Genomic DNA, 288,358 nt, shown 5'->3' with positions numbered 1-288,358 from the left:
TGTCTCAAAAACTGTTTCTGATTAGTTCATTCACTTATTCTTTTCTTTAGATTCCACATATAAGTGAGATCATATGGTATTTGTCTTTGTCTGACTTATTTCACTTAACATAATGTTCTCTAGGTCCATCCATGTTGTTGCAAATGGTAAGATTTCCTTCTTCTTTATAGCCGAGTAATACTCCATTGTATAAACGTACCACAGTTTCTTAATCCAGTCATCTACTGATGGGCATTTCGGTTGTTTCCATGTCTTGGCTATTGTGTATAGTGCTGCAATAAACATAGGAGAGCACAAAGATTTTTGAATTGGAGTTTTGGATTTCTCCGGATAGATACCTACGAGTGGGATTGCTGGATCATACAGTAGTTCCATTTTCAGATTTTTGAGATACCTCCATACTGTTTTCCATAGTGGCTGCACCAATCTGCATTCCCACCAACAGTGCACCAGCGTTCCCTTTTCTCCACATCCACGCCAGCACTTGTTGTTTGTTGATTTATTGATGATAGCCATCTTGACTGGGGTGAGGTGGTATCTCATTGTGGTTTTTATTTGCATTTCTCTGATGGTTAGTGAGGTTGAGCATTTCTTCATATGTCTGTTTGCCATCTGTATGTCCTTTTTAGAAAAATGTCTCTTCATGTCTTCTGCCCATTTTGTAATTGGGTTGTTTGCTTTTTTGGAGTTGAGTGGAGTGAGTTTTTTATAAATTTGTGATATTAACCCCTTATCAGATATATCATTGGCAAATATCTTTTCCCATTCAGTAGGATCCCTTTTTGTTTTATTGATGGTTTCCTTTGCTGTGAAACAACTTTTTAGTTTGATGTGATCCCACATGTTTATTTTTTCTCTTACTTCCCTTGCGCGAGGGGATATATCAGTAAAAACCTTACTCCGGGTAATGTCTGTGAAGTTTCTTCCTATATTTTCTTCTAGGAATTTTATGGTTTCAGATCTTACATTTAAGTCTTTAAGACATTTTGAATTTTTATTTATTTATTTATTTATTTTTTAAAAGATTTTATTGGGGAAGGAGAACAGGATTTTATTGGGGAACAGTGTGTACTTCCAGGCCTTTTTTCCAAGTCAAGTTGTTGTCCTTTCAGTCTTAGTTGTGGAGGGTGCCGTTCAGCTTCAAGTTGTTGTCCTTTCAGTCTTAGTTGTGGAGGGCGCAGCTCAGCTCCAGGTCCAGTTACCATTTCTAGTTGCAGGGGGCACAGCCCACCATCCCTTGTGGGAGTTGAACTGGCAACCTTGTGGTTGAGAGGACACACTCCAACCAACTGAGCCATCCGGGAGCTCAGCGGCAGCTCAGCTCAAGGTGCCATGTTCAATCTTCGTTGCAGGGGGCGCTGCCCACCATCACTTGCGGGACTTGAGGAATCGAACTGGCAACCTTGTGGTTGAGAGCCCACTGGCCCATGTGGGAATTGAACTGGCAGGCTTTGGAGTTAGGAGCATGGAGCTCTAACCGCCTGAGCCACTGGGCTGGCTCCCTTGAATTTATTTTTGTATATGGTGTAAGGAGGTGGTCCAGCTTCATTTTTTTGCATGTGTCTGTCCAGGTTTCCCAGCACCATTTATTGACTAGACTGTCTTTACCCCACCGTACATTCTTGCTTCCATTGTCGTAGATTAAATGGCCATATAGGCATGGATTTATTTCTGGACTCTCTATTCTGTTTCATTGATGTATGTGTCTGTTTTTATGCCAGTACCATGCTGTTTTGATTACTGTAGCCTTGTCGTATAATTTGATGTCAGATATTGTTATACCTCCCACTTTGTTCTTATTTCTCAAGATTGCTGAGGCTATCCAGGGTTTTTTATGGTCCCATATAAATTTTAGGATTATATGTTCTATTTCAGTGAAAAACGTCGTTGGTAGTTTGATAGGAATTGCGTTGAATATGTATATCGCCTTGGGCAGTATGGACATTTTAACTATATTAATTCTTCCTATCCACGAACATGGTATGTGTTTCCATCTATTTGTATCTTCTTTCATTTCTTTCTTCAGTGTCTTATAATTTTCTGAGTACAGATCTTTTACTTTGGTTAAATTTATTCCCAGGTATTTTATAGTCTTTGGAGAAATTGTGAATGGGATTGTTTTTTTTTAATTTCTCCTTCTGATGTTTTATTATTGATATATACAGATGCAACTGATTTCTGAATATTAATTTGGTATCCTGCTACTTTACCAAATTCATCTATCAGCTCTAATAGTTTCTTGGTGGAGTCTTTAGGGTTCTCTCTATATAGTATCATGTCATCTGCATATAATGACAATTTTACTTCCTCCTTACCGATTTGGATGCCTTTTATTTCTTTTTCTTGTCTGATTGCTGTGGCTAGAACTTCCAGCACTATGTTGAATAGAAGTGGAGAAAGTGGGCAACCTTGCCTTGTTCCTGATCTTAAGGGGAATGGTTTTAGCGTTTCCCCATTGAGTATGATGTTAGCTGTGGGTTTATCATATATGACCTTTATTATGTTGAGATATGATCCCTCTATTCCCACTTTCTTAAGGGTTTTTATCATAAATGGCTGCTGGATTTTATCAAATGCTTTTTCTGCATCTATTGATATGATCATGTGATTTTTATTTTTCATTTTGTTAATATGGTGTATCACATTAATTGATTTGCGGATGTTGAACCACCCTTGCATACCAGGAATGAATCCCACTTGATCATGGTGTATGATCTTTTTAATGTATTGCTGAATTCTGTTCGCTAATATTTTGTTGAGGATTTTTGCATCTATGTTCATTAGAGATGTCGGCCTGTAGTTTTCTTTTTTTGTGGTGTCTTTGTCTGATTTTGGGATCAGGGTGATAGAGGCTTCATAAAAAGTGTTTGGGAGTCTTCCCTCCCTCTGGGTTTTTTGGAAGAGCTTGAGGAGAATAGGTGATAATTCTTTTTTGAACGTTTTGTAAAATTCACCTGTAAAGCCATCTGGTCCAGGGCTTTTGTTTGTTGGGAGATTGTTGATTACTGATTCAATTTCCCTGGTGGTAATCAGTCTATTCAGGTTTTCTGTTTCTTCTCGAGTTAGTCTTGGAAGGTTGTACGCCTCTAGAAAATTGTCCATTTCTTCCAGATTGTCAAATTTGTTGGCATATAGTTGCTCATAGCAATTTCTTAAAATTTTTTGTACTTCTGCGGTGTCTGTTGTCACTTCTCCTCTTTCATTACTGATTTTATTAATTTGGGTCCTCTCTCTCTTTTTTTTAATAAGTCTGGCTAAAGGTTCGTCAATTTTGTTTATCTTCTCTAAGAACCAACTCTTGGATTCATTGATCTTTTGTATTTTTTTTTTTTTCTGGTTTCTATTTCATTTATTTCCACTCTGATCTTTATTATCTCCTTCCTTGTACTCCCTTTGGGCTTATTTTGCTGTTCTTTTTCCAGATCCCTTAAGTGTGAAGATAAACTGTTGATTAGTAATGTTTCTTGTTTCTTTAGGTAGGCCTGCAATGCTATGAACTTCCCTCTTAGGACTGCTTTTGTGGCATCCTATAGATTTTGGGTCATCATGTTTTCATTTTTGCTTGTCTCAAGATATCTTTTGATTTCTTCCTTGATCTCTTGGTTGACCCATTCATCATTTAGTAACAAGTTATTCAGCCTCATGAATTGGTGTGTCTTCCAGTTTTTTTTCTGTAGTTCATTTCTAATTTCATAGCACTGTGGTCAGAGAAGACAATTGGTATGATTTCAATTTTCTTAAATTTATCAAGACTTGTTTTGTGGCCTAACATGTGGTCTATCTTGGAAAATGTTCCATGTGTGCTTGAGAAGAATGTGTATTCTGCAGCTTTGGGGTGAAATGCTCTGAAAATATCGATTAAATCCAAGTGGTCCAATCTGTCATTTAAGGCTGTTGTTTCCATAGTATTTTCTGTCTGGAAGACCTGTCCCTTGTTGTCAGAGGTATGTGGAAGTCCCCTACTATGATAGTGTTACTGTTGATCTCTGTCTTTATGTCAGTCAATATCTGTTTTATATATTTAGGTGCTCCTATGTTGGGTGCGTAGATATTTACAAGGGTTATGGCCTCTTGTCGGATCGATCCCTTTATTATTATACAGTGCCCGTCTTTGTCTTTTAATATGTTCTTCATTTTAAAGTCTATTTTGTCAGATATAAGTATTGCAACTCCAGCTTTTTTCTCATTTCCATTTGCATGAAATATCTTACTCCAACCCTTCACTTTCAGCCTGTGTGTGTCTTTTGATCTGAGGTGAGTCTCTTGTATACAGCATATACAAGGGTCTTGCTTTCTTATCCACTCAGCCACCCTATTCCTCTTGATTGGAGCATTTAATCCATTTACATTTAAAGTGATTATTGATAGGTACATAGTTATTGCCATTTTTTAATTTGTAGTTAGATTGTTTTCATCTTTCTTCTATTTACAGAAGTCCTTTTAGTATTTCTTGCAATGCTGGTTTGGTGGTAATAAATTCCTTTAGCTTACTCTTTTCTGGGGAGCTCTTTATCTCTCCATCAACTTTAAATGATAACCTTGCTGGGTAAAGCAATCTAGGTTGTAGGCCTTTGTTTTCCATCACTTTGAGTATCTCCTGCCACTCACTCCTGGCCTTCAATGTTTCTGTAGAAGTCATTTGATAGTCTTATGGGAGCTCCCTTGTATGTAACCTTCTGTCTTTTCTCTTGCTGTTTTTAGGATTCTGTCTTTGTCTTTAAGCTTTGCCATTTTAACTATAATATGTCTTGGTGTGGGCCTGTTTGGGTTTATCCTGGTTGGAACTCTCTGCACTTCCTGGGGTTGTATGTTGGTTTCCTTCATCAGGTTAGGGAAGTTTTCGGACATTATTACTTCAAATATGTTCTCAATCCTTTGCTTCCTCTCTTCACCTTCTGGTTTTCCTATGATGCGCATGTTGTTGCACTGATGTTATCCCAGAAGTCTCTTAAACCATCTTCATTGTTTTTTATTCTTTTTTCTTTCTGTTGTTCTGTTTGGGTGATCTCTGCTAACTTGTCTTCTAAGTTGCTGATTCGATCCTCTGCTTCATCTAACCTGCTGTTAATTCCTTCAAGTGAGTTCTTTATTTCAGTAATTGTGTTCTTTAGTTCTAACTGGTTGTTCACTATGATTTCTACATCCTTCTTTATGTCGTTTCTAAGCTCCTTAAACATTCTTATCATCAGTGTTCTGAACTCTGTCTCTGATAGGTTGTTTACCTCTGTTTCATTTGGTTCCATTTCTGGAGGTTTCTTCTGTTCTTTTATTTGGGACAAGTTTCTTTGTTTCTCCATTCTGGCTGACTCTCTGTGTTTGCTTCGATGTATTAGGTAGATCCCCTAGAGTTCTTAGTTCTTGCTGGGTTATCTTATGTAGTATATGTCCTTTATATTTGACTTGCACTACTTTGTTCTTCTCCTCTCCGTGTGCTCCAAAGGTGACTCTTGTGTTGTGTGTATTGTCCTGTTAAAGAAGATCTTTAATTGCTTTTCGTTTGTGAGTAGGTGGGGTTAACTCCTAGGCTGACTAGTTGTGAGACTTGGCTCTGCCCACCGCAGGGGGTTCTGCTGTGTGAGGGTTGACCACTTAAATGTGGTTTGGTCTCTATGGGTTCTTGTGCCTGTAGAGAATTCCCTCTGGGTGTGTCACTTGTAGGTCAAACCCGGTAGTACTCTGGTTTGGTCTGGAGTTGGCCTCTGGGTGTGTTGAATCTTGTGTCTCTTAAGCTGGGACCTGGTGTAGGGCAATTTCAGAACAAAGCAAATCACCAAGCACAACAACAACAACAACAACAAAGAAAAAAATCAAATAAATTCACATGTAAAAACAACCGACAACCCCCACTCAACACAGGCAAAGATATCAAAGATATAAAGACAAAACAAAACAAAACAAACAAAACAAAAAGCAGCGCCAGTCTTGGCTTAAGCCCACCAAGTAATTTCCAGGTTGTCCTCTGCTGTACCAAAGAGTCCTCTGTGTATTGTTCAGGCAGAGCCGGTCACCTGGTGCCCAGAGTGACGTTGGGACTGCAGATTTAGATGCGTGGGGCTGAGGGGTCTGGATGGTAGTTTCTACAAAGTCAGTGCAGTTTCTGCTCTTGCCTGCACATATAAGCACTGAGAGTAACACCACCAGCCCTGTGTCCAGTTCTCCTGAATCTTAGGGCACTTCTTCCGTGTGTGTGTGTGTGTGTGTGTGTGTGTGTGTGTGTGTGGCGGCCGGGAGATTTCTGAGCTGCTGAAAGCCCAGAGCTGTGTCTGCCGCTTACTGCTGATCCCTGGGAGTGCCTCCACAGTTGTAATTGCCCTTCCCTAGGCAGGCCAGAAAGGGTGGGGGCTGGGGATGGAAGGGTCTTCTCTCTCCCAGCCCAGCCATGTCACACTACTCCCGAAGGCCAGAAAGGGTGGGGGCTGGGGATGGAGGGGTCTCTTCTCTCCTAGCCCTGCAAAAATCACACTCTTCCCCGCCTCTTCCCTGGGTCAGAGCTGCACACCAGTCTTCCCAGAGCCTGAGCACTAAGGCTCCTCTGTAATCTGACACTGCTCCTCAGATCAGGGGCCAGTTTAAGTCTCTGGAAGGGCGGGGATAGGATTGGAAGAGGGGGAGAGGGGCCCAGGTATGGAGTTTGTGTCCTTTGTCTGGCCTAGGGTCCAACTGGAGCACTCAACTGAGGTTATTGCCTCAAATGCTGGATATACTGCCCCCTCCGCAGGAGAGATCAGCTGTGGGACACAGGGAAAGAGCCCACCTCCTGGTTTTTGTGTTCTCTGTTCTGTCCTGGGATCCCCTGCATTTCTGCAGCTGCAGATGCAGGCCATGTTTCCACAGCAGCAGATGCGGCCACGTCCCCACAGCCGTAGGTGCAGGCCCCGTCTCCACTCCGCTCCCTTCTCTCTTCCCCTGCTCACCCAATTTGCCCACCTTCAAGTAATCCTTGCCCGAGTCTCTTAGCTGTTCTGCGTGATGAGCAGAGAGTCCTTTGATGGGTTATAGATGTCCCGTTTGTGATAAGATCTGGAGGAGAACTCAAAAAGTGCGCCCCACTGCCGCCATTCCTATGACATCACCCTCTTTAATTATTAATGTATTTCTATATACTTACCAAAATACCTATAGTTTCTACTTGGTGCAATTGTTGCTGTGTTATTTGGTATATAGCTATTTCTACCTGTTATATATTCGTTGATGAATCTGTCATTTGCATTTTAAAGAGTGTCTGTCCAGTTTAATAATTTTTGGCCCAGATATTATCTTGTCTTATATCTAGATTGTAACCTATGCTTTCTGTCTGCTATACACTTTTACCCATCCTTTTTAGAGCTATGGTTTCTTTGTTTTAGGCATACATTTGTTCCTCCTTTAGTACCTTATGTATCTTAAATAGATATTCTCTACTGTACCATTTGAAGTCCTTTAGTTCTTTTTGTACTAAATTTTTGGGTTATAATCTTAGTGATTATCTCAGACTTACCGTATACATACATAACTTTTCAGAATCTACATTAGATTTATACTAATTAATTATAATAATTTATAATAACCACACTTCTATATACTCCATTTACTCCCCTTTTATGGGTTATTATTATGCAAATATGTATGTAGTACAATATTATAACAAAATATTGTTGGGTTTGTGTGACTCGCTGAAGGCTGAGATGATGGTCACCATATTTTAGCAATAAAGTATTATTAAGGTATGTACATTGTTATAAGATATAATGCTATTGCACATGTAAGAGACTACAGTCTAGTGTAAACATAACTTCCATATGCACCGGGAAGCCAAAAAAGCTTTGTCTTACTTTATTGTGATATTCGCTCTATTGCAGTCTCTAGAACTGAACACACAGTATCTCCAACGAAAGCTTGTATAAAAAATAATCTCCTTACTCACTATTTTTAGTTTACTTTTTTTCTTATGGATTCAAGTTACCTTCTGCTGTCATTTTAACTACTACAATATATCTTCACTTCTACCCTTATCTTTTGTGTTCTCAAATATATAAAGTTTTTATGTAAAATCAAACAATATAATTTATAGACAATGTTTTATACAATTCTTTTTAAATCAGTTAAGAGAAAAAGAAATACATAATTATAGTGTATTTTATTACTACCTACTTAATTATCTTTACCTGCCTTTACAAGTGGATTCGTTGTTTTGTGGTCTTTTCAAATTGTTTTCACTTTCTCTCAGTCTGAAAAGTTCTTTTTGTATCTATACTAAGGCAGATCTGTTAGCAATGCATTATCTCAGTTTTTGTTTATATGGAAATGTTTCATTTTACCTTCATTTTTGAAAGATAGCTTCTTTTTTCTTTCAGCACTTTGAGTATTTCATCCCATTGCTTTATGCCATCCATGGTTTCTGATGAGAAGTCAACTGTTAACCTTAGGGTGGTGCCCTTGTACATGTCACTTCATCTGTCCCCTACCACTTTTTCTAGGCAAGGGCTGGTGTATTTTAAGACACACCCTATTTCATTCCACCTGTAAATATTTTAGTAGATATCTTTATGGGATAATGGCTTTTCTTTGTTTATTTAACATAAGCAAAACCAACAAAATTAACAGTAATTCCTTATCATCATCTAATATCTAATCATATTGTAATCAGTGTACAAGCTTCCCTGATTATCTCACACACACACACACAAAAGGCTTTAAGCAACTGGCTTGTTTGAATCAGGGTGCAGGCAAGGCCCACACTGCATATCGTCTGAGGTCTCCTGGGTTGCTTTTCCTCTAGGAAACCCTCCCCCTCCCCCAATTTTCTGTTCCCTGCATTTGTTAAATAAATGGCATCAGCTGTCCTGAGATTTTTTTTTTTTTTTTTTTTTTTTTTTTTACTCTTGCATTTAACTTACTGCTTCCTCCTGGTTTTGGTAAATACACTCCTCTTCTCTCTGCATATTCTGAAACTGATGGTTAGATATATAAACTAAAGTTCAGCTTTTTGGTCAAAAATACTTTGTAAAGGATGTGAATGGTTCCTGTGGTTCCACATCAGAGGCGGGTCGTGCCAGATTGTCCTTGTTTACTAATATTAAGTAACGACAAGTAGTGCGAGCTCATTTCATCCATTATAAAGTTCCCCTCGACCTTTCACCTAACGGTTTTATCAGCCATTGATGCCCCGTTCCATTATTTCAGTAGAGGTTGCAAATGCGATTAAAAATAATAATAATCTTTCCTCCTACTTTTATTAGCTGTCATTCTTCTATAAAGAATAACTTTTTCTCATCAAATATAGTCTGCTCAGGAAAGACTTTATTTTCTCCCAGTATTTATAAATTTTCAGGAATAATAAGCCAGTGCCCTAGCAACCTCAACGATGAGCAAAGAATTTATTTTAAAAGTATCATTACTGACTCATGGATTTTATGTATTGGATATATATTTGATATACTTGATTTATGACGGTCATTTATCTTTTTAGTATTTGGAGAAGATTCCCTTTTTTGTTTTGACTTGTTTTTCTTAAAAAAAATATTATGAAAATTTCCTAACAAAAACTAGAGGGAATGCTATAATGAATCTCATTTACTTATCATCTGGCTTTAACAATTACCAACTCATGGCCAACTTTGGTCATCTATCTACTCCTATCCCCACCACATATTATTTTGATGCAAGTCCTAAGCATCACAAAATTTTATCTGTAAATAGTCATGTCTAACAGTGATGAACAGTAATTCCTTATTATCTTTAAATATCTACTCAGAGTTCATGTCACTGATCACCTCATAATTTTTTTTATACTTTCTCTAAATGACTGAAATAAGATGTGTATCTTGTTATTGTGTGGGGTGTGTTTTAAGTCTCTTTTAATCAATGCGGCCTCCTTCCTCTATTTCTCTTTGCAACTTGCTCCTTGAAGATGAACTCATGTGTCTTGCAGGGTTTCCTACAGACTGAATTTGGCTGACTCAGCTAATGACAGGCGTCTCTCTGTTCCCCAAGTTTTATGGAAACAAGTAGTTAGATCGAGAGGCTTGATCAGGTTCATATTTGACTTTCTCTTCTTCTTTATCATGAAAACTTCATAAATCGTGGGGTAAAAATAATTAACTGGGCCAGCCCGATGGCTCAGGCAGTTAGAGCTCCATGCTTCTAACTCCGAAGGCTGCCAGTTCGATTCCCACATGGGCCAGTGGGCTCTCAACCACAAGGTTGCTGGTTCAACTCTTTGAGTCCCGCAAGGGATGGTGAGCTCCGCCCCCTGCAACTAAGAGTGAACACGGCACCTTGAGCTGAGCTGCCTCCTGGATGGCTCAGTTGGTTGCAGCACGGGCTCTTAAACACAAGGTTGCCAGTTCAATTCCTCGACTCCCGCAAGGGATGGTGGGCAGCACCCCCTGCAACTAGCAACTGGTAACTGGACCTGGAGCTGAGCTGCGCCCTCCACAACTAAGATTGAAAGGACAACAACTTGACTTGAAAAAAAGGCCTGGAAGTACACACTGTTCCCCAATAAAGTCCTGTTCCTCTTCTCCAATAAAATAAATGAATAAATAAATAAAAATAATTAACTGTTTCCATAGCGTAGTGGTGTTCAGTATTGCTGGAGTGTCAGCATAGACTCATGGGTTTATACAGAGTAAATGTGTTTCAATTCATTGCCAGTATTACCTTTATTGATGCTCAAACTGTCTTAATTTTGGCCATTGAGAGACACTGTAAGTTGTTTACTAATAGTATTTGATGTTCCAGACTCATTTTGTACAATTGCTGTCCCAGGCTGGAATTTACCATTTCTCCCAAGAGGGCTGTTCCTACTGAGCGGGTCTGTTTTTAGACTTTTTAGTGGACAGAGCTAGGAAATACATATACGTTTTTGTATTACAGTCATTCATGATATATTTTACCTTAGCATTCAAAATCAGGTTATATGTTCTTTACTGTACACAACTTTATCGTCCTTCTCTTATGCTAAAACACAGTGTTCTCAATAACTACAATAGAATTACCCATTTGCTTTACCCACAATATGCAGCCATCAGTCTTAGAATAACTATACAAGCACCATCATCAGCAACATTATTATTGAAACATTTAAAGTTGTTTTTTTGCTTTCTTCTTCTTTTTTTTTTTTTTTGTCCTTGGGAATATTCCCCTCATGAATAAATAGCCAAATAACTACATTTTGAAGTTTCTGTATATTTATGTCACCAGTGGGACACAGGTTCATTTATTTCCTTTTGCCTTCAGTGTGTCGGCATTGCTTTTTAAATTTAACTTTGATTTATGTTTACATAAGATATTTTTATGATTACATAGTCCAATCTATATAATAAAACAGAGTATAAGAAGTCTAGTTTCCATCACCACCCTCTCCCCGCTATGCCCTGCCTTCTCTAACATGTAACTACTTAAAATATTTTTTTTCTTTTTCCATTTTTTTCTACATACATTCTTATTTCCCTTTCTTAGATAAATGGTAACTATGGTCAACTAATTTTCAGTAAGGGTGCCAAGAACATTCAAAAGGAAAAAAATGGTCTTTCAACAAATGGTGCTGGAAAAATTGGGTAATAACATTCAAGAATGAAGGTGGACCCTTACTGCACACATATTCAAAATTAACTCAACATGGGTAATGACCAAAATATAAGCTCTAAATATAAAGCTCTTAAAAGAAAACAGGGGTGAATCTTTATGACCTTAGACCTGGCAAAGGATTCTTAAATATACAACAAAAGAACAAGGAACAAAACAAAAACAAAAACAAAAAACAGGACGTCATTAAAATTAAAAATTTTGTGCATCAGAGAACACAATAAACAAAGAGAGAACCCACAGAATGGGCAATACAAACCATATATCATATAAGGTACTTGTATTTAGAATATATAAAGAATTCTTGCAAGTCAACAAGAAAAAGAAAAACAACACAATTAAAAATGGGCAAAGGATCTAAGTAGATATTTCTCCAAGAAAGATATATAAAAGGCCAATAAGCATGTGAAAAGATGTTCAACATCATTAGTCACCAAGGAAATGCACATCAAGACCACAATGAGATACCACTTCACAACCACTGGGATGGCCAGAATTAACAAGTCAGATAATGACAAGTGCTGGTGAAATGTGGAAAAATTGGAACCCACCGATACTGCTGGTGGCAGTGTAAAATGGTGTAGCCACTTTGGAAAACAATCGGGTAGGCTATCAGATCACTCAGCAGTTCGACTCCCACATAACCAAGAGAAATGAAAACATGTTCCCATAAAAACTTCTACATAAATGTTCATATCTGCATTATTCTCAAGGGCCAAAACGTTGAAACAATCCCAATGTCCATCAGCGGATGGATGGATGAACAAAAGTGGTGAGTCATACAGTGGTGTGTTATTCGGCCATAACAGGAATGATGTACTGATACAGGGTACAACATGGGAGCACAGACCATGAAAACAGTATGCCAGTCACAAGAGACCAGTCACAAGAAGCCAGTCACAAGAAGCCAGTCACAAGAGACCACACACTGCAGGACTCCATTCACCTCACTAGGGAAGTCTACAGAGGCAGAGAGTACATTAGTGGCTGCTTAGAGCTGAGGCTGGGGGGAGGGGTTGGGGGAGGGCTGAGAGGTGACAGGTACGGGCCATGCGGTTGTTTTCTGAGGTCAGGAAGATGTTCTGAAGCTGACAGTGGGGATGGTTGCACATATCTGTCACTGTACTAAAAGCCATTACGTTGTACCCTTTAAATAGGTGAATTGTATGGTATGTGAATTATAATAAAGCTGTTAAAATATTTGGATGGCAAATATGCCCATGAAAAGATGTCTAACGTCATTCCTGGTCGTTAAGGACACGCGCGTTCCAACCCCAGTGAGACACAACTCCACAGCACTGAACACGGAAAGCCCACCACACTGACTGTGGACAGAATGGAACGCTCAGGTGCCGCTCACTCATGAAATAAACGAGCAACGTACTGCTTAAGGGCTGAGTGTCTTGGCCTCTTCGATTACTTTGAAACATTTTTTACTTCCCGAATTTAATTTTTTTGGGAAACGTTTGGTGGTGCCTTAAAATGTTAAGCATGCACTTAGCATACATCCTGGCCCTTCCACTCCAAGTATGTACTCAAGAGAAACTGGGGAAGATGGCGAGGCAAAGATTTGAACACTTTATTGTCAAGCCCCCAAAGGGAAAGCACCCACATATCCACGGCCAGGTGAGTGAGTGGATAAACCAGCTGTGACCTGTCCAGGCACTGGAATACTACTCATCTGTGAAAAGGAGTGAGCTCGGTGTGGGTTACAAGGATGACTCTCCGAAGAGCTACACCGAGTGAACGAAGCCAGACAAAAACGATCACAAAGGTCATGATTCCATTTCCATAAAATACTAGAAAATGCCAACTCGTCTCTAGTGAGAGAAAGCAGCCGATGCCTTGCCATTGGGGGCCTGAGAGGGTCAGATGGAGAGTTTCCTAAGGAGCAGAGAGACTCTGGGCCTGACAAATACTGAGTATGTTCACAATCTTGACTCAGGTGATGGTTTTGCAGATGGTTTTGGGTATACATCTGCGAAAACTTACGAAATTCTATGCTTTAAATACGTGGAATTTATTGTATGTCATTTACGCCTCAATAAAATTGTTAATTTTTTAAAAAACTGCTGAGCTCACTTTCCCTTTGGATGTTCTCCTTCTGCAGGAGATTCGGCTGAAAGCAGGCCTGCAAGGTCTTTTTTTTTTTTTTTTTCTCAGCTTGTTAGAAGATATTGCACCTAACTCAAAGGATAAGTTTGTCTTTTTAAAAAAGTCTTGTCTGAATCAAGTGATTTCTTCTGTTCACTTAGATATTGTTTGAACAGATATACAAAGGAGAAACTGGTTGAACAGCGGGATGCAGATAAAGAGCATGTTTCTGTGAGCTGATACATAGCCCCATGGGAAAATCAGAGAAACAGTGACAAGGCGAGATTTCTGGTTTGCACCAGCATCTGTGACAGCTTGGCAACACAAAACCCACCTGCCTCTGTTTCTTCCTTTGTAAAACAGAGTACGTGCTTCTCGCTCTGCTCCTCATTTTTGACCAGTTGGAATGACATTTCAACATGATGGACTTTTGTTTTTCCCGTATTATTTAATAGACAGCTCTTTAGGGGCTATGTATTAACCTTCAAGAAATAAGTCCAAGTGCTAAGTTTTTAAACATAAGTTGGAGCATTTATTTTAGAACTAGAATGATTTCCATTATTCAGTTAATATTTAAGGAATACAGGGTGTGCCCTACTCTGCATTAATTTCTCCTTCTTACTAATCACTTTGCTTTGTTTCTCCTCTCCGTGAGCCTTTCTCTAACTGTGCAATGTTCCTTTATGCAGCTCGAACCATCATCAGCCAAAGAGCTTAAAATAGAACCCAGCCTCAGCACTTTCATCATTTCCCCTGAAGTGTCATGCAAAGAATTCACTGAAGAATTGTTTCAGCACTTGGCACCCTGTCACCAGTAGTTATGAATATGCAACGAAATCTTTGCAAAGCTGCAATTAAATAAAAACCCTCAGCATCTTACAGAGCACATTCAGTACCTTTTTACTTAATAAATGGAACAATAAAATATAAAAAATATAATATAATTATTGCAATGTAATATAACATGTTATGGTTTGTAGAGAAGCGTGTAGCTCAAAACGTACAGAATTAGATTTCAGTGCAATATACATGTCAATGACATATTTTTACATGACACATCTGCTTTTTAAAAGTTATTAAAATCTGGAAGGCATTCATTTATAATTAGGGAAATTAAGTAAATTGTCTCTGTTCCCTGGATAATCACAATGGAAGGGAAGAAAATGTACCAAAAAGGAAGACAAGAGTTTTAAATCAAGGAAGAACAAACACAAAGATTGAATTTAAGACTCAGAGCTCCTCCAGCAACAAGGCTGTTGAATGCTGGTGTGTTCAGGGAGGTCGTATCTGTTTTACAATGACATGTCCTGCAAAGCTTTGCAAATGTGCTTGCCCAACGTGTCCCTGTCTTTGATGACACTTTCCACAGACATATGAACAAGGAAAGACAATTGTCTAAACCTCATTTCTGGTTTCACCACAAATGTTGTGTCAAACTGTGGACCTGGTGGTATCAAAACAGGTTTCAAAGGAACCCAGTGCAAACCCTAATCCTGTGCGATGGGCCAGCTGCACAAATCAAGCCAGACAATCTTCCCATGCGTCACTAGACAACATTTTCGGGGGAAATCACCCATCAGGGTTTTCTATTTTTCAGCTTTCCCTTGACACCACACACGTCAATCACCGTCTCTTCTTGGGAAACCTCTTGCAGGTACTGCAAACAGCAGGGCCCACGAGTAAGGAAAAGAGTGTCGGTTAATAATGCTGTCCTCCAAAGGTGTCCACGTCCGAATCCCTGTAACCTGTGACTATGTTACCATCCACGGCAAAAGGTGACCATGTTACCTTCCACAGCAAAAGGACAGTGCAGGTGTGATTAAGTGAAATGTTAATGTGGGGAGACTACCCTGGGAGACCCAATCTAATCACAGGAGTTCTTAAGAGCAGAGAACTTTTCTGGGCTCATCAGAGAGGTATGACAACGGAAACAGAGTCATAAAGCAATTGTGTTGCTGACTTTGCAGATGAAGGAAGGGGGCCATGAGCCAAGGAGTGAGGGGGGCTTTGGGAAGCTAGAAAAGAAGGTCATCCACTCCCCTTTCCTGACTTTGAGATCTTGATTTTTAGCCCAGTGAGACCATGCTCAACTTTGGCCTACAGATGGCAAGGCAGATCTACAGTGTTTGGGAACTAATAGAAAAAACATGGGCCAGCCCAGTGGCTCAAGTGGTTGGAGTTCCGTGCTCCTAATGCCAAAGGCTGCCAGTTTAATTCCCACATGGGCCAGTGGGCTCTCAACCACAAGGTTGCCGGTTCGACTCCCCGAGTCCCGCAAGGGATGGTGGGCTGTGCCCCCTGCAACTAACAATGGCAACTGGATCTGGAGCTGAGGTGCGCCCTCCACAACTAAGACTGAAAGAACAACTTGACTTGGAAAAAGGCCTGGAAGTACACACTGTTCCTCAATAAAGTACTATTCCCCTTCCCCAATTAAAAAAAAAAAAGAACTTTAAAAAAGAAAAGAACAAGGAAAATACAGAGGGCTTTCCCAAATTCCAAAGTCACTTTCTGCACATGCCTCTGTGTGTGTGTGTGTTGTGTGTGTGTGTGTGTGTGTGTGTGTGTTTCTCAATATTATACTGGCAGCAAATGAAATGGCTTATTTATTACATTTTTTTTAAAATTACTTTCACTTGGACAAAACAGGAAGCTGGCAGTTAAATGCTAACCTTGCATTTCTGTGGAAGTCCTATTAGTCTACACATTTTAAGTCTGTAACCCTTGGTACCCTCTTGTAGTCTATAAGACCCAATGTAACTTTTTTAATTTATAAAAATATGTCCAATCACTTTGCAAACATGTGTAAGACCTCACTGAGCTCCACACCCAGTGCTGGCAGCTAGGGAGGGATTCGGGGTGACAAACGTGGTGCTGTGCTCCAAGAGACACAGTAGGTAGGCATGTCATCACTCACTTGTTGGAAAAAACACGTAGTAATGCTGCTGATGAGATGTGGGCAATGGCTGGGTTGGGTGACGAGAGCCCTGGAGACCCGGCCAGGAGGCCCGAGCCTGCGGCATGGCCAGCCCTGAGCACCTTCCCCCCTTCCTCAGTGCTCCCACTGAAAAACGAAGAGGCAACCAAACAGAACAAATGGATAGTGGGAGGATAAAATTAAGTAACTGGGAACATAGAAAGTAGAACATCTGGTGAGCAAGAGACGTAACAGCAGCGTTCCAGCTTTCCTTTACTGAAAAGATGGAAAAGAACACTTTTGTGTGTGTGTCAACCATCGTCTCACCCTACACTGCATCAAATCATCTAAGGTCTAAGTCCCTCGATGGCCCTTTTCAGAATGCCTTCAAAAGCCATTTGAACTGTACCGTACAAATCCACAAAACTAGCACTATTTTCTAGCGAGGTATAATTACTAACTCGCTATTTATATGAATGACTAAATTGGACACACACCTCTTCATCTAGATTTTTTTCACCCTGGCAGGGATGACAATAAGATGTAGGTGACACCTGGGCCCTGTGGCTCTGGGTATAAAATGAATAGTGAACCAAGGTGACTAAATATTATACACTGGTTTGCATTTCAATATCAGTAAAAACCACAGTATTCTCTTTAAGATTTTAGTTTGTAATGTTTTTTCCCCTCTGGGAGGGTAAGGAAAAAAACAAAACACTTAGTCATTTAATCTGGATACAAATTTGCTGCATCTGAGGAAAAATCAGCAAATGTAAAGTCTCCAGTGGTCCCAGAATTCGTCAGAAGGGCTGCCAGAGACATCACCTGGTGAGGCAGAGTCTGTCCCCATCGGCCATCTGGAGAGTTTCTAGAGACCAGTAAGTAAGAGAGAAGCCTGAACAGCTGAGGAAAGCTGCATCTATTTCCAAAGGTGACAGATGACAGCAACTGTGGAGGCCGTTTTGACATTAAACCACAGTTAATGCCGGCATCCCTCCATGGGTGCTGCTACCGCTTCTCTCAAAAAGAAGATTTCTGGAAAATGGCCTCTTATATGTCCTAAATCAGAAGAAACTCTGCAGTCGTGTGAAGTCAGAATAGCCCAGCCTTTAGGGTTCTTTGCTCAGTTCGTTACAGTCGTAGAAGGGAACTTGTCTCCTTGACTCACGGCACTTCTGACCCAACTGTGTGTGGGGTTTCCCATACCAACCGACCCTCCAACTGTCCGCACGCCCGCTGGGGTCCTACAGCCCACTTCTGACACCCTCCATGTGGAGGGTCAGCCCCATGGTCATGGGCTCAGTCCCTCAACACTGCCAGCTACAACTCCCCGGAAGTCACCTGTGTTTCGGACCCACTGGCTGGAGCTTGAAGGCGTCCACCACCACCACTCCCCCAGGTTTGATTTGCCTAATGGCTCACAAGACTTATGTTTACTGGCTTGTTCTACACGATGCTATGAAAGACAGGGATGAACAAGCAGATGAAGAGGTACACAGAGTGAGGTCCCTGGAGTCGGGGGGCCACCCCCTGGCACACGGGCCTCTGCAGTTTGGGTTTTTTATGGAGCCTCCATCACATAGGAGTAATCTGTTATTACTCAACACCCTCCCTTCTCCCCTCTCCAAAAAATGGGGGCGGACGGAAAAGTCCAAGCTTCTAATCATGGCAGGTGTTTCTGGTGACCAGCCCCCATCCTGAGGCCACTCAGGAGCCCACCATGAGTCCCCACATTAGAGCAAAGACACTCTTGTCACACATAAAATTCCAAGGGACTTAGGAGCTCTGCGTAACACACTGCTGTCACCCCTTTGATGCAGGAAGTTGAGGGTCAGGAGCTCTGCGTCTTAACCAGGAAAGAGGCCTGACACAGATTCCTCATGATGTCACAAGCTGTGTTTAGTCACTCGCTTCCAAACTGGTTTGCTTTTACGATGGCATACTGTGACACTAAAGCAAGGATCCTACTTTTCCAATTCTTATGGAGTAAGAAATGTTCTTTTCTCTGTGAGCCACCTGGGGCGTGCCCTGAGAGGCTATCAGGGGACAAAAGGGGCACAAGAGCAAACGAGAGAAGCCTGCTCCCCACTCAGCTGCGAAGTCTTGACCTTCGTTTTATCCCTAACTCTCACTGTGACGCCTGCCGTGACTCACTCTTGAACTTGCTTCCTCTGCCTTGGCACCCAGTTTCCACAGAAGAGATTTCAACACAGAAAACCCAGAACAATGGACGGGTGACCTGACAGGTGCCTCAACCATTTCAGTCTAACAGAAACTTCACGGGACCTGCCTATGAGATCTCTTTTCGGGGTGCTCCTGTAAGAAGTCACCTCTGACTCCGTCCTGCCCAGGACACCTTCCCCTCCCTGGGGCTGCAAGCTTTCCTGCTGAACTGGGTGAGGCTGCGCTGTCACATCCCTTCCCCGTGCGATGTGACACACCAGACACATAACTCATCCTGAATGAGAGTTCTGATGTCCTCGGGTCAAAATTCCTGCTCGCTCGTTACTATTGCTTTCAAAACTTGAGCCTGCCAATTCAATGCTGAGCTTCCAGGAGGTTTCAATAAGTGGTAACCATCCCTTTTTAAAAGCCAAGCAATCATTTAACAGTACGGTAAAGCAAATATTTTTGTATTACCCTGAGAAAGAGCTGTGTCAGGAAAATGAAACCTTTCTTTGTGTAAAATCAGCACAATTTATTTTTCAGTTTTGAAAATGTCCCCAATACTGTATTTGCTTAGTTACATCTCAAAAAATGCCAAAAAGTTCCAGCATATGTATACCACGTGTTTCATTTTACCACTTGAAGAAAGAAAAATTTCCACCTCCCTATAAACACACACACACATTTCACTTTTCTGGGTGGTTTTATTGAGTACATCTCTGTTCAAAGAACCTTGTTTTTGAGCACCTTCTGGATGAAATAACCATGTCTGTGGTTTAAAGGACGCTGTCTCTGCTCTCAGGTTGCATGTAATTTACAGGAGGTGATGGTCACGGACACACCTGAGTCTCACCCAGGAGAAACTGTGGTGTGTTGAGGTCACAGATACCCTCGAACCTGGTAGCTTAAAACAACAAAGGTCTGTGCCCATCCAGCACTGGTTGGCAGGAACTCACTAGCCACCACCATCTTGAAGGTTGCTCAGGGCTGTGCACAGGTGCTAGCGTGTCCCACATGGGAAACGGACTCTTCCACTGAGCCTCCCAGTCTCCAAAGGCTAAGGAAAAGCAAAACTAATCATGGACCCAGTGAGTAGAAAGCTGGAAATGTTTGATGACTGCCATCAGCGGCCCTGCACATGGGAGGCAGAGTGAAATGGGCATGTGGGGTGACAGGTGTGGGGCTCTGGGGTCAAGGCAGGGCGGTCCACGTGGGGACACGAGTACCACAGAGAAGGTGCATCTCAGGTGAGTCCCCGGATGAGAAGGCTGATGAGGGCGCTGGTGGTACCCCAGGTAAGAGAATAGCCAGATGGGGTGACACGATTTGTAGGATCAAGAAAGCAGAAATGGAAAGGTTTGGGGAGAATCAGTCTAAATAACAAGGTCAGTGGTAGGTTCCCGGCCTCTTACGGACACCGGGGGATGGACAGCTGGGCTGTCTTCCTCCCCCCACCCCCTTACCCACCGACAGACAAAAGCGAGTGTCCAAGGGCTCTGGATAGTTCTCAGCAACTCCAGAAACATTCTTACTTATTCAAACGTGTCCTTAACGTGGCCCATTCTACACGTTCGGTTGACTCCACAACATTTCACATTTCGCTTTCTCTGAGCAGGCTGCCTGCAATCTGGGCTACATAAAAACAGCCGAACAGGAAACAAATAATGAGATGAAAGTCAGAATCGCTGGCCGGTGAGGCGGACCTCATCACGGAGGTAAATATCACAAAGGGAAACTTTCTGAACTTCAAAACGGGAAATGTTAGAAAAGCACTTATGCATTTATTCATAGACTCTGAGATAATGGGTTAAAATATCCGCCCCCAACTTCTTGCTGCTTGAAGAAACACTCAGGGTGCAGTAGGGCCACGGTTCACCGTAATACGGTTTCCTGGACCCTATTTGTCAATTGACTGACACAACATAGGGGGTTAACGGCTTTACTGCCATTAATCCCACTTTAAAAAGAGCAAAAGGGAAAAAACGACCTCTATGAACTCCCTAAAAGGATCCTTTTAACGATGCTATGTAACTTTATCATGCTTATTCTTAATACTTGGTGAGCAGAACAAACGTGTACTTCGGTTTCCAGGAGGAAGTGCCGTTTACAACACACGCAGCCTGTGTTCTGTGTTTACAGGAACAATGGGCGTCGGCCTTGCAAAAGCAGGACCTGGGAGGAAGTGTCATGGCTACCACAGTCACACGATGGTCAGAATGCACCCAGGCCGTGGAGACAAGTCTGGGATGACCTCCTGAGTGCCAGCCCTGTGTGGAATGTGATGGGCAAGATGTGTTAAAGATGACGCAGACATGGGTAGCTGCCCTCAGGAAGCGTAAGCTGAAGGCAGGGCTGCTCCAGCCTGGGGAGACACCCGAGGTGGAACTAACTGGGCGATGCACTAAGCACAGTGGGCAACAGCCTTTCAGGGGGGCCAGACAAGGGCTTTGTCAGTGAAGGAGCAGAGGTGGGAGAGGGTGCAGGAGAAAACCCTTGAGACCAGGAGACTGGCATAAGCAAAGGCCCCTTCTGGAAAGCACAAAGCAGAGACAGTGTAACCTGAGGAAGGGGTTACACGGAGTTGGGGGACAGAGAAAGCCAACAGGTCATGCTGAGGTGACAAAGCCTGTAGCTACAGGAGCCAGGAGGCAGGCGGGGGTGGGGAAGATGGGGACAGGCTGGAGCGATGCAAGCTCAGAGCCCACGAGCTGAGCCCACACTTCCAAGGACAGTGCGCTGGCGGTTCTGGTGCCAGGGCCTCCGACTGGACACCGTGAGGCTGTGTCTGGAAGCACAGTGGCTCCAGGCTGGTCCAGAGGCTGTGGCTGGAGCAAGGGGCCTCCCGCAGGCAATGCCAGCAGGACCAGGAAGCGGGCAAGAAGCAGACCCCAGGCACGCTCCCTCCACCCCGCACCCTGGGCATGAGCCTCCAGAGCGGCTGCTAGGGGAAGGCAGAGGTGCGACCCGGGGCTCCTGTGTGGAGGGTGGGCACGGGGCACAGGGACAGGCACCTACTGACTGGCACACAGCACAAAGGAAAGGACTGAAGGTGGTTCCCTGTGGCCAGGAGGCAGGTGAGACATGCAGTTTGGGAGGGGCGACACAGTGGGCCCCGGGCCTCATCCAGCAGCTGGAGTTAATACAGGACCAGAGGACATGCCGAGTGACATCTGGAGTGATATCAGTGATGTCACTGCAGGAGCCCTGCGCCAGGCTCTGTCCTGCGAGCTCTGCATTTAATTCTCATCACAATCATTAGGGCAGGAATGCTTCTCCTATTTTGACAGGACAGAAGTGAGACACAGAGAGGTCGAGTAAGTTGCTCGAGGTGACACAGCAGAAGACATATTGGAGAGGTCTGCACACGAGTATCTTGTGGCCACACTATTTCCTGAGCAAACAAATCATTCTGCGCTGCTGAGTGGAAAATGCAGAGGGAGACAGGCAGGCCAAGAATTACTGCTGAAATAAACACCACTGGTGACACTAGGCCGCGTCATAGAGTCATCATGATGCAGAAGTCATGAGCAAGGGGAAGTGAAGACCCAGCTTGCAAGAAACAGACTATCCTCTCTTATGTTCAGTCTTCAAAGCTGGCCGGAAATTCCAGGTCCGTAACTTGGGAAGGGGGACTGTGACCCTGCAGGCTGGTCTAGAATCATGCCAGCAACAGACTCAGACTCAGCCGACAGTCCCGGCATTGGGCGTGCATTTTCTTTCCCACCGAGGGACATCTGGGATCACTTCTTACACCTGAAGAACCTCAGCCCGAGTTACAGATGCAACCCAGAGGAACATGCCATAAAAGCGGAGACTTTTCTGGGGGACACTTGTCCCTCCTTTCACTAGAAGAGCAGGCACAATGTCAGATGGCTCATGCATCCTGTAGAGAACTGCCCTAATGCCAGAGGCCTAGAGACGCTCCTGTGACATCTGTCCAACTGGGGCGAGGCACCTGGGTCAAAGGAAAAACAACTCCAGGTGTGGACTGCGAAGGACAATTAGGAGTCACATCAGAACCATCTCATTTATCTAGGAATTGACCATAAAGGTGTGTGTGCATGTGTCTCTGCACGCATGTGCATGTGTGTGCTTGTGTATGTGCTTGTGTGTGTTCTTGTGTGTGTGCATGTGTCTGTGTGTGCTTGTGTGTGTGCTTGTGTGTCTGTGCGCATTTGTGTGTGTGCTTGTGTGTGTGTGTGTCCCTCATGTATGCACATGTGCGCCTGCGTGCATTGTGTGTCTATGTGTATGTGTGTGCATGTCTGTGTGTGCATGTGTGCTTGTGTGTGTACTTGTGTGTCCCTCATGAATGCACATGTGTGCCTGTGTGTGCATGTGTGAGTGTCTGCACGTATGTGCATGTGTCTCTGTGTGTGTCTGCACGTATGTGTATGTGTCTGTGTGTGTGTCTGCACGTATATGCATGTGTCTGTGTGTGTCTCTGCACGTATGTGCATGTGTCTATGTGTGCATGTGTATCTCTGCACGTATGTGCCTGTGCCTGTGTGTCTCTGCACGTATGTGCATGTGTCTGTGTGTACATGTGTATCTCTGCACATATGTGCATGTGTCTCTGCACGTATGTGCATGTGTCTCTGTGTGCTTGTGTATATAAGTGTGTGCATGTGTATCTGTGTGTGTGTGCGGGTGTATGTGTGTGCGGGTGTGTACACGCGTGTGTTACATCTACCAAAGACTGGTCTTAACCATTCAGAATGAGCCAAGGAGACTAGGGCTGAGAAGTGGATGTACAAAACTTTATAAAATAGATTATTACTGAATAATTTACTATTTCTGGAATGCTCTGTGGAGGGAATAAAACAAAAATGGTATTTGCAACCTTGCAAGAAAGACGTTTTCTCAGGAGAATTTCAATCTAATTCTGGAATAAGACCCAGTGCATTGGGAAATTTTGATTAAATCTGAGATGCATGCAAGCTGGACTTATGACTCCTTTGCAGCGTGCTTCCTCCTAATTAAACACATAATTCTTAAACAGTCACAGTTACATGCTTTGCTGTTAACTCAACACATACCACAGGACGAGGGGAAAGAGACTACTTAAACGTCTGCATTTATTAAATCACTTGAGGATGGTACATTTAGAATTTGCTAAGTAGTGATAAATATGTTTGGAAAATGTAACTGAATGCTATTTTGATCACTGACCAGCAATATTTCTGATCACACTAAATAGGCTATATTTTCAGCAATTAAGTGAAGATATTATTTAATATTTGGCATAAGATGAATGGGAGAAATGAAAATGCCCTTTACCAAATAAATATTTTGTCTCCTGGATCAGATAATATTAAGAAACGTTAGGCTTCCTATGCTACCTTCAGCACTACTTGAATTGCTGGTCTGATATTTAAGAGGACATAGGATTTCCCAGTTTCAATCTGGAGAACCAGAACTAGTATCATTGCTCCCAGACGTGTAACAAGAAAAAGCTTGAAAAACTTGAAATTAATGACTTCTTCTGACTCCATGAGAAAGATGAGGTCACTAACTAGAAGTAACTCAAACAAAATCTGAAGGTCGACAGGAGTGAGGAGTGAGCAGGGAGAAGCAGGCCCTGCGTGTCTGACGCCCGGAGACAGACACACTGGACCCAGGCAGCAAGCTAAGCATTTTGAACCACCTGCTGCTGGCGAGTGTGGGCTGGTGAGGCTGTGCAAGGCCCTAGCTGCAGATGGGGGTGGGAGGTGGGGCTTACACCCTCGGGGAGGTGTTTCCTGCAGGAATCCCCCAGGTGCCCCTGGGGCCTCAGGGTGTGTCCTGAGAAAGCTCAGAGGTGATAGTGGCAAGGGTGCCACGTCTGGGCTGCTGTGGCATCTGAGGAAGGTAAGAGAGGGACGGACTAACCACCACTCGGGCCCTGGCGGACGCCCACTGAACCTGCGGCAGGGACAGAGGTAAGCGAAGCTGACCCCAGGGCAGGGGTGTGAAGACGGCGTTCCATGCAGAGACAGGACAGGCACACGGGAGTGCACACGTCCACAGTGACCTTCCCGAGGTGCCCAGGGCTGAGGACTGACCAGCACGCAGAGGGAACCCTTCTATCACTGCCACCAGGCGAACCAGCCGTGAAAAACACATCACATCGGCGGTAGAGAGGCATCTATCTGCAGAGAAGTGTGAAGGAAAGGCCAGCGCTGAGCTGGGGGACAGTGACAGGAACACCGGAGGGGCCTCCGTGCACTAGTGGCGACCTTAGCACAGCAAACCTCCTCAAGGGCCTGGCGCAAAGCCCCAGTAAAGACCCAGCAGAAGGAGAGGCAGGCTCATTTCCAGGCATAACGCATACACGCCCCGGTGTCTACGGGACAGCACACCAGCCTCAACCAAATGACCAAACGTGCGCACTGTTGGGGGACTGCGAAATGGCGCAGCCGCTATGGAGAACAGGATGGAAGTTTGCCAACAATTAGAAACCAAACTGCCATGGGACCCGGCCATCCGCCTTCTGCGTATTCATCCTGAAGAACTGAAATCGGGATCCAAGAGACAGAGCCCTTCTGTGTTCACTGCAGCTTTACTCACAGCAGCCGAGGTGTGGGAGCAGCCCCAGGGCCCGACGGGACGAGTGGATGGGAAATGGGACCAGCACGCAATGGGATATTACAGCCGTCAGAAGTCAGAAGTGGTGACTGTGCGTGTGCAGCAATATGGACGTGCCCTGAGGACATATGCTGGGGGGCACAGTGGGGGGGGCACAGGGGGGCACAGAAAGACAAATACTGCGCAACTCCATTTACATCTGGTCTAAAAAGGTGAAATGCATACATGGTGATAGCAGGAGACTGACTGGGGGGAGGTGACCACACAATGCTATAGATAGAGCATGGATTACAGAATTGTGCACTTGAAACCTATATAATTTCACCACACAACGTCACCCCAATTCATTTACCAAAAGTTTAAAATTTTTAAAAATTCTAAAATTCTTAGAATCAAATTGTGGAAAGGTGGTGGCTAGGGGCGGAACAAGGAACAGGGAGTTACTGAGCAACAGACAAAGTTTCTGTCAAGCAAGAGCTAGCGACCTGCTTGCTGTGCCCCTCCCTGGTGTCAGCTCTAAAGCACCGTGCTCTGCAAGACACTAGATGCCATGATCAGGATTCTATTTGAAATATAATAAAGTAATAAAATAAATTTAAGGATAGAGTAATCTAGACCAAATGCTAAGATAGAAAAAGAGAAAGAAAGAAGAAAAATGTATTTTATCACAGGTTTTGTTTTTGTTTCTTACAATCCTTAAATTCTGGATTCATTTATATGTGACAGTGGATGTCTTAAGGATATCTTGAATGCAATAAACATTTTAGTAAAACAAATATTCTTTATTCTTCACTTTGCTTTAACATATATAATCATTCTATTTAATGCAAATATATGAAATGCAAATATATTCCCTGAATTTCTAATTCTCCTTCCTGAAACTTGATTAAAGTATGTGGCATTACTACAGCAAAAAGGCGCTTTCTACACATAGTGCTGTGTCCCAAACTAAATTTTAAAAAATTAGTTTAAGCTAGTTCTAATTTAGAAATTCTTCCTTGATTTTGTACACTTATTAAGTTTACCAAGATGACATTGGTTAATAAAATTATGTAGGTTTCAAGTGTACAATTTGTTTATACTCACACTAAAGCAACAGATTCAGGGAAAGTGTTTAGGTGATAACAGCTCTAATAAAAGAATGGGCCGTCATTTAATGGTGAAACAGTTATTGCCATATGTTGCACGGTACAGACACACAACTGTCAGTGTGAATTACTCAGCGGCTCTGTCGCTTTATTAGGTCATACAGACAGCACGAAGGGTGAGAGAAGAGTGAAGGGTGAACACGTTACTCGTTCATCATTCCAAGATGCGTGCACAGAACATCTAGTGCCACGGGATTTACAGGCCAGGGGGCACTCGGTGTTGCACTGGGTAGGGGTGGGGGGACAGTTTGTTAAAAATGCCTCGTGAACTCTCCTTACTGCATGTCCACGAGTGTTCAGTGGTATCTGTCCTGGGAAGCAAACACCTCACACCTGTCCCTCTTTAGATTTTGTGCGAATTGTTGCCTCTGTGACCTCATCCATGATGGAGGGACTTTGGACTGCTCTGTTCACTGGTGTGTCCTTCGCACCCAGAATTGTCCTGGGCACCTAGAACCCAGTAGAAATTCAACAGACACTTGTTAAACAAATGAATGATTTAGTGAATACACTGGCACCAGTGGTAGAGCTTCATATAGTCAGTTCTACAGAAGTACTTGTAAAGATCTCTACCACGAGTGACAAAATGTAACTTGCGTGACTGGGGTACAATTACTGTCATCTCACCCTCCTCCTCCACCCCTTCCATCTTCACCGACTCCCCACACAAGCACCAACTCTCCTGGCAGGAAGGTCCGTGTCTCCCTCTGGACGTTCTCCATTTCATCTGCCCCCACTTACCAGAAGCTAAAGGCCTCCTTCAAAACGAACGGTTTAGCCCGTGCGCAAAGCGGAAGAGAGAGAAGCAGCAGCACCCGGGGTTCCCCACGGCGCGCTCTAGCCCTCCCCCCCCCCCCACCTGACACTGTCATTACTGATCACTACTTTAGGCTCTTGGACAGACGGCAATTGTGCACTGCCTCTGAATTGGGCTTTCCTCTCCCAGTCCTGAGGGGAGCCGCACATGTGTCCCCATTATGACCCCAAAATCAAAAATGCCGACAGCGCCCCTGAAAACTAACCACTGTGAGCACCTGGGATCCAGCCTGAGCCCCACTCACACGCAGCAGGGTCGGCCCTCGGCCGCAGCCCCTGGTCCGGGTTTAGCCCCCCGCGCTCCTCCAAGGTAACGGAATTGCAAAGGATTCACTTCTCTTTCTGCCACTGAGCTTTGAAGTGGGGAGCCCTCGTCTACCTAGAGCGTCTCCCCAGACCCAAAGTTTTGTAGAAATAGTGTAGAGTCACATACACCCCTTTTGCTCAGAAGACTCTGGCCTCATTGGGCCTCCCCATCCTTGTCATTCTCCATCTGTACATGACGATGGAGGCTCAGCTGAATCCGAGCCGCAACAGCAAACGCTCTGTGGTGGCGCTGGGAGCCCTGCTCCATCACTCGTGGGACTGTCTTCAGAACCTCGCTTCCTCAGCAGTCGGAGAGCGAAACACTTGTCAGCATTACAGTAACATCACGTCGTCACCATTTTTGGAAATACTTCAGAAAACCAGAAACACTGTTAAGTAAGATCTTGAATTCTATTCTAAACGCACTGAGAAGGATACAACAGCCTGAAACACAGTAAGGACATAATCTGATTTATGTTTTACTGAAATAACACTGTCTTGGAGACAATGTATTTTGGAAGAGCTGGGGTAAAAGGAGGCAGGTGGCACAGATGAGAAATGATGGGAGTCTGGGCTAGGTTGATAGTAGTGGATGCAGAGAGAAGCAAAAAGAGAGAAAATATCTTTCAGAGACTGACAGGCATTGTTGATGGTTAGGTGTGATGGGGAGAGGTATGAAAGATGAAGTATAACTTCCTGGTTTCCTGCACGAGTGATAGTGCCATCTACCCATGAATGCATGCGTCTATGTATGTATCTATGTATGTATGCATGCATGCATCATCTATCTATCATCTATGTATCATCTACCTATCTATCATCTATCTATCATTTTCAGATATGGGGAAGGTCATATTTCATTGAAAAAGGCAATCATGGATTTAGTTTTGAACCTACTTATGCTAAGAATTCTGTGAGACATTCAAGAGGAAATATCATGTGAGCAGCTGGATATGTAGGTCTGGAACTCAGGAAAAAGATTTGACCTCCCCAAATTGTAAGTTATTGGTACAGAGAAGGTGTCTTCATCTAAGGGAAACGTGTTAAGCAACAGAAGGAAAGCGTTCAGAAACGTGGGCCCAAGAAACTCTAATTATGTGAGTAAGAGTATTCACAGAAGGTGTGACCAAGAAAAGCAATCCTCACTCCATCAGGGTGAGTTTGGGAATGAATTTCAGGGTTGCAAAGGAGTTACAAGGAAGTCTCAGATCTAAGGAAAGTGTCAAAAAGAACACTTCCATCCCTTGCTTTTCAAAGTATCGTCCATGGACCAGCACTGAAATTACCTCAGAGTTTGTTTGAAAGGCAGACTCTCAGCCCCCAGAACTTCCGAATCAAAACCTGGATTTTCACATGAACCACTTGCAATTTGTGAGAATGTCAGTGCAGATGCTTTGCTGCAAATCCCGTTTTCTCAAACTCCACTGCACATTATAGTCACCGGGGGACATTTTGAAACTTCAAAAGTCCAAGTCACAACCTGGAAAAATTAATCAGACCCTCTGATGGGGGGAAGTGAGACCCAGATGTCAGTAGATTTTTTTTTTTTAAGTTTCCAATGAATCTAATATGCAGACAAGTTTGAGAACTACTGGTCTAAATATAAGCAAAATTAATGGGGGAGAAATAAGAGTAACTACAGAGGGAATAAACTTACCCTACAACTTTCAAGTGAAAGAAACGATACACTACATTGTTGCCTTTTAATTCTGAGAACACTGACTCATCTCCAACCCAACTGGAGTTGGTAGGAAATTCCATCCCAGTCCTGCATCATACAGCTTCTCTACCTCCATCTCCGTCTCCGTCTCCGTCTCCAGCTCCAACTCCGTCTCCGTCTCTACCTCCAACTCCAGCTCCAGCTCCAGCTCTAGTTCTATCATCTATACTATCTCAAGATCATGTACTATATACTCCAATTTTATTGAGTTTTATAACAGGCTAATCTGTGATGACAAAAATCAGAAAGGAGTTATCTCTGGTGTGTGTGTCCTGGGGACAGTTGGCAAACAAGGGCACAAGGACACTTTGAGATAACGAAAATAGTTTATGTCTTCATAGAATGAAACATTTAGTCTGTGTATTTTACTGTACATAAGCTGTACCTCAATAAAAATTATAACTATTGGGGGGAAAAAGTGTTGGGACAATCAGAAAGCCAAATGGAGGCTACCATAAACCAGGATACATTTCAAGTGAATCTAAGAATTCAAGGAAAACAAAACCATAAAATAGCTAATAGAAACCATAGCAAAATCCATGGCAACGTTAGAGCAGGGATGGCCTTTCTATCATTCAAATTCACCAACCAAAAGCAAAAGAAAAAAAGTCTTAACTTTCTTAAGCTTTTTTCTCTGCTTTGAATGTCAAGTCATGGTTTATCATTCCTGAGTGTTTAGCTTGCTTTAAAGTCCGGCAGATTGTGAATGATAAACATGTCATTACACTTAGAGGCTACCTCAGATGGTGAGATGATGGCTTTGGACAAATGTGGGGGGGGGGTGATAAAGGAAAGAGGGCTGAAAAAAAGCCTGTGAATAATTATCATAAATTGAAAACCCAGTACCTAAAGTGAGGGACCATGAAGTTTAAGATCATCAAAGGAAATCCCTCCGAATTCTTAGACCAAAGCTCAGGAGACCCTGGGTGAGGACGGGAGTGTAAAAGTAGGGTGCACAGCATGTGTCCTAACTGAGGCCTGCGTTCTAACCAGAGGAGTACTGAGGTCAGAGAAACTTCATTTTTCTCAACCTTCAGAATAATCTAAAGCATTTTAAATTGAAGAACATGATTTTTTAAAGTATCAAATTGGGGAACAAACAGACAGCTCGTTGTCCGTCCCCCCGCCCCCAGCAGCCCTAGATGGCGGTTAGTCCCTGGCACATCAGGGCACTGCCAGGACCTGGGTCACCACCAAAGCCCAGTGACGTGGAGGCCAGAGGCCTGATGCCTGGCTCTTGTGAAAATCGCCCTTCCTTTATTATCCCTTGGTAGAGCAGGTCTTCATATTTGGTTAAGGAAATGGAAGGAAACTGGCAAAAAGGTACACATTTAATTCAACCAACTATTACAGGTCACCTACTGGGTGCAGCGTGTTAGTAGGTAGTTTGGGAAGCTTGACGTGAATGAAGCCTGGTCCTTGAACTCAAGGTGCTTACGGTCTCTACAAACTGTGGTAGGTAAAGCTAACAGAGTTGAGTTTCACAACTGTACCGACTTTCTCAGACTGTTCTGATCACGATCTTCCTACTTAGGCTGACCTACTTAGCTTGATGGACCTATTTCACCTGTGCATCCACTGCATGAGCCAATGTCTCACCTGCAATGAAGAGTAAATGGACTGATGATGGCTCTTTCTCATCTTCCAGGAGCACACGCAGAGGGGACGCGGAGTTCTGTCGTGCTTGCCCTGCCAGGCTCTCAGGCACAACGCGCTGTTGTGTAACATTCAGTTTCAGTCTATCAATTCCCTGTAAACAGTGGGAGTCAAGGTCTGTGAGAGCTCGGCAAGCGGTATCCATGACAACGGGACCTACAGCAGTGTACTTAGCGTGTGGGAAACAAGAAAGCATCCCACTCTTTTTTTTTCAAGGGCTCTTATGATGAATAACTGAATATTAAGCAAATTGAAACACTGTTTTTATGCTAAACAATACTACTTGCATGCTACTTTTTAACCATATTTAATTCATACTATTTTTCAAATATAAGACAAAACAAAAAAAGGAAGGAAGGAAGAAAGGAAGAAGGGAGGGTAGAGAGGGAGGGAGGAAGACATTTTTCTAAGCTTTGACTTAAAACATATCCAATGACTTTTTCTGAAAGAAAAAGACAGTAAAGATGGTCTTTGGTGAATTTCTGATAACTCAAACCCATAAAAAAAGTCAGTGGAGAATGTTAAATGTAGTCAATAAATATCAAGGTATAATAATAGCCTCATGGAGACACATAACTGAATTGTTTCCTAAGGTTTCTTACACATTACTGCTGTTTACACATACTTCTTACATATTCCTGCTACGTATATGAACATCCCACTATGGCAAACACTGCATTCCATGCATAAGAAAGAAGGCAGGAAGGATGAGACAGAAAAGTGACAGGTGGTGTCAAACTGCGTTTTGCAATTATTTTCAACCTTCTAAACCACAGTTGCTTTTGCACCAGCCTCATACTACCATATTACGCCCAGTCACTTAATCATCGAGTTGTAGAGTTGGAGGAGAGAGGCATGCTGTCATCACAACCCTGTGTGCCTAAAGGAATAACGACAGGCTCTGGGATGGCCCGACGTCTCCCCCAGCCTTCACTTCCTTCTCCCGCTCCTGAAGAACTAAGTCTTTGTAAAGGTGCGGTCCCAGCCTCCTGAGATGGCGTCCCGACTTTTTTAAGGGCAAAACTTCCATTTCCCTTGTGTCCTCTACAACATTAGCCCATCTTCCTGTCAGAGTTGGACAAAGCTCAGAAATTTAATAAAGTTTACAAAAAAGGCAATGCCTGCAGAGATTCAAAGGGGATTTCAGAGTATCCATGGGTATTTATATCCAGCTGCATTGCAAACATTTTATTGTTGCATTTACTTGATGTTCATTATGAAAATTATTCCCACTTTGGCAAGTAATTTTTGCAGCCAAAGAAAACTTCTGTGCGGTATGCGTTAAGCGTATCTCCTATCATCAAATTATGAACGTCTGCCATGTAATAAGATGTGCGACTATAGCTGGAGACATTAATTAGAAAAATACACGAAAACATTTTGTTTCATGAATAGGTATGGTTCTAAAATTTTAAATTAGTCTCCACTGTATTTACACATGTGCAGTCTTGCCTTATATTTGGAATTCTGTATCACAAGTGGACTCTAGTATAATATTATAGTCTGTGTTTCTTGCTAACATACAGAAATTTTTTCATCATGCATGCCTTTGCTGAAGAGTACTCACTCACAAGAGCAAAGGTAAAACCATTGAAATGTAATCTTTATTTTGCTATTTTTCTCCTTAATACAGAAAGATTAGTGTTGGTCATAAAATCTTCAAACATTGAAAACGACAGTCATGGCTTACATATGTAGATTTTGTACAGCATTTCAGAAAGTTGACATATCAGAAGACAGACTCTAATGTGTATACTTGTGTTAAAATTAGGGGTATATGAGAACAATAAAATATACTGGCTTACACAAATGTTTTCCCTATTGGGGTTATTTTCTTGATAGCACGGATGTGTTATCTCAGAAGCTGTAAAGATAGGGAAAATAATTATGCCAAAAATCCTTTGAACCGGCAACCGTATTGAAACTCAAGTAAAATATGTTTTCCACTAGTCTCAGTTCATTTTGTTCTTCAGCCAGAAACTAGAAAACTAGCTTTTTGAAACTATGAAAATGAGAGGTTAAGCCTGAGGAAGAGTGTTTCCGGCAGATGTACTTGGCATTGATTGAGATGTTATGGGTTAGAGAATGTAGTGGTCTGAAGGCAGACAAATATGGTGTGGCTTTATACGGTCGTCATGATTATGACGACAGGTGGGGCGTAAGAAAAAGAGGAAGGTGATTAACGTCCTCAGGACATGAAAACACCTGGCTAAATCACTACACACATGCGGAGGTATTACTAACTGTACACGTTTCCACTCATTATTTTTCTTGTCCTTTTCATAGGATTTGACGTTGTTGACTGCTCTTCTCTTGAAAAAACTTTTAAAATATATATTCCTTTGACTTCCATATCACCACTTTCCAGATAGTTCTCGACTCCTGGCCACACCTGTTCGATCTCCTTTGTGTGTTTCTCTTCCTCTGCTTTTCCCATCGTTTGGTGTCCCCACCAGGTTCTATTCCGAGTCCCCTTTGCTTCTGACTTGACACACATTTGTTTACTCCAGAGGGTACAGTGCCATCTCTGGACAACCCAGGAATCTTCACCTTCACCCCGAAATGTTCTCATGACCTCTAGACTCCATGCGGCGTTTCATCATGCGTGTTCCTGATACTCCGACCTCAAACTCAACATCTCCCCTTACCGTTCACCTACCTGGGCTTTACACCTAAGCTGATGATATTACTGCCAGCTCATGTGCCCAAGCCAGAAACCTGGGCATTATCCCCCTGTCTCATACCCAAATGTCACCTCGCCTTGCCAGTGGTACCTCCTCAACGTTCTTGGTTACACCAGCTCTCTCTCCACCAGCAGGACCCTGGACTAGGCCCTCGTTTCCTTCAACTGCATGAGAACAAGTTCTGTTCCTTTCCAGTTTACATCCCACATCTATCTAGAGATCTCTTAAGACAGCGTGAAGTCACGTGATTTTCTTCCTAAAACCTTTGTGTTTCTTTTCCTTATTTTTAGGACACAGCTGAACTCCTTGACACAGACCCTGTCTGGCTGTCTCTCAGCCCTTGTGGCCACCCTTCCCCAAGGTTGAATCCCTCCTCCAATGGTCCCTACTTCAGGACACAGCCTTTCCCCAGTTGCAACCTGGACCTGGAGCACTTCACCGCTTTCATATACTTCCAGACTTTCCCCCAGTAAATTAAATTAACACATTAACTCAGTTATTCTTCCCTTTCCAGGAAGCCCACCCTGACCACCGTCCCGAACTTCAAGTTAGATGCCCTTCCTTAGTGCTGTCACATACTCTTTACTTCCCACTTTCATAGAATTCATCAATGAACTGGGATTGTGTATTTAATTTAACCATCAGATGGGGGGGTCATGTCAGTATTATTTGCTGCTGTAGTGCTACCCAGCTGTTAGTGAAATGCTTGCTTTATAGTAGGCATGCAATACATGTATATACTTTTTTGAATGAAAAATACATCTTTTCATAGTTACAGATATAAATACTTGTTTAAACAATTTGATGAATAACAAACACTGTTTTCCTTTAATGTGTTCTATTGTTTTTATTCCATTTTAAAGCAACCTCTCTTATGTCACCTAAAATAGGGGTAATTCATTTCCTGCAGTACTAGTCAGGAGTTCAAAGCACATTCAGTGACACAGAAGTCAGATGAAAGGACCTGGTTAAAAGGGAGAAGACAGACTGGACAATGATACTTTGTAACTGTGACAGACTCATGTCAGAGCCTATTATGAGGAATGGAGTAATTTATCTGATAGGTACATTCATGGGTGCCTGGTCTCTATTGTCCTATACAGCTTACTTTAAAGGGAAAATCACATAAAAGGAAGTAGTGAGGTCAAGAAGTCACTTTTACACTTAGCTAAGTGTCAGTATTATTTGCTGCTGTAGTGCTACCCAGCTGTTAGTGACATGCTTGCGTTATAGCAGGCATGCAATAAATGTATATACTTTTTTGAATGAAAAATATATATTTTCTAACCAAGTCATTCTCAGTGAACTATCGTATCAAATTGTAATTCTTGCTTCAAAGAATGGCATTTATCTAACCCCCACTTATTCCTTCCAACTTACGATGCTAGCACTGGCACTGAATTCCCAAACTAGACAGCTGACTAGACAGCGATCGCATGATGAACACAGAAGCAGAATACAACTCGCAAAGGATAAAAGCTGGCAAAGGAGCACGGTGAGAAATCATTACCAGGCTGAAAATGGCCCCGGGACCAGCACTGGTGGAGGGAGCATCTATTAATGGAACCTGCACTGACTGTTTTCAGTTTGCTTGTCGGTACTTTGGATTACCTTTAAAAGATGGCAAAGTTTAGTCTGTTCTGCACAGTTTGGCAACTGAAATAACAGAACACTGGAAATTTCCCTTACTAGTACTTTCTTTTATTGCATTATAAATTGTTTTCCCTATAGTAACTCACTAGGGAAAGACTAATAACCATACCAAAAATGTTAGAGTAAATAATTAAAACCAACTACAATTTTAATATGTTTTGCTCTGTACATTATTTAATGCTAACTTGCAGTGAAATTGCTGAGGAAGTGTTGAGTTTGTGGACCCAGCAGGCCCAGGAATTCTTTCGGAAGCTGGATATGTAGTGAAAATAAAATCAATGGTCGCAATGTTATCGTAAGTGACTTAGACTGAGCCCTGAGAGGTTCCATCCATTTGTCTCTTGAAGCACGCATATTTTATTACCTCTGTAATCTATCATGACTAATAAATACTGTCACAAATTATACTTCCTGAGCTTAATAAGTTCTCAATATTATGCTGTTTCAATTATTTTTATTTTCTAAAAGACTTCTCTAAAAAATATACTCTGGAATTTTTTAAATCTTGAAGTTAGCACTAGTTTTTATAGATGTATCCTTTTATCCAAGTCTTAGTCTTTGGCCCTCCGTCAAACGTGAGACAGCCTGGGGTCAAATGTCAAGGTCAGCCCATGGCCCACTGCACTTGGGAAGTTTGTCAAGTTTCTGAAATTACCATTCAGTCCTTTCATTTGTCATTGTCGTGGCATTATCTGTAAAATTTAACAATCCATTCCAAAAACACGTACCTTATTCCTGGTTTGTGTAAAACATATTAGTAACATTAAAATGAAAAATGCATGGCTGATCCCAGCCTTCAAAGAGCTGTCAGTCTGGGGTAATTGTAATATAACACGTTAAATGCAGTAGTGGATTTTTACCAGCAAAGAGAGAGGAAGATTTCTAACTGGCCTTGGGAAAGGGGGGAGGGATCAAAGAAGGCTTTCAGAAAGTGGGGATTCTAGAGTTACTACCTGAAAGGCAAGTCCGCCAGGTGTGAGGGGAAGCATGAGGGACAAGAAGGAGGGATGTGTTCTCCCTTTATTTGTCCTTTAACCCTTACTCTTTTCCAATAAATATCAATTAAAGCTTTTGTGAGGTGTATACAAAGTGAATGAGATAAGGTCCGAGGATAAGATAATGAATGAGATAATCAAGAAACAAAGGGTGAGATAATGAACAATTAAAAGTGTATGAGATTACTGACAAAGAATTGAAGAGAGAGAAGAAAAGTGGTCCCCAAACAGTGATGGGAGATGTTATTTTAGGGATGAAGGATAAGAAACTATCGGCTAAGCAGAAAAAAAAGGGAAATCAGAGATGGATGAGGAAAATTATGAATGCCATAAAACACTTAGGGGATAGGAAGTGTAAAGAATGGGGTCGGTTGACTCTACTGAATGGAACCTAGAAGCCCCCAAACATGGGACCTAAAATGTGTGTGCTGGACAGTCACAGCGGGACAGTCACTGCTGACCCCTAGCAAGGGCGATGTCAGCTGGGTGGGATCAGCAAAAGCCGGAAGACAGACGGGAAATAAAGTCACTGAGACTTAGGTTCACACTGCTGTTTGAGACGTTTGGATGAGCTGAGGAGGAGGCCGTGGGATTGCGGAAAGTCTCTTCAGGATGTGAGACAGAAATGCATCCACAATCCCCAGGACACAGCTCATTAGGAAGCGTGAGTTTCCAGTACCGGATCCAGTTCATGGCACTCGCTCGGTTAAGATGCCAGGCCCTTATGCAGCTAATTTTAGGAGCAATGATGAAGCCAGGGCCCGGAGGAGGAGCAGGAGCAGGAGGGGTCGAAAGTGGAGGGCTGGGGCTTGAGCAGCAGTACACTCTCAGGGAAACTGGGGACAAGCTGATGAATGTGGGTGGGGGGGGATATTCACAGCTGGTGGGAAAGAAGGGGGGAGGGAGGAGCCTGGGTGAAGTTGCTGACGCCTTAGCTTCTTATCATAGGGTGTTAGGAGGAGGGGTCCACGCTCTGGATGCTCAAACGTCACTCCTCCCTGCTCCACCTCCCACCTTGTCTTCCCCCTTTGGGGCTTGTCATCCTGGCCTCAGGGCTGAGCCACAGAAGCTCTCCTTGTTGGAATTCCTCTCCCTCAGGTGGTCATTAGTTTAGACCAAAGCGACATTAAGTGTGTCTCCCGATTTTCTTTAAAGAATTGCAGTAATCCCCTTTGTTCAGCACTTAGCTCATTTATTCCCTCATTTGTCTTCTTATGAGACACTGAACGAGGACCACCTTTGTGCAGGCAATTCTGACTACAGTTTGGGAAACAAAAATAATAAGGCCTAAAGCTCACTGTGTGCTGATTCTGTACTAGGTCCATTCTAAATACTTTACATGTATTGTCTCAGCTCTGATATCTGAAACTCCTACGAGTTTCTCTTTAGTATTCTTACCGTTATCCCATCTTACAGATGAGAAATTTTGGGATACAGAGAGACAAGTAATTTGCTCCAACTCCACATGCTACAGCACTGGACTTGAACTATGGCTGTCTGGCCCCAGAGCTGTGTCTCGGCCCCTGTCTTTGAGTGGCTCATTCAACACTTACTGCCTGGAATTTTAGTTAACATTTTAAACATCTCTATGTGTCCACAGACATTTGTAACCAGGCCCAGGGTGCAGGCCTTTCGGGCCAGCAGACGAACAAAGGCAGTACTGAGAATTCCCACGTGAGTGGGCTGAGGTGAGGCCACAGCGCCCAGAGGGTCCGAAAGGTCCAGTGCACCCGCATATATACCTAAGCCACAGGCTGGTCCTAACGGGACTGGAATACAGGGCAGGCCGGTTTCCGGGCACAGCCAGGAGGAAGAACGCTGGACTAGACCTGGAAGACGCGGTTCTAATTCTGGCTCTTACAGCCTTTGGGAACCGAAAACCACGCACTTGCTCTTTCTGCACCTTGGACTGGACAGACGTGCAGCGATGACCCTGACACCCACTACCCACCTCGGACTGTTTCAGTATAAAATTAGACAGTATATGGAAGAGCTACACAAACTTCAAAGCCCCAGGAACAAACGTAATCCATCACAACATTATGTGAGAAAGGGAAGCAGCTGAACTGGAACCTTAACCGTACGGTGAGATTTTGCTTCCTCTCCACGAGAAAGATTTCCACTCAGCTTCCAGCAGGCCACCCTGCCTGAGGCCACCCCCTTCACTGCCGGCACCTCCTCACGCCATCCTGTGGATTCCTCTTCCTCATCTGGACCATTGAAAACTGAGCCAAGCCTGGCCCGTGGTCCTCCCCTCCCCTCCCCTCCCCTCCCCTCCCCTCCCCTCCCCTCCCCTCCCCGCCCCGCCCCTCCCCGCCCCGCCCCGCCCCGCCCCGCCCCGCCCCTCCCCGCCCCTCCCCGCCCCTCCCCGCCCCTCCCCGCCCCTCCCCTGTTCCAGGCCCTCTGATCGCACCACAGCTCCGGGGCTGAATGCCACAGATATGCCACCTGCTCTCAGAGCTCCATCTTCAGCTCTAGATCCAGTAGCCAGGGGCGCGGTTAAAAAGAAAGTTAGATCACGTGACTGACTGACTCAGAACCCTCCAAAGCTTCTGGATTGCACGCAGAGTAAAAGCCAACGAGCTCACGGTGGCAACAGGGCCCTCTTAGCTCTCCAAAGGCTCCCTTGGCTCAGGCCACACGGGCTCCTTGCTGCTCCTTCAACAGGCCGGCACCCCTGTGCCCGGAGCCTGCGGCTGCTCTCCCCTCTACGAGTCCCCAGCGCACAGACGTCCACAAGGCCAGCCCCGGACTTCCCCGCGCCTTTGTCAGAGCCTCTCCCATGAGGCCCCCCTGGAGCCGCCTCTGGGGTGCTACCTGTCCCCGTGCCCTAAGCACAGCTCTCGCATGGCTCCTGTCACCTTCTGACATACTCTGGCGTCTGCTTTGTTTGCCTCTCCTGTGCTAGAATGTGAGTTCACTGAGGGCAGAAGTCGAGTTTTCTGTTTTACTCAGTGATGTTCCTCCTGGCACACAGTGGATACTCTACATCCAGGGAATGAAGGAATGAATCCCGAGTCCTAACACAAACAACAGCATTAAATTACATCACAAAACACCGCATGTAGAAATTCCGGAATGAAAGGTAGGAATGGATCCACAAAGCTGCTGACCTGCTCGAACAGGCCGGACCCCTGGCTCCCACACTTCTTTTCTCTGTAGCTTGTGGCTACACACCCAGAGCGAGTCTCTGCCTCACCTCAGGGGGAAAGCGAAGGGACTTTTTTTGGAGAAGGAACCAAAAAAAAAAAAAAAAAAAAAAAACCACCTAGAATTTTCTATTATCTTTAAAACATTTATTTTTAGTCCTACTTGGACAAGAAGGTCAACATTTTCTTGTTCTCCAGGATATTTCTTCTCCTTACAAATACCTGAAACTCCTTGAATCAATGATGACAAAAATCCATCATTCCACAGTGAGAAATTTAAATTTAAATGCTTTTTTGAGAAAAAATTTGTATTTAATCTAATTGAATCTAATCTAATTTAACCTAAATTCTAATGAAGTGATGATCCAGCAATAAATATCAACAACTGGTATCAGATGCTCCCTGTTTCCATAAAAGGAAGAGCTAAGTGACTTAAGAGGCCCAAGTTACTGACTATTTGGGGACACCCCAAAAGGGGAAGGGGTATAATTGGAGGCTGAAAATGACAGTGCTACGTGTTTTAATTCAGACAGAATTCCACAGTCATTATTGGTTTGATTCAACAAGTAGATGTTTTATAGGCTTTGCTTAGGAACAGAGTGGTGATAGCACTGAATCAGACACACCCTGTGCCTGTCCTTCAAGGCCCCCCAGAGAGCCCCTGGGGGGTGGGGGGACCTGGCACTAGGCCAGAGCACGGGCAGTACAGGGTAGGTCCTGGCAAAGACTAAGCCTTTGTGTCCACTAGAAATTCATGTTAATTCCTAACCCCCAGTGACAGTATTTGGAGGCAAGGCTTTGGGGTAATTAGGTCATGAAGGCAGAGCCCTCGTGAATGCGATCTGTGTCCTTAAAATGAGGCCCCAGGAAGCTCCCCTGTCCCTTCTGCCATGTGAGGATCCAGCCAGAAGACAGCTATCGCTAGATGAACACAGGTCCTCACCAGACACGGAATCTGCCAACGCCTTGATCTTGGACTTGCAGCCTCCAGAATGTGAGAGATAAATGTCTGCTGTTTGTAAGACACCCAGCCTATGGCACTTTGTTCTAACATCCCAAGGGACGAGAACAGACCCTGGTCTTGCGGCCACGGCCTCTGCTCCTCCCTTTTGCCACCTACCTCTGTTTTCCACTGTGTCCTTTTATTTTTCTTAACGTGGCCATGTTTTGTTTTTTTTCTTTTTTGAATATTAAGAGGACTAGTTAGCCAAGTGTTATTGTTCTTAAAACACAAATTAATTAATTCTGTGGTCAAATTGATACGGTAGGTAGAAAGGTAGAAAAGAGCAGGGGGGAACTCGCCCCAGTTAGGGGGTCCCTTGCAGCTGATCCTAGTTATCAAAAAATACGTCATTAGAAGAAGGGGGGAAATGCCCGAGAGGGAGGGAAGACATCCCGCTTATCAAAATGTATGTCCTGCTTCTCAGGATCATACAATTCTAGTTTGCCCCTTTTTAATGAGCTTCTCAAATAAACCATGGGCAATTGACGGGTTCACACTTGTGCCCTAGGAAACAACCTCGGGAACTGGAAAGAAGGGCAGGAAACACCAGCAGAAAGAGAGAGAGAGACACTAGAGAGGGAGGGGCAGACAATTCTACCCGCAGCGATAAAAACCCTCACCCGATATAAAGAGAGGCTGCTTCCCTCTTGGGTCAGTCCGCTCCGTGTCTCGGAGTATACTTGCTTTAATAAACTTCTTGCTGTCCTATGCTGCACAAACTGTCTTTTGACTGAATTCTTTCTTTCAAGAAGACAACAAACCAAGGAAAAATGTCACTCCCAGTAACAAAATGATAAGAGTTTGGCAAAATCCTTCAGCCCAGCCAGACTACAGCTCAAGAAGGAACAACCTGCATAAACACTGTTATCTCTACTGAGTGGAGTGAATTTCTTATTTATTGTTCCACTCTTTCAATTGGCTGTTTTTCTAGAAATAATTACCATTTAATACCTGTTTTCAAGGCTTGTGATGCTATCTCTCTAGTTGGAAAAATACTCTCTGCTTGTACTTCTTCACATCGTCTTTGACCAAGTACAGATATGGGCCCATGAAACAGCCTGAATCTAAGGGTCTGGGGAGACATATGCTTACACAGATCAGCTTTCCATAATCTCTCCTTCAGTTCAAAAATATAGCTATTCAGGTGCCAACAAAAATAGCAAAGCTCATGATGGAGTCTACGACGGCAATTTGATGGATTAATCAACACATTGGCCATTTATTTTATGAATATACCATAAAATTTTTCTTCCCTCAGTTCAGAGACTAAATTAGGCACCAACTTGAATGGAAAGAGTCACACAGAAGAGATATGAAGAAATATACAGTACTCTTGCCAACATTTTCTCATGGTCTGTTGACTGTCTTTCTTCTTTACACTGCGTTATTCCCATGTCTTATGGTAATTTCAAACCCATAAGTAACTTTGTTTGTTAAATCTTAACATGTTAGATAATTGCATATTTTCCTCTGATTGTCAGTTCACCGGACTATTAAACCCACTTTAGTCTGTATTTGGTAAAGTGGTCCAAAGAAACTGTGAAATTATCTCATGTTGTTAACAGAAGGGGCAGCTTAAATCTATAAACAACTTGTTAGCACAGGTTTTAAACCTTTAAATATTCATTTGGTATGAATCATGTTTCAAGGCCTCTCTCGCATATTATTTCGACATGTATAAAAACAGAACGACTGGTACTGGAGCCAGTGCCATAAACTCAGCCCTCAGGGATTTCCTCCCTGGGTTTCTCAACTTCTTCAGGCTGGGGAACAAGAACACCCCCACCCCCCGTTCTTGTCCAAAAGTAAATGGAGGACCATGCACGTGATCCAACACATTTGGAACCCGCAGTCTAACATACGGACCGTCTCTCCTATTGGAGAGAACACCAAGGAACCACAGATGGTTCAGGAATGTGCAACTGGGCCAAGCGTTAACATTTCAGTGTTGCCACATTGGGTTTTGTTTGCCAGTTAAAACTGCAGCCAAGTATCTTGAAACTCTTGCCCGTGGCAAGAGGCTGCTTCTCGGTGGTTCTTAGGAGAGCTAGTCTTCTGAGGATCCCATGTTTTCCTTCATCAGATGGAGGTTACGTGGAAGGCAAGTGCCTCATAATATTTGGCCCAAAGAGGTCATGCCTCCATTTTAATTTGGGCTAGTCAGAGCTCCTGGAGATACACAACTGAAAAGCATTTGGTATTTTATCCATTTCTCAGAACAACACGTCTATGAAGTGGGGCAGTGATGCTGAGGGCTCCCTGCAAACACAACGATGGTGACAAAATGTTTCGTTTCCACATAGTGAACAGCAACACAAGGTGGTAAGTGAGAAACGCGGGTCCCTCGTAACTTTTCTTTTAAAACCGATCACTACCATTTCCTGAGATCTAATAAGTCACATAATGTGAATGTGGTCTGTGTATCTGTCTGTGACATGTGGAGTGGAAGAGGGGCAGCTGAGAGGACATGAGAGAAGTCGCAGCTCTGCCTGCAGCCATCTGCAGGGGACTCAGAGGGGGCCTGCATCAGGCTGGGACTTGAGCCCCCAATTTCTCACCATAGGAGCTTTGTTTACATAATGGAATGCCAAGGACGACCTGTGCAAAGTCCCAGGCCCTTCCTGGAAGATGAGCAGCAGTGGCCCTGACTCTCAGCCGGCGTGTTTACCTGCTTCTGGCTGTGCCACGTTCTCAAGCTTCCTCGGAGCCTTTCCTTCCAAACTGAAAACAGTCCCTAAAGATGAAAAGTCAGGTCATGAGAAAAAGCCATTTCTGAAGGACCAGCTTTGTCTCACAGCCTGGTTCTCTGTCCCTAGCATTTCTCCGCTGGCCTATCCCTGGCCCACTGTCAGTTGTGTGACACTGTCCATCAGAGTGGATACGTGCACCTCCTTTCCAGCCGAGCTGTCTGAGTGCGCAGCTGTGTGTTTGGTTTCTGCCTCTTCACTCTCTTTTTGAAAAGAACCTCCCCACTGTTACTGGCACCTCTGGGAAGACTGAGTTACAATGCAGAGACGCGGGGGTTGGGTGCTTGCCTAAGCTGCACCTGCACTGGCTCGCCATTCCTGGTCCTTTTCTGTAACCTGGTCCACACTGTCATAAATACTTGTTTCATGAACACTTTCCTCAGCATGTCACCTGTTCCTGTCAGGAGACTGACTGAAACCATCAGAATTTCAGAAGATACCTTCAGGAAAGGCAAGTGACCATGTGAAAACCATATAAACCGCTTTTGGACAGCCTGCTCTCCTTCGTTGGGGCTGTCCACTGAGGTTGGCTGAAGCGGCCTCAGCTCAGGCCGTGGGACTGAGTACCTCAGTGAAGTGGGGTGGTCACCCCAAGGCCGAGACCTCAGAGCCACTGGGCTCCACGAGCACAGTCTCCCCACCTCCGCAGCACGGCTCTTCCCGAATCCCACCTGGCTCCTGCAATCGATGATGTGTGTGTGATGTGCTCACTATGGGAGTCCGGGTTTGGCAGTAAAGTGTGCGGGGTTCTCAGAAGGCAGGTCACACAATGCTGAGGCACCCTGTGCTTCCCAAGTCAGAACGAAGAGGATACCTACCTGGAAAAACACACAGGTCGTCTCTTACACCTCCATCATAAAAGGCTGGTCAAGAATGAGTAACAAAAAGAACAGAAACTCAGAAATTAAGAGTAGCGTTGAGACCCAACATCTGTGCAAAGGAGGGAGGATGGATCAGGCTGCTTGGTAGGTAACGCTGTAACAGCACACAGCCCTGGCTAAAGTGGGGTGGAGGGAGCCGGATTAACCAAAGCTGTGACTCGCACGCTTTGTTAAACCATGAACTGGACCCAATGCAATGACAAAGCTTTGTTTTCCAACCTTTGATTTTCAGTATTTAAAACAGTGTGATATGTAGTAAATTCTCAATGAATATTTGCCAAGAGGAAGAATAATATTTCTATTTAAAATTGTAGGAGCAAGCTTAACAATTTCTGTTGTTCAGCCTAGATATGTCACATTGGAAAAAATGTCAGTGAGCGTGTAAAGTAGCTGACTTCCATTTATTACGGCAGGAAGACCAGGGTGCCAGGAAGAACTAAACCCTCTCACAGGACACTGAGGGGCTGTTCATGAACCCAGGCACATGGCTGAGGGACGAAGGGCAATGGGGAAAGGTCTTCCTCCCTTGGGAACTCAAAGCTGACGGCAAAGGAAGCTTTGAGCTTTCTCTAGCTCTTCAGAAGACTGAGCTCAACTCCACTTCTTGTCCCATTCCGCTTTGGTATCTGCTCTTCTCATCAGCCTGGTCAGCACGGTTGCTAAGCAATCAGAGAGCTCAGAAAATGTCACTGCAGTGTGCCAAGGTATGCTCTTCACCCCGCGAGCCTAAAGGTGATGGACATGCCTCCGTTTACCATTCTGTCCATCCATGTTCTATTGCCTTCATCATGGTCGTACACGCACGGTCCCTTAGCCCTGCGTGAGCCACTTCTGAACCACAGGTATAGCACAGCTACTGCTCCCCACTTCCGGGGAGAGCCAGGGTTTGCACACTGTGGGGTGTGAGACGTTGAGCAGAGCCGACGTCCTCCCAGTGTGGTCACTGAGTGTCTGCCAGGCTCTGCTACCTGCTCAGGGGTTAGACTCATGTGAAGACGCCTGAGGACAGGAGAAAGCAGGTAAGCCAAACACAGAACTTGGAGGCAATCCAATGTGATTGGCAGACATGCATTTAACTTACAGATTCTCTGAAATGATCTCTCAATCCTAGGTATGTCTTAGCAGCTAGGGAGCTGCTCTCCTCTGGGATCTCAGGATACTGCATGTCTACATCTGTTCTCAGATAAACAGCAAAAATACTATCCCTGATCTCATGTGAAGCTTTCTGAGGGAAAGTCACCTATAACTAATAAAACAAAGAACTCACTCTCTTATTTGGAGGGTTTGATAGCCATGGCAGTACGTCTTGATTTTTGTAGGCTACTGTTTTTAAGATAATTCCTTAAGGCTATTTAGATGTAGCACATTTTACAGCCTGCGATTTTATACAATAGCATTTTTGCTTACAATAAGCACTCTACTTATTTTAAAATCCTTAATAAATGCTCAGATTCCAGAGCTATCTAGGGCCAAAATCTAGGAATTAGGAAGGCGCCCCTAAAACCTCTTCCACTCGCAGAGTTCTCACTCCTGACACTACAGCACAAACTCCCGGGAGCGTTTTTTTAAACTCCCGATGCCCAGGCCCTGACTGAGTCAGAATGTCTCAGGTGGGGAGGGCAAGCCATGTTGACTTTCTTAAAAATGCCCGGTGATTCTAATGTGCACCCATGGGATAGTGAACTTGGTTTCTAGTCCATGAGATGAATCAAGAGATTCAATTTTAATGCCCAAAAGCCCTTGAAAGTTTTTCACGAGAATCCCTGCGGCCGTGATCTCTTTCATGAGTATATGGACGGAGGTCAAGAACCAAGCATTCCCTGACGAAGAACACCTTCCACGGAGACGATAAGGTTGTCAGCAGTGGGAAGGTGATGAGTGAGGGTGAGCAGCACCAGGCCCCAGCGCGCAAGGCTGTGTATCTGGGTTCATCTCAGTTCCTCTGCTGTAAGCAGAAGATCGTTCTGAAAATAGCACAATCAAATGAGATACCTTGAGAGAAAAAAAGACTGAACTGCTTCCTCAGCACGTCTCTTTTCCCGGTACATTTATTGGTTTCTGTTATCAACTATAAATCGAGTTTCATTTAGACTATGTCTTGCTTATATAAGGACTTTTATTACTCTATCGGAATTCCTTAATATGATTTTATATATAAAAAAGGTAAGATTTCAGAAAGTGCATTTCTGGGAATCTACAGCAACTATTCTAGCTCTATATGTGCATATAAAACATTTTTTTTTTTCAATCCAAAAATCCTTTGAACTGTCTTTAACTGTAACCATGGAAATATCCATGAATGCAGTCACTGTATGAGTGGATGAGACTCTCACCTAAAACCTGGGCTTTCCAACGTGCAAGGTGTCAAATAATAGGACCAGCAGCTTTCACAACAGGAGCTTCCACAGACGTCACCCGGCTTGTGTGCTTTGAGCTGCAACCTTGTCAGAAGATACTCTGACAAGACTGATTGGTCCGAGTCACCTACAAAAGGAAGAGAACTGCCAACGAGCACTAAATATAGAGAAAAGTAGAAGATAGCCCAACCAGTATCGTCTGTACTTTATTCCATAACATTAATCCAAGGAGGCTTTGCCCAGAAACTATCAAGCAGCTTTCTTAAGATAGACAAGAGTCAAGCTCAGAAGACAGATTGGCCTTTTGAGAAGAATTGCTTGGACTTGAATTAAAGATTACCACTATACCTAAAACCCAGGATGAATGTTCTTACCAGGTTTTTAAAACACAGCTTACTCTGTTTCTTACTGTGCTTCCAAGAAAATAAGACCTAGCCAGACAATCAGCTCTAATGAGTCTTTTGGAGCAAAAATTAATATAAGACCGGGTATTATACTATATTATATTATATTATATTATATTATATTATATTATATTATATTATATTATATTATATTATATTATATTATATTATAAGACCCAGTCTTATGTGATAGTAAAATAAGACTGGTCTTGTATTAATTTTTGCTCCAAAAGACGCATTAGAGCTGATGGTCCGGCTAGGTCTTATTTCCGGGGAAACACGGTCATCAATTTGTTCAAAAGAGGACCAGGACCATCTCTTTACAAAGATATCAGTCTTGACTCCCTCACCTGGCCTAAGACCATGCTCTGTATGCAGCGGAGGCCTGGGGGTGGCGGGGGCAATACCAGCATCAGTGGCAATGTCTAGAATCAATATCCACCAAAATGTATACGTACTCTTCATAGAAAGTGTGGCCACTGTCAGATTTTCTCAATTATTGCTATAAAAAGAAAGAGTTGTGACAATACCATAGAGGATAGGAAATGGGTGGCAGTAGGTGACCCAAGTAAGAATAAAAGAAGTCATTTTAAGGCATTATGCATTAGTGGAGGACGTATAACTGAGTAATAAGAGCACGTTATAAAAATGAACCATTGATGTTTTACGTGACGATATGCTTGCCGCATGATGTTTGGCAGCAGTCAGCTCTTAGTGCAAACCCCAAGGCAGCATGCCACACAGGGTGGTCTGGGCTCCCAACCTGTTAGGATGGTTGTGTCGTCAAGTTAATAAAGACGATGGTGGTGATGAGGACGGTGACGATGATAAAGAGTTAAGACTTCCTAGGTGCACAGGATGTGTCAGTGCTGCTCTCCAGACCTTGCACTTGCAATCCCCACTGAGCCTCATAATAACCTTACAAGGTGGGTATTGTGATCGTCTCCATTTTACAAGTAACGGAGGCTCAGGAGAGTTACATACCTTGTCCGAGGTCATACAGCCAGTAATGAGAGGACGGGAATGAAACCCAAAGGGAACACTGAATGTATGCTTTCCAAGTCTACAGCAAAATGCCACAAACAAGTATATGGCAAGCATGAGTCGGACAATTAAGTTCGCAAACTCATCCTAGAAAAAGTGCTCCATACCTCATGGCTGAATTATCACTACGATCACCTTCAAAGTCCTCCCCTTGGGAAGCTATGCACCAACGCCAGCGCCTAGCCCACCCTTCAAAGCAATTCTGGAACTCTTTTTCTGGAATGGCCATCAGAGCTGTCGTCATATTACTCTTGATGTCCTGAATATCATCAAAATATCTTCCTTTCAATATTTCCTTTATTTTCAGGTAAAGAAAGGAATTATTGGGGGCCAGATCAGGTGAGTAGGGAGGGTGTTCCAATACAGTGATTTGTTCACTGGCTAAAAACTCCCTCACACACAGTGCCGTGTGAGCTGGTGCATTGTCGTGATGCAAGAGCCATGAACTGTTGGCAAAAAGTTCAGGTCACCTAACTTTTCCATGCAGCCTTTTTAGCACTTCCAAATAGTCAACTTGCTTAACTGTCCAGTTGGTATAAATTCATAATGAAGAATCTCTCTGATATCAAAAAAGGTTGGCAACATCATTGCAACAAGTTCATGAACTTAATTGTCAGATCTTGTATGTTGTAAAATACCTACGGGCTGCCCGGCTTCCCCAAAATATAGCAAATTTCCACACACATGCTTTCCTTGGATAACCTCAAACTAGTCATGTGGGCATTACCTGAGCCAAAGGTATTTTCTCTGATGTACAGAACACCTCAGACCTCTCGCATCAGCCTGATCTTATGCGCACTCTGCCTGCCCTCCTACCATTGCGCTTTCTACATAATTATTATTATGCAAAGACAACCAGTACCTGGAAACCAAGCTTTTATTCCTGACAAATATCCTTCTTGCAGTATCTGGACAATGACTACTATTGGTAATAGAATCTGGCATTCTGCCTAATGTTAACATGACCTCAGGATCCACTGAGCATGTAGAGACCGAAGTATTTCTCCTTAGTCTAGATTTCAGGTGACATTTTCCATTATGTTTCACTTAAAGGAACAAAGCTAGTACTCTGTGGAAATAGCCTGTTATTATCCAGATGAAAAGAAAGGCTGTGAAATCTATCACCATCAACCCTGTGGGTTCACAGAGGTGGCGCAGAGCTGTGAAGTGACACGACTGTGGTTACAGGGTCAGGAAAGGCACTCGGTCTGATCATTTATCCGTCAGTGCTCCCCTAGCTCTGCAGCTCTGCAGCAATAGGGCTGTGAGCACATCCGAGGCAGCCGGCCATGGGCCCAAGGGGGCAAGTGGCAGCCCGAGACGCGGGCACAGCGGCTTTCCTGGGACTTGCAGCTGCAAAGCAAGAGGGCGTTCACTGTTATTTTCCATTCATTATTTCTCCTTCATTCTACAAACGTTCATTAAACATGTACTATGGGGCCCAGCAGACAGGCCCTGCCCTCATGCGCTCAGAGCTGACTGAGCGTGAATGAGAAAGTCACCTGTGTGGGGCTATAGGCACAGAAGAGGGACTCGTAATGCGATGCTATTGGAGCCTCTCCCAGAGGGGTCCTGACAGTCACTCCCCTCCCCCCTGCCCAGCTGGAGGGAAAGCAGGTGAACAGCTGGAGGGCACAACCTGCTCGGGAAGCTTGATGAGACCCGGGCATAAGGAGCATGTGAAGCTGGTTTGGGGAGAACAGGACAGCTAGACAATGAGAGCCCAAAGGGGGACGTCATCTTGGAGGCCACCAGAGGCCTGAAGATTGTCACTAGGAGAAGAGCACATTCTCACTTCCAGAGCTGTGAGAGAACCTCACAGCCCATTGTGACGAGTGAGAAGAGCATTCCGGAACACTCGGCCTTGCTAATCATGAATCACATTAAGGGTTTCAACTGGAGAAGCAGCAGTGGTGACGGATAGGGACTTGGTGACTGACTTGCTATGTGAGCTCAGATATGAAGGTGGACTTATGTAAGGCTTTGACTGCTAAGTAAAAGATTTTCAGTGTTGACAAACCAAGAAGTACAGGAAAAAGAGTGTGGGGGGCCAAGGAGGGAAGGGGTGACAGTAGGACTTCAGTTTGGGACATGGTGAACCTGAACTGAGTATAAGATCCTGGGATGAGTCTGAAGCAGTGCGTTAGCGTTGAGGAAGGCGGACAGAGTTGGAAAGAGAAGTTGGGAAGTTTTCTGCAATAGATTACGGATGCCGTCACGGAGGTGAATATGTTGGGCTAAATAGATCTTATCCAGGTGAGCACGAGAGCAGAATCCTGAGGAACAGCAGCACTTCCATGGCACCAAAAGAGATAAGGCAGAGAACAAACAAACAAAAATGTGTTTGTAAAACAATGGCCTGCACAGTTGGAAGGAAGCCAGTGGAGTAGAGCGTCAGAGAAAGCAAGGAAAGTGGCCAATTTCAGTTCAGACGGGTAAAGCACCTAGAAGGCTTCCCCACAAAAAGGAAAAATTGGCTGCAGGTCCCAGATGGCTCCCTACAGGACCCCGTTGGAGAGGGGGAGAGGAGCCATCTATCAAACAATTCTGAAACCTTAGCCCTGTCTGGGGAAGGGGCCTCTGCTTCACCCCAGGCTGCTCCAGCATTCTTTTCTCACCAGAAGGAAAACAGAGCACAGTCAATAGGGGAGAGGGCTTCAAACCATAGGCCAGGAATGCTGGAACCAGGAAAGGGGACGGGCTGGGGGGAGCCAGGTGGATGACACCTCCACGTATAGTCACTCCAGCTTTGCTTCAAATCAATCTCTTTTTCTTCTCTTTTGGGGCATCCAGTTACATGAATGTTAGATATTGGATATTGGTTTTGATATAAGGATCTGTGCATTTGTTTTTTCTCTCATTATTTTCTATCTCTTCTTCAGATGAGCCACTTATTTCAAGAGTGTCCATCTAACTTCAAGGAGTATGGCTTTCTCCGTCCTGGTCAGAGCTGGAACTCTCCCATCCTGTTACTTTAAACCTTACTGTGTCTTCACATTTAAAGACCATTTATTATAAGTAGTATACGATACATATGTCATTTTAAAATCAATTCTGACAGTTGTATGATTTTATTTTGTGTATTTAATACATTTTCATGTAATGTAATCATTAATACACTTGAATTTATGTCTTTCGGCTTACCGTTTATTTCTATTTGTCCCCCATGTTTTAAGTTCCTTTTTACTCTTTATCACTTTTATTCAAATTAATAAAGTATTTTTCTTATTTTCTCAATCAACATGTTTGCTTTACATTTACTATTCTTATTCACTCTTCTTATAGTCCATACACAGAAAAGTGTCCAAAATAAAGATAGCCATTTATCTTTATCACAAAGTGAACACCATGTAAATAGTCTCCCGGTGAAAGAATATTACCACCAGCCTAGAAACTACTATTGTGTCTCCTTCCAATTACCTGCCCCCAAACCCATTTCTTCTTGAAGTTAACTGCTATCCTGATTTTATGGTAATGGCTTCCTTGTTTTTCTTTACAGTTTTACCTCCTAAGCATGCATCCCTAAACACTATAATCGTGCCTGTGTTTTTACCTTTATGTACTCCTTTATTATTGGCATTTTTGTTCAACATTAAGTTTATAAAATTTATACCCATGGATATTATACTATATATTTTCAGTGGGAGCACATATATATGCAAATGTTCAGAGAAAGATGTGAAAGGATACATATCATACTACAATAGTGATACCTCTGGCAAAGGATCTAGAAGTGGTAGAAGTTTGGGGTAAACAGTTTTCTTTATTGAATGAACTGATTTATAATTCCAGAAAAATAGTATGAATACATTTTAATCTCTGTGAGAATAGGTGTTGAGACTCTGCCTTCAGCACTCCAGGTCATCGATGATTTATGGCCACGAGAGAACTAGGGTTATGACCTGCTCTATATAGAACAGGACAATTCTGCATTTTAATGAGGATCGCCAAAGCTTTTCTCAAGTGCACACAGGTGACAGATAGTAGTTCACACAGGGGAAGTGGTCCAAAGAATTGGAAACATATGGCGTTGGCATTTAGACTCATGTTGGAGGTACCACACTGAGTAGTGGGGACCACAGGTAGAGGAGAGCCCATGTCCACTTAAAGGAGACACCTATTCAGCTCCAGCCCACGCTGCCTGTAGAAATATGGAGACATTAATTGCCCAACCCTGACTCTTCTATGCCTCCATGTTTTAGCTGCCATTTCACATAACCAAGGAGCCTTTGATACTGGCTTGTCGGGGCAATTTGGTTAGAGCATGTCCCGTTGTTGGTGGCCTTTTGGAAGCAGCTCCAAAGTTGGGTAGGTTTGCCTGAATCAGTTTTCTACTCTCCCCCTTCACATATTCCTCCAATAGTGAGTTTTCAGCATCACCCAGGACTAAGCATAGTCAAATCCCAAACACTTAGGGTTTACACGTTACTTTCTTTTCTCTTACAAGTTCTGCTGAACAGTAAAAGCAGTGTATACCACCCTGTAGCCGGCCCTGATCTCAAGGCTGGAGAAACAAGCACAGATAAGAAGCATCCTCAAAGCATCTCATACCGTGTTTCCTTGAAAAAAAGACCTAACCGGAAAACAAGTACTAGCATGATTTTTCAGGATGACATCTCCTGAGCGTAAGCCCTAATGTGTCTTTCGGAGCAAAAATTAATATAAGACCCGGTCTTATTTTGGGGAAACATGGTAGCTACCGGTTTCTCCAGTCATCCTTTGGTTGGATCAAACTCACATTCTTCAAGAGAAGCTCATGAGTACAGTATTCTCTTAGTTGTTACCTCCTTAAACCTATTTGTCAGTAACCTTGATGTTTAAGTTAGTTTGACTGGATAAAAATCCCTTGTTCAACCTTTATTTTCTTGAGTGTCTTGAAAATGCTTCAACTGTGTGACCTTGAGCTTTATGTTGTTTTAGAAGGGTTGATGCCATCTGTTTCTCTTGCCTTTGTATGTTATTTGATCTTTTGTCCCCTGGAGGACTCAGAAAAGCTATTATACTCCTGATTACAATTTATTACAGAAAAATGATAGTTTAAAATTAACAAAGAAAAATATGCACGAGGAAAATTCCAGGAGAAACCAAATGCAAGCTTCCTGGTGTTCTTTCCAGGGGAGTTGTCCTAATGCAGTTATTCCCCCAGTAATGACGGGTGACAATAGGTGCAAAGGCTGTGCCCACCATGAAGCTCACCTGAGCTGTGATGTCCAGAGTTTTTATTAGGAGTCAGTCACAGAGGCATTCAGCAACTGCACTGCATGCCTCTGCTACCCAGACGCCAGCCTCCTTTGAGCAAAATCAAGCATTCACCATAAGTGGCATTTGTTAGCATAAACTATGGGATCAAACTAGTGCAGCAGGCATGGCCCCAGGCCTCAGGCATACAAAAGCACTCTTATCAGGCAGACTATGACTGGGGCTCAGAGCTCATCCCCCTGATACTGGCCAAGGGCCTTTACTGGGAATGTGCAGGATGCGGGCAACTCAGGTCGGCTGAGTGAACCGTCTGCCTAGGAAGCAATGGGCTGTGAGTCCTCTGAATTTTTGCTGTCCTATTCTTCCAGAATCTTAAATTTCCTCTTCTTACTTCTTTTTCTCTTAACCAACCAGTACCCAAAGAACTCATCTCCTTTTTCAGTATCATTACCCACTTTCCACCCCCAGAGGCAAAGCATTTTGGACACTGTCACCTCAAGCACCGTGTACTTTTAAATCTCTTCCCTGAAACCAGTTCTCTGACACACTAGGGCTCCCCTTCAGTGGTGAATTTTGTTCAGTTGTATGCTCTCTGGTTTCTTCTTCTCTCTTCCATAGAATTTATTCAGATCCCTCTTGCTGGCCCCACATTCTCACAGTAGAAGCTGTAGCAACAGCTTTGTGGCATTTGGTGACTTGTTTCCTTGTTTGTTTAAAAGTATTTTGAAACGTTCAGTGTTCCCAACCTTCTACTTTTGCCAAATATATAGTATTTTGAGTGGTTTTATTTATTTATCTTGTTAGTTTTATTAGTCTGTGTAGTTTTGTGTTGTAGGGTGTTTGTTTCGGGTTGTTCCAAAAGACTGTGGAGAGATTTCACTCAGGCAGCTGTCATGATATCTTACCATTCCTTCTGCGGCTACCATCCTCCATTTGTTTTTCATACACAGACAACATATTTTAATTGGATTAGAAAAAAATTAAAAGAAAAGCCAAAAAAAAAGTTAGGACCAAATATGAGTACCATATACATGTACTTGTGTTCATGCTTCACGTTTCCTTCCCTTCTCTGTATATTTATTTATTTACACGTGAGCATATTGTGCTAAAGTAGTTATTTTTAAAAAATGGACTCTACAGGTCGTATTTTATAACCTTATCATTATCAGTTAATGTTGTAAAATACTTTCCCGTCAAAAAAAATTATATACATCCAAATCATCCTATTAAGTGGGTATCTTGTATAAGTATATTTATCATATTCTTTTTAGTTAAACATTTCAGCTTGGTCCCTTTTTCTCAATATTTGTAAAAGAAAAATATACCTCCTCTAAGAGTCCCGGTGTTCTGATCATATTTTGTCTTTCATTTATCCATACAAATTATAATATATTCCAAATTCCATCCTGAAGTTGTTCACATGGCTATTAATACCACTGCCATCATGTGAGCTGTGCAACAGAATAGCACAGGTCATTAATTATCACTGACATTGGCCGGTTTGAACAGCTCCAGCTCAGCTTACCCTGCAGTCTTTCCCCCTTGACTCTAGCACCAATACAGCAGAGAATTCTTCTTTGAGTTCTGAAATTCAAAGTTCAGTGCTTTTAACAGAGTTTTTGTGAATTTGAATTTTCACTTGTGAGAAGAACCGTATTTCAGAAATTCATTTTTTAAAAATCCTTTGAGAGATACTTTAATAAACACAAATCTGATCCCAGGTAAGAATTTTGCCATTGCATTCAAAATAATGAAAACCCTTGTTTATGATGTAGTCTCAGTGGCAGGTACCATTTTTATGTAATTGGATCCTTTGAAAGAAATATACACCAAGAAGTACATTTTAGCATTAAATGGAATAACTTTGATTCATTGCCTATTTTATTTTTCATAAGCGCTTGGTCAGTTTTGAACTAGTAATTGAAAACTACACGCTCTATAACTTTTTTGGTATTACCTTTAAGTTATTAACACACATACTTGAACAAATTAAACAAATAGTCAATACCTGTAACCTCCTAAACAAGATAAAAGTCTTAGCATGATATAACGTTTCTATTCCCACTCTTCCTCTCCTGTTATTATCTGGCATTTTATTATCAGATTTATATTGCAAAACTGAATTAATTTAGATAAAAGTATCTTTCATCAATACCTTTGTTCATTATTTTTTGTATCCTATTTCTTCCTTTTGTTTTTTCCTTCTTCTTTACTATAATTTCTGCCCATGTTTGCAGAGAGTCTGTCAGTGGTAAAATTGAGTTTTTGATGATCTATGTCATCATTTTGCTCTTACTTTTCTTTGAATGAAGTTTAACTGAATATAGGATTCTAGTTTAAAAGAACCCCTTTTACAGCACCTTAAAAATATCACTTTATTATCTTCTTAGGCTCACTCTTGTTAATATGAAATTATGTGAATGTGAATCTTAATATTTTTTAGCTTATCTATGTTTTCTCTCTGGCAACTTTCAGATTTTTTTCCTTTTTTAAAAATATTTGATTCTAGAAAATTGCCAGGTATATAAAATATTTTATTGGCATGTGACACATGTACAGAAAAGTTTACAAAATATAAATATACAGTCGGTAGTTTAGCACAAAATGTAATGCTTGTATAGTACTTGACCCAGGAGAAATAAAAAAACACACAAAACTACCAACACTCCAGAAGCATCACTAGGTCAAGTACCAGCAAAGTAAGAATGAAAAGGACTTACCTCAACTTGATAGAGAACGTCTACAAAAAAAACCCTACAGCGAACCTCAAACCTAATGGTGAAAGTCTCAATACTTTCCCCTTCAAAGGGAACTATGCAAGGATGCCCCCTTTCACCACTCCTATTCAGCATAGTGCTGTGAGTTCTAGTGAGTGAAATAAAGCAAGAAAAAATAAATAAATAAAAGGCATACAGATTGGAAAGGAAGAAATAAAACTGCCCCTATTTCAGATGACATAACTGTCTACATAGAGAATCTCTAGGAATCTACCACAAAAAAAGAAAACAAAAATCACAAAAAGAAGATTAACACCCAAAACTCAATTGCATATCTGACGAACATGTGTAAACTAAAATTAAAAACACAATACCATTTACAATCACTCCAAAATAAATCATATACTTAGGTATACACTAAACAAAGTATGTATGAGATCTACATGATGAAAATGATAAAATGCTGATGAGGGAAATCAAAGAAGGCTAAATAAATATGTAGACACAGCATATCCGTGGACTGAAAGAATCACCGTAGTTAAGTTACCAATTCTCACCAAATTGATTTACAGATTTCACACAATATCTATCAAAAAAGATAAAAATAATCTTTTTTGCAAGCTAAAATGTATATGGAAAGGAGCAGACCCTAGAATAGCTAACACAATCTTGATAAAGGACAACAAAGCGAGAGGACTTACTCTACCTGAGGTGTAAGACTACTGTAGAGTTACGGTGATCATGGTCATGTGGACGAGATGAAGGGAGAGGCACAGAGAGCAATGGAACAGGATAGAGAACCCAGAAAATGACCCACACAAGTAGGCTGAAATGATTTTTGACCAAGATGCAAAAGCAATTCAATGAAGGAAGGATAGCCTTTCAACCAATATAACATTGAATCTACTGGACATCCATACACCACAAAAAAAAAAGAAAGAAAAAAAGTAATCTGGACTTTAACCTAACACTATGCAAAAATTAACTCAAAATGGAACACAAACTTAATTTTAAAATGTAAAACTTTTAGAAAAAAATAGGATCAAATCTTTGGGATATAGGATTAGGCATAGTTCTCAAACGTAACCTAAAAGTATTATCCATAAAATGAAAAATAAATTAATTGGACCTCATTAACACTGACAACTTTGCTCTGTGAAAGTCCATGAGAAGATGATAAAAAGACAAGCTACTGAGATAATCTATTTGCTAACTGCACATCTGACACAAGGCTAGTATCTAGAACACATAGAGGTCTCTTAAAATACAAAAGTAAAACAAACAACCTAATTAAAAAGTGGCCAAAAGACACAAAGAGATGTTTCACCAAAGGCGACATACCAATGAAATAAGAAGATGGGAAAATGCTCGACATTGCTAGCCATCAGTGAAATACAAAACCACAGTGAGGTATCACTGCACACGCATCAGAATGGATGAAAGAGAACACACTGACCAAGTGCGGGTGAAGATGGAGGGAACCTGGGCCACTCACACATTGGTGATGGGAATGCGGAAACACTGTGTCAGCATCTTATAAAAAAAAACATGCCACGCCATATGCACCCACAATTGCACTCCTGGACATTTATCTCAGTGAAATTAAAAAATAAAATAAAATAAAATGATGTTCCTACAAGAACCTGTATATGAATGTCAGCAGCTTTATTTGTAATTGCCAAACTGGAATCAGCCCGCACAGCCTTCAGCCAGTGAATGGACAGACACCTGTTGTACATGCCTGCTAGAGAAGGCTACTCAGGAAAGCAGGACCAAGCTATTGATACAGGCAATGATGGAGATGAATCTCCAGGGAACTAAGCTTAGTGAAAAAAATAAACAAACTAGTCCTAAAAGGTTACATACTGTATTTTTCCATTTACAGAACAGTTTAAGTGGGGAAAAAAAAAAAAAAAAGAAATGGAGGACAGATCAGCAGTTGTCGGCACAGTGATAAAAGGGCAACTCGGCCCCTGGTGGCATTAGAACCATTCGGTATCTTTATTCTTGCAGTAGATACACCAACCTCCACAGGTGATAAAACTGTGTACAACCTAATAAACACACATATATGAGTATAATTAAAACTGGGGAGATCTGAAGAAGACTGGGAGATTACACCAATGGTAGTGCCCTGGTTGTGGTTATACTATAGCATATTTTACAAAATTTTCACCATTCAGAAAACTGGGCAAAGTATACAAAGGGTTTCTCAGTATTATTTCTACAGCTTCATAAGCAGTTATCACAAGAAAAAATTCAACTAAAAAAAAAAAACAACAGTAAAATTGGAGCAGACCAATGAGCCCCTCCTAGTAACAGTGACTTGTTCCTAAGCAAAAGAGCTTTACCTTGTGACAGTGCTAAAAAGGGACATTGAGTTAGTCAGCTCTCAGGATGGGAACCATTTGTTATTTTTCAGTCGTGATGCACAATACCCTATAGACTAAATGTCACACACTGAGCCACATTTCACTTTTGGGAAATGTCACTTAGCTCATATGAGTTAAATGCTGAGGATATATATATAATTGTATATATATATATATATATATATATATATATATATATATATATATATATATATATATATGTATGTAATTATTTTCTCTCCAAGAGACAGTCTGAAGTTAATACAGTTGATATAGAAAGGAATAAATAAGGCAGGCGCATGGGAAGGTGCGTGTGCACTTGATTCTTTTAAGATTCAAACCTTTTGTCCTGTGATGGTCATAGTGGAATGGGATGACATTTCTCAATAGTCCAATTAGATTTTATTGATACAAATGAAACTAAAATGATGGGGGGTACTGGGCGGTAATAGATATTTTTTCAAATATATCAAATTCTCTCATTTTTGTGCCATCCATACACGTGGTTTGCCTTTGGAGTGAAGTAAAAGATGTGCTGAAGCCTGCTTCCTGTTTCCCAGAGCCCTTCAGTGATTTCTTACACTTGGATGGCTCTGACCTTGAGCTTTAGACTCCACAGCCTTAGTCTCAATTTGGACCAGAGCTGCCAGCCAAGCAAGGGCTCTGTGGGAGATCAACTCTTGAGGTGGGGTGCAATGCTGATTGGGACTGGCCGACCTTCTCAGACACCTCAGTGCAAGCCCTAAAAATAAGTATGAAACACACAGAAAATTCTAGAAGAATCCATGAAGCAGGAGGAGCCTCAGAAACAAAATTGCAGAGAGGAAGGCAGAGCAAGCGTGGTGGGCACTGGCAGGAGCAGAGCCAGTAAGGACAGAGCAGTAGGACCTGAGGGGAGGGCTGAGCTGGGAGCCCCAGGGTCACGGGGGGGCCACAAGGTCAGATGCTGCTGAGCGGCCATCAGTGTGGCCTGGCTTCTCTCTTGGGTCCCCAAACTGCTGTCAAGACTGAGGCTGCCCATGTCTTGGGTGAGATCTTTATAATCTCTTCTTTTGGCCACTTTCCAGCCACCTGCTCACACTCCTGGCCTCCAGCCATCTTATGCTCCTTGAATCTACATGAAGTTTCGAAACTCATCATGTTATGTTCAGCCTGACCACATTATGGTTCTCCTGTGTATGGAACTGCCCTCAACATAAAGTCTGAGGGCTTAAAGGGACACCCCATGCTCCCCCTTCAGCTTGCCTCCCATTCTGATGGGTACAGAATCTCCCACAGCACATGACGGAAATGTCCCTCCCAGTGCCGCTTTCATGGGGACTCTGATTCTGCTGGTGACATGAAGCCCAGAATCCACAAGGGTTTTGTCTTTATATTTTTATGAAGTGACCATTCACATGGGTTAAAAATAGAAAATATGAATGAATTTTGAAAACTGTCTCCCACCTCTGGAGTCAGCCATCTACTTCTCTCCCTCTCCCACTAGTTTCTTGTTTATCCTTCCAGAGACATTTTCTGCAAAAATTTGATAATGGGAATATATATTATTTTATTTAATGAAAATATTTACATACAATACAAGCTCACTGTAGGTTCATGTGCTTTCTATTTATCTTTGCAACATTCCTTTCTCCAAATAGTTAGACATATTGAGTGAGGGAACCCCTGTGGCAAAACATCGACTTTCTGGAAAGATATTAAAATAAAACAAATACAAATTACAACAGATGACAAAATAAAATAAATAACTTTGAGAGAAGGAAAACTAAAGACAGCTCTCATTTTAAATAAAAAGCACAGTGTTTCTAAAATCTAAGATACATTTGAGTTTGTAATTTATGTTTTTATTCGGAAAAAGAAACCTAAGCCAATATATAGTTTAGTATTGAAATATATGCCCCAAAAGGATGCAAGGATATGAATGCTTACATTTTTTAATGTAGAACAAATACCTGGCACATAATAGGAGTTCAATAAAAGTTTTGATGAAATCATAAACATATGAATGGTGGGGCCCAAGGGAGTTGAGTTAGGAAGAGATCCCAAAACACAGAAATCATGAAAATCACTTGTACCCAAAGATATTTCTAAACCTGCTTTATAATTCTGATCTAATAGTTTTCCCATCTGTGTTAAAAATCACATAAAAAATAAAAATGAGATTTAAGTTGTGGTTCAGTGGAATCAAATCACTGTTAAAATTCATGTAAGAATATATATGTGATTTGAGAATGGTCACTACTGTGTTAGCCTCTCTAGCTGCTTCAGTTAATCTAATTGTGCAACAATTAGAGGAAAAAATGTAGGCCCAGTATCTCTGGTCTCGCCAACCTGAGATAAGCCAAGAATCAAATGAAGGTTCTGTTTTCCCTTAAATGGGACAGCCCATCCATGGTCCCCCAAACACAACAGAGAACAAACTTCTTTTCACAAAACATGAGTGAAGAGTCGGGAATAATGAAAAAGCAACTGTACTCCACAGAACGGTTCATACCACCGCACAGGTCCAGCCCTTCTTGGGGTCCTGAGCTGAGCCAGCTCCCTGCCTCCCACCTTCCTGGCCGGCCATGTGCAGCTCAGCTCTCAACCCCAGCTGGCTCTAGGAGAAATGTCTCCAGTCCATTTCCTCCCCCAGAATTGTCCTAATCCCTCATGAGACGTGATAATAACCATTTCTTTCTTGGGAGAAGCTACCTCTACTACCCCCACGGGTGTGGTCTGGCTCCATGGAGGAACCGGTAAGGAGGGGAGGGGGTTCTATTCTTTGGTGGCTCCCTCACACAGATCCTCTGTATGGAGCAGGAACTGGGTGTGGTGAGGAGTGACATCCAGGGTTTGGAACTAGTGCTGCAACCCAACTTCTGCCACCCCACCCAGCAAGGTCTTCTACAGCCCGATCAGAGAAGATGGTGTGAGCCAACGGTCACTGGCCGCTGAACCCCCTGGAGTAGATCTCCTCCTGCCTTAGGAAGCTGGGGACATGGGAGCGGCCACTCAACTGCCAAGCCCACTGAGCAGCTGTCCTGTAACATACAGCTTAGGCGGAAAGGGACTCTGCTCTTCACTGGACGCTTTTCCAAGGTCCTCCCTAAACAGCAAGAGTGGTGGGGGGTGCCACTGGCACCACCCAGGTACTGGTACTCACTTGACACAGGCCTTTCTTAGCATGGAGCTGTGAAAAATGGTATTGGCCAGCATCCAACCATTGCTCAAACCACCTCAGTAGCTTTCCTGGGGGGGCGGGGAACTGCCCCTCAGTGGCTGAGCTCACTGGAGTCCCTGTCCCACAGGCAAAGCTGAGGAAAACAAGTAAACAGTCCCCAGCTCACACGGCACAGCCTCTCCTTGTTGCTACTGAGTTTCCATAGATTTTATTGAATAAATGGTCCTCAATTTGTTGCAAGACATTATTTGCTCAGTCCCCAAAGATTTCACGATTGTTTTTCTAATTTTACCAACTTAATATACGTCTCTCTGGGGCAGAGGTCTACCTGAGTCGCTCATACCGCTATGGTGGAAGATATTTTATCTTTATCATGATTTTCTTAAGGCACCCTTTTATTAGAGTAAGATTTATAAAAGCCAGCTTTTTCAAAAATATTTTCAATGTTAACGTATAAATCCTTTCACTCATCCATCAGGGACACTATTTCTGGCATTAATTTGCATAAATTAAGGTTCACCCAACCCAACACTCTTTCTCGTTCTCTCTCTCTGTTCGCGTATTCATAAGTTTTGTGCCATTTTCCCTGTGTAACTTGAGTCATCTCCAGCTCCAGCTGTGGTCTCTCTCCACTTAGGGTATAATTATTAGCAGTGCCCATCTGCCCTGCCAGCACTCCTTTTATACAGGCTGGATATTATGTGAGTAAAACTATCTTTATTTTATTTTTCACAGTGCAGCACGGAGACCCTAGAATTTTTCTGCTAGCTACTCTTACACCCTTTTTTTCACATCTACTCTTAAGCTAACAAGCCTATATTTTTTTCATCATTACGCTATTATTTTTTATCGGCTTCAGCACAGTCCCCCCAAAATATCATTTTTCACTGGCCAAAAAAAAATTCTAAATTGTTTAAACGTGAATGAATTTCTAAAAAAAAAGAAAAAATGATTTCTTCAGTTGTGACATTTCTCAGTGAATTAGTCTGCTAGGACTGCTGTAACAAAGCCTCACAAACCGGTTTAAAAAAAAAAAAGTATTGTCCTACAGTGCTGCAATCCAGAAGTCCCAGATAAGGTGTCAGCAGAATGGTTCTTGCTAAGGGCTGTGAGAGACTGTCCCACGCCTCTCTCCTGGCTTCCGGCAGTTCCTGGCATTCTTGGGTGTACTTGGCTTGTACATGCATCATGGGATCTCTGCCTTTGTCTTCACATGGTGCCTCCCGTGTGCTGTGTCCAAATCTCCCCATTTTATAAGGTCCGCAGTCACACTGCTTTAGGGGCCCATCCTAGTCCACTGTGATTTCATTTTTTTTTTTTTTAATTGAGGCTGCTGCCTCATACTGTTTTACAGCAAACTCTTACAGAAAGAGAAAGACTACACTCTAAAATAATGATAAGATTAGCATATAGTAAATACATCAACCTGTAACATGGTTGTTTATTATCGTTATCAAGTATTATGTACTTTACATAACTCTATATGCTATGCTTTTAGATGACTGGCAACACAGTACATTTGTTTACATTGTGTCAACACAAGCACATGAGTAAAGCATTGCACTATGACATTATGGCGGGTACAGCATCACTAGACAATAGGAATTTTTCAACTCCTTTATAATCTTCTGGAACCCCCAGCACATATGTGGTCTGTCATTGACTGAAATATCATTATGTGACACTTAACTATACAGACGAATGCAACCGAATTGAGAACACAGAAATAAACCCATCCTGCCACAGTCATTTGATGTTTGAAAAGGGCAGACAACATTACATTTGGTAAAGAAGGGTCTTTTCAACAAGTGATGTGAAGCAACTGATTATCTACCTGTAGTTGAAATTAGACCCTTACCGCACACCACATAAAAATTAGGCTCAAAATATATAAAAAACTTAAATGTAGGAGGTTAAATTAAAACTCTCAAAGAAAATATGGGGATGAATCTTCATGATCTTGGATTTAGCAATGGTTTCTTCAATCTGACACCAAAGCATAAGGAATGAAAGAAAAAAATAGATAAATGAGATTTCCTCAAGATTAAAAATATTTGTGCATCAAAAGAAGCTATCCAGAAAGTGAAAAGACAGGCCAGAGAATGGAAGAAAGTTGTTGCACGTTGTATATCTGATAAAAGTCTGTGATCCAGAATATGCAAAGAACTTTCACAACTCATCAACAAAGACAACTAAAACTAAAAAAATAGATTTGAATAGACCCTTCTCTAGAAAATACATACAAATGGTCAACAGGCACATGAAAAGACGTTAAACATCATTAGTCATGTAAATGCAAATTAAAACCACAATGTGATACCCTTTTCACACACACTAAAATGGCTATCATCGAGAAAACTAAAAATAACAAATGTTGACAATGATGTAGACAAATTGGAACCCTTAAACATGGCGTGTGCAAATGTAAAAATGGTGCAGCCTGTGTGTACAATAGTATGGTTTGTTCTCAAAAACAATTACCATATGATTCAACAACTCCACTCCTACCATGTTTCCCCGAAAATAGAGCTAACTGGAAAATAAGCCCTAGCATGATTTTTCAGGATGACATGCCCTGAACATAAGCCCTAATGCGTCTTTTGGAGCAAAAATTAATATAAGACCCAGTCTTATTTTTGGGGAAGCACATTAGGTATATACCCACCAAAATTGAAAATAGGTGTTCAAAAAAAACTTATCCATGAGTATTCATAGCAGCAGTGTTCACAATAGCCAAAAGGTAAAAATAATTCAAATGTCCATTAATGGATGAATAAACAAAATGTGGTCAATCCATAAACTGAATTACTAGTCTGCCATATAAAGAAATAGAGTAAAATGGTGCAGCCACTGTGGAAAACAGTATGGCGGTTCCTTAAAACCTTAAAGCGAGAATTAATGTATGATCCAGCGATTCTACTTCAAAACACATCCCCAAAAGATGTGAAAGCAGGGATTCAAATAGATTATCTGTACACCTGTATTCACAGCAGCGTGATTCATACTAGCCAAAAGGCGGAAGCAACCCATTGACGAATGGACAAAACAATGTGGTATATACACAGGGAAATATTATATAGCCTTAATAATTAAGGAAATTCTGACATAGGATACCACGTGGGTGAACCTTGAAGTCATGCTAAGTGAAATAAGACAGTCACAGAAGAACAAATATAATTTGATTCCAGCTATATGGACTATCTACCAAAATCAAATTCCGAGACAGAAAGAAAGAATGTGGTTGCCAGGGGAAGGGGGTAAATGAGAAGGGGGAGTTAGTGTTTTATGGATACAGTTTCAATTGAGGAAAATAAAGTTGTGAAGATGGATGTTGATGGTATTTGTACAACAACGTAGACGCAGTTAATGACATAGAACTGTATATTTCAAATGGTTTAATAAACAGTAAATGTTGTGCTGCGTGTAATTGATCACAATAAAAAATAAATGAAGTACTGATACATGTCACAACATGGATGAACATTGAAAACATCCTGAGTGAATGAAGCCGGGCAGAAAAGGCCACCAAGACAGGAGTCATCTTTGTGCTTTAAATCCATCAAAGTTATAAAAATGAAAGAAAGTCTCAGTAACAGTTCCAGAAAAATAAAATCAGATCGGAGTGGAAAGAGACATTGTCACACAATTGGGACAGGTGGTGAAAGTTGAAGTGGGACCGTGTATTGGGCTGTAATGTGGAAACCATTATGATTTTCTCCCTTGTGGGTTGTGTGGTGATTCCAGGGGAAAGCACACCTGTTTTGGATGAAATTCACTGGAGTAACACATAGGAAGTGGCTAACGTGGGAAAGTGATGATAGCTGCGGAATCTTGAGTGCATAGTAAGAGTATCTGTATTGCTACTGAAAGTTTCCTGGACTTTTGCAATTACAGGAAAGTAAATTACAATTTGAAACTGTTAAGTCCTGGAATCGTCCACCCCTCAGACAGACAGAGGACACACACACAATAATGCAAGTCACACAGCGAGGTTTATTTCCAGCTAGCTGGGGTCCCTGTCTCTGCCCGACGCAGCAGGTTTTAACAAGGACCCCAAACCCTTAAAGCTAAGGGTTTTTATAGCGTTCTTAAGGCACTCAGTAATTTTCCATAGTCTTAGGGAGTACAAGATTAACTACAGGACGTACATAGCTTAAGGAGTATAAGATAAGCTACAGGACGTCTGGTCTCTGTGCTGCAACTGCCCACATCCTGGAATTTACAACTAGGTTGCTTTAAGCTAAGGGCTGTTAACCCTGACCTTAAAGTAGCAGTTCTCATGCTAACGGTCTCTTACATTTCCCCCATTTGTTGTTCATAATGAGAAATCTTGCTCATTTGCGGGCCAGCCGTAAAGATCCTCAGGGGAGGGCACTCTCTCATACTGTTGTCTTAGGACCATGAGCTGGACAGTATTAACACGATCTTTTACAAAATTAATAAGCTTGTTTAATATGCAAGGGCCAAAGGTTAAAATAAGCACAAGTAAGAGAACTGGGCCCACTAAGGTAGATACTAAGGTGGTGAACCAGGGGGATCTATTAAACCAAGTCTCAAACCAGTTTTCCTGAGCTTCTTTTTCACGTTTTCTCTTGGCTAACCCTTCTCTTACTTTGGCCATAGATTCTTTTACTACTCCAGTATGGTCAGCATAAAAACAACATTCTTCTCCTAGCGCGACACAGTCCACCTTGTTGGAGGAACAACAAATCAAGTCCTCTTCTATTCTGGAGTACTACTTCGGATAGGGAGGTGAGCGACTTCTCTAAATGATTAATAGAGGTTTCTAGTCTTTCTATATCCTCATCTATGGCCGCTCTCAGGGAGGTCATTCCTGATTGTTGAGTAGCTGGGGAAGCTATGTCGGTCCCGGCTCCGGCTATTCCCAAACTGAACAGAGTGGCAATGGTTAGTGCAGTGATGGGCTCTCTTTTACTTCTCGCACTTGTGTCACCATCCCAATGCGAATACATACTCTCCTCAGGGTGATAGAGGACGCGGGGCAGCACAGTTACCAGGACACAGAATTCATTGGAGGCATTGAAGACCGAGGTAGATAGGCACGGGGTGAGGCCAGTCTTTGAACATATCCACCATCCATTAGTATTGGGGATGAACCACTTAGTGTCACTTTTCTAACTAGGGGTGCGGTCTATGGAGGCACATAAACTTTGTTTAGCCTGGGGCACCTTCCCTAGACAGGTTCCATTGCCGCTCACTAGTTGCAGGGTTAAGCCAATTTTACGATCCCCCCATGAACACTGAGAGGGGTTCTTACCGTTAGAGGCGGTGTAAGTGGCATTAAGCCCTATCGCCTCATAGAACGGGGGCTTTACATCATAGCACAACCAACAGGAGGTTGTGAGGTTAGGACTGGTGGCATTAAGGGTCTCATATACAGTGCGCATCAGTTTCCGTAATGAGTCTTCAGTAGCCTGCGTAGCAGGTGTCGAAGGAGTTACAGGGGTCTCCGGCTGGGTCCCCTCGATCCTTCTTGTGGCGTCCTTATCCCTTGATATACCTGGGTTCTGGGTAGGAACGAGAGGGGCCAGTACTTTATTTGGACTTACCTGAGTGCTAATCGTTTCGACCGATAGTTGAATAGTCAGAAGACCGCCGGGGTAGGGGCCTATCCATGCCCAACGACCTATATCTAATTGGAACCCCCAAGTTAATCCTGATAACCAACCATGCTCTTTTTGTGCCGTGTCTTGGTTAAATTGGACACGTACCTGGGGTACCTGGTTGTGGGGGTCCCTAAAGGAGAATTTGACTAGATCCCTGTTCCCAACGTCCCACTGTCGGGGCCCGTCATAGGAGGTGACACAACTCCAACTACCACAGTAGTAGCGGTCTGGGCCGCCACAGGTTTTCCAATTGTTTCTTAGGTTCCCTGGACAAGCCCAAAATCCTTGTGCACTATGTCCTTGAGAGGTGTCAATTAAGGCCCGCTTGGACCTGACTGAGTAGTCATACTGCTGTCCACGTTTAAAGCCAAAAATGTCACGCAGGTCGAAAAACAAGTCTGGCCACCACGTATTGACTGGGGCAGTATGTGTAGTGCTATTAAGGGTCGTTTGTGTCTGTCCGTCCGTTAGGGTCCAGGTTAGCTTATGGGGTTGGTGTGGGTTCATCCCCGCGTGGCTCTTCCCCCAGATGTTGAGCAGAATTAGGGCTAGCAGCCATTCCATTGTTGGCTGAGACAGGGGGCTTGACGCTTCCTCGAGGTCGGAAGAGCTGCAGCTTCAGAGGGTTGTCAGGGTGTTGCCGCGCGGTCCACTCCTCAGCTTGTGTCTGCTCTAGCTGGTTGGCTCGGCGCACGTGAGAGTGATGGACCCAAGGCCCGATGCCGTCAACCTTTAAGGCAGTGGGGGTAACCAGAATAACCACATAAGCACCTTTCCACCTTTCCTCCAGTGTTCCTTACCCATACCCAATCTCCCGGAACGATGCCATGTTCTGGGTTCGGTGTGTCCTTAATTTCATACAGGGAACGCACTAGGGGCCATATCTCATGCTGGACCCCCTGCAGGGCTTTTAAACTGGCCAGATAATTTGGGGTCGCATTGGGGTCATGATCTGATAGAGTACGAACAATAATGGGGGGTGGTGCCCCATATAGAATTTCAAAAGGTGTCAAACCATGTACATATGGTGAGTTCCAGACCCGGAAAATGGCATAAGGTAAGAGGGTCACCCAGTCCCCGCCAGTCTCGATGGCCAGTTTGGACAAGGTCTCCTTCAAAGTCCGATTCATTCTCTCTACTTGCCCTGAGCTCTGGGGATTATATTCACAATGTAACTTCCAATTGGTCCCTATCGCTCGGGCCAGCCCCTGTAGGACCTTACTGATGAAAGCTGGGCCGTTATCGGAGCTTAAAACTTCGGGTTTCTTCTAATAACACCTTAGCAACAACTTGGGAAGTTTCCCGTTTCCTGGGGAAGGCTTCCACCCAGCCTGAAAATGTGTCAACCATTACTAGCAAGTACTTATACCCACACCTCCCCGGCTTTACCTCAGTGAAATCCACTTCCCAACTCCGTCCCGGCACCCTTCCCCGTATCCTTGTACCTGTATATTGGGGTCCTTTTTTACTGGGTTTCATAGCCTGGCACCCAATGCACTGATCTACGATCACTTGGATCTGAGCTCCTTGTCGGGGAAACCGGAGGCGGGCGGACTCGAGAATCGTCAGCAACTTCTTTTTTCCCAAGTGGGTGGCTTGGTGCAGGTTGGAAAGAAGAAACAGTACTAACTGTGCCGGCAGTATCAATCTTCCTTCTGCATCCCGATGCCACCCCTGCTGATCAGACTCCGGACAGTGGTGGCTCTGGATCCATCGCAGGTCCTCTGGAGTGTAGTCAGGTCGCGGGGGCAGGCACGGGAGCTCGGGTGTGGGCAGGGTGAGTGCTAAAGCTGATGAAGCCATTGCCGCTATCTTGGTGGCTTCATCCGCTCGCCGGTTTCCTTCAGCTTCTGGAGTCCGGGCACACTGGTGCCCGGGGACATGGACAACTGCAACTGCCTGGGGCATTTGCACGGCCATCAGCAGTCTCTGTATCTCAGGAAGCTTGCGCAGAACTTTTCCTTCCGCTGTAACAAAGCCTCTCTCCCGGTAGATAGCGCCATGCACATGGACAGTGCCAAACGCGTAGCGGCTATCGGTGTAGATAGTCACTCGCTTCCCTTTGGCCCGTTCCAGCGCCTCCGCCAGTGAGATCAGTTCGGCCTTCTGGGCTGAGGTCCCCGGGGAAAGCGAGGCACTCCCAATAATGCTCCCACCTTGGTCTACCACTGCCGCGCCCGCCCTCCGCACACCGTCTATAATGAAGCTGCTTCCATCAGTGTACCATACCAACTCACTGTTAGGGAGTGTGGCGTCCTGGAGGTCGGGGCGCACTTGATCTGCCATGATCTCTTGGCAATCATGCAGAGGAGCCTCCAGATCCGGGGTCGGCAGCAGGGTGGCTGGATTCAGAGCGGTGGGGTCAGCGAAGACGATCCGGGGTGCGTCTAGCAAGAGTCCTTGGTAATGGGTTAGGTGGGCATTGGTCATCCACCTACCAGGGGGACATTTCAGGACCCCCTCTATCGCATGGGGGGTCACCACCTTCAGATGTTGCCCAAAAGTGAGTTTGTCTGCATCTTTCACCGTTAGGGCTACTGCCGTGATGATCCTTAAGCATGGGGGCCATCCTGCTGCAACTGGATCTAGCTTCTTAGATAAATAGGCAACCAGACGTTTCCAGGGCCCCAGGCGCTGCATTAGCACCCCTTTCGCTATTCCCTTTCTCTCATCAACAAAGAGTGAAGGGCTTCAGGGGGTCTGGCAATGCCAGGGCCGGGGCTCTTAAGAGGGCGACCTTGAGTTTATCATAGGCCTTCTGTTGGTCTGACCCCCAGGCCCAAGGGACCTTGTCCTTGGTTGCATCATACAGAGGCTTCGCTATTTCAGCATACCCCAGAATCCACAGCCGGCAGTAGCCTGTCGTCCCTAAAAACTCGCAGGCCTCTCGGGCTGAGGTCGGGACTGGAAGTCTAAGAATAGTTTCTTTTATGGCCTCTGTCAGCCACCTAGTTCCTTCTTTCAGCTTATATCCCAGGTAGGTGACTGTTCGCCTGCATATTTGAGCCTTCTTTGCACTGGCCCGATAGCCTAGCTGCCCCAGCTCTTGGAGGAGGTCTCCAGTGGCCTGTCGGCATTCGGCTTCAGAGCGGGCCGCCAGGAGCAAGTCATCTACATACTGCAGGAGCGTAACTGAAGTATGGCTCTGGCGAAACGAGTCCAAATCCTGACTTATGGCTTCATTAAATATAGTTGGAGAGTTCTTGAAGCCCTTTGGTAGTCTAGTCCAGGTCAGCTGCCCGGGGGTTCCCGAATTGGCATCATGCCATTCGAAGGCAAAAATGTGTTGGCTGCTAGGTGCCAGGGCTAGGCTAAAAAATGCATCTTTTAGATCTAGGGTAGTATACCAGATATGTGAAGGGGGTAAGTGACTTAGCAAGGTATAAGGGTTAGGGACCGTGGGGTGGATGTCTTCGACCCTCTTATTCACTTCCCTCAGGTCCTGGACTGGCCTATAATCTTTTCCCCCCGGTTTCTTAACGGGGAGAAGTGGGGTGTTCCAGGCAGAATGGCAAGGTTTTAGTATTCCAGCTTCCAGTAGACGGTTAATGTGTGGGGCAATCCCTTTCCGCGCCTCGGTGGACATGGGGTACTGGCGGATCCGGATAGGCTGGGCCGAGGCTTTAAGTTCGACCACTATTGGTGTTCGGCGGGCCGCCCGACCTACACCCACTATTTCTGCCCACGCCTAAGGGTACGTTTTAACCCAATAGTCCATATCACGGGGCCATCCTGTAGAGGGAGGGTTGTAGGGTTTGTCCTGCAGGGCAAACAGGCGATGTTCATCCGCAAGAGACAGGGTCAAAATATGGAGGGGCTGTCCCTGGCCATCCAATACCCTGATGCCATCCAGCTCAAAATGGATCTGGGCCCTGACCTTAGTCAGGAGATCGCCCCCCAATAAGGGGGCAGGGCATTCAGGGATAACCAGGAAAGAGTGGGTCACTTGGTGGCGGCCTAAGTCCACTTGGCGCTTACTGGTCCACCGATAAGCCTTAGACCCAGTTGCCCCTTGCACCAAACTGGTTTTCTGAGATAAGGGCTCCGTAGGCTTGTTCAAAACTGAGTACTGAGCTCCTGTATCTACCATGAATCCTACTGGCTTCCCCTCCACATACGCAGTTACCCAAGACTCGGGGAGGGGATCTGAGTCCCGTTCCCCCTAGTCACTGTCCATTCCCACCAGCAGAACCCGTGCGTCTTGCCCGGTCTGGCCCTGGCGTTTGGGGCACTCCCTCTTCCAATGTCCATATTCTTTACAGTTTGCACGTTGTCTCCTATCCAGTTGGGGCCACAGTCTCCACGGTCGGCCTGGCCCGGCTGGACTCGGTCCCTCCCTAACTGTGCTTTGTACGCCTGCCAATAAGATCTTGGCCATCTCCCTCTGCTGCCTCCTGTTTTCCCTACTCTGATGCTCCCTGTCTTCCTTCGTGATTCGTTCCTGTAATTCCTGATTTTCTTTCCCAATTCTATCCTCCCTTTCTTCGGGAGTCTCTCGAGTGTTGAAGACTCTCTCCACTACTTTCATCAAATCCCGAACGGACATCTCTCCCAGTCCCTCCTGTTTATACAATTTCTTCCTATTATCTGGGGCAGCCTGGTTTATAAAGGACATAATTACAGCTGACTGGTTCTCCTCTGCCAGGGGATCCAACGGGGTGTACTGCCTATAAGCATCATAGAGGCGTTCTAAAAACACGGCCGGGCTTTCATTTTCCCCTTGCATTATAACTTTTACTTTGGCCAGATTGGTGGGGTGGCGTGCCGCCCGCTCGGAGACCTGCCATAAGAGTCTGGCGGTAAACCCGGAGACGCTCCCTAGCTTCTGCATTCCCAAAGTCCCAATCCGGTCTATTCAGGGGAAAGCGCTCGTCGATCAGGTTCAGTAAAGTTGTTGGCCGCCCGTTGTCGCCAGGGACATTCTTTCTGGCCTCGGTGAGGATCCGCTCGCGTTCTTCGGTGGTGAATAAGGTCTTAAGAAACTGCTGGCAATCATCCCAAGTGGGACAGTGCGTGTGCATGACGGACTCGAACAGGTCAGTTAAGCCTTTCGGGTCCTCAGAAAAGGGAGGGTTTTGGGCCTTCCAGTTGTACAGATCACTGCTTGAAAAGGGCCAATACTGGTATGCGTGCTCCCCATCTGGACTAGTCGCTCCTAGTGCTCCCACGGGGAGAATTGGCGCCCCAGCGGAGGTGGAGGAGGACGGCTCCTCCTCTGGGGTTTCTTCCCGGTGTCTACGAGACCTCAATCCCCTCGCCGGTCCTTGGGCCAGGGCAGGGGGAGCCGTGGTAGAGGGAGCCGGGGTAAGGGGAGCTGTTGAGTGAGGAAGCTCGGAAGGGGCGGCGGCCTCAGGCTGGAGTGCTGCCACAGGTGCGTAAGGTGCGGGGGGGGGGGGGGGTTCTCTTCAAAATCTAGGTCTATCAGTGAGGGATATACGTTTGACCCTTCCTGTAGGATGGGTTTTTGGGTCGGCTTCTCCGGGGGTTTCGGGCTAGCCGTGGGCACCGCCGGCTGGTGGGAGGGTCTCGAAATGGTCAGGACCTTAGGGGGATCTTCCAGCTTTTCGGGGATATCGGGGATAAAGGGTTTAAGCCAGGAGGGAGGACTCTCTACTAAGGCTTGCCACATCAAAATATAGGGATATTGGTCTGGATGGCGCCGATTAATAATATCTCGGACCTTTTTAATAATGTCTAGGGAAAAAGTCCCCTGGGGGGGGCCAGCCCACATTAAAAGTAGGCCATTCTGCAGAGCAGAAGGTATCAAACTTATCTTTTTTCACTTCCATGCCATAATTATGAGCCTTGGCGCGGATCTCAGGAAAGTGGTTCAGGAGCAGTTTTAGGTGTTACCTGAGCCTGTCCCATAATGGTCACAAAGAGAAACCAAGAAAAGACAAAAGAAAGGACCAAAAACACAGTGCCAGCAAATACACAACTTCGCACAGGACTCTTCAACACCCACTGGCCGGTCAACCACACCACATCCACAGGCGCCGTTTCAATCACACCAGTTACACCACACTCAGGATCCTTACCCAGGGCCCGTCCAAAAGGCATCCACTGCGGACGTCGCTGGGCCACCTTCTCGTCGGGGACGTCTCCCACGACTTCCAGTAATGGAGCTTCCAGGGTCGTAACCCGCTCCTTCCTTCCCGTGAGAATTCTCAAGTGAGACCGGGCAGAGACCTGTTTCAGTCTCTCCTCTCAGAGGTGGCCAAACCTCTTACCGTGGTTCCCTATGTAAACCTCGGTATCGGGAGTTGTCTGTTTCCCTGAGGGGGGGGTATCCCGGACGAGCCCCCAAATGTTAAGTCCTGGAATCGTCCACCCCTCAGACAGACAGAGGACACACACACGATAATGCAAGTCACACAGCGAGGTTTATTTCCAGCTAGCTGGGGTCCCTGTCTCTGCCCGACGCAGCGGGTTTTAACAAGGACCCCAAACCCTTAAAGCTAAGGGTTTTTATAGCGTTCTTAAGGCACTCAGTAATTTTCCATAGTCTTAGGGAGTACAAGATTAACTACAGGACATACATAGCTTAAGGAGTATAGGATAAGCTACAGGACTCTGGTCTCTGTGCTGCAACTGCCCACATCCTGGAATTTACAACTAGGTTGCTTTAAGCTAAGGGCTGTTAACCCTGACCTTAAAGTAGCAGTTCTCATGCTAACGGTCTCTTACAAAACAACCATGGCAATACCAGGCCGGAAAAGCAGAGAACACCCAAGTTCATTACAGAGGCCAAACCCTCCGCAGACCCACTTCCCCCAAGGAGGTGATGCTAATCGCCCTTTCGCGGTCTGCGTGTTATTAGGGGCACTGTGGGAAGACTGTATTAGCAGCCACTGTGCCTTGGGTGACACGGGTAACGGGATGTGGTGGACACAGCAGGATTTTCCAGTTTTCTACATCACTCGACCACAAAAAAACTATATATAGTAGCCAAAACACATTAGTATTGGCATAAAACCTAACACATAGACCAATGGAGCAGAATGGGGCCCAAAATTGAACCCACATAAATGGCGCTGGGAACACTGGACGGTCGCACGCAAATCAATGGCACTGAACACTGACTTACCCCACACAAAACACCAACGACGTTCCCGACCAAGCCCTTCCTCTGCTGGGTCCGCTGGAGGCCGACACCCCTCCCCACACCTCAGCCGAGTGCGTGCACAGGACGCTCCTCCGTACCTTTTCCTCCCTTGTCCACGCCTCCGGGGAGACACTGAGGTGAAGCAATGCAGAAGCGTGTCCCATGTTGTCCGTGAAGCTGCAGCGCCTCCAGGCCCGATGCTGAGGTAAAGACCAAGTCCCTCGGGACAGACGGCACCACCCGCGGCCACGAGAAGGCAGCAGAGCGGCTCTGGCGCGAAACCGGCTCCTTGCCATTAGGTGCTCCCAGAAGTGCTCCCACGGAAAGGGCTCACTCAAATTGGGTCCGGAGGATGTGTACGCGGGAAACCGGTCTGGAGGAAACCATTCCGAAGAAAGTGTACATGAGAACTACGGCTGATGTGCAACCCTTACTCCAGGACCCCCTCCGCCCCTCACACGCTGACTGAAGCTGGGAAGGAGAAATCCCCTCCAAGTCTCACTTTGCCTGTTACCCAGTGTGGATGAAAAAAGGGGTTCTATGGAAAGTGTGATAAAGATGAAATCCTCTCATTTTGGTTGGAGGGGCAGAAAATGGACTCCTAAAATTCCAATGAGAGGAACCCATGGGGTTTTTCTCTCTTTTTCTTCATTCTTTCAACCCCTAATGTGTTGCCAATGTGGCAGTAGTGAAGACAAGAGTGGAGAGGAACAATGGCTTTCAGGAGCCAAAACTGTGATGGACGGGAACTTTTCACTAAGTGGCACTATGGTGCCAATTGGGTGGGATCATGTAGGTTTTTTTCTTTCTATCCTTCTACTTGGCCTTAAATGTGTCGTAACCATAGAAGTGGATAGTCTTGACCAAAACAGAGAGTTCCGGGAGCCAAAATGTACTGGGGATATAATGAGGGAAGAGCTCAGGAAAACTGCCCCACACAATTGTTTTGAACTCTTGGGCTCACCCCAGACATGAACAGACATGAATATGATGATATTAGTACACCAATGACTTTGAGAACCTCAACCAGTCCCCAGACTGGTCCATGCAGGACGGACCTGAAAAGCACTGCAAAGGCTTTGAAAACTGAACTGACATTAGCAAAAAGCCCACAGAAGGCAAAATAAAAATAAGACTCAGAATCTCATCATTTAAATCTCTAAATTTCCAGGATATAAACCCAAATCACTTGACATATGAAAGACCCTAAAATTATCAAATCAAATTGGAAAAAAAATCCAGATATTTGAGACCGTCAACCAAAAAGGGCTCACAAAATAGCAACTAATCTTTTATAAGCCATAGGCCTGACACAACTTGATAGCTGAGCAATTTGAAAGGACCCTGGGTCAAGATCACAAACAGAAATCCACCAAGCTCATGACTTTACAGGGACAACAGCTCCAGGCCCAGAGACCCTAAATGACACCCAGGCCTTCACCCATTACACCCTCCTAGGGGGATCATCATCAAAACAATGGCCCAGAAATCAATGTCCAAATTGTAATCAACTGGGGGGAGAGGGGAGGGGTGTCCTCAAAAGCCCTATGCAAATTCTCCAATATCAACTTAAATGTCCTTGTATGGACCCCTACCAAAGTTGACCTCTGAGAAATTTCCTGGTAAACTGCTACATTATTCCCTTAACTAGTCAGGGAAAACTAAATTTAAAGTTAATGAGACTATTTAGTACTGCCAGAAATATTCACTATTTGTTCCAACTGAAATCTGATAAGACATTTGAAAGGATTTAATAACTTTATGATCAGAAATTTGGCCAAATTGCAAGCTGATATTCAGAACCTGATAAGAATTTTTTTTAGGCCATCTCCTCTAACCTAAATGTGTCCAGAGGGAAAGAAACATTCCAACAATAGGTGGATGGGTGTGTCAATCCTTTTTGTCAATCCCAAAACCTACCCTATGGCTCTCAAAATACTTGTAGATATTACTACATTAGAAACAGAATTGTCTGCAAATATGCCCCCAAAACTCCATCTTGGAGAAAAACTTGGATACCTCCTCTGTACCTTTGTGATATAGGTGTTCTACCCTCATCTTCTCTAGGACCCAAGAGCCATTCTTTGAAATGCAAATGTTTCTCACAAGAAGGAAAAAGGAAATATTTGGAAATTGAGCAAATGAAAAATCTTAAATGTTTTCTCCATAAATATCAGTAGCTATAAGGCTTTCACAGCCACCCTAAACACTCTATCCTCTGCTTCAACATCCAGTGATTGTCGTGAATGCACGTGTTAGTCTGTATTCTGTTTATATTGTGTATGTCCCTTCTAAGAAACTCTGAGCTCCTGAGGTTAGGGATTTTGTTTTGTGAAATTTCTTTAATCGCCAGTACTTGATATATCACTTGGACACTTAAAGGATAAATAAAATAAATAAAAAGCTGTGAACAAATCAGTTAAACCTCAACTAACGAATAAAAATAACAAGGAAATTATTGGTTAAACAATTTAGTACCAGTAACACAGAGCTTAGGATGAACATCAACTCTCACTTCATAGTTCTAGTCACTAAATAGATGGAATTGAATGATTTGAAAAAAAAATGTTTTATTGTTCTTGCAGTAAGAGCTAATAAAAACACTTGTGGATTAAAGATAAGACAGTGTAGAGGAGGAAAAATAATTTTTACTCTACCCTTCTAGGCTCTTGGCCAAGCCCCTCCTATATTAATAATCATCATCATCATCATCATCATCATCATAGTAATGATGATAAACAGATTAACACTGTTTAGGAGAAAAATAGAACAATCACCTATGCATGCATGGGAGCCCAGAAAGCTATGAGACTCACAAGGCAGCCGGGCAATTGAAGCTCATATGCCATCCTGAGCTAACGAAAGGGATAGAAATCAGGGGATTCAAAGGGGAGGAGGGCAATTCAAGGAAGGTGACAAAGGGGAATGTTTGTAAACAGGTTTGCATGCCATGCAGTTAAGTCTCTCAGGTGAAAAGGTTATCTCTGTAATCACACTCTCCCTGGTACAGGCCCCCTTTCCAACATAAATTTCCCTTATAAAAGGGAAACTTTTACTGTGTTTTCATAGCTTCTCCTGTGTCCGCAGTTTCTCAAAATAATCAGCTCCAAAAACCCCCTTATGTCAGAGAGACATATTTTGGGGTGGCATATTCTGCTACCCTTCAACAGCAAAAGGTAGATTGGAACAATTAGGGTAATGCCAAATAATTACTTCTAGTGTTTTTACTAATTTTCACAAATGTCAACCTGATGACACAGACCACAGATTTCAAATATTTTCACAAAGCAGCAGTTGATAGCATCATCTCGGTATGGTTTAAAATGCAAGCCTCAATTTTCCCTTTCCTTTACCTGAAACAATAAATAACATAAGATAAATTTGCTATGATTGGAGAGGGAAAACATCACGGCCCACGTTATTCTAAGTGAAGGAACTTATCTACTTTTAAAATAATACCTGTATTTTTACCTAAAATGTCTTCTCATGTGAGGCGACATGCAAGCTGCCACATTGCTTCAGTGGCCTGCCACATCGGTGTATGCATCAGGAGATGTGACTGTGATTCCAGTTCTGTCACAAATTATTCCTGTGGTGTGGCTGGAAAATCCCAGGTCTTGGTGTCCTGTCTGTCAAATATAACCATCAGATTCCATGACTGCTAAACAACCTTCCAGGTCATTTAACAAAATGTCCTGTTATTTTGCATTTCAATATTCCAATTGCCATTTAAAGTGTCTACCTATAGAGACATTATGTGTGAGTGACTCAAGTACAATTCAGAACTAATTGTTTAAAAGAGTAAATAAACCTCCCACTGGTACAGAAATGAAAGACACCAAGTCCTGTTGAGTGCTTTCCACATTTGCTTTCAGTGGTGGTAAAATGTAAATTATTTGTGAAATTACTCCATGGAATATTTGCAGAGATGGTGTCAATTTAGATAGGGAAGGGCGCTTTAGTAATTCAAGGTGTCACAACTCCTTTCCAGTCGATCCCTAGTGAAAAATAGGACAAGGATCCGAGACCCAAAGAGGGATTACTACAAGAATTATCTGGTTTGCAGTTTTACCTAAAGAGAAATTAGCCAGGATTTCTGATTTGGTAAAGATAATTTTGCTTTAGTAGACAACTCTTGCTATACTTACAAGCAGAAGAATTTTAAGAATGAATCATTACACTTGAGAAAGAGCAAGTGAGAGATTCTCTTTTGATATTCTCATTAATTTTCTAAATCAAAACTGATTAAAGAACCTAATTTTGATCTCCAGATTAACTGAAGATTTTTCATTAATGAGATTGTTTTTGAATGATACTTTACAGATGGTAGGATACTTTTCAAATAGAGTTAAAATAGTTTTATCATCTACAGAAAGCATTGGGATTTTTTTCCTCAAATGTAATGTTTAAAAAGTTTGTAATTGACCCTGAATAACACTGAAGGTAGGTGAGGACAGAGTACAGAGATAAAAGTCAAGCATATAAGACAATGAGTCTTATTTTGAAATTGTTGATTTTTTTTTTTTAATCTTCCAAAATCTCTTATACACATTACCGTGTCCTTCCTGGCAAGGTTACCCCTCAGCTTTAAGTTAGACCCTTTGAAAAAATATTTTCATCTAAGAACTCACATCATATAAAGTTCTGTAGCAATGTTAAGTAAAATTGAGATGATCATGACCTACATGATTTGGAGGTCATAGTGCATTAGATTCAGCTATGAAGCCATTGACCTTTTTGTAGTTTCAAAACCTAGTAGTAGGTATAAACAACATTGAAAACACTTTGCGGTGTCCTTTCATAGTTGTGTACCTGTTGTGAAGTTGTTGCATGTGTCTTACCACGTTGACTCCTTGGGGAGGATAATGAACATGAAGATGACTGTGTTTGTTGACTTGTCTAAAAAGTGGCCTCTAAAAAGATTGGGTAGTTACAACTGCAAGGCCATGATTGTATTTGAGAGAGAAATGCAAGAGCCTGGAAGTTCCTGACACACCACAGTCCCCTCGGAGGCAGGCAGCCAGTCCTACCCGCCAGTGTGTATGTCTCAGACACCCTCTGGGGACTGGCACCGCTCTGGGTCCAGAAGTACAGCCCTGAGCAGGAAGCAGACAGCTCTCGGAGGCTCTTGTGCTGCTGGAAAAGAGACAGTTGATGGAGTTCAGGACATGCCACTTCAAAATGTGCCATTTGGTATATTGATTATTTTGAGCTATAGGCAATTGAAAAACAGCAGACATGGGGAGAGGCTTTCTCTGAACTTATCTGCCTAAAGACAGAGCCTCCAAAAGGAACTGAGTTTCATAGATCCCGTCCCAAGAGTTTCATCAACGGGGGAGGGGACTAAAAATCAACACCACACCCAAGCTTTGTCTTGAACTGGCATACCTCCCATCTATGCTTTCAAGGGCCCTTTCACCTTTGCTAAACATTATTTATTCTACTCCAAGTTGCCTCCTCACACTCTCGCTTCCAACTATTAAGATGGTATATAAAATCTGAAATCTCACTGCTTCTTTGTATAGTTACCTTTTTGTCCTGTGATGCTCCCATGCACATAATAGTAACAAATAATAAATTTATATACCTTCCTTCTCTCCTGTTAATTTGCTTAGTGTCAGTTTATTTTATAGACCGAGAGGGTCTTCCCTACAAAGAATAAACCCCTGCGATAACGGCCAAGAAATGCAATCAATGATGAAAAGGGGGCTGAGTGCCTAAGGGAACAGAGTGGTCAGAAAAGCTAAGGTTAGGTGACACTTCACTTAAGCAGAGATCTGAGGTCATGAGGGAAAGCACCACACTCATGGGGATATTGGGTTGGGGGACGGGGGGCCAACTGGGCCAAGGGCTGAAGTCAAGATGGCATCAAGTAAGATGAAGACGGCTGGATTTACACCATGGAAGTGACTGCTGGCCTGGATAAGACCAGCTTTAGTGACCTGGTGGGGACTCCACCTGCCTGGAGGAGGTGTGTATGTGTGTGTGTGTGTGTGTGTGTGTGAGAGAGAGAGAGAGAGAGAGAGAGAGAGAGAGAGAGAGAGAGAGAGAGAGAGAGAGAGATCAGAGGAGAGGAAGTAGAGATTTTGGAGGAATGTTGCTTCTGGGTCATCATGTGCTGACTTACTCGTCCTGCACAGCCTGGCCACTGTCAGATCAGAACCGGCACCCTCACCTGAGCAGACAGAAGGAAACAAGGATTCTGAGGTGGGGGTGGGGCTGGGGGGGGCGCACACCAGGAGAGTTGTCTTGTGCACAGTGAGAGACCAGCATCACTGCAGTGGCACCAGACCGTGTGTCTGCAGCAACATGCCAGCCAGCGCCCTTCTCTGCCCTCCCACACTGGTGCCTTTGTGGAGGAGAAAAAGTTTTCCTTGACTCTTTCAGGGGCCATGGCTGGGTCTGAAAATTAAGCTGGCAGAGACACCTTAACAGGAGAAAAGCATATAACTTTTACATGTGTGGGAGCCTTCACAGGAGAATGAAGACCCGAGGAAGTGACCAGAGCGAAAGTTTTATATGTTTTAAACAGAAACAAAAACATCGTAAGGAATTGACAGGACAAAGAGGTTTGGGCTTGAGGAGTAAATGGTGAAGATGTAACTAGGAAGGGAAGGGTGAGTTTAACAAGGCTGGTTTATACAGATTTCTTGGCCCCAAATATCTTGTCTTTGGTGATAAGAATGTCTCCTTTCCTCATGGTAGAGAGAGGGCACGTCTCTCATGGGAGTCTTGTAACTTGTTTCAGGCAAGAAGAGGGAGAGCTAGAAAGTCAGAGTGACCCTTTCCCTTTCCCCAAATTCCTTTGTATTCAATATGCCAGGGTGCCATGTATGAAGCCTGTTACCTCTTCCTATAATACCGTCTCCATACACTGCAGCTCAAAGCACGATATATCTTCCTTGTGAAATCTGATATGATTGCCCTCCTGGGTCCCCCTACGCTTCCTCTATCGTCACTCATGTGCCATTGCATTGTATTTACTGTTTATATCTGCATCTAGACCCCAACCCTGTGAACTCATGGGTGATGGAATCACACTGAACTAATATATGCAGTTCCCAGCAGAATGACTGGCACAGTGGCAGGCACCCAATAAATAGAGACCCAGTATATGAATATAATAAATGCAGTGCTGGTTAGAGGCCTTCCTTTGCTTCCTTTATTTTCTGTGTCGCCTTACAAAAATGCACTCACCTGAGATTACCTGAAAACATCTCTGTTCCTGGCAACCTGCTTCAGTCTAATGCTGAGGCCACAGCCATAGGTCTCCATTAGAAGAAGAGCTTTCATTTTTATAAGGAAACCCCCATCTCCATCCTGGCCCAGTGTGACAGCGTAGGAGCACACCCCGCTGGCATCCCCAGGGTCCCTTCTCTCATTCTAAGTCAGAAATGAACGTGGGCCCCACTGGACCATTGCCCCTCACCCCCAAAAGAGGCTTCATTTCCCAACCAATTGGAAGCTGCTGTGGCCTTGTGTCTAGGTTTACAGTCAACAGAAACATAAGTGGAAATCTTACCTCTTCTTCTAGGAAGTCTCCTTAGAGAGGCTGAGTGCCCTTTGCTTCTCCATCCTGCTGCTTGGGAAAGGGGTGCGATAGCTGGAATCATAGCAGATGCCATGGGACACCCCAGATTGAGAACCACAGCTGAGGGAGGACGAAATGGTGAGCTGGAGGAACCAAGGGTCCCTGGCCACCTTACTGCCAACCCCTGGGCTTCTTTAAAATAAGAAAAATGAAGCACTTGTCCACGTTTTATCAACCCTGTGTTATAAATGAGACAACAGATACAAAAATAAGTCACTTAGTAATACTAGGTCCTACCACACCAAAATGAGACTTAAGTTAATTAGTGTCACTTCTCTGAGATAGAATCTTAAAGCTGTCACTCAGGAGTCACCTGATGAGTGAGCACTAGTGAGGTGGCTTGCCTACTAGACCCCCACCATGCCCTAAAGGAAAGACTGCCCTGCAGATAGTCTGGTTTCAGTCTCTGGAGGCAAACAGGCTGCCTAGGCTCCAGGTTGCTCGGCTCCTCACAAGGGTAGGTGGCTGCTGTGCCCCTGAGCAGCAACCCGCAGGACAGTCAGGGGCACTGCACTCCCTCAGACACATGGCAAGCACCCACCACTCTCTGAGGTGTTTCTTGCTTGTTTATCAGCTGCCATTCAATGACTAGAGTAGGAGCCCATCATTCGGTTCCGTACGCCAGTACCCCCAGAGATTAGCACCTAGGACATGGGAGGTGCCCAGTAGCAGTTTGTGGGGGGACGACTAAGGGGATGCCTGCGTGAGGGGTGGTGGCAAACGCGAAGGGTGTCAAACGCTCCCACTTTGGCACAGAGGCAGGGGTCTGCCCACTGCTTCTCGCTGAAGGTTTTGCTGACGAAGGAAGCACATTATCCTGATTTCCTTACCTCAGATGTAGTGTCCTGGGTACATTGCTTTGTCCATTCCCTTAACTAAGCTGGAAAGTCATTCTTTCCAATGCTTTGGCCAGTGACTAGAGCAAATCAATGAAATCCTACAGAGTACTCACGGAAGACTGTATGCCTTTTACCGAATGTCTGTAACACCCGCTTCAGTGTCTTTCTCTCTGGGGCTGGAGAATATTCTGCTGAGTGCTTTAGAAACCCTGGCCAAAGGTTCCTGAAGTGGCACTTGTTCGTCTTAAGCATGTCAACATTTCTTTCTTTCTTTCTTGGCTTTTATACAATGTTTTTAATGTTAAACTACTAACATGATTCCTAGTTAAGGAATATTGGTTTTACAGCTTTCTGCATCTACATTGTCTTTTTTTGTCTTTTGTTTTATTTATTTATTCAATGTATTGGGGTAACATTGGTTAGTAAAATTATATAGGTTTCAAGTGTGCATTTCTATAATACATCACCATATATTTGATCCCTTTTTCACATTTCATAAAAATCATTGTTTTCCATGATGATCACATCCTAGCAGTCTGTGGCTTCAGCTTCCATATAAACATATGTACCATCCCCTGTGTTTGACAAAAGTGGTCCCCAAATGACAGACTACAAGAGTTTATCACTTTTAAGTCATGTTACTAAACTAGAGCTCTGATGTTAAGACCTTGAAATGTCTGGTTTCCACAGCATCGTGTTCTGCAGGAAAAAACAAACAGTCTGATTCCGTTAACTTAACATAAACATGAATTCATACTCTGTATCTCCCGGAGTGAAAAAGTTTGCTTTGGCCAAGATTACTTTCTTGAACAACTCACAAGAGCATTTCAATTTCTTTTGAAGAGATAGAGTTTTCATCAAACCGACCTGGAAGAGCCCCAAGTATTTCCACAGACAGGAAGGAAGCACCAGGTAAGAAGGAGGCCAGTCTCGCCCCATTCATGGCAGCTCGCCAGCTCTCGCCGCAGACCCTGCACACTACCCGCTCCTTTTCCATAGATGCAGCTTTGGGGTTACCCGTATCTGCTGGGGAGGGGTGAAAGAACCACCCCTAATGAGTCCTGAAATGGGCTTCAACATATGGAGATTTTTCTGGGCCTGGGCACTTATATCTTTTTTAGGGACATGATGAGATTTCCAGTAAATTTTCTCCTGAGACTAATGTCTGGGAACTTTCTAGGCTCCTGAGTTCCATTTCCTCATGTTGACTTGGCCAGCATTCCTTCAATTTAGCCTTTTTGGAGGCAGAAGGAGAGAAGGGGAAATGTTCAAGAATAGACATTTTCTTTAAAAGGTGCTAAACCACACTGGGATGTTTTTAAATTAAAAAGGTGATATAAACACCAAGGCCTGCCAAAGTAGGAGCCTTCTGAGCTCAAGTAAGAGACTTACTAGGTGCTATTTTTACCATGTGAATCAGAAACCAGATTTGAGCTGAAGCATAGCCACATTCACTGCTTGGTGTTTTACATATGTAATGAGTTGTGTTACCTAACCTCTTGTTCTCATGTGAAAATGGACAGTGAGTTAGAGAAGCCACTTGGAATTGGTGGTAACTAGATGTGACAGATGTTGAATAGAGAACCAGCTGCTAAGCTCAGGTGAAATAGAAAACTAACTCCATGCTGTTGGTCTAAATTGATCTAATTTTACATTTGTCTTTATTCGTGATCTTATGGAAAAAAGACTGTTGGCAACAGCATTGCAAATAGATTTTTTGAAAATCCTTAGGCCTGTGAAGGCTTTTCTTCATCTGTCACATTTGCACTGGCAAGTGCCACACACCCCAATGCCTCCTGCAACACCCAGCCCACACTTTATGGACCTCGATGCTATTTGACTAAAAGGAGCAAGTATTTGCCTATTTACAACAGAGACTTTTCAGACTTTCACTCATTGTGTGCTGTCCTGTCTTGACCACAATTTAATAGAGTTGCCTAACTCCTTAGCTCTTGAGAGAATTACAGAGGCATTTTCCTTTGTTTCTCCTTGCTCAAAACTGATGTACTTCTCACATGAAGGCGAGTTTACCCTCCATGAAGAAGCAGTGAGGAATTAGTTTATAAAGAAAAACAAAGTGAAAATGAGTAAGGTACTTATAACAGGGAGGTCCCACAAGGGGTCAGGCTGGGCATACTAAAGAAGAGAGATGGGAGATGAAAGGTACATTTTCAATACTCCTTCCTGTCTGAGTGCCCAGTTTTGTTCTAGGCTACCAAGAAGTTTAAACCCATTGCCACATTCATCATAGACTTAACCATTTGATTAGCAACTGGGCTTTAATTGTTTTCATCTATGTAAACCGGAAAAAAAAACCAAGCTGAATGCAGCAATGCATAACAATAATTATACACCATAACCAAGTTGGATTTATACCAGGAATGCAAGGCTGGCTTAACATCTATAAATCAATTAATGTAATATACCATATCAAAAGAATGAAAAACAAAAATCATATGATCATCTCAACAGATGCAGAAAAAGCGTTTGACAAAATCCAACACCCTTTTGTGATAAAAATACCCTACAAACTGGGAAGAGAAGGAAACTTTCTCAACTTGGTAAAGATGTAGGAAACTCACAGCTAACAACATCCTCAGAGGTAGAAGACTGGATACTTTCCCCTTAAAATCAGAAAGAAGACAAAGATGTCTGTTCTCACCACTTCTACTCAGCATTGTACTGGAGGTTCTAACCAGGGCAATTAGACAATAAAAAGAAATAAAATATATCCAGATTGGAAAGGAAGAAGCAAAACTATTTATATTCATCATTGAAAATCTTATATATAGAAAATCCTAAGGAGTTCACTAAAAATACATTAGAACTAAAAAGTGAGTTCAGCAAGGCTGCAGGATACAAGATCATTATACAAATATGAATTATATTTCTACATACTTACAATGAACAGCCTGACAAATTTGAGAAAAATAATCCCATCTATAATGGTATTAAAAAGAATAAACTACATAGGAATAAATTTAACAAAAGAAGTGCAAAACTTATACTCTACAAACTACAGAATCTTATTGAAGAAGATTTAATCAATTGGAAAAATATCTCATGTCATGGATTGGATGACTTAATATTAAGATGGCAATATTCTCTAAACTGACATACAGATTCAATGTAATTCTTATCCAAATTCCAGCTGACTTCTTTAGAGAAATGATATACTGATTCTAAAATTCACATGGAACTACAAAGGACCAAAACAATCTTGGGGGGAAAAAAACAGCAAAATAGGAAGACTCACGCTTTCCAGTTTCAAAACGTACCACAAAGCAAAGACAATCAAGAGATTGTGATTGTGATACTGGCACAAGGATGGTCATGTAGATCAATGGATTGAGAGTTCAGAAATAAATACATACATCTGTGGTCAACTGATTTCTACAAGAGTGCCAAGACATTCCAATGAGGAAAAAACAGTCTTTACAACACATGGTGCTGAGATAATTTGACAGCACCAAGCAAAAAAAGTGAAATTGGACTCTTCCTTCATATCATATCCCAAAATTAACTCAAAATAGACCAAAGATCTAAATGTAAGAGATAGAATTATAAAATTCTTAATACTGCTTTGGTCTTCCTCCCCAAAACACATAATGCCATCTATCCATGAGAAAATCATTAAACCAATCCAAACTGAGTAACATTCTACAAAATGCTTCCAAATACTCTTCAAAACTTTCAAAGTCACTGAAAACAAGGAAAGTTTGTCAAAGTTCACAAGAGGCTATGGATACATGACAACAAAGTGGAATATGAAGCCCTAGATGGTATCATAGAACAAGGGGGAAAAATTAGTAAAAAAGCTGGTGAAATATGAATAAAGTATGGAGTTTAGTAAATTAGTGATATTTTAGTTTTGATAAATTTACCATGGTCATATAACATTTGGAGATTCTCTGTGAAGGGTGTATAGGAACTTACTGTACTATCTTTGCAATTTTCTGTATGTCTAAAATTATTCCAAATTTTCTCACCTATAAAATTGAATCAAATTTCAAATCTGTCTCAAAATTTTAATAAATTCATGTAAAAATGTAAAAAAAAAAAAAGAAGATACTTTATCCAAAAAAATTTAACAGAATCAACCTGGGAGCAAATCTGGTTAACACTATCAGTCTAAAATAGAGTCAGTTGTTGACAGTTTATCAAAATAATTTTATGTAGCAGACAGCATTTCTGATTGATTAGAATGAGAACACAGAGAGTTTGGCACCAAATAGAAGAATAAATGGAATAAATTAGTGGCTGACCAAAGGATAAATAAATAAATAATAAATGATTTAATTTATAAATAAATGATTGGGTAAAGAAAGAAAATACAAGAAGAGAAGGTTACAAGAGGCCCAAACCTTTAGAATTCAAAGAGATAAAAGATTCCAGAATTAATAATGTGTAATTCCAATAATGTGTAAATCCAACTTTACACAGCATAATTGGAAATTATTCTAGTATGAACTTGAGTTGAATCTCAATTTCTATATTTATTGCCCCATCAGTTTTTTTTTTTTTGTTTTTTTCTAGTATGATAGAGATAATGACTGTGAGGAAATATTTAGTGACCCCAGTTTTTGTATAGCTCAACTTACCCAGGGATAAGCACCCATCTAATTTAACTCTATTGCCCAATGACTTGATTTGAAGTATAGGCAGTGTCAATAATATTTTGTTTTCCAGGTAGATTGTGGCACATTCACCTACCTGGACATGGCAGGCTTCCCTAATTAGAAATCTAACCTGGAATCTATGAGACACTGAGAACAAAGTAGAAATAGAATTATAGTATTTTTAAAAAAAACAATTTTCTAAATGAAGTTTTATTCAAATTTGTCTTCTTAATCATTTACATAAAGCAAAGAGTTCTTCTTTGTATTGATATTGTTACATTTTCTACTCAAAAAGGGAAGTTATTGAGCATTTATTATAAATATTTGCTACGAGGAATAAAAAAAGAATAGAAAACTGATATGGGTAGCACTTGAATAACATTTTTTTTCCCTTCCTTTTATGAAATCTGAATTGCTATAATTATCCTAAAGAATTTTTTTAAAAGGGAGGGTGGGAAGCTAAATAAAATCACCTTCTAATGCAACTAAATAAAATTATTTCTAATTCAATAAAATTAGAATATTGAAAGATGAAAACTGAGGATTTGCTTGTTGCGACCTTTCATGATATTTAGCCATCTGGCTTTTTAGATCAAGTAATCAACATACTAATTAAAAATACATTTTTGTGAATGTCAAAATTGTCATCTGTATTCTCAGTGTTATTGTGTGAGATTAGAAGAAAAGGAGAGATGGCACATGCTTGAGATCACGGTTATACATTTACCCCAAGGACAATGCTGAGAAGGGAAAGGCCTTGCAATCGTTGCATGTGGGTCACCTGGAGAGACCGCCAACACACAGTCTAGGTGCTTGGCCACCTACACAGCTGCACGTAACAGTCAATCAGAAACAAAGGGGAGGAAGTAGTCAGTGCTGCTCAAAGAGTCACCTGATGGCCTGTTAAGATTTCATTTTTGCCACTGAAGGTGCCAATGGTAAATTTTGTCTGGGGAAGAGCGCTAAGTGTTCCACCCATTACCTAGTTGTCAACTGCAGTAATAATAGTCGGACATTGATTAGTCAGAGGTAGGTAAGGAGGATGAGAACCTTTCCTGTCAGGCCATGGTGCTGTACACAGTTACTGTCTTTCCTTTTACAATTACGTATTTGGAGAAGTGAATGAGAGGGAGAAAAAGTCAAGGGAAAACACCCACGGGCAATGTAACAGTGTTACCTGATTCACCGAATCCGTACAACACTGTCCACCTCTCTTCCATGCCCAGGCAGGTGCTTTTTCTCTACCCTGCTATTCAGATCAACTTTAAACAAGTGACGTGCCTGGGTCGGTGCAGGAAAAGATGGCCTTGAAATTCTATTCCCACTCAAAGCTGCTCCAACTCCCCACATTGTACCTAAATAAAGTCTCTATTCCTCTTGAAATGGCTCAATCTTTATTTACATTACCCTTCAGTCATTTTCATTAATCATAAAAAAATTTAAAATAAAAATTGTATTAATCATCGAAAATGTGAAACAAACATATAAGGCACATAGTATGATGGTCACTGAATGCTCAGGAAACTATGGGTTATTAATGATATGTTTATAGATTATACAAAACCTAAAGTAAATTATTGGTTCAATTGAAGGGGAATCTTCTTTGTTAAAAAAAAAAAAAAAAAAAAAAGCTAAAGTTTGCATTAAGAAAAACAGCTAAAGTTTTAAGTTTTCTTTTGCTGGCAATGGAATTTACAAAGATTTGCAAATAACTGTAACCGAAACTAATTATGAGTGTATATTTTTGACAAGATAATGCATGTAAAAATTCAATACATGGAACCCCTGACTATCAGTTTCCATGGTTGCTCAGATGACAACTGAAGTAGTGTCATGCTGTGCAGGGTCTCAGCTCCCACTCCCAGTGCAAGAATGCAGGACATGGTGAGGCCAAAAAGGAATACCAATGGAGCCATGGATAGGGGGTTCATACCACTATATTCTCGCTGGCGGCTGGGTTGGAGACACAGGAAGCAGGAGCCACATGATCGGCAATCCGCCGTCTGCTTCTCTGCCATCCAACCCACCCCCTAGCGTAGCCACAGCAGTTATATTAGTGGCTGATGGCTAAACAGTAACCCCTGATGGCCACCCAGCCACAGCGGACGGCCATCTGATTACAGCTGATGGCCATCTACTACCTGAGCCAGCACCTTTCCACGTGAGGCCGAGAGCCTGGAAACTGCTCTCCGGGACTCTGTCCCCACAAGTAGTAACGTATATGATTTACTCCTGGAATAAGAATTACACAGCAACACAATTCAAAGGAAGGCTAATGGAATACAGCAGTGAATGCCGTCAACCTATCGTTGGCAGCATGAAACGCACGAAATAATAATACAATTGAATTATTTTGATTTATTTAACATCAAGTGTGAAAACAGGAGACTGACATTCTGAGGATTCCCATGTTACATTAAAGAGTGAAACCACCATGGGCATAAGTTTTCTGTAACCCATGCTCTTTTGGAAAAAGATTACATCACCACTAGAAAATTCACCTTAGAGACAAGGACTTATTCTCTGTCTGTCACATTGCGATGTGGTTATCCATGTTGTTCTCCCAGTTTTGCTGCCACCAGACTTGAATCCTTGACTCAAGGCTGAGCTCCGCTGTCCCAGCTTTGATTGTGTGATAATGATTTAGAGGCTCCTGTTCACCACTGAGCCCAAGAGGTACATTTCTTTCTGTATCATCATCGTTTGCATTTCTGTCTCCCACATCAGACTCTCAGATTGCAAAGGCCAGCCAATGCATTTTTTTTTTTACTTGTGCCCCAAATGCAGCAGATGCCCATCCTACCGATTGCTCGTTGCCAGTTGGAGGAATGAATAACCAACCTAAAGCAGAACAAATAATTTTTTTGGTGAAGATCTCCTTGATGTCTTCTACTGAGCAGGAATGGTATTGTTCTAACTCTTCAAACTTCTGCTGGACTAGAGTAAACAAACATCCCATTTGTGCCAATAAAGTACTTAATTAAGGAGAGTTGTTGAAATGTCAATAAATATTCAAAAGGGTGGCTTTCTGGAGATAATTTGAAATTCAAATAATCTGGCTGTGATAAATGAGAGCTGATGGTAGAGAAATTATTAGGCATTCATCTGAATGTGCTTATCAGTCCCCTAGCATTAGTTAGCACCATGTAGAGATGAGAAAGGCTGGAAAGGCCTGGAGAAGCCCACCCAGCCAGTGGGCAAAAGAGGAAGGAAATCTAGCTTCTCTCCTTCCCACCCAGTCTGCTCAGCTCCAAGACTTCCTGGAGCTCACTGGCAGACCCGGGACAAAAGCTGTAAATGACATAACCCTGTGTCATGTGGGGCTGACACTCTAGGGCCAATGCCACCTGAAAGCCTCTTCAATTACCGCATCGTCCATCCACTTTTGTTCTCAACCAAATACCAATTTGGGGACCAATCAAGGAAAGGATAAATGTCTGTGTCCCACATGACTGGGCTTTCTGATTTTTCCACTGCCTCATGCCAGATATTCTCCTGATGACCTTGATACATTTCCATAACAGAGCAAAGAGGAAGAGTGGGATGGGAAAGCTATACCTATTATTTCAATGATCTCTCATTATGAGATGAGGATTATCACCATTTTGTACCAAAAATGCTTGAAACTCAGAAAGGCCAAGTAACTTCTCCAAGGTAACAGAACTAAATAGTGATTTTGAGTACAAGTCTCTTTGGCTTCATCAAAGGTTCTGACATGTAATTCTAGTAACATCTTTCTAGAGCTGAAGAAAAGTTAGGGAAACTTTTTTTCATTTACAACTATGTATTATTTAACTTCTTTCCCCCATACACTTTCAAATAAGTTCTATCAATTAGTTTCTTCTATTTCCAAGAATTTTATGATTGTAAGCCATCATTTACAATGTTTATTTCCATCATGATAGCTATTTTTAAATTTATAAATGTTAGAATACAAATGTATTATTTACTTAGTTTAGTATGCAACTAAAAATGATATACATTAAATATTAATACCTCTTCTTGTTATTAAATGATGCCTCCTGGGTTATTTACATTAGTTGACAGAAGTGATGCCAACCCCACAACATGAACAGTGAATTCAATTGTTTCTTTGTGCTTTTGGTGTGAAATCTAAGAATCCTTTGCCAAATCCAGGGTCATGAAAATTTACCTTTTTGTTTTCTTCTCAGAGTTGTACAGTGTTAGCTCTTACATTTAGATCTTTGGTCCATTTTGAGTTAATTTTGATATATGGTGTGAGGTAAGGGTCCAACTTCATTCTCTTGTATGTGACTATCCATTGTCCCAGTGCCATTTGTTTAAGAGACTGCTCTTTCCCCATTGAATGCTCTTTGCACCCTTGTCACAAATCAGCTGACCTTCGCTGTGTGGATTTCTGTCTAGACTCTCAATTCTATTTCATTGATCTATATGTCGATTCTTGTGCCAATACTTAACTACCTTGCTTACCATTGTTTTGCAGTAAATTCTGAAATTGAGAAGTGTGAATCCTCATACTTTGTTCTTATTCATTTAATTTATTTGTTTTAAGTCTGTTCAGAATGTTTATTTCTTTTTGACTCAGTTTTGATAGTTTATGTCTTTCTACCAATTTGCCCATTTCATCTAAGTTATCTAATTTTTGGCGTGTGATTGTTCATAATTTTCATTGATAATTGCTTTTTTAATTTCTGTAAAGTCAGTCGTGCTGTCCTCTATTTCATTTCTGGTTCTAGTAATTTAACTAGTATCTCTTATTTTCTTGGTAAATTTGCCCAAAGCTTTGTCAATTTTGTTGGTCTTTTCAAAGAACCAGCTTTTGATTTCATTCATTTTTCTGTTTTCAAACTCAATTCTTATCATTAGAGATAGTCAGCTTTATTTAAATTATTGTCCTCCCTAGAGACATACTCAAAGTAAATGTTGATGTCTTGTGGTAAATCTCCACAAAGAATCATTTTTATCTATAATGGATGGACATGTAAATAGGACATTATCCATCAGAGACTCAAGGCTCTGAGATTTATTTGTTTCCCTTTACCTCACATTCATTCGTTATTTAAGAAATAATACTATTTTCTGTGAAGAAAATATACAAGAAGCTCGTAAATGACCCAACATAGTACATCCCACAGAAACAGTTTTCTTCTTCCATTGAGAGGTTTATTCTTTTGAGAGTGAGGAATTATCAATCTGGCAAGTCCAGCAATTGTTCATGCTCATTTAGATCAGTAAGATCATTTCAGTTCTGAAGCAGTAACACTAAATGGGTTTTACTTGGTTTATTTAAAACTACAATATTTGAATTTTTATTCTAGGTCTTACTGTTAAACGTATCTTCAAAAGCAAATTTTTCTCAAAAAAAAAAGAAAAAAAAAGAAATGAACAAAGGAGCCATAAGTAGTTGGATAAAGCTGTGAGCAGATACAGGTTTGATGGGGAAAAAATCCATTGCTAACTCAATATAGCGTACTGGATGTTTTTACTGTATTCAGTCTACAATAGTAAAAATAAGAATAATTATTTGAGGAGAAAAGCCTTTTGGGACCTAACACCAGAATGTGATTTTAACTAAAAAGCTAGATTCCAAACTACTTGCTTCTAACTCATCTAAACATCTAAAGCAGGGGTCTTTGATTTTTTTTCTGGGAAGGCCAGGAAGTTAATAGTTTACTTTTCACAGGCCATACAGTGACTGTGAAGGATATTGGCAGAGTTAGAAAGGTGTCCAGAAGCTGACTGGTTTCTAGCAATCTGTTCTTGGAGCAGCCCATCCTGTTAGATCTCCACATCACCCACCACCACCCGTCCTATTCCCTCCAACCCCGCACACTGTGTCTTTTATCACCAGGATAAAACAAACAAACAAACAAATAAACAGCAACAACACAACATTTTCACAAACATCTTTAACAAAGAAATTGAAAAATAATTGTTTATAAAGAACTAGCCTCCTAGGCAGTACATAAGTAGCCCTGAAAAGAAAGGCCCTTTTTAGTTCTGGCATTGGGGGTCCCCAGCATTTAGGTCAACTCCCTGTTTGCTCACCCTAAAATAAACCATTCTTGCTAAAAACACCAGAAACATACCCAGACCTCATATTTAGTTTTAATAGTTATAGGAAAAACCTGGTTGTAAAAGAGAATCACATGAGATATGAGATACAAAGAAAACCTGAGAAAGCGGTCTCGTAAAATACCCCATAAAAGGCCAGTCTCAGAAAGAAATCACTTGCATAAAGAAAAGATCACAGTAAACAAAACAGAAAAATTAGCATTGAAAATAAATACTTTGGGAATCGAAGACAACCTTTGCTATTCTCAGAGAAATTTAAGAAAATGGAGCAGCCCAAACAGCCTAAGACAAAGATCAAAGTAGAAAAATCAGTTGCACTTCCACACATTAGCAACAAACAACCAGAAACTGAAATTTTAAAAGACCATTTACAATACCATCCAAAAATATAAACTAATAGGGATAAACTCAATAAAAGATGTGCAAAATCTCTACATTTAAAACCAAAACTAATTGCTGAGAGAAAGTAAAGGTAAGTTAGAGCAGGGGTTCCCCACCAATTTCCTGCTTCTGGACCTTGTCCTGGTGGAGTCTGCAGACATGTTTGGTCGCCAAGAGTGAGGGGAAGGTGGTGTTACTAGAATCTAGTGGGTGGAGGCCAGGGATGCTGCCAAACACTCCACAATGCACAGGACAGCCCCCTCAACGAAGAATTATGTAACCTACAGTGTCATTGTGCCCAGGTTGAGAAACCCTGGCATAATGAAGAGGAGGATCTTGTCACGGGTCAGGAGACTCAACACTATTCAAATACCAATTCTCCAAAAATTAGTCTATAGATCAGTGTGTATATACAAGTATGGATGTGTGTGTGTGTGTGTGTGTGTGTGTGTGTGTGTGTGTGTGCTGTGAACTAGTGACCTAGTTGGTGAATTAACACTGACTTTGAGCCTCACTATAATCCTGCAGTCATCAAGACAGTGTGGTATTGGCCTCAGCGTAACCACATAGATCAATGGAACAGAACAGAGACTACAGATATGGACTCACATATACATGGACACTTGAGTTCCAACAAGGATGCAAAAGTAAATCAGTGGGGGAAAGGATAGTTTTTTTAACAAATTGTGCTACAACAATTAGATATGCATATGTAGAAAATGAGCTTTCATTTATATTTCACAATATATGCAAAAGTTAACTCAAAATGTTTCATAAGTTTACAACTTATACTTAAAACTATAAAACTTCTGGAAGAAAACATAAGGAAAAATCTCTATGACTTATTGTTAGGCAAAGTTTTCATAGAAGAAATACCAAATACATAACGGATAAAGGAAGAAAATAAGTTGGATTTCATCTGAAAAACTCTTAAGAGAAGGGAAAGGCCAGCCATGGACAAGGAGAAAAAAGTTACAAAGCATATATCTGATAAAGGTTTTTATCCAAAATATATAACTATATAAAGAACTTTCAAGACACAATAAGAAAACAAACAAACCAATTAAAAATGGACAGAGGATTTAAACAGGCAAACAGATGGCACATAAATGCATAGGAAGATATTCAGCATTATTCAATAAGGAAATATAAATTAAAGGCAAAAAAAGATACCACGACGTCACTATTAGAATGGCTAAAAATAAAGACTGACCATAACAAGTGTTGGAGAATATGTGGGGAAACCAGAACTTTCAAACGCCAATGGTGAAATGTAAAATGGCAAAGTCACTATGGAAATCAGTGTGACAATTTCATAAAATGATCAACATAGCCACCATAAGTTCCAGCTATTTCACTGTCAAGTATTTACCCAAGAAAAAGGAAAACACAGGACTCTGTGAAGACTTGTATATGGATGTTCACAGCAGCTTCATGTGCAAGAGTCAAAACGGAGAAAAAATCCCAATGTCTGTCCACAGATGAATGGACAAATTGTGGACATCCATACGATGGTCTACAGCTCGGCAAATGAAAGAGGTGAATTACTGATACACATGACAACACAGATGAATCTCAAAGTTATTATGCTGAGTAAAAGGAGTTAGAGAGGGCTGGCCTTGTGGCTCAGGTGGTTGGAGCTCCAGTGCTCCTAACGCCGAAGGCTGCTGGTTCGATTCCCACATGGGCCAGTGGGCTCTCAACCACAAAGTTGCCAGTTTGATTCTGGGACTCCCTCAAGGGATGGTGGGCTCCGCCCCCTGCAACTAAGAACGGCAACTGGACCTGGGCCTGGACCTGGGCCTGGACCTGGAGCTGAGCTGCACCCTCCACAACTAAGATTGAACAATTAAGATTGAAAGGACAACAACTTGACTTGGAAAAAGTCCTGGAAGTACACACTGTTCCCCAATAAAGTCCTGTTCCCCTTCCCCAATAAAATCTTAAAAAAAAAAAATGGTGTTAGAGCAGAAAAAAGTGTTTGATTTCATTTATATAAAATTTTGGAAAGCACAAATTCATCTCTAGGTCAGCAGTTGTTGAAAGCACATTAGTTGTTGCTTGGGGTCAGGAATGGGTGTCTTAGAGTCAGATGGAGATAGTACAAAGTGGCACAACTAAACATTTTGGGGGGGAATGAATACATTCACTATTTTTATTGTGATGAAGATTTCGCATACGTCAAAATGTATCAAAATACACATTTTAAATATGTGTAGTTCTTGTGTGTCCTTTATACTTAAATAAGTTATTTAGAAAATGAAATAGAATGTTTAAAAGACAAAGTCAATCTTCCAGAACATGTAGCTAACAGGAGAAAAAAGGTTATTACACAGAGGGTGGCCAAAAAATGTATATACATTTTAAGAAAGGAAAAAACTGTATTAAAATTGTGTTACTCAATATATACCAACAACAAAAGATGAACACAGGTCAGGTGTATACATTTTTTTTGGCACCCCAGTATATTAAGGATCAAACCATTAATTGCAAAATCTGACTAAAAGTAGCACATGAAAAAAGGCAGAGGAGATTTTTAAAAAATAATAATATAGGGAAGTGTTTAGATTTAAAGGATATAGGTCATTAGATTGAGAATTTCACCCAGGATCCAACACAATTGAAAAAAAAAAAAAAAAGATTCACACTAAATACACCTTTGTGAAATTCTAGAGACATTATAAGAGCTCCCTTAATCCAGGGGCAGTTGGATGGAGGGCAGTAGAGGAGACGGGGGTGAGTCCCTGTTAGTAATTGAGAATCAGCTGACATCAAGCTTACTATGGGCATCACTGGATAAAGTACAATAGTACAATGATTCAAAGTCCTAGGGAAATTCTTTTCAATCCACACCAATGCCTAACTCTCAATTAAACATAAAGGACCAAGGAAAGAATCCATATATGCAAAGCCCCAGAAACTTTCTGCCCACACACCCTTCTTGAGACACTGAGGATGAACTTTGACAAAATGAGGAATAAAAACAGGAAATCAGGAGACAAGGACCATTTAAAAAATTGGTGGAACTAATCCAGGCATCCCATGGAAAGAAATCATAGGATGAGAATTCTGCAGTAGGTGCCGAAAGCAAGCAGCCCTATTGTGTGCAGGATGTCATCCAATGCCAAGGAGAGTATTTCCATGAAGAAAAACGGAAATGATTATAAACAGCAGATTGAACGGCTAGGGTGGTGGATGATATTAGGTACAAAGTCAAGAAAGCATACTAGTCTTTCCTCATTAAGGAAAAAGAATGCAAATTAGAAACCCCAGAATGACCATTTGTGGGTGATGGGGAATGGTTAAAACTAGACAAGTCTCGATGCAAGCAGACATGTTGTGGGGTTTCGGTCAACTGAAGGAAGCTAGGAAAAAGCAATTAATTTGCTGTGGAACTTTGGAATATTTACCTTCAAATATTTACCTTGTGAAGTTGAGTAGAAACCTGAGCACACTGCTTAGCTCTGCTTTGAGTCACATTTAATAACGTGAATATTGTACACTGGTTTCCAACTGTTAGCATTCATTTGTAATCAAAACCCTGAAGGCTGAGTATGGCGACTGTGCTAAATGGAACCTTGACAATGCAGTAATGGCTTTTTTCTTACACTCCAGTTGATCCTACTTTCTGGGCAGAAAAACTCTTAACTACAGTCTTTCTGGGTTTTTTTACCCTTCTTCAAACACTTGTCTTTATACATGCAAATGAATAATATTCACTAAATACCAAATACTTGAACTGTACTTTCAAAGTATAGGTCAATGTGGGTTGTTCATTAATTAGAATCTATCTAAAAACATTATATTAAATACCAAATATATTGTATGCAGAATGTAAATATTTTTTACCTTGATAATGTAAAAGTACAGTTAGAGTGAAAAGAAGATGGGAGGTGAGAAAGAGGAAAGAGACACACATAGGACAGGGCTGTTAATATCTTTTAAAAATGGAGGGTCAGGAGACCACTGCCTAAACCTAAAGTAAGAAATGAGGTTTGAGTTGTGAAGTTGTGTTCTTACAATCACATGGCTGTGGGGACCACTAACGAGTCTCCCATTTGTCTCCAAGATGTACTCACATATATCCACACCCACACCAGACGTGATTTACACTCAGTCATTTCAGAGACTCACGTTTCACTTGCAAGGACCCCTGCACTGCTGGCCTTAGAACCCCAAATGGAACCTATTTATATAAAAAGCAAGGGCCCTAGCCTATGAGACCCTCTAACACCAGGAGTGCCCCAACTGATAACCATTGCTCGTTTACTCCCATCAGGGGTACATGTCCTACCTTAAAAATGTTATCACAGGTTCCAAAGAGTCAATCTTCTCTGAAGAATAATTTCCCCATTCAAATGAGAGTTCACAATCCTTGTCCCTTAGAAACTGATAAAAAGGCAAGAATTGGAAGATGGTGCCAAACGTGTACATGAGCCGTGGCAGTCACGGGGACTTGGTATGAGCAGATTCCAGATGAGGCTCTCTGGGGACACGGTAATGGGTTGCTGTATTCACTGAAGCTTCTCAGTCAATCAAAAGCAGGATGCTTTTAAAAGAAGCTTTAAGACAACCAAGATGGCGCAGTAGGTAAACGCTGTGCTCACCTTCTCTCACAACCACATCAACATTACAACTCATCTATAAAACAACCATTACTGAGAATCACCTAAAATCTTGCTGAACTGAAGCCTTTTGTCATGCAGGGTCTCAGCTCCCACTACCAACACAAGAATGCAGGATATGGTGAGGCCAAAAAGGAACACCAACGGAGCCATGGACAGGGGAGTCACACTACATTTTCGCTGGCAGCTGGGAGACACCGGGAGCACGAATCACATGATCCGCAATCTGCTGTCCACCTCTCTGCCAACCAATCAACCCCCCAACGCAGCCACAGCAGTTATATCAGTGGCTAATGACTGGTTATAGCTGATGGCCAACTAGTCACAGCTGATGGTCATCTACTACCCAACCAGCATCTTTTCATGTGAGGCTGAGAACCTGGAAAATGCTCTCTGGGACTCTGTCCCCACACCTTTCAACTAAGGATGCACAAAAGAAGCCACCTCCACACCGGTAGGAAGGTCAGAGATGCAGAACGGGCTGGTCCTACACCTGCATGTGACCATTAAAGATCGGGAGGGTTATTTCCATTGTGGGGGTCCCCCCATCCCCTAGAGGAGTGAGGGATCTCAGCCCCACCCCAGCCCAGGATCCCAGTGCAGGGGAGAGACGTCCCCATAATTTCTGGTTGTGAAAACCAGTGGAGATTGTGACTTAGTGAGACTTAGTGTGGCTGCACTCCCAGGCATGCCCCTTAAAGGGGCTGCACATGGACCTACCCACCAATGGAATCACTTGCTCTGAGATCCAGCGCTGGGCAGCAGCTGGAAAGGCGGCATGGACAAACGGTGGGGAATTGAATTGTCTGGCTTGGGACAGGGCCCAAGAGGTTGTTTTCCCCTGGATGGGGGAGCTGACTGAAGCCATTGTTTCTTTCCTTTTTTATTTTTATTTTTATTTTTGAAGATTTTATTGGGGAAGGGGAACAGTGTGTACTTCCAGGACTTTTTTTTTTTTCCCAAGTCAAGTTGTTGTCCTTTCGATCTTAGTTGTGGAGGATGCTGTTCAGTTTCAAGTTGTTGTCCTTTCAGTCTTAGTTGTGAAGGGTGTAGCTCAGCCCCAGGTCCAGTTGCCATTGCTAGTTGCAGGGGGCACAGCCCATCATTCCTTGCAGGAGTCGAACCAGCAACCTTGTGGTTGAGAGGACATGTTCCAACCAACTGAGCCATCCGGGAGCTCAGCGGCAGCTCAGCTCAAGGTGCCCTGTTCAATCTTAGTTGCAGGGGGTGCTGCCCACCATCCCTTGCGGGAGTCGAGGAATTGAACTGGCAACCTTGTGGTTGAGAGCCCACTAGCCCATGTGGGAATCGAACTGGCAGCCTTCGGAGTTATGAGCATGGAGGTATAACTGCCTGAGGCACCGGGCCGGCCCCGAGGCCATGGTTTCTTTGTTGAGCCCTCCCCCTTCCCAGCGTGCGAACATAGGCTGCTGCCATTTCTGAGTCTGTGCCGTTAGTTCACCCCAACCAGCGGTTAGAGACCTGGCCTCACCCTACTTTCGGGCACACCCAGGCCACTTCCAGGGCTTTTTCATGCAAACTGCCTGCCTTGGCTCAAGCTGCATACTTTCCTAGACTCTCAAATGTTTGTGGAACCCAGACAAGCAGCATCTGGTTTGAACATGTCCTGTACTTCTGGCTGAGCAGCCCTAAGCCGGCATTAGTGGCAGCCTTCCTTGGTTTGTGGCTTGGCTTCTCAAGGTGCTTCCAAGCACAGCACAGGCAGCAGACATCTGTGGATTTCTTTCTGGTTCCTGCTGGGTGACCCTGGGTGGGGCACAGACTATGGCTGAACTTGACCTACAGCGGATCCTTCCAAGGTGGTTCTGGGGCTGCCACCCCCAGTAGTCAGCTTCAAAATGAGCTGGAGCATCACCCAGCTGCCTCAAAGTATGATACACCCAAGGGGCAGTTTGGGCAGGCACCAGAATCCTGCTGAGGCAGATCCTGCTCTGTAGGATCAGCCCCTGCACAACAACTCTTCCACTGTAGTCAAGGCCAGTCCTCACAACCAGTGAGCCCAAGGGTCAGTCCCTCCCATGGATATGCAATTATCAACCAAGGTCAACTACAAAAGTAGGGCACACACAACCCACACAAGGGACACACCTGGAGTGTGTGGCTCAGAGGAGCAGAAAGACTGTGCCACTGAACCCCACAGCACACCTACTACATAAGGACACTATACTAAGACCAGAAGACATAGCAGCCCTACCTAATACATAGGAACAAACACAGGGAGGCAGCCAAAATGGGGAGACAAAGAAACATGTCCCAAATAAAAGAACAGAACAGAGCTCCAGAAAAAGAACTAAACAAAACGGAGTTAAGCAATCTATCAGATGCAGAATTTCAAACATTGGTTATAAGGATGCTCAGTGATCTCAGGGAGAACTTCAACAGAGAGATAGGAAACACAAAAATGGAAATGGAAAACATAAAAAAGAGCTAGTCAGAAATAAAGGATACAATAACAGAAATGAAGAATATATTACAGGGAATCAACAGTAGATTAGATGAAGCAGAGGCTCCAACCAGTGAATGTAGAAGATAAGGTAGCAGAAAACACCCAGCCAGGACAGCAAAAAGAAAAAATAATCCAAAATATTGAGAATTTAAGGGGCCTCCAGGATAATATCAAGTGTACCAACATTCGCATTAAAGGGGGTACCAGAAGGAGAAGAGAGAGCAAGAAATTGAAAACCTATTTGAAGAAATAATGACAGAAAACTTCCCTAACCTGGTAAAGGAAATAGACGTACAAGCCCAGGAAGCACAGAGAGTCCCAAACAAGATGAACCCAAACAGGTCCACAGCAAGACACATCATAATTAAAATGCCAAAGGTTAAAGACATAGAGAGAATCTTAAAAACAGCAAGAGAAAAGCAGGTTGTTACCTACAAGAGAGCTCCCGTAAGACTACCAGCTAATTTGTCAACAGAAACTCTGCAGGCCAGAAGGGACTGGCAGAAAATACTCCAAGTGATAAAAAGCAAGGACCTACAACCAAGACTACTCTACCTAAAAGCTATCATGTAGAATTGACGGATAGATAAGGAGCTTCCCAGACAAGAAAAAACTGAAGGAGTTCATCACCACAAAAACAGTATTACAAGGAATCTTAGAGGGACTTCTTTAAGATGGGAAGGTGGTTAAGAATGGGTGAAAGGGGAAGGGATTAAGAAGTACAAATTTGTTGTTCCACAGTAGTCATGGGGATGTAGGGTATAGCATAAGGAATATAGTCAATAATATTGTAATAACTAGGTATGGTGTCAGATAGGTACTAGATCTGTCAGGGTGATAGATGGGAATGGGGTGGGGGGCAGGTTGAAAAGGTGAATATATTAAGAAATACAAATTGGGGGCTGGCCCTGTGGCTCAGGTGGTTGGAGCTCCGTGCTCCTAACGCCGAAGGCTGTCGGTTTGATTCCCGCATGGGCCAGTGGGCTCTCAACCACAAGGTTGCCAGTTCGACTCCTCGACTCCCACAAGGGATGGTGGGCTGCGCCCCCTGCAACTTACAGCAACTGGACCTGGAACTGAGCTGCGCCATCCACAACTAAGATTGAAAGGACAACAACTTGACTTGGAAAAAGTCCTGGAAGTACACACTGTTCCCCAATAAAGTCCTGTTCCCCTTCCCCAATAAAATCTTTAAAAAATAATAATAAAATAAAATAAAATAAGAAAGGACATCTTGACTTGAAAAAATCCTGGAAGTACACAATGTTCCCAATAAAATCTTAAAAAAAAAAAAAGAATAAAAGAAATACAAACTGGTAGTTAATATAGAATGGAGTATATAATCAACAATGTTGTAAAGCTCATGTAAGGTGCCAGATGGGCACTGGACTTATCAGTGGGATCACGTCATAGACTGTGTAGATGCCTGACCAATGTGTTGTACAACTGAAGAGCTGAAGTAGAATAATACTGAATGTCAACTATAACCAAATATATAGGTATATATAGTCACGGGATGTAGAGTACAGCATTGGGAAGATAGTCGATGGTGTTGTAATAGCTATATAAGATGTCAGAGGGGTAGTAGCTTGGGGGGTGGGCTATCACTTTATGAGGGGTTTAAATGGCGAACTATTATGTTGTTTTGTACACCTGAAACTAATAATAAAAAAATTTAAAAAATCTAGTCAAACTTTGAAAATCCTTTCTTCTGCAGTCATTGGCCATTTAAACTTCTTATCTGAATAATGTTTTCAACTAATGAAGTGAGAAATGTCCCCATAGTGAGGTTCCAGGCTTAGACAAGGAATTAGTGTGAAATGTGTCCAGGTCAAGGTCTCCAAATAGCTCAGGGATAGAGAAAAACATGTTCACGGGGAAAAAAGAAAAAAAATGTATGAAACCAAATAAGTGAAAACAGGACTTGTAAAGGATGACTGAAGAGTTTGTATTGTTTTGCTTAGAGCAGATAACTTTGAAGGTAAACCTTCATTAAACACTACTTGGCTGAGAGTATTTTGTAAGACTGGTGACTACAGTGGGCAGTTCTCCTTTTAAGGTGTTTACAGGTGAGCTCTTAGCCTTTCTGGGAGCCTAAAGATATATTTCCTAATAAAAGTTATACCTGGTTTGAGGTGTCAGAGGATCTGCATTCATTCATTCATTCATCCATCCATCCATAGATATTGCTTATTACATTTTCACTAGAGGAGAAACAGAGGAAATTGCCTTTTACTATTAAAGAACTAAAGACAGAGGGCCAACATCACCTGTGCCAGAGGTTGTTAGTAGGTTGATTCTTTGGCCTTTAATATAAAACTATTTGTCTTAAAACATTTATTTGAAGAGAGGGACAGGCTGGATTTGTGTGTGTCTAGTTATCCTTTGAAGTACAGAATAAATCGTGGTTTTCAAAAAAGTCACAGTTCAATTGGTTTCATACACCATGAGTTTTGAGCTTATTTCTTTTTAGCATAACCAAAATGGGCACACACAACCAAAAATACCTGGAATTAAAATAATCACACCCTCACAACCACAGATAGCCAAGGGAGAAAAAAATAAATCAGTCTTCACATTTAAGTCAGTTAGTCCTTTTTTAATAAATTTGAATTCATTCATCAACAAATTTCATATTGTATCTATCACTCAATGTTGCTGTTTGTTTTTCATGTCAAATAATACCAAAAATTACATCAATGTGCTTAAGCAAAATCAGGTTTTATCTTTACAATGAGATGAAATCAACATGGGAATTGACCGTGACAGCAGTCGCCTATTCCTACTAGAATAATCCTGTACTTACCTTGAACATACGCACTGACTTGTGAAGTAGAAACATGAGTGTATGTGTGGGGCTGGCCCCAGGGAGGGGCCTGTTGTGTGAGTCTCTCTCTGGGAGGTCACTGTTTCCCCAGGTGTTGGAAATTGAGTATTTCAGGAAAACATGGCACCTTTCAATGCAGTAGAAGAGGTAATTGATCCAAGGCACACTAGCTAGTGTCCTGGGAAAATTTAATCCACCTGGGCAGCTGTTTGCCCCACGACTCAGCGTTACTGTGACGGTGGCTCGTGTCAGAGCCAATTAACTGTTCACCAACTAACTGTTCAGTTTTGCTTACATAAAATGGCCAGACATATAAACTGGTTTATCAGGTGGAGAGTTAAAGGAAGAATTATGGAATGGTTTATTCTATTCTTTCAAGCCAGGAGATTCCATGCTGAACCCATTCTGTTAGAACACACCATTGTGTGACAACCGCCAATGGGATTGTCTACTAGATACCACTGCAATGGGCCTGTCCCCTTAAAACCAGCCCCAAGCGTGCTTGGCGTCGCGTCTGCAAGGATCTCCTTGGTGAAAATATTGATTAGCTGGACAGGGGAGAAGGGCCTTGATGTGAATAAGAGAACATGTCAGAAGCTCTAGGTGCTGGCGTTAAAAACACTCGATATAGCACATGGAATGTGATTTTCAGAGCTGACAGGAATATTCTCATGGCATATTTTCTAGTTCACTTTAGATTCAGGGGGACATAGATGTCTCCTGGGATAGACAATGAAATCCCTCTCCACTCCCAGGGTGGGTGAACAAGACCAGCTTCGCAGGCCAGCCCAATCAGATCAGTCTCTCTCTCTGAGGGGATTTGTGGAGTAGGTCTCTTGAACTGTCTCAAGTATATCTGAACACAGGTCATTACAAGATGCTCCTGTACACTATGAGCCCCTGGGAAGCATTTCGGAAAGACAGGACTACTTAGAAAATTAACTTTTTATTACGTTCAGTTTTTGAGAAAGAAATACCATTATATTCAAAATTCATTATATTCAACTTTTGTCTCCTTACTCATGAGGTTTGGACATGGGTGACAGCCACCTCCCAGTAATGCCAAAGGTCGGGGTTCAGAATCATCAACCCTGCTCGCTCACTGGCTCCAGTAACTACTGCAGAGTAATGAGAGGCTGTTGTGACAGAGCACACAACCAAATGCAACTCTCTTCTGCCAAAACCAGAGTTATGCTTCTCAATATTTCTCACAACTTTTAAAAATGGAGAAGCTATAAAATAATTTTATTAGAAGAAAAGTAAGTTTCTTCTTAAATGGAGTAAAGCAAATACATACCCAAGGATCTTAAAAAGTTTGTTTTTTACAGAATATATGTATGTACTTCTGTGTGTGTGGTGTGTATGTGTAGTTACAAACACTATTTATAGGATAGCTATTATGTTAACTTCATCGCAGTGTCTACAAAGTTGTGGATCTCAGTCTTGGTGCCAAATGCATATAAAAAGCTCAAAAGCTGTTATGACTATACCATGCAAATTTATATCCAGAAAACCTCGGGAAGTAGACCACAGCTCTTCTGAGCCCCATGGGGTTTCTGCCTTTGATATTTGGGTACCTCGACTATTCATCACAAACATTTTGAATCACTTTCCTTCCAGAAAAAAATGAATGTCACAGTTCTGAATAGTATACGAGTAAATTGTACACTTAAATCGAGCATTGACTGCTTTTTGTCCACATTCATTTGCATTTTGGGGTCCCTCCTTGCTCATTCCTCGAATCACTGGATACAGAAAAAAGATACCTGAAGTATTGAAAGGGATAAGGTCTTCACAAATGTCCTTTTTTTTTTTTTCTTTAACATGTTAACAATGATAAGGCCACTTACAAGGTTTTTCCCAATCTGTTTAACTTTGAAGATTCCCCCATTGTTGCCCACGAAAAAAACTGTCGGAGAAAAGCCAAAGACCAAGAAATCACCTGGTCATCTCCAGACAAAAACAAAACCAGAGAGCAGGGGTTGGGAGAAGACATTGAAGAAAGGCAGGAATGAAGTAGGGGAAAGGATATAAAAATTGGTCCTTGCTTCTAGAATGAGACTTCGTGGATTATGTTTCACCTGACAGTGGGTTTTGAACTGTTGCAGACGCCCACAAATTAAAGGTTATTATGGTCGCCAAAGAAAAATCTAGTTATGGTCATCAGCTCATGGTGATGGCCCCACCACGTGCACCCCCAGGAAAGGTGGTGCCTCTGTCTACATGGAAAGATCTGGTACCAGCTATTAGAGAACCAGATGACACTCTGGTCATTGGTTTTGTATAGAACAGAGAGGGTGAGGCATATGTGGCATTTGGGGATAAAGTATTAATTTAGCAGTTCTTTTCAGAATATTTTGCTTTTTTTTCCTCCAAATGCTTAACTTCACTGTGACATCTGTTTGCACAACTGTAGTCACTTCAGTTTATGGATGCCTGTGATAGAAATATTGTTTACAAAAAATATATCATCTCTTTTTTTTCTTTAGAAAGATCTCATCTAAATAGTAAGTTAAGGTTGCATCTATGAAACCAGTGCACCTTGTCTTGTTTCTACGAGCTTTAAAAAGTCCAAATACTGATGAGGCCGTGGGTCAGACGGAAACAAAAGTGACTGTGTGTGTCGTCAGGTTGCTCTCCTTTGCCTCAAGAGAATGGTCACGAGTCAGTGGGTGACACGTGGTGAGTACTGGGTATGTTTCTGCAGCGTCCTAGTTAGACTAGGAGTGGTCAGATGTGCTTATGACATGTGTCAAATACAGAAATAAAGGCATGAGGATGGTTCTTGGTTTCTGAAATTGAACAGTAGAAGTGTTTTAGCTTCAATCTTAATTCTAGATAACAGAAAGTAGTCACATCACATAAAAATATAACATTGCATGCTGCCATGGTAGCAAGCATAAGAAACAATATCTTGGGAAATATACACATATATATGCATGTTATGCAAATATATTTTATATTAACATACAATGTTATAAGAGTGATTGGTAACGTAAAGACAAGGGGGGGGGGAGTCATCCTAGATGGTTTTACCTTAGAGTAACAAATAACCTGAGATGTCTACGCTTTCTGTTAAATATCAGGCCTAGAAATCCATGAGATGTGGAAGCCAGTTTCGATGATTGAAATGTCATCTGAACATTGGCACTGTGTTCCCACTGTGTGACAGGTAAGCCAATCCACTCCAATGAACGACAACAAAAACCAGACTGTACATCAGAGTACTTACAATTAGATGCCATCCATGTCTGATGGGTTTTCATAAAATGGACGTTCAGACACCAATGTGGGATCTTTCTATGTTTAAGAAAATGGTGAGATCACACTCACCCCATCTACTAAACCAGTGCAGAAAACAGACGCCCAAAAAACCCCATCGCCAAAAAAGCTGAAAAGCTTTCGCTTAGTAAACTGAAAGAGAGGATATGAAGTAGGTGACACGTTTTAAACTATCAATACCACTGTATGAGGTTTTGAAGATTAACTAAGAGTTTCTTTCTGATTTTTCAACTAAAACATCTAACTTATGATAATAAAAGACACATTTTGGGATGATGTGTTTCATGCCCTCATTCTCAAGGCATCATATTTAGACAATGCTTGTCCCTTTCAATTAAAAAAGAAAAAAAACTATGACTTTCTTTAATTTGCATCCTGTGTTAAATTTGTCCATAGCTGCAAAATGTATATATGTATGTGTATTTGTTTTAAATACACATGGGTACTGACCCCTGTGTGTATAAACACATACACATACATCCTCATATACACGTGTATTTTATATATATGCTGAAAGTTCACATATATATACAATTGCGTATGTATATATGTATGTGTGTGCACGCGTGTGTGTCTCTGTGTGTGTAAAGGTATAAAAACTTGACAGGCAGAGTAATACTTCACTCAGTGTTAAATGAAGTCTTTGAAAAGTCAAGTACAGTCACTCAGTTAACATAGTACAGCCAGTAAACTAAGTTGAAAAGAGAAAAAGTGAATGGAAATACGATCCTGGACCATCTGTCTATGGCATTCACATCGGTTAGATCGGGGATTTTAATTTTGAGCTGCGAAGATCTCCTCCGTAGATGGGTCTTCTTGTGTGGGAGGCCCCTGTCCCCCATGTGTCGCCCATGCCCCTCCCTGGGCACGCTGTGTTTCCTGTACTGGATTCCTGAGTTGTCAAAGGATATTGCTGAATTCCTCGTGTCACCGACGCTGCCCGCGACCTCATTCATTTCATTGTGAACCTCCAGGGAAGTTAACAGAATATTTCCATGAGCATCCACCTAATTGGAAGAAAATGCACGTCGTTAGACAGCCAGCATGTCAATAAATCTAATTTCCATATGCAAATCCAGGGCAGGCTTGCCATACAATCATGTCACATGTCTTATGAGAATGTGCACATCTGTCAAACACAGCACTCTGTGTTGGTGGGAAATGTCATTTTGGAGGCTTAAGTGCAGTTTAGAGACTTTATTTCCTTGATTTAAAAATTGTCACATAAGAGATTAGATAAAATGAGGAGGAACTTTTCAAATTGAAATTTCACACTATGGATACAAGTCCTTCCTGAAGAGAAAATTAAAGTACGAATGCCTTTCAAGACGATAACTTTGTGTTATAACCATTTTTTTCTGCTACTGTAAACTGGATGGACAGTATTCTCCCGTTCTTCTCTGGAAGTCACCTTGTCCCCTTTTCTGGTGGTATAAAAATACCCACATTACAGGGCAGACGCAAGCGAACACTCGTATGACGACTTTGGTAGGGTAGATGGACACTGCCACGCGGGCACAATTCCTAGCCCACTTCCGGTCCTGGCAGGACGCCTACATTTTAAGGGCTATATTTAAGACAGGCTGAAGTCCCTTTCCACATTTCAGCCAAACTTGAAAATGAAAACATTGAATTCTGTGTGAAAAACAGCTTCAGACCTTTCAGGATAGTCTACTCATGATGGGCCATGGTCTGCCATGGAACTTTCCACAGAGCATGCCTGAGGCTCAGGGTCCCCAGTGCAGTCCCTCCTGGGGTGAGTCTGTAATGTCTCCTCTCTGAGCATACCACGCCCTCTCAGGGCATCGTGGGCCATCCCACTGTCGCCTGGGTGATCACTGTTCTCCACTCCTTGCCCCGTCCTTGTGTAAAGCCTACTTCCTCTAGAACTAGGTTAGGTGTCTCTGGCTTCCTCCGTGAAGCTTTCACAAAATCAGTTATTTTGTGGAAGAATCATTTATTGTTATACTAATTGAATCTCCCCATCTTCTGTATACCCTTTACTTTTATTAAAGGCTAGATGTGCAGGAGGTGAGGTGGGGAGAGAAGATGCTGGACTAAGAAGAAGCAGGAGCCTGTGCCAATCTCAGCACTGACAGGAGCACAGGTGGGATGGCCCCCAGGCACCCAGGTGGCCCAGACTCAGGAAGGGCCATACACATCCAGGCCACCCAGGCTCTGACACAAAAGGCACTGAACAGGACTCTGAGATGTCTATGCCATGGTTTGGGAATGTCATTCAAGGTTGCTTAACTAAGCTTGGGGAAGGAGAGGTGTGGTCAGCAGGATGTCCCACGTTACTCCCCAGAACCTGCGTGTGTTACCTACACACAAACGGGACTAATTAAGGTTAGGGATCTTTTGATGGGGGGGAAGGGGGATTTCCTGATTAACCCTTAAAAGTGAAGAACTTTCACCAGCTAGAATCAGACGAGGAAGTCGGCAAGATGCGGCAGAAGGTGAAAGTGTGAGTTGAGGTGTGACAAGAACCGGGTTCGCCATGGTAGAGAGGGCTGCAGGGAGGGCACGAGAAGAAATAGGGTGGCCTCCAGGAGCAAAGACTGGCTGCCAGTCTGTGTGGCAGGGAGAGCTCAGTTCTACCACCACAAGGGACTTGTGTGGTCAACAACTTGAACGGCCTGGGTGGGGGTAGATTTACCCGCAGAGCCTCCAGAAAGGAATTCAGCCTGACTGACCCCTCGTTTTCTATCTCCTAAGGTGAGAGCCAGCTGAGCCCCACTGTACCCGGACCTCTGACTGACACGCCTGTGACGTCATGCTGGGTGCTGTTTAAAGTGGCTACGTCTATGGTAATTTGCTATGGCAGCAACCAAAACTAGTACCGGAGGGAAGAAGGAAGGTCTCAGTGGGGAAATGCAGTTGAGTTGGGCCTCAAAGAATGAGGAGACATCTTCTAGGCAACAGGCAGGAAAAAGACAAGCGAAGTCTTGGAGATCACCTGGGGGGTTCTGAGAAACACAAACTTGCTGAGGGGGACTCAAGTCCTGGAGAGAATGGATTCAGACACACAGTTGCCGGCACTTGCTAAGCTCGTGATAGATGGGATGCCTGGCCTTCTTATCGCCGTCACTGTCATCTTTGTATCATCTTATCATAATAGGCAAGTACCCCTGGTGGTGAACAGAAAAGGAGTCAGCCACAGCGATTTCTAGGTAGAAAAGTGACGTAGCTCTGAAACACAACTCAAGCTACAGGATGAAGGGTAAAAGGTGGATTCAGGGTAAGAAAGTGGAGAGAGGGCCTGAGCTCAAGTGCACTGTACTGGTTCCTGTGCCCTTCAGGACAGTCTGGAAGACAAACGCCAAAAGATAATGAGTCTCTGCTTCCTTCCTGGCGTAGCACCCAATGCCAGCATTTTCTGCAGGTGTCACCCAACCCTTGGTGTGCCCCCAGCAGCGGCTTCACCGGTGCCAGTTCATTTCTGCGTCTCCACAGTTAAGGCAGTGGGGAGGGGTGGAGAGAGACGTTCTCACCACCCCACCCCCACCCAGCCCCCGACCTTTCCTGAGCTCCCTATAGAGACACCGACATGGTCCATGCAGCAGTGAGCATGCCCTTGGCCTGGCTTGTACCCTGTTTTCCTGCCCAACACTGCCTGTGAACCACAGGGTGAAGGGTATCACGGCAGGGATAAACCATGAGCATCTATGGTTTCTGCAGAAGGCAGACAACCAGCTGGGGGGTGCTTGGCGATGCAAATGGACGAAGATAACACCTTCTGTACCTGGGAGAAAACTCTTCATGGAGACCCACCCTTGGGAAACGAGGCAGAGTGCTGCCAGAATCACACGAGCTATGTTATCTTTTTATCCAGTGGAAGGAAACATTCCAGTGGGGCCTGCATCTTGAAAGAACCAAGAACGTTAGACCTTTGCAAAAGTTTGGTTTTTTCCAAGTAGTAATGTAGAATTTATTCTCTTCAGTAAGTGATTTATTACACATTAATTACAAACTCAGAAGACTGAAATTGTTTTTCTGAAGGTAGAGAAAAAACCAAAACATTATTTAGCTTAAAAAAAAAATAAATAAACAACCTCTGCATTCTATATAATGATTTGAACACAAAAAAAACCCATGAGATGAAAAGCCCTATCGTCCACATGGGAAGATGGGATGCCTCACCAGACACAAGCACTCTGAGGTTCTGGACCCTTCCTCAGGATTGCTCATGCAAAACATTCCTGTACACCTGCTCTGAGTCATGCCCTGTGCCTGGGGTGGGACCCCACATATCAATAAGAGAAGGTCACTGCTTCCCAGGTGTCTAGCAGGAGACAGCTTCAAGTAATCAGCAAAAACATTTTTTAAAAACTGCATATTGGGGCGGCCGGATGGCTCAGTTGGTTAGAGCGTGAGCTCCGAACAACAGGGTTGCCGGTTTGATTCCTGCTTGGGCCAGTGAGCTGTGCCCTCCACAACTAGACTGAAGACAACAACTTTAGCTGAGCTGCCACTGAGCTCCAGTGGGCGGCCGGATGGCTCAGTTGGTTAGAGCGTGAGCTCTTAACAACAAGTTGCCAGTTCGACTCCTGCATGGGATGGTGGACTGCGCCCCCCGCAACTACATTGAAAAACGGCGACTGGACTTGGAGCTGAGCTGCGCCCTCCACAACTAAGACTGAAGGACAATGACTTGGAGCCGATGGGTCCTGGGAAAAACACACTGTTCCCCAATAAAGTCCTGGAAATACATATTGCCCCCTTTCCCCCAATAAAATCTTAAAAACAACAAAACTGCATATTGCCCTTTAAACATATTTTTAAACACATACTGACAATACCATCTTCTTCCTAGTTATCAAAAATGCCATATGAAAAGGCCCTTTTATCAAAATCTAGAGGATTCTGAACAACTTTGTAGAACAAAATACCAAATAAAGAAATACTTTTTCTTCAAGGAAGGGAGAGGGGTATTTTATGACATGATTAATTCAGTCGAGCTCTGTTGGTTCTAATGACTCAGAGTCTCTCCTGGCTTTAAAAAGATGCGTTTATGAAACTTCTCCTCTCTTCCCACAAGGAAAGTAAGAAACATCACATCAGTGGGACCACACTGGTGACAGATACCACTCATAGACACATGTTCCACAGGATTACCACGTCTGAGTCATGGTGTGTGTGTTTTGATAGATGCAAAGAATCAGATGCTGTCTAGTAAAGAAGGCATGATGGCCATACAAATGTGACATGCCACCTCACAAGCACGGAAGTTGGAAAAACAGGGACAATATCAACTGCTTGAAGTAGGGAGTACAGAGGCAGGATGGGAACAAACAGGAAGAAAAAGAATCAAGGGCAATATCATGGAGAAGAGCATCTGTCTTAGGTCCCAAAGGAGGGGAAGCTGTGGACAGAGAAGAAAGAGATTCTGGGAAGAGAGACTCAAAGGCAGAGATAATACATTTGGTGATTTCAGGACCTGCACAAGGAGAGTGAAGAAAACATAAGTGAAGTCAAATGAATGCTGAGTTGATCTTTCAAGACTTAATGACAAATTTATATGAATCAAGTCCTGTTTTCCCCAGTCCCCTGTGGCCTGTGCTGTGCTTTTGGGAAAGGACTCATGTGGGGGAGGTGGGTGGACGGGTGGTGTGTGTGCCCTGAACTCTGGCAAAGGAAACTTAGTCTGAAGGGCACCAACCCCAATTCTCTACCAATATCATCAATAACTGACCAACTCAGAGTGCTTCCAGGCACTCTGGACATTAGGGCTGCCTTGAAGCTGTGTCAGAGCAGCCCCGGGAGGTGGGTCTCAAGAACCAATACAATTTCGCATTATTCCCTTTTCAGAGTGAGTGAACACTTGTAGTGGAAATCATAGCACTGAAAGGAACGTGAATATATATCGAGTTAATAAGAACTTAGTGTAGACTGGTTTCGTGACTTTTGACTTACAGTTTTACATTTACATAATTTTCATTTAATCAGGAACTGATATGTAGAAAATGTACACCAAATTATGAGAAGATATATTTTTTCTGAAAGAATTAAAGGGTTATTAAAGTCTATTAAATCTTAGAATTTCAAACAAATACAGTTGGCTCTTATACAATGTGGGGGCTCGGGGTGCCGACCACCCACAGTCGAAAATTCACATTTAACTTAAATTGATGGGTCCCCAACTGCACATAGAAAATATGTTTACTAATCTCTTCCTATCATCTAGAATGTAAATCTTAAAACAAATTAAATGTGGATGTAATACAAGACTGAAAGGCCTTGTATTGAATGATAGCTGATGACTTGCAATTTTTAAAGCACTTCATGAATCCTCCTTATTTTGAGGAGCTTGTCTCATGTCTACTATAATTAAAATCACTGCTTTCAATGTAGTTTTTCTTCCTGCTCTATAATCTTGACAGGTGAAAACATTTAACGATTAAAAATATCACATACTTGGGGGGATTTTCATTTTCCCCTAAAATGTGTCACCAGATTGGTGCACACTAGTTATCTTACTCTCTACTTACCTTCAAGCTTCTACGTTAAGTACAATACTCTAGTTTTAGAAAAAAAAATAAGAAGGGATTTGCCATTCGGGGAATGGAATCTAGCTCTTTAGTAAGAGAAATGATGTCAAGCTTACAGCTGATTCCTTACCAAGAATTCCGACTTTCTTCCACTTGATGAAATTCAAATAATAGTGGGTGAACTTGCAAAATATCACAAGGCCTATAACCATAATACAGGCACTGCAACCAGAGACTAACTCTTGGGTAGAGAAGGAACTCAGGAACCAACAGAGGTTAAGCACACATAAATTAAGGTTAAGATTTACGTTGCACCCCTGGTCTGCAGAGAAACTACGTGAATATGCAAACATTTTAAGTACTCATAAATCAACCAGTAAGTTAAAATATTGGACGATCACTGGATAGAAGGAAAAACTACTCATGATTTTACAATAGCGTCAATGATGGCATTGTCCCAAAGGCAGTCCCAAAGCATAGATCCCTCCTGGGTGGCCGCAGAGCCTCTGAGGGCTGAGTGACATCCCTTAAGGGACATGAAAGGCACTCTCAGGAAAGACAGTGACAGGGCAAGGCATTGCTGTCATCTGAGTGTCTACTTGTTTGACGCCTTGGGCCACAGGGTTCTCCTCTATGACACCGAGGGGGCTCCCTAAGGCCGCTGTTGGCTACACTGATAAACACTCCTAAGAGATGTCACTGAAACTAAATGAGTGAATAATTATAATTAAAAAGAACTCTTGACGCTGTTGGCCAATCCTTAGTGCCATTTCTGTTTTGCATAAAACTTGTGATTATGTTTTCTCGTTTCCCTTTAATTCATCCACATCATGTGATATAAACTTTTAGGGAAGTTCAATTCTACTTTAAAATTATCACTAAGTTCTTAGGTGTAGTCAGCAACAGTTTTTAACGTTCACCCTTAAGAGCATCAAATATGCATTTAAAACTAGTACATATGCCTTTGCGTATCGACTTCAACCCTCACGGCTGATTACAGAAAAGCACAAACACGGAGAGGCTTTCACAGAACTGCTGGGAAAACAGAAACAAATTTTCAGGAAAAGCAACAATAAAAATGGACTCCTGAATGAACTGAAATTTTCCGCTGCGTCTGCTTTACATTATATTCTGCCTATGTTCTGCTCATTTGCTCTGTGGGTATTAGAGGCTTGGGGTTTTTGTGTTTGTTTGGAATTTTATGCTTCACACTCAAAAAGGGTATTTCTTTAGCCCAATTTGACTGTGCTAAACCGTCTCTAGAAGAAACGAGACAAATTTCTAATCTGTTTAAGTTATGAGGGGACTTGGGAGAGCATTGTATGTATCTGTGTATCTGTGCAGTAGAAACAGTAATAATGTGATGGAGTCTAGTTGCCATGGAAACAGCATGACCAAAGCATGGTGTGTGTTCATAGTAGGATGCAGACTTACTTGGAAATATAACAGCATGGTACTAAGTATATTTTCCACTGAGAACTTCATGATAATTTTGCCTGATTTTATTCACAGATCCTGGGTTTCTCTGACCAACTCTATGTTTTGCTGGAAGGATGTGAGCCATTTACACCCATTTAGCATGGCTCCTTCATTCACAGAGGCTTGCGGACCTAATCTGGTTCACAGGTGGGTCACGGATGCAGTGGTACCTGAAAGTGGCAGGGGCCGGGGATGCACTGAGAGCACGGGAAATAGCAAGGAAACTTCATGGGTGGGGCTGGAGAAATAAGTACGTTTAACAAGAAGAATTTGAAAATAAAGAAACATAGCAAGCAACAAGCCCAGTATGTAAAAAGGTAGAAATTCATTTTTGAGGACTTGATAAAGACAAAAATTCTATAGAAATCATGTGTTTTCACTAAAATATTGTTTATAATTGCAAAAACATAACACTTTTAAAAAAATAAACTGAAATGACATATGACTACAAAGTTCCTTTGTAATTGGAAGCATGCTGAGCTGGGCTGGAGGGGGCGGTCCTAATTTACTCCCTTCTCAGTGTGGCCCAGGGAATTCTTAGAGCAGTGCACTTGGCCGCTGCTGTTATATCTGCCTGGCCCTGGCTTTGGGCAAGAAACCCACTAGGGGTGTGGCCAGGGCCACTCTGTGAGAGTCCCAACCAGAGCACTGCTTCTGCCTCAAGCTAAGCACCTTGAACCAGGAGTGAGGGTGGGGGTGGGACAAGAGAGGGGTCTGCCCACACTGTGCAAAGACCTGGCACGCTGATATCACATTGGTAATTTTACCACTAAAAGAAAGTTGCAACACTTTGGAACATGCTTTTGCCTGTTAAGGTCAGACCCCACATCCCTGAGTTTCCTTCATTCTGGCATACACGTGTTCTGTTCTTTTCATAGGAAACTGGGAAACTTTGGGCCCCTCCATTTTTTGCGCTGATTTGGGTTATACGTAAAACTCAGTGACCTGCAGGACGCAACACTTCCCGTTATGTTGAACGAGCCCACACAATGGCTACTCAAAGGCCATGCAGGTAACTGTAGTAACTGACGAGGTTGGGGGCAGGGTGGGATCTGCAATCAGCACGACTGGATGGTCACGACAGTGGAGGGCCTACCCGGTTGCTTTCGCTCTTCGAACGGTCATTCTTGGCCTTGGCTGTCTTTTCTGCAAGCTTCTTCTGCCTTTGAGGGCCTCTTCCAAAGAAAATGTAGTTGACAAAGGCATACTCCAGAAGGGCCAGAAACACAAAGACAAAGCAGCCCATGAGGTACATGTCAATGGCTTTGACGTAGGGGATTTTGGGCAGCGTCTCCCGAAGGTGCGTGTTGATGGTCGTCATGGTCAGGACGGTCGTGATCCCTACAAAAGAAATGGGAGAGTAAGAGGCGGAAGCGTCCCATTTGTGGCCCACTTCTCACTTTCTTTTTGTATTTTCTCAGAGCTTGAATTACTTAGAAATAATGGATTGAATATTATTGGGCAATCAGAATGCCACAGCACATCCAGTGTGAGGTTTGGGCAGCAGGTCACACCTCAGGTAAGGGGGCTGTACCCGGTGGGAACACCGCAGCCCCACATGGTCCTGAGGGTGATGGGGGTGGGAGTGTTGGGGTGTCGGGCTCCAGACGAGAAAGGGCACTCTGTGAAAGTTGGAAGAAATGGAAGTAAGCCCAGAATTTAGCATAACAAACTGAGCGTCTGGATGAGAAGAAGCTTCCAGAAAGAAGAATGAAATCTATGAAGACTCTGAGAACCTAAGGTCACCTACGGCTGGAGAGGTGAGGCTGTTAGTGACGGCTCAGAGAGCCTGCCCGGCAGAAGAAAACGATTCTTTCTGCAGTCCTTTATGAAGCAAGAGGAAGAGGCAACGATGTCAAAAACTAAGGATGCGATCCAGCCCTGAGCGCAAAGAGTAGTGAGGGCAAACTGTCACACAGAGCGACTCCGTCCTCTGTAAGACGGAGTCTGCACAAGGGGCTCAGGACATGTTTCCTGATGTCAAGGGCTAATGGTTTTATTCAAGCTATCAATCATCACCATACTTTGGGGCAACTGATGGGCTCCCCCTTTTTATGTCTTTATGCTGAATTTGTTTAGATAGTAGTGTGCGAATGATCTCATTGTTACTCTAACGGAGCTGAGTTTAGTCCCTAAAAACATGCAAAGACCACACTTTGCAATCCTTCCGTAGCAATGGGTGGGGTTCTTGCTGTACAAAGAATCCATATTGGATGATCTGAAGCCACACAGAGCAGGGGACACCTTGGTTAGTGACATGAACAGAGCTAGTTGAACTGAGCAAAGCCACACGTGCAGAAGAGGCCTGTATGGCTCCCTTGTTGGTGAGACGGTGACCACGGCAGCTGACTGTCTCTCCTGGAGACAGACTCTCAAAATATGAAGCCGTCTCAAGGAAGCAAGGCAGCTCCACCCATGTGATTGTGCCTGCGTCTTCCAGGACCCGACGGACAGAAAAAGCATCATCCTTGTTGCTATGTCAGGCCGTGGTTCTCCAGCCACAGCATCCGGAAAACCATCGTGTCGCTGCGGCCAGGAGGCAGTGCAGGCCCCAGCGGTCAGCGCTCCCAGGATGTGGGGCCGAGTCCAGGCCACCTCTGCATGTGGTCCCACCAGCGGTGCTTCTCTGACCCCCCGACTCCCCTCCAAACTACAGGCCTCAGAGCCCACCCGGAGGGCACGAAAGAGCAGTCCTCGTCCCTCCTCGTCCCGGCTCTGAACTGCTATGGATGGTAGAGGCAGGAACTGGAGAACTGAGAACCTTTTTATGTGGAACTGTAAACCATGATCGCTTAGGGGACACACGGAAACCGAAGGAGTCAGAACATTTACCAGTCCCCTTAAACACAACTCATTGCACCTGGGGACTTGTAAAACCTGAAAATGGCAATGGGATAACTAGAGTTTATAAATAAATGAGAAAATGCTGTTATTCCACAACATGTAATGTTGCTGCCACTGCTTCTTTTTCCCTCCCAAATGGATTTGGAACACTTCATGCATTGCTTAAGTGGTTGCTTTGGTTCTCCAGTTGACTATTTTGAGTGGACGTGTATAACACAGGCCTCGGTAGGTGTCCCCAGGAAATGGGCTGGAAGAACGGGGATAGGGACAGAGCCGGCACATGTCACAGCCGCTCAGCCTGGTAGACATGACCCTTCAATGGGTGAGGACCCCCAATGGGTGAGTGCAGGCTCAAGGGGTTCCTTACCAGTAAGAGTTTTGGGGGAGCACTCCACTCCTTCTAGTTTGGGCTCACATGAGTCTTGGTTTAAAAGACCAACGCCTTTACTGGTTCCTTCCATCGTTTTGCTTCCTGTCTAGATACTGTGGACAGTAGTGGACAGGAGTGGTTCACAGGCTAGACGACACAGACCACGTGACCGCAAGGCCAGGCCCAAAGCCCAGCTCTACCACTTCCCAGTGGCGTGATCTGAGTGAGCTTTGATGGGTCTATCATTGAGAGCTGCTGTGAAGTCTACTTGCAATGCCCGCAAAGCAATGGTGATGCCCTAATAAGTGGGAACTGGCACTGGTACCACCACCAATAAATAATCACATTTACTGCCATCATTACAGAAAAAGTAATTGTTCCATAGCCTCTAGTTCCTGGCAAGAGGCCTGGTTCTGGCAGCCTTGCCGTGGACTGCTGCTCTCAGAGGGGACCCTGTCGGATTGCAGGACAGGACACGGCTGGATGGTCCCTTTCGTGTTCTTTGTACTTTTACCCAGCTGTGAAGTCCTTCTACAAATTGTTAGCCTCAAACAAACAATTTCTCATTTAGATTATGTTAATAAATAATGCATTTGAAAAGCTGCATTTATAAAGCCGACTATGAAATAAAAATATGATTTGCATCATTGAATTAAAAGCTATCTTAGTTCTCTTCTTTGTGATCAAGATAATGTGGCCTTAATTATTTTAGCATATGTTTTCACTTTCAGAAGCACCCGTTACTATGATTCATTGGTAAGTGGACGTCAGAGTTTTGAGGCAGACCATCTAATTACAACTCCCAGCTTTGCAGTCTGGTGGCTTCTAACACTAACAGTTCAACAGATCTAGGGGCCAGATACTGGGCAGCAGGAAAACGTACAACCCCAAAGTGTACAGAGAAGTGGGGCAGGCCAGCTGGGTGGAGAACCGGCGCCCCTCTCAAAAGAGACACCCCCGGACAGCACCGGGTCCCATGGCGCCCTGAGCCCCTGGCACAGCTCTACACAGATGGTGGCTGAGCCCCCCCACCCCCACCCCATGCAGACCTGCACCTTTGAGAACTTATTTACAAAGGAGGTGCCTCAGTCATGGTGCAGCCACTCAGGATAACAGCACACAGCACCCCAAGCATTTCAAAGGTTGTGGTAGCAGATGAGACACCCGGAGTGGGGCTGGCGGAGGGGATTGCTCCAACCAAAGCCTTCCAAACCATGGCCACAAGCTCTTAAGGAGGCATGGCGCACGTTAACACCTTAAGGGCTCTGAGCCTCCCTCAGTAATAATAATTAGTAATAACTCTTGCTTATCCTTTTGGCTTTTTTTAATGCATGGTTTCTACATTGTAATAGACCAAATAACTCTTTTCCATGTGCTGTCTATTAACACCGTAGGACTCACCTGTGGCGGTTAAGGAGGAGCGTCCTAGAGCCAGCTAACTGGGTTAAAATCTCTCTGACATTCAGTCTATGACTTTGTACCAGTTACATAGCTTCTAAAGTGGGGACAATGACACGCCCTGTTATGCTATGGAACTTCTGCAAAACTGACAAGCTGACCACATCAATGGCCTTGCAGAGAACCCAGCACCTGAGTGTTTAGAGAGTTTCAGCCGAAATGATTATTGTTGTTGTTATTGTGGCGTGTTCGTGACCCTACCCTATACCTTTCCTTAAGCAATTGGAGGTCAGCTGTTGACACTTGCCAGTCCCTGCAGAGCCAGGCTCAGAGGCCATATTCTGTGTGGGCAGAAGGCAGCCGTGGGGAGTGGTGTCCCCTGAGAGCTGCACCAGTGGGAGTCCTGTCTACTCAGACACTACGGCCCTAAGATCACAGCTGCCTTTAGATCTCCAGGCTTCAGTTTCCCCCTGGCACTGGAGACTGCCATTTGCACCTACCTCCCAGACTTCTGACACCCACCAGAACCTGGCACCCCTCAGCGGTGAAACTTCTGCAATTGTGGGCAGACCATCCTTTGTCCCAGCAAAGCCACAGCAGAATGATTTATGTCTACAACATAATGCTGGGTCTTTAAGAACAAGTGGAACCTCCTTTCCTGCCTGTAATGAGGTTGGGTTGACCACAACCCACTTCAGACAGATTATCTATTTAACAGCATGGTAGACACTGTCTTACAATTAAAGAGCTACAGAATTTGGTTATCTAGAAAATTTACAAGTTTGCACCTCACTCCTCCTGGTGCCAGGTAATTATGGTGCTTTGGTCACCTATTTCTAATTATCTCAGTAATGACAAAATGCCAGAGGCCAATTCACTGTGAAGCTCAGGAAGCTTCAGCTTCCGGGCTCTGCTTTCACAGGCCTTATCCAGACTCATCCAGACTCGGGGAGGGGTCCCAGGAACTTTAGACTCCTATGCTTTATATCCTTTTCCTTAAAGAGAGCCCTTGAAATTGTATAAGCTAACAGTTCTGCAAAATTTGGATCTGCCCCTGCAAATTCATTTTAGCTCTGGCAGGTGAGAAGAAGAGAAAATAGTTTGAGAGTAACCTGAAAAAAAAAAAAAGGCAAAACCTACAGAAAAGATCACAGGGGCTGGGGTGGGGGGAGCGGGTGGTAAAGTCTGCAGGCTGTAGGAAAAATCCTGGAGATTTTTGTTAGCGATGCTTTTCTTACCATTCTCACTAGAAATACATAACAATTAATACATCACTTTTCAGTTTTTTTGATACTTTTTTCTCAAAGTGCTTTTTTTTTTAGAAGAGGGTCCTGGAGCCAGCTAACTGGGTTAAAATAACTGGGACCCTAACACTTTTAGAAATAGTTTACCTAAGTTTCTGTGCTATTTCATGGGGGAAAAGAATCTAATCTTGAATCTAATTGTGCAAGTCATATATCTTGTGGATCTAAACCAGATACCCACTTGCACACATATACACATATTCTCCTAGAAAAAAAACGTTAAAAGTCCTGGGGAAAGATGGTAAACAGAAAAAGGAGGAAAGAGGGATAAGTGGAACCCTGAATTCTCTTGCTTCTCTATAAGTTAATTTCCCCCCCCCCCCAAAATGTTGACAATTCTTTTCCATAAATTTTAAAAGTGTTATTGATAATTCCACTTTCAGGAATTAAATTCAACCCTACCCAAATATATGGTGGTGGAAGGAGAACTGACTCTGGGTGGTGAACACACAGATGATGGGATTTATAGATGATGTAATACAGAATTGTACACCTGAAATCTATGTAACTTTACTAACAATTTTCACCCCAATAAACTTTAATCAAAAAAAAAAAAAAAAAAAAAATCAACCCTACCCAAAGGAGGGATGGACTAGATAAGTGCTCTTCAGCTCTGTACTTACCCAACATGTATTTGAATATTTATTTTGTCCACGCAGGTTCATAATAATTAGCTGAGTAAAGAATAATCTTTCTGAAATATAAGCCTTCCCTGAATAATCAATATATGTTAGAAATAATAATGGAAATTATAATATTTATTGAACGTGAGCTGATAATCCAGTTGTCAAATAACCAGTGGCCAGAAAAGATCACCAGAGCTCTTATGAATTGCTCAGAACCTAATCACATATTTTAAAGCTCATTAAATTGTGTCATTCCAATTACATGCTATAATATTTGACTATTTTTCTGACTTGAAAAAAGAAGAATGCACAATTAACTATGTCTTCTTTCTGGGCCACAGGATAATTTTGAACAGGAAATGTTAATCCCTGCTTTAAAACTAGTGTTGAAAATAGTTTTATTATGCAAATATTCGGCAAGCATATTTTCCCTTTCATGGGCATGAAAATTCACATTTGAGCCTGATAATTAAATTAACACATCAAAGCAATCGTGCATGAAATTGGTGTTTCAAGATAAAAAGTGACTCTATGGGCAAGACTGGTGTCAGAAACTGTAGCTGAAACTCTAGCCTTTGGACGCCTTAATGGTGTAACGATGCGGTCACTTTACATCTCGGCACCACCTTAGAATGGCACCTACCAAGGGCAACTCGAGCCGCGGAGGCATCGTAGTTGATCCAGAAGGACACCCACGAGAGGATGGTGATCAGTATGGAGGGCATATAAGTCTGCAGGATAAAGTATCCGATGTTCCTTTTCAACCGGAAGCTCAGGGAGAGCCGAGGGTAGGCACCTGCAGTGACAGACAAGGGTTACGTTGGAGAGGAGACACGGCAGACAAGAATTTGCTTCCACTTCTGGGGTCAACAGGATGCATCTGAGAAGCCCAGGAAAGGAGGGGTGGTCCAGGAGTGTGTCATTGGCTTCTGTCCACTGGTGGTGTTTATGCAAGAACTGGGAGGGCAAGGTATTCCAGTCTATTTGTAAGGAAACGATGAATATCGTCTCCTAAGGCTCCATGCCCAGCTGAGAGCTACTCCTGCAAACTTGGGGAAGGCCTTTAGCTTACAAGAATACAGGATAATGCCAAATACCTTATTTACGTTTCAATTAATGGCTGACCCCTTCTTCTCTACTACAGACGGGGAGGCATGGCTCAAGGCTTTATTGAGCCAATTGGTTCTTGCCGGTGGTCCCCTATCAGGCCATCCAGAGTGACACTACACAGTTTGTGAGGCACTGACCCTAGGCAGACTGGCACCCTGAGAGCTGGACAGGCACCCTGAGAGCTGGACAGGCACAGAAGGCAGCCTGGTAGGCAGAGATCGCTGCTCCTACCACAGGAAAGGCGCTAAGAAGAGCCTTGAAAAAGCACCTGGTCCGTTTTCTCGTGGGTGAACCCGAGTGCTAATCTTCCAATGTGTGTGTGTGTGTCTCACTCAGATCAGCTGTGGAACCCAACCAACACCACCATGCAGAGCGAGGAAACATTTATGAGTACTTTCTATTTGTCTCTTCGGTTGTATTTTGTCTTTCTTGGAGCAAGGCAACTGTAGCTTCCGTTTTCTCCTGTCCAGTTCAAGAGTCCACTTTATTGGCTCCAAACTGCTCAGCGCCTAAGGATTCTAATGAAGCTGATTGAAGGTCAACCAGTGGAAACCCAATGGGCTTCTCTAACCATCAACCTCTCAGCCTCCTCCCTCCCCCCTCACTGCTGGACATAGCGTTCTTCCTGACATTGCTCTACCCCTTACTTTTCTTTTTCTTTTTCCCCCTTACTTTTCTTGATGTCCTTCTGCTCCAAGCCTGGCAGGTTCCTAGTCTCCTGCCCCCAAGGATATGCCTTTCTCAAACTTCACTCCACGTCCCTTTCTGGTTACGTGTCTCTTCCGTAGCAGTCTGATTCACTCACGTGACTATTGCATTTCCATAAAGATGAAAGCCTTCTATCTCCAGGCTCTTCCTTCAGCGGGAACCACATTTTCAGCCAGAATTATATAAACTGGAAAGACCCAGCACAAGAGGCTGGCAATCTGGGAAATTTCCTCCAGTCTGTGTGCGCGTGTGCATGTGTATGTGTGGTTTTCTTTACATGGCTCTGATCAAATGCATATATCATATCGTAGTCATAAAATAAACATTTTCACACTTACTATAAACTATTTGTAAACATAATTTAAAATTATTTCGAATGTATATACACGTATACACATATGTGCACATTAAATATATACACATGTACTCTATAAATACATTTTCCTTAATGTAACTTTAGGTTCTTTCCAGTTCTGCAAAACTATAAATAATACTCTAAGAATATCTTTGAGTAGACTCCTTTTGCTATATTTAGACTTATTTCCTTAGGATGAATATGATGAAAATGCCAAAAGAGGCATTGCTAGGCCAATGTTTGAGCCTTTTGATCTGTATTGCCAAATTACTTTGCAAAATTATCACACCGGTGTACACTCCACTACGAGCATGTTATAGAAATACCTGTGAGTATATCACCTTGCAAACATGACGATACTATGTAATTTCTAAAAAATAACTTCTGCTAATTTCCTTGGGAAAATTTGTCCTTTCAATCACTTTCTTTAACTGAATACTTCATAAATGTGTGATTTCCTCTGTATTTAATCTCATAAATGATCAGATTATAGTATTGACTCATTTTTCTCATTTCTTTTTCCTCTTGATGTTTTGCCCTATTCATTTAGGTTCTTTCGATACTAGCCCTAGTTTATATTCTCTGCAAGCATTTTTCCAGCTGTTTCACAACTTGTAATGGGTTTGAGGAAGGGGGGATATATAAATACTTAAATTCTTGAATATAGTTGAGTCTACCACACCATTTTTTCTCCTTGTTATTTTTAAAGCTTCTTTTTAGGCTTTAGCTAAGCTCACAGTTGAGATCTAACCACAAATCTACTTTGGGAGTTGGCAATTGTTTCAGTATGTGATATGAAGTGAAGGAGTACGTTGATTTTTATTCCAGCTAACCAATTTTTCCAGCACCATCAACGGAATAAGCTTCCTTGACAGAGATCTGACACACCCTATTGTTTTATCCCACACCCCACCCCACATGTATGTAGATCACCGACAGGTGTACCTTGGAGCCCGGTCAGCGCCTCCACAGGGCCCCGCCCTATCCAGGTACCTAGCCCTCTGCTCCATCCACACGTTCCAGAAAGACAGTGGGAGCACCCCCTGTCATCCCATACCCAAAGTTTTCTCTGGCTCATTGCTTTCTAAAAACTCAAATGCTCACCTAGGAATTTTAGTTTTTCCAAATGCTTTCCCAAATTGACTTCAGTTTTATATTGCACGATGCCTCTGCATTAAGCATAACATTTGCTAGCCCAAGAGTATCCTCACTGTCTCGAAATCATTGTCCATCTTTCCTGCCTCTGCTGCTTCATACTCTCCCCTCCTTAACACACGTCTTCCCTTAGCCGTACTTCAAGGCCCTGGCCAAATGCCACGTCTCCCGGGAATCCTTCCTTCACTATTTGGAACACAGCTGGACATAGCAACAGAAGTGCCACAATACTTTCCCTTACATTTCATTGTTCAGAACAAGTCTTGTCATTAAGCTTTATGTCATTGGACATACAGTTTAGTCCTCTCCCAGGGAAAAGCAGCCAATCTTTTCTGAATGATAATGTGAGCTATCATATTCCCCAACTTTCCATTTTCCAAGTCAACTTTCTTAACATTTGCAAAGTACATCTTCTTCAGAGAAACTGTTTCCAACAGCAGCAAATATCGGTACCCATGTCATGAAGTAGGGCTGACACTCTGTTGGGGACATTTGCCTCCTGCAATGCGGGCACCAATGACAGGAGGGCACCGTCAGACATTTGGAAGAACATTCTAGTCCTTGAGGAAGGGAATACTAACCTGATTTCAAAAATCCCTTGAAATCTCTGAAATTTTGCCAACATACTCATTAACACAAAACTTAGAATTAAGAAAATATACCATTTTCTTGCATATTTGTTTAGTGAACGCATCCTATTTGTTGGAAGGGAAGTGTCACTTCAAATCCACAGATGTTTCAGGCATTCACTATAGGCCCCACACATTCCAGTCTCATGATCCCAGAGGTGGGAATGGTGAGCAGACATGGAAATGCATAAGAGAGTCTATGCTGTCAACTAGCTCTTAACCCAAGTCAGAGATAGAGTCATGCAGAACTGGCCTTGGTTAAGCAGAGGGAAGGACTTCAGTGGAGATACAAAATATTCTAGAGCATGAGGTTTCTTGACGAGGAAGAGGGTCCACAATGTATAAACTGAGATACTCCTGGTTGAATCAGATTCTTTCCAGGCAGGAAGCAGAAGGGGCTTCAAGGTAAAGGACCCAACAGGACCAGTTGAAGGAAAGCCTTTCAAGATGCCACGAGATAGAGCCTCAGAATGTTCCCAAACACCAGAATGCTCAGGGATGTCAAGACTCGTCCTAAGCAAAGACTTTTGCCATTTGATTTGCATCTTAAAGAGCTTTGAAAAATCTTCTGTAGCTCTGTTAGACAAAGTCCTACGCTGATACGACGACAGCCGTAATGTGTGTGGTGTCTCAGGGGAAAACTCCCCCCTGGTCATAGCTTGTGGCTAATAATTTAAAGTTGAGAAGTGGTGTGTTAGCTGCATCAAGATATCCCCTTCAAAACAGCAACACAAGCTTAAAAATTACAACAGAAAGGCACAGCCCCAAAGCCTGCGTACCAATGCAGACATGTCAGGTTCCCAAGTAGATGCTGAGCCAACAGACAGAAGGACAGACCCTGAGCACAAGTGCATTGTTCCGATACAGGGCTGTCTGGTGAAGATGCTGATATCAGCCCTTCCTTCCCACATGCACTAAAAGTGACGGCCAAAAAGCAAGGCTCTGGATCGCCAATTCAGTCTAAATCAATACCACTGTCCAAGGCATTAATATTGTTGGAGAACTCATAAAAATGTGGACATCAAGTATCATGTCACCTTGGTGGAGGGAGAAGAGTCACCCAAATCTATTATAAAGTAATAAGCTGATATTTTAGCAACTGCAGAGAGTTGACCTACATATGAGGTCAGGCAATCAAGTTCGTTTACTCACCTTAGAAAAGGTGCTCCATACCTTATTGCTGAATATCATTACAATCACCTTCAAAGTCCTCCCCTTGGGAAGCTATGCACCAACGCCAATGCCTAGTCCACACATCAAAGTAATTTTGGAACTCTTTATCTGGAATGGCCATCAGAGCTGTCGTCATATTACCCTTGATGTCCTGAATGTCATCAAAATGTCTCCCTTTCAATATTTCCTTTATCTTTGGGTAAAGAAAGAAGTCATTGGGGGCCAGATAAGGTGCGTAGGGAGGGTGTTCCAATACACTTATCTGTTTAATGGCTAAAAACTCCCTCACAGACAGTGCCATGTGAGCTGGTGCACTGTCGTGATGCAAGAGCCATGAATTGTTGGCGAAATGTTCAGGTCGTCTAACTTCTTCACGCAGCCTTTTCAGCACTTCCAAATAGTCAACTTGGTTAACTGTTTGTCCAATTGGTACAAATTTATAATGAATAATCCCTCTGATATCAAAAACGGTCAGCAACATCGCTGCAACAAGTTCGTGAGCTTGTCAGACGTTGTACATGTGCATCTCCCCTCCAAAGCAGCCACTATGCGCAGCTCTCTCATCATCGCCTAAGAAGCTTTGTGAGTGCTCACTGCTGCTCTTGGGTCTTTCTCATATACCTCATTCATTTATAACCTATCTTTCTACTTTGTAATACAACCAAAAATTCAAAACAGAGTGACTAATTTTCTCACTCCCATTACTAGTCACCTTAATTATTATACATTCCAAAAATCCATGAAGAAAAAGAGATGTATATACATAAAACAGGAAAGAGAAAGAGGAAAAACAGGACCGGGGCTCAAATATCTTTTTCAAAGATTCTCACCCAGGTAGTGATTCTCATCCTGACCCTCCACAGTAAATGCAGAATGTTCTATCGCGTGACACTGGCACAAAGAGCTGGGGTGTCTGAACCACCTAGGTTCACCCTCATGATTTATTCGAACTACTCCTTTGGGAAGCTGACTAACTATCTTCTCAGACCCTCAATTTCCTCATGTATAAAATCAGGGCAAGATGATCACAAGTGAAAAAAAAATAGGTAAGTTATACTTCACCAAAATTACAAAGTATTATTCTGCCACATCAAGAAAATGAGAAGACAACCCACAGAACGGGAGAGAGAATTGTTGAACAGAAAGAAAAATCAGAAGAAAATTTCCAGAGTCTGAAGCATGAAGAGAAATAAAATCAAAATTTCAGAAAAGAGGGTCAGATATATAGGTGGTTATGAGAAGATCTAACACCATAATTATTAGAAGTGGAACACAAATTTTAGAAGAAAAGGAGAGAAAGAGTAAAGCAACTGCAGTGATCACTGACTATGCTCCAAAACTGCTGAAAGACCACAAGTAAAAGATTCAAGAAGCTCTACAAACTCCAAAAAGAGTAATTAGAGAGAAAACAATAGCCTGGCACATCATAGATGCCAATGAAAGAAAAACAGAAAAATCATGAAAGCAACGAGAGGGGGAGAAAAACTAGATTAATTAAAAAATAGCACCAATTAAACCAGGAAGTGTCCTTTCAATAGAAATGGGAGTCAGACACAATGAAATGTTGTCTTTTAACGGAAAAGGAAAGAAATGCCAACCTAGATTTCTGTAACCAGCAAATACAGCCTATAAGAATAAATATAATATAAAATTATATACAGATTTTAAAAAAAATACCTAGAAGAAAGTTGTGACCAGGTGACTCACACTAAAGAAAACATTTTTAAAATGTCTTCATTGGGCAGAAGGAAACATTTACAGATCGAGACCTGGAGATAAAGGAAAGAATAAATAACAAAGAAAAGAGGATATTTATAATCTCATCTAAATGAATATTTGCTTCATTTAACAATATCATGTATGATTTTATACACACACACACACACACACACACACACACACACACACACACGGTGCCAAAAAATGTATAAACATTTTAAGAAAGGAAAAAACTGTATTAAAATTATACTAATGGTAACCACTTTGAGCACCTCTTGTAATTGCAGAAGTCAAACATGACTTGTGTTCATCTTTTGTTATCGGTATATATTGAGTATTACAATTTTAATACAGTTTTCCTTCCTTAAAATGTGCATACATTTTTGGCACTCCTGGCATATATATATATGTAGTACATAATAACAGTGGCTCATAAAAATCAGAATGAGGAAACGTGGAGTCAGAGTGCACAAAGGTCCCTGCAGTGCTGGGAAGAGGCAAAAACATCATTTCAGATACGTCATCAGAAGTAATGAATACTTTAGCAAGGTTGTTCAATACAAAATCGTTATATTCTCATATAGCAATAACAAACACAAAATCATGGTAAAAAATTTTACCATCTATAATTACATCAGAAAACATCAAACACCTACAAAACTTTAACAACGATGTGCAAAATGTCTATCCATACAGAAAACTCTAAAATGTTATTGAGACAAATTAAAGAAAACTGAAATAAGTGGAGAGAGAAAATATATACAGATTGGAAGATTATACTCATGTCACTTTTCATTAAACTAACTAATACATTCTTTAAAAAAAGTCAAACCACTGTTAAATACAAATTAATGAACTGATTATTAAAATTATATGGGAATGTAAAGGGCCCAAAGTCATCAAGTCAATAGGAAATAAAAAAGAAGGAGAAGCAAGGATCTGCTCTAGTTACAGTGACAGTAATTAACACGGTGAGGTAAGGATACAAAGATAAATCAATAAACCCACGGTATAGACTGGAAAGTCCCAAAGCAGATCCATGCACATGCAAACAATTTATGACAAAAACATTGCTGCAGAGCAACAGTGCTGTGGGAAATAATGAAACCTGAGGAATACAACACACCATTCACAGAAAAACCAGTTTTAGGTGGACTGGAAGTCTCAATGAAACAGCAACCTGTAATAAGCTGGCATCCAGAATGTATAAGTCGCTCCAATAAATGAATGACAGAAAATTCACAAAAGAGACTTGCACACGTAATCCACCAAAGGGGATCTCCAAATAGCCAACAGGAAAAGGCACTCAGTCTGACTAACGCTCAGAGCAATGACTTTAAAACCACAAGATAGCACCCAACACCCAGCAGTCAACTTCACCTGAAAAGTTAGCAAGGATGTAGGGCAAATGGAAGACTCACGCATTATTAGTATGAATGTAAGCTGGTAAAACCACTTTGGAAAACAGCTTGACACATCATTAAGCTTGAACACCCACAGTTCTAAGTGTATATATTTATGTGCGCATATAGTCACACAAAACAGGTACAAGGTTGTGCGCAATAGCATTACTTGTAAATCTACCTGCAGTAGAGTGGATAGATGAATTGTGATGTATTTGCACAGTAGTACACCAAGGAAAAGAAAAGAACCCCAGTGACGTGGGAGGGATTCACAGACACAACATTTAGTTAAAGAAAGCAGTCACAAAATAACCCAAACTCCATTATCCCATGAATAAGATTCAAAAACACGAGGGAGAAGGTGAGGGGATTAGAGAGCACAAATTGGTAACCACGGTATTGCCACAGGGATACGAAAGACAGTTTGGGGAATATAATCAATAATGTTGTAAAGATTTCTTAGGGTATCAGATGGGCACTTGTCTTACGACCATTTCATGGACGATGTGGGTGCCTGACCACTGCTCTGTACACCTCAAGCTGAAGCTGAACAGTACTGAATGTCAACTGTAATTTAATATATATATAGTCACAGGATGTGGAGTACAGCATAGGGAATAGAGTCAATGGAATTGTAACAGCTACATATGATGTCAGAGGTGTAGTAGATTGGGGGAGGTGGGTTATCACTTTGTGAGGGGTGTAAATGTCTAACTAGTACATTGTTTTGTACACCTGAAACTAATTTTTAAAAGAGATTCAAAAACACAAAATTAACTATAGTGAGGCAGGATAGCAGTTCCCTTTGGGAAGGTGGGAGGTGAGAAAATGAGCAGGGGTCTCTGTGGGACTTGGAGTGCCAGCAACATTCTCCTTTCGAACCTGATGGCAGTTACGTGATTGTTCACTTTCTGGTATTTGACTTAGCACTACATTTACATTTTGAATATTTTTCTGGATCTGCTCATACAGAGTGGTTATAAAAATTATCATTAAAGTCATTAAAATCTAGGTCTCTCCATGTATAAAAAAATAAAGCAGGAGGAAAATTCTAAATCTTCCTAGGAGTGTCTTGCTTAATTAATTATCGCCTATAGGAAGGTCCACCAAGCAAGGTTTGACAATTTACTTAAATTGTCACATAGTTTTTAATGCATTGGGATCTATTTGCTTTAAGGACATTCAACAGAATATTGTTGGCAAATGCTTCAGTAACACGTGTATATTTATTATGTTCAGCTAAATGGGAATTAGGTAAGAGAATGAAAAATGTCCCTTTATTACTTGAGTCCCTCGTTTAAGTTCAGTCATTAGAAAACAATACAATATTTGCTTTATTAAATATTTTTGAGAGAAATTTTCAGTTCCCGACTTTTACATGATTATGGATTTTCTATCTAGAACAGGTTTAAAAGTGAAAATTTCTTACACCATTCCCAACGTTTATATAGAAGACCAGTATTTTTTTCATGTTTCAATCAAAAGAATTTCAAAGACTGATTTAAGCTTGCATTTACTTTAAAAAGACATTTTCACTATTTCCTAAAATTCAACCACAAATCCCTAATGAGTTGTAGAGAACTAGATCACACATTAAGCGGACATCTATTGACCAGAGTAAAAACATTCTTTATTTAAGTGGTTAAAGCAGAAATAAAAAATCTGTCATCTCACATCTAGGTAACAGAGCTGCAGGAGGGAGAGACTCCCCTCTGTCACTGCTTTCCTTTTGATCTGGCCTCCTTTCTCTTTCTTGGAATGACTTATCCATGCATGTTTTCAGGTTTGGCTTAATTTTATACACTGTAGGTGCCAAAGAATAATCTGAGTATTTGCCTTATAAACTCTTTCATTAAAAAAATATAGTTCTGGATCAAGAAGGAATATTGGTAATAGATCTAGAACTTTCCAAGGAATCCAGTCGATTTAAATAGTGAATGACATGCAATGGGCCTAATGAAAATGTTTTTTTCTCTTTTTCTTCTTTTCTGCCTTTTGAGAAGAACCTATATTTGGGGTTTGGGCACTTGTGGAAGTCCTCAGCAAAAAATTCATTCAGAAGATGTTTATTAAATGTTGGCTATACAGGAGAATGAGAGCAATAATATATGGCCATCGACAAAGAAATGATACAGTGTGTGACTCAAAGTTTTCCAAAGAAAAAAGATAACTGTCAGAGACACTCAAGGAAGGCCAAGCAGAGCTGCTGGTGTTTCAGCTGTTAATTGATAAATGTACTGGATTTGGACAGAAAAAAAAGGAAGAAAATATATATCAAATGGGGCTGTAACAGGAGCAAAAATCTAGGAGTGAGTGATTGGAGGAGAGAAAAAGATAAATGCAGCACCTCTGACAAAGGCTCATGTTGGGGACGCTTCTGAGCCACTGACAAGGAGAGGCTGGAGCTGGACTTGGGTTCATGGTGAGAGAGCCCAGACTCCATGCTGCAGACAAAGAAGTCATCAAAGGTCCCGGAGCTGGGTAGTGGCTTTGTGAAAAGGGTGTCAGGCCACCAACCTGGCAGCAAATTGCAGGATGGGCTGGAAGGTGATCAGCCACTGAGCAGCTCTGGGTGCTGGATGAAGCAACTCCAGGTCTTCGGAGGCCTCCAACCCAACAGCGGTATTTAGAAAGTTGCATATGAGTAAGCTTTGCCGTCAGGAACTGATGGCCCATTAACACAGGCAGGTAAAGAGGGGGCCACACAGACATTGCCCTTGGGTACTGTGGACAGAGTTTGTTATTCCAACCATTCACACGTTTTGTAAGAACCCTTATGACATTAATATGTAAATGTGGAAAATGACCATTTAAAAGTTTGAAAAACCGATTTGTAAATTTTTGTCAAAACAGACTCATCAAGGGTCCTACTTGTCAGGATCCTTGAGGACTAATCTGGCTTCCCTGACTTTAATCTGTAAATGTGGTCAAATCACTAGTATTCTTGAGCTTCAGGTTTCCTATACTTTAACTTGGACTAATAAAATTGTCAACTAGCAGTCTGCAAGAGGCATGAGTGAAAAAGCTTTAAAACAAGGCGCTATAAATTATAATACAGCACGCCACTTATGGCTGGAAGTCAGAGTGAATAATAACGTCTTGCCTTATTTTCTTCCAAATTGTAAGGAGGTGTAAATATTTCTTCCAAACCCTATTCGCTGAATCGTGGTAGGAACTGAATAATTACTTGTTGATAGGAACTAACTCAGTCATTTCTTTGTTGTCTTTAAAACACTCTTGCGAATATAGCTCCCTCCTTCTGGGCAAAGCTACTTAATTCCCTCCCCATGTACAAAGAGGTTTTATGTGAATTCTTCTTTTAACATATACTATTTTAGTACCGGAAATATTTGAAGATAATGTCATTAATTTATATAGTACCAATTTTGTGAAAATGATTCATTTGATTAGGGTTGAACATATGCCTAGTAATAGCAGTCGAATTTTCTGCTTACTATGGATCAGGGACTATTTTAGGCTTTTTACTTATTCTAACTCATGTAATCCTCTCAACAACCCTACCAAATAGATGTAATTAATATCTCTGTTTTTAGAGAGGTTATAACGTGCTGCCAATCACAATACAAGTTTCAGAGTTAGCTCTGAACTCTGGGGTCTAACACTCTTAACATTTTTGCCAGGGTGGCCAGATATATCCGAATGAATATTTCCATCTGTGGCATTCTAGTTTACACCACGAGCTGAAAAAAGCTTTTCCTTCTACTGTGGAGTTTGAGTATATTCGCAGGCGCTTGAAAACAGCACTGAAATCCATGAGTGCTGCCGGCAACATGCAAGAACAAGAAACACCTAAGGCATTTGTAGCTGTTGAAATTGGGATGGGGTTGGTATGCAAGCTAACATTAGCGTCATATTTTCAGGATGCCTATTGGTTGACTCAAACTCCTGGTTTTAACCCTGTTTTTAGAAGGGATGAATATCACCTAATTAGGTCCTTCCTTCATTTTTCCAATAATGATGATGAATCTTCAAAGACTGATAGGCTTGCAAAAATCAAGCCCATAATAGATTTAGTGAAGGATACATCTATTTCCACTCATAATAGCAATAAGGAATTGTGTGTGGATGAGTCCATGTTGAAATTCAAGGGGCATCTATTTTGCAAGCAATATCTTTGTAAATGGGTATATATATATGTATATAAATGTATGTGTATAAATACATATATATGTATACGAGGTCTGACAATTAAGTTCACGAACTCATCCTAGAAAAGTTTGCAAACTTACTTGTCAGACCTTGTGTATGTTACAACATTCAAAACCCTAACAATAAGGGCCAGACGGGTGGCTAGAATGCGGTTAGAGTGCGAGCTCTGGGCACCAGGCTGCCAGTTCGACTCCCACATGGACCAGAGAGCTGCGCCCTCCACAACCAGAATGAAGTCAATGAGCTGCTGCTCAGCTCCCGGGTGGCCAGATGGCTCAGTTGGTTGGAGCATGTCCTCTCAACCACAAGGTTGCTGGTTTGAATCCTGCAAGGGATGGTGGGCTGTGCCCCCTGCAACTAGCAACTGGCAACTGGACCTGGAGCTGAGCTGCGCCCTCCACAACTAAGATTGAAAACACAACTAAGATTGAAAGGACAACAACTTGACTTGGAAAAGTCCCGGAAGTACACACTGTTCCCCAATAAAGTTCTGTTCCCCTTCCCCAGTAAAATCTTTAGAAAAGAAAAAAAAAAAAAAAAAAAAAATCCCTAACAATAAATTGAGCCAGCGGAAATTCAGGGAAAAAGTTATAGAGGTATTATTAGATGTAGTTTCAAGCATAGATGGAAATAAGAGGAGTTGCAGGAGGTCTGCACAAAAGAAATTAGGCTGACAGCGCGCCATTTTCCTTGGCAATGTGAGGACGAGAAAATGCAGCCTGATTGCTGCGTGTGCAGCACTGTGCCCTCGCAGTGGGCAAACAACACGCAAGGTGTTTGCCAACGAAAACAAGCCACGTGTTATTGTGCTATGTGTCCTGGAAACCAGCAATGTGTGCTGTTCCTTGTTTTGAGAATTGTCACTCAAAAGTAAAACACAAAATATCTGGTCAGTGTTCTAGAAAGGAAGTTGAGGAAAGCAGAGGTACATTTTTCCATATTTTTATGTTTTTCAAGAATGATGAATACCAATGGGAAATTTTTATACGTAAAAATAATGTCATTTATATACAAAGCTGCTCAAATTGTTATTATCAAATGCATAAAGTAGTAAAAATATCAACTTTTTGTTTTTTGTGGGTTTCTGACACATTTTGGAAAAAAAACTTGAAATCAATTAACGCAGCAAAAGAGTTAAACATATTTAAGCACGATCTCTTACTATGGTTAGTTAATGCTAAACACCCCTCTACATAAGAGACCACGTGGAACATGCTGGAACCAGGAAGGCCCAGGGAGAACCCTGGGGACAGGATGTCCTTGTTCCTCTCTGATCCGAGGGTCCCAGGCCTGGCTCCAGCTCATGTCAATTGTTGAGTGAATATTCCTGACTCCCTTGGGATGTGCTCCCTATCCTGTAGCCGACAAAACCCTATTATCCTTGACACGGATTAGGACTGTAGCCCAGGGAAAACCACGGCGAGGAGCCATCTACAAGGTCCTCAAAGGGACAGGATGAGGGCGGGAGGACGAGGCACAAAATTTCACATGACCTGAGAGTGAGCGTCTCCTGAAACTCTGCATCCTAAATGCCTCTCTCAGCATCCCCACTCCCGGCCTGCCTCCAGCCACTGTCCTGGAGACTCGGGGTGGCAGCCCCATGTCTACACCCCGAGAAGGAGTCACGCTGTATCGTCAACATGGACTCTGCCTCTCCAGAGCCTTTGTTCTTTCTCAAGCTAGAGAGTCCTTCAACCCAGTTCACCATCGAAATTGCATTAATTCAGAACACTTGTGGAGAGGGAAATAAATTTACATGATATTTCACTTTATAATATTTTTTAAATAATGTGACTTATGGCATTTCTATGTAAACAGGCAAATTAGAATCATTTAAAAGTGCAAGCTCTTTGAGGGATTAGAGGTAGATAGCTGACATCTGGAGCCCCTGGCTGTACCCTGCAAAGGCAGAAACTTGGAAAACACTGGAAAGAAGACATGACATTGCCTTCCGATGGTCTGATGGGTCTGTGCGTAGTTCAAATATTCTCCCCCACACCTGCAGTGTCATTTTCTCCACACGTGTTTCGGGTATGTTCTACCACCTACATACTTAAAAGAAAACGACTGGCCTTGGGTGCTTTGAACTAGAAGATTCAGGAAGGCCATTCCAGGCCTTCTACAGGTTCCTGTAGAAGCACAACGCCCTCCACAGACATGTCATCAGGCTTTCTGATGAGGTACCTGACAATGTGATAAGAGGTTCTCATGGCAACACCTCATATCCACACTGCAATTGTGCAAACAAAGGCAGGCATGGGCGAGATTAATTCACTGAGAGGATACCACCTGTATTCCAAGCAGATTTTGGCTCAGATCACTCCGAGCACAGAACAGTTTGAACCCCAGGTTTAAAAGCAATGCACTCGTTTGTTCAGGGCCTCACACAGCAGTCCTGGTTGTGGGAACTGTCGCTTGCTGGTAAGCCCAGGTTCTGCTGGCTCTCACTGTCCACCCGAGGCAAGCACCTGGCGCTTCCCCTCTGGAGAGACTGCAGGGACATTTGCAACACGTCTCGCAAAAGATGAGGGAACGCACCTTAAAAGTTGCAGCTTTTGTCTGTACTTGGGATCTCTCCGTTGGTTTTTAGAGGCTGGGGTGGAGAGGAGGGAAGTTGGTGCTTAACTCGTCACTTCCCAGTGACTGTGGTCAGGCATTACACAGGTGGGGACATGGAGGAGGTAAGGCATGCTTGGACAGGTCCCTCCTAAGGGTCCGTGCACTACCGTGGACATGGAGAGAAGCCACGTCACCCAGCCTGGGGAGACAGTGCACGGGCACAGCAGGCTCCAAAACCTTCCCAGAGGAAGTGGCCTCCAGATTCAGCTCAAAAGTGAGTAGGAGGTGGCCTGGCGAGGGAGGCGGGTAGCCGTGGGTCACAGGTATTCCAGCCAGAGGCCAGGGGCCCAGAGAGCAGGCTGCGGCCTCATAATGGGGCTAAGTCGCACCCACTCGTGGTTGTTTAAGCTATAATGACAGGAGAGTTGGGACGTCCCAGCTCTGCCTTCACTGAGCATTTCAACCCAGAGTGGTTGTCTTTATAATACCTTATAGTTTGCAAAGCACTTCTGTTTATTATCTCAGTTACAATATACAGCACTCAGTAAAAACACCGAGAAATGCATGTGGTTATTATTTAATAAACCCTCAGCAAGGACAAACAGGAGAGCAGAAGACACCTGCGCAGTCTTTGGACAGTTGAAACAGGTGACAATGACGTCCAGGCCAGGGCAGCCTCCACCAGGTGACGGTGTGTGAAGAGGCACCTCTAATTGCAGGTGGTCCAAATTCCTGCCAGCCCAGAAGGGGGAGGTCTCGGCCCTCTGGGAGAGCAGCACCCACCTCCTCAGGCTTCCTCTGTCCCCTTCCTTCCTGCCTCCAAGGCCATCAGGGGCCTTACATCTGCCCAGAATGAGAGCTGCTTACGTTATCAAACATGGGTTGGTTAAATTCACCCTCAGTCTTTTCACTTCTCAATAAGGCCCCAGGGAGCCTCTCACTGTCAGGTCATCCTTTCTACCCATCAAAGCTTCCCAGTTCCGTTAGGGACAGGAAAGGGCAACTACCATGCTGAATGACTGACGATGGAGGACCCAGTGCTGTGAGTCAGTTGTAGGGTCTATCATAATGAGACCGTCAGCCCAGCAGTGGGAGTGGACGCAGGGCTTACCTGTGGCAAAGACGACATTCCTCGAGACCAGACGATGCTCCACAATGGAAAATTGAGGAAGCTCAATCCTCTCTACTCCGGTGACAGCTTTGTCGCCACCGCGCCAGTAAAACTCAATGTCATCGGTGGTGTAGCCATCTGCCGGGAGAGAGAAGCAGGGACATGGTGGAAACGAAGCATCAGCATTTTGTCTACATACAAGGCTCAAGAAACTGCCACTAGTAAAACGGAAGTAACAGCTTGCCCCTCATTCAAGGAGATTCGTTCGCTGTGCTTGTCTATGAGAAGAAGTGTCATCAAAGAACTAACTTCCGAATATTCTTGTTTTCCTTCTGCTGTTTGATTTACACTGGGTTGGTGTTGAAAAGCAGAAGACGTGGGAAGGCTGAGCATTCTGACCAGGTTCTGTTTCCACAGCCCAGTTGTACAGCTGGTCAGGACACACAGAAGTGAATTTAAAACACATTAACAGCGGTGAGTAAGATGGTTGTAAGAAAATATGAGACCTCAACTATGAAGAATTCTGGAAAGGCAACTCCTCTCAAAAGCTATTGAAAAGTTAAAACACCAAGGGTGGCATCAATGTTTGTAAGCTCAGAAACTCTCAGAGCAAAAGCACTGTTTTTCTTGTCATTTTTCGATGGTTTCCTCAGGTGCCCCTGGCCACGAGGCTTGCCATCCTTAGAAATGTCTTTTGTGGGGACACTGCTGACCCTCAGAGATTCACACAACAGTCCATTAGAAGTCACTAGTGGTCATTGGCTGGATTAGAGCTCCACAGCCGGGGCTTGGCACCGTGCTCATGTCCAGTGCTTGAGAGCAAGCAAACAAGACAACAAAGTTTGATGATACTTGTAGCACCCAGGAGTCTTCTAAGGGGTGAGGTCAACGTGATCAGTAAGGTCGATTAAAACTCACACCTGGAGAAAAATACGCTATCCATACGGACTTTGGGATTTAAACATGAACTACAACCGAAGGCAGACACTCAGTGTGTGACAGGAGACAAGTAGCCCAAAGCTATGGGGAGGATACTCCCGTGGCTAAGGCCACTTCCAGTCCCACCTGCTGTCGTCCTTCCCGGGGTCATGGTGGTCATACCTCGTCTCCTGCCTTGTCCACACCTTGTCTGACTTCCTCACATACCATTCTCACCTGGCAGTCACGGCATCAGCTGATAAAACACACATATTACCAAGCCACTCCTCTGCTTAAAACCCTCAAAGGTTTACCAACGTAATTAGCAAAACAAACCCAAACTCCTTATCAGGACCCCAAGTATCTACAGGACCAGCCCTGCACGCACTGTTTGCACATATCCATTCCCGTGCCCTCACTCTCGCAGCCCAGCCCCGCTGGCCTCTGGCTGCAGCTCAGACCAGCACTGTGCCCTCCCAGGGGACACACTTCCAGATCGTCTCGTGGCTCACTCTTCCCCATGTTTGCATCTTGACTTACATAAAGCCTTTCACACGTATGTAGTCAGGTCACCAGAAAATAGGGAGAACCCCTTCTTCCACGCACATACTTCAAGCATGGGTTCCCCATGGGGGCTGGCTCACACCCTTAGAAGAAATCTCTTTTACAGCGGACCTTCCTGCCCATCCTCCGCCATGGTTCAAACATCGCAGTCACAGAAGGTACACTTTCTGGGCCACTCACTGGGTTCAGACTGTTGGAATAGGAGCCTCCTACTTCCTTAGCTCCAGATTTGCCTTCCTGAAACTTTCATCAACTCTTTGGGAGTTGTGCCCTACGGCCACCTAGACTCCACTTCACTTCCTAGGACAGTCCTTCAACGACTGTGAAATTATCATCTCCCATGAGCCTTTGTCCTCCATGCTGAAGTCCCTAGACAACTCCATTCTGATGTCATGTCCTCACCTTCTGAAGCAGAGGTCTCAGAAACCATGACAGTGATGCAGTGCGGAAGCCAGGGCATGGTGGGACCGGCTCCACATGGAATATGAACCCCGGCCTGTCACTAGTGTCACTGCCCGATAGGTTTCCTTAGAAGGACATTCACTTCTGAGCACAAATGCACCAAGTGCAAAGTCAGTTGTTTGCTATCCACAAAAAAATTCAATGTAAACACTATACCGAAATCCAATTGACACTAATTTTAATCCCGTCTAAGATGGGCCAGAGTAAGTACCAGCACCATCCAGATATACCAGGAGACCTGGCTCAGGTAGTGGGTGGGACACCTGTTTGTTAGGTGACACAAATGCAGCTCTCGTCCCCCACATACGAGGAGAAGTACTCAGCACTGAATTATCAATAAGGCATCTGGATACTCTTCAAATTGAAGAAAATTGCCAAGATGCAGAAATAGCTTGCTTGTAAAGCTGAGTTCCTAATGGAAAATGAGTTTTACTCCAACTGCCCAGGGTCCCAGGAGTACAGCCACTCATGCGTGATGAAGCATATTGTGAGGAAATTGTATCTTAGTGTTTGCTCTCTTCTCATTGAATGGACTGAGATGGGGAGGATTTGTTTTCTTGTATTTCAGCAAAGCAAACAGACTTAATCAGATTAGAATGGAGAACTCTTTTATACTCTCTCTTTCTCGCTCGCTCTCTCTCTCTCTCATGAAATTTGCAGAGTAGAGGGTTAAATCTTTAATCTTTAAGATGGTTAAAAACTATATCAAGAAAATTACATATGCCTTGGCAAACATGCCAAATAAGGACAAAAAGGGCTAAAACACTAAGGGCATGGAAAAGAAATACAGATACACACAGCTTTCAATTTCCAGAGTGCAGTTCTGCTCGTCCAAGGGGTATCGTCTCAGGTCCATCATGCATGCTGCTGTCGTCGTGATCCTGAAACACACAGAGTGAGGGCAGATATTAAAGGTGGGACGAGACAGGTAGCAGGAAAACTGCTTCTAGATTAGGGGCCTCCAAGTAGGACCCCTTCCCTTCTCCAAAGCATACCTGATTAAACGTATCTCACGTTACAGACTGAATGAATAAGTTTTCAGTATACTGTAGGCCAGCTTTATCAAGAAAAGCAGCACAAAACTTTAAATTCTATAAAATTATTCATGGAGTCTTCTTGGCTTTGGATAACCAAGGGCAGAGAAAAGGGTTTCTCAGGAAGCTCTTATTGTCAATATTTGTCCTGCCTCCTTGCCTAGTGGCTCTCTCCAGCATTTATAGCACAAAGAAAGTGTACAGAGGTCATGTACATATATATAATTTTCTCATCATATATATGACAAGTTGGAAATATAATATGGAAAGGGAGAAAATAAATATCCTACATCTCCTCCTGCAGTAAATATCACAATGGTGAAACGGTATGTAACCCATTGTGGGATAGGGTAGAGTTTCATAGATAGTCCTGTTGTTATAAGGGATATATTCCTGAAGATACATTTAACATCATACGTATGAAAATCCAAGGAATCAACTTGAAGGTTATAAGGGGAGCCTTATCCCCAGCAAGCTTACAATCCTAGTAGGAGATCTCTGCCATCTTTGAACACCGTCCACAACTGTCCCTGTGTGTCCTTTGCCTGCAGGCTGACGAGGAAGCCTGAGTCGCAGAGACCCATGGCTTTCAGCATGTTGAAGGGTTTCCACTTTGTCTTAATTAAATTAAGCTTGTGAGATGTACTTTGGTGTCAGCACTTCCATTTTCAAATTTCCACCAATTATAAAGAATAATAAGGCAGATGCAAACTCTTCATGTCGTTGCATAAATGCAGACTTCTCTGGGAGGTTGCTATGGAAACGTCACTGTTGGCTGGTCAGGACCACATCTACTATCACAGACATTTGCCTGAAATGTCCACTCGTCAGCCGAGGTATGAAAGGACTCCAGGCAGAGTGTGCGACCCACCCTTACGGTGAATCATTAGGGCAATATTGGGGCACCATCTCTTTCCCCAGTTGGCCAAATCTCTTACATTCCTGGTCAACGTCAGAGAGGCCAGATTACAAAGTCCTTGAGCAGCTTTCTCAAAGGCCATCCAGAACTAAAGCAGAACTAAAGCAGTTCTCTTCCTCTCATTACCGCCATGTAAATGTTTCACGACACTTAGAACACTCTACAATTGGAGTGCCTGTCTATTTGTTGACGAGCAGACCCCTCGCCCTTCCTCAGGTGAGCCCAGGGCGGCAGGGCTGTTTCGCCTGTCCACAGATACCCCCACCCAGTGCCTAGGACAGCACCCACATGCACACAGGAAGAGTCCCATAAAAACTCATTGAACAAAAAATGACTTTGAGAATATGGGGACTAGGTATAAGCTGAGTGTGGGACTCAAAAAAATTAATGTGGAAAGAGAAAGAGGTATCTTGGCCCTTCTTGGCTTTGATCCTCCCAATCTGAGGGCCAGAGGGGGACACCTGCCCTCTCAAGCACTCCCATGAGGCGCTCTGGCCTTGCAGCGTTGCTGACCCTCTGAGAGCCTTCATGGGCTCACTGGTCAGGATGCCGGGGTGACAGCCCTGCATTAATAGCCAAGCAGTGTCTGTGAATTCTTCTGCTGCAGAATGAATCCTGAGCAGGCCGAGCTCGATAGCGTCCATTGCAGCGCCGATCACAGAGGAATGCAGCCACCAGTGGAGTCCTGTCTCTCTGATCACAATCTTGTTGAACTAACGGGACACAGGAACATGTTAGCACCACCTCAGGTGTGACTGGCTTGCACTGGGGAGGCCAGAAGCTCCAAGAGCTCTGAGTTGTAGTCGTATCTAAGGCTGCAGGGTACCAGCACACCTGGGCTGTTGCCGTACAGGTAACCACCTAGCCCTGTGCAACTGCTCTATGGTAACTCATACTCTTCCTTCCTGGCGGTAGAAGCATCAGTCACTTTTCCGGGAATAGGAACTCAGATGCTGGGATGAAGGAGCCAAGTCAAATGACCCAGGACTGAGCAGTCTTCTAACACAAGTACTTACTATTCATCGTGGAGAAGGCACAGGACATAGCCTGCATTTAAGTCATCCCAATTTTTTTGTTTGTTTTACATGAAAATATGCTCACAGAACTGTCCGAAGTTCCTGCTTTGCAGACTCGATGGGGCTGTTGCTGGAGAGGTCGCAGTAAGCTGACTTGCTGGCAGCCCTGTGTCTCCCCGCTCCCAGCACCCCTCTCTGCCACGCCATTTGCCGTTCTTCTCACTGAAGAGCTATCTGCTCACTCTTCGAATGTGGGCCAACTTCGTGACTTGCTTTGTCCGACAGAATGTGTAGAAGTGACAGTGTGCCAGTCCCAAGCTTTGTCCCCTACAGGCATCTGTGTTTCCGGTCTCCTTGTGTGCCTTTGCTGTGAGGAAGCCATTCCCAGATGAGTCTGGTGGCCCCAGGAGGACGGACATGGGGAGTAGGAGGGCAGGACATAGGCGCCCACTCATGCCTGCAGAGTCCACCCACCGCGGGGCTGTGTGTGAGCCGGCCAGGAGCAGAGATGCTCGCTTATCACCAGACACAACGGCAACGAGCACGGATGTCATCTGACCTGGAGGCTTGCTAGCTGTTTGTTACACAGCGACGTGGTGGCGATAGATAACAGTACCATCAAGCCGGGTAACTGCACACATAGACAAGCACGATTATCTATAAATAAATGGGAATCATCACCTGATGCTTCTCAGGCATGTCACAGACAGCGAAGCCCCTAGTAGGCAGCATTTTTCTAAAACAGGAGTGCTGGCTTCTATATTTCAGCAGGAATCCATTGTCATCTCAGGAATGTCAGTCTTGGTGAAATGAGAATTCCCATCAGGAAAATGACACAGGCCGTGCGGTGCCCCCTGATTGCAAACACTGTGCTGATACAGCAACACAAAGGCCGCAGCTGGCAACAGTGCTGGGAACCAAAACCGAGGGAACCGTGTAGGCAGACCCCAGAGCACCGCCAGGACACAACTGTTAGGTGGGTGACCGCAGACGTCCCTACGGAAAGCAGCGCAGGCTCAGCCCTCTGAAGAGGGGGGACAGAAGAGTTGGAAAGAATCAGGAAGGTGCTTTGGTGTCACCAACCATCGGGATCTAACAATGGCACTTGTGGGGCCTTCACATCTAGAACTGTATTGTTCCAAACTAGCCACGTGGGACTATTTATATTTAAATTTTAAATTGATTAATTTTTTTTTTTTTAAATTCCAATCCTCTGATACACCAGCTACATTTCAAATGCTTAGTGGCCACGCGTGGCTGGTGGCTACCATGTCGAACAGTAGAGATTACAGAAAGCCTTCATCACCACAGTTAAGTTCCCCTGGAAAAGGCTAGAAAAACAGCACTGAGCCAGACAGAATGAATCTGGCCTTGCCCTCTAACCCAGCTCCCAGCTGTGCCTCCCCATAGCTTTATGGGACAGAACTCCTCATCTGAAACCCATCTCCATGGTAGCTAGAGACGCATATCCGCAGGGCATGGAAACCATGCGTGCCAGAGTGGAAGATGTCATCCAAAACTATTCCCAGGTCCTCGCCTTGCGTCTATGTTATGGCCTCATCAGTGAAGCCCGCAGTCCGAGGGGAGGACCAGACCTAAATGAATAGCAGTCAGGCATAAGAAATGGAGCACTTTGACCTGACTTTCAGATTTATACCCTAGGGGCTAAAGCTTCCAATGTAATATTGAACCTGAAGGGGACCAAGGCCACCATGTACAAAGTCTCCTGAGAAAACCACTTTGTCTCATGGATCTGTCCCACTTAAGGATAAACACCGTGAATAAAACAGATGTCTTCTATGAAAAGCATGGAAGTGTAGACAATGAAACTTGAAAAATTTGGAAGATACGCGTCTGGTTGTCAAAAGGCATGAATGTGGTCTGCTCTCTTTCAAACAGGAACGGGCAGGCGTGAGGGAGGAAGAGCCTGAGATGAAGGCATAGATGGACAGACACTGTAAAACCCAGGAAAGAATGCAAGGACCCTAGCCGCAGGGCTCATTGGAAATTTGCGCTGGAGACAGTGGAATTGACACAGCTAAAATCATTTCACGACGTGGGTGACTTCTTAAACTCCAATGGGCTCACAAGTCCCTGGGAGATCTTGTTATAATGCAGGTTCTGAGCAGAAGGTCTGGATGGGTCTGGAATTCTGAGTTTTCCAGATGCTGCCACTGCTGACCTGGAGACCAGGCTTACGTAGCGTGTAAAGAAGAGGGCAAACCTGTAAAACCTTCCTACGGGCAGACGGCAGAGCTTCGAAAGCAGAGAGAAGATGGTATAGAGGAAAATGGGTATGAAACTGAGCTTTATTAGACAATCAGAGCAAAAACAAACAGGACACAAGTCAACAAATTAGAATTAAACATGAAACGATAAAGAATTATTTTTTTTAATTGGGGTAAAATACGCATAATGAAATTTACCATTTTTGCCAGTTTTAAGTATACAGGTCACTGGCATTACGTACATTCACACTGTTGTGCAATCATCACCACTATTCTTAGCCATAAGTTTTTTATCATCCCAAACAGAAGCTCTGTACCCAGTAAACAATAACTCCCATTTCCCCTCCCCCAGGACTTGGTAACCTCTATTCTACTTTCTCTATGAATTTACTTATTCTGGGTACCTCATATAAGCCGAATCATATATGTGTCCTTTTGTGCCTGCGTTAGGTCACTTACCGTAATGTTTTCAGTGTCCATCCATGTTGTAGCAGCTGTCAGAATTTCATACCTTTTTAAGGCTGAATAATATTGCACTGTGTGTGTAGACCACATTTTGTTTATCCATTCATGTGTTGATGGACACTTGGGTTGTTTCTACCGTTTGGCGATAGTGAATAATACTGCAATGAACATGGGTGGACAAATGTCTGAGTTCCTGTTTTCAATCCTTTAGGATATCGGATATACACTCAGAAGTGGCATTGCTGGATCATATATTAATCCTACCTTTACCTTTTTTTTTTTTTTTTTTTTAAAGATTTTATTGGGGAAGGGGAACAGGACTTTATTGGGGAACAGTGTGTACTTCCAGGACTTTTGTTTCCAAGTCAAGTTGTTGTCCTTTCAGTCTTAGTTGTGGAGGGCGCAGCTCAGCTCCAGGTCCAGTTGCCGTTTTCTAGTTGCAGGGGGAGCAGTCCACCATCCCTTGTGGGAGTCGAACTGGCAACCTTGTGGTTGAGACGCGCTTCAACCAACTGAGCCATCTGGGAGCTCAGAGCAGCTCAGCTCAAGGTGCCCTGTTCAATTTTAGTTGCAGGGGGCGCTGCCCACAATCCCTTGCGGGAGTCGAGGAGTCGAACTGGCAACCTTGTGGTTGAGAGCCCACTGGCCCATGTGGGAATCAAACTGGCAGCCTTCGAAGTTAGGAGCATGGAGCTCTAACTGCCTGAGCCACCGGCCGGCCCTACCTTTATCTTTTTGAGGACTAATCATACTGCTTCCCACAGTGGCTGTACAGTTTTATATCCCCACCGGCAATGCATAAGGTTTCCAATTACTCCATAACTTTGCCAGCCATCCTAATGGGTGTGTACTGGTTATTTCATTGTGGTTTTGATTTGTATTCCCTTAGAATATGTTTCACATGTTTATCGGCCATTTGTACATCTTCTTTGGAGAAAAGTCTATTCGAGTCTTTTGCATATTTTTGAACTGATCATTTTTGTTGTTGTTGACTTGCAGGAGTTCTTCATATATTCTGAGTATTAACTGTCCTTATCAGATACGTGATTTGCAAATATGTTCTCCCATTCCATGGGTTACATTTTCACTCTGTGTTCTTTGATGCACGGAAGTCTTTAATTTTGATGTACTCCAATTTAGCGTGGTTTTTTTTTCCTTTGTTGCCTGTGCTTTTCATGTCATATCCAAGAAATCATTGCCAAATTAGTTTCAGGTGTACAACAGAATGATTAGACATTTATAAAACTTATGAAGTGATCACCCTGATAAATCTAGTACCCATGAATAATAAAATGGTAATAACTACATATCTATCAACAATTACTTTAAATGTAAATGGATTAAATGTTCCAATCAAAAGATAGAGTCCCCCTATGTCTTATAGCTTTATAGTTTTAACTCTTTTACATTTATATTTTTCGTCAATTTTGAGTTCATGTTTGTGTATTATACAAGGTACACATCCAACTTCATTCTTTTACATGCAGATATCCAGTTTTCCCTGCACTCTTTGTTGAAAAGATTGACCTTTACTCATTGAATAGTCTTGGCACCCTTGTCAAAAATCATTTGATCATACATGTAAGGGTTTATTTCTGGGTTCTCCATTCTATTCCATTGGACTGTGTTACTTTCACATAGTTTTGATTACTATGGTTTTGTAGTAAGCTTTAAATTAGGAAATGTGAGACCTCTAACTTTGTTCTTCATTTTCAAGATTGTTCTGGATATTTGGGGTCCCATGCAATCCCACATAAATTGAAGAATTGGGTTTTCCATTTGACCAAACAATGCGTTGAGCTGTTGATAGGGTTTACACTGAGTCTGTAGATCACTTTGGGTAGTGCTGTCATCTTACCAATATTAAGTCTTGCAATCAATACACACAAGATTTCTTTCCACTTACTTATGTCTTCTTAAAATTTCTTCAGCAATATCTTATAGTTTCTAGGGTACAAGTCTTTTGCCTCCATCATTAATATATTATTCCTAAGTATTTCATCCTTTTAGATGCTACTGCAAGTGGAATTGCTTTCTTAATATCATTTTTGGAGTGTTCATTGTGAGTATCAAAAATACAACTGATTTTTATATGTTGATTTTTAAATCTACAATTTTGTTTCATTCAGTTGTTTTGATCTAGCAGGGTTTTTTTTGGGGGGGATGCATGGAATCTTTAGGTTTTCTACATAGGATCACATCATCTGCATACAATTTTATTCCTTCCTTTCCAATTAGAACAGATATAGCAGAAGCAGGCAGATTCAGTCTTTCACAAATGAATATGATTTTAATTCAGAGATTTTGACATACAGCTCTTATCATATGGGGAAGTTTCCTACTCTTCCTCCTAGTTGTTTGCACATTTTTACCATAAAAGGGTGTTGTATTTTGTTAAATGCTTTTCCTACATTAATGGAGATGATGGTGGTTTTTTTCTTTATTTTATTAACATCATTTTCCTATGTTGAATCATCCTTGCATTCCATGTATAAGTCCCACTAGGTCATGGTGTTGGTTGTTAAATTCAGTTTGCTAGAATTTTGTTGAGGATTTCTGCATTAATGTTCATGAGGGATATTGGTCTGTGGTTTTCTTTTCTTGTAGCGTCTTTGTCTGGTTTTGGTATCAGGGTAATACTAGCTTCATAGAATGAGTTGGGAAGCACTTTCCTCTTCAATTTTTTTTTAAATGAGTTTGATTTTGCATTAACTGGAGTTAATTCTTCTTTACATGTCTGCTAAAATTCATCAGTGAAACCATTTTTGGGGGCTTTTTTCGTTGGGAGGTTTTTTATTACTGAGTCAATCACCACACTGGTTATCAGTCTGTTCAGATTTTTCTTTCTTCGGGATTCATTTTAATGGTTTGTGTGTTTCTAGGAATTTGTCTGTTTCATCTAGGTTATCCAATTTTCTGTCATGCAATTTTTCATAGTATTCTCTTATAAACCTTTTTATTTCTGTAAATTGGTAGTAGTAATGTTCTTTTTGTCATTTCTGATTTTAGTTGAGTCTTCTCTGTCTCTTTTTTAGTCCATCTAATTAAAGTTTTGCCCATTTAGCTGATCTTTCAAAGGATCAAATTTTGGTCTCATTTGTTTTTCTACATATTTTTAAGTACTCTCTATTTTATTTATCTCCAATCTGCCCTTTATTATTTTATTCCTTCTGCTAGCTTTTGGGTTTAATTTACTCTTCCTTTTCTTTTTCTTTTTCCCCCAAGTTCCTTAAGGTGTAAAGTTGAATTCTTTTTAATGTGTCTACAGGTATAAATTTCTCTCTTAGCTCTGCTTCCGAATATCTCATAAGTTTTGGTATTATTGTAGAATGTCTATTTCTCCTTTTAATTCTGTGAATGTTTGCTTCATATATTTTGGAATTCTGATGTTTGGTGCATATATGTTTATAACTGTCATATCTTCTTAGCGAATTGACTCATCAATATATATGGTGTTCTTTGACTTAAACTCTGTTTCATCTCATATTAGTCACTTCAGCTCTTTTGATTTCTATTTGTGTGAAATATGTTTTCCATCTTTTCACTTTCAAAATTATTTGCATATTTAGATGTAAAATAAGTCTCTTAGAGATAGCAGATGGATCCTGTTTTATTTTTTAATCCATTCTGCTCTTGTATGAGAAGTTTAATCCACTTATACTTAAAGTAATTACTGATAAGGATAGACTTCTGCTATTTTGTTATTTGATTTTTGTATGTCCTATCGCCTATTGTTTCTTCGTTTCCTCCACCTATGTTGTCTTTCGTATTTAGCTGATTTTTTTTTATAGTAACATGTTGTTGTTTTTTTAAAGTTGCTTTTTTTTTTTTTTTTATTGGGGAAGGGGTACAGGACTTTATTGGGGAACAGTGTGTACTTCCAGGACATTTTTCCAAGTCAAGTTGTTGTCCTTTCAATCTTAGTTGTGGAGGGTGCCGTTCAGCTTCAAGTTGTTGTCCTTTCAGTCTTAGTTGTGAAGGGCACAGCTCAGCTCCAGGTCCAGTTGCCATTGCTAGTTACAGGGGGCGCAGCCCACCATCCCTTGAGGGACTCGAGGAATTGAACTGGCAACCTTGTGGTTGAGAGCCCACAGGCCCATGTGGGAATCGAACCGGCAGCCTTCGGAGTTAGGAGCATGGAGCTCTAACCACCTGAGCCACCGGGCCGGCCCCTATAGTAACATGTTTTGATTCCCTTCTCATTTATTTTGTCTATTTTCATTTTGGTTACCATAGGATTATATATAACATCTCAAAATTATAATAGTCTAATTTGAATGGATAGCAGCTTTGGTTTAACTACATATAAAACCTCTATTCAATTTGCTTTGCACATCCCTATGTTATGATGTTAAAAATTGCATCTTATTACAATTGTCTACCTAGTAACATAGATTTGTAATTATTTTTATGTACTTGTCTTTTAAATCATGTAGAAAATAAAAAGTGTAGTTACAAACAAAAATTTAAATAATACTGGTTATATTTACCTTCATTGGAAATCTTTACGTCTTCATTCACCGTCAAGTTACTATCTAGCACCCTTTCATTTCAACTTGACAGACTCCCTTTGTCCTTTCTTGCAGAGCAGGTGTAGTGGCAATAGAGTTCTTCAACTTTTGTTTTTCTGGGAATTTATTCATTCCTCCTCTGTTTTGCCAGATATAGAATTCTCTCTTGACAGTTTTTGTCTTTCAACACATTAAATATTTAATTATCCTACTGTCTCTGGCCTCCAAGTTTTCTAGTGAGAAAGTGGCAGATAATCTCTGTGAGGCTCCCTTATACTTGACGAGTTGTTTCATCTTGATGATTTCAAGATTCTCTCTGTGTCTGTGGCTTTTCACAGTTTAATTGCATGTGTCTTAGTGTGGGTCTCTGGTTTTATCCAACTTGAAGTTCATTAAGCTTCTTGGATTTGCACATTCATGTTTCTCATGACATTTGGGAAGTTTTTGGCCAATATTTCTTCAAATAATCTCTCTACGCCTTTCTCACTCTCATCTCTGGAGACTCTTATAATACATATTTTGGTGCACTGGATAGTTTCTGATAAGTCCCTTTGGCTCCAGTCACTTTTCTTCAATCTTTATTCTTTCTGTTCCATCGACTCGATAACTTTAAATCGTCCTATTTTCAAAACTGTCTACTCTTTCTTCTGCCTGCTCAAATCTGCTGGGGAATCCCTTTAGTGAATTCTTTAATTATTGTATTTTTCAGCTTCAGAATTTGCTTGGCTCCCTTTTACAATTTCTGTTTATTTTATTTTGTTCATTTTATTCATATATCATTTCCCCAATTTCTTTTAGTTCTTTGCCCATGTTTCCTTTAGCTCTTTGAGCATAGTTAAGACAGACGATTTAAAGTCTTCATCTAGCAAGTTCAATGTCTAGCTTATTCAAGGATGGTTCCTGTCAATTTATTTTGTTCCACTGAATGGATAACATTTCACCATTTCTTAGCATGTCTTGTGATGTTTTTCCTTGAAAACTTGGCATTTGACTATTATTAGGTTGGTGCAAAAGTAATTGCGGTTTTTGCAATTATTTTTAACCTTTTAAACTTCAATTACTTTTGCACCAATCTAATATAATATTGTAACTCTGGAAATCAGATTTTCTCCTTCCCCTAGGGTTTGCTGTCCTTTCTTTCTTTCTTTTTTTCCTTCCTTCCTTCCTTCCTTCCTTCCTTCCTTCCTTCCTTCCTTCCTTCCTTCCTGCTTTCATAGTCTGTTTTGAGATATTTCTAAACTTTAAAGAAAAGACTATTCTTTGTCAAATAAAATCAGTAAAGTCTCTGTTCCATTAGTTCATGTTCAGGTAATGTTTTAACAAAGATTTCTTTGAACGCCAGGAGCTAAAAAACGAACAAATGAGACAGAATAGCCACCTTTGCAGTCTTTGCAGACTGACCCTGTGCGTGCACATTCCTTCGTCACTTAGCTAGGACAGCTCTGAGCCTAGGGACCAGCCAAGGTGAAAACTTGAGGTCTTCTCAGGACTTTCCCAATATGTCTTGCATGGGCAGATGCATGGCTTTCTAAATTCACCTGTACATGTAGCTGCTTTTGAACGACTTACTTTCCCAAAGTCTCACCCCAGCTTCTCCTTTGGGCCTTAGATGATCTATTTTATATTTCTGCCCAGAATCTCTTCCCCTGCCTAAGTGTGGGTCCGGGCTTCCGCCTGTCCAAGACCAAAATCGCCTGTGCACCAGGGAGGAGAGGGGAAATGGCAGGTAAAAATGTCACGAAAATTTCCTACTGTTTTGAATATAGCTTTTCGTTATTTGGCATTTGGTTGGTTCCTGTAAACTACGGAATATTTTGCAGAGCTCCTGCCATGTTGGTTCAGATAGCTTCTGTTTGTTTCCTGATGGGTCTGTGGAGAAACACGAGCTCGGAGCTTCTCAGTCTGTCATTTTGCTGACCTCACTCCCCAGTAGAGATCTTTAAAAGCAAGAGGAGGAGGATGTTTATAAAGATAAAGATGAAATTAATGAACAGAATTATGATGTAAAATCAAAGGCTAGCTCTTTAAAAATATAAATAAAATAGATAAATATTTCTTGGTGCTACTTAACAAAATTATAAATGAAGAAGAGAAAAGAACAATGTGTTTTATAGGACAATGCATATGTACATGCCAATGAATTAGAAAGTCCAGGTAGGGGGCCGGCCCAGTGGCTCAGGTGGTTAGAGCTCCGTGCTCCTAACTCCGAAGGCTGCCGGTTTGATTCCCACATGGGCCAGTGGGCTCTCAACAAGGTTGCCAGTTCAACTCTTCGAGTCCCGCAAGGGATGGTGGGCAGCGCCCCCTGCAACTAAGATTGAACACGGCACCTTGAGCTGAGCTGCCGCTGAGCTCCCAGATGGCTCAGTTGGTTGGAGCGCATCCTCTCAACCACAAGGTTGCCGGTTCAACTCCCACAAGGGATGGTGGGCTGCGCCCCCTGCAGCTAGCAATGGCAACTTGACCTGAAACTGAGCTGCGCCCTCCACAACTAAGACTGAAAGGACAACAACTTGAAACTTGAAACTGAACAGCACCTTCCACAACTAAGATTGAAAGGACAACAACTTGACTTGGAAAAAAAGTCCTGGAAGTACACATTGTTCCCCTTCTCCCCCACCCCCCAAAAAAGAGTACAGATAAAAAGGACATTTTCCTGGAAGACATGAATTTTTATGATTGGTACAAGAAGAAAACATAAAGAGACCAGTAGGTATAATATCAGACATTGAAGCTGTGAGTGCCGGGGTGGAAAATATCATTCAAGAGCCCATTAAAAGTACCATTCATCTATAAAAAACATTTCATACTAAGTATATATTTATGGGTTAATTCTTTAAATACTTACTGGAACATTAATCCTTTTAAGAGTAGATATTTACCATATAATATACTCTATTACAGAACATATAAAAAGAGATAAATCTTCTTGGTTCATATTATGTGAAAACGCACAAGGAAATCTAAAGGCAGATGTTCTCTGTCACTTTGTTTAACAGAATCCACGTGGTATATATCACAGATGCATGAGACGGCCCTTTACCACCCCACCATTGTATAATTTACTAGGGAATTTCAGTGAATTGTTTCATGGTTCTTGGAAACTTCAGCCAAGTTATGATGTTATTAGGGGTAAGAGTAATGAGAGAGGGGGAACTAACTTGGGAATAGATTTCTTGGGAGAGTTTCCAGCCATGCCAAAGGGACAGTAACTCTTCCAGTTGGGACTCTAGAAGGAGTGGTGCCTGCTTCACACTTGGCAAAACTAAAGCAGTCTCGATGTGGCAAGATAGAGGAGAATGAATGGGAGTGGGGTTGTTAGACTAGAAATGCAGGCACATTTCCTGTGGATCACACATGAGCTACGTGGGAAAAAATGGAGGATCTGGAGGTATCCTCTATAACAAGGCTGCCTAAGTGGGTAGAGAGATGGAAGATGACCATGAAAGATGGATTCCTCCAGCTAAGGAAAGAATTACAAGGGACTCCACAGAATAAAATCATATTCTACCTTCCACTCCCCCCAACCACCAGTGCCCACCAGTGATCAAGGGACCAGTTGCAGAGAGGTGCCCAGTGGTGGGAAGCTCTGAGAAGAGTCACTTTTCAGTATCTTCTAAGTCCAGAGAGTACAAGGCCACCAAAAAATGGTACCAGTTCAAGTAGAACTTTTCTTATTTTCTTTCTACCCCCAAAATAAATCTTCAAAATGGGAGGAGTCACACGTCAGCTATCAAGCTGGGTTGGGGAGGGGTAGAGAAGTAGAAGCAGAGCAGCTGAGAAGTCATCTATCTTCCCTTTGCCACTACAGGCCTCCAGCCTGAAATAGGGCTGGGCTGTGGGGAGTGAAAATATTCATGCTAAATCTGAATTTAGTGTTAAACACTGACTTGAGAATTCCCGTGTAACATAAAGATAGAGAAAGGACTATTACTGTAATACTGGCCAAAAACCACAGGAGTTCTCCCAATTTTTATCCAAGGCACTAAAACAAAACTGCATTATGACTAGATCGCAAGGTATATTTATGACTGATAAACTGGTTGTCTAAGGAGTTTTAAAAGAACAATCGTAACTTAGCCATGGGTAAAGCAAATTTCTTCTCCTCAAATTTTTAGGAGAATTACCCATCATGATAAAATAGGATTTGTCTCGGGAATTCAAGGATGGATCAAGGTAGGGAATTAATACATCATAGTTACAGGTTAAACAAGAAAAATGATCATATAAATGGAGATTGAATTAATAAAATCTATTTCTATTTCTGATATGTAAGAAAAGTAATCTAGGGCCAAGCATCAGATTTATAATTAGTTGTTGAATATAAACTCCATGCATTGGTGATATCTGTGTTTTCAACTCATGACAGTTTCCAGAAACTTATTGACAGTCAAAAGGCAATATATGTATATATTAGAAATAGAATAAATGAATTAAATAAATAAATTAGAAATAACAGTGTGCAGTATCTCCTAGTTCTTCATTATAATAGGAGTGCTTCTTGTGCCCCACTATGAAAGATGATTTGTACTTATAGTTCAATGTAGTTATGACTCATTCTTTTACGTCCATTAAAAAACTAATATATATAATATATATATAAAATAAAAATATATATAATATATATCAAATATATATTAGTTGGGGCAACCGGATGGCTCAGTTGGTTAGAGCGCAAGCTCTGAACAACAAGGTTGCTGGTTCAATTCCCACATGGGATGGTGGGCTGTGCCCCCTGCAACTAAAGATTGAAAACAGTGAATGGACTTGGAGCTGAGCTGCGCCCTCCACAACTAGATTGAGGGACAATGACTTGGAGCTGATGGGCCCTGGAGAAACACACTGTTCCCCAATACTCTCCAATAAAATTTTATATATATATATATATATATATATATATATATATGCTATCCAATTAAATTTGAATGTCAGATAGACAAGAATAATTTAAAATATGTATATATATATATATATATATATATATATATGTTAGTTTTGTAATGGAAATAAAAATGAGTCATAACTACATTGAACTAAAAGTACAAATCATCTTTCATAGTGGGGCACAAGAAGCACTCCTATTATAATGAAGAACTAGGAGATACTGCACACTGTTATTTCTAATTTTTTTTTTTCATTTTCTGGAAGTTGAAATGAATGTAATAAAACAGGAAACCAAAATTAAAACTCATGAAAATGAAGATTAAAAAACCCCATCATTATAACCTACATGATGGCAAGATTAAAATCCTCAAGTTTATTAACTAAACTGTTAGAAATAGTAAGAGATTAGTTAGGCTGGGTATGATATTAGATAAATTTGCATAAACAAAGGTAGCTATAAACAAATAGATCGATAGCTTTCCCACATATCAGTCAAAGTCAGTTGGAAAAATAATGTAAAAATGATCCCATTCCTGATAGTACCACACTTATAATAAGCAGGAATAAACTTATCAAGAAACTAGTGGCCTGACTATGAAGGAAATAACAGTACTTAACTAGAGCCATGAATGAAGATATAAATTAATGCAGATGTGTCATGATCATGTAGGAGATATTGACTATGGTACAGTGAAATTATGAAATTTAATGAGCATAATTCCAACCAATAACTCAAACTTTTTTTTTTTTACGAATTTGATAAAACAAATGATTCTAAGTTATGCAGAAGAATAAATGGGCAAATATTAGAACAAATAGCTACCCATTCAGGAAGAGAAAATTGAATACCTTACATCGCACACCAAGAGAAATTCTGATAGATTAAGGACTAAATGGAAAATATGAAAATATAAGTACTACAAAAAGAAGAATTGGAACTTAAAGTTAATCCTCATACAACATTTTTTCCTTTTACCCATCTGGCACTGCTCTAGGCTTACAGGGCAGAACAATAAACAAGACAGAAGCAGTTCTTTTCTAAGAGTTTATATTCTCATGGTGGCTTCTCCACCATCATGGATGGAAACAGAGAGTCAATAAAAATAAGAAATGCAATAAAATGACAAGATAATGTCAAACCTGGATAAGTGCTATGTTAAAAATAAAACAAGATGATGTAATGGGAAGGGGAAGATGATCAGAGCCGGATTCTCGTTGTGGAGGTGACAGATGAACTGTCTTCAATTGTATAATTACATAATGAGGTGAAAAACAGGAATATCTACTAACAAAGTATTACACCTGGCAGAGCATGTGCAAGGCCCTGAGACTGGGGCAGCCTGAAGATTTCCAAACAGCAGAAGGCGGCATCCTGGAAGCATGACGAGGGAGGAGAACAGTGGTCAGAGAGGGGTTAGGACTACAGGAACCAAATCCATGAGTAGTGAAGGATGCCAAGGAAAGCCGACTTTTCAAATGATTAGGGACCTGCACTGTCTATTTTGAGGGAAGAGAAGAGTGAGTAACAGGCATGTCAGATGTTCTCTTTGTTAATGGGAAGATAAAGAAGTGTCTGTGTTTTCAATTAAAGTATGAGGTGATGTCATCAAATGAGAGTGAGGAGGACGTTTGACATGAAGGTGTCAAAGGGGCTTTATAAGCAAGGGAATAATGAATGTACTTGGGATTGAGATTTGACGAGCCTGAATTGAAAGTGAAACAGGTGATTTTCTCCAGCGTTAAGGGATAAAGAAACCAGGTTATTTATAGTAGCCCTAAATAATTGTAAAGCCCAAAGCAGGTGTCACAACCCTAAAACTAATGTGCAATTTACTGCTGGTGGGAGTAAAAATTGGCATAATCCTTTTTGGATTATGTTATTTATTTATGTAAAAGGAATTGGGAGACCCTGACGAAACACGAGTTTGGGAATCAATCACGGGCGCGCTATTCATCTTGTGAACATCCATCTTTTCTGGGGGAAAAGGTGTTTGAGCAGAGCCACTGTATAACATATAGTTTGGGAATAAGATGGTGGCACAACCAAACAGGTGACTTGATTTGAATCTTCTGAAATAAGTTCTAGCTTCATTTCAACACTGCATTCCACCTTTAAGAATGGGAATGAGAACTTGAACACTTGAATTAATTTTTAACAGCAAGTGGGAACTTTGCAATATATTTTCCAGCCCATTTTGCAATAAGCTTCTCAGGTTGAACATGGCTACATTGTTTTGACAAAGATAACTTAACCTCGGGCACCCAGGCACTTTGGGGAGCTGACCAAACACGTTGTGCGAGCCAGTTCCTAGCATCAGAGAAAATGTCCAAAGACACGGAAAGCATGGCCTGAAGATCATGTTACAAAGTTTCCTCAGTGGCGCAAGGTGAGACATTCGATGACATCCAGTGACCATTAGACTGGAAAAGGAAGATGGGAAGACAGGAGAGGGACAATGATTGCCTTCTCACAGAGCAGTAAACTTCGGCCTGGCGCCAACGGAAACAGAGAAGCTTGACGGGAGCAGGATGAGGACCTGTGAGACGCTCACTCAGCCAGGACACTCGAGCTCCTGAGAAGGTCGTGGTGCCCAGGAATTCTCAGAGGGCCCAGCTGTTCCTTCAGGATGGTGGGCAGGGCTCACCCAGAGCATTAGCTCACATCACATGGTGACATGGACGTGGGCAGCAGGCTCGGTTCACTGTCGTATTCAGCCAAGCTCTAGCCTGTGCTCAAGGTCCTGTCAGGCCAAGTTCAAACTCAAGGGGCTATCACAATCACTGAGAAAATAGTTCATGATTTAAAACGACCTTGTATCACTGAAAGAACACGGTCACTCTCCAGGGTTTATGTGAGCACGATGGACACTTTTGCAGCGTCATCACAGTAACGGATTCATGATTTCCCAGAATAAGACTGAGATGACCTACAAACCTACGTCATGGGCAGCTCACCCACAGCCAGAGAGCTCTGTCTGCCCTTGATAAAGCAGGGCCCTCACTGACCCTATACAGCCACAGCTAAATGGCGATTGACCTACCAGCATGGACTACTACAGCTGCGTACTCAGGGCTGAAGCCAACCCCAGCACCCAGGGGTGAGAAGAATTCGACCCTAAGGTCTCAGGCATAGAGCCAGGCCACCTAGTATCTCAGGGACACAGCCAGGAGGAACGTAACCTCTGCTGGGTTGGACCCCATCGGCAGGTGCACACAAGGAGAATAAAAATCCCAGTGCTCCATACGCCTCCCAAGTCCTTAGCTGCACTGCCTGGGCCTCCCTCAGGCCCAGGCCATGCACCTATTGGCCAGAAGGATACACTGCATCTCTGGGATTACACACCTGGCCCATCCCTTGCTTGCCACATCACCAGCATGGTCCCGTGAATACAACAGAGAGGGGAAGGAAGGTAGAATTTGGGGCAAATGCGAGAATAAAAGGCGTCACCAACGTGAGAGCTCAGCTATTTGTTATCAAACACACACTGGTGTGCATGTGTGTATGTGTATGCAAATATCATGGAGAATATATGCAAATGATGTGCAGTTCTCATAGAATAACACAGAATATGTATATACATGAATTTAGTAACATTATCAGTATTTTGAAACACTAATGTTTTTTGTCCAAAAATTCAAGTTACTTCAAAGTCAAATTAATCTCTAGCTACGTGTGCTTTTTAATCTAAAGGCAAAGATTTCTAGATTAGCCAGTTTCGAAGGGATCTGACGGCACAGAGGAGCTGCTAAGCTCATGTGCGATATAGTGTCTGCTGTTCGTAAATGTTCTTTCCGAAAGCTTGCCCTGGTCCACGTCGATCTGAAGAGTTGTCTCAAAAGTACGACACTCTAAGTAAGGATCTAAGGAGGATATGGAGACTACATTTGAATAAAAACCGCAATTTACTGAGAAGTCCATTTACTGATTTAAGGCTGTTTGAGATGTATAATGGATGTACACTTTTTACAGGGCTTTGTTTTTGTTTTGTTTTTAGGTTATTGTACAAAATTTGTTACTGAAAGTTTCTCATAGCTTATTACTACATTACTATTTAATTGTTATATATTAATTTGCAGGCAAAGTATTAGCTAAAGATATGGTTTTATTCTGTTGTGTTTTTTTTTGTCACTCTTGCCTGTTTATGGTGTTAAATCAAATACTTTTAAATAGAGTTTGGAAATTTATTACAGTTCTTCCATTTATAGCATATCATTCTGTCTGTGATGGTCCTAATGTTTATGTTCCTTAAAACTCAGATGTTAAAATCCTAGCCCCCAGCAGTGGTGGCATTGAGAGGGGAGGGCTTAAGTCCTGAAGGTGGAGTCCTCATGAATGGGACTGGTGTCCCTTATAAAGGAGACCCACATAACTCCTTGGCCTCTTCCACCACGGGGGGACACAGCAAGAAGGTGCCTGCTGTACGAGGAGGAGGGTCCACACCAGACACTGAATCACCTGGCACCTTGATCTTGAACGTCCAGCCTCCAACTCTGAGAATAAATGTCTGCTGTTTATAAGCCACCCAGTCCACGGTATTTTGTCCCAGCAGCTGAAAGGACTAAGACACTATCCCAAAAGGTTTCAAGCTCTTCGCTTTTAATGGAGACATAGTCACGTACCCTCTCTGGTAAGAAAATTTAAAAAAGAGAACTCAAAATGCAGAGAACTCAAAAAGCAGGTTTCGTTTAAAAGCCAAGAAGGCATAGCCTAATTTTTATTAATATTTGCTTCCCCACTACAAACACACACCCCCCCCCCCCACTATTCAGATTTTTTGGGGAGTGGGGCAGCTAAATGAATGACATGTCTCCTCATTTTATGCTCACATGGTTTCTGGGTAATTTTTTATACCACTGATGTCCCTATTAGAACCTCCAGAAATTTACCACCACAGCTCTCATTTCTGGGCAAAAAATACAAAATGCTGAAAATGGCCCAAAGAAACATCGATCTATCAAATATATGGTGATGGAAGGAGAACTGACTCTGGGTGGTGAACACACAATGGGATTTATAGATGATGTAATACAGAATTGTACACCTGAAATCTATGTAATTTTACTAACAATTGTCACCCCAATAAATTAAAAAACAAACAAACCATTAATCTAGACTCTGCACAGTAACACCATAGCTCAGTTGACATGTGCCACTTTTTTTTTGTCTTACAGTTAAAAAAAACTCTGATTTTCACTAAAATTTTGAGTCTTGTTCTCTATATTGCTGTTTTTAGAAAGTTACTCAACACAGTCCACTTTAGGCAATGTTAAATTATTCCCTTCACTCATCTCAAAGCTCGGAAAGTCACAGTGGTGTGGATTTAGATGTATATTGTCATGATTCCACTTGGACCTGCTCACTCAGGTACATGGCTGTGGACTCACAACACTTTGAGATAAATCCTTCCTCCAAGACACCCATCTGTGTCCCACTCAAGACTGTGGGTCACCCCAGGAGGCCTCAAGGGCACTTTTAGGCCAGGAGATCAAGAAAGACAAAAATCAGTGTAAAAGGAACTCAAGAGACAAATGATTTTTAAGAGCACCATTTAGCAAGCGGCTAATATTCACAAAGCATCATGGGAAGGCCTGATGGTTTCCAGGGTAACCAAAGAAGCCCAGGGCCTCCTGGGGGCTCCAGACAGCAGTCCAGTTTCCCAGCAGGAAGCCTCCCACTCAGTCATTCCCATAAATATACAGCCACCACCTCATAAGACTCCGTGGAGACCATAGCCTTATCCGTATAACAAAACGTTTTTTCCAACTCTTCCCCCCTCCCCCCCCCCAACTCTGCAGATGGCTTTGGGAAAACTTTCCTAAAAGCTTCCGCAATGTCAGGGCAATATTAGCCACAGGACTTTGTGGCTGTAACATGGGAAATCCATCCCTAGGGAGTTGGGTTCTCTGATACGCAGCCTGGTTCTATCAAAGCAGCCCCAGGAGGCTGAACCTTTGCTCAATGACTATTTATAGTAATAGTAGTGCCCCAAATCTTACAAGGTTTCTTTGTCTGCAAAGCTCAAAGTGTTTCACGGCTGTCTCCTACTTAGTCTGAGGGCGTGGCCTCACCTACTCTCAGCACGTGAGACGTTCAAGGCCAGCGCACCACACAGCCCTGAGGGGCACACAGACCTGAGCCCGTACAGCACGGTGCCATCCGGATGCAGACGGATCATGCGGTTCTTCACCGTCACTCCGTGCACAAATGACTTTTTGTCATTTAAGAAATACGTGTCAGGCACCCACAGCTGGTCAGCCACTCGGTTGTCGAGCGTGAGGTTGAGAGGGATCCCAGAATAGGCGAGTCTTTTATCTCTCCAGTATTGTTGGAAATACATGGTTAATGTGTAATCCTGGGGACAAAAAGAAAAGAAAGCAATTAGTCTGTGTGCAGCCACAGGCGAATCTGCTCCACCATGGGCCAAATCCAGGTTGGAATCCAGGAGAAGTGGGCATTATTTTCGTGCAAGGTAGGGAACAGTGGTGACTTGCTTGTGCAGGCAAGGACCAGGTTTCATAGGCATATGTCACGTCTATCTATAAGTGCTCTGTTTTATTTAGGTCAGAACCAGACTGAACAAATTGGCATTTAAGAGAAAACTACACAGAAATGAACGCCCAAAGTAAAAGGTCATCTGGCAGGGATGGTTGCTGGCAGGGAACTTGAGTGCCCCTGGAAGGGTCCCTGTCAGTCCACCTCCCGCCAGGCAGTCATATGCCTGGACCACCCAGGACAGACGAGCAATACCTATGGGACTCTCCACTGTGAGCCGGTTCTGTCCTCTGCCCTCCCCAAGGGCAAACACCCACTGCAGGCACATGACCTGACCTGTGAGAGGTCTCTATGCCTCGTCCATCACATCGTCTTTTGCTTCCAGATTGCCATGGCCAATTCTGCACTAACTGGGCCATGTTATCACCTTAAGGGGATGACATACTCGTGTAGGGCAAATGGGAGGCTGACACTGAAGCCAGATGTGGGAGGACAGAGACGACCACAGTGCGGCCCCCACATGCTTGCCAACAAAGTAAGCAAATATCTGGGCAGATGGCCCGCCTTTTGTTTCTACTTTTGGTTTTGTTTTTGCAAAGTCGGTAGTACAATAATGAAGTGGAAAAGAGTCAAATCAGAAGCTGAGTGTGGAAATTCTTTTTCCCCCCAATTTTTGTTCTTTTTGGCAATCACTATTCAAATCTAGAATGATCAAGTGTGAAAACTTAGTAATAGTCACGGGACATCCTGAACCCCACTGTAGAAGGATCCAAGCTGAAAATCCAAAGGTGAGTGGGTGAACTGTCCGACCAGGGCAGGACAAACCACTGCCGTTACACGCAGGAGATTCTGAAGTCACACTCGTGCCTCAAGGAGCCTGCAAACACCCTCGCTCTGTGGGCAGTGGCAGACAGGATGGCAAGTTGGTTCAAGAATCCATCCCAGACACAAGCCGCTGACATCCCACCCAATATTCCTCGTCTGCCCTCCCAGGGCAGCAACAATGCTGTTTATCACTGATCTCAAGGTACTGGAACACAGAGGCCTATGACACAAGAAAGAGCGCATCTGGGCGCTCATCTCCAGCTCTTCACAGGCCAAGAGGTGACAAAACCAATACATACTCCACAACTAGAAACAAAAAATATTTTAAGCTATAGGCTCATAAAAAAATCAGAAGACAGGAAGCAAGAAAATTCCAATGGGCTGGGGAGTCTTTATAGAGGTTTGAGTGGATGAGAAGAGACACAGGAATTTTCTGCAGGCTCTTACCTGGCAGAGCCCTCCTACCCCCACCATCAACGAAAGAGTCCCAGAGAGCAGGTGGCACTGATGCTGCCCCTTCCTCAGCTAGGGATCAGGGAGGGGCATGGAAATTCACATGGGGATGGGCTTTTACTGTGTGGATGGCAACACCGGTCAGCTTGGTGTTGCTGGAACTTAGGGTACAAGAGGGGAAAAGCACAGGGCGATGGACAGGCTGGACTCCTCGGCCGTGAGCAGAAGGTTGAATGAATTGAATGGAGCTGAATTGAATGTCAGCTCCAGAGTCAATGAAAGCCCAAGGGTCTCCAAGGAGCGAATGACATTGAAGTAGGAATATTTCTCTGTGAGCCCCCAAATGAAGGGGGACTATGTCTCTGTGAGTCCCCAAATGATGTAAGGGACTTTGGAGTGAGTGAGTGCGGGGATCGTGTCTCATGAGACTGAAGAATGGAAACACAGACCCAGGAGAGGCACAGAGTTTTAAAAAGAGGATAGTTTATTGAAAGCAAGGGGTCAGAGTTCCTGGGCGGGAGGGGGTCCCGAATAGGGGTGCCCTGTGACTGAGGCAAAGCTCTTCCTTTTATACCTTCCCTTGCCTGTTTGGGGAAGGGGAGCTGTTTGAAGAAGGGAACTGGCGCCTTCTAATGAAATTCGCCTTCTAATGAAATTCATCTACCAGGTTTGTTGGGCTTGCCCATCCTAAAGGAATTAGCAAAGTAACCCACTCTTATCTATCAGATCAGCTCCATTTGTCAGGCTAAAAGGAATTTTACCATTAACCTCAAGGCCTTGTTACATTATGTCCTGGAGTGAAGGAGTGATTACAAAACCTGGAGTTTCAGGATATGGCTGTCTTGTTTATTCCACCAGGGACCTCCCTGTCTATCTAGGGGGTTGCTAGCTAACCTGTCTCAACATCACCATTAACCAAGTCTTTCATTTTTCGCATCGGGCCCTGGCTGACTCTGGAGGGACTGCCCCCTTCCTTCCAGGAGGACCAGTTCCTAGAGAAGGTTATCAACTGTGCCAAGGGCGAGATTGTGCTTTTCCATTGCAAACCAACCCATCCAGAGCTAACACCCCCAACTACCTTCTTTACTGGGGTCTCACACTCCAGGCCAGTACCAGGCACCCAGGGACAATCTGGGCCCCAGGGCCCACTTTAATTATTCACACCAGCCTCGCCCATTCTTTCCCACAGTACAGGCGCCTGCCACAGCTATCCTCTGCCTCCCCTGTGACTGGCCCTGGGCTCCCCTTGCAGCCCCCCCCCCCCCCCCCCCCGGTGCTGTGGCATGCCCCCTTCTCCTGGGGTCTGTGGGTAACAAACCATCCTTTCAATAGCAGCTGTCTCCTCATCTGTCGGCTTTGACACACATGAATAATAATAAAACCTACGTTTTAAGCACAAAGCCGTGATGAGGAACTTCCGTTTTGCAACGGTGAGCTCAGTGAGTCAGAGGGGTGAGCAGTGAGGCCTCAGTGAACTGCAGGGTGCTTGTAGGGGCTGAGAGGGGAGCACAGGAAGGAGGGGGGCTCTTAGGGATGTCCTGAGGGGCTCACAGACCGTAAGGGGTGCCGTCTCGCACCACCACCACCACCACCATCACATTAGCTTTTCTTAACGTAGGAGATGCATTACGACTGAAACGTGAGAAGTTTGGGTGGTATGACTTGATGGGAATGAGTTAATAGCAGCTGCTAGAGGATTTTCCACTTGAACATAACCCTCCACATCACATTCTGGTGGAAGGACGAGAGTCTCGTCTGCTTCTTTCCTTGGTTCCTGAGCCCGCATCCTAAGCCTGAGGCATGAAATCTAGTCTCTTCCCCACGGGAGCCCAGCTGTCACTCACAGTTGGAAAGCTTGGGTGGGGTCTTGTTTGGGCTGTGCTGCTGTCCACACCATCAGCAGCACCGCCCCACTTAGGTCCTGGGTGTTTGCGGAAGTGTCGTGAGTGGGTTGGGGGTGGAGAGCTTAGGTAACAGGCTGAGGACAGGTAGGTGCTGCATCAGCTGTGCCTTGAGCGCAGTGGCCTCGGGCCTCAGTGGGGAATCTAGTCACGCTGGTCACTAGTGTGTGGGCATGTCATTTCTTTCCTCTGCAGAGAGTGGCAGGTGACAGAAGGCGACCAGGGGCGATTCCAAGCTGCCTCTGCTCCCTGCGCACTTGGGAGGCAGCTGATAGAGGGTTCACTGTCTGGGGCCAGGCTGCTGACCCTGGGCGGTGGGCAGGCACACGGCCACCCAGCAGGTAACACGCTCTGGCCCTCAGCGGGTGCCAGGTCTCAGGCTAGTGTCACCGCATTCAAATCCAGAGCAGGATTGTTAGTATCACCATTACGATCCCCTGTCAATGGAGGAGAAACACTTCCGAGAGCTCAAGGAACTTGCCGGGCCCTCCACGTCCCATTAAACTGGGTAAGTGGGATCTGAAGTAGGGCTGCGTCCCTCCTGGGCACGGCTCTCAGCCAGGAAGCTCTAAAGGGTGAGGATTGAAGGGGTCCTGCATAGTGGGGGGCGGGGGGTTCGCCAGGATGTCTGGAGAGCAGAGAATCAGGTCGGGGGAGTCATAAGAACGGCACCAGACGCCCCATCCTTGCCAAGGCCTCACAGCTGTGGTGTAGCCAGATGCCTGTGCACGCTTGTTTTCTTCAGGGGATGCCAGGCAGCTCACTGGTCTCCCACCTGCAGTCAGGCGACTGGGACCAAAACGAGGAGGGGCAGTTTGTGTGGGACGCTGAGCCTGCCAGCGGCGTTCTCAGAAAAAGAAGAGACCTTGAGACTCTCAAGGCCAGGAATTCAAAGGACTGGGTAGGTGGCACCAAAATGAGACCAACAGCTATATTGCTCAGAGTCAGCCCAGATGGCACACAGGAGGGAGGGAGGGAGGGAGGGAGGGAGGGAGGGAGGGAGGGAGGGAGGGAGGGAGGGAGGGAGAAGGAAAAAAGGAAGGAAGGGAGGGAAAGAGGGGAAAGGGAAGGAGGGAAAGAAGGAAAAAAGGAAAGACGGAAGGGAAGAAGGAAGAGAGGGAGGAAGGGGCAGAGAAGGGGTGGCCCCACAGGGCCCTTGTGTGCCTTCCCCCTCTTCCTGGGCTGGTCACCCCCAAACACAATGCCACTGAGGGAGGCCCTAGAGGGGGACAGAGCCAAGGTCCGGAAATGGCATTTCTCAAACAAGAGCCTCCCAGGAGCTCCGAGGGTCAAGGGATGAGGACCAGAAAGTCCCCGCACATCCTTTGATGGGGATGGTGAGCAAGTGTCCCCACTCCTTGGCCTTGGCCGAGCTCACTGTGTCCCTAACGTTCATCTGCTCTGCTCTGGTGGCCTGGTCCCCCTGGGTACAGTGAGGAGTCTAGGTACACAGGGCACAGGATGCTCTTAGACACCAAGAGCCTCTGCCAGGGTTAGAGGGAGTCGTGGTTGTCACCGCCTTTCCCACCTCAGCCCTTTGCAGGGCAGACCAGAGCTCCTGGGAACAGACAGTAAGGACGAGCTTGGGGAGAAGCTGGTGTCACAGAGCAGCCAGACTCTGCAGAGAGCGTCAGAGTGTGGGGAAGAGCCGGGCAGGTGGGGGTAGCGGGGTTGGGGGGGGCGGGCCCAGGGGACCAGCCAGCGCCTTCCCCAAGTTGGCCTGGGCTGGTGGGGTTAATTAGATGAGAACACACCCCAGGGAATGACCAGCTGATTCTTGGATCCACACGCAGAACATTGAAGTGAGAATTGTATTCAAATCACAGTCTCTCTTAAAAACAAGCTCACAAGCAAAATCATTCAATTAAAGGGCCTTTATTGCCCCGGGCTTCTCTTTATGGAACATAAAGCCCTTTGATATTTAATGAAGTCCTAGGCCCCTCCCCTCTGTGTGTGTGTGTGTGTGTGTGTGTGTGTGTGTGTGTGTGTATCAAATCAATCAGCATGACACACTGAAGTCCACCGAGATGTGTGTCCCCACAGGCTTCACACTGCAGCAAATATGAGTGGGCGGAGTCCCACAAGCTTATCAGTCATGAGTTTACAATTTGCATAATGTTTTCCAACTGAAAAAATATGACACAAGGGTTGTTAGGTTTTGCCTCAGATTACAAAATTCCACTTCAGACAAAAGTCAGTAGCCAGAGTTTTTGGGTGCGACACCAGCCGAGCCCCGGGTCCCCCGGTTTGTAGCAGTGGGTGAGGCAGGAGGGGCTACCGTGGCCAGGAAAGTATTGCCGCACTCAGAGCTCTAGAAGAAACGGGGTTGCTGGGGCCTGGGAGCAGGCATTCTTGAATATGAGCCAAGCGTTTATACATAGGTAAGTGTCCTTTCAAAATCTCTGCAGAATAGACAAACGGCAGCAGTAACAACAAATAACAAATTAACAAAAGAAAACCTTAGCTCATCTTTAGGTGTATAATTCCAGCAGCTCAAAGAAATTGCAATAAGAAATAAACAACAAAGTTTCTTCTTGCTTGTGGAAATCTCCTGGCATTTATCGCATTAAAATGACAAGAATACATATTTGAAAGTGGAAATACTGCTCATTATTCTGCAATTAAGTAATTGCCTAGATTTCCTCAGCACAGGAAATGAAGAAAAAATTTCCCAACCCTGAGAATGAAATGCAATCTCCAAACCCAATTTAAATATTTAACTGCAGCTGTGAAAGCCACAGGACAGCCGCATTTGCATCTCTTCAGCAAGTCTGTGCTCCAAAGCCTCCCAGGTAAACTGCTCTCAGGTCAGGGAAGACTGGAAAATCATTCTGAGAAGCTTGCATAAGCCCTAAGTGCCAGAGGCTTCCTTTGCAGGCATTTCTGCAATCACGATAGGCTGAGGGAATTGGGGCACCTCTATTAACAAAATTTATTTAGAAAATTCTAATGCATTCCTTTAAGTAGCCCCAAATTGCTCCCTTCTCTTCTCTCACAACAGATTTCCACGGTATCTCGGTTCCCACTGGTTAAATCCATATGTGATCTTTCATAAGAAAGTGTAATACCCCCTTTCTGATCCCCTCTCCCTGCCTCCCTCTTGCTGCAGGCAGCCATAGAATGTCCACCAAGGCCAAGAACCCTGCTGGGTGCCAGGCACCAGAGATAAGGGCTCATCATGTGTACCTCAAGCAGCTCACTTTCTGGTGGGGAGGAGATAAAACCAACCCTCCCCCCAAATAAAAGTGAGTAAGAGAAGAAGCTGTGGAATCAAACACGCCCAAATCTCCAGCCTGCCCCCTGTTGGCTGGGTGGAGGTGCGCCAAGCATTTCACTGTCCTACCGCACATACTCTACCCTGGAAAGCCTGCCTGGCTCACACTCTGAGGGGCTCAGTGACAAGAGAAACATCCTGAGATGTCCTCAATTAAATGACAGCAGCCAGAGTGTGAGAGACAGACAAGAGTAATTGAGCAGTTAATAGCTGGGGCCAGCTAACAACAGATTGCTCACATTCCCGAGTGTCTGTGGGAGCTTGGGATCAACGTCCAGGCAGCTCTCTAGAGAAGGAGCCTCCAGACACCACCCATCCTGCCTGTGCATGAACTTTCGGGACGGCTGCCCCAACCCCCCAAAAATAGTACCGATTTCCTCCTGACGGACTCTGCACCCATCCTACAACTGCCCCCCTCACCTTTTCCTGACCCCTTATCTGTGGTCAATGCAAATTCTTTCAAAACAACTCACATCTTTCTTCCCCAAAATATGAGTATTATGTATAAACGCACCTGTCAACCCCAGGACGGTGGACCTGTGGCCTCAGCATCCAGCCCAGCTGCTGGTGGTGTAGACCTCATGCCCCAGGACCGGTCCTTTTTCTGACTAGCAGGTGGCTAGATCTTTCTTTCAGAAAAGCTTCCGGCCGTGAAGGTTTATGTTGAACATTAGCACAATGGAGGGCTGAACGTGAGGGCTCGAAAAATACACAACAGTGCAGAAATGTCACGTAAGGCGCATCTACTGAAGCCTAGGGCAGGCACGGGAGGACGCTGCTGTGTGAACGCAAGGAAGGTTGTGGAGATTGTCTGGTCTTCTAGCCACCAGACTGCCCAAAGGTTCTGGGCTGCGATCTGCTTAAATGCTAAATGTACGCAGAAGACGAACCAGTCACCTCTGTAGATGCCTGGGGGGGCTGATGAAAACAGTGACAAGTTCCCAGTCCTTTAAAGCCACCTGAAAAACTGGCATAGGATATAAATTACTTTGAAAATGTTTTGCTTGTCATGTGTCAACGAAAAACCATCCAGCCTAAGAGAAAGCTGATAAGAGTTTATCTGAGCCAAACTGACGACAATTGCCGGGAAGCAAAATCTCAACGGACTGAGAAAATGCTCTGGAAAATAGCCGTTTTGCAACTTATTTTATACATTAGAATCAAGAAGGAAGGTTACATGAAATCCATTGGTTGTAGATTAAGGGGGTGGGAGAAAGCAAAGCGGGTAAATCCCTGAGATTGGATAAAAAGCAAAATGAAGAGACACACACTTCTTTTACATTGGTGGGTACAGGATAGTTAATAGCATTTTACAGCACATAGAGATGGTATTTGGGGAACAAGGTAACAATGAGAGATTTTGTAGTTTCCTGCTCTGGTGGGTGGTGCCCCCTGGGGGGTCCAGGAAAAGGGATTACTGTGACATTCCAAAGGGTATGTTATCTTAGATGCAAAAAGACAATAGACAGGCTACTTAAGGTAAAGATTGACCCTTGTCAAGGAAGCCACAGGCCAAGGATGTGACTTCCCACCATGGCACACCGTAGTTAGGAATTTTTATGTTCACGCCATCCTATGTGGTTATTTTCAGTCTCCTGAGCTTGTCAGGTTTAACATGTGGCCCCTTTTCCATCCACACATGTATAAAAATGTACTGGAACTATCTTTCTGGACTCCAATGGGTTTTAAAGCAAAATAATTGTACTGACCTACATTTAAAGGACCAAAAAACGTATAGTAGCAGAAGAAACTGGAAATTCAACCTTCACCACTGAGAACCAGGAAAATGTGAGAGAGATGCCCTTGGTTAAAGAAACACTCCAGCAGAGGCTAGTTGGGGGGGAGTGGGGCTCAAGGGGCTCAGAGGCCGGAAGGGGGAAAGGGGAGGGGGTTTCCTTGCCCTGTGCCCTACCTGGGAAAGTTACCTGAGCCTCAGCAACCGCTGGTGGGAAAACGAAACGGAAACTGCTCATTTTATGGAAATTTTTACAGAAGTGATCTACCAAGTCACTGAGTTCACAACGCTTACTACAGTGCTGGACTCCTAATAGGCATTTGGAAAATTCTGCATTCTTCCCTCACCCACGAAACAAGCCTGTCCAGCATCTGATGAAAAGGGACCCATTTATCAGGTGGGCCGCCAGCCCACTGTGTCACACTCAGTACACACCAAACTGCAGGTTAAAAAATAGACTCAGCAGGACACTTCAGTGTAGAACTCTCAACACTATCTAAAGCAGGTTTCACACAAACTTGTTCCCAGAAATATATCAGGCCATTGGGTTTTTCATAAAACACTTATTCTGCTGCAAAATATTTTGAAATTACAAAGTAAAATTGAACACAAATTTGTAAAATGGCGACAGCATTAAAAAAAAACAAAAACAGCCATACTGTTGGGTTTGACCTTCAGGTGCTACAGGGCTCACCCCCCCAACCACTCCCCATTTAAAATTGGGGAAAACCCCATTTTATAGTCAACTGACCCTCTGTATAAAGAACCTTTTCACTAGGTGTCCCTTCCACAGCCCACTTTAATTGCAAATTGGTGGCCCTATGATAGTCTCTTTTAGGGGAGGTTGCTTATTCTCCCAAACTGGGCACCCCAGGAGCCCAGAGGGAGGCCACCCCGGCCTTCCATTCCTGACTCCAGCCTCTAGGTCTTTGTTCCTCCATTGGCATCTCTGGCTCATTGTGCTTTCCTGAGATTTCCATGGATGGATCCAGCTGTCTTCTGAAACTTTCCATCCAGATGCCCCACGTGCAACCCAAGCTCAATATGTCTACAACTAACTCATTAGCGTTCCACCCCAAATCTGTCCCCCATTCTGTACCAACAGCCACCCACTGACTCGGCCAAACCAAACACAGAGGCTGAATATTAGCTTCTTCCTTCTGTTGCATCCTGTACCCCACATGCACTCAGGCACTGGGTTCTGTTGATCCTGTTTCCTAAACATCCTCCATACCTACAATGGGATCAGGAAGGAGCAGTAGCACGAGGGTTCGGAGAGTTCCCACAGGTGCCCATGGCGACGGATTGGAGGTGAGCTCCTGGGTACCCACGCTGCACTCCAGAAGAACAGCTACCCATCTAGAGCAGGCTGAGTCCAACACCAGACTTCAGGTGCGTCTCGCGTGAAACAGAACACTACACAAGACGGTCAGCTGCCTCACACTCTGTACGGGAACAGATGTTCCAACAACACAGACACTGCATGAATGAACTTCTGGGACGCGCTTGGAAACGAGGGCGGCGGCGTACGCTCTTCTTTATTTTAAATGAGTATTTATCTGAATAATAGTCACTACAGACACCAGCAAATTTATATATATTCCAGCAACTACCATTGTTTTAATAGGGGACACAGTGACTCCTTCCAAAAGGGGACACAGTGACTCCTAAGTGTGTCACCCACCCAAAGGTGCTCCCAGAACTGTGAGAAGCAGCCGTATTGCGTGGGCAAGGTGCCCTCAATACCTTTATATATTAAAGATATTCGAACAACTGGGAGACTTGTGACGTTCTGTGTGCTTATCAAGCCTCCATGCTCTTCCCTGGTTTGAGCCTGCAGACGACCTGAGGTTAGGAATCCTTCCTACGTCCTTAAGTTCTGACAGTCACCTCTTGTGTTATATGGTTTATAGAGCTCACATTATTACATTTGCTGAATAGAGTATCACTTAAAATTATTTCTCTCTGAATCCCTTCAAGAGAGCAGACAGGCCAAAAAAAAAAAAAAAAAAAAAAAAAAGCTTCAACGGAAAAAAGGGTATTTATTTATCATAAAATAAAAGGTGAATATTTCCATTTTAAACCAAGAACCCCTCCTATGTACTTATACTGTGAGAATTCAAAACCCTTTGATTTTATATCTATGCCTCTATATCAGGATTTAACAATGGATTTCCTCTCTGCAAAGACACATCACGTGGGTTAGTGCTGCCACACATTTTAAAGTACTTTCGGTTTCCAAGAAGATGTGCTATTTTTAGACAGCAAGCCCATTCATTTCTGAGATCATGTCTATTTCTGGTTTCCAGCCAGAAATTGTTAGGCTACTGCTATTATACAAATCACAATAGTAACAATAATATACATCATATAACTGAAAAATATTCGTTTGATAGTTTTTTTCTGAATTGTTAATAATTTCAGCAGAATATTTGGGTGGACATCTCTGCGTGGAATCACATGGCTGTCCTATCTTAAGGATATTGTAATCAAAGCCTAAGTCACCAGAAACTACCAGGTAGGTGTTCACACACTCAGTCAGCATAACGCCCAAGGGGAGAGAGACACAGTGCTACGCTTTAGATAGGGCAGGGGTGACACGTTATTCCTGCCTTTTGAACAAAGGACTCTTTGCTTTCATTTTGCACTGCGCCCCGCAAATTATGTAACTGTGAGTAGTAAACTCTCCTTTGTCTCCGATCCATGAGATTCGTGTCTTTTTCTGGCATCCACGAAACTGGGGGTAAAACCCCAGACCCATCGCTGCTCTTGACACAAACTCTCTTGCTTTTCCTCCTACCCAGCTGGCCCACTTTCTTTGCTGCTCCTTCAATTCTTCCTTTTCTCCTTCATGCTAGAGCGCCCCAGGACTCCTCATTCTGTTCCACCATCTACCCACTTACTCATCCAAACCTTAGTCCCATTTCTTCCCTACCTGCACTCACTTCCTTAGTAACTGCTTCTAGACTCATGGCTGTACATTCTACCTATTTGCTTAGAATTTCCAAATTTTACCTCCAACCCAATTTTTAAATGAAACTCCAGAATCAACTCAACATACCTACATTGAACTGCTAATCTTACACTCAAAATTATTTCATTTACAGTCGTCTTAACTCGCTTCATGGTATTTCACCCTTAGTCAAGCCAAAATATCCAATCATCTCTTCTCCCACATTCTACATCACTGCTTTGGCCATCACCCTGGTCAAACACCCCTTCTGTCCCCCTCTGCACTAACTGGCCCCTGGTACCCCCTTCCCCCATGGTCCTGTTCTCAGCACAGCATCCAGAGTGATTTTCAGTCATTTCAGTCAGACCATTTGCTCCTGTGTTCACAACCACTCAAGGGTCCCTTATTTCATTGGAAGTAAAGCCCAGTAGATATGCTCTGGCCCACGTACCACCTCTATGACCTCATCTCCTGCTATCATCCCCTCTTCTAACTTCAACAATACCCTCTTTGTTGGGCCTCAAACTCAGACATTCTCCTAGCTCAGGCCCTTTGCATCAGCTCTTCCTTCTGCCGGGGAGTCTCCCCCAGATGACCTTCTAGCTGATGTCTTCCCCACAGCCTTTACTCACCTTTTCACTGAGCCTTCCTGACAGTGGCAACCCCCAATGGCCCCTGGACCCTTTTATCCTATTAACCCTGATTGTATTCTGGACGATATATTGATTGATTGCATTTATGTATTATGTTTATTTCCTTTCCCCCATGCTAGAACATGAGCTGCGTGAGTGCAGAATTTTCTGTCTGTCTTGTTCACTGATGTTGCCAGTGTAGGGATAGGGCCATGCCCATCTCAGAAAACTGTTTCACAAACACTTGCTGAACAAGTGAACTGAAGTCCCATGTACCCTGGCTGGCTGGCGTGTCCCCTCATAGAAATTCTGCACGTGCTCTCACTCTGTTCCAGATCGGTTGATAACGTTGCAACATGTTTAGTGAAATTTCTCTACAGCTTAAAGTCAACCCAAATTCAAAATAGAATAGGTGTGCGATGCCAATTTCCAGGGTGGACATTTTCCATGTCAACTAAAGCCCAGGGGACACAGACTCATTTCCTTATCACCTTCCTGGGATGGTTGGGGAATTTTTTCTGGAACAGCCTTTCAAAAGTTGTACAGCCCTTGAGTGTGCCAGCTCTGGAAAGTCTCAATTTTAAGTGTGTACTTGGTGGAGTTCCTAGTCTAGTCTCCTGTTTCTGCCTGGCCATCAATACCCAGCCACGTGGTTACACTGGATGAACGACCTAGGGCTTTCTCTCCACATCTCCTTTCCTGTGGTTCCTGGGGTTTCCCCTTACTTTCCTGTGAAGTAAGTGACTCATTTAAATGATGTTTATTATGATTTGCTCACCATTTTATAATGGCTTCATGCTGAGAGGTCCTTAGAATGTCCAGTCTGCCATATTGCTGGACACGGACGTCTCCAGCCCCTCGCCAATCCATCTGGGGCGGCTCCATCTGCAACCTGGATCCCGAGAGGTGGCCCAACAACCTCCAGAGGACACTCTCTCATCCTATCTGATTCAACCGCTGGCAGCTTCCAGCATGTATGACAGCTTTTTCTGCTTGAAACGCTGCTCAGCTTTGGACACTCAGTCTTCCGGCCTTTCTACTCCTCTGGCTGTTTAGCTCAGGGCTCCTGTGTTGCACTTCCCGCCTACGTCTCCATGTTTGTTTGCCTCGGGCTTGTCCCCACTCCTTTCCTCCTCGCTTCCACTGTGATCTCATTCATTCCTGAGATACTTAACAAACTGTAGCTGCTGACTCCCCGTTTTCATCTGCAGGCCAGGGATCCCCTAGAGCCCCAATTCCTTACCCAACTGCCCTCTTGACTGCTCTGTGGTAGGGCCTTTCTCATCTTTAGTCTTTCTCTTTCCTCATCCCCTCGTCCAACTCGAGGGCCCACCCCGGCTGCACTGGATTCGAGGTCAGGCTCAGCACTGCTGCTGTTTAAAAATGTTCCATTTTGGTGATTCTTATTTCTGCATATAATTAATCTTTACATCATGAGTTCATATTCTGATCACTATTTTGATTTAAAATTATACTGAACCTTTTAACCTCATTACAATCAGGAAACTCGATTCCTTAATATCAGTAGTCTATACTTAGAAAACCCGCACGTGTGTTCCAAAACGCAGGCATGGGGACAGCTCCCACCACGTGCTATAGACAGGAAGTCTGTGCTGGGGGGCTGCGAGAACACCCCCTCCCACTGGCAATGCCAGTAGTCTTGCTGCAACCCGCTTCAAGCTGTCTCCACAAAACCATCCACTCCATGTCAAGAGCTGGCAGGACTGACGCTAGGAAGACATGGCTCAGGGCTCTGGAAGCACAGGTGTCTGAGGCTGCCTCGTTCCAGGTTCTGATGCTATAAATACCTGTGGCCACCCACTCCACGTGCACTGTTACCGCCAGACACCACACTGACAAGCCGCTCGGGATGAGGAAGAGAAGTGAATATTTCAGAATGCTTATTGAGCACATGGTAACTTGCTGACTATTTGTGTGATTTCATAAAGGATCTTTTCATATCATAGAGTGTATTCACATAGTGTATTTACATAGAAATGCAGCACTTTCATGATATCCAGACACTCTCATATATTTAGTTTCTTTAAGCTGTTGTGTGATGATTATGCTTGTTTTAATTCCTCTAATATCTGCTTCTGGTAAATGTAAAATGTGCTTCCCACACACGGAAGGTGTAGAATTCATAAAGAGAAGGTGATATATCTATGGTGCCAACAGGAATTCTGACCAAATGATTTTGATTATTCAAATGCCCACACTTTGCTTCAGAAGTTGGTAAATAAACAAGAACCACTCAGGTATTGAAAAGGAAGAGTATCGATTTCCTTGAGCAAACAGTTGTGGTCCTGCTGAACTTAAATAGAATATCTGACCCTATTCATATTCAGACAAGTTCAAAGGACTCACAATGGAGCTGTGGACCAGCCAGCAGCTGCAGCCCTGAAAGCACACTTTTATGAAGCCTCCAGGTAGTGATTCAAAGTAGCAAAAGGTCTCTATTCACCAAGGCGCTGGTTAGAGCATCAACTATCAAATTAATTGTACATTTCCTTGATCTTGTGAGAAATGTTAGATCATATGTGACTTGCCTTATGTTGGAGAGCAGCTAGACTAATTTTAGTATGAGAACAATAATTCTAAGCATGCTTCATGCTTTTCAGTCCTTCGGGGACCACACAGGTAGGACTCAGCCACTGTGCCACTGATGACACAGCTTATAGGTACATTTTCTTCCCCCCTCCCACGAGTTTGGAATTGTGCATGCCAGATTCAGTTGTGACATAACCAAATATGTCAATTAATTAGCTGCTGTGTTATTCAGAATTAGAGTTTATAATTTATAACCGGCAATATAATTAACAGCTGGTAATTTAATTAGTCATGATTCACTTGCTTTAAGATCACCTTTAAAACTGTGAAACTGTTGTCACTTAAAATGTATAGGGTGTGACGCCCCACAAGCTACAGTTCTTTGGCTGTCTCCAACTGTGCTCTGACTGCACATTGAAACCCATATCCTAAAGAAGCCACTCATGCAAGGCTCAGTGGAACAGAGCTGTGAGCGACAGATGGCTGAAGGTCCGGACACTGACGCCTCAGCACCTATGGCCCATTATCAAGTCCACCTTCATGAGTAACAACCTGTGGTGATCTGATTGCCTTCTACAGGCAGGACACGAGCCAGAGAAATCACGTCTGGAACTTGGTCACTGCACATAGTGACTTCCCAGAGATGAGACAGATGAGGGGGGTGGTGCTGTATAGAGAAGGCCTCACAGAGCTGTTCCAGGGACCTCACGTCTCAAGGACCCCTCCCTTTGGGACTGGCCAGATGAGAGTGAGAGAGTGAGGAAGGGGAAAGTGGCTTGACTGGCCAGGCTGAGGTTCAAAGATACCAGGGGACAAGGACCGTGAAGTACAGGGCACGAAGTCCTGTGGAACATGAAATCACGGTCAGAATTGAGGTCCTCAGATTTATATTTTGCCCCACGACTTTCCAGGACTGAAGCCCCTGGGCCTGAGAGGGGATCACATCTGCCTTGGTCAGTCTCAGCAGCACATCCTGGGGGCACACTTGACATGCCAAGGGGCGGGTGACAATTTCCCAGTCCCGCCAGTCTACCAGCTCCTGGCTGGGCCAGCACCAGCTGCAGCTCAGCCTCCCTAGCTGACCGAGGACAGCTGAGAGCAGGACGCACACATGCTGCAGAGTCCTGCAGTATAAAGTAGCTTTAAGAATAAAGACCAGGGAACATACACAAGCACACACACACATATGTGTATGTGTATACATGGAAATATGTACACACACACACACATACAATTCCAAACTCATGGGAAGGAAAATGTGTCTATAAGCTGTGTTTTTTGGCTGAAAAATGTACCTGTCAACACAGTGGCTGAGTCCTAGCTGTGTGGTCCCTGAGAGAGCCTGCGAAGGAATGAAAAGCATAAAGGAGACTTTGAATTATTGTTCTCACACTACAAGTAGTCTAGTCTCTCTCCTATATCTGTATCTATCTACCTATATACAGAAGGTGTCCAAAAATGTATACACATTTTCAGAAAGGAAAACTGTATTAAAATTATAATACTCAATATATACTGAAAACAAAAGATGAATACAAGTCACGTTTGACTTCTGCAATGACAAGAGGTGCTCAGAGTGGTTTCCATCAGCATCCAGACACTTCTGATTACGGCGAACTACTGCTTGAGCAACGTTGACAAAAGTGTCCACTTGTCTACATTTTTTGGCACCCCTGGTATATATATACCTGCATGTGTACACACACACACACACACACACACCCCACAGCAGGAATAGATTGCAACCCGAATCCATTATTTTTAAATATTGGGGGTTACTTACAAGACAGTTTATCAGTTAGTCAAAGGATAAGCATTTATTAAATCAATTCATTTCTTCATGGATGTAGTCATTCAGTCATTGTATTCATTCATTCATTCATTATTTTCTATTCATTTACTTATACATTCACCTCACCGAGCTTATGAAAGAAATATTTGTTATGGACTCAGTCCACAAGACATGGGACATTTTTATTTAGACCCTCTGTTCTAAATGAGCCCCATCTTTTCTCCCATTGAAATCTTTCAACAGTCCATCTTCTCCTTCCTCTCCTTTGCCCTGCCTGCCGGCTGCTCTCTCACCTCACCCCTAGGCTGCACAGCAAAGCACCTCTCCTGCCTTCTGCCAGCTCCCCTCACCCACTTGTTAGAACAGCCTGTGGTTCTTGCTGGTCAGCCCCACCTCCCTCTGGGTTTGGCTCTGAGGCAGGACACAGGGCATGTCTGCGCCCAAGGAGGCCTCTGTGGCCGTGGTTCTGTCTGGGCCCTGCAGCTGCCGCCCTTTGTGCCCTCCCTTCCCACATCCCTCACTGTGTTTCCCAGGCTCTAACAGGTTTCCTGCTGCACCTACAAACAGCCCGTATTGGGCTCCCTACTGCCTGAGCCGAAGGCCTGCTCTTCTCAAGCCATTAGGGACTCTGCCTGCCCGTGCCATGAGCTGTAACTCTGGCTGGCCCACACTAGCTCTGCGTCCGATGTCCATACTGCACCCACATGGCCATTGTGTCTGATTCCCTCCATACGCCCCTGCTCCTCTCCACAGTTGACCCTTTATCTTTCCACCATTTTACAAGCCTTTCCCACCCCAGCCCTTCTGCAAAGAGCCCTCAAGCGGCACGAGTCCCCCACGAGTCTCCTTGGTCTCTCTCCTCCGCTATGGACTTGGTCAGGCCCTTGCCTAGAATGCAGAGGCTGTCCTCGAGGATGAGCAACACTGCTAAGAGTTCACCATTCTCGAAAACATCACTGGCCACACATAACAGTTTCCCAAGCCTGCTTGTTTCATGAACGTCCCACACATCCGCTCTGGGTACAGGAGCTGGTCAATATATAATTGCTGAAATACAGTCACAGTGCTGTGGGTGTTAGGAAACAGAAGAGCAAGCAATGAAAGGGATAAGAGCAATCAGAAATGGACAGCCCATCTGAGCACCTCCACCAAGCAACTCAAATTTTCCAGGACAGAGTCACTCATTAGAGGAAACCGAAAACAGCAGCTGTGGGCAGGAGAGATTCTTCCTGTGGTGTCTCTGGACTGCTTCACAATACACTGAGGTCAATTCTATTACCATTAGAGAGAGATTGGGGGGGAGGGGTGGATAGATGATAGATAGATAGATAGATAGATAGATAGATAGATAGATAGATAGATGATAGATAGATAGATGATAGATAGACATCAAACACACTAAACATATACTAAAATGTGGAAATATTGGAGTATAGCTTCCTCTGGGGGGTGGATTCACGGGTTTTTAATAATGTTTTATAATTTCCAAATTTTCTACAAAGGGGTATTTTATTAGCCAGATAAAACAGTCCAATTCTATGTTTAGAGATAATTGGGCACAAAACCAAAACAAAACGCTGAGCCCTTTGGAGGATCCAACAGAGACCGAAACTACATTTGTAGTAGAGCCAGTCAGCAGGTTTCTGGGGCTTTTTTCAGCTAATGATGATGAACTTGGAATAATAACACCACCAAGACTGCACGTCCCTTTGACACTCATCATCCCAGCCACTCTCCAAGGCTGCTGTTGTCATGGCAACTCAGGCAAGAAAATGGAGGCCAGCGTTACTGAGCTTGCTTACTCCTGAGCAATTAAAAGGTGGAGCCAACTAGGCCCGACCCCAGCCCCATGCCCTTCAGACCTACTAGACAGGAAGGGGGAGCTCTGAGACCTGCGTGGGAAGGGGCTGGAGAGAGGAGGGGCCACACCTGGAAGAAAGGAGCACTCAGGCCTGAAGATACAGTGGAATCAAGGGACAGATCAAGGTGAACGAGAATGGGAAACGCACACAGATGCTGGAATCCCCAACTCAGGACTCCTTTGGGGCATGGTCATGTGTTTCCAGCATAGTTGATGGTTCCAAATGAAGCCTATAAAGCCTTTACCTATATTTCAAGCGTAAGCAATAGATTCATGTTATTTTCATGTTGTTATTCAAGTTTAGTTTTCTTACAATACCCTCATTATTACAGGATTTCCTACAACCCCTCCTGCTGTTTATCAAGCCCAAATCATTGCTTATCGAAGACGCGTTCAGATTTAAGTTGAGTCTTCAGTTTTTCCTTTATTTCCTTAGAGACTTTTCTCCCCTGGGACTCACACTGGACAGCTTCTCCGTTGGGGAAGAGGCGGATGCTAGGCTCTCACTCCTCTCCGTGGGAACTGGGGTAATGTAGCTGCCGATTAGAGCAAAATAAATGCAGACATGGCTCCTTGCCCCCTCTCCCTGGAAACCTGCAGCTTCCTGTAGCTGTGACGGAAGAAGGAGCCTGAGGAAACCTCGATGTATGCTGCCTATCAAAGACTCATTCTCCACTCCAGGTCTCAGCAGCAGTAAAGTTGATATTTTAATTTCTACTCGGTTGACTTTATGTCTTTCTCAATGGGTTCCGAGAGGGGAAAAGGGGGTGTTTTATTGACCTCTTAATCCCACAGTAATATCTGAACCACCAGTTTCACATGGCTCATACGTTTCCTACATCATTACCCAGTGTGTATGTGTGTGTGTTTCTCTTCTCTATTTCCTCTCTTCCTTAAAATATATTTTCTCTATTGCCCAAAATGATATTTAAGAAGTCAGTTTGGGAAAGAAATCTATGCAAATGCAAATGGATTCAATACATAATCCTAAAGAATGCTTGGGAACTCTCCTAGAAATGACACTCCTGTATTTACTCAACACAGTTCCAACAGCACGATCTCTGGGGCAAAACATCCCGGTATCCTCACCTGTAATCAGGAAACCATCCACCTCTGTTTTCCACCTCCAGCTGAAAGCCACATTCAAGCCTGTGCCCACTGGCTTACATAGTAAGGAAAATGGTATCCTTTGGCAGACAGCGCTGCTGTTCCCAATTTCTCTCCGCCCCCCCCAAGTCCATATCCTTTGTCACATGACTCTGCAGAGACCTTCACACGGGCTACTCACCTGCCAGTTGGTGGCAGGCTTGGACATGGCTTGCTTTGGCCAGTGGGACATTAGGGCATGTGGCACAAGCAAAGATGTGAAATGTGCTTTCGTGCTCGGGCTTGCTGCAGAACGTCTGTCTTCACATGCCCCAGCAAGTACACTTGCTCCGAGGATGAAAGATCCACAGTGTAAGCCCGGAGCCTGTTTGCAGCTTGGACCCAAGCCCAGCTGAGCGGCGTGGATTCGTCCTCCCGCAGCCAACCTGCAGACGTGTGAAACTGAACACACGGTTTGAGTTTTGAACCACTGCCTCTTCAGCACATTGTTAAGTGGCATCGCTGTGGCACCAGCTAACAGATGCATCGCATGAGAAGGCTTGAAGTAGGACTGCTTCCATCACAGAGTGTGGGCCTGGGAAGCGTTCGCGCCAAGCCTCTCTATCCCTGCATCTCCTAAGGAGAATGGGAGGGCATCCCGCCCAGGGAGGAGTCCCATGTCCATGCGTCTGTCTCTGCTGTTTCCATCCTGAAGGCATCAAGTTTCTTTGCCTGTGACACCATTAGTGGCTTTGGCCAAGTGAAAGATTATTCATTTGTAACTGTAGCAGTGTCTTTTCATGAGAAAACATAACATTCGGCCTCAGCTCCACTGCAGCAACTCGTGCCAGGCTTCCTGGGACAGGCAACCACAGCGCTATGTCGTCAGGAAAATACCTTATCGGCCATGCAAAGCCCCAGGGGTGAAACATCTTAGAGAGAGGAGAATCTAATAACAAATACAGTTTTCTGACTCTATACAAATGACAGCAGATTGTTTTATGTTTTTAATACTAATGAATAGGTCCCCCTCCTTCTATATAAAAAACTGAGATAACTGAGTCACAAAGCACACAATATTTTAAGAGACTTTCATATAATCTTGTTTATCTACTCATTATAAACTATATTTTTGTGCATACTTAAAAATTTCCATGAGTCAGTACTACATATTTCAGAAGACTCAACATCACTGTTTTCAGTATAAATAGATATTCAGACATTGCTAAGAAGAAACAGAGGAGATTGAAAGGTCTGCTAATGTATAAAAATATGGAATTTAAAGGCAAGTGTGATGCCACTTAACATGCACGGCTGTAGGAACAAAGCAAGAATCTACAGTGTACACACAAACTATCTAAACCTGACAATTAGAAAAAATCAGGAAAGAGGGTCATATTTACAAAGCACATTCCCTTTGTAAATAGAAGTTCCAAATCGAATCTTTATTGTTCTGTTGAGCAATGGCACCACACACAGAAGTGCCGTGGAATCCCTCACACTGTGCAAATCCCAGGGGACAGCTGTTTATTTTCTTAGCTTTGGTGTGAAATCCCCTGATTTGAGCAGCCACATGGAGACCTTTACCTCCTCAAATGTGTGCCCCTGCCTCTCTTAACTACAAGAGCACTGCTCCATAAAGTCATTTTACAACCTTTTTCCTTTTTCATCGTAAATATCACTAAGAACAAACACACACACACACACACACACACACACACACACACACACAGACGCTACCATCTCGTAGGTTTCTGCCATAGTCGATTCTTTTGTAACCATGTCCTCTCACATTACAGTGGGTTCTTGAAAGGATTTGTGAGAATTGAAATACCTGGTTCTGGAGGTTGCTACTGTGCTTTCTAAAACAATAGACAGACACCCATGAGTAAAATGATCCTTGAAGACATTCTTTGAATAAGCATGTATTGACAGCTGCCATTCACTGACCATCCATACGTGAGCTCACAAGTCTGTGGGGTGACAATCTTAAATACCTGAAATATTTCAGACAGATGGGGCAATGCCTGAAAGGGGGAGCACTTCATTATTATTTTTAAGAAATGAGTTTTGAAAGGCCAGGAAATGAGAAAAACAACGTGGGTATGGGTAGTTCAGAATGTTCCAGAGAGGAGGCAGAAATCAAGCTCAAATAATTGTGGGTATTTATCCAAAGAAAATGAAAACACTAACTCGAACAGACATATGCACCCTATGTTCACTGCAGCATTCTTCACAACAACCGTGACATGGAGACAACCTAAGTGTCCATTGATGGGTGAATGGATACAGAAAATGTACATACACACAACGGAATATTTTTCAGTCATAAAAAGAATGAAAGCTTGCCATTTGCAACAACATGGATGGACCTTGAAGGCATTGTACTAAGTGAAATAAGTCAGAAAGAGGAAGGCAAATACTGCGTGAACTCACTTATATGTAGAATCTAAAAACCATCAAACTCATAGATACAGAGAACAGAGTGACAATTGTCAGATGTGGGGGCTGGGGGTGGGAAAAATGGGTAAAGGGGGTCAAAATGTACAAACTTCCAGTTATAAAATAAATGAATCATGAGGATGAAACAAATGTTTAAATGCGTTTTGAAAGGCTAGGAAAAGACAAAAACAGGGTGGGCATGGGTAGGTCAGAATGTTCCAGAGAGGAGGCAGAAATGAAGGTGTGTTTGGAAGTAAATACCAATGTAGTGGCCCCATCATCAAGTCACTCTTGTAAGGGACACACACGATGACCCGAGGCAGGACGGGGAAAGTGCTGTGAGACAGGAGCACAGGCTGAGCGGTGCCTCTGGGGAGAGGCGTCGGGAGCCTTCGGAAGCCCAGCACTGGAGGAAAAACAGCCAATGAAGACCAAGGAAGAGTGACCAGAACACCGGGACTGACAATGTTGTGGAAAAATAACCAGGACTGAGAGACTCAAACGGCATGCAGAGATCAGGGAGAACACAGCTTTATTGCACCAGCGGGCTCAGTGGGATTGTTCCCAAAGAACTGAGCACTAACTGGGGTCGGGTGCTTTGTTTTATAGGGTTAGGTCTCTGGGTTGGGGGGAAATCTGGCTGGGGTGCCCGGGAGATCCGTCCCTAGCAGCTGTGATCGCTCAACATTGTTTTGACAGGGAGGCCTCTAACTATGGTGCCCACCGGAGACATCTCTGGTAATAAGGTATGGGAGGAGGAGGGGGATGGAGCTCCGAGGAGGGCCCGCCAGAGACAGCTCCGATTAGTATCGGAGAAGGGGGATGGAGCTCCTAGCTGGGGGCCTGCAGGAGAAAACCGTCCCTAAAACAACATGGAAAATATCAGGTAGTCCGCAAGCTACTCACTTTCACATTAGTGGGAAAGTGAAGTGCAAGTGAGGGAGGAAGCAGCTACAAGAAAACCATGGCCAGGCCCTCAACCCTCTTCCCCGATGCCTCCAGTAGCTTTTGCGTCTCCTTTCCCTCTGCGTACAAACACACTCAGACTCCTTCACGCAAAAGTGAAGCCCGACACTCCCCCCTCAGGCCTCATTCTTGCAGCCTCCCACCCCTCAGTTGTCCCCTCCGGGAGATGGTTAGGTGTGGCCCACAGGAGACTGCAGTGAACTGGGAGAAGCACTGCGTGTCCTGACACATCCCCTGGCTGGTCCAACGTCACCTGGGGACGTACCCACAGAAGAGTGTGATCGTCACACTGGAGGGAAAACGGCACTTTCATTACTTTTCTATTTGACATAGTGCATGTGGCAGAAACACACATTTTTGTGTTTGGATCAGAACCGCCAGACACAGTTTTAATGCAAGCAGCTGCAGAGAGCAGAGAGCAGAGGGGCTGCTCTGTCCCATCAGACACATCACAGTGTGTGTGTCAGACGGTGTGCATGTCCATTATATGTGACATATAATGTGTACAAAATAGATTATACATATGTGTACATGACAAATGAATGACAGAAAGGAAAGAAAAACTTAATACTCTCAGTAGTTCTTCCATTTAAAAGCTTGGTTACTAATGGGAGCCCTATTTTATGAATATTTTTTTCCAAAATGTCAGGTTTTATGGTTCAGACAATTCTCTAAAAAACGTTTTATAACCACTTATATTAACATTAGACTTGAGGTAGGGGACTGCGTTTAAAAATGATAGAAGCTTTTCAGTTAAACATCACAGCATCACAGACGGACCTGTTTGCTTGACCCCGACGTCAGGAAGCACAGATGCCCGCCCCGCCCTTGAGTGAACAGTGAGCAGCCCAGACCCAACACCTGGTGCCTCTCCCAAGCCCGACAGGTGACTCACTGGTGACGGCAAGTGTTTTGTATCATCCTCCATATTAGGTATTTTATATCCATGATAATACCACCACTCTTTGCAAAGGACCTAGCCCATCCTGACTGAATTATAGCTTTCATTGTTTTTTCATCAAAGCCAATTAAATAGAGAGCTATGTCTGTATCTGGAAGTAGAAAGCATACATTACATACGTAATCCCTACTTCTGCTTTTAGCAAAACCTGATGAATCTAGTTCAATAGTCTGCGGGTGAGCAGCCTACCCACCACGTCTCCTAAAGTGACTCAGGATATTCTTTTATGAAAGAAAAGTTGACACAGTCCCTGAGGCTAGGTGCTGTCACTGGTGGGTCACATGTCTATGGAATGCCCAGGGGGGCCTTTTTCCATGATGAAAATGTAGTGCCTGTGCCCTGATCTAAACCCACAAGACCTATGGAGGGGGCATCTCTAAAACTGCATTTGACAGGATCCGTGAGGTCCCTGAGCACGTACCCTGTACCCACCCCCTTAGGACTGGCTGAGCTCCTCAAGTCCCTTCATCCCCAGAGGCAGCCAGGGCCCCTCCATCACCTCTGATGGCATGGAGCTCAATCCCAAATGATCCCTGCCTTCCGGACCTCCTAGGTTGAACTAGGAGCTCCTTGGGGATAGTAACTGCCAATCAAAAGCCCTTTGATTCCCCGCTTCCAGCCCAGGGTTGGCCTGTTTCCTAATAAATGGATATAGGAAGGAGTACTGCCAAGGGGTTACCATGGAGACACATCTGCACAATTTTGCAGGGGAGTGAGAATCCTGGCGAAGTGGCATTTGCAAGCACACTTAGAAGCTCTGGAGGGGAGCTACTAACAAGAATGAAATGGAAGGAGTTGGACAACTGGGGACTGGCCCTGCATGAGTTGAGGAGTCATAGAAAGGTGCTCTGGAGTTTGGCAGTAAGACAAATCAGGATGGGGAGATGGTCCAGCATAAGCTTTAAAGAAATAGAAGACCCTGAACCAAATGTGTATCTGCAAGCCACCTGGCTGACTGCTTTTGGAGCCTGATTGTGAGGTTACTCACAGCCAGGAGACCCAGGCAGAAATGAGTGCAGAAGAAAGTACAAATGCGATTTTTAAAGAAAGCTGATGAGACACAATGTAGAGGAAACCGATCATGGTTCGTTTAACTGTTAGCGAAGTGAAATATTCCAGTGACCAGGCACTGCAGTAGCAGCTATGCAAATAGACCAAACACATGAAGACTCTCTTCTGGGGCATACAGACAATTAAAAACAAATAAAGAATGACACGGTATGCCAGGTGTTTTAAAAAATAAAGCCAATTGATAGAATGGGGAGTAATGGTGCGGAGGAATGCTATTTTGATGGCGTAGACAGGAAAACGGTCTGAAAAGGAGACAATTAAGCACAGAACAGAGTGGGACAATGATGGGGCTGCAGGTTGGTGCTAGAGGAGAATGTGCTGGAGGGTGGGGAGAAAGGGACAGGTGAAGGCGCTGAGGTCCGAGCCTTAAATGAAGACGAACTAAGATAACTCAGTGGGGCTGGAGAGAAAGCAGGCGGCGACAGCCACAGTAGATCAGGGCCAATCAGTTTGCTGTGAAAACCTTTGCAACTATACTGGATTTCCTCTTTGTGAGATGGGAACCCTAAAGAAACAGAGCAAAGAGCTAGCAGGGGGCTGGGGAACAGTGGAGATGCAGAGGAGAGGCTCGTGGATCTGGATTTCAGAGCTTAAGGTACAGGGCACGACTCAAGTTAGAATTTCTATCTGAGGAAAAATATACACCAGACCCCCAGGTAACCCTCTGCTCACCCCTTGAAGGAGTCATGTATCCAGGCTGCCTGGTATCCATGATCCAGACTCCCAGACATGAGCAGGCATCCTGGCACCCATCCCCCAGGCCATCTGGCATCCATCATCCAGGCTGCCTGGTATCTGACTGATAACATCACAGACCAATCCAGAGGCTAAGAATACAGGACTGAGTCTTCTCAAGAATGTACTTTTTACTATAAGAACTCTTAGCTTTCTTTCATCTTTGGAACACTCTGGGTATTGCCTAGTTGTGTTTCAAGTTTGCAAACCCTAAGACGCTTGAATAAATCTTTATCATTTATTTCTAGACAAAGCCTCGAGACTCTTTTTGAGCTCATTCAACAACTCTAAGATGAGTAAAGGAAAAATGATGTTTTTCCTCCCCTACCCTAGTTACTTTGATTTTCTTCCAGCAGCACCCAACTCTCAAACATGTGAGATTCTAGCTTGAGCATTATTTGGTAATACTATTCTTCTTAGCAGAGTGTGGGATATTGTCAAAAAGTCCACGTGGAGAGGACCAAATACTTCTGAAGTTCACCCGTCAAGAAAATATGGAGGTGTTGTCATAATAACATTATTTTATAATGCAGTCTTACAAAAAGAATACCCACTAGAGCAAGGAATCACGTTATCCCTTTCTTTATTATCCCCAACGGACAATAATATGATTAACTTCAACAATGGGAGGCAATAATACATCTTCTCAAAGTTTTATTTAACAGAGCAACTGTTTAGTAGTTAAGCATTTTATATTTATTAAAGATGAAGACCTTCAGAACAAAAAGATTCTTTGCTTCAGCAATTTATAGGAAAAGTACTGAGTCATTCAAATCCTTTGAGAATTGGAGTTCTCAAAGAGGAACGATATTCAGTATGCCCAATTAGAACATGCAGGTAAAAAGCAAAAAATGATGATTCCACTAAAAACAAACATTCTCCAGGCAAGTATAACTTAGCAAAACTGCTCTAAAACACGCTGACTGACCTTTCCCAGTCCTGGCTCCTACAACAACCCATCACCCCACAATTCTCTATTAACATTTTGGTATACTGCTTTTCAGCTTTGCTTTTTCTCTCTCTACCCATTGTTGAAAAATAGTTTAGCAGTCTGAATTTTTCATTGCAAATTGTATTATCAGCAGTTTCCATGTCTTCAAAAATTCTGTATGCATCATTTTAAAGACGGAATAATAAATAATTCTGGCTAATTAAAAAAAATCCAAATCCTAAAAGGGCTTTGCGGAAGCTACAAGAAAATGAAAAATGAACAACAAACAGCCTGAGAACCATTTACCTTTGTTCTGTGCAGTGGACACTGGTATTGTCCACACAACTTTTCATGCCACAAATGTCAGAATATTTGAAATGATTCCATCATGTCTCACTAACACCACCCACAGCATTAGAACTATAACTAGTCTTCGCATCTTGTTCAATGCTCTCCTTTTGCAGGTTTGGGAGACTGGGGCCCAGGTGAACTTTGGTGTAGACCCCTTTCAATCTCCGGTCCTGGGTCCTTCCTCAAAGCCATGCTGCCTTCAGAGGGGAATGGCATTCCAGAGGGAGCCCTGCTCAGGTGACCAGGCTGAGCAGGCAGGAATGTCAGCAAAGCCTGGGAAATCTGCTTACAATTTGATATCCAGCAAAGGAGCTTTGAAATCCCAGCGGAGAGCCAGGGGCCTTGAGAGGCCGAATACATATCAGATAAATCAGCCCCAAGTGTGAAAATTCTCACATTCCTCATACAGGCTTTGCTCTGGAGCCATTTCTATTCTCATTTTCATTGCCTCACCATTTTCACTGCCGTCACTTCATCCTACAGGCATCCATTGACCTGCATATTTCAGCCAAGTGTTCCCTAGGTGCCCTTCCCCCAATGCTGCAGATTAGGGTTTGGCCCTAAGCAAGCCCAGATGCAGAGGAGGTCATTAGCATGTCCCCTTCTTCCCCACCCTGCAGCAGTCATCCTCAGGCCAAGCCCTCAGTTGATCACGCACACAGGTCACAAGCCATGGACCCACCTACACTGAGGCTCCTTCCTCAGGCATGCCTCCCAGCTCCCAGCTCTAGAGGATCTTCCCAAATCCCACCCGGGGCCTTCCCAGGTATCACCTGGTAAGTGCCTTTCTCCATTACCCAGCTATGATAATGTGTATTTTCAATCACTCAGAAGAGCAGATCTTATCACAAAGGAGTGGCTTTCAAAGGAGTGCAAGCAATTAACCTGCATAAGGAAAGGATCACTGAATCTCTCCCCACTCCAGCCAGGGACTCCATCTACATATGTAAGTCAGTGCTAGGACGACGTGGGTGCCAATTTTAGGTCATTTGATGAGGAAGCTGCAGCCACAAAAGACAAAATAAAGATGGGCCAATTTTAGGTCATTTGATGAGGAAGCTGCAGCCACAAAAGACAAAATAAAGATGGATTCAGGATTTGGAAGCCAGAGCTGTCCTGTGGGTAACTGATTTCCCCCTCGCCCCCACCCAACAACCCATGGGTGTCATGTGAACACAGGTTTCTATACTGAGTGCCTTTAACTAAAATACATACAGCAAATAAGACTTTGCACTTCATCTTAATTTTCCTAACATCTGTATGCTATTTATTGTCATGATGTGAGGGGAGGAGAAACAAATTGTCAGAGGATCCCTCCATCTTCAGAAGCAAATGGAAATAGTTTCTTTAATATCAGTGTTAGTATCACCCCTCTGTATTCAGCTACTTGTTGATAGAAAGCAGGGGGTGTATTGACTTGTGAAAACATTTAAATACATTCAGAACTATACAAATCTTGTTTTAAAACCCCCCTTATTGGTCGTTTCCAACTGAAGAAATGTGAATCCCAAGGAGAAACAGACCAGCCAAGGAATCCTCGTGGTTAACTAGGCCCAAATTCATAACCAGAGCCCAACAGCCACTGCTGGTGTTCACTCATGCACATTGCATTTCAGAGAAAACCAGGCTGCACATTGAAACTGCTGCGCTGTGTTCCTGCCACCTGAGCTCCAGGTTTTGTCTTTCCATCAGAGGACTAAGACCTGCCCTGTCCAATCAAAACTGCACAATTATATCCTAATTTCATCTCTACCGACTAATCAGAACACACAATGCCAACCAATCAGAACTGCACAATTTGGAACAATTGGAACTGCACAATTTGGAAACCTCATTTGCATAAAATTGGACCAATCAGGAACCTGGGTTGGAACTTTCTCTATAAAAGGTGGCCACCACTTTGTCTCAGTGGAGAACAATTTAAGTTGCTACCTGAGTCTGCGTCTCTTGGGCTGCAGCTCTTTTGGGCTCAAATTAATTTTGGTTTATAGAAACATCAGAGATTATAGCCCATTCTTAAGTGCTGAGGAAGGGACATAATAGCAAGTAGATTGTAAAAAGAAATGACTCTTATATATGGTTACTGCTTTCAAGGCTGGCACCTTCTCAGAGACAAAGAAAATGACACATACAATCAAAAGAAAGTTGCCAAAATTTTAACAGTGAGATACCACAGAAATAGATGTCCCCAAAATCCCATAAAATATAAATTTACATCTAATATAAACAAATTAAATCATAAATGTATTTATGAAAATATGAATAGAAGCCATAGCCCTTTTTGGAAACACTCAAGAGAAAGGTGAACATTAGCCTAGATGAAAACTCTTAATCATCTCCAGTCAATGGGGTGAGAAATAAAGGCATGAAGCCTTGCAATTTCCTAGGCCATCGAGTTGGATCCTAAGTGGAGGGTAAACATATTGTACAAGTTGTACAGGGACAACTGAGATATTTATTTACACCTATTTATTTTGGGTCCAGCATACAGAAACTTGGAAATGAATGGTGTGGGCATGAAAGGGAGAGAAACGGCCTGAAGGATGAGCCTCTATGCCTTCTTTTCATCCTCCTTAAAGTAAGATAACAAGAGAACTAAACAAAACTATCCATGCAAGTCTCGTGATACATTGAATAAATGTTACCAGTTGTTTTTCAAAACAGGAAGTATGTAGATGTTGAGAAGGAATAAATTGCAGGACCTGAATATTTAGCTAACTTCCACTTTTTACGGCTCATGGAAAATTTGGGAAGCAGCTTAGAAAAATATTCAATCAGATTATGACTTGTAATGTTTAGTGGGATGAATAAACTGCTTGAACGTTAAAACAATAAACCCCAAATGCAGGGAATACTGGGAAACAATATAATTATGAGGCATGTGATAGCCACTGTATGTGATCTGTGGAAGATGCACTGTGAACATATGGGGTTTGATGACTCCAAATTTTTTTAATCTGTGGCAAATCAAGGTACTCTAATAAATGGGTTTAATTTTAATTTAACTTTGTAAATTATTTTTAAATAAGAGTATTACCTTTTCTGGTTATAAAAAGAAATGCTGTTTATTGTAGACTCTTTGAAAATTTAAAGAAAAAATAATGCTACCTTGAGATAACTTCTGTTAAATATTTGGGTGAACTCTCTTACATTTTTTTATGCTGTACAGATGAATTAGTTTAATATAATTGGGATCATGCCTATATTGAATTTTGTGCTGTGTGCTTCATTTCATGTAAAATTTTATTTTGAACATCTTTCTATGTTCAAAATTCTTTAAAGTCACTTTATTACATATATAATCTATTATAAAGACGTTTCATAACTTATTTAACCCACCCTCTTTTTAAAGTTTATAAGTAATATAATGATGAATACCTTCATAGATGTTTCCAAACTATGAACTATTTTGTAGGATGCATGCGGAAGAGAAGAATCATTTTCCATCTATGCTCATGCAGAGAAACCCTCCAGGCACGGGTGCCCATCTATCTGTTGGGCTCCTGCTGCAAAACTTGGCCTCACCAATCAGGCACCTGACTTTTTAGTTGGTTAATTAGACAGATCCAAAAGAAAGCTCATTATCGCTTTCATTTGCATTTCTTGGATTATCAATTATACATAAGTTGTATCACCTGCATTTCCTCTTCTGTGAGTAGAGGAAGTGTACGCTTTGCCTCGATTTCTCTTCAGATTTGGGATTATTCTTAATATGGCACTTTGTCTATTATAGTTATTAAACTTCTGACTGACATATTTTGTCAAGTCCATTCTCCATTTGTAGTGTCTTCTTTTTGTCTCTTTGTGAATTTTTGACATGTATATTTTAACAGTCATCAAATACAGCAGTCTGTTGAAGCTTGCCTCTTCTGTGAGGCATCGGGCTGCAGGGACAGCCCCAGTTCCAGCTGCTCTGCTCTGTCAGCACTAAGTGACTCACATGCCTGGGTTCCAGCTTCCTCATCTGCAACATGAGGGAGCTAGTTGTCCCTCTCACACAATGCAGCTCCAAAAGTATTCATTGTGTCATGATTTTAGTACAAGAAGTAAAACTCAGCTCATTCTTCCTAAACTTAAATAACAAATGCTGTCAAGAAGAATTAAGTGGGGACCAGCCCAGTGGCTCAGGCGGTTGGAGCTCTCTGCTCCTAACTCCACAGGCTGCCAGTTCGATTCCAACATGGGCCAGTGGGCTCTCAACCACAAGGTTGCCGGTTCAACTCCTTGAGTCCCTCAAGGGATGTGGGCTCCACCCCCTGCAACTAAGATTGAACACGGCACCTTGAGCTAAGCTGCTTCCCGGATGGTTCAGTTGGTTGGAGGGTGGGCTCTTGACCACAAGGTTGCCAGTTTGATTCCTTGAGTCCCGCAAGGGATGGTGGGCTGCGCCCCCTGCAACTAGCAGTAGCAACTGGACCTGGAGCTGAGGTGCGCCCTCCACAACTAAGATTGAAAGGACAACAACTTGACTTGGGAAAAAGTCCTGGAAGTACACACTGCTCCCCAATAAAGTCCTGTTCCCCTTCCCCAAACAAAAAAAAAATGTCCTGGAAGTACATACTGTTCCCCAATAAAGTCCTGTTCCCCTTCCCCAATAAAATATTAAAAAAAAAAAAAAAAAAGAAGAATTAAGTGACTCAAAAATCATGTCCCTCAGAAAACCTCACAGGCATGATTTGTGTCTACTGCAAACTTAAGATTTTTCAAGTACCTTAAGCATGGTTAACCTTTGTTAATTTTACTCTGAATACCCTAGAGCCCAGAGTATTTTTTAAAAAAGAATTCTCGTCTGTGTTTTAAGATCCTTGTGATCTGGGTGCCAGCACACGATGGGATATGACAAACACTGATAATGACATGCTTACCTAGGAGCTCTGGTCTCCAAGTAGAAAGCACCCCACCCCTTTTGTATTTAGGTAGAAGAGAAATAGAATCCAGTACTTGGAGCATTGACAGTCGTGAGTATATTCTCAACTTTTTCACTGCATCTCTGGGAAGCAGTTACTTCTTCCTTCATTTTAATTCAGACCAGTGCTGAGTTTGCTGCAGGCAGGAGGTGGGCTTAAGACAAGCAGCTTGGACCTCATTTGTGGTTGACCTTTTGTCTCGTGTGGAGAGGCATCTTGCTTAGTGACATTGAGACAAACATTCCTCCTCCTTTGAGTTCTTAGTATCTAATGGTTAGTGGCCTCTCTTTCCTCACTAATTTTCAGAAAATTTCAGAGAAAACTGGTGGTCAATGGTTTATCATTCTCCCCTTGGATGAATTCCAATTGCTGAATGCAATCCAAAGTGATTTCATAAAACCCTAGTTTAGAAATAGAAACCTGTATGGGATGGATGTTGGATAGCAAGCTGGGCACCATGTATCCAAGTGTAAATAAAATTCTAGAAAATGAAGACAGTACACTAATGATCAGAAAAGGAAATAGTAATGGCAACACAATATGTCCCAGACACATATGTCTGGAATATATCGTGTTAGGTACTTTACATGGGAAATCTCACTAAATTTTCACAGCAAACATGAGGAGCAGAGGGGATCACCCCTAGTTCATAGATATCTGAACTTCAAAAAGGTTTCTTACTTACAATACAGCAATAACAAATGCTCAAACCAGCATACATTTGTCTCATTTCAAAGCTCATATCCTTTGCGTTGCGTGGTGCTACCCCCGCAGGTACTCACACATCTGTGACTTCCTCTCCCCGGATTGATTGGCATTTGAATGGAATTAGCTGTTTTGATCTCAAACATCCCCAGGACTGCTATGTTGCCAACTGAAATCGATCACTCAAAACTAGAGTTCAGCAACAGAGAAAGTCCCAGGATACCCACAGGGACAATAAGTCATTGTGACAATAACGACCCTAAAATACATTGATCAAATTGTTCCCACAAGCAGTTCCATTTCTGTCCCTGGAACATATTTTTACTTTCCCAGTTACCCACATGAATCCCGAGCCTATGCCCACTGTGTTTTGCTCTAAGACTTGGGGCTGGGGATTATTGGGGTTTCAAAACCCTGAGATCTGTGGGGAGGTGGTCTGGGAGGAGGCCTGACAGATGAAGGGATGGGTCCACTGCTACCTGTTTCAAATCATATGCTGTCCTTCAGTTTGCTTTAGGTTCATTTACTATTTGAAAAAACGAAGCCAACAACTTATAAATAACAATTTAAGTTTCATGATGATGGCAAAATGAAAACTGATCCTCTTTAATATTAATTTTAAAAAAGGCTGATCCAAGTGTCACATCTTCCAAACATGTTCACCTGGCAATTTGAATAGAGAAAGAGTAAAGACAGGAAGGTGGAAATTAGGAAGCAATAAATCCTCTTTGTCAAGAAAAGAACTCATCTGCAAAGAAACAACCGTGGGTTTCTGAAGCGGCATTCGCTGCAGTAAAGACCGTCAACTGTCTTTCGGGAGGCCCGTGAGGAGAACAGCACACAGAATCACGGGAAGTATCTTTTGCCAGCTTGTAAGGAAAGGTGAAAGAACCCCTTTAAAAATGCACATTTCAGGGAGAAGCAAGTGATGGCAGGCTTGACCCCTCCTCAGTCTCCCAACATCTAGCTGATTAGAGACACATGATTATGTCCATAGCAACTGAATATTTGTAATGAGCAGCTTTGTTAGACTGTAGCTAAAACCACCTGTTCCCAGGTGGGGAGGGGGTTCCGAAACCCCAAGTTCGCTTCCTCATTTCTCTCCTCTGACTTTCTCTGGATGATAAATGTATTGGTAATAGTTGCCTAATTTAGAATGAAAATCAACTAGCAACTGCCCCAAATGCTTTGACAATAAGGACTATCCCCAAATCTGGCAAAAGTCCAGGCAGCAGTCAAATTCTGTGGGATTTGGGGGGGGAGCACTGAGGACCGATACCATTTGGGTTGTACACCTAGTTCTGCCTTTTCTAGCCACATAAGTCACCATTCTCATATGTCTCCATTTCCGAACCTGCAAAGTGAGACAAAACCTGCTACACCCACTGTGCACATCTGTTGTGACGTTGAAATGAAATACCAGCATGACCACACTTTATAAATGATGAGGAATTATAAAAATATTTAGAGGACCATTACCTCACTGACAATGAGTGTGGATTAAAAACAACAACAGGTAAATTGAGTAGTTTGGTATGATCACAACTAAGGAAACTTATGGTTTCTGATCATCGGCTGAGTCTTCAAGCAGTGATATGCTCAGGAGAAAACTACACACACGCATGCACACACACACCACACACGTAATTCTCGGCATCGCCCTGATACATTTGTAAAATCACTTTTAAGTAAGGCACAGAATAAAGTGGTGCGTGAGATCCAAGCCAAATTAAAGTTCCTTTTTCACTCTGAGCACCTATACGCAGGAGCCCTGCTAGATGTCAACAGAGTATCCCTTTCAATCATCCCAGTCACTGGTCACTCAGCACATGTTTACTGCACACTTATTCTGGGCCAGGCACCCTGCGTGGCTGTCGGGCAACACTCTCAGAGAAGGTGCGGCAGGAAAGTGGCAAGGCCCCACCCCAACCCCCAGGTCTGGTGACGGAGGCGCATGAGGGATGCAGAGAACATGAGAGGGAATGGCGGATGGTCATCCTGTGAAGGGACAGCAAAAACCAAAGAAAAAGGCGCTGCTCCTCCGACAGTGTGGACAGGAAGCTGAGGTGTGAACCTGGACCCACAGGGAGCAGCCCAGAAACACGCCCTCTAAGTTCTCCTGCCAAATGTTGTCTGGGAACATGCTTGGCTACTCCAGTACTAAGCTCCAAATACAACTGTCACACTTACCATGTAGTGCTGACAGCCACAAACCACGTGAAAAATATATCACATCATAGACAAGGGGTATTCAAGTAAATGCAGTCAAGACAGTCCGTTTGATGAATACCTATCCCCAAACCCTGTTTCCTTTAGGACAAGATTGATATTTTAAATCAATAACCTATGAGGTGACATAACCTCATTGTGTTTCTTAATTTTAATCAGATGTCATCTTTAATAATTATGAAAATATAATCCATTCAGCAGAGGCTTTAGAACCTGTGAAGTACCTAAAAAGGTGTGTATTTACAAGACACATACCTGCCCCGGTGATTGACTTATGCCCTTTAATCTTCATCCACATTTCACAACAAAGAAAATGCATTTCTATCACCATAGAAAAGCAGTGATACCACAGTTTTTGAAGACTCTCTGCTTTCAAAGACAGCTCTAATGGAGAGCTAATCAGATATAAATGGTTAATTTTCTAATTGGTTGGACACATAAGAATTTTTATCCAAGTGGGGATGTTCAGCCATTGTCACTTCCATCAATAGATGCATCCAACTAGATGTTCTTTGTCACTGGGTCATGCTGCCCCTTTCACAGCTGTTACACCTGCATCAGGAAATAATAGGCCCTATTTTTAGCTTCTGATGCTTTGAGTAAAACCTCACAATTAGGCCTAATTACTACGTGCACAACCATTACCACAGCACCTTCTGCTGATCCGGGAAGAGCCTGGCCTCAGACCCCAGGCGCTCGTGGCCTGGTGCCCACGTGTGGCTTTGCCTCTGCAATCACAAGAGAACAACCCTCACTTTCAATCTACAGTACAGATGAGTAACACCAATCCACACCAGGTCAAGAGAGAGAGGTACATTTATGTGATGACAATAGAAGCATGATCACAGATACAGGTGGGGCTCCAACAAACCCCATGGCAGCCTATGCTGCTGATACTCTCCATTTGTTGGTCATTTTACTGTTCTTGTGAAATAATTATAAATTCACAGGAAGTTGGGGAAGAAAGTACAGGAAGTTCCACATATTCCGCTCCCATTTCCCCCAATGCTATCATCTTGCATAAATACAATATCAAAACCAGGAACTTGGCCTTGCTACAATCCACAGACCTCATTTAGATTTCACCAGCTTTACATGCAATCATTTGGGTGGAGGTCCGGAGCAGTCTTATTACACATGTGGATTTGTGTAACCACCACCACAATCTAGTTCACAGCTCCCTCATGACCCCTTTATAGCTACACCCACTTTACTCCCATCCATTCATAACCCCTGGCAACCATGGATGTATTCTCCAATTTTGTGATTTTTTATTCTTAGGAACATTATATGATTTTCTGTCTAATTGTACAAGTTGCTGGGAGTGGGGTGGTGAGGTTCTCAAATATAAGTGTGAATTTGTCTATTTCTTTTTTCATTCAACTCTATTAGTTTTGGCTTTGTGTATTCCATGTGTTTTGGTGCATGCATATTTGGTATTGCTATATTTTCTTGGTCAATTGATCTTTTAATTGTTATGTAATGTTCTTCTTCCCTTTGCTCTTTCATCCACTTTATCTAATATAAATATAGTCAAATAGTCAAGCCTGCTTTTTAAAAGTTAATGCTTACATGATGGTTTTTTTGTTTTTTGGTTTTTTTGTTTGTTTGTTTTTTTAAATTTCAACCTACCTATGCTGCTTTGTTTGAAGTAAACTTTTATAGAAAGCATATATCATATTTGGATTATGTTTTTATACACTCTGACAATCCCTGCCTTCTAACTGATATGTTTAGACTTTTTCTATTTAAAGCAAATTTGGATAGGATAAGGGCTAAAGTCTGCCAATTGATTTCCTGTTTTCTGTTTTTTTTTTTTTTTTTATTCCTGTTCCCCTTTTTGTTGCCTCCTTATAGTTTATTCAAACATCTTTTAGAAATCTATTTTGATTTATCTAGCATGCTTCTAATTATTTCTCACAGTAGAGTAATTTACTATTTACTTTAGGTTTTATCATATGTATAAGTAACATCAGTCTACTGGAATCAGCATTTTACTACTTTGAACAAATTGTAAACACTTTACAGCTATTTAGCTCATTTTACTCTTCCATCTTTTTAAATACAAATACCTTAAGAATTTCCTCTATATTCATTGAACATCACACATCAGATTATGTTACAATTTTTGCTTCAACCTTCAAACACAATTTTCAGAACCTCATAAAGAGAAAGATAGTCTGTTGTATTTACCACGAATTTACTCAATTTATCTTCTTCCATGATGCAAGTCTCCGTCTATCATCATTTCCTTTCCATTTAGACAACTCCTTTTAGGTATTCTTTATAAGTAGGTCTCCTGAGGACACATGCTCTTATTTTGCTTTATCGTAGAATATCATCATATTCCTCCCCATTCCTGAAGGATATTTTTGCTGGATATAGAATTCACAGTTGACAATCTTATTCTTTCAGCATCTGAAAACCATTGTGCCACAACTTTATGTCTTCCACAATTTCACATGAGAAATTCATTGTCGTTCCAACTGTTTTCCTATAGGTAAAGTCTCCCTTTCTCTCTGGCTGCTTTCAAGATTTTGTTTTTCCTTTTCAGACGTTTGATTATGATGTTGCTGTTTTTGTTCTGTTTTGGGTATGATTTTCTTTGAGTTTATCCTCTTCATGTTTCACTAAGTTTCCTGAATCTTATATGTTTATGCTTTTTGTCGAATATGGGAAATTTTCCAGCTGTTATATTTTTGAATTTGTTTTCAGCCCCACACTCTTTCTCATTTCCTCTAGGACTGGTAATGTAAATCTTAGTTATTTTGTGATTACCTCACATGGTTCTGTTCTTTATTTTTCCAGTCTATTTTTTCTCTGTTATCATATTGGGTAATATCTATTCATCTGCCTTTGAGTTCATTGATTCCTTTCTCTGCCATCCCCAATGAAAGGTTGAATCTAGCGAGGCTTTTTTTTTTTTCTCTCACTTATTATATTTTTCATTTCTATCATGTTTCTTTGATTACTTTTAAATCTTATATTTAATTGCTGAAATTTTTTTCACTTGTTTCAAGACTGACTGTAAATGCTCACTGGAGCATTTTTATGACTGATGCTTTAAAAATCATTGTCAGGAAACTCCAACATCTAATTCTTCTTGGTATCACCATCTGTTGACTGTCTCTTCTCACTGAAGCTGTGATTCTTCTGGTCCTGGTATGACAAATTATTTTCAATTTTATGCTGGACATTTTGGATATTATGTTCTGAAACTCTTGGTTCCATTCTATCTTCATTTTTGGCAGGTGGCCACCCTATTTGGGTAGAGCATGCATATCCAGGTGGAGTAGATGTTCAGCTTCCCAGGGAGCCCCACTGACCCTACCCTGCAAAAGTTTCCACGTGGCCTCACTATCTAACTCATAACACCTCATTGCAGATGTTCAGCCTCCTAGACACCAGCTGACACCTTTCAAAAAAAAGCAATACACCCACTTCTTGCTGGGTACACTGACTTGGGGGCAGGGTGGAAACAGAAGGATGACTTGAGTCACTCCATTTCTGGACAGAAGGGATGGAAACTCATCTCCCTGCCAAGCCCCAATGACCCAAGGGGTGGGACACAGAAAGGCTCGCCCTGCCTTGGCCACCATCCTCTACATTGCTGGTGCAGGGAGGCTCAGCTCCTGCAGGGTCCAATCAACAGGATAGTGTGGAATAAGTTAAATGCTGCTAGCCCTACCCCACAGCACCTCACTCATGCTCACTGTTGTTGGGTAGAGACGGAGGCTCAGCTAACATCTGAGGATGGGAAAGTAAAGTGCCCATCGGTCCCACCTTATACCATCTCATTCAGCCTCATTGCCACTGTGGGGATGATGCTCAGCTCCCCACCAAGGCCTGTGGATACCATGCACTGGGGTGCTGGTTAGTCCTTTGCCCGGCCTCACTCAGGGCGGCAGCTGCTGGGTCAGGGTTCAGGTCCTGACACTACCCCACTGGGGGAATCCAGGGACAATTGCATCTCTGCTGAGCCCATCAACATCACCCTGGCAGGAAGCTAGGAGCCCTGCAGTCCGCTCTGCAGGGGAGAGATGGACAGTCAGCTCGCTGACCAGCCCATTGTCACCACCTGGAAGGGGCTCTGAGTAGTGTGGCATTGGGGCAGGTGGATGGTCAGCTCCAAATTCAGCCCTGTTGTAGCCATGAGGGTGACAGGGAAAGGCAGTGTTTACTGGACGAGGACAAGTAGAATCAAAACCACTTTCTGTTCTGTGAGGTCACCGTGTTCTGGGTCCTGGGGGACAGGCTGTGGCTGGAGCTCTTTATCTGCTGGTGCTCCCAGGTGGCGGCCTTTCCAGCACTGTGTCCAGGATACAGGAGGCCACAGGAAACCCAGGGAACTCATCACTGTGTGGCCAGTCCCCTTCGTTCTCCACCTCTCAAGTCTTTCCACAGGGTATCAAGTGTGCATGCGTGCATGCATACACACACACACACACACACACACACACACACACACACAGTGGTGCTTTCAGCCTGAAACCACTGCCTGGAAGAAAGCATGCTTACATAAGGACAATAGCACTGAAAAATGGCCTCTGTGAAACTCCTCAATATCCCATCCAAGTGTGATCTATTTTTAGGTTCTGGGGGAAAATAAATTGTTGAGATGAAAGCCTGACTCCTTCACTTTACCCAAGTATCATATTACTTATGGTCCAACAATTTTTAAGGCACCAACTGAGTAGTTTATTTCTATTACTTGGCAGCTGGCAAGCGAGAACTGAATAGTTTTATTGCAACTCTTTCTGAAAAGTCATTTGCTAGAGGTAATGTATTTTGCGCTCACCAGCAGCATCCTGGGCCCCTCATATGTCTAGGGCTGGAGTCACTCATGCTTGCAAAGTCGGGGGAGGCTGAGAGACAACACACCAACCTACCTGGGCTGGTCATGGGCCATTTGCTGTTCTACAAGAGGCAGTTGAGAAACAACAGGAAAATGTGAAGGGATGTGAAATGATCCGCAAGCCAAAGAGAGCCTGGCAGTTCTTATTTATGTCATTAATCATTATTACATGTCAAAGGTAGTACCAGGCAGGAAGCAGTAAACCAGGAAGATAATCCAATGTCTCCTTGGGAGTTCCTAAGATCACCCACAAGACTCAAAACATCTGTGCGACTGGGGTCACCTATGGGATTGAGACACCTACGGGACCCTAGGCTAGGGCGCCCCCTCCCAAGGAGGAAGCATTTGTGCAGAGGTTGCATTCCACAGTCCTAGAAATGATTCAGTCCACTCAAGCTGCTCTCCAAGGGAAGACTGCTCTCCAAGGGAAGACAGCTCAGAAAGAAGAAAGGCAGCCCAGTCACTTCACGCCCCAGAAAATGGTGGGAAGGAGACCCGGGCTCACGATCCAGTGCAACCACTTCCAAGTCAGAATGTTTGTCTCTGTCCCCTCCCAGGGAGGCCGAGCAATGGCCCATTCCCTCTGAGAATGACCTTGGCAGGATAAGAACACATGCTTTTGCCTGCATTCCCAACGCACACCAGTTATAGACTGTAGATGCTTTCGGAGTGAAACTAACGGGTAACTATTTACCAAAGACACACCAATCCATGTTTCACGAGTATTTCCATATGTCACCTCCCAGAGCATCATGGATTACTATCTTGTCTCATAAAGGAGGAAAATGGGAAGTTAGGTGCTGCAGGTCTCACACTAGGTCAGAGCAGAGGCAGGGTTTGAGCCAAAGTCTGGGACACCTGAGCTCAGGGAGTGGACCGCCAAGCAGGACAGCCTCCCAGGACTTTGGAGACTGTCTGTGTTTGCCTCAGGGGCCTCTGTCTCTAGGAGGACCCCGAGAAGGACACACTCCAGGCTATCTCTCCTGCTTCCTTTTGTCATAACCAGCCTGATGTGGTGACCCTGTGAAGCACAGAGTCCCTCACTAGGGACCTGTTCAAATGGTAAATTCCCGAAGCCTGACACAGCTAAGCTGGAATGTGTGGACTCCCCAGACAGGTGTCAGCTAGCTCTGGCAACATTACACTGCACCATTCCCTACAAAAGGTACGCTTTCATCAGGTTTATCCAAACTCTTAAATCCACTATATATTCTCTTTGGTATTAAAAATGTGCCCTCCTCTAATCATGTACTTGAAACAGTCTTATTTTAGTTTTTTTTGCTAGGGTCTAAAACAGTGATTCTCAAACAGAAAGCCTGGCTGCTTACTCTCCAAGTGGGTGACATCCCCAAACTCCAGTTTCCTCATTTGTTTATAGGGATCATAACTGTATCTTTCTCATTGATTTCCCGTGAGCGTTAAGTCACATCACCCATCAAAAGTTCCCAGACAATGTCTGCCATGGGGCAAGAGTTTGGTAATGTTGACTATTATCACATTGCTTCCTCAGTTATTGAGAGTCAATGCCAGGACCTGTTTCTCCCGGAGAACGTGGTGGTCCCTAATGTCCTCGTGGCCCACAGCCTCTTTCCAGGACTCCCCCTAGGAAGCGTGCTCTCTCTGTCTCTTATTTCAGACTGGCAGTCCCTCCGTATTCCTGTTCTGACATGAAAATTCTCTCTTTGACATTTTCTCTTAGCTTCTTAAATCTTGGCTCAAGACTTCCTTTCTGTTTTCACACTGTGTTCGCTGTCTTTCCGCCGACCACCCATTGCTGGGCCCCTATAGGCTGCGTCCTCACCCTGAGCCTCTCCTTTGGGTCAAGTCTCTTTCCTGTGACTCTCCTTCCCAGATCCAGATGCCATTCTTCTCAGCGAGTCCTGGTGCCACTCCAGGCAGCATAGGTGTGGCCGTGACAATCCAAGAGGCACTTCCAGAGGACAGGCCTCCTTGCCCAGCCTCAGCTTTATCTCTTCTCTCTGTGCTGGAGAAAACTGTGGCACAGAGCAAAGAATAGTCCTGCCCACAGTCACTCAGCTGACAACCGGTGAGAGGCTAATCAGGGCGTAGAAAAGAAAGACGTAAGGAACTGAAGCAAGTACACGTTTGGGAGCAAATCAATGTTGTTAGTGTTTGTATGTGATCTTTAGAAGCAATGTAAAGTTTAGACTCTCCTACAGCCCAAATCTCCCTCTCTAGAGAGTTCCTAGGTGAGATGGGCTTCAGTTTGAAACCCCTCAAAATGCCATCTAAATTGAGTCTATTTAAGTAGACTTCTGCAAGCTCATAAAACACATTTTAAAATCCAACCTAATATAACCTCACTCTTAAATGCATAATCCTTCTGAGAAGATTTTATTTGGGGCAGAAAGATGAAATCTGGTGTTGATTTTCCACACACACATTTGTGATAGCCTACCTAAACTTCAAGGCTGACTGTGCAAACTTATTACAAACACAGAAAGAGCCAAGTAAGTCAGTTATACAAACAAAAATGAATGGTATCCAACAATTGTCACTTGCCAACATGGAACTCTTGAACAAAAACGGAGCGAAGTCTTCATGCATAACAACAGATACCAAAACCACTCAAGTAAAACTTCCCTGTATGTTGTGGCGCCAGCTGACGTGGTCCAGGCACACAGAAGACACCATCACCTTTTCTCTCTGCAGCCCCACGAAATGTCACTTCACACACACACATCACACAGAGCCAGCAAATATGGGCTGCACTCACGTGCAGAAATATTTGGAAAAGTCTCAGTCAACAACAATCATCGTTGAGCTTATTTTTAAAAAAATAATTAGAGAGTATTTAACTTCAGGCGTCATTCGGCGTGACTGGCCCCAGCAGAGGAGCTGGGTGCTCAGGCCTCGGGCACCGGCTCCCCACGGAGGGTTGCACCTGGAAAGTGGCACAGGAAATGCTCAGGTGCCAGTGTGGCTGAGAGTGGAGTCCGGACTGAGAGCTGGGAAGCAGGGTGGGTGAGGATCGCAGGAAGACAGGCAGAGCTGTCCTGGATGTGACCACAGCGGAGGCAGGCCAAGGTAAGGAGGATGCCGCCTACTGCAAGTCCCCTCTGAAGGGGCTCTGGCAAAGGGGTGCAGAGGGTATCACCGGAGACAGTAGGAAATGAGAAGAGGGGAAGCTGAAGACAAGCCCAGTGCAGACGGCAGCACCCCGGGGCCCGGGGTTAATACACCAGCTGCCGACACTGGGCAGCAAGAAGGGCTGATTCAATGACTGTTCATTGTACCCCAGCTCCAGATTTTCAAATAAACATTGACACAAGGAAAGTAAAGTTCTGGGATTTATAAGGATGATAATATTGATAATGACAAAATTATGAAAAGTAACCGTATTTTAGAAGCACGAGGACAGCAATATACAGAGGGAGCCAAAAAACATCTACACATTTTAAGAAAGGAACAAGCTGCATTAAAATTGTAATACTCAATATACACCAAAAACAAAAGATGAATACAAGTCATGTGCATACATTTTTTTTGGCACCCCCGGTATGTACGCTCAAGACACAGCATTTCTTTAAAAATTTCATTTTGGTGGCCTTTTGTGGCCTTCCTTTCTCACTTTTAAGCCCTCGCTTTTCCCTCCAAAAACCTTTCATTAGTAAGATCCCTTATCTCAGTCTATGACATATTGTGGCTGTTGAGTGATGAGGTGAAAGCCACATACTGAAGGAAAAAACGGTGTAATGTGTTTTTAAAAAAAGACAAAAAGTAAAATGTCCTCAACATCGTGCCCTTCAAGAAGAAAAATAATTATTTCCAAAAATTTCCCTGGAACAGAATGCAAATTACTAATAATTTTCCTTTCAGGTTCTTGATACCTCCTAATATTTTTTCATAATAAAAATAAATCAGAAAAATTCCCATCATCAAGTAGTTTGAAATAAACAGAATTTGTTAGGCTATACACACATCTCACAAATGCATAGCAAAACCCAAATCCATTTTGAAAATATGTCTAAGAAAAAGTGTCACATCAAGATGCTTCAGAGGCCGTGTCTGTGTTGTAACTGGAAGGGAAGGAAGACACTGAATTAATGTTGAATCAGGACGTGTTCCTCCCAGGTCTGACACCAACCCGGAAGAACTGCTGGAAGGACCTCTCCGTGAGGGCTCCACCTTTCTTCGCTGGTTGTAGAGTGCTTTAAACAGTCATCGAGAGACCAGCAGAATTAAAATAGAGTCCTGTGCTTTGTAAATGCTGGGGGACTTTACAGATGAGTCGTATGAAATAATTATTCATTTCTTATTTGATTAATTTGGGGGGTTTTTATGGTCAAAATGTCTTTATTGTGTTCCATCAATTTTATGGTTGACGTGTTTTCAATTTACTTTTACTATTAAAACATTGAAATGAGTTTTTGGAAGGAGATGCTGGATTCTTTTCTCCTCTCCCCAGTGCTATGGGGAAAGGGTGGTGACAACTCTGAGCAGATCATAAGCTAGAAACTCTCTTTACTTTCCAAGTCGCTTTCTAGAAGAGTCTGATCTTACCTCATAAGGGAAAAAGTTATGTATCATTTTCACATCTAAAGATTTGTTAACTCACTTTGAGACAGATGGACAAATGGTTTCACCGTGGGAAGGAGGGGTAATTACCCTGCATGCTGCTTGTAACTGATGTTTTTTCTCCTCTTCTATAGTTTACTTTTCTTCCCTCCTTTCCTTTGGATGCTTAGGACATCACTGGCTGCCCAATACCACTTAAATTTTTTGGGCCTAACTCTCCCTTTTACTCATGCGAAGGTCTCACAATGGGAAAAAATCCTGGGAATAAAGGTGTGATGTTTACAAAGATAGACGAAAAATACATGATTGGGAGGAGGAATGATAAAATGGGATGAAAAAAGAGAGGAAAACACTCAAGGAAAAAAAAGCGGAGAAAGAAAGAGTAGGTTCTCTTAGGATTCAATGAACAATTATTTCATGGTGTCTTACACTCTATTCTGCTACATACATACATACATACATACATACATGCATGCATGCATGCATACATACATACTGGTCATATTTACATTTCTAAAATTACACAAAGTGGCAGAATTTGCATTTTAGGCAAAAATCAGTGAGTAGCATAAATGAGCTGCAAATTGCCCTCTTGGGCAGCCTCCTGGGGCAGCTCTCCCTGAGACAAATTCCAACTCATTCTGAGACAAAGAAGCTGGACACAGAATTGGGGCATTTCATATATTCGAGTAACTTTTGAAGCTCAACATCCATAATAGTGCCAGAAAAAAAAGTTTAAATTGCAACTGTTTTTTGTGTTTTTTTTCCTTTTCTTTTTTGTAGGGTGGTGCAGGCAAATTGGTGACAAGCTCCTTTTAAACCATTAAAAGTAACAGCTGCTGAGTCCAGGCGTCAATGTCCTTATTCTCTTCACGGTCTGTCTTAGGGAAGTGAGTTCTTGTAGCCGCCTCGTTTCATATCTCTATTCAGACAGTCTCACCTGTTCACTTAAAACTCTGCTTTGTCCCCAAAGGCACTTGGTGAAGTTGGATGTGACAGTGCCCTCAGCCCTGATCTGAGCTGCATGGTGCTTGGGCCACCACCAGTCTGACACACACTGGAGAAGGGGCTTACTCAGCCCACTCAGGACTCCTGGGCAAACAGTAACCGTGAACCCCACAGGAAGCACCCTCATTCACATGATGCTTCCACATGACCCCAAGGCCAAGGCTGAGTCCTGGGCAGGAGGGCAGGGCTTCGCCACCGCTCTTAGCTGATGTCCCGCATGTACGGATGAACCTAGAAATGCGCCATAGTCTTACAAAACATGTCCAAAGCTTTACTCCTTGAGAAAGAAGACAGAATGTGACGAGCTAATGCCCCATTACAGGGGAGACTTCACATTAAGGCAGATTTCTTTTTCTATTTTTGTCTTTGGCCACGCAGTGGTTATATATAAGTCCTCTCTTAAAGACACATATTCTCTGCTGAGCTATAAAATATGCTATCTGGCAGCATAGCCAGATCGAGCTCCAGGAGTGGGGAGGTTAATATGATAACCCATCAATCATTCAGCACTTTAGTATTCTCTGTTTGTACTTCCTGAGATGCTGTTTTAGACGCCTGGGCACAGCAGAGAGGAATACAATAGATTCTGCTCTGTGACGCTGAAATCCTGAATGAATGACCTCATAAAAACGTATATTGACAGCACAGTGATGGAGACTGGTAAGTGTTGACAAGGAAACCAGAGTCCTGGGGAGGGACAGACAGTGACACGGGAAAGCCTCTCTGGGGAGATGACTGAGGTGAGATTGACGGAATGTGCTCAAGCAAGAACCTCAAATAGTGAAATTAGAACCACCCAGTAGCTGCAAAACTATGGGCAAGGATTTCAGCAGAAGACGGCCAGCCTGAGGCAGGCAAGCCTTGTGGGACCAGCATCGCCCTCCTGTACGGGAGGAAGAAGGGGCTCACCTTTCACCGTGCGCCTTTCTCCGTGAGGTCAAGGCTGTCATACGCTACATGGAAGCAAGTTACCACAAAGCATGAGCCACCTGCAAGCTGGGCCTCAGCCTCCTTCTCGCTGGGAGAGGCAGCACCCATCCGACGGGCAAGCGAACGAGCCTCCGGAATAATTCCTCATGGTCCCAGAAACCTCAGGAATCTCTCGGGGTCTCATAACGAGACACTGAACATCTAATTACACTTGGGGGTCCGGCGGCCAGTTGGGGTTACAAAGAAGACGTCTCATGGCACCGGGATTTATTTTGCCCAATTTTCTGAACAACAACAACAAGATCCTTTGCAGCTTAGACACCAAAGCTTTGGTTTGAACTCAGTACCCTGCCCTGTTCGAGAGTGGAACATTGGTTCAAACGACGTACCATTCTCTTTGTTCACCTCCAACCTTGGGCCCTTCCAAGACCTAACGTGGTCAGAAGGCAGCTCAATGATGAGAAGCTTCTGAACACCCGTCACTTATTTGTGTGTGCCTGTGTGTGCGTATGTGCTTCTGCATGTGTGCCTATGTGTGCCTGTGTGTGTGCCTGTGTGTGCATGTGTGCACTCATGTGTGTGCCTCTGAGTGTGTGTGTGCCTATTTGTGCATGTGTGTGTGCCTGTGTGTGCGTATGTGCTTCTGCATGTGTGCCTGTGTGTACATGTGTGTGTGTCTGTGTGTGCGTATGTGCTTCTGCATGTGTGCCTGTGTGTGCCTATGTGCTTCTGCATGTGTGCCTATGTGTGCCTCTGTGTGTGCCTGTGTGTGCATGCATGTGCGCTCATGTGTGTGCCTCTGAGTGTGTGTGTGCCTATTTGTGCATGTGTGTGCGCCTGTGTGGCTGTGTGTGCTCTTTGTGTGTACCCCGGTGTGTGCATTTGTGCATGCCTGTGTGTGTGTTTTAAGAGGCTTCAGTGTGAGTAGAGGTAGTGTGGCGAGCACCTTTAGAGAACTGAGACAATCACTTGCAGAGTTACTACCAGTTGGACCTCGTAGCTTTGCTTGCATAACCACAGAGCAGCCTTCAAAGCCTCCCAGTTTGTATGCAGTGCGTGTTTTAGCACCTGCTACCAACTGGTCTGGGTAAGCAGCTCTTCAGTTCTCTCTGTGACTAGTACTTGATTGAGTTACACACTTTCTACAGGGGCCCCAGGTTTTACTGCTCACCTTTCATTTACCACTTGTCCTGGCAAGTGCTTGGTGGTCAAAGATGCATTTTAGTAACTCACGTTGACTTCAGGATGGGCTCAGGCCCCTACTCGTAGGTGGCCTCCTTAGCACACCTGGTCGCACAGGCCCGGCCGTGCTAGGAAGGGCTCCCCTGCTGGGGCAGTCACTCGGACAGTGTTCCTCAGTCCCAGGCCTCTTGCCTCTTTGACGTCCAGTTATTTTCCTCTTCAGCCTCACCTCAAACCTCTGAAAGTGAAATCCCTTCCTTCAGTGGGCTGGGTAGGAAACAGCTGTCACTTCAGGGACAGAAAGGCCCTTCGAGCTGGAAGAGGCCCCAGCTCCCCACTTAGAACCCCATTCCTTTAGCTTATTTCAAACATGGACAATTTAAATGCAAATACCCATAGCCGGAATAACACAAATATTGCTCATGTATTTACAATTGATAACTTTTTTCTGGCTTTTTTCTCAGCTTCATTAAGGTATATATATACAGTTTTTCTTTTTTACATGGGTACTTTTCACTTTATTTTACTTTGTTTTCTTAGCCATTGCAGTGTATATTGAATTGAGAATCTAGGAGGTAGTATAAACTTTACAGTTTTAGGTGTTACAACTAGGAAGACACGACCTGAGCTCTTTGGTTGCTGACTTTCACACACGTTTTTTGTCAGGATACAAAACCAGTTTACAAAATCCCTGTCAGGAGAAACTAGCAACGTGCCAATCTGGCGAGTGGGGGCGGGTCAGTTTGAAGCGAGCAGGGCTGACTGGAGGGGGCGGGGGTGGGGTGGGGTGGGGTGGGGTGGAATTCAGTATCTAATGTCCAACAGCAGCCTGGGGAAAGTCAAGTGACAGTCAGCATACTCAAAACACCCTCGTTTCCCAAACCAGCTCCTCGGATACTTTTCTCGAACAGGGTATTGAGGTATATTTTTTAAATAACTTTTTAATTATTTTTATATACTTCTTCAATTACAGCTGACATACAATATTATATTAGTTTCAGGTGTACAACATAGTGGTTACACCTTTATGCCCCTTGCGAAGTGACCACCCGATAACAATCAATAAGTTTTTAAGTCTCTTCATTCACTGACATCTTAATGACAGTCAGAGCCTCTCCTAAAAGTAGGTTTTCTGAAATAGAGAAAATGCCCAAAAACCAAAGCCAAGAGCTCTGGCCTCCTTCTGACCACCCTCAGCCCAGGGAGAGGGGCTTTCTCCCAAAACATTGGAGATGCCACTGAATGCCAAGGTTCAAACTGGAAGTCAAAACACCCACCAATTTCTTGGGATTCAGAAGAAGGAGGAAAAAGTACAACAGTCTCCTTTCTTTATTCCAAGGATGGAAAAAGAAAGATAATTTACAGTAACGTGAACCAAAATGGCAAGGGCACGCTGATACGGGATATCATATTTTTCCAAGCTATCTCTTTGCTCTAAATCCTTGCTTATTTACTTTGAGGTTGCCTCATGAAACTGCATTAATAATTAATAGTCTGTGTTCCTTTCCTGTCAGTATTTGAAGGTATAATGACATTCTCATAAGATTGCGTAAATTGGGGGGAAAGGTTATCCTCAGAATTTCATCCAGACATCAGTACATAGGAGGACAGCCAGGGCACCTGGGAAGGACCTACCAGCCTAAGCTACCAACTGCAAAGGACGGGTCGAGAACTCACCTGCCAGGAGGCAGCTATTTGCAGAACTGGCTGTGAGCCCCCAGCAATGCGGGTGGCGAGTGCCATTACCAGAGGGCTATTACCATACGTATGGAAAAAACGAAGAGGTGAAAGGGGAGCCAGACACAGAAGCGAAAGCAGGTTAGGACTGTCCCTCAGTCACTCTGAAGACACTTTCCTAAGATCACTCAGCGCCTCTGGTTTCTCAGCTTCACCCACCAAGGCAACGTTCTCAGCACAAGCCGGCTTCGCGGGAGGTCTATCGCAGGGACGCAAGGAGCAGGCCACGTGGGGTCTGCTCTCAGTCTGCTCGCAATGTCTTACTTTAATCGGTTCACGGTCTGCTACCTCCTTCAGGCTCTCGGGAACGTTATTTTTTTCCCCAGCGTTAAGCTCTCAGGGTGTTGATAATGAACCTGACTGCAGAGAAGAGAGCTTGGCGACATCCTGCCCCTGCTTCTGCAGACTCTTACAGTGTCTGAGAGGTAGCGGGAGGGAGATGGGGGTGGGGGGGGAGAGGGAAAGGGGGAGGGGGAGAGAGAAACGGGGGTGGGGGGAGGGAGATGGGGGTGAGAGGAGGGGAGAGAGAGAGGGAGAGACAGAGAGAGGGAGATGGGGGATAGAGAGGGAGAGAGAGGGAGATGGGGGGGAGAGAGAGAGGGAGAAGGGGTAGAGAGAGGGAAAAGGGGAGGGGGAGAGAGAGAGGGAGTGAGAGACAGAGAGAGGGAGATGGGGGAGAGAGAGGAGGGGGCAGAGAGAGAGGGAGATGAGGGAGAGAGAGGGAGATGGGAAAGAAAGAGGAGGGGGAGAGACAAGAGGGGGGAGAGAAGGAGGGGGGAGGAGATAGAGAGGGAGCAAGGGGGAGATGGGGGAGAGAGAGGGAGGGAGAGAGGGATGGGGAGAGAGGGAGATGGGGGAGAGAGAGAAGGGGGGCTAGAAGGAGACAGAGAGAGAAGAGGAGAGAGAGAGGAGGGGGAGAGAGAGGAGAGGGAGAGAGAGAGACGGAGAGAGGGAGATGAGGGAGAGAGAGACAGAGAAAGGAAGAGAGAGAGAGAAGGAGAGGGAGAGAGAGAGAGAGGGAGGGAGAAAGAAGGAGACTAAGAGAGAGAGAGGGAAAGAGAGAAGGGGGATAGAAGGAGACAGAGAGAGAAGGGGAGGAAAGAGATGCGGGGGAGAGAGAGGGAGGGAGATAGAGGGAGAGACAGAGAGAGGGAGATGGGGGAGAGGGAGACAGAGAAAGGAAGAGAGAGAGACAGAGACAGAGAAGGGGGGGAGAGGGGGGGAGAGAGAGAGACAGAGAGACAGAGGGGGGGGGAGAGAGACACACAGAGAGAGACACTCTAAAGGAAATACCAAGGAACCTTATTCACCCTGAGGTGATATGGCCCTCTAGTCACCCACATAGCAAGTCCTGCAAGTGCCCTGAGGTGCACACTTTGGGAACTGCCTTTCTGGAGCCCTGGTTCTTCCAGAAACCAGGGCATTTCCAGGCCAGGGGGGCACTGGTGTCACTTTCTGTGCCATGTGAAACTCCACCTCGCTGAAGCCGGGCACAGATCAAAACCCAGAAGAGCCCAGTGTTTGTGACATTTCCTGAAGTGGACACCCATGAAACGTTGGCGTGAGTCCCTGTGAATAGTGACGCAAACCTGGACGTTGCAAGCAGAGTGGGGCAGGCCCAGAAAGAGGCTACCCCGAGCATAGGGCCTCACTGGGAGGCTGGCAGGTCCGGTCTCTGAGCTGTGGACCGGGACCGCCAGCACGTCCGGTGTCCTTGGCAATGGAACCAACACTGACCAGCCTCACAGGCCATGGGGTGGGGATCACTGATCTTGTTATAACACGTGCTTTAAATTTAAAATATAAAAACATGAGGTCTCTCACAAAGGAAAGCCTCCCTACCTCCTGGTATCTGCTTCTAAACCCCTCACTCTTCCAGCAGCATGGCTACACCAACCACCACTTGTTTTCTAACCTCATCAGGGTACGTGCTGGCCGACATCAGATTTCTAAAATGCCCTCTCTGAACTCGTTGAATAAAGCAGTGAGACTCGCGCTCGCCTGCTCTTGAGAACTCCCACACGCACGTTGGGACTCCCCTGTCCTGGCCGAGCGCATTGCCACACAATGCAGTGTCCATTGTATGGTCACCCCGTGTGTCCCCTGGTCATCCATCTCGCCATTTTTAAATTCAGGTCTGACCTATTTATCTTATTTGCATTTGGGCTCCTTTGGAAAGACATAATTGAATTTTGCATGATGGTGAAATCTTAGGCTAAATCTTCTCAAACAGTAGAACTGGATCTAGGACCACGCAGAGGCACAAATGATTCATTCCACACAGGCCCAGAGCCCATCTCAAGGCTTCCAGAAGCTTCCAGAGCTGAGGAAAGCAGCCTGTCCCAGTGTCCAGCTAGCTCCTCCCTACCTCTAACACCCTCCCCACTGGTCCTGGTTCTTTACTCAAGCCCTGCAGAGCAAATCAAACTCCTCACTCCCTAAAACGCCCTTCACACACATGTGGGGAGACCTAGCCCTGACCCCTGGCCAGGTTGTTTTATCATAAATTATCTTTCTTAGCCTGTTGCCTGATTGCTCTCACAGCATGGTGTGACGGTTAATTTCGTGTCGAGTTGGCTAGGTGATGATGCCCAGATTTTGCTCAAACACCAGTCTTGATGTTTCCGTGGAAATATTTTTTCAGTTGTAACAGTTCCATTGGTAGATTTTGAGTAAAGCAGATTACTCTCCACTGTGTGGGTGAGCTTTGTCCAATCAGTTGAAGGCCATCAGAGAAAAGATGGATGTGGCCCAAAGAGGAAGGAATCCTGCCTCCAGCTGCAACACCAGCTCTCTCCTGGGTCTGCAGCCTGCAAGCCGACTCTGCAGATCTCAGTTTGCATCTTCCACAGTCATGAGAGCCAATTTCTTGAAACAAATCTCTTTAAATACACGCACACATGCAATTGGTTCTGTTTCTCTGGAGAAAGCCCTGAGACATGGTTTTCACACACTTTATCACCTCTGCTGCCTTCCTAAGACCTCAATCCTCCCCTGGGAAGAACTGTCAGCCGAGGGCCACCTGCACGGACTCCAGAGCCCAGCACATACAATAGACACTACAGTATAGAATCCGATTCTATTTTACACAAAGCATTACACGGAGGTCCATTTAAGCTCACTGCTCAACATGTCTTCTGGCGTAGAAGAAGCCTCCTTTTCAGACTAAAACCGAATTTGTTCCTTCCTCATTTACAGCATGGCAGTGAGAATCAAGGTCTCGATGATCACCCTGAGCTGCAGACAAACCGTTTACTACCCAGCTGCCCTTGGTTAGCTACTGGCTCAAACTGTCCCTAGAGGGGGACATGGGGAATACTCCAGAAGAGGTCACAAGCACCCTGTGCTCATTGTCATGACAGGTCATTGCTCCAGCAGCCCCCTCGTGAAGCCCCACACAGAGGCACCCAGGCCAGGCCCACAACCCCCAGTCCCCTATGGAACGGCCATCCTGCCCTGTCTGTGCTGCTGGCTGGAAAGCATGGAGCTGGATGTGTGCTATTCTTCTTGCAACTTAACAGCCATGAATGCATGCGTTTTGTTGTTTTTTAAAAAATTAACCTTCCCCATGGCTTCCTATTACTTCTCTTTTTCCATTACTTCCTTTGGGCAAGATATCAAGTCTCTTCCTTTTAAAACTCTTCTTGCTCATGAGGTATTTTTGCAGCTGCCTCCAATCTCTTGGAGGCGATTGAAATGAACCAACCAGCCCACCACGCTGTTTCTAATATTAGCCGCACTTGATCTAATCATCTAGGTCTTCACTTGGCCCGGACCTAGACTGTGAAGGGACATGCGCCAAGCGAATTAACGTGAAAGGTTGATACATTTGCCTTCCATTGCCTTCTGCAGGGAAAAAATCAATACAAAACTTTCTAAATGCCTATTTCCCCTCCAAAGCAGATTATTAAAAACATAAATAATACGTCAGCTGCTATGCTGACTCCCCACACGGAGTGTCGTGTCGGGCCACGGGTCACATCGGCCTGGCCACGTGATTCCTATTTCTCTTGTGTCCTGCTAACCAAATGTAACGTCAGTCCTCGTCCCTAGTCTCCCAGGGCATGGATTACTATCCACGTTTATGGTTTCAAGTGTCGGGATACAGGTAACGCCACACGTTATCCAACGGCAACTGTAAGTTTACACTGGTTCCAGCTGGTGTCAGACAACCCCAGGCCGTGCCATCTGGGAAACACATTTCTAGCGAAGCAAAAGAATGTTTACTACACAAATCATGGCAGCATTTGGAGAAATAACATCGAAATCACTTGCTACATGGCTTCGATTTTCCCTGAACATTTTCTGAGTCATCGTGCTCTTCTTGGGGAGGCTTGAGTAAATCCTGGGCTCACAGATGTCACCCTCAGGTTGTCTGCGTGATGTCTGGTGTTCCATATGGGACGGACGGACTTGCTGGGGTGGCGATGACTCGCCCGCAGAACCGGAAAGCCTGCCTTTAGCTCACAGCGTTCCTGGTAAGTTTGCATGAAATCCTGGTGTAAGTTGTTACCATACCTCCCTCTGCCTTCCCTCTCCCAGGAAAACTGACATTTTCCCTGTTATTTTGGAGAAAAATGCCCAGGCAGGTCTCCATTCTTCCCTGTTCCTTCCTGGCAGAAAGCAGATAGAGTCTTACAATGCAGCAAGATGCGTTATGGGCCAGGCCTGTGAAACTTAGACCTGCCCCAATGCCGCAACGGCCCCTGTGCTGAGCGCCTCCCCACACGTCCCCACACTCCCCTAAGGGAAGTGACATCAACGGCACACCGCACACACTGCTCACCCTGGGGCCCCCGGGAGCCTGGGGCCCAGCTTTGTGCTTACTAGCAGGTAGCCACGCCCTGCACCTCGGTGTTTGTGACATAATGGCGGACTTGCTTGTACTAAATCAGGATTGCGTTCCTGCTGCCTGGAGGAGCGGTGCTGTCAGACATGAGGTGAGAGGATGAAGCACTGGTGACCTTCCTGTGGAAGGGGGCAGCACCCTTCAGGTCAGGCCCATCACTGCCCTGTGGGTGCGCCCGCCAGCCTCCCCCAGGACCCTCGACTAGAAAGGGGCATGGTGAGCCGGCCGGAGGTCATCTCACAGTGCCAGTAGCATACCACTGCCAGGGGAACAGCTCGGTCAGCCACCAAAGAGTATGGTCCCCTCGCCCCACCAGGCAGCAGGCTCCCTGGGTCCTACGGACAAATTCAGGAAAGGGTCAGGGGTCCAGACTTCTGCCTCAGCTCCAAGAGGCTCCCCAGGCCAGTGTGGTGATAGCTGCTCAAAGAAATCCTGTTGGGTTAACGTGGCCACTGGGTTCCGACATTGGGTGTTTGCAGGAGACGGCTTCTAAGGCCTCTTCTGCCAAGATGCCCTCTATTATTAAATAATGAATACATGAATGGCATGTGATCTAGAACTTCCTCTGGACAGATGAGGGTCCGTTTTAATTCCAGACGAAGCTCCCACGTGGCGTTTCAGAGCTCCCGTGTCATCAGCCACCCTGGTAGCAAACTGCTCGTTGCTGGGTGGGCTGGAAAAGGAAGGTGGCCGCGGCCGTGTTCCTTACTGATGACCAGCCCCATGTCCATTCCTGACGTACGCTAAGCGCTTTGCAGTGCTTGCAGGATGGAAACCCTGAAAGGGATGGACAACTTTCTGCTGACCTCTATGTGGGCAAATGATTAGCACAGGAGAGGAGAGAAAACCTAAGCAAACCCAATCTATGTGAGAAGACATGGAGCCACCACTGGCTGCTGGAGTCTGAGTAAAGGACAAAACTCAATACATATATTTTTAAATGCGGGGGAAAAGTCTTTACAGGTTTACCCACCGAATGCTCCTGATTAGAACAAATGTAAGCCACTATAAAACTATATAAAATTGTGCACTCATGAGTAGTGCATTGGCTGACAAAAAAGAAACAAAAAGGGCAGGAATAACGCTGCGTGTCTCTGAATAGAGACACATAAATGAGAACTCTCTAGAGAGGCATGGAGATGGTTGCTGAAATTTTCATAACTCACCCAAAGGAGGAGGGCACCAGCACATTTAAGCTAATGTAATTATTTACTAAATGGATGGCTCCAAACTCTCATTTTGCAACCCAGGAAAGGGAGCTAGAAATAATCCCAGGATGCCTTCTGAAGACCCTAATGCAGTCAAGAACAGAAACGCAAGACTCGATCTATCCACCAGGATGGAAGATGGGGGCCAAACAGACAATATGCACATCGCACACACTGCCACCTTTATCTGGATGCGGGGCTGAAGTCTGCAGGCCACATGGCAGGTACAGGAAAGTGCTGCTGGCTGCAGGGCGGGTGAGAATAAAAACAGTTAATTTTCGAGTGTGGGAAGACAGAAGCACTGGGATGTTGGTACCCTACGTTTTCTTTGTGGAGTCGTCTTCCATTCCTCATTCTTAGCTGACACAATTTTCTTAAGTTTGCCTATCAAATGGCTTCCAACTCCATCCCTTTCCTTTCCCACCACTCTGCTTACCTGCCAGCCCTCAGCATCTTTCTTCTGGACAGTTGCGCTAGCCTTACTTTCTGGTTTAATGAATCCTCCTTGTGTTTTGCATTTTTATCCAGGGCACATGTCATTTACTTGTATTAACGAAACTTAAATAGTCCCACGTTTCCTACAGAAAACTACAAATACCTTTGCAGGTGTTTGAGGGTTCTGGAGAGAAGGAAGACCAACAGGAGATGACAGATAGAGATAGAGAGACAGGTTATTTATTATAGAGCATTGGCTCATGCAATTATGGAGTTGGCAACCCAGGAGAGCTGATGGCATAGTTAGTTCCAGTCCAAAGGCCAGCAAATCAAGACCCAAGAAGAGCCAACAGTAAGGCAGGAGAAATTCCCTCTTGCTCACAGGAGAGTCAGCCTTTTCTCTACTCAGATCTTCAACTGATTGGATGAGGCCCACCCACGTTGGGAAGGGCAATCTGCTATACTCACACCACAGATTCAAAAATTAATCTCAACCACAAATACCCTCCCAGACACGCTCAGAATAATGGGCACCTCATGACCCAGTCAAGTTGACACATAAAATGAACCATCACAGCAGGATTAATGAGACCTTTAATAATCTGTCCCAAATTTAACACAACTCACAGATGCCTAGTGAAAATTAAAATGTAAGCTGCCTTGTTCAAAAACGATGAAGAATACCACGATGGTAAAAACAGAGCACTAAGCCAAGTGGGGGTTCCTTCCCAGCCCTGGGTCTTAGATGGCTGCACAGGTCGGACGCCCTCACAGCCCGCCCTTTCCTTCACTCTTCCAAACTCACTGCTCTGCCAATGGCAACGCTTTGCTGGCATGTCAACACGCCACCTTCCCCATGCTTCTAGATTTGTTCTGCAGTTTCCCAGCCCAGTGCACCCTTCCTCATCCTGGCCAGGCCTGGTGGTCCGCCTTCTCTGGGACCCTTCAAACCCCTTCTTCTGCACCCCAGGTCTAAACGAGGCCCTCATTCCTCACTCAGCCAGAAGGTCATGCTCCCTTCCTGTTTGTGTCCTACACTCACCACAGTGGTCTCTTCACATACTTTTCTCCCCATGAACCCGTAAGCTTGGCGCGACCATGGGACCATGTGCTATCCGCTGGGGTCACCCTAGAATCAGCCTAGAGTTGGCATTCGATAGATATGTACTGCTCTTAGAAATAGCTGTCATCTAACGTCACAGTAAATCAACATGACAGCCGGCACAGGACAAGTGCTTCCCATGGGCCAGGCCCTGTTCATTCAAAGTGCTTCCGCCTAACAATGCATTGACTCCTCCCACAGCTGCCACCAGGGCCTCACCCGTACACCGGGCATCTCCCTCTTCTCCTGGGTGAGGTGATGCTGATGGCCGTGTTTTACACCTTTCCCCACCGTTTCCCACGGAACTTAGCTCCAGTCACTCTCAGTGGTAAGTGGATTCCTAATGAGGCTTTTTGGCTGCCTTCCCCGACCTATATCACTGCCCCACTTCTCTGCCAGCGTTCAAGGCCCTTCCGAAAGAAAACCTCTTACATTTGGATCATCGTCTCAGCATTTGCTTCTTGGAGAGCCAAACTGAGACAGTTAATATCACAGAAATCTGAGACACCGAGAAGTTAACGAACCCTCCCCCGAGATAATGTGAGGAAGGAATGGTGCTTGGGTGACTACTGACCAGGACGGCGAGGAGACAGGAAGCTACGACCCAAGTCTATAAAAGCACAGTTTCTAAGGGAAAACTAAGTTTGTGTTTCTTTTCTCTGTTTCTGAAAACACTCGACTAAGTGTAACCTGTATATAAGTTTCAAAAATAGAATTTAGAAAAAGAAATGATAGGTAGTATTAGAGAACGAACCAGAAATTATCTCAAGAGGTCATTCAGGATGGAAGAAATAAATAGGTCCAAGAAGACTTACACTAAGTTTATGAAATACCGTATCCAAAATAAATTATTAAAGGAAGGTAGAGAGAGCAGGAATAGACTTGTAACATTCCGAGTTTACTGCTATGAAAGACCACAGATCTATGACTGCTGGCAGGATACTGGAATAGAGCCACCATTTCCCAGTAAGTATGGTGGTTCCTAAAATATGAATGAGGGTCACACAAAAGAAACCTCATCAGCTATTTTGAAAAAGGACAGGATGTAAACGTAGAAGGAGATTTGCAATAACAAGCAAGGGTGGGGTGTCACTGTAGTTTTCAGGGCATTGCCTCCTTCACAGTGCTGTTGAGAATATTCCAGCTCCCTCAGCACAACTGTTTCTATTGATAAACAACAAAGTATGAAATGCGTTACTATATGTAAGGCTCTGAAAAACAGACACGTTTGATTCGAAGTCAAGAATGGCTGTCAGCAGCTCCAAGAAGTGTAGATGGTCACACCTTGGTTTCACAAGGAGTTTGGTAACAGCTGAATGGCTGATGAAGACGTGCTGGAGATCAGAGGATTTTCATGACGTTAAGACAACGGGTCAGCCGCGCTGCGCTGTGCTGGCGATGCCCCAGGAAATGTGCTGACTCCTGTGAGTCCAGTGTCACAGGCCAGCTGACACCGATGCTGTGGGACCTCGTGGCGCTGTGCCCGGGACACCACCAAGGAGAGACTGGGAATCACAAACTCGCACACTCGACTATGTATGGAAAGACTATGTTTAGTAACAGATCTGCCTAGAGTGTTGTATTTCTCCACTGAGCTCAAGTTCCTTTATCAATAGTAGCTGCAGCTGGGAACGTCTGACGTGGGACTGACAATCTCAGCAAAAGAGCCATAAACTTGATGACCAGGTCTCTCCCTGGCTCTCGGGCACCACACAGCTGTGCCCCGAGAGGAGCAGCAGGACGTGATGGCTTATGTCCCTGTGGGCACATCCCCTCCCCAAGCTGAGTGCAGGGAAGTGAAACCTTACAGGGGGGTGGGGTGGGGGTGGGGGGCCTTATTCCAGCTGTGTCATCACACTGGGCTTTCTCCTCATTCCGCTGCCGGCTGATGCCCTACCTGGTTCTCAGGTGGGTGCAGATGGTACACGTACATACTAAGCTTTCTCTTTGAGGGGAACGTTCATCATTTATTTTGAGGATATTTCATAAGAAACTTATCAATGCCTCCTTTTGAAAGAACAAGATTATATATGTGTATGTGGGATTTCAAATTCAGTACTATTTTAAAACTTCAAGGGGCTTTATTAAATGCATTCACTCATCCAAGTAACTAATTGCTAATAGAAGGTACTCCCTTGGAATTGAAATGGAAAGAACAAGTGTTTAAGCGCCATGTCCTGAATGGGAGTGACCCAAAACACCTCTGTGTCAGTTCGCCTTTTATCCATTTGTTTTCTCTCCTTCCATCCTCCCCTCTCCCTTTCTTCCTTCCTTCCCTCTTTTCTTCCTACCCAATGCTGTCTCAGATTAATGGAAAATTATACATTAAAAATTATCTACAACCATCACATCCGAATGTTTGGTTTTTTTATTTAATTGATAAAAGTCTGACAGACAAGAGCAAAATGCAGCAAGTCTTGCATTTTTCATAGATTTGCTTCCGCTGCCCTGTCGGACCTACAATCCTGTTTAATTACACCTGCTGACTAAGAATTTTATTAAGTATTTCCATGAGGAATGTTCTTTTCACATCATTAGAGAATGTCTACTTAAAAAGGAGCCCTGCTTCAAACCACCTAATTGCCTAGAAAAAACACAGTACTTTAGTTTTTTGACAGGATACAAGTTACTGAATCTTCATCAGTTTGATCTTTACAGGAGACCCTTTATGTGTCCGGCGCGCAATCTGCTACTGAGGAAGGCACATCTTTAGTCAAAAAGTAAAAGGAACTAAAATTGGAAATCAAATTCCCACTATTACACAATGATCACCAGAGCGGCAGTTTCAGTGAAAAACTCAAAAGCAGTAATAAGTACCATAAACTAAAACAGACACAAGGCGTAGATCACAGGCAAAGGTGACTGTACCCAGTACATTTTTTCCCTGGCACCTCTTCGCTGTGAGACAAGCTCTCGTGCTGGGCACAGGGCAAACCCAGTACCAGAGCGAGCGGGGCAGGTGGAGAGATGGCGCAGGCGCTGTATCGCCACGAAGGCGGTCCATGCCCACCCGAGACTCAGCTCCGTGAACCCCACAGCAGCCACGCCCGCTGCAAACATCCGCGTCCGTCTGTCTGCTGGGAGGTGCCGAACTGAAGCCTCACAGGGACCCTTTGTGCTCTAAGCCTCCAGGACTCCACCCGACTTGGTTGTTACTGTGGGTTCTCGTTCTGTGTCTCTCCTGGGGACAGGCAGGAGGCAATCAGACAAGGGGAAGACTGTTCTGAAAGAACTCATAGATCACGAGTGCTACCAGGTATGTCACTGGTGCCTTTTATGAAGCCCCTGTGATCGATCTTCCCAGGTGTTGCTTATTCCAATCCGGAGCTCAGCCATGCTGGTTAAAATCTGTAGTGAGCCCCGGACATTGTGTCTGTTCCACGGACCTGGAATCCTGGCAGTCACTGTCCAGTACGCGAGAAATTCTGACTCCGTGTGCACAGGGCTGTTGATGGACGGCCACTGATGCTGAACGTGTTAATCCTCAAAGAATTCTAAAAAGGTTTACAAAGGCAGACACGGCCAACTGTCCAGAGAGCGTGAACAAAGCCCCAGTGCCTTAGCAGCCACCTGTTAATAAGGCTTCAAAGCACAAACCTGCAATAAAACTTTAGCTTCTGCTTCATTTTCAGGTTATTTAAGCCTCATTTTCTTACGCAAGTTCTAAGGCAGGAGTCACGCTCCTAGAATCTTTTCTTCTCTAAAAAAGCTCGCAGAGATTTCAACTCATATTTGTTCCCACCACATTCTGGGGAAAATGAGCCAACTGAAATTCTTGTACAAAAGCAGCTACAAAGACTTGCAGACCATCAGTTGGAAGCAAAACTCATTGTTTTCATTCTAGGCAAACAAGGAAGAGTCGTTTCTTGAGGAACAATGTGGTTACGTCTGAGCCAAGGACAAATCATCCTGTGGTCTGTCACCAGCCTGCAGTGTCAGCACAAACCCGGGGACACAATGTCGACCAGGTGCCAAACTTTCACAGCAGACAAGCAAAAGGGACAGTAAAGGGGACGAACATTCTGATCACTGGTGTGAGGAATCACACGAAACCTCTCAGCATCGAGCACGTGGTCACGTCAGGAAGAGCGCAGTCTGTCCAGTTGTTTGGTTCTAAGGAATTGAAGCATCCAGCCCCGTCTCCATGTCCCCCCGCCCTTCCTTTTCTTCAAGCACCTTTACTTCCTTATTCCACTCTTTATTCCCTCCTCCCTCCTTCATTCGTCCTCCAGACCTTTTTCTTTGTTTGTCACTGGTTAGATAACAACACCTTCTCAGTGGATACGGAGACCCTAAGTCTCTTCCTGCTTTGGCTCTCTTTCCATTTTCTTATACAACCTCTGCATTCCTCTTTCATTCATTAGTTTTGCCCTGTTTCCTCTTTTGTCTTATATGTGCGTTTTATGGGAACACAGGGCCAGGGATGGTTTAGTGGCATATGTTGCTAATAGGGAAGGGAAGGCACAGAGGGAGAAGGCAGGAAGAAGCCAGGACAATAGAACGGAAAGGGATTATGAGACTCCACATAGCAGAACCCCAAAAACACAGCCCCCAGGCGCCCGTGACCTCAGCAGGTGTTGCTTCCATTCACCCATCATTGCGCCCACAGAAAAATCTCAGCGGGGCTGGGAACCTCATAGAATGGGAGGACAGATCACAAGTAAATGACCCCGTGGTTCTTCAGGGAAGGGGACAAAGAATCACAGATTGTTTAATGACCAAACTCTATGAAAAACAAATGACTAGAAATAAGAATTCATATTTACCCAGGGTCACGTGTTGGTCCGAGTAGCTATAATTAGAACTTACTAATTATTCCCAGCAGTTCGTTGCAAATAGTCCATAGTAAACTGGGTTAAAGAGAACATAATTGTCAAAACTAGGAGTTGGAAAGGACCAAAGAGATCATTCGTTCTGTTCCAACCTTCACCTCTGGTTGAATACCTTCCACACCAGCCATCTCAGTGTTAACTGGCATCAAGTCCCAAGAATCTCCTTTCATTTCCACACGAGAATTAATCTCGGAGACAGTCCCTTTCTGGTTTATTATAGTCTAGGCAAGAGAGTACCTAACTGAGATACATTTTAATATTAAAGAGAAAGAAGAGGCTGAGAGGATGCAGGAGGGACGCTGCAACTGGTAATTACAGCCTTTTCTTGCTGGCGAGTGTTACTGTTGGTTTCTGTTCTCAGAGGCTGTGAAGCTCTAAGGGTTCTCTGTTCCTACCACAAGTTTCCCACAAGGAGATAAAATTTAAGCACATTCATGTCTGAGTGAGCATTTTTCATGAAAAATTAATAAACATATAATAAAGCACATTTATAAAATATGTATAAAGTATGTATTTATAAAGTATTATTAAGTAGATGCTGCCTGATTTATTCCCGTTTTTTAAATTCCACTTTTAATTTATGACAAAACATTGCCATTTGGTCATAAGGGTGTCGTAGAAGGATAGTGAACTTACCCCTGACCATCCCTCACTGCTCACAGGCCCTTGGTGGAGACACTGCATCACAGAAGCGCATGGCCTCATCCAAAAGAGCCAATCACTGTGCCCAAACCACCACCAAGGCAATAGGCAGGAGCAAGTGATGTGAGAGCAGCAAAAATCTTTTCAGGTCTGTTAGTTCCTAAACACCACAAAGCTCTCCTTTATATTTCTGTGAAATATTTACTTAAACGCTCTTGGTGAAACAGCAATTACTTGTAATCTACACATTGTTTTCTGTCCCTCCAAGACTGTAGTTAACACAGAAAAGCCAGTGCTTGCCCCCAGCTTGGATGGCATTAAATTGTGATTATCCATTTCCTACCTTTGCACTTGACATGCTCTGCAGCGTACGTGGCTGACGGTTATCTGGGGCTAATTGGTGAGGACAAACACATATTTACTTCATTCACCAGGTTTACATGTAATAATGACAATAGCTTTTTCAATGAAGGCAGAGAAAGAAATTTGAAGGCTTTTTCCATACTATTTCCACTGCTTTGCTAATTTACATGTATAAATGAGCACACACCAAGGTACTTGGTGAATCACCGCTCTGCATGATTCAAGTAAGAAATCTCCTTTTACTTGATTTTTCTAATGTTAAACATTTATAACGTTTCCAATTTTGAGTAGAGTTCATTTCTTTTTTATTGGTTAAAATTTCTCCAAAGGCTTTAGATCCTAATTTTCAGAACAATTAGATCACATGAGAAGTTGAGGGAGAATACACACTACAAAGGGAGACCAAGACAACCAGGATGGCACAAGAAGGCCTCCCTGGTCCCCACGCTCACACGCACTGCAAATGTAGAGCAGCTGATGCCACGAGGGTTCCATCTGGCCAAAACAAATCAGCACACAGAGATGCATGGCCCAGCGTTTCTCATTTTACAGAGCAACAGTACACTGTGTTATCTGGTCCTCACAAAAGTCAAGAGAACACAAGGATTGGTAACTCTCTTCTCAGGCGAAGAAACCCAAGGCTCAGATTGATTACTGAGTTACCTCAATTCACTCAGCTGACTGGTGGCAGAGCCAGGCCTAGAGCCCCAAGCTGGCTAGTGTTCCAGCACTGTCTCCAAACATTGTCCTAAAACTGAAATAGGAACAGGAAACACACAAAAGGAAATGAAGGGCATTTCTCCTATTTGGATCATGCGAAATGCACAGGCACTTCTGGTGTCCTTGTTGGCTTGGGAAGAGGAGGTCCACTGGAGCCACGTTCCTATAACAGAAGGTCTGTGCTTTGCACCCCTGAAGGAGAGGACCCTAAAACCTGCAGGGAGCTCTTGGTTCCCACTCTGACATTAAAGAGCTTGGAGGTTGTCACTCCTGTTCTCACAATGAGAGAAAAGCTGATCCCACTGAAATGCAATGACTCTTCTTAGATCCATCTGAGAATTCATGTCACAAGGAAAACAACTGCCTTGAAAACTGGAGAGACAGATAGAAGACAGACAGACAGACAGACAGACAGACAGACAGACTCACAGCTCCTTGGTTTTAGAAACTGCCACTGTGGCCAGCAAGTGGGTAACCAATTGACTAATTGCTGGAGATTGAGTATGGGCTACCTCGAGAATTTAAACCTCTTGGGAGCCCACTTTCAGAAATGTTCCCACACTTTTGTGAGTTTCTACCACCAGGAGCCCCATCACACTCTCAGGGTGAAGATTGCAGAAAAACTCCCTTGTGTTTCTGGCAGTGGGAGGTGGGGGAACCATTTTGAAATAGACCCAGCATACTTTCTTCCCCTTAACAAAGTTCTATCCTCAAGGAAAAGTATTTTGCCTGAGCCCAACCAACGTGAGGGAAGGGCCATATGCAACTCCAGCCCCATCCAGTCTTTGTGTCTCACTACGCGGGAGAAAAGAGCTGAGAAGCGCTTGTGAAGGTCACATCCCAGGGGCACAGGCTCACTACAAGGCTGAGATCTAACCCCAGGACTATGGAAGGCTTCTTCTCCCCCACATCTCACCACCACACCAACAGGACTCTTGTATGATGATGAGGGATTACAATGGAAAGAACTGTAAGGCTCATACTCTACATATGAAGGAATCTCTAGGGAAACCCAAAGGGAATGAAGGGACAAAAACAAAATTATTGGATGAAATTTTAGCCTCAGAAAGCCACAGCTACAGCAAATAGCAAGCATAGCTTAACTCCTAATCAGATACACACAAAACATCACTCCAGGCTGATTTCCCTAGTCTCTTTACCCAATACATCATGTCTGGCTTTCGACAAAAAATTACAAGACAAGCTAAAGGCAAAAGCACAGTATAAAGAGACAGCACAAGCCTCAGAACCAGACTCAGATATAGCCAAGATTTTGGAATTTCTGAACAAGAAATTAAAATAACTATGATTAATATGCTAAGGGCTTGAATGGGAAAAGTAGACACTGTACAGGAACAGATGTTTAATGTCAGCAGAGAGAAGGAAACTCTAAGAATCAAAAGGAAATTCTAGAAATTAAAAAGACAGTAATGGAAAGGAAGAATGCCTTCAATGGGCTCAGCAGTAGAGTAGACATAGCTGAGGAAAGAATGGTCTTACAGAAATGTCAATAGAGAAGTCCCCAAATGAAAAGACAAGAGAAAAAAGAATGAAAAACGCAGGACTGTGAAATAAGTATAAAAGGTATAACAGGCATGTAGTGGGAATACCAGAAGAAAGAAAGGAATACAGGAAACATTCACAGTAATAATGGCTGGAAATGTCCCAAAATTAATGACAGACACCAAACCACAGATACAAGAAGCTCAGAGAACACCAAGCAGAATAAGTAGAAAAATATATTACGCTTAGGCATGTCATATCCAAACTGAAGAAAAGCAAAGAGAAGATCTTGTAAGAAGCTAGGGAAAAACACCTTCCCTATAGAGGATAAGAATATATAGAATCAGAATTATATCAGACTAATCTTTAGGTACCACAAAAGCAAGACTAGAGTGAAATATTTGAACTGTTGAAAGAAGAAAACTACTAACCTAGAATCCTATACCCAGTGAAATCAGCCTTCACAAGTGAGTGAGAAACAGACTTTCTCAGACAAACCTAAATGGAGGGAATGTGTTGCCGGTAGACCTGATTTGAAAAAAGTGTTATAAGTTCTTCAGAGAGGAGAAAGTTGATATAGGTCAGAAACTCGAATCTACATAAAGAAAGGAAGAAAGAATTAGAGAAACAATAAGTGATGGTAAAATAAAATCATTTTCTTATTCTTCATTCATCTAACAGATAAATTTTTGTTCAAAATAATTATAGCAGCAATAGAATTGGGGATTACAACTTAGTACAAATAAATGAAATAACTGAAACCTCCTGGATGTCCTTGCTGAAATCTAACAGGAGCAGAGTTTGACGCTGAGACAGCAAATCCAGGGAACCCATTTCAGGCACTGAAAGGCAGTTTGTCTGTTCATGATTTTGATGACAACTCTTAGTGGTTTTGCTTTCATGGTTGGTTTAAGTAAGAAGCAAATTCTACATGAGGAACCACAAAATCAAAATGCAATGTGTTTAAGCTAATTTTATTTCTCCCTGAAGTGGAAATTGTATACCATTTGAGGTCTCGTCCCACCTCAAACATTTAGAAGTGTAAGTAATGGACACCCCTCCCTTCCCCACTCCCCAAACTCCTTTCCACAGGCACATGCATATTGATAGAGTAGATGGCGTGTTCATTGACAGTCTGCTGTGGGTTCACCCATGTCTGTCATGCCTGGTATGACCCCATTAACTGAGTCAGAATGGACTTGCCAAGCAGCACACGTGTACATACTCTCACCTTGGCCTTGGATCAGTAATTACCTGGGTCCACACAGGGGCTTACCTTTGTAAGGCTGTGGGCAATCTGAGTGTAATCACCCCAAAACTGCAGACGCACACTGCTTTGTCCATTCACTACACCCAGTGTTAACCTTGCAGAAGGTCACACAGAGCTCACAGCACAATCAAGGGGACCTGAACACCACTGATGGTGGGAGATTTAGGTGTCCAAACACTCTCGAGAGAAGCACGTACATGGAGTGTCTGACCATGGAGTGTTGCCTTACAGCTGCCAAACCGTCTGTCCCCCGCACCTATCGCAGGACATCACAAGGGAGTGTCTTGGAACGCTGAGACCCGATGGAATGATAGTGGTCATTCTCCCTTATCAGATGGTTCCAGGACACTGATGCCATCCCCCGGGGTTATGCGTGTGTGTGAAGGCACAGTATGTGTTGGAGCACAATGGGGACTTTCGGGAAAACAGCCAGCAGGCACGTAACTCACAGACTGTGGAAAAAACAAGTTTTACTGTCTTGTGTGATTACTAATAAAAGCTCCGCGTTGGCCGATTCAGGGCTCAGTCCTTGAGACTTGAGTCCCTTGGCCCCACTTGCACTCTACTCTTGGCTGCCATCTTTCTTAACCCTGCACTGCCCTTCTTGAATCCCACAGTGGAGGTCTGTGCTGAAGTCCTATTGGACTGAAGGTGAGAATCCAATATAGCACCCAGAAATTGGCCAACATGTGATGAATTTGAAGGAATGTTTGACATAAGCGATAAAATCAAATGTGGGTCTTAAAAAGAGAGAGGACACAAGAAAACATGTGCTTAAAACACATTTATATCCAAACCCACACGTCTTAAAGAATCCTTGTAACATTAAAGCTGTCCAGGAAGTACGTGGCCTTGCAGCTGTCAGATCCCCAAAGACTCTTTAGAGTGCTAACTGCATGGGGAATATTCTAAAATTTCAATTATTTTTTAAGCACAATTTGGGGCAAATGCTTCTGAAAAAAGTACATTATCCTACTTAATAGGATAAATCACGGTCTCTTCTAAAAGTGTAAGCTTTTCTTAGTTATTATTAAAATAATATGATTTTTCCTTTGAGTTCTTTAGAAATAAGCTTCAGTTACAGATGCTTTAAAATGAACCACATCGCTGGACTTCTGCCTGAGAATGAAAATCTTGGGAAACATGCAGTCTGTATAGCGCAGTCTGCTCAGTGACCGGTGAACTTCTCAACCCCTGAGCACTAGGTAAGTCTCCCGCTGCATTTTCACTCGGACCCAGCTGCCTAGCACATTTTCCTATGCACCTCTCCCATCCTGCAGGGAAGTGGGATCCCCAGATAAAACAGGAAATACAGATCATAATGTCAGCTTGTACCTGCTTTCACCATGGGATCCTCCATTTCCCCAGAGTTTCAAAGAGGATAGGTAGAGAGTCCAGTCTATTCCCTTGGGTTGCAAAGAAATCACAATCTCTCCCCACTCCCAGTGCAAACACTTCAAATCACTGACTTGGTAAATCCTACAAGTCCTGGCTGAAGAAAATTAATCCTAAATATAAGCTCCTTAAAGACGGAGCAACACTTCTCTCTTCTCATGTGTATCTCCATCCCCACCTTTTCTCCAGTCGGGTTTGGGGACTTGATCAAGGTAGGTGCCATCAACTGCTTTCATTTTCCTGTTGAGTTACCGATCTAGGAAAGGGCTGGGAAGTCGCGTGGCACTTCAGTTCACCCTCCCTCCCTGCCCACCTTGGTGCCCATAGAGTCCCGTCTCATCAGCTCACCCAGCTCCTATGAATCACGCCCAGCAAAGGGGATGAAACAGCCCCCGTGCAATCCACAGAAAAGACAGATGCAAAGCAGGCTGCCAGGTTGGACTCTCTGATTGCCAAAGAAATGTCAACTGATTGCATCCCAGAAGGAAAGGCGACAGATGGATTGATGTGACTAATGTCATTAGCCTATTTGCCTCTGGGAATCAGAAACGGAGAAAACACAAGAGTATTTACCCATATGCTTCACAAAGGTAAAGGTTAGAAATGTTTTGGCTTATTTCTTGTAAAAACAGGTATTTATTCCCTATTACATAGTCTTCCATTTCTTTTGCAAATTGGCTGCATATCCAGAGTGAAATCTCTCAGAATTCAATGGATCACTGAGTGGCCACACTCAGGCAATCACAATTATAACACACTACAGGGGACTGTTCTCTGAATATAAAAACATAGTGACAAGGGACCCACAACAAGGAAAATGATAAGAGTCTTGTCCAAAAGGATAAAAATAGAATAGAGAAACATGAAAAATATATATATTTCAGAGAGAAGAGGTGAAGCAGGAGAATAAAGAGGGAAGGGAAGAGAGAGGTGAGGAGAAGGCCGATGCCAGATAAGAGACATTTAGGGGCCAACCTTCCTACATTCAAGCTCATTATTGTCTTGCCCCAATTTCTCCCCAAAGGTCCCCCGTTAGCTTGTGTTCGGCAGATGCATATTTATTCTCCCTACACTTGGTTGTCAGAAACTTCATCTGCTAAAAATATTAGTTCTCAGGACTGTAGAAAAGACAGCCAACATAGTAAATTGGATTCAACTGCCACCACCCCCACCACAACAGAAAACACAACATTTACGTTTGAGTGAGTTGTATTGAACCTCTATAATAACAACATAATTGCTAAATTTAGATTAAATAATCAAAAGTTTAATAAAGCTAAGAAAAACTCTCTTTCCTAATACAGTGTGATGAGCTTTGGGTTTACATTAAGCTAATAGGTAGCAAAACAGTATGAAAAGAAAAACACAGACTCAAGAGGCAATTGAGAAACAGGAATACAAATATTCAGAGGAATATTTGTCAGGGTTTAAGAAAATATTTGCAGGGGTAAGAATGAACAGTGCCTATTCTGACCAGAACAAGATTTAGGGGCCATGAGGTAAAGTACTCCTAGGGGCTTGCCTCAAAAATGGAGAATAATTAAACCTACACTGAGGAAGGTTCCAGTCTTGCCTACTCCATGTTAAAAGCAGGACTCAAAAGGATAATTGAAAAACCTGACCGTTTCACCAGAATTGTAGGCGTTATCAGCATAGAGGTTTTTATAATAGTCCACTATTTTCCTTTTCAACATGTGTAGACCCTAAAATGACGTCACGTCCCTCATTCCTGATATTGATAATTTTTGTTTTCTTTTTTTGGCTTATTAACCTGGTAAAGACTTATCAGTCTTCTTAAAGAACCAGCTTTTGGTTTCATTTTGGTCTCCAGGGAACTTAACTGTATCCCAGAACAAAGCACCAGAATATTTATACAAAGACAAAACTATTGAGCACTCAGTGAGTTAAAATTCACAATATCTGGCATCCAAACAGTGATTACCAGGCATGTGAAGGAAGAAGCATGACAATCCAACCCCTAATGAGAAAATGTATCAATGAATCAAAATGGGACAGACCCAGAACTTACATAGGTGTTAGAATTATCAGACAAGAGCATTTAAAAAGTTATTATAACTCTATTGTATATATTCAAGACTTAACTAGAGACACGAAGGATATAAAACAGATAGAACTTCTAGAGATGAAAGCTATTAGGTTGGTGCAAACATAATAGTGTTTTTTGCAATTTTTTAAAACCTTTTAAACCGTAATTACTTTTGCACCAATCTAATATAATATCTGAGATAGAAAGAATATGGATGGGAACCACTGCAGACTAGATACTGCAGGAAAAAGGATTCATGAATTTGAGGATGTAGCAAGAGAAGCTACCCGAAGTAGAATACAAAGGAAAAAGGAAAGAAAATTTATAACACTACATGCCTGTTTTTAGGAAAGAAATTTTCAAATCAGTGACCTTAGCTTCCACCTTATAAAACTGGGGGGAAAAGATCAAATTGAATCCAAAGTAAGTGGAAGAAAGAAAATCATAGAGATCAGACTAGAAATCAATGAAATACAAAATAAAAACAATATAGAAAAATCAATGAAACCAAAAGCTGGTTCTTTAAGAAGATTGATAAGCCTTTACCAGACTAATAAGACAAAAAAAAAAAAAAAAAAAAAAAAAAAAACCACAAAAAAACCCCAAAGATCATCAATATCAGGCATGAGAGAAGTGATGTCACTTTAAGGTCTACACATGTTAAAAAGGAAAATAGTGGAATGTTATGATCAATTTTTGCTGATAAAATCTATAATTCTGATGAAACGGCCAAATTCTTCAAAGACACCGACCACCAAAGCTCACTCAAGAAACAGTAGATAATATGCATATATATCTACTAAGAAAATAAAATTTTTAGTTACAAACCTTCCCACAAAGATGGCTTCAATTGTGAATTCTACCAAACATATATGGATTAATATCATTTCTATACAAACTTTTCCAGAAAACTGAAAAGTAGAGAACACTTCTCACCTTATTCTATGAAGTTAAAATTATCCTGATATTCAAATCTGACAGGAAAATCACAAGAAAACCACAGGTCAATATCCATCTTGAAACTTTATGCAAAAAATTTAAATAATTTTTAACAAGTCAATTCCAACTACATATGAAAAAGATAATACATTTTGACCAAGTTGGGTTTATCCCATCAATTCAAGGTGAGTTTAAATTAAAAAATAATAATAATCAATATAATTCAACATATGAAAAAAAAGAAAGCCATATTTTCATCCCCATAGATGCAAGAGGAAATTTTTGAACAAAATGTAGCATCCATTTCTCATTGAAAAAAACCCAGCAAACTAGGAATAGAAGGGAGTTTATTCAACTTTGATAAACAGCATCTATGAATACCTTCTACGAACATCATAATTAATGGTAAAAACACTAACTGCTTTCCTTCTAAAATCAGGAACAAGAGAAGGATAGTATTTTTATTACTACTCAACACTGAATGAGAGATTCTAGGCAGTATAACAAGGCCAAAAAAAAAAAAAAAAAACACCCAAAGCCCAAAAATTGTAAAGGATAAGGTAACACGATCTTTATTCGCAGATGATATGATTGTCTATGTAGAAAATGCAATGGGATCTATAAGAACCACCAGAACTAATCAATGAGTTTAACAAGATTGCCAAATACAAGATCAATGCCCCCAAACCAGTTTTACTTCTATATAGTAACAACAATCAATTGGAAATTATAGTTTAAAAATCTGATTTTTACTGATAGCATCCCAAAATAAGAAATAGAAGAATATGACAACACATGTGAAAGACCTGTACCAACATTGCTGAAAGATTTTAAAAGACCTAATAAATGGGTAGACATAGCAGCCACATTCATGGGCTGGAGAACTCAGTGCCAATACGTCCATTCTCCCCAAAGTGACCTATTTATTTAAAGCAATTCAATCAAAATCTCAGCCTTTTTATAGGAATTTACAAACATACTTCCAAATTCGTACAGAAATGCAGAGGACCTAGCATAGCCAAAACAACTTTTAAGAAAGGACGAAGTCCTAGGTTTAACATGACTTTATGTCAAACATTATTATTAAGCTACAGCAATTGGAACAGTATGGTGTTGGCACAAAAGAGAGACAAACAGGGCAGTGAAAGAGAAGAGTGTTCAGAAATAGACCCAAACAGACATACGAACAATCCAGTAGAGAAGGAATTTTTCAACAAATGGTGCTAGGACAATTGGCTAGCCTTACAGCCATCGTCAAAAAACCCAAATGCAAAAAAAGAAGGTGGTGCCATCTGCCATTTCCATCAGACCTGGTGGGTGGGGAATGACAGTGCCCCTGTCTCGATCTGGGTATGGGTGGCATGAGCTTGTGCGTGAGTGGGCATTTGTCAAGCTTCACACTTGATGTGTCCACTTCACCATCTTGACTACTGATGTAATCTGTATGTGACACCTGAAGAGGTGTATGTGACACCTCAAAAAAAAACCAAAAAAAAACACCCCAAAAAACTCCAGGTGAGGAGGCCAAAGAAGGGAGAGAGTCACAGCAGAGAAGTCTCTGTGCCCCTGTGCTGAAAAGGTCCAACATGCCATCCCAAGGTTGGCTTGCTGTAGGGGGCTGACATCAGGGGGCTGACAGGCACCTCTGACACAGAAGGAAATGTTAACACAGGCCATCAATGTAATTGTGACAGTGAGAACGTAGTGATTCCATTCAAACGCATGTAACTCAGTCAAGGAAGACGTGCAATATGTTCAGATGTGTGATCTTGGGCAGCATGTGTGACCTCTGCATCCTCCATGTCTTCATGTGTCAGACAGGCTTCAGAACCGGCACTGTCCATGGTCCTAAGGCCTGTCGTGTGATGGTTAAATGAGATGATACGTGCAGAGTGCTGAGCAGCGTCTGCAATGGGACAGTCCTCCAACAACTGCCTATTGCTATGATTATTTTCACTGTTGTTAGTAATGACACACATGGACTCAGCCAAGACTGTCCTTGGTTCATGGGAGAAGTCCAGCAGACAGGCGTCAAACACAAATCTGATGCCCGGGCAGAACATGGTGGGGTTTACAGAACAGACAAAGGGAACCATCACCTGCCTCAGGGAGATAAAACACATCCCCAAAAAGCAACATGTGAAAGATTACAAAGCCACCTTTGGCTATGAAAAACAGAGTACTGGTTAAATATGTGCCAATGAGAGAGAGAGAGAGAGAGAGAGAGAGAGAGAGAGAGAGAGAGAGAGAGAGAGCGCCAGGGGAGCAATGACAGGGAAGTTGGTTGTAGACCAGCTTTGAGCAAAGCCTGAAGAACGAGGCCCAGGTGGCCTGGGGAGCAGGCATCACTGTCCAGGGCCAGCAACCTTTGATAATCGTAATTTTCATGGAAGGAGGCAGGACAGAATGTGGGAGATGCGGGCTGATTAATAAAAGGACAGGAAGTCAAAAAATCGTGTGAAGCCACCACTTCCGGGCTGCGAAGTCAACTCTGAGTGTGGAAGTTTCTCAGAAGTTTCTCTAAGAAGCGAGCAGGGCAGCAGGGCAGAAGCTTCTCTAAGACGCAAGCAGGAAGGCCACAGCGAATGCCCCTGCGGCTGTGTGTGGGTGCGATACATCCCAGAAGGCAGAGGTAAGAAAGCCACTCGATGGAATGAGATTGTCACAAAGATGCCACGTTACAACAAGTCCTCAGGTGCCAAGTCAGGAACTAGGACGCTATAACTTCGCATCAGTAATTATGTTGAACAAATGGGGAAATAATAACCACTGATGCACTAGACGCTTTACCAGTCCCGAGCACAGACAACATGTCCTGGCAATAAAAGTGTAGTGAAATGCTAGAAAACGTGACTGAGCCAGGGCTAGCGCCCTGCTCCTGGGATAATGCGTCATACACCGACAGCGGTGAGGAAATCGCTGATGTCTTCATTGCCTGGATCTCACCTGTGCTGCCTTGTGTGCACAACGGGTTCCTTTGTCAGTAAAGTATTCAGAACGTCCCTGGCCTGCTTTGCTGCAAATCACTGATAGCTCTAAGAGGCCCTTCCTGGTGCCTCCATCGAAAACCCAAACACACAAAGGACAAGTCACAGTAAGAACAGAAACCACCATGAAAACAGAGCGGAGCAGGAATCTCCCCGACCTCCCAAAGCAAGTCCTGTGCCTCAGGCTGCCCGGGCGGTGACCGCAATCCCGACTCATGGGAATGAAACAGGACAGTCTCGCCTTCGGAATTAAGACTGTGGTTGATTTTCCTCCTAAGGGCCAGAGTTACAATGTGCAAAAGCACTTTCAGTGACAGATGACCCTCCTCCCTGAGTGTGTTTGAGGGGGTGCGTGCAGGGCATGGAGGTGTAAGCCTCCCTCAGGAACAAAATGGGAACCAGCCAGAGAAGCAGATAAGATGATAGTCAGGACGCAGCTGGCCCCTCCAGGCCCCTCCTACCACCTCCTGGGGGAGCCCCTTCCAGGTATGCAGGTGGACCTCACTACGTGCCCCCTGTGTGTGCCACGCTGGCCCTGGGCAGCACGTGTGTGGTGTGGGCTGTTGTCACACTTGCTGCCTGCACCACAGCTCCATCTCGTCATGCATGTGGCATGCAGCGCAGAGCTGGGCACCTGGCAGGCCCCAGGGCAACGTGAGAGGACGGCCCTGTTTCCTGTGGACTGTTCCAGGACACCACCCCCACAGGGGACAAATGCCGACTCTCCCAGGAACACAGGTTGGCACCCCCACAGACTGAATGTGCCTGGTGTCAATTTCATGCTTCTAATCAGGCATAAAATCATTATATGAAAATCCATGGCACGGTGATTCAGGTGATTGTCGATAATTTATTAAAATTGCTCACATTCAAATTTTATTCGTACTTTTATATGCTCAATTTTGCAACATCTGCCCTGCAAAACCAAAGTCGAAAATATTCCTCCTTGAATGACTGACATTAGATAAGGAATATTTACTCTCCTGCAAACACTTTTAAATCACCCCAGGAAGTGATCCCTGCATTGCGTCTTATTATCCCATACTGACAGCTGTTTCTGTCATAAAATACCTCTGGTATCAGGCCAGACACTGCTATTCTCAGGAAGGTTAGTCCCAATAACTAACTTTACAAACCAGTTCAAGAAAATGATCGCGGTCAGACTGAGAAACGGTTAAACGCGAAAACCAACCCAAGAGTTGATGCCATAACCCAAACCGGCAACTCCCACACCTGATCGCTCAGCAGTACCAGTTGCCATCAGCCCTCACTTATCTCCCGACTAACGGATCGTTACTTCATCATGCACAGGTAGAATTTGGGGTCTGAGTGTGATGGAGACAGAGGTGCTGTGACAGGAGACCCCAGGAATACATTTCAGGGGATTGAGGGAGTCAGAGAGAAAGATTTTCTTAAACTTGGCAACTGTCCAGTTTCCCTCCTCTTCCCTCAAAAGATACCAGGTTTTACTTAAATCACAAATACCTTTTCCTTAGGGTTACTGAGAAGGCTCTGAGTCGTGAATATTTTACGCTATTTCTTTTTAAACCTTCTTTACACACAGACAGCTAAGTACACCATCCCAGAGAATTTTCCAGTTACTTCCACAGGAAGAAAAGAGTCCTCAAATCGGAAACTGAAACAGAAGTTAGAGAAGAAGCCAGAAGAAGATAACGCCTAAAGACTGCAACACGGAAAATACAAACTCAGTGAATCGAGTCATGCTGAAATTCCAAAGATTCAGTTGGCTTTCTTTGATCAGAAAGCGTCCAAAAACATTGTTTGATCATTGAGTCCAGTGCAGCACTCAAGCGTGGGGTTCAAACCAGATCCTGCTGGAGGAGGGGTGGGGTGCACGCCGACATTTCAAAGCGGGAGCAAGTACTTTGTTTTGCAAGGTTTCACGCACCTTCCATCCACCAAGAGGTACTCACCAGCGGTGCCGTGGCCACCTGGAAACGCGGGCTGTGCTGGGACTTCTAGGTGTAGCCAGGGCAGCTATAAACAACCTGAAATGGGCCAGAGAGCCCACCCCAAATGCCCACAGGGCCCCTGCCTGGCCGGCATCATCTGATTACTCAAGGCTCCTGATGAGTCAGCTGAGACACCGGAAAAGAGCCCAACTGGTAGATTTCAGCTGCGCGCTGCGTTCCTGGAGGGTCCGCTAGATCTAGGAGCGCTGTGGGAACAGCTGAGCCACGGAGTGGTTCCATCAGTGCTTCCCGACCGGTCTCAGGTGACCCAGCGAAGCCCAGCACTCCAGGTCCTCAGCTACACTAGGAAAAGACTTATGCTGCTGTAAACTGCAATGCAATCTTTTCTATTAATGAGCCCCCAGCGTCTGCTGGCCCCATGCGCGAACCTTCCACATCTTACCCCATCTAATTTCACTTTCCCTTTTCTCAGCTTCCACCATCTAGAAAGGAGTTGTCAACACGAGCAGCTCATCAAAATAACTGGGGCCCATGGGCTCAGTCTGGAGACCGTTGGGGGACCTGCAGACTGGCCAACAGAAGGAGGCTTCTGGGTGGCTATTGGATTACTTGTTTGTAAGAAACAGGATTCGCAAATGCAGGACTGAAAGGGTTCGTGGACACGGGGGTCTTCAGTTGGTTAGCTCTCTGGGCCACGTGGGACCTTGGGAAACAGGCCCTCAGGTGGGACATACAACACATGTTGAGCAAGCCGCCAAAATGAAAACAGCCTCTTGCCTTCATTTCCCATATGTGGTATGGGTTGAAGAGGAAAATTCTAAGGCAGTTTCTCATTGAATTTTGATGTTCAGCCCTCCTATCTGACAGCTTTCAAGGCTGTCAGCTCTTCACACATCATCTTGGCAACTCTTTTGTTATTCTAATGGGGAAACTGAGGCCCAGTTTAGTTCAGGAATGCGAAGACTAACTAGAAACGGTGGCAGGACTCAGGGATTCCCAGATCCAAAGGTATCAGGCGCCTGCCCGCCCGCTGGGTGTCTGTGTCCAGCCCTAACTGTCCCCTCCTCCAGCGTCCACTGCTTCGCCTCAGGGGCCTAACAGCTACATAACATCTTAGACTTCATCATTCCTTTCCCAGGACAGCAACTTCATTTTAATAACAACACAAAAGTTCTCAACCTTAAGACTTTACAGTCGCTTCCAAGTTGTCACTCCAAAGGTTGGGAACATTTCAAGTTCTCTGCCCGCAATAAGCTCATTCAGAAGGGCAGGGAGTAGTTGTGAAGTTACACAAATCAGAGAAAACTCCGTTTGCAGAGGAAACTCGTCAAGCTCATGTTGTCATTAGCATGTTTACAAGGTCACAATATAAGGTTAAGTGTGCTTTGAACAGCCTTACACGTCTGGACTGCCTTTCCCTGGGAGGACGTCGCCTGAGTATTCTGGACACCCTATCCTGCTTTGCTAAAGACATTCTTTCTCATCTGACATCCTGCTAAGTACAGACTGGTAGAAGCCTTTCAACTATTGCTGCAAAGTCCCTTTTGTTTTCAGCAACATTATATGAATGATGTGATCTCTCTCCTTTTTAATCTTTTTAACAAATTAACGATACTGTTTTCACACAAAAGTTATGTTTGTAACCGATACTGATTGAACAGTTCTACTGGCTTTCAAAAAAGAAATTACTTGCAGGACACATGTGACCTATAAATAAAACAATGAATAAAAGCAGCAAGCAACAACAAAACAGACACCAAGGCGAGAACGAGCCAGTGGACACACACCAACGAGCACGGCTTACTACAGCGAGCGTTTCAGTTCAACTCGAACTTCAAAAGGCTTCTTCCCACAGCCAGAGAATGACTTTCCATTGTACACACCTCCCGCCAGAATAACAGCCCTGTTGAATTCTCAAGTCCAATGAAACCCTTCTGAGGCTTTGCTGGCTCCCTGGACCTCACTTTGGAGTTTACACAGGACCCTGGACCTCACTTTGGAGTTTACACAGGACCTTTCACCCTCCCGGGCTCCTTCTGGGGACACACTGGAAGGCAGGGGACACACAAACCCAGGCTGTGTACAAAGGGCACGCGGGTCAACACTAGACCCAGTCCTGCTCCCTCCTGTAAATTCAGTTCCAACAGCAGAACACACTGGTAGCCCAATCCTTTCTTTCCCCATATCTGTATTCTTGACACTCGGCCTTTTTGTTTCGGCATGACATGTTACACATAGTAATACTATTTGCAAAGAGCTGATGTCAAAATTCGGTAAACAAGCAAACACAGAAGAGACCAGTGGGAGAGCTGTCAACAGGAAAAGGGAAATGCTGCACAGTGTTCAGTACTGGTTTTTAAAAAGATGACGATCACTGTTGCCTCCTCCACAAAGACAATATGGCTAAAATGGGTCATTAATTATATTTGTGCGTTGATTCTGTTCATTGCCTAGGGAACAGGGTCAACATGAATTTTAGTTGGTTACAAGGAAAGATCAACTTCTGATAGATCAATAGGTAGATTGATAGCTAAATAGTCACATCCATGAATTACGATCCTTTTTATAGTCCAATCCCCAGGATAATTATTCATCAACACACAGACTTCCATCGAGTTTGAAGACCCTTAAAAAATAGAAGCTACTTACATAAGCCAGTATCGTTGGTGGAATTACATAAAGTTGTTTTCCCTTTAGTATTAAGCAGATGAGAAATAAACTATTCAACAACACAGTAACATTATGCTTTGTTTTATACTGAGGTTTGATGCAATTTCCTTTACCAACAGTTTGTAGGATAGGAAATCCTAAAACATGACAAACTGCTTTCGTGAGGACCACTCTTTGTGAAATTGCTAAATGTTTCTATCAGGCATCGTCCACTCAAGAGTTCGATGAAAACATGTTGCCCTCGTGGCTCTGTGGTCTACCCCCTGCCTGGTGGGGCCCCCGCCCATCAGGGAGGAAGGCCCATTCCTCCATGGGAACGCAGACGGCTCAGCTTCAATGTGGGGGCGGGAGACAGGCCAGGCTCGTGCATCAGGGGCCCAGGGCAGCTTTGCGAGCTAAAGTGACGTGACTTCCTACTTAGGACGTGTCTCCATCTCAACATCATACCATGGCGTCCTTGTGGGGATTGCCAAGTTGCAGGAATTCAATGAACAGTGACTGAACAAATGGGTAACTAAATGAGCACAGGTTTTTTGACCAGGAGAGGAGAAGGGACCCAGAGACGCTGGGTATGTAGGCATACCCTTAACCACACCAACACAACCACCAGCGTTTTCTAGGTCGGGTCTGGAGAGAATGCATTCTCTAATAAGGAGGAAAGTAGCCACGCGCTGCCTTTTCCCTTTGGGTTTGACCTTCTTGATTTTCTCACTTAGCCTCCTGTGTCTCCACCAGGCCTCCAGGGGCCATCACTGTCCTCTAATGCCCTGTCTAATTCCAGGCAAGAACCCTCTATGTGTATCCTGCTAACACAGAGGCGGCCACGGGGCTCGCTTCCTTCTTGCTTTGTTTGTGCAACGCTTGACTACAACAGCAAGATGTGTTGGTGTGACTCTGCTGTATTTCGAAAGTCTGGGGCCTCCACTGCAGAGGTGACTTGATAAAGCAGGGGAAACAGAACTCACTGTGCATTCTGCTCATGCAGTTCCATAGCCCACATTTTTTTTTTCTTTTTTAACTTAATGTTATATGAACTTTCTCCCATCAGGAAATATATAGTTTTGAAAACATTAATTTTTATTGCTACACAATATTCTATCATTTCCATTTGCACCATCATTCATTTACACATTGCATTGAACATTTAGTTGGTTTCTGCCTTTTTGCTACTAAAACTAGAATGCAGCGTGAACCTTATCCTAAGTGTCTGAATGTTTCCTTGTGGTAGATTGCTGGAAGACAAATAATTAGACAAAGATGTCACCTGTTCTTAAGGGTCTTACACGTACTAACAGACTTACGTACTAACAGATTTACAGCGGACAGACAGGAATCTGTGATTCCCCAGCGGTGCTACAGAAAGCCTTGTCCCTGCCCCCTTGTCCTCAGTGAGAACTGTAATTCCTCCTAGGCTGCAGCTGTTTTATAGGACCTCAATAAACAATATACAATATCGGGACGGAACAGCACCACGCTTGTGGTGAACGCTCGGGTACAGTCAGTTTACAAACAGTCCCATCTGAGAACTAGTGTCCCGTCAGCCACCCCATCACAGTATCTCACCCCCATGACACCTTCCACACTCTGCTGCCGTCCCTACCTTGGACCACACTTATTAAACCAGCCTCTCCTACTATGGGTATCAGTTACTGATCTAAACAATTACCTTTGTAACAATTACGCAAATGTTTCCAGAGGAAAAGTCTCAGGATGCAATTTCTGGGTTAAAATTATGCCATTTTTACATTGTGCCAAATTGACCCTTATCTGTTGGGCTCTCATGCATTCCTACCAGCCATGGTTCGGACGCACACTTTCCTGCAGCCTTACCAGTGCTGCTAAACAATGATTTCTCCGTATTGTTTCACGTGTGTTTCTTTAAGCACGTTACCCATCTTGACTGCCTCTCTGTGACCCATGTCTCTTCTATAGCTTGTCTGTTGGGTCCTCCACCAGGCCTGGCTGTCCCATCTTCTAGCTTAAGAGCCCTTCACTGCAGTGGACCTTTACTCTTGGCATGGTTTTTGTCCTCCCTCTACCCAATTTTTAGTTTCAACTTTGTATTTTTTTATATTGTTTGGAATTGGTATATTACTTAAAAGAAAACAAACCAAAAATCTTTTCTACCCTAGGATTATAATTGACATTCAATACATAGTCCAAATAGTCTCTCATATTTTCTTCCAAGTTCTTGTTGAAACGTACAAGGCTGTGTTCCATGAGGATATTTACATGTGGCATGAGGTAGAAAACACTCTGTAATGTTTTCACCCAAAACCTTGACTACATTATCCCTTTGCCCCTGGTTTGAAACTCCATTTTCTGGGAACTGTCTGAACCCCATATCTGAATGTGCCCATTACCGGGCTTCCTCTTCTCTTCCACTGATTTACCCCGTCGTCCTTGCTGTGGTTTAACTATCTCATTTTATATTGCTGCTTCAGTACCTGGTAACAAAAGTTCTCACAGTTAGTCTTTTTCTCCCAAACTGTTTTTGATAGTCTCACCCACTTCTTCTGCCATGTGAACTTTATCAATTTATCAAGTTCTTGCCAAAAATTTGGATTATAATTGGGATTTTATTTTAAGCACATATTAATTTGGGAACGAGTAACATCTATACAATATTAAGCTTTTTCATCCCATCATTACAGTGTCATCGGACTTTATTTTCCTCATGAAAGTGGTACACGTGGGAGGGACAACGGCCTTTCCTTTGCCTCCTCTCTCCACCCATCCCGCACAACCCCCACCCTAAGTTTCTGTACACCCAAAGGCATCTCTGTACCCGAAAAGGCATTCAATTCTATAGTAGAAAGATTTCAGGTTGGGGTTGAATCCTGGCTCCATGCTAGCTACGTGGCTTGGAGAAATTAAACCCTTTCTGTTTTCTTCCTTGGCTGTCAATGTTTAACTGAGTTATATTTTATAACTGTAGGTGCTAAATTTTTGGTATGTATTATTATAAATAGCTCTGATTCAGAATGATGTCAGCAAACGACTAGGTGCTCCCAGAAGGTTTCATTAGTTCAACGGACATTGTATGTCATAGCAAAGATCCAAAATGTGGGAAAACTGAACATCACATTAGTTGTTCTGTCTGTTTCGGTGCTAAACAAAAGGCAACGTGACAGTCTGAATGGGAAAGGCTTTCTGTGGCATCACAATGATCCCTGGCCATTCACTCCCCCTCCTTCCCTGGTCCCATGTCCATTTTCACCATCCCAACACGGGACTAGCTGGGTCCCCAGCGGTGAGTGACAATGCGCACACCTTGAGCACTTGTGTCGAAGAAACGCATTGCAGGTTTCTTTGAAACAAATTCCTTTGTCACCCCTCCCACAAAGTAGTAGGAAGGAGATTCCATTCACAGAGGTGGAAGCTGGGAGGAGAACACTGCCAGTCACCAAAACTACGTCCGCCCTATGTACTTACTAAGTCCTGTGCTGTGTGCCTGACACCGCATCCCCCAGCCACGGAGCCGGGAAGCTCAACAGCCGCAGAGAAGGGATTCTCCACAGGGCAAGGGCCTCTGAACTCAGCACAGAAAAGCAGCACAGTCTGCCTGCGGGCTGCTCTCCACGCGATTTGGTCCGGATCCGGGCCAGGCACCCAGTAATTGCATTTAATACTAAGATCAGGCATGAAAATTCTTAGATATGTCACTTAGGAAATTAGCTAGGCTGTACAGACATTTAACTACGTTTGTAACTATCATTTCATTTTATAATGTTCTTTAAAATTTAAACTATGCTTCTTTACTGAAATAAATACCATTATCAGCTACAGCGAAAATTGTTTTCAACATAACAATAACAGGAAGTTTCATTAAACTTGAATAACTAGTATCAGACTCATGACATTGAAACTCCTGTTTTTCCAACCAAAATGTCCTTCGATAGATGAATGGATAAAGAAGCTGTGGTATATATACACAATGGAATACTATTTGGCGGTAAGAAAAGATGATACAGGAACATTTGTGACAACATGGATGGATCTTGAAAGTGTAATGCTAAGCGAAATAAGTCAGACAGAAAAAGCAGAGAACCACATGATTTCACTGATATGTGGTATATAAACCAAAATCAACAAAAGAACAAGACAAACAAATGAGAAACAAAAACTCATAGACACAGACAATAGTTTAGTGGTTACCAGAGGGCAAGGGGGATGGGGGTGGGAGATGAGGGTAAGGGGGATCAAATATATGGTGATAAAAGGAGAACTGACTCTGGGTGGTGAGCACACAATGGGATTTATAGATGATGTAATACAGAATTGTACACCTGAAATCTATGCAATTTTACTAACAATTGTCACCCCAATAAACTTTCATTTAAAAAAAAACTCCTGGGGCCAGTCCGGTGGCTCAGGCAGTTAGAGCTCCATGCTCCTAACTCCGAAGGCTGCCAGTTGAATTCCCACATGGGCCAGTGGGCTCTCAACCACAAGGTTGCCAGTTCAATTCCTTGAGTCCCGCAAGGGATGGTGGGCTCCGCCCCCTGCAACTAAGATTGAACACGGCACCTTGAGCTGAGCTGCCGCTGAGCTTCCGGATGGCTCAGTTGGTTGGAGTGTGTCCTCTCAACCGCAAGGTTGCCAGTTCGACTCCCGCAAGGGATGGTGGGCTGTGCCCCCTGCAACTAGAAACTGCAACTGGACCTGGACTGAGCTGCGCCCTCCACAACTAAGACTGAAAGGACAACAACTTGACTTGGAAAAAAAAAAAGGCCTGGAAGTAGACACTGTTCCCCAATAAAGTCCTGTTCCCCTTCCCCAATAAAAAAAATAAAATAAAAAAATAAAAACAAAAACAAAAAAAAACCTCCTGTTTTCAATTCTCAAAAAATTGTCATTTATTATATATATTTACATCTGTACTTATATGTATATACATAAGCTTTCAGAACTCTTACATATTTTATTTTGAAATAATTATAGATTTACAGGGAATTGCTTTAAAAAATGCTGAGAGGTGCCACATACCTTTCGCCCAGTTTCCCCATGTGGTAACATCACACATAACGACAGTGCAAACCGGGAGACTGACATTAGTACAATCCACCGACCTCATTCAGGTTTCACCAGGCTCACACACACATTTTTGTGTGTATTGGGTGGGGGGTAGAGAGGTGTGGTGGTTACAGTTCTACGAAAATGGATCACATGCGTAGACACGTGTGAGCACATTCAAGACACATGTGTCCTATCATCACAGACCCTCTACAGCTCCCCCTCTGTGACCACACCCAGCTCCACCTAACCCCCATCTCGAACCATGGCAGCCAGTGGTCCTCCTTCTCTGTAATTACTGCTTCAGAATTCTTACGTACATGAGATCGAATGATGTGCAGCGTTCGAGATCAGGCTTTTTCATAAGCATAAGTCTGGAAGACCCACCCAAGCTGCTGCATGTATGGACAGCCTGTGCCCCATGGTCGCTAGCAGTATTACTTGTTTCTGACGTCCCACCGTTTCTTTAACCATTCACCCATTGCGGTGCATTTGGTGTGTTTCCAGTTTGGGGCTATTAAAAATAAGCTGCTGTGAATATTCATTTACAGGTTTTTCTGGGACTGTAGGTTTTCATTTCTCTGGGACAAATGCCAAAGAGTTCAATTGCTGCGTTGTATGGTGACTGCATATTTAATTTGATAATAAACTGTCAACTTATTTTCCAGAGTGGCTGCACCATTGTATAGTCCCACGAGCAATGCATGGGGGACCCAGCTTGTCCACACGTTCTAGCCAGTATCGGATGGTGTCACTATTTCTTTATTGCCATCCTGCTAACTGTTTAGATACTGAGCAGCTTTTCACATGCTTACTTGCCACCTATACATACTCCTTGGTGAAATGTCTGCTCATGTCGTCTGCCCATTTTCTAACCGGATCGTCCATTTTGGTACTGTTGAATTGTGAGAAGTCTCTATACAATTTACATCCAGCCCTTCGTTAAATATATGGTTTGCAGATATTTCCTCCGAGTATAGAGCTGGTCTGTGCATCTTCGTGACAGGATCTTTTGCAGAGCAAATGTTTTCATTTTGGTGAGGTCCAATTTATCAATTTTTCTTTTTATTCATCATGCTTTTGCTGTTCAGTCTAAGAACACTCCCCCTCACCCCAGGTCCTAAATTTTATATTTTATGTTATATTTTTGTCTAAGTCTGAGGTTGAGGTCAAGGTGTATTTGCTCTATCACCATTGTTGAAAAGGCTTTCTTTCCTCTACCCAATTGTTTTTGAACCTTTGCTAAAAATTAGTTGGACATATTTATGTGGGTTTATTTCTGGATTCGCTGTTCTGTTCCATGGATCTGTCCATCACTCCACCAATACCCCACCGACTCGATCACCTTAGTTACATAATAAGCAGAAGCATGGCATAGAGTGTTCTCTCCACTGTTCCTTTCTGTTTGAAGACTGCTTTAGCTCACTCTGTGCCTGTGTCTTTCCATATATAGTTTAGAATAAGTTTGTCTATGTCTGCAAAAAGATCTTGATGGGATTTTGAAAGGAACTGCATAAAACCTCCACACCGATTTGAATTATGTCTTACTATGGCGAGCCTTCCAATTCATGAAGAGTAGATTTCCCCATTATCTAAGTTTTCTTTTACGTATTTCATCAACATTTTGTAATTTTCAGCATATAGGTTTTTGCCCGTTATATTAAGTTTATACCTTAGTGTTTCCTTTCCCTGGAGTGATTGTGAATGTTACTACATTTTGTTTTAATCTCAGTTTCCACATTTGTTGTTCGTATACAGATGTCATTGATTTTGGTTTTGACCTCCTATCTTGTAACCTTGTTGAATGCGCTTACTAGTTTTAGGACTTTCTATGTAGATTCCTTGGGATTTTCTATATAGGTATGGTGTCGTCTGGTAAATAAAGGCCATTTATCTGTATGCCTTTTCTTTATCTTTCTTGCTCTACTGAAATGGTTAGAATAAGAGGTAAACATGGATGTCTTTGCCTCCTTCCTGATTGCTGGGGAAAGTATTCATTCATCCAGCAGTAAGCATGGTGACAGCTCTAGGTTTATTCTGGATTCTCTTTACAGGTTGAGGAAATTTTCCATTCTTCGTTGGCTGAGATTTTTTTTTTTTATCACGAATGAGTTTTGTATTTTTCCAATGTCTTTTCTGTGTCTATTGATATAGCACATGATTTTCCTCTTCTTAAGCCTATCGATACGGTAGATATGTGTTGATTTTCAGTTACTGCACCAGCCTTCATACCTAGAATAAATGACACTTCCTTGTGGCGCAGAATCCCTCTCATATGTTGCTGGGTTTGATTTGCAGATTTTTTGTTCAGGATTTTTGTGCCAATGTTCCTGAGAGATTTGGTTCTTTAGTTTCCTTTTGTGTGCTGTCTGTCTTTCTCTGGTTTGATATCAGATGGGCAATGCTGGCTTAATCTAATGAGTCAGTGCCTGTTCCCATCTCTTCTATTTTCTAGAGGAGACTATGTACTAGGGTGTTGATTCTCCTTTAAATGTACTATAGAATTCTCCAGTGAAATTATCTGGGCCCAGAGATTTCTTGATTGGTAATTTCTAATTACAAATTCACTTTCTTTAGTCATTGATAGAATGTTCAGATTATTTAATTCATCATGGGTGTGTTTTAGTAATTCATGATTTTTAAAGAATTGGTCTTCTTTTTCTAGCTTGTTGAATTTATATGTGTAAAGTTGTTTGTACTATTCCCTTATTTTCTTGTAAATGAGTGCAGGATGTGTAGTGACAGCTCCTGTTTCATTCCTGACATTCCCTCTTTTTATTTTTGTCCAAGGTTTCTCAATTTAGTTGACATTTTTGTAAGAGCCAACTTTTTATTTGATTGACTTTTCTCTACTGTTTTCTTATTTTAACTTCATTTATTTCTGCTCTAATCTTTATAATGTCCTTACATCTGTTAGTTTGGGTTTGTTTTGATCTTCCCTTTCTCGTTTTTAAGGATTAAGATTTAAGAGCTCTCCTTTCATCAATATAAGCATTTAGTGGTGTTATTTTGATATACTGCATTTTCATTTTCATTCAGTATTAGTATCTTTTTATTAGCTTTAAGACATCCTCTTTGACCCATGGATTATGTGAAAGTTTATTGTGGAATTTCCAAGTATTTGGAGATTTTCCTGCTGTCTTTCTGCATTGATTTCTAGCTTGATTCCATTCTGATTACAAAACAAACTGTATGATGTGCATTTTTAAGAATATCGTCAGGTTTGTCTTATGACTCAGAATGTGATTTATCTTGGGAAATGTCCCATGGGCACTTGAAGCGAACATGCACTCTGCTGTGGTGGGATAAAGAGTTTTTCAATGCCCATCAGATCCTGGTCTCTGAGGTGTGGCTCAGTTCTGCGTCCTGGGAGCACATCCATCTGTGTCTCCTGAACGTGGTTGGAAGACCAGCTCCCTGTCCGGCCCTGCTGAATCCATGGGGAGGGAGGGCATGGAGCTTTGGATTGGGGCTTGGCTAAAGTAGGCAGGTGTTATCAGAAGTTTCTGTTCTGTTAGGCCATCCTTTTCCTGATCCTTTGAGTAGAGAGGTTTTTGGGAGTTCATTTTCTTTGTCTGCATTTTGTTGGCAGTTCTAGGCTGTAGGCTTTCCAGTACACTCACTGTCTGGAACACATGAAAGGAAAACGAAAACCTAGGTCCTTAGGCAATTGACCTTCTTTCAACCTTCAGAATCTTCCTTGTTTATTTGTTGTACTATGTCCAGGGCTTTTTAGTTGTATGAGGGAGGGATGAGGCTACGCCCTCTTGGCTAGAATTAGAAATCTGTGGAGAGGTGTTTTTTTAAAAAAAAAGTTTCATTTAATTTTTCCCATCTGTCCTCATGCCATTTTATTGTATTCTTTCTTATTAGCACCTCCACAAAAAGGGGGGGGGGCAAAGACATAAAGGGAGCTAGAATTCAAAATCAGTCCATTTGGTTATTCGTTAGCAATTCTGGAAGAGGTTCAGTGAAGGAAGAAGTTGAAACTACTTACTAAAATGAGGTTCTCGGTAAGCTGTGGGTGTTAATTATCCATGCATCCCAAGGCCGCAGTTAGCAGGAGTGGAACACTGAGGCTTAGAACCCCTTTTCTACCGAGATACTGCCCTTCAAATACTTTTTAGATGGAATTGGTCAGAGACCTATAAGGTACTTTCAATCCAGATTGGGAATGTACATGACAAAATGGAAATGTTAAACGTTTTTGTTATGAAAAACATAAATTATGCTTTAAAAACATTGCTTTGCTTTAGCAAAGGGACCAGCTGGCATGGTACCTATTTTTGTGGCATGCTTAACTAAATAATAAGAGGCAGGTTAGATATGCAGAGACAAGTAAATCAACTACAACATGAGATTTACATTAGATTTAAATAAACTAACGTTGATTATAAAGAGAAAAGTTAACACAAGGAGCTGCTTTAGAGTTAAATGGCTCTATTAAGTTGAAGAAATATAATTTTATAAAATGTTTAACTAATGAATGGTAGAAAAGTCCCAGAAATATGAGGTAGGCTAGAAAGGCAGCGGTCAAAAGTAATGTCGTTTAGATATAGTGAATAAGAAAAGTACATTTTTTTGCTAATAACTTAATTGGAATGCAGAAATACCATGAATTATAAAAGTTTTCCACAGTTTATTAATTTTCAGATTCCATTATGATGGAATCTATTTTTTTAAGTTCCTCACATAACAATGCAGCATTTCATTCTTTTTTTCGCCCTCTAAAATTATGTATTATAAAATGCTAACTGCATTTTATAATTCACTCTAGAAAATCTAGAGTGAAATCTCTAGATTTTCAAAGTCTTTCTAGATTATGGAAGATTCATGAACTGCTAGTGTTGAAACTTATATAATGCATTTTTATAAGAGTTCTCCAAATTTTGAGTACTTGTATTTTTCACTTTAGCAAATTTAGGGGAAAAAACAGTTTTTGATGCGAAAGCTATATATAATTCATGAGATTCCTTCCTTCCTTTCTTTCTTTAACAGAGCACATTTTACAATTTGTGTTAATCAAATATTTAAAATATAATAATAACCTTTTAAATATCAACTGGCAACACTGGCAACAATTTCATTGTAGAAATTCAGACCAGAAATGCCCAGGCATGTGTCCAGAACAACTGCAGATGGAAAGCTGCATTGTTCCAAAGCGCACGGCTCCCCATGCCTGGAACAAGGCCCAGTGGTAATAACAGAGCAGTGATCGGATCTCTTTTGGTTCAAAACGAGCTCTCTAGTCACAGAAGGTCATGAGACAAAGGACCTTAAACTAACGCACCTCTTCACCCCCTCCTTCTAATTTGGAATTGGATGTTTGGCTCTTAATTTTCATCACATCCCAATTTCTCAAAGCACCTTGGAAAACAATCACTATACGTGACTGCTTTACCACCTTTCTCGGGCATCTTGTGTTGCTGTGGAGTCAGCATCCCAGTAAATAAAATTTGGCCGGAGAACTCACCTCAGCACCATTCCCCTGGGTTTTATATCATCAAGTTTGTTCTTTTTCTAGCTAATTTCAGATTTTTATTTTTTTAGCAATAAAAGCTAGGCTCTTGCACGACACTCAATAATCTTATTTCTATCTCTACTTGTCTGACACACTATGTAACCTGACTTCTAATGGGCAAGAAAGGAGGGTACATTTTAAATACATTTAGCTGAAATAGGACCCCTAACCCTACCAAGAAATATATTATTCCACATAAAAAAAGCATGCTTTGAAATACTTTGAAAAATTCAGCAACTTAGCATTACCAAACGGGCAGACCAAGAGCCTCTGTCTAACACCCACTCTCTTTCCATCCCTTCTTTCTTTTTTTATTTCCGTCTCTACTTTCTAATTCTCCCTTTTCACCTTGCAGTTCCCTGAAGTAAAGGGCTGACTGGGGAAGAGGAGGCACGGACCTGTGTCTTGCTGACTCTCACACTTCCACAGTTACTCCTTTCAGTCATCGTTTGCTCCCTTTAATAGGTGTTTTTAATGACTCTATGTTTGCACCACTGCATTCTTTATGGTGATGGTTTCCTTGGAGAATAGGTCCTTTTCTGCCTTGTGCCATCTCCACAATCAAAATAGAATCACTATCAGTACTCATTTTTAAAGCATCAATTTATGGCTGATAGTCTGGAATATGTGGAAGTAAAGGGATACGTAATATGGCAAAGGGAGCAAATCTGCAAGGGAAACAATTTGAGACCAACAGAAAGCAACAGAAAAATCAACCTGTGAATGGTGTGCTGGGATTAGAATAAACTGAAGTTGGGTAAACACAGGGCAAGGCGGCCATTTCAGGGTAAAAGTTTGCTGTCCACCCAGCTCTTAGATGCCAGTGGGCCCCAGCATGAGTCCTCCCTTCCAACCCAATGTGTATGCCTAACCCCCTCCCCAGGGCCATCTATTCTTCTTGAATTTTCCCACAAAGAACTCGACGTCATGCCCCTGACATCTGCTGAGAACCCCAAAGTTGCCTGCTCCACTAGCTTCCCGCGGGCTGACCGGATGTCCAGCGACAGTCCAGTGACAACCCACAGACACATTCCCCCAGATCCGGGAGCTGGCTCTTAATTTCAACACCACTGTTACTGCGGGCACCTACTCCAATCACCCTATCATACCACACATCCAGCAGGCACTCTGGAGCCCTGAGAGGCCCTCATTATGGAAGTGGCAGGAAGAATAGGGTGGTCCTATTGTAGGAGCAGACCCAGAACATAGGAGAATCACAGATTTAAGACAGATTCTAGACCACTGCATTTGAAGGCTCCACACCAGGATCACGGGGAAAAAGGAGTCTTCAGTGTGTTACCAAAACTATTGGGCAAGACTTAGTGAATAATGAGATACTGGAGAAGGAGGAAAGTGAAGAAAATTATCTTCAGCATTGAGTGACATGGTGGAGAAGCACAATTCAGGAGACCTAGCCAACAAGGACATGCAGGAGAGTGATCCCAGAACACAATGTTTTACACACACACACACACACACACACACACACACACACACACACATACAAACGTCAGCACCCTCCAGCGAGGGTATGGGCAGGGACTATAAGTTGATATTCATCCCAGAAATATGTGATCAAGGAAGATGGTTGCAAAAAAGAATTCAACAGTTAGGGGACAGCACAGTCAAGGGAAGAGCTTGATGTGTCCATTTTTATAGAAACCTCCTTTTTCCCATAGGAAGACTAACGGAAAGAACCTCATGGAGACAGTGAATGTGGATACAGGAAAAGCCAGGATACAGAGCACAGATAGCAAGAACAATTCCAAACAGGAGGGAAACACCTTTGGGTGACAAAGACATGGAGGCAGAGCCCCTGCATTCTGCCAGGACAGGCAAAGTGGGCCCATGTGCTGTCTTTGGAGGGAAACAAAATCTGAGTTCAACAACCACCAGGAAAGATGGGAAGTGAGAATGGAGTCCTTGAGGAGAGGGAATGTTCTGGGTGGTGAAGACAATGAAGATTAAATAATAAAGTTATCTCCGGGCGACGTTCTGTAGTTGGAGACCATTGTCTTCCGGTGGGTAGGCTTGCTTGTGGCAGTTTGACCAACCTCTTTGTGAAGGAAAGCAAAAGCTAAATATAACCATAATATGGAAGGGTCTCCTTTTCACAAAAATGTCCTGCACCTGACACAGTACTAAAAACCATGGACTCTAACCTAAAGTCCCATGATATCTGTAAAAATCCATGGGTGTGCTCATCATTTACACACACAGTCTGTCTTCTTGTTCACCTGACCATTCTCTTTTCTGCTTTTCTCCCTCCATTGCACCTGAAAAGAACATGTATGGAAGCGTCTGATAAGTTTGGCGGCTCTGGAAATACCTGGGGAATCAGCACATGTTGCCTGCAAGCCCTCTTAGAGACTCTGAACCTAAGGTGATTGCCACTGCAAGGATGACAGGCTCCATCTGGGGACTCAAATGTCCTTAGTGGGCCCACGTTTACTGAGCATAAGTGTAAGAAGAGCAGAAGTAAACAATTTCGTGTTTTTGCACAGTACAAACTGGTATAGATCTGCTTTTTAATTAAACATTGTAAAATATCCAAGTACCTCAAGTATTTAAAGGATCAAAACTCCTGTTTCTTATAACAATTTTACCATTTTTTGCTATTTTAGCCTCCCCACCCACCACCCACCCCGCATTAGCTCCCTTAAGTCTTTTCCACGCCTTCTAGTCCTATTCATTTTCCTCCCAAAGTGCTTTTCGGGTACCAGTAATGGCTGAGTACAGCTCCCAGCTCCTTCCCTTCCTTCATCCCACCATCACTGCAGCTGGCCCACCTGTGTCTGCCACACTCATTCTCACATTCCTTCACCCACCCGCCCATTTGCTAACTCACTTTGGACTCAAATCAATCACTCCTTCTTCCTGAGTTTCTGCAGTAACTTTTTGTGGCCCTGAAGGCTCGTCAGTATTTCAAATCTGAAATGATATAGGCAAAGTTTGGATAGTGTGCTAAAATGGAGAAACATAGAAAAGCCCAGGTTGTCATTGCTTTGATATATGATGTGGGGCCCTTCGCTTACTTATGAAAACAGTTGTATGCTAGTGAAGCCACCTCTTAAATCCAAAGTATTTAGAATGAAAGAGACAGCATATGCTAGTCAACCCAGAACAGTTGAACTGAAGGACAGCACAGGAGTAATTATTAAGTGATAGTAGTTACTTTGAGAATTAAAAAGGAAAAGCTCATTACCCTGCCTCTTTTCAACTCATTCCAGTGTTTACCTACAGAGGTAAGGTGTTTTGATAAGCCTGGAATTTAAAAATCTACACATATCAAACAGAAATATGTGATCACACTTATATGTGGAATGTACACAACAAAATGAATGAACAAACAAAACACAAATAGACTAAGAGATACCGATGGGAGAGAGGTTGGCGGGGGGGGGGGGCTGGGTGAAAAAGGTGAAGGGATTAAGAAGTACAAATGGCAGTTACAAAATAGTCACGGGGATGTAAAGTACAGCACAGGGAATATAGTCAATAATATTGTAATAATTATGTTTGGTGTCAGGTGGATACCAGGCTATTTGGGGGGATCACTGCATAAATTATATAAATGTCTAACTACTATGCTGTACACATGACACTAATCTGAAATAATAGTGACTGTCAACTGTAACTGAAAAAATAAATAACTTTAAAAAAATCTATACATATAGTCTATCTTGGACTAACCTGTTAGAATAAGCGTAAAATAGGTATAGCCCTTCACTCTGAAGCATCAAACTAGTGTTTTGCCATCTGTGTTCCCCAAATCAGTCTCTACACTCCACTTTTCTACCATCTCAACAGGTTCCACTGTCCGTGTCATGGAATTCTGCCTTTTACATTTCAGGGTTTTGCTGTGATTGCTGTTGTTTTCATGATTTCCACTGAAATGTAGGTAGACCACCAAAAATCTCCACAGAAGTGCAATCTAGAAATGCTTATGCTGATCTGATAATAGACACAGAGACAGGTCCAGTAATAAGTGAGACTGATTTGTGAGCCCTTCCTCTGGGTAAGTGACAGTTGCTATTAATACTGTAGCATAAGCAGATTCTGATTTTTCTGTTTGCACATTATTGCATAATCAAGTTTAGTCTTGGGCAAAGGTTGGCATATCAGGAAATTGGATGTCAATTAATAGATGCATGCTTTCCTGTCAGCCTTTGTTCAACAAATTTCATTCTGCTTTCCTTTGAAGGATGTTAGAGAAGAAAATCCTTAATTTCTCAAAGGAGAAAATTTGGGCCAAACTGACACTGGAGGTCTCCAAATTTTGGATTCAAAATCCCAGAAAGATAAATGGAGAGAGAAACAGGCAGGTAAGACCCTTGTTTCTTATCTCGTAAGGTAGAGAACAATGTCATTCAGGTGGGCAGCTGACAGCTGAGGGAGGACAGCTGCCCCTTTCTTTGACTTTTTCTCCATAACACCAGAATCTCTGTCTGCACGCTGACAGAGAAAAGTTGGCTGTGGTTTGTCATGCTAATTCAGTCACACTTGGGACGAAGTGTCTCCCCTTTGAAGAATATATATGTGGGGTTACCATTGCAGACAAATTGTTTCTTGCAAAGTGCTACATTAAGAAATTACTTATCTACTCTTTTGAGACTGTGCTATAAATTCCCCTCACCAGACATTACCATGCATTAATAGCAGGACTTCACCTACAGTGGAAAAACATGAGCTAAACACTTTGAAAATTGTTAATATTAATTTTTTTGGTCATTGCTGACATTCAAGTTTGAATCACAATATACATTTTGATCTATTTAATCCTAAATAGGTACTTTCCTAATTATTTAAGAATTGGCACATCCACATTTTTCCTCTTCCAGAAAAATATTAGACAATTTTACGTATCTAAATTTGTAATCTCTAGTACAGACAAGCCCAAGTCTTCAGCCCGATATCCACACAGGTTTACAGGCTCAGGTTTTATGAATAAGAAATTTGTTTTAAATGAGACTAGGACTCAAGAAAGAAGTAGAACATGGAAAATCTATTGTTTGTAGGGATGTTGCAATATGAAAATTCTACCTTTCAGGGCCAAGCTTACAATTATTTTCATTAAATGCTGGCATATCGTCCCAAACGGGCTGAATGTTAACAGTACAGATGACTGTGACTAAGCATCTGCTCTCTTCCTTTTGGACTGGATTATGAACTCAAACAATATGAAAATTATATTACTGAAATACCACAGAGGAGTCAAAAATGGCACATGAATGAAATACATGTAGAATTTTTTAAAAATCCAAATATGGACAATTTGGTACCCAGTGCATTAATTGCCATTTCCGGACTGAGTTACTTTTCTTAGGTGATAACACAAAGGTTATGCTTTGGAAACAGGTCAACAGTCCCCTAGCGTTTTCACTCCTAAATTAATCATTCTAAATTCAGACCAAAAACATGAACACCACTATGTCTGAGACCTGAAAATTAATGAGCATGGATGCAGATTTCAAACCCCACTTTCTTATGCACAAAATGGCCTAGGCTCATAGCACACGGCCTAGGTAGTTTTAGAAACAGTGGTTCCCGGCTTTCCTACTGAGGACCATGGTATCTGAATGACTTGTCAAATTCTGTACAAACCCTTCCCTGGGATCTGACAAACCACATTTCCACCACCGAGGGCAATCCTGCAAGTTAGACCCCTATGGTCTCCAAAGGCGAAACAGCTGGATTGTTGAGGAAATCACCTAGCTAATTAAAATTCCAAAACTTTTACAATAATTAAATAAAATCTCAGGCTGCAAGAGTCACTTTTCCATCAACAAAGTAAGATAAGCTTTGAAGCCATACAGTGTAATGCCAAACAAAGCAAGGCATGGGAAAAAGCACATGTAGATAGAGTTCCAAAACAAGAACCTTTTTTTTCAAACCAGCTTTCTATGCTTCTAAATGCCAAAAACGAATAACCAAGCAAACAAACAAAACCTGTGAGCCCTACAATCAATGAACATCCTTGAATTTCTCTGCATTTCTGGGTCTACTTTGATCTAATGGCCCATCACCACCAGCCCTTTATGGTCCCTGAGCCAAGCCCAGACCTCCAGGGAGGCCTCCACAGCGCTGCTTGAGCAAAATTGCCCTCTGATGACATCCCTGTGGCTTATGGGACAGCCCAGAAAATGCATCTGCCCTCTGGGCTATTGTCACTAACCATTCATGAGGTCTCCATAGAACATAGAGAGGCAGTCATAAGGGGAATTTTAGAGATGACTTGCTGGAGGGGATTGTACACATATTTATTGCTAGAATCTTTCATCCAAAGAGAATCTTATTTTACATGTAAGTATGAATAACAAATTATATTACATACTAAGTTATGTTGCATATTATATATAGTATCTATAGAATCTCATCATACATAATGTATAGTGCAGATTCTAATAAATATCTGTGTACACGTTATAAGATACTCAAAGACAGAAGTCAACCCACCCTAGTAGAGTAGGCCTGCTCCCCCTACTATAGCCCCAACAAGGAATCTCCTTCCAAGACCACCTTCTAGAAACACTGGTCAAGCCCTATAGACTCAAGAAGCCATATTTTGTTCGCAAACTTGATGTGCTGGGCCACACTGAAGATCATTCTGTTTCAATGGGTCAGCCCCACATTCCCAAAACTGTTCAGAAAACTTTGTGATGAAGTGTTAATAAAGTCCTCCATCCTCCACAAAGAAAAAAAAAATCCCCAAACATATTTTTTAAGTACTGAATTCTTCACCCCTTTTCATGAAAATTTGCAAAATCATTAGCATATGAAAGGACCTGACAATTCCTGCAAAAACAAAACAAAACCCAAAACCCATTTTACATTTTTAACATAATTTCCAATATTATTTGAGCAGAAACAATTTGATTGTGGGACACACGTGTATACACACATACAACGTTCTCTCAAGCAACAATTGTTTTAGTCCATGCCACAAGAAATGACATCCTCCTGGGAGATTCTGGTGCTGAGGGCCAAAACAAAGATTCAGAAATGAAGACTCATTCAATGTCACGAATGTACCCTTAGACCAATGAGTTATCTGTAGAATGTTTAACAGTATATAGAGGAATATAGCACATTCTATCCCAGTCCTCATACACACAAACATTTATTCCCAAACTTTTTCTAGTATCTTTGGAAATACATCAATGGTGGGAAATTTTGCTTGGAGGGCACTTAGCTATGTCAACCCCTGTGCTAACTCCAACACCACACTAGAGTTCTTGGCCTGTACTTTTAGAGCCACTGGTCTAGGCCATAGGAATGTCACTGCTGTCCAGAATTCAGATTTTTTCCTGTGACAAGTTCACAGGAATTCTCATAGTTAATTTTGTGGTTATTAAAGCTATGGTTAATTTTATGTGCTAGACGAACACCTAAATAACGAAATCTCTTCAATCAAACTAATAGAAGGTTCAGCTTTTCCACAAGGGTCATTTGCTGCCCAAATTCATTTAACAAATATTTACCAAGTATATTCTGCGTGGCAGGCACTGAGCCCAGGGACCACACTAGTCAACGTCAACCTGCTACATGCTCTTGGATGGATATTCAGAGTCAGCATGATTGGAAAAAACAAAATCAATGATATTACAGTAAACGACCCAAATTGCTGTTTCTTTTAAAGCAATTTTTGGTTTGCATAGTCTCTCTCTCTCTCTCTCTCTCTCTCTCTCTCTCTCTCTCTCAAACACACACACACACACACACACACACACACCATGTAATGATGGGTGGCTCATAAAACCTCATCCTTCTACTCATCAAAGTTACCAATTATAAAATCTCATTCAAAATATTAAATTGTAAAAGAACAGTGATGTGCTGTTGAACCAAGTAACAAACATTTTATACATACGTATTAAACACAATCAGGGTTATATAGCTTTAAACCAGTAGATTTTGTTATCCTTTAAGGTTAATTGAAAAACAAATACATTTCATGTCATGAATCATAGCATGTCGATTTAGCAAATACTTTACATAAGAAGAAATCTTTCATTATAGAATTGGGTTAAAATATGATGATATATTAGTCTATAGAATCAATATCCTGTTTCAGATCGAATGGAAAAGCACAAATTAGGGAATGTAAAGAGTTTTCATATGTTCATACATTGAATTTATTCCTAGTCATCTGAAATGTTCATTCCATACATGCTAAGGTTTTCGTTAATTATATAATGCTTCTGTGTGCTACTTAAGTTTGATGGAGAAATGCAAAGAGAGATATGTAAGGGCCACTGCTTCCGAATGGGTTCTATTTCTTGATGCGACCTCCTGGTAAGTGAGGAAAAGGGGAGCTCTACATGCCCAGCCACAGAGACCGGGCTAGAGCTCGGGCTTGAATTCATGGTACTGAGCACATTGCCAAGAGATGACACCCATCTTAGTCCTCATCTTCCAAATATTGCAGCCAGAGAATCTTCATAGCTGGCATGAATGACCCAGAAGTAAACTGTGCTGGAAAGCTAGCAAACGAATGAAAACGACTGCAGCTCACGGCTCTGCTGAGTGGCCACCGGAATGGGAAGACACAGTCCAATGAATCCTTGTGTGAAAACAGCAATTTACCTTCTCTGTCGTGTAAAAAATCTCACTCCACAGATCCTTCACAAGCACACAAAACTCCGAGTGTAAAAGGCCATGTGACTGGTGGTTAGGACACTGGCACTAGCCCCTACACAGGCTGCACTAGGCAGCCACTGCGGCCTTCACTCTCTGCTTTGAAATCAACATGGATGCTCTCCAGGGAAGGAGATAACCGCTGTGGAATACTTGAGAGCTGGTGGTAATATATTGGGTACAATTATACAAATTCTGGTCAAATGAAGTCCCCTAAAGTAAAACCTGTATATGCCACATTTAGCCTGTTAAAGGTTCTTCTTGGTCATGAGCCCAAACTCTGGGTCATAAAAACATTTCGTTGGAAAGTTACGTATCTATTTATTCATGCACTTATATATTTATTCATTTATTCATCTTTTATTCTCATATTTTCTTTCAACAAAATATCTAATAGGTGCCTATCAGGTTGTCGGGTGTCAGGCGCTATGCAAGGAATGGTCAGACACAGCTCTGCTCAGGGAGAGAAAGGCGGAGAAAGACTTTCGGCAAATCAGCATGCCTACTCATCTTTAACACAGGAGCATCATCAGGGAAGACTAAGAGTTCACAGAAAAGTGAAATGGGAGGAACTACTTCAGACAGCGATGGAGGTCACGGAAGAAGGTAATACCTGGGAGCCCCTCAGGGAACGCTTTTTGGCTGTTCTGCAGTATAAAATGAGGCAGAAAGGACAGACACACAGGACCAAGTCCCAGCTTTGCCTTGTCGTGATCGATGCTGTTTTCTCAGCTGAAAAATGGAGATGAGGTCCACACCTGTACGGTCCTTCACCAGGTCCATCTTCAGGTGTGATGACCCACGATGACAAAACACCTGAAGCATTTCATAAACTGCAAAATGACATAAAACTGTTCGTCACCATGCCCCTAAGTTATACCTCAACATGTATTATGAAATAATTTAAGAGATTCCAGGTGGTTAGTAGGCCTTACAATGCAGTGACAATATACATGCCACACACAGAACCCACACCAAGAAGAAGGGTTCTGCTTCCAATGGAAGGGGACGAGAGCTATCACAGGCTTCAGACTGTGCAAAACCAAATGCTGAACCCAAAGCGCTTTACTTAGAAAAATCAGGAAGGTTTCTAGACTTAAATAAGCAGATTGGCACCAATTCAAACCAAATACCGACTCCTATGTGCAACACACCATACGATCCCTGAGCCCGGCACTGACTGAAAGTAGACGGTGGCTTACCACAGGACAGTGCATATAAAATCCATCTTTGAAGAGATGCAGCAACCTAAGCTTTACAACGTCCCCGAGGGGAAAGACAAAAAGCATTCTGCTTGCACTCTCCATACCATTCCTTCTAACATTAAATACAAACCTCCCTTCATAAAGAGCATATTATGTAAGGTATTATTCTCATCCATCTTTGAAGTTCATTATCTGCTTTCTTATCAGTGCCCCAGTACTGATGTATGATTATAACTTATGCATGAAACATGCTGCCAGTGAAAAGTAATGTGCTCAATAACCAGCCTTACCTCTGAAACACGGGAACCTGGAACACACTTCATGGACTGTACCCCGGGAGTGCCTTCCACATAAGCAGTTTTCCAACCCCAACTGGGTCACAGAGACTTTTTCCTTTCTGCTGAGTCATCCCCCAGCTTACTTTGTAACATGAGCATTAGCATGTACCCAACCTTTAAAATGAAAACAACAACCCATATGCGAACTCTAAATAGGGCCCCTGCCTCTCTTGAAGAAACCAGTGAAGGATAGCTTTCTAGCACGCGTTCGTGTGGCTGTGATTGTGTGGGCGTCTTTCCCGTGGTTTTCTCTGCATTGCTGAGTGATCTGTGGTATCACTCTGGAATCAAGTCTGTGGGCATGCCACCAGGCATCTGGGGAGCCTGAGACGGAATGACTGAGGGGTAAGTGACTTGCCTGAGTCTCCATGTCCCATAGACTTGCAAATAGAACCTGGAACTCCCAAAGCCATTAGCTCTTGTCAGCACACACATTAGGAGACTCCTGGGGTTGAGCTCTTCCCAAGAACCTACTTAGCAGGGTGAATGGTAAAGCAACCTCTAGACTCTGAATGGTGGGGAAGGGGTTCGATTAGCATAAGTGTGGTCAAAAAAGGCCTAAAACCTGAATTCTCCAGACCACTGATCCCAGCAGACGCTAGCCAAGATCACCCTTCTTTCTTCCCCATTCTTCTGAAAAGGGGAAAGACAAAGTCTTAGTATAAGTGTGTGTATGGGTGGGGGTGGGGGGCAGGGGGTTTGTGCATGAGTAGGACTGTACCCACTTTTAAGTGATGCAGCTCCAAAGCTGCTTCTTGAGATGTGCATGTTCTTACGTACTGTACTTATTTTACACCTAGACATTTAAAAAAGTGGATTTTATAACAAGAAAATGCAACAAATGAGAAAGGGATACCATCGAATTAGCATAATGGACACAACTATATCTCCTAATAACTAAGGATACATGTTATAGGAACTCATAACTAAAAAAAAGACAGTAATTTATGTGTATATCCATGAAGTCAGAAAAAAATAATCCTGTAGTTACATTTTCATTAGGATTGAGTTAATTGTAATGTACTAGTTAGGTGTAAAGTAATAAAGTGCAAGTTAAACCACAGAAGTTAGTGTTACTATTAGTAGAGTTTGAATCTAGTTTTATTTGGTGTCCTCAATACTTTAGTCAATTAAGTAAAAATTATGTGTAGTTTCTGCTTTGAATTAACAAATCAAACAATGCTTATTTTAATAATTCAAATTAAAAAAGAATTCTTATGACTACTTTAAAATGCTATTTTTATTCTTTATATATTTTAAAGAATTGTAGAACTGCTTTATTCTCTCTCAGTAAAAATAGCATTTTTAAATTAAAATTTTTAAATTATTTTATGTTTTTAATATTTCTTACGTTTCCTATATTTTCAATAGTTTCCCACCATTTAGTCATCGCTCCGTTTATCTACTTAACACATTTATTATACACTAGGACAAGTGTTTAGCACCAGAATTATAACTCATGCATATAAAAAATTTTCAGTAGACAGTGTTTTTTCACATCTCATTTAAAGAAATATATAGACTAAATCTCAATAATTACTTAACCATGCATAATTTAAAAAGATTATCTGAAATTTTAAAACAACCACTAAGAGAAACAAGGGAAATTATGTAAAACAAAATGGAGTTTGTTTGACTGCTGTCAAGTCAGGTAATTTTAAAAAAAGAGGGCATGATAAAGAAAAATTGAAAGATTAAGAAAAACAGTAATGCAGACTATCTCCATTATTCATGAAACAAATTACAGCAAAGTAATGTTAAATATTAAAATACTCAAATCCATTCTTAGGTTGTTTTACAAAACAGCAAAATGTGTCACAAATACACAGGTAGATGCATGATGTATCTATTTATTTGTTTATTTGCGGTCGGAGGCATTCCTGGGAGGCATTACCTCTGTGCAGCATCAGTAGATAAAGATTGTGCTTTATAATTGTTTAAGGTGCCGCGCAATATGTTATTATTCTCTACCATCACCCCCAAAATGCTCATGAATAAACACAGGTGTCCCACCTTGAGATGTACATGTTTTACGTAAACTTATTTAAAACATTAGTGAGTTTTCATTTCACTAAATGTATGTTTTCAAAAATATATCTATGAAAACCTGAGAAGAAAATTGTAAGGAAGGACGGTCCATGATCATGTACCCTCAATTTTCTTGTAAACTTCACTTGTCTACCTCAATATTACTCTACCTAAATTTACATTTTGGCCAAAATATTCATCTTAATCCACAACTCAAATCGTGTCAATCTTCTGCTTCAAAACATTTACAGGCTCCTTATTTCTTGAAAATTAACATCTGAAATCCTTGGCATAACCATGAAGGGCCCAGGTGAACAGGAGGTCTGTCCTACCCTTCCACTTTCATCTTCTGAGTCTCCCCTTCACCATCTCCCATCCTGCTTATCTGTGCATCCACGTTTTTGCCATTTTCTTTCCTAACCCGGAACATTCTCGCCATCTATGCCAGTCACAAGCCACTGACAATTCTATTCCTCCTACTCACCCAACTGAAATAAAATTTCTTTCATGAAGATTTCCATGTTGGAAGTAATCTCTCTCACTGTCTCTCTCCATCTCCCTCTCTCTCTCTTGCTCTCTCTCGCTCTCCCCCCTCCCTCCCTCCCTCTCTCTCTCTCTCTCTCTCCCCCCATCATCTCTCTCTTTCTTTCTCTCTCTCTCACCCTCGGGCTATCTCTCCCCCCTCCCCTCTCTCTCCCCTCTCTCCCCTCCTCCTCCCTCCCTCTCCTCTTCCTTCCCTCCTTCCTCCCCTCTCTCCTCTGTGTGCCCCTTCCTTTTGTTCCTCTAATGGACCTTACCACATCCTACTTTGGGGTGACAACCATTTGACACATCTCATCCATGAGCTCCCACACCCTTAAAGCAAGACCATTTCTTACTGAGTCTCATAACCTAACAGTGTTTAGTTTTGTGTGACTAGAAAGGTGAGCAAGGGAGCTCAGCAATACAGCTTCTTGTTTTTAAACAAGATAATCGAGTGATGACTCTAAACTTACGCTCACATATTCTCTTTTCTTTTCCTAAATATAGAGGGAAAATATCATAATAGGTCAAATGTCATAGTTATGATCATGAGAGAATATGTTAAGGGAAATCAGATTGGGCCAGTCCACTTATAGCAGAGATTTCAAATGCCTGTCAGTCACATCTGCAATGGCCTTTGATCTTCCATCCTAACTACTCCCAATTTTTGTTTACAATAAATTTATGCTTCAAGAGCCACAAAAATTACCATCATGAAAATGAAAAAAAAAAAAGAAAGAAAGAAAAAAGAAGCATACCAGCATACTATGGCTATGTTATGCATAACTCTTGATTTTGGGATATGTATTTAAATTAAAAATTAGTCAGTATAATGGCTTGCATCTTCAATTTGTCTTTTTATTGTTGGGGTCAGAGAAAATTGGGACCCCTCAATTCATAATGCATGAATTAGGCAGCTACTGATGAACTTTTTAAAGGTACCAGGTATCCACATGATCTATCCTGCTGGATAACTTAAGTTTCAAAATTAACTCAGAGAAAATGTGCAATGGTCTGCAGCAACACCGCGGTGTAGAGTTCTTTCATCTGACACCCAATATAATAATTTTAACACGATAACCCCCTAAATATTCAACGAACTTTCTTATCACATTGTCTTGTCTAGAGAATGTGAAGTCCCCACTTGAGAAAAATCACAGATTACAGAGAGTAAATCCTACATGTATAACTTATTCCCTTACAGTCATAAAGCATACCTTCCAGACAGAATTGTTTTTACAAAATTACACAAAAAAGTAAATTACATGTAATGTTAATTTTTAATGTAATGTATGCAAACTCATTCCTTCTGTGTTTCTTGCTAACACTTTTGTTATTATAACACCTTTTATATAAATGACCTAAGTGAAAGAAAGGTATAATTTTTTTTTCAAGTAGCACATTATAATTTAAAAATATTTAGGTTCAGAGTGAAAAATTGATAAAAAAATAGTTTTGTGTGCGCAAAGATTGCTTCGTACAAAACCCACAGTAAGTTATGTTTTTAAATATATCTTGCCAAACAATCTATTTAAATAATAGTTTTAGTGTATTGATTAATGTCCGTATTTCTATAATTTATTGTACTGTTTCTCGAGATACCGTCCACAAGTTTTAAATGCAGAGACCCCAGAGCTGCACTGCACTCCAGCTGGCTCCGAATCACCTGGAGTGAGAACCGGGGAGTGTGCATTTAAACCGAGTTTGCTCACGTGACTGTGATGTACTCCAGACGAGAAATGTACCTGAAACCACGCTTCATCACATTTTCAATAGCGTATGTTCGAAAGGAAAGTTGCCAAATGATTTCTTCCCGGAAAAATATGGTTTCCAAACGCTCATTCTTACAATTTCCGAAGTGTCCACTCAACGGAAAATTAAACCTCTCTCCAAATCGCATAGTATTCCAATTCCGTTAACAAATGAAAGGGGTCATGTTTCTCTGTTATACCCTGTCGTCCTGAGCAAAAGCAGTGACACCCACATCGCACATTGGCACAGGGACCTCCGCTTTCCACAGGTCAGATATTGAATCCCGTCAGCGTCCACCAGTCCTAAGTGACACTGGGCTTACTAGCCCTGGAGTCCGGCAGAGCGGTCCCTTCCGAGAGCCCGCCGGCGCGGCGCAGGCCCCCGGGTCTCAGAGCCACCCTGGCCGCCAGCACCTCGGACAGCGACTGGGGGTGCTGGGCTCCGGGTTTCATAGCCTACCAGCCTGCCCTGCGAAAAGCCGCCGAAACCAAGGAAACCCACGCGCGACACTCTGATATACACAGACCACCGCCCTCGCCCTCTCCAGCTGCCAGCATCTCTTTCCAAAAGACAACAAAGAAACCTTAAAGCCCTCTTACCTAGAATCTGAGCCTCCCCCACAGCTCACCTCTCCCGGGTTCCCCAGCGCCTGTTGCTAAGGAGGCAGCCCGCACTCGGGAAGCCTCGGGACCAGGAGAGAGAGCGCTGGAGAAGCCCGTAGCGCCAGGCCGAGTGCTAGGCCAGCCCAGGACCCTTCCCTTCCGCAGGAAGGGTGCGCCCTCTGCACGGCTGCGTGCCCACGACGCCCCCCGCACAGCCGGGCCGGTGCAGGGAGCCGCGGGAGGAGCAGGCCGGCGTCCCGGAGCGCCGCTCGGCCCGGCAGAGAAGGCCTCTGGCCCAGCCCTGTGGACGCTGTGGGCCGGGACAGCGGGACAGGGGTCGGGGACAGCCCTGGCGAGGGCGGCACTCACCATGTTGACTTCGGAAACCATGTCTATGCTGGCGAGGTCGATGTTCATCCCCACGCAGACCGGGGGACCTGCGGGAAGCGCACGACACGGGGATCAGCTGGCTGGCACGGCGTGCGGGGGCTCTGAGGTTGCAGGGCGCAGGAGAAGTGCCCCCCACCCGCTCGCCGCCTCCCTCCGCCACCCAGGCCGCCAGCGCCGAGAGTCGCGCTTCCCGCAGCGGCCGCGCGCACCCCACTCACCCCCGAAGTCCGGTCTTAGGCGGATGTCGTAGCCTTTCAACAGCTTGTCCACCGTCTCCTTCACAAAGGACATGTTCCCGGGGTCGTTCACGCTGGGGGAGGAACAGGGGCACAGAGAGCTGGGTCAGGCGGCGGCTCGCCCGCCAGCACCCGCGCGCTTCCCGTCACCCCACCGCGACCCTACCTCTGGGCGCAGCACACCACCGCCACCAGCACTGGGGCGGAGAAGAAGCCGAAAAGCCTTCCTCCCGCAAAGCCCCACATCCCTCCGCCGCGCCCCGGCACCGGGGAGGGGGCGCCCCGCCGCCGTCGCGACCCGCAGCCGGGGCTGCTCCTGCTGCTGCCTCCGCCGCGCTGGCCCCGAGCGGAGGAGGGCGCAGGGGGAGGGGCGGGAGGGGGAGGAGCGGCGGGTGGAAGGGGGAGGGGGAAGGCAGGGCGAGCTGAGGCGGAACCGCCCTCCCTGAGCTCCCTCCCGCCCCAGCGGCTGCGGAGCCGACCTGGAGCCCGGCCGGGAGCCTGCCGCCAAGCCAGCTCCTCTGGGCTCCTGCGACTGGGCGACGCGGGCAGCGGCGGCGAGGGAAACGCTCTCTGCCCCCCCGCCCCCGGGCCCGACACCCGCCCGCTGCAGCGCAGGCCAGAGCCTCTGACCGCGGAACTCTGCGCGGCAGGCCCCGGGAAGCCCCCGCCTCACCTGCGGGGCTCAGAGCCTCGGATCCGCAGGGCCCAGCAGAGCCAGGAGGCCAGCAGGAGAGCCCGGAGCCCCCAGCACATGGCGCCGCTCTTCCGACCTAACCTGTCCCCCGCAGTCACGGCAAATTCCAATGGCAAAGCGGGGATCCCCGCCCCTACCCCCACCCACGGGCTTTCCCGCCCGACCCATCAGCCAGCCCCTAGCATGGCGGCCCAATTAATTATTTATGCAACATAAGACCATTTTTAAAAATCTGTGTCTTAAACTATGCCTCTCACCCTTATCCTGGACATTTCACGTGATCACTGTCCCCCGCAAACCCCCCCCCCCCGCTCACATACATTTATATGAATGGTAAAGAGAGGCCTGAATGTGCGCACTTTATTATCAGTAAGCTGGGGTCCGAATCAGACGTGGACGCCCTGGGCTGTCACTTCAGGGTTGGGAAAAGAACGTGCCTTTCCTGCAGCAGCCGGGAGCTGTTCGTGGTCCTTAAACAAGGCATGGAACCTCGTGTTTTTCTCTGTGACCGGCCCCCATCCTCTGGTTCTCATGAGAAGACCGCTGGCACGTTGGCCAAAACACAGACCGCTGTTTGTCCTCCCTAACCTGTATGTCACCACCGTGTGCCTAAGGGTGTCTGCTCTCCCATGGCCAGGAGTTGAATATTTTTCTTCAGTGAATAATCCTCAAAAAAGTTTCTCTGTGCCTCAGACTTCTCACAGTGTGGAAGGTGGTCACACAATTCTGCGTGTGGTCAACCAACACCACCTACAAGTCCAGTTCACTTTGTGCGCAGTGGACACCCTTGCGCCACTCCAGTACTTAATGAATGGTTAATAATGGATAACTGCTCCTCTGTATTCACTTATTTTTCTATAAAGCGTAAGGTTTTCTTTTCTATTGTCCAGGATTTATATAGGTAAATATCTAAATCTAGACCCTTATTCTCAAGCTGGCATGCTTCTGTGCATTAATTTTAAATAGAGTTGCATTTAAAAAAAATTAGCAATTTTATTTTTGGAACAGAAAAATGTAACCACAGAACCTGAAAGGTTGATAGGAAGATGGGTTAGGAGATATATATATAGCTCCCTAATTATTTTCTGGAAAAGTCTAGTCACAACTACCTTGTATTCGGTGTCCTATTAATATACAATGGAATTATCAGGAAAATGAGACCTGTATCGTCAGACCTTCCCCTCCACATTCATATTTCAGTCTATTTCTCCTACTTGCAGGAGCCTCTTTTAGACAAATGCTCTGCTGGGGATCACCGCCATACAAAGTAAACAATGAGTTTAAGGAGTTTGGGTAAAGCCAACAACGTAGCAAAAATTATTCCCCCTTCTACCGCTTGTGCATTCGAACACTTGCAACACACATTACAAGTGATATTACTTTCCAACCATGTACCACCTCAGATCTTGGCTACAACCAGCCTCTGAAGCTCTTGGCCTTATTTGTTATTATTATTTTTTTATCCCAGTTGTCACTTCAGCACTCAGTTCCCGGAGAGCTCTGATCAGCTTTACCTGGGAGCAAACCCACAACCTCCCGGTGTGTCCACATGGCTTGTCCCTCACCTCCCACCTTCAGGATTCTCAGTTGACAGTGAGGCCCAAGATGCCACAGAAACTGCTTGGTCCCCACATACAAGCATTCTGAAATTGCAGGAGCGTTAGGAAGCCGTGGCGTGGACCTTTGATGAATGGAAGATGCGAGCAGGTGGGTAATGACTCTCCTTTTGTTCCTCCTAGGAAGTGTCCTGAGCTGCATTTGCGGCTCCTGTTTTCTGTCTTCCATGTCTCAGCCCCCTTGTTTTCATCGGCGTTACACACTGAGTAAAGCAGTCCCACTTCCGTTTTGCTTTAGGATGTGTTTTCTGGGAAGCCAAGCTAAGCCATCAACCAACTGGCAAATCATTTATTTAAAGTGTCACCTAAAATGCAGTCTTTTTATAACACGAAGGCAAGATCAAAGAGAATCATGTGGTAAGTGTATGCTGGTGTAATCAAGATCCATGGGGTTGGGAGACTCACGATGGCCACTGCCCAGCTCGCACCTACATGAGCAGCAAGCAGCCCCTGGGCACCTCCTCTGTCAGCTGCCTCCCACTTAGACAGCCATCGTGTAAGGTTGGATGAGCATTGAACCCCAAGAACCCCCTTCCACTCTCTTGCTAGGATCCCTTTACTAGATGACAGTGTAGTAACCAAATCAGCAGGAAATTATTAATTCAGCTCTTACTTGCAATTATTTTTCTACTGACAGAGAAAAAATGCTCCAGGGGTCCCACAAAGGGTAATTTTGTCAGAAGAAAAAGGAGATGAATGCCGTTTTGTTTGTAGTTTGTGGTTTTAAACAGGCTAGAATAATAGCTCGGAGTCCTTAAGGCAGGAAGAAGGCAAGGAAGGACGTAAGTGAAGAGATCACGTGGTCCCTTCACCTCGCCCATGTGTCGGCATCGTGACTGACCCAGGTGCCCTGCACCAAACTGTGTTTTGTTCAGTCACGTTGCCTCCTACTTACGGAGAATCAACTTATCTTTTTAACCAATATCAAAGTTTCTGACAACACATTTCAAAGCTCTTTAAAAATTAATCAATTTGAGTTATAACATATGAAATAAAATGTTAATTAGATAAGGCCTGAAAAATCTACATTTCATTACTCACCTCCCTCCCCCCTGCCCCCACCGAATTCCCTCTCAACCCTTTAATCAACATCCCATGCTCAGTTCCAAAGGAACACTGACCTAAGTTCTGTCATTATAGCTTTTTAATTTTTTTTTTTTTTTTGCCTGTTCTAGCATTGCATATAAATGGAATGATGCAGTATATGTTAGTTTATGTCTGGCTTATTTCCTTTAGTATAATGTTTCTGACATCTATTCATGTGGTTGCAGATTGATAGCTTGTTTCGTTTTGCTGAGAGTGGTGTTCCACTGTTTCACTCTTCCACAATGTGTCTATTCATCTGTTCATGGACCTTTCCAGTTTGGGCTATTATGAATAAAAATTCATGTGCATTGAGGTCTTTGCATTTTCATATTCATTTTAGAATAAAAAACCATGTGAGTGGACATATGGTTTCATTTCTCTTGGGTAAATACCTAACAGTGAAATGGCTGAATCATGTGGTAAGTGCACATATAACTTTATAGGGTACTGCCAAAATATTTTCAATTTCCAAAAAACTGGAGGATTTTACATTTTACAAGCAATGCATGAGAACTGCAGCTACACCATACCCCTCCCTCCATCCTAGTGGGTATATAGTGGTATCTCATTGTGGTTTTAATTTGAGTTTTCCTGATGACATTTAAGTAAATATACATTTGATTTGCAAATTAGCCTCTCATATCTTCTTTTTGAATATATAAGATTTTTCCCATTCTAAACTGCATTTAGTCTTTTTTATTGAGCTGTAAGAGCTCTTTATATATTCTAGATATAGTTCTTTAACACATACAAGTAACGTGAATATTTTCTCCCACTCTATGGCCTGCTGTTTCATTTCTTTGATAGTGCCTTTCAAAGAAAAACAGGATTTAATTTAAATGAAGTTCAATTTATCAGCCTATTTCTTTTATGGTTCAGATTTAAACTATTTTACCTAAGAAATCTTAGTCTAATCAAAAGTTAAGATTTACTCTGCTTTCTTTAAAAGTTACCATTAACATTTAGATCTGTTGTACAGCTAATTTTTGTCAATGATGTGAGTAAGGGTTAAGTTTCTTTTTTTTCCATATGGATGTCCATTTTTTTCAGCATGATTTGTTGAAAATATTACTCCTTCCCCCATTGATTTACCCTTGCATTTTTGTTGAAAATCAATTGACCTTATATGTGTGGGTGCATTTTTGGATTCTGTATGCTCTGTTTCATTGACATAGACATGTATCCTTTCACCAATCCCATGCTGTTTGATTAATGTAACTGTAAAGTAAATATTGAAATCGGGCATCAAAGTTCATCCAAATTTGCTCTTCTTCTCAAAATTGTTTTGACTACTTGAGGTCTTTACATTTTCATATTCATTTTAGAATGATCTTTTAAATTTCTATACATAAACCACATGGGTATTTAATTTGTACTACATAAAATCTATAGATGAATTTAGGGAAAATTGACATCTTAATAATATTGAATCTCCCAATCTATGAAAACTCTATATCTCTCTATTTATTTAGGTCATCTTTAAATTTTCTAAAAATATTTTGTACTTGTCAGTGCAAAAAGCTTGCATCTGATTCATTAAATTTATCCCTATGTATTACATATTTTATGCAATTATAAATGGTATTTTAATAAATCAGTTTCCAATTGTTTGTTGATAGTATATAGAAATATAATTGATTTTTAAATATTGACATTGCTTCCTATTGCCTTGCTCAATATACTTATTTTTTAAAAGATTTTTATTAAAATATAGCTAACACACATTAAATTAGTTTTAGGGGTACAGCATAGTTATTCAGCATTTATGTACCTAAAGAAGTGATCACCACGATAAGTCCAGCAACCATCTGACACCATACCATGCTATCACAATATTATGGACTGTATCCCCCATACTGTACATTACATCCCCGTGACTTATTTATTTCATACCTGGAAATTTGGACCTCTTATTCCCCTTCACCCTTCCCCACTCTTTTTAATTTTTCAATTGCAGCTGACATTCAATATTATTTTATATTAATTTCAGGTGCACAGCATAGTGGTTAGACATTTATATGATTTAAGACGTGATCTCCCTGACTAATACTCACTTGGAACTATACATGATTATTACCATATCATTGACTATATTCCTTATGCTTTACTTTACATCCCCATGACTATTTTGTAACTATCAATTTGTACACCTTAATCCCTTCCCTTCACCTTTTTTACCCTGACCCCCAACTCTCTCCCATCTATCACTCCAAAAAAAAAATTGTCTGATACCATACGTAGTTATTACAATATTATTGACTATATTCCTTATGCTATACCCTACATCCCCATGACTACTGTGTAACAACCAATTTGTGCTTCTTAATCCCTTCCCCTTTTTTCACCCACACCAACAAACCCCTCCCATTTGGCAACCATCAAAATGTTTTCTATATCTATGAGTTTATTTCGGTTTTGTTTGTTAACTTTGTTCTTTAGATTCCATATATAAGTGAAATCACATTGCATCTGTCTTTCTTTGTCTGATACTCCACTCAGCACAATACCCTCCAGGTCCATCTATGTCACCTCAGATGGCAAGAACCCATTCCCTTCCATGACCGAGCAATATTCCATTGTATATATGTACCACCTTCTCTTTATCCATTCATCCATTGATGGACACTCAGGCTGCCTCCACATCTTGACCAATTGTAAACAATGCTGCAATGAACATGTAAATGCACAGATCCCCTCGAAGTAGTGTTTAGTTTCTTCCAGATAAATACCCTGAAGTGGGATTACTGGGTCCTTCTTTGTCTTCTGTTATAGCCTTTGTTTTAAAGTCTATTTTGTCTGGTATAAGTATTGCTACTACAGCTTTGTTTTGCTTTGCTTTGTTTTTGTTTCCATGTTCATGAAATATCTTTTTCTATCCTTTTACTTTCTGTCCGTGTCTGTTTCCAATCTGAAGTGAGTCTCTTGTAGGCAGCATATGTAAGGGTTTTGTTTTCTTATTCATTGAGACCTCCTATGTCTTTTGATTGGAACATTTAATCCATTTACATTTAAAGAAATTGTTGATAGATATGTAGTTATTGCCATTTTATTATTCATAATTTTGATTTTTTTCCAACTTAAAATATTCCCTCTAACAGTCCTTGTAATACTAGTTTGGTGGTGATGAACTCCTTTAGCTTTTTCTTATCTGGGAAGTTCCTTATCTGTCCTTCAATTTTAAATGATAGCCTTGCTGGATTACAGTAGACTTGGTTATAGGTCCTTGCTTTTCATCATGTTGAATATTTTGTGCCAATCCCTTCTGGCTTGCAAAGTTTCTGTTGAAAAATCGTCTGACAGTCTTATGGGAGCTCCCTTATAAGTTACTAGTTACCTTTCTCTTGTTGCTTTCAGGATTCTCTCTTTGTCTTTAACCTTTGCCATTTTAATTATAATGTGTCTTGGTGTGGCCCTGTTTGGGTTCATCTTGTTTGCGACTGTCTGTGCTTCCTGGACTTTTATGTTTATTTCCTTCACCAGGTTTTCAGACATGATTTCTTCAAATAGGTTCTCAAGCCCTTGCTTTCTCTCTTCTCCTTCTGGTACCCCTATGATGTGAATGTTGTTAAGCTTGATTTGTCCCATAGGTCTCCTGAAAAGAATCTCACTTTTTTTTATTCTTTTTTCTTTTTGCTCTTCTGACTGGGTGTTTTCAGCTATCTTATCTTCCAAATTGCTGATTCATTCCTCTGCCTCATCGAGTTTAGTGGTGATTCCTTCTAGTGCATTCTTGATTTCAGTTATTGTATTCTTTACTTTTGACTGGTTCTTTTTTATGGTTTCTATGCCTTTTTTGTATGCTTGCTATCTCTTTTCTCTTTGTTGAAGTTCTCCCTAAGTTCCTTGAGCATCCTTATAACCATTGTTTTTGTTTAGTTCTTTTTCTGGAGTTTTCTCCTGTTCTTTCATTTGTGATTCATTTCTTTGTTTTCTCATTTTGGCTGCCTTTCTGTGATGGTTTCTATGTATTAGGTAAATCTGTTATGTTTCCCAGTCTTGGCCGGGTGGCCTTATTTAGTAGGTGCCCTGTGAAGCCCTGGCACAGTCTCCCTGGTCAACTGCTCCAGGTGCTCCAGGAGTGTCCCTTATGTGGGTTGTGTGTGCCCTCCTGTTATAGTTGAGCCTTGATTGCTATTGGCACTTCAGTGGGTGGGATTGACCCTCAGGTGATTCATTCTGGGGTTTAGCCACGTCCACAGCTCATGGTTGCTATGCGACAGACTTACCACACTGGGATTCACCCCAGCAGGCTCTGGAGCCTCTTGAGACCATCTTTTGTGTGTGCTGTTTGTGGATTAATTGAGCAGAGCTCTGCTGTGGTCAGAAGCCAACCTCCATGTGTGTTGGTCCTGGGGCCTCCTAGGAGGGCCTCTCATGCAGGCCCAGGTCATGCACTGCCGGTCACCAGCTGAGGGCTACCTGGTAGGAGCTACAAAGTGATCTTCAGTTGTTCACTGCCTGTGCTAAACCTGAAGGCACGTGGGAGAGGCCATGCTGAGAAATGAAGACATTGGCCACCAGTACTAGGTCTGCGGTAGCTCTGAAAAAGCCAGGACACACTGAGGACTGCTGTCACCTGCTGGCTCCCTTAAGGTTCAGAAACTGATAAAGGCTCATGTGGTACAGAAGTTGGGTGAAGCAGGGTCTTGGAGTCACCAGAGTGGGAAGAGTTGTGGTTACCAGGTTAATGTAAATTCTGGTTTTGTGCCAGTGCTGAGCCTGGAGTGACTTAGCAAAAGTCTCAGAGCACACTGAAGCCAGTAATCACCTGCCTGGGGCATGCTAGACTCCAATAGTTTTCCAAGAAAGAGTGCAATGCAGACAGGGATGGCTGCTCCAAAGAAAGTACCTTGGTATTGGGTGAGTTGGGTGGGGTGGGATCTCAGGGAATCAGCAGGGCAGAGCAACAGAGCTCATCAGGCAAATAAGATTCATATTTGGCCTGTGGGGGTGGTCTCAACACAAGAAAGCTGCACAGAAGAAGGATCCCTTACGTGAAAAATGGTGACTGTCCTCCAGCCCTTGTCCTGAAGCCACACAACTCAGTCTTCCCCCTGTATGCCTCTGATACTCCCCAAGTCACTGTCTCTCTACCAGAGCCCAGGGTGAGTGCCTGCAAGTGAAGAAATCTGTGTGCAGGCCGTTTAAGAGTATTTCTGGATTTCCCACAGCCTTCCATCCCACCTGGATGGTCAGAATCCCCATTGTTTTTTACAGCCAGATGTTGTGGGGGCTCCTCTTCCTGGCACCTGTACTCCAGGCTGGGGAGCCTGGTACGGGGCTAAGGTCCATCGCTCCTCCTGGGGGAACCTCTGCAGCTGAGATTTCCCTCCTGATTCTCAACGGCCACATGGTGGTTAGGGGCCCATTCTGTGTCTCCACCCCTCCTACCTGTCTCAATGTGGCTTCTTCTTTATATTTTTAGTTATAGGACTTCTGTTCAGGAGACTGCAGATGGTTCTCCAGGTTAGTTGTTCTATAATTTAGTTGTAATTTTTATGTGTTCACGGAAGAATGCAGGTAAAATGTTTATCTATTCTACCATCTTGAGTCTCCTGAAATGTATGTATAACTTTAATAACATTTATTTTTTGTAGATTCCTTAAGATTATATTTTTAAATGATGTCATCTGTGCTTATAGACAGTTTTACTTCTTCATCTCCTACTACATGGCTGTTTTTTAAAATTTCTTTTTCTTGCCTAACAGCACTGGTGGAGACCTTCAGTAATGAGAATAAAAGTGGTGACAGTGGACACACTTTCCTTATTCCACTATTAGAGGGAAATGTTTGGGGTTGCTTTTGTTTGTTTGTTTTATCATTAAGTATAACATTAATATCTCCCTCTTATTTTTCTTTTGTTCTCTCTGCTCTTACTACTTTTCCCTTTTTGCAGCTGAAAGTTCAGTCTTAAGAGTTGGGCAACTCTGCCAAAAAATTGAAGAGACAGTACTCCCTAACTCATTTTATGAGGCCAACATTACCCTGATATCAAAACTGGCTAAGGATAACACAAAAAAGGAAACTACAGACCAATATCTCTGATGCATACAAATGCAAAAATCCTAAACAAAATTCTAGCAAATCGAATGCAACAGTACATTGAAAAGATTATTCATCATGACCAAGTGGGGTTCATCCCAGGGGCACAAGGATGGTTCAACATATGCAAATCCATCAATGGGATACATCACATAAACAAAATAAAGGACAAAAATCATATGATTATATTAATTGATGCAGAAAAAGCGTTTGACAAAATACAACATCCATTTATGATTAAAACACTTAATAAAATGGGTATAGAAGGAAAATACCTTAACATAATAAAGGCCATATATGACAAAAACCTCAGCTAATATCATAATTAATGGTGAAAAACTGAAGCCCTTTGCTCTACGTTCAGGAACATGACAGGGCTGTCTCCTATCACATCTGCTTTACAACATAGTGTTGGAAATCCTTGCCAGAGCAATCAGGCAAGAGAAAGAAATAAAATGCATCCAAATTGGGAATGAAGAAATTAAATTGTCACTCTTTGCAGATGACATGATGCCATATATAGAAAACCCTAAAGACTCCACCAAAAGCTATTAGAAACAATAAACGAATACAATATAGTTGCCTGCTACAAAATCAGCAACAAAAGTCCATTGCATTCCTATATACTGACAATGAAATCTCAGAAAAAGAAATTTAAAAAAGCAATTCCTTTTGCAATTGCAACAAAAAGAATAAAATACCTAGGAATAAACTTAACCAAGGATGTGAAAGACTTATATGCTGAAAACTATAAGACATTTTTTAAAAGAAATTGCATAAGACACAAAGAACTGGAAAGACATTCCGTGCTCATGGATTGGAAGAATCAACATAGTTAAAATGGCCGTATTACCCAATGCAATATACAGATTTAATGCAATCCTCATCAAAATTCCAATGGCATTTTTTTTAAAGAAATAGAACAAAAAAAAAATCATCATATTTGTATGGAATCACAAAAGTCCCCAAATAGCCAACGCAATCTTAATGAAAAAGAACAATGCTGGAGGTATCACACTCCCTGACTTTAGCTTGTACTACAGGGCAACAACAATCAAAACAGCATGGTATTGGCAGAAAAACAGACACATAGACCAATGGAATAGAATTGAGAACCCAGAAATAAGCCCACATAAATATGGACAGAAAATTTTTGACAAAGAAGCCAAAAACATACAATGGAGAAAAGACAGCCTCTTCAATAAACGGTGCTGGGAGAATTGGAAAGCCACGTGCAAAAGAATGAAACTGGACTGCTATCTGTCACCATGTACCAAAATTGATTCAAAATGGATAAAATATTTAAGCATAAGACCTGAAACAATATACCGCATAGAAGTAAACATAGGTACTAAACTTATGGACCTTGAGTTCAAAGAGCATTTTATGAATTTGACTCCAAAGGCAAGGGAAGTAAAAGCTAAAATAAATGAATGGGACTATAACAAACTTAAAAGCTTCTGTACAGCAAAAGAACCATCAACAAAATAAAGAGGCAACAAACAGAATGGGAGAAGATTTTTGCAAACAGTGCCTCAGATAAGGGGCTAATATCCAAAATATACAAGGAACTCATGAAACAACAAAAAAACAAACAACCCAATTGAAAAATGGGCAGAGGACTTGAAGAGACATTTCTCCAAAGAGGACATATAAATGGCAAATAGACATATGAAAAAATGCTCAGCATTACTAAACATCAGAGATATGCAAATCAAAACCACAATGAGATATCACCTCACCCCAGTCAGAATGCCTATCATCAACAAGACAAATAGTAACAAGTGTTGGAGAGGCTGTAGAGAAAAAGGAACCCTCATACACTGTTGGTGGGAATGCAGACTGGTGCAGCCCCTATGGAAGGCATTGCGGAGGTTCCTCAAAACATTATGAATAGAATTACCATATGACCCAGCAATCCCTCTCCTGGGTATCTACCCAAAAAATCTGAAAACATTTATCCATAAAGATAAGTGTGTTCCAATGTTCATTGCAGCTTTGTTTACGGTGGCCAAGACATGGAAACAACCAAAATGTCCTTCGATAGATGAATGCATAAAGAAGTTGTGGTGAGGCCAGCCCGGTGGCTCAGGCGGTTAGAGCTCCATGCTCCTAACTCCGAAGGTTGCTGGTTCGATTCCCACATGGGCCAGTGGGCTCTCAACCACAAGGTTGCCAGTTCAATTCCTCGAGTCCCGCAAGGGATGGTGGGCTCTGCCCCCTGCAACTAAGATTGAACACAGCACCTTGAGCTGAGCTGCCTCCCGGATGGCTCAGTTGGTTGGATCATGTCCTCTCAACCACAAGTTTGCCGGTCCGACTCCTGCAAGGGATGGTGGGCTATGCCCCCTGCAACTAGCAATGGCAACTGGACCTGGAGCTGAGCTGCGCCCTCCACAACTAAGACTGAAAGAACAACAACTTGAAGCTGAACAGAACCCTCCACAACTAAGATTGAAAAAGACAACAACTTGACTTGGAGAAAAGTCCTGGAAGTGCACACTGTTCCCCAATAAAGTCCTGTTCCCCTTCCCCAATAAAAAATCTTAAAAAAAAAAAAAAAAGAAGAAGTTGTGGTGTATATACACAATGGAATACTATTCAGCGGTAAGAAAAGATGAAATAGGACCAATTTTGATAAGATGGATGGATCTTGAGATTATAATGCTAAGCAAAATAAGTCAGACAGAAAAAGTAGAGAATGATATGATTTCACTGATATGTGGTATAAAAACTGAAAACAACAAAAGAACAAGACAAACAACTGAAAGAACAAAATCTCATAGACACAGACAATAGTTTCGGGGTTACCAGAGGATAAGGGGAGAGGGGATATAGAAGAGGGTAAATGGGGTCTAATATATGGTGATGGAAAGAGAACTGACTCTGGGTGTTGAACACACAATGTGAGATATAAATAATGTATTACAGAATTGTACACCTGAAATCTATGTAACCTTACTAACAATTGTTGCCCCAATAAACTTTAATTTAAAGAAGAAACAAAACAGAGTTGGGCAGTACCAAGTATGCTTCTGGCCTGGCTGTCAGAGCCCAGGCCATGTTGGAGGCCAGGAGGCGCCATAGCTCAAGGGGGTAAGAAAAGCATCTTTTTGTGTAGAAGATTTGTTTGGAAGTCACAGACAAAGAAAAGTAAGGAGAGAATCACTGGAGAAGGACAGCTTGTCATGGGTGTCAGATCCCATGGGAGATGAGAAAAGCATTGATATGGGCAAAGCAGCTTGTGTTGAAACCAGAGCCACAGAAAGGTGAGCCACATCACAAAGGAGGTCGGTGTCATGTGGCAGACAGTGTCTCAGAAGTTGAGGAGAGTGTCGGGCTTGGAGGCTTCTCTGTGAGAGTCTGAGTACCAGCAGGAGGAGGAGGACATCCACAAAGGTCAGGCCAGCCTGGAATAGGGAACTAGAGATCAGGCTCAACGTTAGAGCCAGTGTTAGGGAGGACCTCAGATGGGCATGTGCCAGGTCAGTAGAGGATGTGGGCATCTACGTGCTGGCAGAACCTGTCATGGATCTCAGAACCTGAGATAAGTGAGGCAGGCATTCCACATACAGAATAATCATAAAGAAGAAATTTTACAATATAGCTGGCAGATAACACTTAAATCAAGTGATTAATATGAATAAATTAAAAAATGAAATAAATAAAAGTAATGTATCACACAATATAATGCATTTAGAGGAATATTCTATCAGTTCTGAGACATTCGTAACAAAGATGGATAACTTACATGTAATCAGGAGGAAACAGACAAATCCAAACTGAGGGTCTTCAATTACAACATAACAGGCCTGTAATATTCAGAAGTGCCAAGGCCATCAAAGTCCAGTAAAGCATGAGAAAGTAACCCAAATGGAAGGAAACCAAAGAGTCAGGGAATCTTAATGCACCTCTAATTCTGAATCACATACTTTTGTTATAAAAGGTACAAATGGAGCAATTGGAGGATCGTGAATGGGGTCTGCAGACTGCTTGGTGGTAACTCAATATCTACTTCCTGATTTTGATGATTGTATCGTAGTAACAGGAAAGTTTCCTTGCATGTGTGAAAAGCTTGCAGAAGTTTGAGGATTGTAGACATCTGCTCGGCTTCTTGTGCACAAATGGTTCAGGACAAAGTTCATTGTCAAGTATTTCAAAATTTTCTGTAAGTTGATGATGGTTTCAAATATTTATTTCTGTGGGTTCCCATTACCAGATTAAGAAAATTGCATTCCAGTCCCAGTTTGTAGAAAGTCTTATCAGGCATGGAGTGGAAATTTGTTAGATGCTTTCGTTGTTCTTGTTGTTTCTATGGAGATAATCATATGGATTTTTTCCTTTATTCTTTCTGTTTTCAATTACAGTTGACTTTGCCATTAAAAAAAATAATAAAATCTTACCATTTGCAACAACATGGATGGACCTATGTGGAATAAGTCAGACAGAGGAAAAAAATGCCTTGTGATCTCACTTATATGTGGAATCTGAAGAACGAAATAACTGAACGAACAAAACAGAAACAGACTAGTAGATACAGAGAACAAACTGATGGTCTCCTTTATTCTTTTAACATGGTAAATTACATTGATTTTCAAATGCTAAGCAATGTTTCCATTTCCAGGATAAACATCACGTGGTCATGCTGCTTACATGTTTAATATAGCTATGGATTTTTATTTCCTAATATCTTTGTTAAGGATTTCTGTGTCTATGTTCACAAGTGTTTGGCCATATAATTGCCTTTTCTTGTCCGGTTTTTGTTTCAGTGCAAAATGAGTCTACGACATGCTCCCTCTTGTTCTAAGTTTTGCAAGATTTTTGTAGGATTGTTATTCACTTAGCATAATGTCCTCAAGGTTCATCCACGTCACAAATGGCAATATTTTCTTCTTTTTCATGGTTGAATAACATTCCAGTATACATATGTCATATCTTTTTTATCCCCTCATCCGTCAGTGGACACTTGGGTTGGTTGCATATCTTGGCTATTGTAAATAGTGTTTCAATAAACATGGGGGTGCAGATCTCTTTTTGAGTTAGTGTTTTTGTTTTATTTGGATTAATACCCACAAGTGGAATTGCTAGATCGTATGGCAGTTCCATTTTTAAGTTTTTGAAGAACCTCCATACTGTTTTCCATAGTGGTTGCACCAGTTTACAATCCCATCAACAGTGCATGGGGGTTCCCTTTTCTCCACATCCTCACCAACATTTGTTATTGCTTGTCTTTTTGATGATGCCTTTTCTAACAGGTGTGAAGGTTTGATTTGCATTTCAATGATGATTAGTGATGTTGAGCACCTGTTCATGTACATGTTGGCCATCTGTATGTTTTCTTTGGAAAAATGTCTATTCACATCTTCTGACTTTCTTTTTATTTAATCTGTCCTGTAATGTTACCATCATGTGATTTTTTTTTTTTTTTTTTACTTTATTGGGGAACAGTGTGTACTTCCAAGACTTCTTTCCAACTCAAGTTGTTGTCCTTTCAATCTTAGTTGTGGAGGGCACAGCTCAATCAGCTCCAGGTCCAGTTGCTGTTGCTAGTTGCAGGGGGAGCAGCCCACCATCTCTTGCGGGAGTCAAACCAGCAAACTTGTGGTTGAGAGCCCACGCTCCAACAAACTGAGCCATCCGGAAGGCAGCTCAGCTCAAGGTGCCATGTTCAATCTTAGTTGCAGGGGGCACTGCCCACCATCCCTTGCAGGACTCGAGGAGTTGAACTGGCAACCTTGTGGTTGAGAGCCCACTGGCCCATGTGGGAATTGAACTGGCGGCCTTCGGAGTTAGGAGCACGAAGTTGCAAACGCCTGAGCCACCGGGCCGACCCCTGACCATTTTTTAATCAGTTTTTTTTTTTTTGCTATTGTATGAACTGTATGAGTTCTTTATATATTATGGATATTAACACTTGTTAATATTTGGGTGTTAACTTATATGATTTGCATGTAATTTTTTTCCATTCAATAGGTTGTCTTTTTATCTCTTTGATGGCTTCCTTTGCTGTGCAGAACCTTCTTAGTTTGATGTAGACCCACTTGTTTGTTTGTTTTTTCTTTTGTTGCCTTTACTTTTGGAATCAGATTCAAAAAAGTCATCACCAAGAATGATGTTAAGGAGCTTACCTCCTATGTTTTCTTCAAAGAGTTTTATGGTTTCAGGTTTTACATTCAAACCTTTAATCCATTTTGTGTTAATTTTTGTGCATGGTGTAAGATAGTGGTCCAGTTTCATTCTTTTTTTATTTCCCAGAACCATTTGTTGAAGAGATCATCCTTTCCTCATTGTATATTCTTGGCATCTTTGTTGTAAATTAATTGATCATATATGTGTGGGTTTATTTCTGGGTTCCCTATTCTGTTCCATTAATGTAGGTGTCTGTTTTTCTTCTAATACCATACTGTTTTGATTACTATAGCTTTGTGATATAGTTTGAAGTCAGGGAATGTGATGTTTCTAGCTTTATTCTTATTTCTTAAGATTACTTTAGCTATTCAAGGTCTTTTGTGGTGCCCTATAAATTTTAGGATTATTTGTTCTATTTCTGTGAAAAATGTCTTGAATTTTTGATAGGAATTCTGCTGAATCTGTAGATTGCCTTGGATAGTACGGACATTTTAATAATATTACTTCTTTTGATCTGTAAGCACAGAGTATCTTCCCACTTCTTTGTGTCTTCTTCAACTTATTTCATTAATGTCTTATAGCTTTCAGTGTACAGGTCTTTCACCTCCCTAGTTAAATTTATTTGTAGGTATTTTATTCTTTTTGATGGACTTGTAAATGGGATTTTTTTTCTTAATTTCTTTTTCTGATAGTTCATTATTAATGCATAGAAACACAACAGATTTTGCAAATTGAGTTTGTATCTTGCAACTTCACTGGATTTGTTTATTAGTTCTAACAGTTTCTTTGTGGAGTCTTTAGGGTTTTCTACATATAACATCATGTCATTTGCAAAGAGTGACAGTTTTACAGCTTTGTTGCCAATTTGGATGACTTTTATTTCTTTTTTCTTGCCTAATTGCTCTGGCTATAACTTTCAACACTATGTTGAGTAAAAGTGGTGAGAGTAGGCACCCTTGTCTTGTTCCTGTTCTTGAGGAAAAGTTTGGAGCATTTCTTGATACACACATACCAAGTTTCAACTGCAAATTGGAGTTAAAAGATAGCCTGAAGGGGTCATGAAAATCAGGGGCTCAGTGATGAGAGTCTTGTTCATCCAGTCAGGCAAGCCTGCAGGCCCAGAAGAGGTGGGAGCTGAGGACACTTAGAATAGTAGGGTGGGGCATAGAGGTGATACACAAAAATCATGGCCTCTGATAGAACTGTAGCAGCGTGCACTGTGGTTTGTGTCAGAAACCTCTTATGGTAAGCTTACAAAATAATTGTAACCAATCAGAATCTTTGAAAAACTGTGATTAGATAGTGTGAATTTTATGTAAGAGGAAAATGGGTCTTCATAGTACAAAGTGTGGATTGCAGCATAGTCTGTTAGTACCAGACTTCCTTTGCTATTTTCCAGATGCAGCATTGGTTGCTATTCACTCAAACCTGCACTTTAAAAAAAAAAGAATCTTGCTTAGAGATGCCTGGGCAGTTATGTCTCTCCCCAAAGGACAGTCCTTTGCCAATGTCTTTTAATGCAGGTGTATAACCTCCGGGCTTGTAGGTGGATGGCCTTTGCTCTATAATTGATATTACAGCGTACCTGTGCGATCAAGTAGAGCCCAGATATCTCAAAAACACTCTATTTATATTTGCTTTACCTCTCATAGCCTACTTGATAAAAACCCTCACAATATTTTCCTGATAGCATTTGTTCAATAAATCATTGGCAAAAGAATTTTCATTCTGGGAAGGAAATTGCTTCTAGGGAACCAAGCCTGGGACAGGTGATGATAGAAGTCATGACGTTGGTTACTTCTCGTGAAAAAGAGAAGGGAGATAGTAGGGCAGGATGAAGTGAGCTTCTGAGGCACCTCGAGTGTTCTGTTTACCAACATGATTCATGGTTACATGGGCGTGTTTACTTGTGAGTACTTATGTTCTATATTTAAGATTTATGCAAACTTCTATATAGATGCATATAAATTACAATGTTTTTAAATGCGCACTCTTTCATCATACAATTCCGCTTTTAAAAATATGTCCTAAGGAATTATCTGGATGAGCAAATAAAATTATATATACATGATAAATAATAAACTAAAATGATATTTAATAATAAATCATTACTATCATTACTTCTACCAAAAATATTGAACAACTGCTGTAGTTCAAATTACAGTGTTTAGAATATGGATATGTAGAAATGGAAGGAAGGAAAAGAGGGAGGAAGGAAGGCGGGAAGGAGGGAAAGAAGGAAGAGAGGAAGGGAGGAAGGGAGGAAAGGAGGAAGGAAGGAATTATTAGTCCTTTATATAGAAAAGCTTTAAACATTAACAAACAGTGGACCCAGAGAAGGATGAACTTTGCCTGGGCTGATGATTTAGTTTTGAGTTTGGCGGTGGTTGGTATCTAGAGAAGTTTTAACTGAATTTAGGTTGCAGCTGAATTTTTAAAGAAAAACAAAAATTTATCAGATAATTAGTTTCCATTAAATCTGTGTCTTCAAAAGATTTGATGCAAAATTTTGTGTTGGAACCCATTTCTTTCCATAAGAATACCAGCTGGAGAACATGCTTTTATACACACAAGTGTTAGATCGGGATTTTTCCCCCAGGAGGGAAAAAAAGCAATCTTTATAAAACAATCCAGAAGCATGATGATGAAAGTAAGTAACACATATATTTTTTCCCAACTCTGCTGCTAAATAGCTGTGTGATCTTGGACAGCCTAACCTTTCTGGGCTACCTTTTCAAATATGTAAAATGATGATTTTAACTTTCTTCCAGTGCTAAAACACTCTATTTTTAATTTGGATATATTTAGTCCTAGAATCAGATGCCCTATTAAAATTCAATAAAAATTTTATTTAAAATTATAGTAAAATTGCATAAGATAAATTAAGGTTATACTACTGCTACTATTATGTTTCCCTAAAAATAAGAGCTAGTCAGACAATCAGCTCTAATGCATCTTTTGGAGCAAAAATTAATACAAGACCCAGTATTATATTATATTATATTATATTATATTATATTATATTATATTATATTATATTATATTATAGACCTGGTCTTATATTGTAGTAAAATAAGACCAGGTCTTATATTAATTTTTGCTCCAAAAGACGCATTAGAGCTGATTGTCTGGCTAGGTCTTATTTTCGGGGAAACACAGTTATTATTATTATTATTATTTAGTTTCTATGTATACTTTACAATGATTTTAATCATTGTCTCAAACACAAAATACCTAGAGCAAGGTAAGGAATAAGTTCATATTACAATGACTGTTAATACTTGTATCATTCGTGAAAAGTAGAAGCCTTTAATAGATAAATTAAAGATATCATGGACTCACCTGGTTTCATAAATGGTGTAAACTTTTCTGTGTTCTTTGACTGCATTCCTGAAAAATAAATAAATAAAAAACAAAAGAAGGATAAAATATAAACTTCTAATTTATTGCAAAAATCTGAAATTCCTTCAATAAGTATGTTCCCAAATTGCGTCTATTTGGTGAAACACCTCTATATGTGGTGTGTGTGTGTGTGTGTGTGTGTGTGTGTGTGAAATTCAAGAAGTTATACTTTTAAAAAGGTGTGCACATTTTAAAAAGTAATACACATCACATTAGATAGGCTTAGTTTCTGGCTCCGGCTTTGATAGTAGCTAGAAAGGTTACTTAACCACTACTTAAATTTTAGTGGAGAAGACAGACAACAAACAACTAAAACAATAAGATAATTTCAAATAATGGTACATGCAGTGATCAAAGTAAAACAAAGTAATATAATGGAAAATTACTTACGAGAACCACAATAAATAAGATGGCAAGAAAAGCTTCTTTGAGGACATAAATGTTTAATTGATACCTGAATCACAGAAGTTAACCATGAAATTCGTAGGAAAACAGAAGCAATATAAAGCTTAAAGTTCCTAAGGTGAGGGACAGACAGGTGGCTCAGTTGGTTAGAGCGTGAGCTCTGGGCAACAGGACCGCTGGTTCGATTTGCGCATGGGCCAGTGAGCTGCGCCCTCCACAACTAGAATGAAATCAATGAGCTGCCTCTGAACTCCCGGATGGCTCAGTTTGTTGGAGTGCGTCCTCTCAACCACAAGGTTTCCTGTTGGATTCCCACAAGGGATGGTGGGCTGCGCCCCCTGCAACTAACTGACTGGACCTGGAGCTGAGCTGCGCCCTCCACAACTAAGATTGAAAGGACAACAACTTGATTTGGATGGAGCTGATGAGTCCTGGGGAAAACACACTACTGTTCCCTTTCCCCAATAAATTCCTTTTTTTTTTTTTTTTAAAGTTCCTAAGGTGAGATTTGGCCAGATGAGTTTGAAAATCATCACCATCCTCCTCCTCCTTATCTTCGTCATCATCACACAATGGTAACAATAAAAATAATAGCTATACATTGACTACTATGTACAAGGCACTGTATTTCACATGCTGAGTCATTTAAAATAAAAACAACTGAAGTAAACCAATGGAGGCAAAATCCATAATTGACGGCAGTAAAGCATAGTTGACAGTGGAAGCTATGTATCGGTGATGTGGAGGGAAGACAGAGCTTGAGTCCTTTTCCGATACCTGACCTCCCCCAGCCTGGTTAGTGGCTGCCTCCGCAGGACATGAGCTCACACACAAAATTACTGGATTTTTGAAAAGTACATCCAGAATTCAGAAGACAAAGAGAGGCAACATATTCCACATGAAGCAGAATTATTGAAAAAGACAGAGCAAGCGATAAAATAAGCAAAATAAATATCTCGAAGAGCCTAGAGAACATTAGTAGCATGGAAAAGGAACAAGACATAAAAAAGAATCTGTTAAATGTTAGTCATGAAACACAGAACTGTTTTAAGAAAGAAAAAGTTTAAAGGGTAAATAAAATTTAAATGGTTGAAGAAAAAATTAGTGGGCTGAAATATTATATTAAAGGATTCTCAAAGGCGAGGTTAAAGAATGAGATAACAATGGAAAGGAATAGCAAAGAGAATGGAATATGTAAGTACAGGTGCCAATCTCTGCATAATAGAAGGTACGAAAAATGGAGGAAAAATCAGGAAATACATTATTTGATAAAATGACAACACATTTCCCATAATTAAATAAGAAATATTTTAAATTAAACAGAAGAAATTCTACTGCATTTTTATAATTACTATAAAGCCACAGTAATCTATTCTAGATAGTATGGTATTGGTGAAGGGATAGATTCATAGATCAATTGAACAGAATGGAAAGTCCAGAAATCTGTGAAAGAAATAATTCTGGTCAAATGATTGTTGACCAAAGACAAGCTTTTCAGCAAATAGTGTTGGAACAACTGGACATTTATATTTAAGATTAAGCTTCAACCTAAGTCTCATACATTATACTAAAACAAACAAACAAACAAAATCTCAAGATTAACAACATGTCTAAATTTTCATATATCTAACGTTTTCCACTTTGGAAACTTTTAGGAAAAATATTCATGACCTGAGATTAGTCAGACTTCTTAGATATGGCACCCAAAGCATAATCCATTAGAATATGGCTAACTGTGCTTAATAAAAATTTAAAACATTGGTTGAAAAATGAAATATTTAGGAAAGTGAAAATGACAAGCTACATATTGGCAGAAAATATTTGGAAATCATGTATACAACAAAGGACTTCTATCCAGAATATATGAAAAACTCTCAAATTCCAATAGTAAGAAATCAAACAACTCAATTAAACTAAGCAAAACATGTGAACAGCCATTTCAGCAAATGGCACATGAAAAGCTGTGCAATGCCACTACACAACAATTAGAAACTCTAAAAAAAAAAAACAACAAAAAAAAACCCAAAACAAAAAACTAGTGATAATGAAAAGTAACTGGAACTGCCATACACAGTAGGAGGTTACGCAAATTGCTCCAGCTATGGTACAAAAGGGTTGGGCAGTTTCTTACAAAATTAAAGATATGCTTTCTGTATAATCAGCAATTCCACTTTTGGGTATTTACTGTAGAGAAATAAAAGTGTATTTTCAAACAAAACCCATTGATAGTGGCTCTGTTAATAAGCAACAAAAGCTGGCAACAACTCATTTTCTTCAAGAGGTAAATGAATAAACAACCTGGGCTATATTCATTTGATGGCATACTACTCGGCAATAAAAAATGAGCAATTGATACACAAAACAAGTTAGATGAATCTGAAAGGCAGTACGCTGAGTAAAAGATGCACAACGATGCAAGCCTAAAAATTTATATGATGAATAACTCCATTTAGATGACACTCTCAAAAAGATGGAACATAGTAATTGAGATCAAATGATTTACTCCTGGGGATCAGAAACGGAGCACAGCAGAAAGGACTTTGGGACACTGTCTGAGTCTGCTCAGGCTGCCTTAACAAACTCCCACAGACTTGGTGGCATAAACAACATCAATTTATTTTCCCACAGTTCTTAGGCCTGGACCACTAAGAAAAAATTAGTGAGCTGAAATATTATATAAGACCTAGGACAAGGTCCACCAGGGGCAGTTTTGGTTGAGGAATTTCTTTCTGGCTTGCCAACAGCTATCTTCTCACTCCGTCCTGATGTGGATTGTCCTTGGTGGTGTTTCTTTTGATAAGGAACTAATCCTGTCAGTCCAGGGCCCCACCCTATGAAATGCATTCAACCTGTCGCTTCCTTAGAGGTCCCCTCTTCAAATACAGCCACACTAGGGATGGGGCCTCCATATTTGAATTTGGAGAGACACAAACATTCAGTCCATAACATTCTACCCCCAGCACCTCCAAATGCATGACCTCACATGAAAAACACATTCATTCCATCCAACAGCCCCAAAAGGCATAACTCTTTCCATCATCAACTCTACAATCCAAAGTCTCGTCTAAATCAGATACGAGACGTGAGACACAGTTCATCCTGAGGCGAAGTTCCTCTCCAGCTGGCAACCTGTGAAACCTGACAAATTATGTGCTTCCAAAATGCAGTGGGGGGACTGATGCAGGATAGACACTATCATTAGAAAAGGAAGAAAACAGAAGGAAGAAAGGGGTTACGGGTCCCAAGTAAATTCAAAACTAGCAGGGCAAATCCCATTATGTTTTAATGTTTGAGATTAATCTTTGGTTTGATGCTAGCCTTCCAGCCCACTGGGGTGACAGGGTCACCCTTACTGCTCTATGGGGCAGCCTTGACCCTTTGACTCTGTGAGGGCCCCATTCCCATGGATTTCTGTGAAAGCCCTGCCCATGTGGTCCTCCATGGTGTCTGCCTGGCCCTCTGAAACTGTGGAGAAATCAGTCTTGTCACTCTTCCTGTGGTAGGATTGGCAGCCTGATGATCTATGAATTCCCTTCAGGGTCATTCCACTCTTTTTTCTTTTTTAACAGAGCAGGTTGGGGCTTCAACATATGAACTTGGGGGAAACTCAAACATTTAGTCCATGACAGGTGGTGATGGGATTATACTGTATCCTAACTCTGGTGGTGGTTACATGAACCTATACATGATGAAAATTCATAGAATTTTATAACAAAAAGTCACTTTTACTTAGTGATACTTTTTAAAAATATTATAATAAATCCAAATGGATTAAAAACAAAAATTCAGAGACAAAAATTCCAAGATTCAATTTATTGTTTCGAATATCCAAAAAGATTCTGTCTCCAGTAGACACACTTGAAACAAAGGTTGAAAATAAAACTGCGGGAAAAGCTATACCCAGTAAGGTAACAACCTTACTATTAGGCAAAGTAAAATTGATGTCAAATTTTTCATATACAATGAGAAATATCACCTATTCGTAAAAAGAACCCAAAGGGGGAAAAGATGTTAATATTATGAGCATATATGCACCTAACAACATAACCTGTTAATGCATGTAAAAATAGTGGATTGCATTGCAGGAAAAATAAATAAATAAATAATCACTTTCAGAGCTTAGAAATCACAGAAACAAGAAAAGAGAAATAGAATATAAGTCGTATAACTAACAAACTTAGATATATCTGGAATATTACATTCAGCATGTAAAGAATACATGATCTTGTCAAGTATTCATTATTTAGGCCATTAATTAAGAACTTCAACAAGTCCCAAACAAGCATCATCATATAGATTGTATTTTGAATATAAAATACGTTTTTGCTAAAATTTCCTATATTTTTGAAAAATAAATGATTCTTATGTTTAAAAAAGTCTTATAGG

General features: G+C 42.9%; 3 protein-coding genes across 4 annotated transcripts; all 3 read right to left on the bottom strand.

Annotated features, from left to right (window-relative positions):
- Positions 1–65,140: 65,140 nt before the first annotated feature.
- LOC148756082 (endogenous murine leukemia virus Env polyprotein from Emv-2 locus-like) lies at positions 65,141–68,277 on the bottom strand. Its single transcript, XM_088789311.1, has one exon. The coding sequence runs from the start codon at positions 67,515–67,517 to the stop codon at positions 66,462–66,464; it is 1,056 nt and encodes a 351-aa protein (XP_088645437.1). The 5' UTR covers positions 67,518–68,277; the 3' UTR covers positions 65,141–66,461.
- Positions 68,193–79,248, bottom strand: LOC109459017 (uncharacterized). The gene is given in 7 exon segments (XM_074318043.2): positions 68,193–69,630; positions 69,632–71,721; positions 71,723–72,307; positions 72,391–72,663; positions 72,888–73,104; positions 74,041–74,431; positions 79,089–79,248. Coding segments are annotated over 7 exon segments (5,154 nt in total).
- A 23,973-nt stretch (positions 79,249–103,221) lies between these two features.
- GABRB3 (gamma-aminobutyric acid type A receptor subunit beta3) lies at positions 103,222–265,399 on the bottom strand. 2 transcript variants are annotated; one of them, XM_019753228.3, is made up of 9 exons: positions 264,765–264,963; positions 264,581–264,672; positions 264,342–264,409; positions 160,484–160,704; positions 140,093–140,175; positions 137,351–137,488; positions 121,902–122,054; positions 115,813–116,057; positions 103,222–107,753 (listed from the first exon to the last, which is right to left on the bottom strand). In XM_019753228.3, exons 1-9 carry the CDS (start codon positions 264,842–264,844, stop codon positions 107,412–107,414), a joined length of 1,422 nt encoding a protein of 473 aa, XP_019608787.1. In that variant the 5' UTR covers positions 264,845–264,963; the 3' UTR covers positions 103,222–107,411. The 2 variants fall into 2 exon arrangements, with proteins under 2 accessions (XP_019608787.1, XP_074173339.2); XM_074317238.2 differs by lacking the exon at positions 264,765–264,963 and adding an exon at positions 265,272–265,399 and having other exon boundaries at positions 107,371–107,753.
- Positions 265,400–288,358: the final 22,959 nt, after the last annotated feature.

This window comes from Rhinolophus sinicus, chromosome 13 (genome assembly GCF_057876585.1).
Source record: "Rhinolophus sinicus isolate RSI-liver-muscle chromosome 13, RSI-T2T, whole genome shotgun sequence".
Lineage (NCBI taxonomy): Eukaryota > Metazoa > Chordata > Mammalia > Chiroptera > Rhinolophidae > Rhinolophus > Rhinolophus sinicus.
The sequence above is the reverse complement of the archived record's forward strand: the minus strand, read 5'-3'. Positions and strand labels throughout refer to the sequence as shown.

Excerpts from the sequence above, each read along its gene's own strand:
- LOC148756082 (XM_088789311.1), bottom strand. The coding sequence starts at position 67,517 with ATGGAATGGCTGCTAGCCCTAATTCTGCTCAACATCTGGGGGAAGAGC.
- GABRB3 (XM_074317238.2), bottom strand. The coding sequence starts at position 265,351 with ATGTGCTGGGGGCTCCGGGCTCTCCTGCTGGCCTCCTGGCTCTGCTGG. Across the intron at positions 264,410-264,580 it reads CCTAAGACCGGACTTCGGGG|GTCCCCCGGTCTGCGTGGGG; the intron begins GTGAGTGGGGTG and ends CGCTTCCCGCAG. Across the intron at positions 107,754-115,812 it reads CGAAGAGCGAAAGCAACCGG|GTGGATGCTCATGGAAATAT; the intron begins GTAGGCCCTCCA and ends TCTTCCAATTAG.